Below are 227,334 nucleotides of genomic sequence, written 5' to 3'. Positions count from 1 at the left end.
GTTCAGTAGAATCACCTGTTGTTGTTTCATCACTAAATCGTGTTCGATTCTTTTGCAACCCATGAACTGTAACCCACCAGGCTCTTCTGTCCATGAGATTTCCTAGGTACCTGGGAAGCTTTTAATTTTTTGAACAACTTTATTGAGATATAATTGACATACAGTAAGCTACACTTATTTCAAGTGTGCACTTTGACAGAGGTATACACCCATCACCATCAAGATAATATATACCTGGGAAACTTCTAAATGATAAGATGCCCAAGTAAATTAGATGGACAAGGGATGCACTCAGGTATCAATATCACTAGATTTTTTTGTTATTGTTGCTCAGTCGTTCAGTCTTGTCTGACTCTTTGCGACCCCACGGACTGCAGCACACTAGGCTTCCCTGTCCTTCACTATCTCCCAGAGCTTGCTCAAACTCATGTCCATTGAGTCAGTGATGCCATCCAACCATCTTGTCCTCTGTCATCCCCCTGCTTTTTCTTTAGTTCCTAGGTAATTCTCCCCTGACTAGAAATCACCACTCAGGACTGACTTTTTTCTTTTGTTTGTTTGTTTATTTTTGGTTGTGCTGGGTCTTTGTTGTTGCCTTTCCTTGTTGCTGGGTCTTTGTTGTTGTTGGCTTTCTCTAGTTGCAGTGAGCAGGAGCTACCCTTCCTGGTGCACAGACCTCTCATTGCCGTGGCTTCTACTGTTTTTGGGCACAGGCTCTAGGGTGCACAGGCTTTAGTAGTTGCACCTCACAGGCTCAGTAGATGAGTCTCATGGGCTCTAGATCACGAAGGTTTATAGTTGAGCACAGGCTTAGTTGCTTCATGACGTGTGGAATTTTCCTAGACCAGGGATTGAACCCATGTCCCTTGCATTGTCAGGTGGATTCTTATCTGTACCACCATGGAAGTCTGCAACCAACTTTGGAAGAAACTGAGAGTGGTGGCAAAATCTCTTTTATGACCAGGAAAAAATATATAATTTATGTGATACAGTTTTTGTTTATATAATTTATGTAGTATGCATGTGTGCATGCTAAGTCATTTCAGTCATGTCCGACTTGTGATCCCATGAATTGTGTAGCCCACCAGGCTCCTCTGTCTATGGGATTATCAGGCAAGAATACTGGAGTGGGTTGCCATGCCCTCCAGGGGATCTTCCCAACCCAGGGATTGAACTCGTGTCTTCTGTATTGCAGGCAGATTCTTTACCACTGAGCCACTGGAGAAGCCCTTATGTTGTATGCATTTATAAAACTCTAGTCGTATACTGAGAACAAGTCAGTGGCAGACCCTGAGCTAGAGCTATGGCATCTAAAATATCTTCTGTTGATCCTTCTGTCATCTTTAGTGAATCAAATTTAGGCAGTCATTTAAAAGAGGTCAGCGTCCTTAGTAGGATTCTTTCAGGGACAGTGGATTTAGTATCCTTCCTGAATCAGAGTGATCATGAAATTTGAGTGTTAAACCAAACCTGAAAAGCTGCACCTGTGGTTTGTCACATGTTAGAGTCAAACTTTTTACCTCTGAAAAAAAGGTATATATAATCACTGAAAATTGCTACAGGAAAGAAATGATAAAACCTGGTGCTATGGGCTGCATTGTGTCCCACCTCACCCCCCACATTCATATGTCAAAGTCCAGGTGCCTCAGAATGTGGCCTTATTTGGAAATAGGGTTATTGCAGGTGTAATTAGTTAAGATTATACTGGAATAGGGTGGGCTTCTAAACCATTGTGATTGTTACCTAAAAGGGTATATTTGGACACAGACATGCATAGAGGGAGAATACCACGTGAAGAGAAAGGCAAAGATTAGGTGATTCAGCAGAAGTCACGGGATGTCAAAGATTGCCAGCAAAACTACCAGATGCTAGGAGAGAGGAGGCCTGGAACAGATTCCTCCCTCCCAACTTTTAGAAGGAACCAGCTCCGCCCACACTTGGATCTTGGACTTCTGGCCTCCAGAACAGAGAGAAAATAAATTTCTAAGTTACCCAGTGTGTGGTATTTTGCTATGGCAGACCTAGGAAACTAATATACTTGGTAAATTTTTGCTCCACCAATTTTCTTATTTCTCTTTGGGAGCAACTTTGATGCTGTATTCTCTTGTTCACTGGATCAAGGGAAAAGGCCAGGAACTATTTTCGAGGGTGTTATAGATTCGTTGGAAGGTCTTTTGTCAGGTTTCATTAGTAACTCAGTGTTTGTAAAGTACATAGCATAGTGGTTAAGGGCATGAATTCTGGAGTCAAGACTACCTGGACTCAACCCCAGTTCTACAGTTTACTAGCTCTGTAACTTTGGAGAAGACATTTGATTTCTCTATGCCCCCAGTTCTCTTCCCTGTAAAAAGAGGGTGCTAACTCCTATAAAGCAGTGGTCCCCAACCTTTTTGGCACCAGGGACTGGTTTCGTGGAAGACAATTTTTCCATGGACCAGGAAGTGGGGAATGGTTTCGAGATGATTCAAGCACATTACATTTATTGTATACTTTATTACTATTATTATTAAACCAGCTCCATCTCAAATCACCAGGCATTAGATCCCGGAGGTTGGGGACTCCTGCTTTAAAGGATGTTGTGAGGTTGAAATGAAAGACATATTGAGCTGCTTTAGAACAGCACCAAGAACATATTATAGTAAGCATTGAGTACATTTCTCATTGTCATTATTGTTCTATACTATATAATAGGTAAATAACATTAGGAGTCAATCATAAGAGAAAAGCAATTTTTGTGTGTTCCTGTGTGTGTGTAAAAAAATTTTTTTAACTCATTTTGCCCTAAAATAAGGAATATTATAAAATATTCAAATCAATAGAAACTTCAGGTAGTTTAAGCAAAAGAAGTTAATGAGACAGATACAGGGGTATTTCAAGAGGTCAACTGCAAAAAGGCAGTTGAACTTCATAAGGGACTTGGACAAGGCAAGGGAAAAGAATTAGATGCTTGACAGTATCACCTCTTCCTTGCCTCTGAGACATCTCTTCACGTCTCTTTCTTTTCTGCATTGTTCACTTTGTGGAAAATGGCTGCCCATGTCGCTCCTTCCAAGAATTAGATGGGACTCTTAGTCCCAATATCAAATCCCAAAGATAGGGACTCCACTTCCCACTCCTAGGTGTCCAGTCAGCTGTGATCATGTGGTGGGTGGGAAGGGGGTTCACTAATACCCCGGAAGCTGCAAGGGTCCCAACTCTGTATCCAATGGCTGGGAGGGTGGGCAGGGTCACAGCGAAGAGAGGTTGGATACCACACAAACACTAACAAATGTGCTTTGGCCATATGAAGAGTAGCACTTTTAGGGATTCTGAGAGGGGGAAAACAGAAGAGGCAGAAAGAGGTGAGGAGAATGAGATACAGAGAGAGCAGGGCAGCTCCGTAGGGAGGCTGAGGCTCACAGTGAGATAGCACCCGAGGGAGAGGACAGGCAGCTCCACACCAGACCCAGCCCTGAGAGGCAACAGACTCTGCCCGGGCAGCAGGGGCTGCACCTTAGCAGGAGCTGGTGTGCTAAACCGAGGGCAAGAATAAAAAGCTCAGGTCTTTTGGATCTTGAAAAAAGAAACTATGATTCTTGCCTCATGCTTCTGTTCCCTGCTTTAAAGAGAGACTAAAGGCTGGTGAAGTTTGAAATTCAAAGCGAAAGCAAGCTCTGGGATCTGCTTTTACTTTGGCTGATCTGGCTTCATTAGCACTCAGCTGCATCTCCTGTGAGGAAGCACAAATGTACGGTAAAGGATGAGTGTATTACAAAGTCTTGTCCTCTGTGCATCTCTCATTCAGGGCCCTGTCTGAGGTGGCTGTTGGAAAATTATGATCGTCTTTCTTATCTCTTTTTCCATCAGAATCATGACGAGAAGCAAGAATTAAATACCAAGAGCCTCTAGTGTAGGGAATTAATGTGGGGCTCGCCCCCCTCACTTGGAGGTCCATTCAGCTCTCGCACATCTGTCGAGCGCCTCCTGCATCGCCTGTACGGTGCTGTGCTAGGACTCCGTCCCTGCACGCTTCATCGTCACAGGTGTTGTGCTCAATGCTTCTGAGCACCTGTGGTGTGCCTTCCCTTCATCCTCTCATTTATTTATCACAACATCTCAATGGTGCCCTTTCCCAAGAGAGACCCGAGTCTCTCAGAGGATAAGTGACTCGCTAAGTTTCAGAGTTGGGATTTGGACCCAGATCTCTGACTCAAAAGCTTGATTGCTTTCCACTCAAGGGGGAGAGGCAGGTTCATGTCAAAAGATAAACAACCTATAACCAGGTGAGTATACTTGAAGAGGCAGACACGAATAGTGGTGGTGGCTAGATCGCAGAGACACTCTGACAGCTGCTTTATTCGTCAGGACGGTGGGGGTCCTGGGTGGGGAGGAGATGGAATGGGCACAACTCACATCCGTGCTCTCTAGCCACATGCAGGATCTGTGCTTCCTCTCTCACCTCTATGAACTATCCCCTGGTAGTTATGATCAGCAATAACTACATAACCCTTGACCTGTATCTGGGTTGCCAGATCAAATACAGGGTGCCCAATGAAATGTGAATTTCAGATAAATGAATAATTTGGTATAAGTATGCCCCAATGTTGCACAAGATATACTTATGCTAAAGAATTATTCATTGTTTATCTGAGATTCAAATTTCACTGGATGTCCTGCATTTTTATTTGCTAAATCTGACAACTTTAAACCCATCTACAGACCTCTTGCTTAGTCCTGACTGTCAGCCGCCATACCTTTCTCATCTCTTGGCTTTTCTGTGTAGCATCCTGATGGCAGCCTGGCCCTGAGCCCCTGGGCTCCACCCAAGCATTCCTCATCTGCTGTTGTACATGCCCCAGCATGAGAGTGGGGTCTGCTACTGCTGAAGGGAAAAGCTCTCATCATATTTTCTTGCTTTGTTTCCTCTGATAGCACTTCCCTGGCACCACACTGGCAGGCTGGCAGAGTAGGCAGAGCATGCAGGTAGAAATTGGCAGAACTTCATCTCAAAGGATGTGGCCCAAGAGGAGAAAATGTTGGAACAGTGGAAGTCTGTGGCCTAAACTCAAAGCACAGATTGTTATAAATACCTTTCACTTTGTAGGTTGCAAAAAGCAGGCGCTTTTGGTTACTTGATCCTTTCCTCATTTAGAACTCCTGGTCCCTCTTTATCCTTTCCCCTATTCAGATATTTACTAAGGACCTACTATGATTACCACACTATCAGGCAGGCAGAGATGAGTAAAACTTTGCCCTCAAGGATCTCATGACCGACCAAGGAAGCCAAGATCTGCTTAAATAGCTGTAATGTACAGTAGAAAATGATAACACCTGAGGAAAGTGCAGAGAGAAAGCTGTGGGACTTTAGAAGAAGTGGGTGAGGGAGAGGTTCAACCCAAGCACCTTCATGGAGGAGGTGTCTTTTGAACATACCCTCAAAGGATAAATAGTACTCAAACATCTCTCAATTTACTAAATAACAAATTGTTGAACACTAATTCATTAATAGCAATTTACAGTTTGTCAAACCACCACTTCACTAAAATCTTGTTTTAACTGTTTATAGAATATGTATCAAATTGTGTTTTACCAAGGCTTCCAAATATTGCTCATTATTATTTTAAAACATCTCAGGCAATGTTCATGTCCAAGATGTCAAAAACATCATAAAGTTGATTTCTCTCTTCCACCCAATTTTCTTTTTTTAATGTATAAAAACTGTATAAGCCTCAGGTGTATAGCATTATAATTCGACATCCGTATTCATTACAAAGTGATCACTGTCACAAGTCTAGCTGCCATCTATCACCACACAGTTGACCCCCTTCACTCATTTTGCCTTCCCCTGAGCCCCCTTCTCTGCTAATCACCAATCTGTTCTCTATCTGTGAATCTATTCTTGTTTCATCTTGTTTGTTCACCCATTTTGTTTTTTTTAGGTTCCACATATGAGTGAAATCATATGATATTTGTCTTTCTCCATCTGACTAGTTCACTTTGCATAATACTTTCAAGGCCCATTCATGTTATCACAAATGGCAAGACTTCATTCTTTTTTTATGACTGAATAGCATGCCATTGTATATGTACCATACCTTCTTTATCCATTCATCCATCAACGAATACTTGTTTCCATGTCTTGGCTGTTGTAAATAATGCTACAATGAACTTAGTGGTGCATACATCTTTTCAAATTTTTGTTTTCAGGTTCTTTAGATAAATACTCAAAAGTGAAATAGCTGGGTCATACAGTGTGGGTTTCCCTTGTGACTCAAATGGTAAAGAATCTGCCTGCAACACAGGAGACCCAGGTTTGATCCCTGGGTCAGGAAGATCCCTTGGAGAAGGGAATGGCTACTCACTCCAATATTCTTGTGTGGAGAATTCCATAGACAAAGGAGGCTGGGAGCAGGGGGGAGCTACAGTCCATGGGGTTGCAAAGAGTCGGACATGACTGAGCAACTTTCATGTCTTTTCAAATTAGTGTTTTCATGTTCATCAGATAAATACCCAGAAATGGAATAGCTGCATCATACAGTGGTTCTATTCCTAATTTTTTGGTGAATTTCCATATTATTTTCCATAGTGGCTATACCAATTTGCAGATTAGTAAGTGGAACCCCCATCACCTATGGTTCATGTGATTTTCAATCTGGTAATTTTGCACTGTTTTTGGGGTAGAGTCTGTGCATGAGCCCTTTAAAAATGGGTTTTCCAGATTGGAGGGCTTCCCAGGTGGCTCAGTGGTAAAGAATCTGCCTGCCAATGCAGGAGCCACAGGAGATGCAAGTTTGATCCCTGTCAGGAAGATCCCTGGAGAAGGAAATGGCAATCCACTCCAGTATTCTTGCCTGGAAAATTCCACAGACAGAAGAGCCTGGCGGGCTACAGTCCATGTGGTCACAAATAGTCAGACATGACTGAGCATACACAAATGCACTGTCCATATTGGTGGTTGCCAAGTGGGAGGGGGTTGGGGGAGAGGTGGAGTGGGAGGTTAGGGTTGGCAGATATAAGCTTTCATAAATAGAATGGATAAACAACAAGGTCCTATTATATAGCACAGAGAAATATATTCAATATCCTCTGATATAACAGAAGAGAATACTTTAAAAATAATGTGTATATATTTGTATAACTGAATCACTTTGCTGTATAGCAGTAATTAACACTGTAAATCAACTATACTTCAATTAAATAAAAAACAGGAGAAAAGTGGGTTTTCCATTACCTGCATTTCTATAGTTTTCCTGAACATATTCTCTACTGGTTTTTCAAAGCCAAGTGTTTGGGGTGCTTGACTGACTTTCTCTCCAATGTAGGATCTAAGGGTTGATGTGGAGCTGCAATCCCTTGCTCCTTGGGGAAAAGATTCACACCTTTGTGATCCCTCTGAGTGAGGATCACTGCAGCTGGGGTGTGCATTTTCCCTTGATGAGCCCATCTCTCTGCTTCTATGACCTGTCTTGATGCTGTCATTTTAGCCTTTGTTGTATAAGTTCTATTCATCCAGTTTTCAGATCTCCTACTGAGTGAATTATTCCATATGAAGTTGTAGATCTCTTGCGCCCATGGGATGATGGGAGTTCAGGATCTTGATACAATACTGTTTTGAACCTTCTCCTTTCTCATGAATAGCTTCCAACCAATTTTAAATTCATTTCTTCATATCCTTGGGCTTCTGCGTCTCTGCTGACTTGATTCCCACACAGTTTTCTGCAGGCACATGCTTGAAGCTTTCTCTATCTTATGACTATTCCTGTGTAATTTTGACATTTTTGAAATAAGCAGAATAATAAAAAGAATGACAACAAACACCCACTGTTTAGCTTTAACAAATCTTAACATTTTGCCATATGTGCTTAACATAATTTTTCCCCAGAGACAAAATATTATAGATACAGTTGAAGCCCCTGTATTCCCTTGCCTGTGATTTGATTCCTTTCCTTTCCAGAATCTAAGACTTCTCATTCCCATGTTTATTTTTATACTTATCTACATATACATGATTCCATGAAAGTTTAGGATTGTTTTGCATATTTAAAAACTATATATGTATGTACATACATATAATACTGTTTACATCCTTCTATAATGTTATATCCTTATGATTTATCCATACCTAAACATAGAGATGTTAACTCATTTTACATTACTCTACAGTATTCATCTTGCAAATATACTGCAATATATTCATTCTTCTGTTGATGAATGTTTGGGTTATTTCCAATTTTTTATTATTACAAACAAAGCTTGAATGCGTTCTGTATATATGCTATAGTCTATCTAGAATATATTACTAGAAATGGCATTCTATGGGTTATACTCATCTTCACCTTTGTTAAGTATTGCCTAATTAATTATCAAAACATTTGGCCCAATTTACTCTCACTAGCAATATTTCTGTTTATCAAGCAGTGAAGGTCAAACCCCACAGATAATGGTACAGGCGTGTTTCACCCTGCAGGTATAAGGGAATGCAGGTCATGCATGTGGAACCACAGACGCTGACCATTCCCTGAGGAAGTGTGCTCAGGCCAGGCACAGCTGGGCACACTATGCATTGTATACAGGAGAGGGACTGCACACTCCTGTGACCTCACACATTTGCAGAGGAGCATGGAGGAATCAGAATCATCTGAGCAAGCTGTATTTATAATTAAGATTTTAGCCTTGCTGGCATGAGTAATGCATCAAAAACAGTCCAATAATTCAGAAAATTTGTAGACCAGGCTTTGTGGTCCTCCCTGAGAGCCTGCTCACTGGTAGGCTACCTGAAAGAGGCTTACAGCAGTCATCCAGTGGACGGTCGGTTTCTCTCTCTCTGTTACACCTCTGGCCCCGAAGGCTTGTTAAACATAGGACTCCTGACACAGGGAAGGTATTGGTTGACAACATTGTCACAAACACGCATCAAAGGCTATGAAAGACAGAAAAGATATTTTCAGACTTCTTGTCCATATCTGTAATTCAAAGGAAGAAAGAGTGTTTTAACATTTTTAATATAGGTCTTTATTGAGAATTTTTTGTTTTGGAGAAAGTAGAAACTTTATTATTAAAAAATATGATTAACTTATTGTCCTAGTCCTATTTATTAAATAGCTTATGCTTTCTTCCATTGATTTGCAATAATATCCCCTTCATCACTTACCAAGTTTTCATACATACATAATGAGTTTGAGGGCTCCCTCTTCTATTCCTTTGGTTTATATCTCTACAATAGGCTAATACCATATACTCATACTTATTCTTACTTTATTGTCAATCTTCATTTTTGAAAGAGTAAGTTCCTTAACCTTGTGATTTTTTAAAAATTATTATTATTATTATTTTTTAACCTTGTGATTTTTAAGAATTGTTTTGGTTTTTCTTGGTCCTTTGTTCTTCCATGTAAATGTTATATCTAACCTGTCAAGTTACCTGAAAATTCTATTGTGATGTTAGAAAATATAAGTCAATATACATGTTTAATTAACAGATTAGGGAAGAACTGATATTAAAAAATTCTTTATGATAAAGTGTATTCTCATCCATGATCATGGTATATCTTGTCATCTTTTATGACCTTCAGTATTATCTTTGAGTGTATGATAATTAGATAGGGTTTTCCACTTGGATTTGGAAAAAATTGAGAAATAAAGGAGTAGTACTTAGGAGACAAAAAATATTATGTTTCATTGATGGAGACCAGATTAGAGAAGATAGTTTTAGGTCAGATAGTCAAGTTCTTGGTACTAAATATTAGTAGGCATTCAAAAGATTTATACAAAAGATCTCATAGATATAGCTATGTACAGAACACTGTCAGCAATTTGCTCCCCAAGAAGAAGAAAAATAGAAATGAACCTAGCATGTCCAGATTATTCTTCCTAAATTTACTACTTAATAACACTTAGTACTCCAAGAGGCAAAATAAGTAAAGAGGCAGAGAAATTAGGAGTGTTTGTTAACCAGTAGAGCTCATTTCAGATGGATGGAAATCTTACTAGTAGGAAAGAAATATTCTTTCTTTATATTATATGCCTTATATAAGATGTTTGTCTTTTAAAATTGAGAATGAAATTAGTTCCTCATTACATTTTTCATTGGTTATTATGGGTATATAGGAATTCTTTTGATTTATCTATAATGAACTCATTTTCAGCAAGTTTAGAACCATCTTATGAGATAAGTAATGTTATTATCCCTCTTTTAGATAAAAAAATTGAAGCAACGGAAGTTTAAATAACTTGCTCAGGGTCACAGATCTGGGATATGGTAGATTCTGGCTCTGGTCTAGGCAGTCTAGTTCCAGAGCTATCACTCTGCATCTCCATGCAGATTTCTTTCACATGAATTTGTGGTATCCATTGTATGAAGGACCCATCATTTATTTTTCCAATCTTTACTGATGAACATTTAGTTTACTTCAGTCTTTCCTTATCACAGATACACTGCAATGGGTAACCTTATACATGTGTCATCTTTTTAAAAAAATTTATTTGGCTGCTCTCCATCTTAGTTGCATCACACCAGGTCTTCACTTTTCATTGCGGCGTGTGGGATCTACTTCCGTGGCGAGAGCTCGAACCCGGCCCTCTGCATTGGGAGCATGGAGTCTTAGCCACTGGACCACCAGAGAAATCCCCATATGTCATCTTTTTTATATGAAATAAATTTCTAGCATAACAAAATGTCCTCGGCTCCTCTGGCACTTTTCTAGACCTGAAATCAATTGTTTTATCAAGAAGCCTGGTTCTTTTAGCAGGGAACGACATCTAGAAACCAGTATCTGGGCACTCAACAGGTGTCTTTTACTGAGACTCTTCATCTTTGAATGTCTAGAAAATGTCTTCATTTTGCCCTAATGCTTGAATGAGTTTGACTAGTGAAACAAATTCTAAGTTAGCAATTCCTTTTCCTTAGCACTTTGAAAATAACATTGTTGTCTGGCATGATAAGAAATTTGCTGTGAGTCTAATTGTCTCTTCTCTATAGCTAATCTTTTCTTCCATTATAGCTATTAAACCTTTTTCTTTATACTTATTATTGTACAATTTCACTTCAATGTAACCAGATGTGAATTTATTTTTACTTATCTTGCTTGATACTCACCATGTACATTTCATATGAAGATGCATATTTTTCTTCAATTCTAAAATCTTTCAACTATTTTTATAGCTTTATTGAGATATAATTCACATACCATTAAATTCACCAAAGTATGCAATTCAGTGGTTTTTAGTTTATTCACAAAGCTATATAATCATCACCACTATCTAAGCACAGAATATTTTCAACACAGCAAAAAGAAACCCCATACCCATCAGCAGTCCTTCCCCATTCCTCCCTTCCCCAGTTCCCTAGCAACCAGTAACCTACTTTCTATCTTGATATATTTGCCTGTTCTGGACATTACAAATAAATTAAATAACGTGATATGTGACTTTTTCTGTCTTGCCTCTTTCACTTAGCATAATTTTTTCAAGATTCATCCATGTTGTAGCATGTGTCAAATTTCATTCATTTTTTATGCTGTATAATATTTCATATATCTATACTGCATTTGTTTGTCCATTCATCAGTTGAAGGACATTTTGGTCTTTACTTTTTAGCTATTACTACTAATGCCATTATGAACATTTGTATCCATATTTTAGACAAACCTATGCATGAAAATATGCTTTCAATTTCCTTCAGTGGCATTCCCTAGGAATAGAATTGCTGGATAATACAATAACTCTATGTTTAAATTTTCAAGGAAAGGCCAAACTGTTTTCCACAGTGACCGCACCATTTTAACATTCCTACTAGTAGTGTATGAGGGTTACAGGTTCTCCAAATCCTCACAAATGCTTCTGCTTTTTTTTTCCTTTTTAAAAAAAGATTATAGCTATCCTAGTGGGTATGAAGTGATAATTTGTGGTTTTTGAATAATGTTGAGTATCTTTTTATGTATTTATGTGCATTTATACAAGATCTTTAGAGAAACACCTATTCAAATTATTTGCCCATTTTTCAATAAGAAAATTTGTCTTTTAATTGTTGAAATGTAGAGGTTCTTTATATACCCTGGAATAATGGTGCCCTATTGAAGTACAACATTTTTTAACTTGATGAAGTCAAATTTATCTATTTCTTATTTATCAGTTGAAGTTTTGGTGTCATATTTGAGAAACCATTGCCTAATTCAAGGTCATAAAGATTTATTCCTTTGTTTTTTCTTAGAGTCTTAGTTTTAGGTTTTACATTTAGGTCTATGGTCATTTGGAGATAATTTTTTTTAGGGTATAAGGTAGGGACCCAACTTCATTCTTTCTCATGAAGATATACACATGAATTAATTTTCAAAATTTCTTCTTCAAAATTCTCTCAATTATTTTCTTATGAAATTTTTTAAAGAGATTGGATTAGAGACTCAAACTATTCTCTATGTCACTTGGCTGCTGTTCCTTTTTATTTTTTTTTTACTTAAAAGGTGTTTTTTTGTAGTGTTTACTCTTTCATATTTTAATTACAAACTTTTTGTGCTCCTGTTTGCTAAATTTGTAAAGTCATTGAATAAAGAGTATATTTCCAGTATCTATAATCTATTTTTTCTTATTAAGAAAAAAGCCATTTAATTAATTAGCTTTGAATATGCAGTATAGGCACATTGTGCAAAATTCAAAAGACATAAAACATAATGAAGAAGTTATTGGCTTTTTAAAAACACATCTGTTCTTGTTTTATTTATTTATTTTATTTATTTATTTTTTTTTATTAGTTGGAGGCTAATTACTTCACAATATTTCAGTGGGTTTTGTCATACATTGATATGAATCAGCCATAGATTTACACGTATTCCCCATCCCGGTCCCCCCTCCCACCTCCCTCTCCACCCGATTCCTCTGGGTCTTCCCAGTGCACCAGGCCCGAGCACTTGTCTCATGCATCCCACCTGGGCTGGTGACCTGTTTCACCATAGATAGTATATATGCTGTTCTTTTGAAATATCCCACCCTCACATTCTCCCACAGAGTTCAAAAGTCTGTTCTGTATTTCTGTGTCTCTTTTTCTGTTTTGCATATAGGGTTATCGTTACCATCTTTCTAAATTCCATATATATGTGTTAGTATGCTGTAATGTTCTTTATCTTTCTGGCTTACTTCACTCTGTATAAGGGGCTCCAGTTTCATCCATCTCATTAGGACTGGTTCAAATGAATTCTTTTTGACGGCTGAGTAAAATTCCATGGTGTATATGTACCACAGCTTCCTTATCCATTCATCTGCTGATGGGCATCTAGGTTGCTTCCATGTCCTGGCTACTATAAACAGTGCTGCGATGAACATTGGGGTGCACGTGTCTCTTTCAGATCTGGTTTCCTCAGTGTGTATGCCCAGAAGTGGGATTGCTGGGTCATATGGCAGTTCTATTTCCAGTTTTTTAAGAAATCTCCACACTGTTCTTCATAGCGGCTGTACTAGTTTGCATTCCCACCAACAGTGTAAGAGGGTTCCCTTTTCTCCACACCCTCTCCAGCATTTATTGCTTGTAGACTTTTGGATAGCAGCCATCCTGACTGGCGTGTAATGGTACCTCATTGTGGTTTTGATTTGCATTTCTGTAATAATGAGTGATGTTGAGCATCTTTTCATGTGTTTGTTAGCCATCTGTATGTCTTCCTTGGAGAAATGTCTGTTTAGTTCTTTGGCCCATTTTTTGATTGGGTCATTTATTTTTCTGGAATTGAGCTGCAGGAGTTGCTTGCATATTTTTGAGATTAATCCTTTGTCTGTTTCTTCATTTGCTATTATTTTCTCCCAATCTGAGGGCTGTCTTTTCACCTTATTTATAGTTTCCTTTGTAGTGCAAAAGCTTTTAAGTTTCATTAGGTCCCATTTGTTTATTTTTGCTTTTATTTCCAATATTCTGGGAGGTGGGTCATAGAGGATCTTGCTGTGATTTATGTCGGAGAGTGTTTTGCCTGTGTTCTCCTCTAGGAGTTTTATAGTTTCTGGTCTTACATTTAGATCTTTAATCCATTTTGAGTTTATTTTTGTGTATGGTGTTAGAAAGTGTTCTAGTTTCATTCTTTTACAAGTGGTTGACCAGTTTTCCCAGCACCACTTGTTAAAGAGGTTGTCTTTTTTCCATTGTATATCCTTGCCTCCTTTGTCAAAGATAAGGTGTCCATAGGTTCGTGGATTTATCTCTGGGCTTTCTATTCTGTTCCATTGATCTATATTTCTGTCTTTGTGCCAGTACCATACTGTCTTGATGACTGTGGCTTTGTAGTAGAGTCTGAAGTCCTTGTTTTATTTTTGCCAGTTTTTCTTTCTTAGTTTTGTATCTGTGTAATGCACATTATTCACAGAGCTAGATGAGTAGTGGGTAGGATAGGAGAGAAGCCCTGACAGTGAAATCACAATGGGAAGGAAAGAAGGAGGGTTTGGGAGCAGTGAAGAGTTCAGTTTGAAGGGAGCACAACCTGTGCATTGAAGTCTAGTGGGAGGCGAGGCTGGAAAGGTGGGCTGAGGACAATCTGTGGACCTTGGAATAAAACGTGAGAAGGTAAGTTGAAGACTTTGAACATTACTCTCTTAGCAATGTAGTCTTTGAAGATGTTTTTCGGCAAAAAACACAATGAACACTGTGCTCTCTGTCAGTCAGTTAGTTCAGTCGCTCAGTGGTGTCTGACTCTTTGTTACCCCATGGACGGCAGCACACCAGGCTTCCCTGTCCATCACCAGCTCCCGGAGCTTGCTCAAACTCATGTTCATTGAGTCAGCCATCCAACCATCTCATCCTCTGTTATCCCCTTCTCCTCCTGCCTTCAATCTTTCCCAGCATCAGGGTCTTTTCAAATGAGTCAGTTCTTTGCATCAGGTGGCCAAAGTATTGGAGTTTCAGCTTCAGCATCAGTCCTTCCAATGAATATTCAGGACTGATTTCCTTTAGGATAGACTGGTTGGATCTCCTTGCAGTCCCGGGGACTCTCAAGAGTCTTCTCCAACACCACAGTTCAAAACCATCAATTCTTCAGCCCTCAGCTTTCTTTATACTCCAACGCTCACATCCATACATGACTACTGGAAAAACCACAGCTTTGACTAGACGGACCTTTGTTGGCAGAGTAATGTCTCTGTTTTTTAATATGCTGTCTAGATTGGTCATAGCTTTTCTTCCAAGGAAAGTGAAAGTGAAAGTCGCCCAGTCGTGTCCGACTCTTTGCGACCCCATGGACTGTAGCCTACCAGGAACCTCAGTCCATGGGATTTTCCAGGCAAGAATACTGGAGTGGGTTGCCATTTCCTTCTCCAGGGGGTCTTCCCGAACCAGGGATCGAAGCCAGGTCTCCCTCATTGTAGGCAGACGCTTTACCGTCTGAGCTACCAGGGAAGCAGCAAGCGTCTTTTAATTTCATAGCTGCAATCGCCATCTGCAGTGATTTTGGAGCCCCCCAAAATAAAGTCTGTCACTGTTTCCACTGTTTCCCCATCTATTTACCTTGAAATGATGGGACCAGGCGCCATGATCTTAGTTTTCTGAATGTTGAGTTTTAACCCTACTTTGTGCTCTAGGAATACTACACTATGGTTTAGGAAGGTTAATATATTTCAAATAGCCCAAAGGGAGAAGATTGGTAGTCTAGGCTCATCAAAAGCTTTCTGTCTCAAGTCAATACTCTCCACCTTGTTCTACCTTGATCTCCTTATTTATTTATTTTTTTAAAAGTCATTTATTGATTTTAATTATGAAAGCAATGATCTACATAGTTGTTAGGTTTTTTTTAACCTCTTTTAGCAGGCCTGTGTGCTGATTCTAAGTCAGATGTTTCAGATATTTCCCGCAAAGATTGATTTTTAGTGTCAGTCTGCATTAAAATACTCCCTTTTGTTGCCTGCTCCTTAGAGTTCCCTCTTGAACCCTGGGTGTGGAAAGGGGCCATCCCCCAAAGGCACCTGGCCCCCTGGGTTTGTAGCATTCTCCCACCAGGGGGCAGCAGCGCCACACTTCAGATTCTCAGGGAAGGGTGGGGTGGGATGGGGTGCCCTGTGGGGAGGAGCGCACAGAAGGAAACCCGTGTAGAGTGGAAAAAGTTAACTAGTTCCTCGTCCCGTTTCAGAGTTAAACCCACAGCCTGCGGTGGGTTGAGCCACAAACAGTCTTTTCTGTAAAGCTAACAGAATCTTTTCTTCTGGAGGGAGAAGGATGCTCTCAGTACTTTTGAGGACCTTTTTTTGTTTGTTTTTTAATCCCTTTCTCCTAATTCTGTGTCCTCTGCTTTTGCTAATGAAAGTTCTAATTCCTCCAGCTTTCCTTTTCCATTCTTTCCTCCAGTTTCCCACCACCATGCTTTATGGGTCCATTTAGATACTTACCTCCTTGATACTGGGTCACTCTGGGAAGAAGAGATACAGCGTGAGGGAAGAGCAAGCTGGCTGGTTTCCTGAGCTCCTTGCCTCTCCAGGGGCATCATTTTCAGATTAGATTAGAGACTCCAATTACCTCTGATCAAAGGCCTCTGGCACCCTCTCACACATCGTCCTGTCCCATTCACTCGTGATCCTCTGCCTGGAAAGGACGAGAACAGAGGCGCCACCCCTGCAGTCTGGCCAGTAATGGCGTACACCTGCGTGCCACGGCGGGGAAGGAATACCTGGGGGTAGAACTTGTGGAGTTAGGGATCAAGGCACAGTGATGGGGGACAGTTTTGCAAAGGTCCCAAAAGACCACAATCCTAATACCTTCTCAGTGTTTTCCGCAAATCCATGATTGCAATGCCTTTACACAGCGTGGGCACCCTGGCTTATCACAGTGGAGGTGGTGTGGTGCAGTAGGAAGCACATGGGGCCAGGACACAAGCCATATGTTTGATTGTACTGCTGTGTGGTTTGGAGCAAGTCACTTACCTTCAAGCCTCAGCTTTCTCATCTGCAACTGGATATTGATAGTACTCTCTATAACTACCTTACAGAGTTAAGATAGTCAAGTAAGATAATGATATGAAAAGGTTTTATAAACAATAGAATGCTTCCAAAACATCATATGAGAACACTTTCGCTTCTGTTTCATGGGCACAGAATCTGGTATTGGGACACACTGCATTCTTGAGGGTTCCAGGGCTATTGAGAGACAAGTCAGGACAGAACCCAGTGGGATTATTTTTGGAGACTTGGCTTTTAGCCCTCTGTGAGAGGAAAAGTGAAAGTGAAGTTGCTCAGTTGTGTCCGACTCTTTGCGACCCCATGGACTATAGCCTACCAGGCTCCTCTGTCCATGGGATTTTCCAGGCAAGAGTACTGGAGTGGGTTGCCATTTCCTTCTCCAGGGGATTTTCCCGAACGAGGGATCAAACCCAGGTCTCCCGCATTGTAGGCAGACGCTTTACCGTCTGAGCCACCAGGGAAGTTCCTGTGAGAGGAAGGGTGTCTTTTTTATCTTGGGCCTAGGGAAACTAATAGGAAGATCTGCCTCTAGAATTCTGGGTCTAGACAGGATCACCAAAGGGTCAATGGTCTTAGGCCATTTCCCTATCCCTCACCTGAGGTTGCATCTAAACTACCCCAGATGAATAAAATGAATACTGCATACAATCTGTTGGTATTTCTGGGGAGATGCCATATTTCCATATTCTCTCCTGGCAATTCAGAATCAAGTATATTTTACAGTGAGTTCTTACTTGTATTTACTTATTTTTGCCTTTTTTTCTGCCATTGAAGGTTTTGAATACTTGAAGGGAAGGAAAAGCATACATTCATCTTTGCATCCCATCTAAGCCAGCACAGAGTGACCCTGGGGTCCATTGTGTTGGGCTGAACAGTACTGTTCCGTCCTCACCAGAACTAGGAAATATGCTGGTCACTGTTCTTTGCCAATTTTACATGGAGTATTTGCAAAGCTCAAAACAAATATTGTAGTAATTTGACTTGCAGCTTCTCTCCTAGTTCTCCTTCCTTTGGAGACTGACCAGGATGGGGTAGAAACTGTCAAGACTGAGCCCCCTGTTTCTGCTCAAGAAATGCCTTGTGATGGCTTGGCTCGGGCTCCCCTCCCTTACTTATCAAATGAGATCAGCCACTGAAGGAAATTAGCTTCTCCAGATTGTGAGAGACAGGAAGCAGCTCTAAGAAGCAGTGTCCCAGGAGGGAAGCCAGAGAATTAGCTCAAGGCCAAGCCCAGTTAGTGCCTGCTCCGGGCCCCTTTCCCTGAAGCCCTATTCTGTCCTCACCGCTTCCAGACCCTTCTCTCCTTTCCCTGGGTCCTGGCATGTGAGGCTGAAAGAGACTGTAGAAAACATCCAGGCTAGCACTCCCAAGTCTTCCAGCCTGTGTTTGATGCTTCCAGAGATGGGAATTTTGCTGCTTCCCCAAGAAATCAGCTCTCTTTTTGCCTTTCATCCAGTTGAAATCTGCCTCCTTCAGCATCCCCTCCTGCCCGCCAGAGCCTCTCTCCTTCCTCCATGGGAGAGCCCTTCAGTTGCCTTACCCTCCAGTCTGATGCCCCAGGGGACATCCTGATAAAGACATCAGTTTTTCAGAAACTTACAGTCCCAGAGAGCATCCAAGCTGGAACCTAAGCAGGAAGGAAATGCTGAGAACAATGCCATTGGTGGTGCCTTTCCTTGCCTAGGAGCCCTGATGTTTACTGTGACCTTGACCTACTGTCTGCTCCCCTCTGTGTGCTGTCTTCTGCAAGAATTTTTTCCCATTCAGTTCACTTTATTAATTTTTGCTAAAATATTTAAAAGTATTTTTTATGACATCATTACATTTTGCCCCTAAGTACTTCAGTATATATCTTTTTTTAAAAGCAGTGGAACAATAACTTTATTTTGTTTTTAATAAATTTAAAAAATTGAAGTAAATAGTTGATTTACAATGTTGTGTTAGTTTCAGGTGTACAACAGAGATTCAGTTTCATGTATATATATATATGTATATGTATATATATATATCAGAGAAGGCAATGACAACCCACTCCAGTACTCTTGCCTGGAAAATCCCACGGACGGAGGAGCCTGGTGGGCTGTAGTCCATGGGGTCGCAAAGAGTCAGACATGACTGAGTGACTTCACTTTTCACTTTCATGCATTGGGAAAGAAATGGCAACCCACTCCAGTATTCTTGCCTGGAGAATCCTAGGGACGTTCTAGGGATGGGGGAGCCTGGCGGGCTGCCGTCTATGGGGTCGCACAGAGTCAGACACAACTGAAGCGACTTAGGAGTAGCATATATATATATATGTATATATATATTCCTTTTCAGGTTCTTTTCCCTTATTGATTGTTACACAATATTGAGTCTAGTTCTCTGTGCTATAGAGTTGGTCCTTGTTGGTTATCTATAGTAATATACATAAGTATATATAGTAGTATACATATGTTAGGGCTTCCCAGGTGGCTCAGTAGTAAAGAATCCACCTACAATGCAGGAGACACAGGAGCTGTGGGTTCAATCTGTGCTTTGGGAAGATCCCCTGGAGAAGGAAATGGCAATCCACTCTACTATTCTTGCCTGGGAAATCCTATGGACAGAGGAGCCTGGCAGGTTACAGTCCTTGGGGTCACAAAAGGGTCAGGCACTAAGTAGTGACTAAACTACAATATACATATGTTAATCCCAAAGTCCTAATTTACACTCCCATTTCTTTCACCTTTGCTAACCGCGAGTTTGTTTTCTGTGTCTGTGGGTCTATTTATGTTTTGTATGTTAGTTCATTTTTTAAAAATTCCACATATAAGCTATATCCTATGACATAATATATATCCTTAAAACATAAAAATATTTCCCTGCAGAGCTGCAATTGAAACATAATACCCAACAAAATTAATTATAATTCCTGATATTGTCTGATACTCAATCCAAGCTGCAGTGGAAGGGAGCATTCCATCTTCTGGATTTATCTGACTGCTTCATTGTTACAGTGTTCTCGCTGATTCTTCTACGGCCTTTATTTCCTATAAATGATAAGTTAGATTTTAGGGCTTGATTCAATTCAAGCTAAACATTTGTAGCATGGATATACCCTTGGTGATGTTGGACTTGATGTTGCCTCACATGGGGAGATGTGTCTGGTTGTTCTACTATTAACGATGCTAAGATTACCACATGGATTAGATGTTGACCCCTTCATTGTGTTTTTTCCATTTTGTGACGAGAAAGAAATCTGTATGGTTTCTGCATTTGTAGCATTATACAAATGTCAAATGATGTGCATTTTAAAAATCACAACTGATTAGAGAAAGAAAAGGCAGGGCGAGGATGGATGAAGATTCCTTCCATCTCTGCTACTGTGTGCTGTTCTCGTATAAACATTTAACACTCAAGCCCTCAGTTTTCCTATCTGTAAAATAAAGAGTTTGAACAAAGAGATCTCTAAGGTTTCTTCTAGCTTCGAACTTCTTTTTTTAATTTCGATTGTAATAAAAGACGCATAATGTAAAATCTACCATCTTAATCACTTTTTTGAGTACAGTTCAGCTGTGCTTAGTTACTCAACGGTGTCCGACTCTTTTCGACCCCATGGACTGGAGCCCACCAGGCTTCTGTGTTCATGGGGATTCTCCAGGCAAGAATACTGGACTGGGTTGTCATGCCCTCCTCCAGGGGATCTTCCCAACCCAGGGATCAAACCCAGGTCTCCTGCATTGCAGGCAGATTCTTTACTGTCTGAGCCACCAGAGAAGCCCTGGTGTTACATATATTCAGGGAAGCCCTGTGTTATATGTAACACAATTCAGTAGTGTTACATATATTCTCACTGTTGTGCAACCATCACCACCATCCTTTACCAGAACTTTTTCATCTTGCAAATCTGAAACCCTGTAACCAGTAAACAAATCCACATTTTTCCCTCCCTGCAGCCCCTGGTAACCACCATTCTACTTTCTGTTTCTATGAGTTTGACTACTTTAAATTCCTCATACGAGTGAAGTCATATAGTAGTTGTCTTTCTGTGACTGGCTTATTTCACTTAGCATAATGTCTTCCAGGTTAATCCATATTAGGCATGTCATGTAGAATGTAGCACGTTATTCATCTGTCTATGGACGCTTGGGTTGCTTCTATCTTTGGGCTATTATGAATAATGCTGCTAAGAACATGGGTGTACAGATATCTTTGAGAGACCCGGCTTTCAACTATTTTCCCTATATAAAAGTGGTATTGCTGGATCTATGTAATTCTTTTTTTTAAGAAGAAATTTATTTATTTGGCTGTGCTGGGTCTTCCAGCAATATACATCTTCATTGTAGCACATAATATACATCTTCATTGTAGCACGTGGGATGTTTAGTTGCAGCACGTGGGATCTTAGCTCCTCGAGCAGGGTTTGAACCCAGGCCCCGCACATTGGGAGCATGGAGTCTTAGCCACTGGACCACCTGGGAAGTCCCTGGATCTATTTAATTCTATTTTAAATTTTTTGACAAACTGTTTTCCATAGTGACTGTACCATTTTACATTCCCACCTACAGAGTACAAGGGTTTCAATATCCTCACACCCTTGCCAACACTTGTTTTCTGTTTATTTGATAAAGCCATCTTGATGGATGTGAGATGTTACATGGTTTTGATTTGCATTTCCTTGATGATTAGTGATGAAAAGCACTTTTTTTCGTATGCTTGTTGGCCATTTGTATGTCTCCTTTGGAGGAATGTCTATTCAAGTCCTTTGCCTAATTTTTAATTGGGTTATTTGTTTTTTTTGTTGTTGTAGAGTTTTAGGAGTTCTTTGTGTATTTTGAATGTGTGTGTGTATGTGCTCAGTTGCTCAGTCGTGTCTGACTCTTTGCGACATGGACTGTAGCCCCCCAGGCTCCTCTGTCCAGGGAATTTTTCAGGTAAGAATACTGGAGTGGGTTGCCGTTTCCTTCCCCAGGGGATCTTCCCAATGCAGGGGTTGAACCTGCATCTCATGCCTCTTCTGCATTGCCAGGTAGATTCTTTACCACTGCACCACCTGGGATAGTAACTCCTTATCAGATACACAATTGTACTTATGTTCTACCATTCAGGGGTTTTCCTTTTTGTTCTGTTGGTAGTGTCTTTCAATACACATAAATTTAAGTCTATAAAACTTGAACTACAATTCTTCCTCTCATCTTTGGCCCATAGCTGCAGAAGTTGAGGATCTCAACTTCTCTTCCCTAAATAAGTGGCATTCCTATCTCACTGCTTCTCTGATGATTCAGATCTGAGAATAGAATTCTAAGTTCTTACAGCTAGAATAGACCTTAGAGAACTCAAACTTGCCCAACTTCATTTTACTAATGGAGAGACTGGGGCCCACTGTTAGCAACAGAGCTGGATTTAAAATGTGGCCTGGTGCACTGGGAAGACCCAGAGGAATCGGGTGGAGAGGGAGGTGGGAGGGGGGATCGGGATTGGGAATACATGTAAATCCATGGCTGATTCATATCAATGTATGACAAAACCCACTGGAAAAAATAATAATAATAATTAAAAAAATTAAAAAAAAAAAAATGTGGATCTTCTCTCTCTCTATCCAGGGCTCTTTCTACTTTACCAACACAATTCCACAAGTCTACTGGTTATTTTAGTAAACTCAGGAAACAAAACCAATTACAGGAAAAGACAACCAGACTCTCAAAGAGGGAATCTTATTCTACCAAAGCCCTGCTATGGGGAAGTATACATATGTTTGTTATATGTAATCTATTTACATATTAAAACTTTTTACATTCTAAAAGCAATTACACATACCTGGGATTATGAGTGCTGTTTTTCAGTAAGTTGGTAGCTGGGTTAGGGACCAGGAATAAGGGGTGGAGATCAGTGAGCTTCTCTGGGTATGTTGTTGTTGTTCAGTTGCTCAGTAGTATCCGACTCTTGCAACCCCATGGACTGCAGCACCCCAGGCTTCCCTATCCATCACCATCTCCCAGAGCTTGCTCAAACTCTTGTCCATCGAGTCAGTGATACCATCCAACCATCTCATCTTCTGCCGTCCTCCTCTCCTCCTGCCTTCAATCTTTCCCAGCATCAGGGTCTTTTCCAATGAGTCAGTTCTTCGCATCAGGAGACACAGTCTTGGGACTTCTGCTGGGCTGTTTTGAAAGAGGGCCTCTTTCTTCTGGGATAGCTAAACTAGTAGGATATTAGCTGGAACTGCCAGTAACCATTGTAGATGCCACCAGGGAAGACTCTGCCAAAGGAAGAGTCACACAGAGGAAGCCAGAAGTGAGAGCTGGAGAGACAGATTTTTGTTGTTGTTGTTCATGCTTTTTTTTTTTAGTTGAGGTGTAGTTGGTTTACAGTATTGTGCCAATCTCTGCTGTACACAGAGTGACTCAGTTAGACATTATATACATTCCTTTTTAAAGTATTCTTTTCTAATACAGTTTATCACAGGATATTCAATATAGTTCCCTATGCTATACATTTGGAGAAGGGAATGGCTACCCACTTTCGTATTCTGGCCTGGAGAATCCCATGGACTGTGTAGTCCATGGGGTCTCGAAGAGTCTGACGCGACTGAGTGACTTTCACTTTCATATATTATATTGGGGAAGGAAATGGCAACCTACTCTACTATTCTTGCCTGGAGAATAGTATTCTTGCCATGGACAGAGTAGCCTGGTGGGCTACAGTCCATGGGGTCACAGAGTCAGACATGACTGAACTGACTTAGCAGCAGCAGCAGCAGCAGCATGCTATACACTGGGGCTTTCCTGGTGGCTCAGATAGTAAAGAATCTGCCTGCAATGCAGGTGACCCAGGTTCAATCCCTGGGTCGGGAAGATCCCTTGGAAAAGGGAATGGCTACCCACGCCAGTATTCTTGCCTGGAGAATTCCATGGACAGAGGAGCCTGGGGGGCTATAGTCCATGGATCACAAAGAGTTGGACATGACTGAACTATACATTAAGATCTTGTTGTTTATCTATTCTAAATGTAATAGTTTGCATCTACCAACCCCAAACTCCCAGTGCTTTCATCTCTCTCCCTCCTTCCTCTTGGCAACCACAAGTCTGTTCTCTATGTCTATGAGTCTGTTTCTGTTTTGTAGATAGGTTCACTTGTGACATACTTTAGATTCCACATATAAGTAATATCATATAACATTTGTCTTTCTCTTTTTTACTTACTCCACTTAGTATGATAATCTCTAATTTCATCCATGTTGCTACAAATGGCATTATTCCATTCTTTTTCTGGCTGAGTAGTATTCCACAGTGTACATGTACCACACCTTCTCTATCCATTCATCTGTCAGGGGACGTTTAGGTTGTTTCCATGTTTTGGCTATTGTGAATAAGGGCTGCTATGAACATAGCGGGGCATGTATCTTTTTGAATTAGTTTTGTTTGAGTATATTCCCAGGATTGGGATTGCTGGATCATATGGTAATTCTATTTCTAGTCTTCTGAGGAACCTCCCTACCATTTTTCACAGTGACTGCACCAATTTGCATTCCCACCAACTTCGTAAGAGGATTTCCTTTTCTCCACACCTTCTCCAGTATTTATTATTTGAAGACTTTAATGATGGCCATTCTGGCCAGTGTGAGGTGGTAACTCAGTGTAGTTTTGATTTGCATTTCTCTAATAATTAGTGATGTTGAGCATTTTTTCATGTGTCTACTGGCCATCTGTATGTGGAGAGACAGACTTTTGAAAGCATTGTTTGAGCACCTGGGTCCAGGTTTGCCTCACTCTGTCCATGGGATTCTCTAGGCAAGAATACTGGAGGAAATTGCCATTTCCTTCTACAGGAGATCTTCCTGACCCAGGGGTTGAACTCAGGTCTCCTAAACTGCAGGCAGATTCTTAACCATCTGAGCCACCAGGGAAGCCCCCTTTTTGAGTATATGAATCAATAAATTTCCCTTTTTGCTTAAGCTAGTCTTTATCACTAAAATTAAAAGAATCCTGATTATTCCAGGTTATACTTTAAATGGGGCTTCCCTGGTGGCTCAGATGGTAAAGAATCTGCTGCAATGCAGGAGACCTGGGTTCAGTCCCTGGGTAGGGAAGATCCTCTGGAGAAGGGAATGGAAATCCACTCCAGTATTCTTGCCTGGAGCATCCCAAGGACAGAGGAGTCTGGGGGGCCACAGTCCATAGGGTCACAAAGAGTCAGGCATGACTGAGTGATGAACGCTATACTTTAAAATGCTTGTGTAAATTATCTGGAGGAGGGTATAAAAATAGTGGGCAAATAATGAAACTGATATTAATTTTTTTAGGTAATAAAATGTCAAACTAACGGGAATAATTCTGTAGGGAGAGTGTGTGAAACCATATTAGTGGTAAGAAAATTGATTGTTAGATTTAGGTTTCAGTGTAGCAAATGGCTGGTAACACATTTAGGAAACAATAACTTAAATTCTGTTTATAATATGACAAGTGTACAGGACAGAGAATGAGAGTCATTAAAGGCTCTTTAAGAACATATTTGCCAAGCATTTTCCAGGCAGTACAGAGGTTAAGACTCTGCACTTCCATTGCTGGGGGTACGGGTGATCCCTGGTTGGGGAACCGACATGTTGCTTGGTGCAGGCAATCAAAGAGAACATATCCTGCCAAAACACTATTGTTGCCACAATATATGGTATAATATGGAGTAGGAAATGGCAACCCACTCACTATTCTTGCCTGGAAAATCCCTTGGACAAAGGAGCCTGGCAGGCGACAGTCTACGGGATCACGAAAGAGTCAAATACAACTGAGCAACCAAAACAAACAACAAATAGTGGAAGCTAACACAACATTGTAAGTCAACTATACCTCAGGTAAAAAGTTAAATATACACATACCCATGATTCTGAGAGGCCCACAGGCTTTTCCAGACTATCAGAGACATGTGCAGCATAAGAAAGATTGAGTCCCTTGAGGACCCACCAGCCATCTGACGTTCTCGTGGTGTTTGAGAGAATGGCATTGCCTTGCTTCACAACTCTTGCAAGGATCCCAGTTACCAGACACTTCCCAGCTCTTGGAGAGGCAGGGTACCTCCTCATTTTGCTCTAGGTGCAGAGGACACAGAGGATTGAGTTAGAGCGGAGACTGGTAAGAAACATGCAGAGAAGCGGCCTAGATAGTCAGGATGAAGTTGGGATGATAGGAGTCATCTTCCAGGCAGCAGTGGACACATCCCTTCCTTGGTTGCTGCTAGCAGACTCTGTCCTTGGCTCCATTCTCTGATTTCATCCTGGAGCACTGGACACACTTTTCAGACTGTCAGACAATGCTTAGGTCTCTTCATCCTTGCCCACCTCTTTAGAGGCCACACAGTCCTGAACCAGCTTACTTGGCCAGTCATTGCTTTGTTCTCAGCATATAACCATTCAGGAAGCAGACTGATCACCCTGAGACTTTGGATCCCTCAGTTGGGGCTCCTAGTCACATGGCCCAGGGGCCAAAGTCTCTGCCAAGCTGAGGACCACACCAAATAGTTGTGCTGGCTCCCTGCAAAGAGCACTGAGCAGAGGGGAGGAGTGGAGGCTGAAATCTCATTTCTGTTTTAACCTTTGGACTGTGCATCTCTTCTAATCACACAAAGATATTGTATAGCAGAAGCCCTTAGCCAGAACAACTGGTGGTATTTCCCACCTAGTAATGAATCCTTCCCTAGATGTTTTACTTTGCAGTTTAACCTTCATAGAATTGTTTTAGGCTTCAGGGGTGCTGAAGGTCTGAATAGTTACTTAAGTAGTCTTCTCTCCCCAACCTCAAATATCATATCCAAATCCCTTTTAAATAAAGCATACATTTAGGTTCTTACATTATGCCTGCAGCAATTTCTCTCTCTCTCTCTGTCTCTCTCCTTTCTAACTCATTGCTTGCAGTACCCTCATGGATTAGCTAAGAAGTGCATATAAATTATCTTTAACTTTTTATCTAATTCATTAAGAATATCTCTGGTAGACACAATCAACAGAAAATGAAACAGACAACTGCTTATACTGAAACATTAAAAAATTTGTTTTTATCTAAAAATTAAAAAATAAAAATCTTCTAGATGAAATTAAGGCCTGTAAAATTTGAGTAAGAAAATCTGGACTTGATCAAAACAATGGCCATAAAGGAAAATTCACAGTGGGTGTATCAGTTAAAGCATTTTCAGTTTCAAGGAATAGAAAGTTCAACTGAACTGGCTAAAAAGGGGCAGTGGAAGGGGATTTAATGGCTTGTATAATAGTAAAATCCATAACTAGCTCATTCAGATGTAATTTAATCAGGGCTTCTATTCCGTTTCCATGGAGACCTATAGGTCCTGTCCTCCTCTATGTGGTGGCTTAGTCCTCAGCCAGGATTCCACCTCATGGCAACAAAATGGCTGCGGTGCTTCCCAGCTTCACATCTTCATATCACACTAGTCAATGGAAGAGAAGAGAACTGCTTTCCCCAAACACCCCACCAAAAGTCTTTTTCCAGTCTCACACCTGAATTAAGTCACATCCTACCTCCTGCAATAACAGTTCACTGGAGTTGAGATTTTGCTGATGACCCCTGACTTAAGCCATGGTCCTTTCTTAAGCTAGGGATGGGGTTAGCTTTCCTCACATCCCCTGGATTGGCTGGTGGATATATGGTTCCCAGACAAAAGTTGGGGTACTCACCAAGAATCAGGAAATGGATGGGGGATGGGGGGACAATCACAATGTCACTGAACATGGCAGATATTTTAGTAAAATTTGATATAGACCTGATACAGATAAAGAAACCAAGAAACGAGAGAAAACTAAATTTTAAAATTTAAATGAAAAATAATTGATCCTTAAAAATTATTTATTTATTTATTTGGCTGCACTGGGTCTTTGTTGCTGCGCAGGCTTTTCTCTAGTCATGGTGAGTGGGGGCTACCCTTCATTGCTGTCGCCAGGCTTCTCACTGCGGTAGCTTCTCTTGCAGCAGAGCGCAGGCTCTAGGTGTGCAGGTTTCAGTCGTCGTGGTTCCTGGGCTCTAGAGCAGAGGCTCAGTAGTTGTGACACACGGGCTTAGCTGCTCCACCGCACGTGGGATCCTCCCAGACCAGGGACTGAACCCGTGTCCCCTGCATTGGCAGTCGGATAAAAGAATTGATTCTAGTGAAAAATAAAGATTAAAAATGGATAAAAATGGAAATGTTGCAAATGAGTGTCATAGAAAGATGATCAAGAAATTAAATTGATTTGGTGGTGTTTGTTCCAGAAAACACATTCCTGATAAAAATTAACCAATGTTGGTATTATTTATTTGAATTGCTAGTATTGAAAAACCTCCTTGGGGACAAAATAGCAGGGACAGAAATATTCTTTAGCCTCCTAGTGACGACTGCCTTTTTGAGGTGCCCATGAGCCATCTCATTAATATTCCATTTTGGTTCTGGGACTGGCAATAAATTCAATGGCTGTGATGTGTGGAAGTGAATTTGCTCACTGTTTTGAAAATTTTAATAAGTGTCTGTCTCCAGAGGTTTGTCATTTAGACAATGCCTTAAGGATAATTCAACTGGAAGTCTCCTGGTACTCTGGAAAGTAATTTATCTGGTTAGATTCTTGGAATTCATAGAGAAACACTGGGAGTGTCTTTTACAATTTTCCCTTTCACCTTGGATAAACTTCTCTGGGCCTTTCTGTTCTAAGAACATTCCCTGTGACACAGAAAACAGAAGCAAAGTACAAATTGAGTTCCTCTTTCTCTCTGTCACCCACCAACATGACAACATTGACCACAAATATCGTATCCTTTTTTTGCTTCGAATATGACTTTATGAAGCACTTTACAGGCCTCAATTCACGAGAGGCTTTCACTTTCTCAAAAGCACATTAGGCAGTTGTTCCACCTTCTTGTGCTCATCATTGTTTCTGCTCTGCCCTGTCCATCTTAGGCTTACTTTCTCTTACAATCAAATAAGCAAACATATATAATATAACTGTGTGATCTCTTTAAGTCCCTTCTCCTTTTTCACTGATTTGAGATTTCCCAGGTAAAAGGAGATGTTCTTAAGAAGATACCAAATTCTTGAGCATCTTTCTCAAGTTTCAAGCCATGGAAATGGAAAAATAATTCTTTTAATTGTTAAAATCTGGGGAACACATTTAACAGTGTCCTAGCATTTCTCTATCACAAACTTTAAGAAGGCACAGTTGCTCTTTCCCAAGGTTCCTGTCACTTCCACTCTGCCAACCAATTCCTCCTTTTGGCCAAATTTAGGTTCAGAGTGGCAGTTCCCCTTATTACTTCCTCTGCTCTTTGGAAGATGAAATTGTCAGCAAGCAATAATATCAGCTAAGGTCTCTTGAGCTCTTGACGTGTGCAAGACACCTTTCCTAGGAGGAAACTGAGGCCCAGAGAGACTAAATACCTTGCTCAGGTTCATCCACCTGGCAGGTGCCAGAGCCTGACTCCAGAGCCCACGTTCTGTCCCAGGTTAAAAGTGCATATTGCCCAGTCAAGTATGAGCTGTGTGGACTTCCAGCCAGCCCGAGGAAGAGCTCCTGTCAGCATCTCCCCGCCTCCACTCCACTTTTGTGACGTGGAGAGGCTTTGCTTCATTTCCTGCATCTGTTGTGGGAGCTGTGGTAATTCCCACCGCAACATCCTTTCTGGATCTCTCCCCTCCTTCCACCCTCAGCTTTAGGTCCTTGTGACCTACAACCCAACACCCTCTTGGTTGTTGAGTTTTCCTTAGTAAAGCCCTTACCAGGGTTACCCGACAGGGTTCCTTGGTTTCCGCCCAGGATGTCTGCCTCCTCTCCACTCACCAGTCACTCAGAGAGGCTTTTCTTAAACACCTTTGCTCCCTCTGCCTGTGGACCATTTTGCACTCATTACAGACTTTGCTGGCAGAAGGATAATGGTGGCACGTCCCTGGGGGCCATCTGCAGTTGGTGATGGGTTTCTAAGCAGAAAGGTTATCTCCTGTGGATCCTCCTTTTAACCCCTGGAGAAGGAAATGGCCACCTATTCCAGTACTCTTGCCTGGAAAATTCCCTGGACAGAGGAGCCTGGTGGGCTACAGTCCATGAGGTTGCAGAGTCAGACAAAACTGAGCACACACATGCACACGCTCCTTTAAACATTTCTGCTCTTTTTATTTTATTTTTTTCTAAATTTAGGTCACCTTTGAGAGTGCCTCACCTTTTGGGTTTTATAAGTTATCTTATTTCAATTAAACTGCTGACCAAGCCTGCTTTCCTTTCTATAGCCATTGAAAGTATATCTGACTTTACCCTCAAGTAAAAACCTAATAATCATAATAAAAACTAACACTTATTGAGTTCTTAAAATACATCAGGCTTTGTTCTGAGAGCTTACAGTATTAACTTATTTAGTTTTCTCGGAACAATTCTATGAAGTAGCTACCATTATAAGCAACAAATGAGGAAACAGAGGCGCAGAGAAGCCATACGACTACTGAGCGGCTCATTTTTACTGAAACCTAACACGGAACAAAGCCTATATGAATCTGTTTCTTTTACAAACTTCTGTTAATTATATTCATCCAATCTGTATGATTGAAGGGATCCTAAGATGAAAAAAGTATCATTTTATTGAAATGATGTTAAATTCAGTGTTACCAAATTTAACCTATAATCCACTATAGAGAGTATATTAGAGAGTATTATTTTTCTGTTAACAATTCCAATTATAGTATTTGTTATTAAACTTACATAGAATTGTAGTTTCAGCATAGCTTAAGTAGTAACTATAATCTAAACTATAAACATTTCTATCACATAATCATAAACTAGCTCTCTCAATTCTTTTTTTTAAAATTTGGTTTCACATTACTTCACCTATAAAAAATTATTGGTTATTAATTTTTTCACGAATATATTTTACATGTTTCAAATATTTCAGTTTTTCCTGTATTATTATCAAGTTTGGGGCCTACATTTCACTCCTGTTCTTTTATGTGTTTCCAGGTCTAACTTATCCTAATGTATACCCACCAAAAAACATCATCTCAGAATAAAAGACACTGCTGTCTCTGAAAATAAATCTATCACTCTGTTCCTTGAGTGGGGCTTCCTGGGAAGCTCAGCTGGTAAAGAATCTGCCTGCAGTGCAGGAGACCCTTCAATTTCTGGGTTGGGAAGATCCCCTGGAGGAGGGCATGGCTACCCACTCCAGTATTCTTGGGCTTCCCTGGTGACTCAGACAGTAAAGAATCCACCTGCAATGAGGGAGACCTGGGTTCCATCCCTGGGTTGGGAAGATCCCCTGGAGGAGGGCATGGCAACCCACTCCAGTATTCTTGCCTAGAGAATCCCCATGGACAGAGGAGGCTAGCAGGCTACAGTTCACAGGGTTGCAAAGAGTTAGGCACAACTGAGCAACTCAGCACAGCACTTGAGTGACATCCTTCTAGGATGGTGGGTTATAATTTTTGACTTGTGCCAACTGAATTGCAGTCCTGGTTTCCCTGGGATTTCAGCAGCTTTGCTCACAGCTACAGGTAACGTCTTACTCTAACAAGACTTGTTGCTGTCACTGCTTTATGCTAATTCCAGAAAAAAGCCTATTTTACTTTTCCAAATCCCAATATCTCCTTGTTGGTTGTTAGTCACTAAGTTGTGTCCGACTCTTTGCAACCCCATGAACTGTAGCCCACCAGGGTCCTCTGTTCATGGAATTTTCCAGGAAAGAATACTGTAGTGGGTTGCCATTCCCTTCTCCAGGGGATCTTCCCAACCCAGGGATCGAACCCAGGTCTCCTGCATTGCAGGCGGATTCTTTACCAGTTGAGCCACAAGGGAAGCCCAAGAAACTGGAGTGGGTGGCCTATCCCTTCTCCAGCGAATCTTCCTGACCCAGGAATCAAACCGGGGTCTCCTGCATTGCAGGCATATTCTTTAACAACTGAGCTATCAGTGAAGCCCCAATGTCTCCTCTATGCCCCTGCTTCTCTCCTTTGCCCATCACCATTTTCAACTTTCAGAGTTTTTCTGTATTTTCTTTTCCTATTTGGAAAATGAGTTAGAGTTCCTGACTGCAGGCAATAGAAACTGATTCTGGCTCACTTGAGCAGGAACGAAGTTCTTGGAAGGATCGAAGGTGGATGTGAATGTGAAGGCTGGCCATCCAGAAGAGCAAATGGGCAGCACCAGAGAGAGGTGGACAGCTGTAACCACAGCCACGGTCATGCCACGGGGACAGCCTGGTTGGAAGGCTGCATCACTGCAGCTGCAGAACCCTGTCCCTGGCGCTGTGGCCACTACTGCTCCAGATACCACGAGCTGCGGCTGCCACCCCTGGAACAGTCAGCTTCTTTACATCACTTGCTCCAGACCCATGGTTCTTGGTGCAGATTCAGATGGTTGAGCCTGGACTGTGCAGTTGTGTTCTAATTTCCAAGGGATATGGCTCTGTTTCCTACCAAGACCGTGCAAGAAAAGGTTCCCCTAAACAGAAGGGGAGTTTGGATACTAAGAACTCCTCAAAAATAGTCCAGCAAATATTGACTATTACAGAACCAAGTTCTAGGTGTAGAATCCTCTTTTTCCCAAACAGAAGAAGAGAGTTATTTCTGCTCTCAAAAGGATGAGGGCCCCTTTCTCTTTAACAAAGAATACCAGCTGCCCAAATTGTTCTGAATTATACAATTAATTTACAGATTTAAGTTATATAAACATATATGTATTTGTATACTTATATCTGTCTTTACATTATACTTACAATGTAATAATTAACACACAATAATAATATCATTAATATATATTCATGATCTTCTTGTGGGATCTTAGTTCCCCGACCAGGAATTAAACCTGGGCCTCAGCATTAGAAGCACAGAGTCCTGACCACTGGGCCTCCAGGGAATTCCCAAATAACTGTATTTTAAGTAAGAAATCTATAACTTCAAAATCTTTAAAACATTTAAAAACATTTAAACAGGTGTTAGGGTGACTCAGTGGTAAAGAATCAGCTTTCCAATGAAGGAGACGTAGGTTTGATCCCCGGTCGAGAAGACCCATATGTTGTGAAGCAATAAGCCCATGCACCACAACCACTCAGCCTGTGCTCTAGAGCTTGGGAACCATAACTACTCAGCCTGTGAACCTTAGAGCCTGTGACTGAAACAGGAGAGGCCACTGCAACAAGAAGCCAGAAGAGTAGCTCCTGCTCGTCCCAACTAGAAAAAAGCCCATGCAGCATTGAAGACCCATTACAGCCAAAAATAAATAAAATTTATAAAATAAATAAAATGAAAAAATAAACAGGTGTTAAAGGGAGAGTTCAATAATATTGAAATATTTTTACTTCGAAAAGCTAAATATATATTATATATATACATATATACACACATGAAACTCTCAAAAGCTACAAAGGGAAGCTCTGCTCAAATTCAAGAGAGTATGGTTAAAATTTTATGTCACTCTGTCACTTAGTATAATCTTTTCAAGACTTAAGATGTTGATATTTGCTCTTATATCCCATCTGCTTTAGAGTGCAGTAGTCAGGAAACATGGTGTTTTACATAAATGTATTTTCCAGATAACTGGAACGTATCGATTTAAGCATTAATTTTTTTAATTCTGATTTTTTGTATAAAACATTTAATTTATTCATCTTTTTGATGCATTACCAGTGTATTACAACTGAGGCATTAATCTTGTGGCTTCATCAACATTAACTAGTATGTTTTCATGACACTGCTGAGAAATCAGCTGTTTCTGCAGAGATTCAAGGGAAAGGCCTTCTGAGAAGTTTGAAAGTTCCTTTTGTATGTTTACAAAAGATGTATTCACTCTGTTAACTTTTTCATCATTTACGATGTTTATCTTCTTAAGGTTAGTGGTAACTGGTTTTGCTTTATTTTTAACCTTAAAGGTTTTTTGTCTGGCTATATGGAATACATTCCTGGACTTCTGTCCTCCTGGTTTCTTCTTGGCCATTGTCAGGCCTCTGATACCCTCCTGTATCTTCTCAAGTTCCAGGTGACGCCATCTGTACACACAAGATCCAGGCTAATTTTTTTGTTTTTCTCCCACTGTGCAGCTTGCAGGATCTTAGTTCCCTAACCAGGGATTGAACCTGGGCCACGGCAGTGAAAACACTGAATCCTGACTATGGGACTGCAGGGGAATTTCCTAAAAAATTCTTAAGTCATATGAGATTCTTATACAAAAAATGGAGACTATAGATTCTGTTTTTTTCTAGTTTTATTTATTTTATATAAAAGATCTGTTGAGCTATGACTCATATTTTTGTTGTGTGGTCACTAAGTCATGTCTGACTCTTTTGCGACCCAATTGACTGTAGCCCGCCAGCATCTTCTCTCCATGGGGTTTCCCACTCAAGAATACTGGATTGGGTTGCCATTTCCTTCTCGATGGGATCTTCCTGACCCAGGGATCCAACCTGCATCTGCTGCATTGGTATGCAGACTCTTTACCAATGAGCCACCAGGGAAGCCCAGCATCACTCATATACTAAACGCATATTAAATATATGATTCAATGTCTTTTTAAAAGCATATTAACAGAGTTGTGCAACCATTACCACAAACCATTTTAGGACACCGTCATCATTTCAAAAGGAAACTCTATACCCATTAGCAGTCTCTCCCCAACTTTCCCCAAATCCCCAGACTTAGGTAACTACCAATCTTTCTGTTTCTATAGATTTGCCTATTCTGGTCATTTCACATAAAAAGAATCATAATATGTGGTCTTTCCTGACTGACTTCTTTCACTTTGTATAATGTTTTCAAGGTTCATTCATGTTGTAGCGTGAATCAGTACTTCATTCTTTTTTATGGCTGAGTAGCATTGCACTGGGGGCTTCCCAGGTGTCTCTAGTGGTAAAGAATCTGCCTGCCAATGCAGGAGACACAGGAGACTTGTGCTTGATCCCTGGATTGGGAAAGTCCTGTGGAGCAGGAAATGGCACCCCACTCCAGTATTCTTGTTTGGCAATTCTATGGGCAGAGGAGTCTGACCAGCTAGAGTCCATGGAATCACAAAGAGTCAGATGTGACTGAGTGAACACAGAACACAGCATTTCATTGTGTGGATATATTGTATTTTGTTTATTCATTTATCCCTCAGTGGATATTTGGGTTGTTCCCACTTATTGGCTATCATGAACAATGCTGTGATGAATATTTGTATGAAGGTTTTATTGTGGACATATGTTTGCATTCTGGGGGAGTCCTTAGGAATGAAATAGCTGATTTTCCTGATAGCTCAGTTGGTAAAGAATCTGCCTGCAATGTGGGAGACCTGGGATCGATCCCTGGGTTGGGAGGATCCCCTGGAGAAGGGAAAGGCTACCTACTCCAGTATTCTGGCCTAGAGAATTCCATGGACTGTATAATCCATGGGGTTGCAAAGAGTCGGACACGACTGAGGGACTTTCACTTACTTACTTACGCTAACTCCATGAGGAGCTGTCAAACTGTTTTCCAAAGTTTCTGCATCAGTTTACATTCCCATCAGTGGTGTGTAAGGGTCCTGATTTCTCTCCATCTTTGCCAGTATTTGCTATTTGTCTTTTTTCATTTTAGCCATCTTTGTGGGTGTGAAGTGGTATCTGATTGTGGTTATGAGTTACATTTCCCTGATGACAAATGATGTTGAGTGTCTTCTCGTGCTTATCACACATTTGTTTATCTTCTGGAGAAATGTATGGTCATATCCTTTGCCCATTTTATAATTGAATTTTTGTCTTTTAATTACTGAGCTGGAAGATCCCCTGGAGAAGGAAATGGCAACCCACTCCAGTACTCTTGCCTGGAAAATTCCATGGACAGAGGAGCCTTGTAGGCTACAGTCCATGGGGTTGCAAAGAGTTGGACACGACTGAGCGACTTTGCTTCACTTCAAAAATTCTTTATATGTTACTCTGTTCTTGATGGCTTAGAGCCTTCTTATGGGCATCAACGACTGAGATTCACTGTGATACAGAGGAGCTTTCATGGGTTTATAGACCCATGCAGAGTTGTCTGATCTATAATAAAAGGCAAGGTGAAGGCTTCCCTGGGGGCTCAGTGGTAAAGAATCCACCTGCCAATGCAGGAAACAGGTTCAATCCCTGACTGGGAATATCCCACATGCCACAGAGCAGCTAAGCCTGTGCTATTGATCCTGTGATCTAGAGCCTGAGAGCCACAACTACCTAGTCCACTCACTGCAACTACTGAAGCCCGCAGGCCCTAGAGCCCGTGGTCCACAAGAGAAGCCCTCACACCACAACTAGAGAGTAGCCCCCATTCGCTGCAACTAGAGAAATGAAGCAATGAATACCCAGCAAAGGCAAAAATAAATAAGTAAATATTTTTGAAAAGGCAAGGTGATGCTACCAGAGAGAACTAAAAGGCACTTAGAAGAGCATGTCCTTATACACTCATGTATATCTTTTTTTCTTACTCTCTCTGCTATCACCTCTGTTCTCAGAGCTGTAAATATTTATGATTGATTACTCTAGGCAGAGGCCCAGAGTACTCAGCTTCTCCCATGAATGAGGTGTCTGGGCTTGGAGACAGCTTTCTGCTGTGTTTGGGTAATTCTGTTACCTGGGAATCTGACTTCCAGAGAAATTAGAGGCATTTTACATAAGTAGAGATAGTACACTGGATAGGGGAGGGTTAATTGGGACAGGTTTTGAGGAGGTGATCATTAGTGAAATGGAGAAGGAAATGGCAACCCACTCCAGTATTCTTGCTCCCCAATAAGGTAGTGATGATAACCTGGCAGAGGAGAGTAGAGTCCCGTAGGAGGGAATTTGCAAGATGTGTGTGGGAATTGCCTCACTGGTGCGACTGACGTTGGTAACTATGGCAAGAAGCAATGGAGAGGAAGAGACTCCTTCAGAGTGGTGAAGGCTCTATACCCAACTCCTGAACTCATTGCCAGCCTGATTACAGTTGGTCAGATAGGTCAGGCTTCCTCTGGTTTGATGGGGTGAGGAAAAAAGAAAGATCACTCCACCCTGTTTCCGTCTTACCAGCCTCCCTGCGCTCCCCCACCCGACTCTATCGACCCCGCCCTGCCCCCCGCTTGTGGCTAAACTGCCCAACTGCCAATTAAAACCCACACTTCCCAGCATGCCTTGCACCACCCAGAACCCCAGTCCCCACCATTCATTCTGCTCCCCTGCTGAAAGGAGCTCTAGCAAATAACCTGTCAGATTCAGGGCCTCTTGCTCTCACTCTCGGAGGGCCTCGCCCCGCTACCTGCCTTGACTGTGGCTAAACCTGCTACCACTTGACAGCAAACCACACTTGACACCAGCACAGGAAGGAGAACGGGGCCCACTGCCCTCGGTCTCTATCAAATCAACAAGCTAGTGCTGCTTCTCCCACAGCCTCTGCTTCTGAGCCTTCCACCCTTCTTTCCTCCCTCCCAGAGTCTCAGGAGACCCAGGGGGCTCCTTTGTGGTCTTATCACTGACATGTAGAGCTTCTGGGGGTAGGTGGATGAGAAATGTATCGAGGGGCTTTGGACCTGCACTCCGTGACAGTTTGCACCTTGCCTCAGTGCCAAGGCCTCTCTGATGTCAGTCACCCAGGCCTCCTCCCCCAGGCACTCCTCTACAGGATCCTCAGGATCCTGCTTCTACCTCCAGGCCTACAGCCCTCCCTGATCCAGGAAACCCACCACCACCTTTTCTCTTCTTTTGCCTCCAGAACCTTGACTTATGGCTATGCCTTTCATCCTGCTGCCATTCTAGAATGTCACAGCTGTTGGGAAACATGGCCATGCTCTGAGACCAGCCGGCTTCAATTCTGATACAGATGCACAATTCTGAAACCCAAAAAGCTCTGAAAATTAGAGGCTTTTTGGTGAATTTAACACAAGCTCGTTCAATTGCAAAACCTAGCCTGAACCGAGAAAAGCCTATTTTGTTCACTTTATCTTTTGTCCACTTAATGTGAATACGTACTTAGGTTTGTGGCCAAAATGTTAGTGTTGATTTGAGGATGTAGTTCTAGATCCCATTGGAGAAAATATGTAATATATGGTATATATACCATGTAACCATGAAAAATTGGGATTTTTGAAACACTTCTGATCCCCAAATTTTATGTACTGTAATGCCATACAAAATAGAACTGGATAATTAACTGAATAGAATTGGATAATCCAAGTGACAGTAATATAGAGCCAATCAAAATCATGTCCATGAAAATTTAGGGACATAGGAAAGCAATTCCAATGTATTGTTAAGAGCATGCAGAATGTGATTTCAACTTAAAAAAAATATATATTTATTTATTGTTGGCTGTGCTGGATCTTTGTTGCTGCTCAGGCTTTTCTCTAGTTGCAGTGAATGGGGGCGTCTCATTGCGGTGGCTTCTCTTGTTGCAGAGCACAGTTCTAGGCACACAGGTTTCAGAAGTTGTGGTTCCCGGGCTCTAGAGCACAGGCTCAATAGTTGTGGCCAAGATGCTATGTTGCTCCATGGCATTTGGGATCTTCCTGGAACAGGGATCCAACTCGTGTCTCCTGCATTGGCAGGAGGATTCTTTACCACTGAGGCACCAGGGAAGCCCTCAACATTGTTTTTTAAAAAAACATATATCTACGTGAGAGTTGGGTAAAGAAAAGATACAATCAATTATGCTGATAAACTGATAGTTGCAGAACAAGTGCAATAGTTTATCATAATGTTCAGTAATAAATGTAAATAATATTAAAAAAAATAAAAAAAACATATAGCCCATTCATGAAAAAATGCTTGACCTGCAAATACCATGTTAACGGTGAGCTGTCTCTGTGGTTGATTTTCTTCTTTTTAGCCTTTTCAGCATCTATGTAATACTTTTATAATCAGAAATTTAAGACAAATCAAAACCATAGCTATTACTAAAAACAAGTTGGTACTGACATTTTCTACTGTGCGATCAATCTGAGCCCAATATTCTTTTTAGTAAATTGAGACCATTAGTACCTACTTAATGAAGTTGCTGAGGGACAGCGTATGTACCTGGGTGGAAGGTAGCTATGACTGTGGGCTTTCCGTCAAGGTGCCTTTCTCCTCCACCTGGTGAGGGTTGTCCACTGCCATTATGCAGTAGTGCAGACCAAGTCCCCCACATGTTGCCCACTGTTTCACAAGTGGGTTCTTACGAACAAGGATGATCAACAGTCCTTTTGGGTCTGTCTCTCCCTCTCCCTGTCACATTGCCTTAATATCTGCCACATGCAGAGGGTTCGCCACTTTACCAAGGTTAACCCCCTCTTAGAGACTTGATCCCATCTCTACTCATCTCTCCCTAGCCTGTTCTGCCAAGGAAATAGATATATTTATATGGCACATCACAGTTCATCAAGGGTGTTCACATACTGGTCCTTCCCTTTATGACCTTAATTCTTTTAAAATTTAATTTATTTTTATTGAAGTATAGTTGATTTACAATGTTGTGTTAGTTTCAGGTATCAGTACAATGATTCGGTTTTATACGTATATATACATATATTTTCTTTTTAAAATTGAAGTATAGTTAGTCTACAATGTTGTGTTAGTATCAATTGTACAACAAAGGGACTCCATTTTATATATATGCATATAAATTCTTTTTCAGATTCTTTTCCGTTATTGGTTATTACAAGATACTTGAGTATAGTTCCCTGTGCTATACAGTAGGTCCTTGTTGTTTACCTATTTTATATGTAGTAGTTCGTACATGTTAATCCCAGACTCCTAATTTATTTCCCCCACACCCCTGTTATTCCCTTTGATAACTGTAAATCTGTTCTGTCTGTGAATCTATTTCTGTTTTGTAAATAGGTCCATTTGTATCATTTTTCAATTTCCACATTATACATATCTATTCTTTTTCAGATTCTTTTCCACCATAGATTATTACAACATATTGAACGTAGTTCCCTGTGCTATATAGTAGGTCCTTGTTGTTTATCTATTTTATATACAGTAGTGTATGTATGTTAATTCCAAACTCCTAAATTATCCCTCCTCCATTCTTTCCCCTTTGGTAACAATAAGTTTATTTTCTGTGTGAACTTAACTCTTGAAAGAGCATTTGTCTCTCCCTGGGCTTATTTTCATACCTTGTCACTAATTAACCAACATGTGGCAACCTGGCTCCTGACCCCATGACTCTACCACAACTGTACTTTTTAAGATTGTTCTTTCATTCATTCATGTGGTCAACATAAATCTGTAAGCACCCAGTAGGTATCAGGCTCTGTTCTAGACACTGGGATACAATAGCTAGGAAACAAGTTTCTTTTCCTTAGAAGAACACAGTCTAGTTGGGGAGGCAGACAATTGGCAAGTAAATATATAATAAGATATCAGGCAGTGACACGAATAAAAAATGTTCTGAAAAAAATATTAAGTAAGGGGAAAGTGATGGAGGGTGTGTGCGCCATTTTAGATGGTGTGATCAGGGAAGGCCTCTTTGAGGGAGGTGACATTTGAGCAGAGGTTGCAAGGAAGTTAAGGAGTGAACTATTTGGATATCTAGGGGAGGGGGAGAGCATTCTGGACCTGGAAAAGAGAAAAACGGCAAAGACAGAAGCCTGCTTGGTTTAAATGGGCTGCAAGGATGACTTCGTGCTTTGAGTGGAGTAAATGACAAGGAAAGTGATATGAAATACATGGGAGCAGAGACATGACCAGATAATGCAGGGCCAAGAGCCCATGGTAAGGACGGGGATTTAGATTTGTTAATTATGAAAAAATGATTTCTCAGTGACCAACATGTTTCCTAAGTCCTCAACCTCTCCAATTGCTCTAAGCTTAATTCACTTAAGAAACCTTCACTGAGCACCTACTAGATGCTAGACTAGGTATTGCTGGGGAAACTTAAAAATGTGAATAAACCTAGTCCCAGTCTGCCAGGGCTCACTGCCCTGGGGCAAGGGCAGACTGTGGTGTGTAAATGATGCAGCCCTCGCGCAGCACTTGACAGAACCATGAACAAAGTCCTGTGAGGACACAGGAGAGATCATCGTCACTCCTACAGTCTCTCCTTGACCTGGCCCTGTCTCATCATCTAATCATCATCTTCGTTATCTCTTCTTCGCTCTTTGACTTCATGCCCCGTCCTGTCTCTCAGGGATTCAGTTCAGAGGCCACCTCTTTCAGAAAGCTTTCCTTGAAATCTCTTCCTCCCATGACTCTCCCAGCACCTTGTTCCTGTGTTTCCATGATTCTCCTCCATTCTGCCCTGAACTGGACCATAGTTAGTTGTGTGTGCCCCTCTCTCTCAAAGTCTTACTGCTGGCCCCGCCCTGGCACTGACATTATACTTCTGTAAGCATCTTGTTATCTTTGTACAATATGAAATCTTTATCATATGTTGATATGGTCAGTGTCTTCAGAAAAGGAAGAGTCAGTGTGCCCACAAACATCAGCCACTGGAATTAGTGACTGGGGGAGGCCATGAGCTTGTTATCCTGGGAGAGTTTTGTGAACTGATTAAGTTCCCACCTTCCTGGGCAACAGGAAGCATGAGGAACTGGCCTCAGGACTGGAGACCCACCCCCTTGCCCAGAAGGTTAGAGAATAGCAATAAAACATGCCCAGAAGGACCCTCAGCCAAGTCAGCCTCACTTGCCTTCAGTCTTCGCTTTGACCCCTAACCTCTTCCAGGACTGGCATCATGAGGACTTGAGTGGTACAAGTGTGGGTGGCGGCCTCTCCTCTTTCTGTTTTTGATTTTTAGTTCTTAAAAACTACATTCCAAATGAGGGAAATGAAACTACCGAAGACTCTCCCCCAGCAGCCAGCTGATATGGGGCAAGAGAATAATTCCCAGTTAAGGCCCCAAAGGAAATCCCCTCCCTGTCATGTGCTGAGGCCAGGAGAAGTGGGGGAGGCACTAGTTCACTGCTTGGCCAGGCCCAGTCACCAAGGTGAAGGGCCAGGATGGAGTGGCTGTGCTGTCTGTGGCCGGGGGTGGAGAAGCCAAGGCCGAATGGAAAACACCACACGTGACAGTGAGGTGACTAAGACTTGGGCCTGGGGTGAGCTGCCAGTTTCAGGGAGGACCCAGCCGCTCCACTGCTGGGCACACTGGATTGTTCTCTGCTCCCGTAGACACAACTGCAAGAGAGAAGCTGGCCCCATTTCTCCCACTGAATCCTTTGAACACTTGGTCCCAATTCAGATGTGTCTCCCTTCAAGTCTCTGCTGTAGGTCTCTCCACCCTGCCCCCTGCCCCTCAGTCTTGAATAGTATCTGGGTAGCATCTGAAAAAGCAGTGGGAAGGGAGAGAAGAAGCCAGAGTACCCTAATTTCTTTGAGAGACTGCAAAGTTCTACCAGTGACATTATTATAAAGCTTAGTTTAACAAGGAAGGGGGAAACAAGAAACCCTCAGAAGGCAGTGCCTAGAGAATCACCAACATGGTAGGTTTATTGCTTTCCTTTCTTCTTTCCTTCTCTTCCTTAAGCAAATGTTTACTGAGCCCCTTTCTATGCATTGGGCATATACTTTTTGGAATAACCTATGACCCCTGTCTCAAGGAGTTTGTAGTGAAGTCAGGGAAACAAGACAGAAATCCTAAATTCACAATAAGGATGTATCATGAAGCCAATGGATATTATAGACATATGTAACACTTGGGACTTTGTGTTCAGAGGAAGAGGTGGAGGCTTCACAGAGGAGAGGAGCTCAAATTGTGCTTTTGAGATGGGAAGAGTTGGAGGGGGCATGTCTGGGAGGTCGTTCCAAGCAAGGGAGCCCTCCGATGAAGGGAGTACAGAGTGGGGAGCATTTGCTCTGTGTTTAGGGTTGAAACCTACTGTGGATCATGTGTTGAAGTGTGGGAGGTAACAGTGAAAAGAATCTGGAGACAAGATCGGACTGAAAGAGGCATCTGAACTTTCTCTTCCAGTTGGGAACTGGCCAGCTCCTTGCTTTCACCTCGATCTCCTTGGAGAACCTGTGTACTGCTTGACACTGAACCTGTCTTTGTTATGGTTGGGCGGGCAATGGGTACAAATGCCATGACACAAGGAGCAGGTTCAAAGAAAAAGGTACATGGTTCCCCAGACTCTCATCGTCCCCTGGAGAGATGTGCTTGGCCAGGCCAGTGCTGGATGCAGCATGGGTTGTGTTCTGGAGGAAGCAGCATGGTTGGGAGGGGCCCAGAGCACCCACTCACGCTGGAGAATCCTGAGCTGCACAGTCAGGGTTTCAGCCTTGCTAGTATGAAAAATGTTCATTTCCAGCTGCACATCAGCATTGGTTTTGGTTGGAAGTCTTATAGGACTTCCTGCTGAGCCAGCTTGCAGCTAAATTAGAGGGAGAGCTGTGGTGTTATCTGGCAACAAACTGGCTTGTCTCCACACATCCATCAGGATCGTTGGTTTTCTAAGTTCTTTTGAGGGGTAGCAGCTGCCTTTCTCAAAAGAAATTCTCTAGAGAACCTCAATGTATGAAATATTTAAAAGTGGAATTGCTGCAGATAGGGAGGGGATGGAGTGCCCAAAATCCTCTCAGACAGTCCTTAGGAACCCTGAACATACCGAACCTGGTTTTAAGCTGCTGTTCCAGGTAAGAGGCAATGGCAAGCCATGAAAGGGCTGTAAGCAGGGAGTGAGATGACCCAATATATATTTTAGAGGGATGCCCGTAGCTTCTGGGTGGAATCTACTTTGGAGGCAGGGATCCCAGTTTAAGAAGCTACTGAAATGACGCAGACATGAATTAAAGAGGTCTAGACCCAGGGCACTGTTAGGTTTGGATTCAAGAAACATTTTTGAGTTAGATTCAGTGGGGATGAGTGACCGATTGAATATGAGGGGGTGGAGCCTGCTAGGGCTGGAGGCATGCCATAAACAGGGACAGCCAAACAGGGAGGGAAACCAGCTAGGCCAAAGGATGAGTTCACTTTCGGGCACATTGTGTTTCAGCCACTCTGGGACATGGACCAATAGACAGTTAAAAAACATGTCTGAGAACATATCTGAGAGAACCATGCTGCTTGTCTCCTAGGAGAGAATGTTGGGGCTAGGAATTACGATTTGGGAATAATCAACAGATTGGTAGACACGAAAGATATGGGAGTAGAAAATGGGTATACCATGAGAAGAAAAATGCCTAACAGACAACCTTAGTGACAGTTAGACTATTCAGTTTTTTTCACTGGTGTTATCATTTATGAACATCACAAATGAACATTTTAGGGAGCAGAGCCAATTTATTTACTGGATGTTTGGGGCAGGAAGGACTTGCTTCTGTTCTCTAAGGATGGGCACGATGACAACTGCAATACAGAATCACAAATCCGCAGGCTACAGGAGATGGAAGCCAGCCCTCAAGGACGTTTCTACACTCCAGATCTGATAGGAAAGAGCAGAATTGGAGATCCTGGCTTTAACTCCCCAAGTATGCTTCTTTGCATTACTCATTCCGCATGCAACAGACACTATAAATATTTTGCCTTCTCCACTAGATGGTAAGCTTTTGGAGAACAGGAGATAATGCATAGGAAGCTCTTAGCATAGTGCCTCGCACACCCCTTTGATGGTGACTGTTACGAATTCAATTATTCTTTTGCATTCTTGGCAATTTTGTACACATCGGGCACAAAAAAATTCGTCCAAGAAGTTCAGGGCACCCTGACAGTCTTCCACAAAGCAATTTCCATTTCATTTTCTTTCTTTCTTTTTTTTTTTTTTTTGATATGCTGTAGTCAAGTAAAGATGACCTGGGTGGATGATTCTCTCCCACTTGGGAAACATGTATCCTACCCATTCCCAAAATCTGCCCTAGCTTGACCCTTGTATATAACCTTGAAGAAGAGTTTCTGGGTCAGTAGAGCTTGTAGGCAGGGGCCCCCAGCTCCCACCCCCTCAAAATCTCAAAGGTAAGAAAGCCCTAGGAGCCTCGGTTAGCACAATTGGGAGACCACACAAATACCTTACCTTCTCGACTAATCCAGCAGGTAGTCCGAGGGCCACAGCCTCCCGCCCTCCTGCCCGCCCTCGCGCTTTCCCATCCCCCTCGGCACCCTCCCCCCGCCTCCCCTGCGGCGGCAGTTCCCTCTAAAATGCCTGCTCTCTGCGAGTGCTGAGTTGCTGAGCGGCTCGTTCTCCATGTGACTTCAGTTTCCGTCAGTTCCTTCCGCAAGTGCTAAAATAATCTGATGCCCCAGAGAGAGGAGGCAGCTCAGCCCCGCGTTCGGCTGCTGTCGAGGAGGAGGCCGGAGTCCCGGGAGAGGATGCGCCCCGCGGAGCCGCCTGGGCCTGCGGGAGCCGTGAGTATTTCCTGCGGAGCGGTCTCCCCACCGGGCGGGCGGCCGCCGCCCCTCCGGAGGCGGGAGGCTCGGACCAGGTTGGGAGGTAGGAGGTCAAGCGTCCGTGGCCCGCAGTGGGGGGCTGACAGGGAAGTTGTGGCTTGCTGCATCCAAGCTCCACCAATTCTGTTTGGGGGCTGCGGCTCTGGGTGGAGGTGGAAATACCTTCTTTGGGAGAATACCTTCTTAGGGGTGGCATGGTGTGGTGGAAACAGCAAGGGCTTCGGAGTCAGACCCCATGGCTCTATGGGGAGAATTCCTGAGCCTCAGTGTCTTCATCTGCCAAATGGGGACAATAATGCTCTCTCCTGGGGCTGGGTGACTGGATGTAATGAGCCTAGGCTGTGAACACTGAGCCTGCCTTTCCTGTCCCACAACGTGGACTGAGAACCACGATTTCATAGATGAAGACCGGGAGAACAACAACGTACTTAAGGATATCTTCCACGTGCAGGCTAGTTGGAGTTCAAGGTGTTGGGTGGGGATGGAGCTGTGAAGACAGGCAAAACCCTTTCCCCACCCGAGTGTGTGTGTCCATGGGAGATTCCCACAGCCCAGAGACTCAACTCCAGGCCTCTCTGACCCCGGTGTCCAGTGCTCTTCTGTAGCCCTCTGGTCGTCTCCAGGTGGCCTGGATTCTGGAAGGGTCAGCATATATCCCCCAGCCCTTAGGAACTGACAGAAGCAGGGAGCCACTGAGTGGGCTGCAGGCTGCCCTGAGAATGGCTGCCAGTTCACTGCACCCCTGAGGGGAGGTGACCATGTGCCCAGGGTGGCTGGGATTGCAGAAGGCTGAGGTAGGGTCCCAGGGATGGAACCCCTGGATAGGGCTGGTTTAGGGTGGTGTAATTCCCGAGGGGATTGGAGGGGGGGGGGGGGTGGGGGTGGTGAAGGGACTCCAGTGGAGGTTTCTTCCATGCTGGGTAAAACCTATTAGCAATCTGAATGGCAGAATCATCCAGTTCATAGAGTTGGCCTTGAACTGGGGCCTTCTGTGCCCCCTTCACCTACTGGCTGTACCGACTCTTTCTGTGGTTGTTGATGGTTTACTGGGTTGTATAGCCCTGAGGCTTAATTTTCCTCACATACCACATAGGTTTGTACATGTATGTCTGAGAGTTCCTAGAGGGGATTATAGAATTATGACGTGGGGGACCTCAACTCTTGTGTTTAGGTTTAACAAAACCCAAAACCTCTTTCACAAAGAAGGTGATCTTATCTAATGAGTGCACTCATGGGAAGTTCTTGAAAACCCATGTGAACCCGATCCCATAGCATCCTTAAACCCATCATCCAAAAGAGGAAGGCTCCTGGTAATTGTCTTGGGGCCTGTGTTAGGAATATGTTGACCTGTCTGTCTCTAGTCTTTGTGATTCTTTCAAAAAAGTGATGCCAGTACTGATTGTAATCTGTGTTCTGGCTGTACTGTGCATCCACATCACCAAGTGTGAGCTAGACTTTGGATGGAACACTAGGTGTACCTCACATTGTGCTCAGATCCACACTGTAACCATATACATTAGGGGAGGGTGGGTTTTCACCCAAGATTAAAAAACATTATCTTTCTTGGAACATGCTTATATGCTCAGGGATGCTCACTGATGTATCTGCACATTAGTGACAAATATTTTTCCTTGTTACACTCATTCTCCCTCCCGCATTCTTCTTCTTCTCAACCTCGTCATCAAATAAGTGTAATAAATGTCATATGTTTAATATGTGGGAGATTCTAGACTAGGTTAGGTGATGATCTCTGAAAGCTCGGAGAAGTGAGAAGAGGGTAAAAGGACACTGATTTTATCACGGCTCATGAGTAACCGTCAACTTGACTTTAGGGGTTGTTTAGTTGCAATTGACAAAAACCCAACTGAGCTTGGTTTCAGCCAAAAAAAAGAAGATTTATTGTTTCCAATAATGAAAAAGTCTATGGGGAATAGCTTCAGGCATGGCTGGATCTGGGTGCTCAAACAGTGCCAGGAATCCATCTATCTCCATTCTTCAGCTTTGCTTTCCTCTGTGTAGGCTTCATTATTAGGCAGATTCTAGAGTTGTTGGCAAAGATGGCTGCCTGAAGCTTTAAGCTTAATTCCTATCAGTTTGGCATCTGAAGTAGGAAGATAAAGCCTCTTTTCTAGTAGTACTAGCACAAATCTTTGATACTCTTGGGCTTGGCATCTGTGTTGTACCTTTTATAAACCAATCACTGTGGTTAAGGAATTAGGCAGCTCTGATGGACCCAGCTTTGTTCATAGTCCTCACTTTGGAGCCTTGAGTTGAGGCCAGACGCAAAAGAACACAGATTTTTAAGAAAGGGAGGGGTTGGTTGCACAACAATGTAAATGTACCTAACACTAAAAATTTCTGCACTTAAAAATGGTTCAGGTGGTAAATTTTATTTTAGTGTATTTTACCACAAATAAAACATTTTTAAAAATAAAAGCAAGAAAGAAAACAAGAGGTGATTTCCTCAAAGGGGAATTGAAGAGCTGTTACCAGAAGGAGAAATGAATGTGGGTAGACAAAACCAACTGGTTTCCAGAGTGAATGGAGTCAGGGGCTGAGACCAAACCACACGTGTCTTCTCATTTTAATGCATGAGTGATTTTAGACTGAGCAAAGGGCGTAAAGGAGGAAGTGGAACCTTGGAGTGCGTCTCACCAGCAAGGTGGGCATGAAGACCAGTACTGGTGCCAGTGATGGCTAAACATGGCCACAAAGCCCTCTAAAGACCCAGGGACTCCCCACCTCCAGCCTTAACCCACAAGGTCACCATGGTCAGATGCTGTGCTCTGTACCCCAAGATCTTTCTGTTGTCCCTTCCAAGAAAGAAAAGGATAGGGAGGGGATTTTTCTTCACAAGGTAACCCTTGGGGCTCTGTTTTCCCACCCTGGCTCTCTCAAGCAGGACCTGGGTGTCTGAGACAGCCCAGCACCCACAATGCCCTGCAGGGGATCACCTTGGGTGCATATAACACTCTCCCATAACCTCATGTTGTTATCTTTTAGCCTGGCTGGACACTGGCTCCTCTTGGTTGTCCCTATTTCACTCTTTGTTTGGCCCGGCCATGATCCCTCAGGTCTCTTCTGCCTTTCCTGTGTCTCCCCTCAGTGGTCCCACCAAATGCCAAGGCTGAGCTCCCTCCCTCAGCCTGCAGGGTCAGGGAAAGTGAGTCTCTCCATGCCTGGCCCTGGGCCACCTCCTTCACCTTCCGACATGTTGATGGTCTCCCCGTCACTGCTCAGCCTGACACCCTGAGTCTTCCTCATGGGGCTCTCTCTATGACCTTTCTTTTTCTAGGTTCTTGCGCCCTTCCTTGGGTCCCTGCTGCTGCTGCTAAGTCACTTCAGTTGTGTTCGACTCTGTGATCCCATAGACAGCAGCCCACCAAGTTCCTCTGTCCCTGGGATTCTCCAGGCAAGAATACTGGAGTGGGTTGCCATTTCCTTCTCCATCCTTGGGTCCCTAAACTGACCAAATTTTTGCTAATATTAGTGTCTTCTTATTTCCTTCTAAATCCTCAGTTTCTTCTAGATTTTCTATGGCTCTTTTTTGCAGAACCTCCAGAGGCTCTCATCTTTGTCATAGGTACACACCATGGCATTGACAAGGCACCTCATCCGCAGAGAAGACCTTGACTACACGAACACTCAAGAGTACTATTCAGAATATCAAACACCATAGGTTCAGGCACTAACCAAGTAGAATGGATATTGTCCTTAGAGGCAGGATCCTGGGACTTCCCCAACCCCAGGTCAGATGTTATCTCCTTGGTTGCTGGATCATGGGGGAAAGGGGGCTGGGATTTCCAAGAGGGCAGCCAGGAAGCTAGGGCGGGGGCTCATGGGATATCTATTTACCAATAAATACTTATCTGTACAACCCAGCTGAACATTCCCACAATATATATCCTTCCCAAACAGGTGCACATCCAGCACCTCCTATCTGGGCCAGAACTCAGCTCTGATTTGGTTTTGTTTTTTGGCTGTGCCAAGCAGCTTGTAGGATCTTAGTTGCCCTACCAGGGATGGAACCTGTGTCCCCTACTTTGGGAGCTCAGAGTCTTAACCACTGGGCTGCCAGGGAAGTACTCACCTCTAGTTTTGGCTTCACTGTCTACAAGCTATGAGACTTAAGCAATTCACTTTGGCCTTTTTGAATCTTGAGAGTGAAAGTCATTCAGTTGTGTCTGACTCTTTGCGACCCCCATGGACTATACAGTCTATGGAATTCTCCAGGCCAGAATACTATGCTGGGTAGCTGTTCCCTTTTCCAGGGGATCTTCCCAACCCAGGGATCAAACCCAGGTCTCCTGCATTGTAGGTGGATTCTTCACCAGCTGAGCCACCAGGGAAGCCCTTTTGAACCTTAGATTTCTTATTTGTAAGATGGAAATAATAAACAATGACTCTACTATAGATACTTGTGCATTAATGTTCACAACAGCATTATTCACAATTGCCAAAAGGAAGAAACAACCCAAATGTCCATTGATGGATTAATGGGGGGAACAAAATGCAGTCTATGTATTATTCAGTCACAAAAAGGAATGAATTTCTGATGTAGGCTATAACATGAAGGGACCTTGAAACTATTATCCTAAATGAAATAATTCAGGCAGAAAAGGACAAACATTAATAATATATGATTCTACTTATATAAGGTACCTGGAATAGGCAAATGTATAGAGAAAAAATAGTGGTTACCATGGGCTGAGGAGAGGGAAGAAGGGGGAGCTATTGTTTGATGGGACAGAATTTCACTTTGGGATGATGTCCATGGGATTCTCCAAGCAGAAATACTGGAGTGGGTTGTCATTTCCTCCTCCAGGGCAAAAGCAAGTATAGTAAAATGTTAGTATTAGAATATAGGTGGTGGGTATACCAGTGATCACTGTTAAAGTTTTTTCAAGTTTGCTCCATGTTAAGATTTTTCATAATGAAAATTTGGAGAAATTACTATTAATATTTAATAACTGCCCACATTCCTTTTCATAAATATAAAAACCAAATAATTTAAAACTTCCATAGGAGTTATAACTATAATATAGTATCATATTATTGGATTATATAATATAGTATTAATTATCAGATCATTATGCATCTGAACTGTTAGGATATAATGAGGAGGTGACACCTATATTGGTCCCTGAAGAATGAATAGGAGTTCAGCAGTTGGAGAAGACCTGAAAAAGGGCCTTTCCCACAGAGGAAACAGTGTGTAAGTTAGTCAAGGATATTCCAGGATGGCTGGGGCTTGTGGCATTGACACTGAGTTTTGCTGGACTCACAGACTAAGTTTGAATTGCAGCTCTGACATTCTGTAGCTGTCCCAAACCTATGAGAGCCTCAGTTTACCAAGTCTAAAGTGAGGAAGAGAACATTTACTTGCTAGGATTTTCTGAAGATTATTTTATGTAGAGTACTCATTCTAAGGCGAGCACTCCATAAGCATTAGTTATTACAGCTAATAGCCTGGAAGGCGCTCTGGGAGCTTGAATACTATCCCATTGAGCTGGTCAGTTATCAGGAATCCATATCATTTTATTCCTGAGGTGTGCTCTTTCTCAGGGGAACTAAGGTCAGTGGTTGAGTGGGAGTGATATATTTCCACTTTGAGCAGTAAGCCTCAGTTATCACCTGTAACCCCTTCCGTGCATAATCTCCCACAGACTCTGAGTGATGTCTCCCCTGAATGTCCCAAGGCCCATACCCTGCAGCTCACAGGGAATTTGCAGCCCCTCTATGTTATTTAACACCAGCTCCCTGTTTGTATAGAGGAACTCTGCCTTCCCTTTAACCTGACACTACCTTGTTAGTGAAGTCCACAACATTTCCTTATTGACAAAGCCTTGTCACACACACACACTCTCTCATTCAGTCTTGACAAAACCCTGTGAGGTCAGCAAGGCAGCTATTATTGTCAACCAGAGCCACCACAAGAGTGAGGTGATCAGAGAGAACAAACCTGTGATACTGAACGGAAGTGACAAGTTTGAAATAAATACATTATTGGTTAGATGCCTATCAGAGAGTGAGTGTGGGTCTCTCTACACAAAGGTGATACCACCAGCTCCCCAGGAGGAGCAGATTTGCATTTTTTGAGACCTGTGGCCAGATGCAGCCTGTGGCTATGGGACGGGATGGAGCACGCTGACTTCCGTTGGTTCCAAAGGCTGACCCTGACCACACAGGGAAGCTGGTTGACTCATTTGTAGACCTGAGGAGATGGAAGTCCGCACTCTCCACACCCTGGCTGCCTGGGATTGCCATAGGAAGAGCCCAAAGGAAGAAGAGCCTCTGTGGCCTCCAACCTCCCTCTAGGTGGAGGGAGCCCTTCCCAGACAGAGATTCTTCTCACAGGAGCCTCTGTGGAAGCTGGCTGACCAGGGATGCTAGCCTCCAAGTAGGAAAAAGAGATCTGAATTTTCAACCAGTGCTTGGAAACCACTGCTCTGTGTTCCCTGAGGTACCTTGTCCGTATCATTTCATCTTTCTGGTCTGTGTGTTCTCACCTCCTGCAGACTGGTGGGTAGTCTCTTCAGAAAGCTACAGTTCTCCTCAAAAGTGTGGTCAGTGACTAAACTCAAATGATGCAACTCCTCACTTATTTGTCCAGGCTCAGAGTGGGATCCAGGTCCCAGAAGCAAGTGCAAAGGGCCCCAATAGTACAATCAGCTGCTCACAAAACAGGGAGCTGCCCCCTGGTTGTGTTTAAGCCCAGGCAGGTGGACAGCCTCCTGGGAATGAGGATACTTAAGGATGACAAAAACTATTTTTTCAACTTTGTTATAAAAGTTGTCTTAATACAGTAATAACCTTGCAGCACAGCCATTCCCATTTTACTGGAAGAATATTGAGGCCAAGAAATTGATGTACCCAAGATGAGAGCCAGGCTTTGAACCTGTTCCATCTGTCCCCTAATGGTAACCATAAGTTTCTGTTAACAAATTCATTATTAAGAGAGGAAGCCAGAGAAACAAATCATGAGGTCTGAATTCACACATCTCAATTCTGAAGGCTCTTTTGCTCCAATCCTCAATTTGCATGTTCTTTTTAATGAGTCAATATTCTTTGCAAAATATGGGAATGAGTTAATTTGATCAAAGATACAACTGGGCCTTTACTTTTATAACTATTCTGCATTTTCTTTTACATGTAGTTCCAAGATCAAAATTTAAAAATCTTTGGATGTAAAGGTCCACATTTTGGATATTTCTCCAAAGAAGACATAGAAATGGTCAGTAAACACTTATTCCCCATCCTGATCCCCCCTCCCATCTCCCTCTCCACCCGATTCCTCTGGGTCTTCCCAGTGCACCAGGCCGGAGCACTTGTCTCATGCATCCCACCTGGGCTGGTGATCTGTTTCACCATAGATAGTATACATGCTGTTCTTTTGAAACATCCCACCCTCACCTTCTCCCACAGAGTTCAAAACACATGACAAATGCTCAACATTATTCGTCATCAGGGAAATGCAAATCACGGCAACAAAGAGATATACTTCACATGCTAGGATGTCTATAATAAAAATGACAGAAATGACCAGTGTTAGTGAGAATGAGGAGAAATTGGAACATTAGTAATGTTGCAGACATCATGCTCTTTACTTCTAAATAATTCATTATATATTTTCTAAGAACAAGGATAGACTTACATAACCAGAGGACAGTGATCAAAATTTGGTAAATTGACATTGTTGTGTAGTCGCTTAGTTGTGTCCAGCTCTTGTGCAACCGCAGGTAGACCATGGGATTTCCTAGGCAAAAATACTCAAATGGGTTGCCATTTCCTTTCTCCAGGGGATCTTCCTGACCCAGAGATCGAACCCACGTTTCCTTCATTGGCGGGTGGATTCTTTACCGCTGAGCCACAGGGGAAGCCCAGTAAATTAACATTGATATAATTCTATTATTTCAAATGTTGTCTGTATTCAAATTTTACCAAGTACCCCAGTAAGGCCCATATAGTATTTTGATTATTTGGTTAAGGAGGCATTTGCCAATTTTTCCACTATAAAGCTGTTACTTTTGCATTAACAAGTAATGAAATAAGAAGATACTTTAAGACTATAATTAATATCTTGTTTCCCAACAAAATTTCACTGTTTAGTTTTACCATCCCTTGTGATTCTTGCCTGTAGGATGCATTTTGAAAAATACATTCTTGCATTCAGACTTCAGTCACTTGACTGTGCTTTTTTGAAACATTACATTCAGTTTTGTTTAAGCTTACTAAAGAGCACAAGTCCTGTTTTAGTTAGGTTCTTTTCATTGCCATGATGCAATATGTGGGCCAGCCTATGCAGATGGTGATGATGGTGAAGTACTACCGTGGAACACCAAGGAGCTTGGAAATGAACCCAGCAATTTCCAAGAAACACCAGGAACCAGAGAGGCAGCCTTGAGCCATTCTCTCCACCCTGTCTCTCAGCCTGTGCAGTTCATCCTCTTGTTTTTCTTCCCAGTGTCTTCTCTGATCTCTGCTCTCCGTTCACTGTCTCGTTCTTTTCTGTCCTGGTCTTTCTGTGCCTGGTCATCTAGCTTCTACTGCTTCCTCATGGCAAATCCCTCAAGATTCAATTCCACCTTCTCTCTCTGTGCCTCTTGGCTCCAATTTCACTGCCAATTACCTAACTGTCTCCCTTGTCTCTCTGCACTGACATCACTCATGGGTGCTGGCCACATGTAAGGGTTGACCTCCCTGGGTCAGGGACTTCCTGTCAGCTTGGTGGAGGTACAGATAGTGGTGAGCTCACAAGCTTCTTCTGAGGACTGCCCCTCCAGAGGGACTGTGGTTGCGGTGGACAGAGCTATTTACCTGGACACTGGAAGTTACAGTAGTACGTCAACCATGTCTCTTGAACCACAGTCAGACCACGTGATCTAAAACCGCTCTACCCCTTTCAGGTATGAGAGGTGCTGTCTGGAAGCTCTGATTGAAATGTCAAAGTATTAGAATTTTCAGGATATTTTAAAGGTTTATGTGTAACACATTTTAAGCTTAACAAATGTTTCCTGAGTACCTTTCTGAGAACTTTTGAAAAATGTACATTCCTGGAAATTTGGGGACAAAAGACTACCATGATCGCACTCCCTTTAGGAACTCCCACCTATATTTCATTTTTCTCTTTAAAAAAAAAGCTTGAAACATATGAAATTTACAGGAAAGTTAAAGTACAGTGCTAAATTTGCTGCTGCTGCTGCTGCTGAGTCGCTTCAGTCGTGTCCAACTCTTCGCGACCCCATGGACTGCAGCCTACCAGGCTCCTCCGTCCATGGGATTTTCCAGGCAAGAGTACTGGAGTGGGTTGCCGTTGCCTTCTCCGCTAAATTTGCTAGTTGGTAGTAATTTGCTTTAATTCTCTCTCTCTGTTGAGCCATTTGAAGGAAGATTATATAAATTACAGACATTGTGAAATTTCACCCCCAAGTATTACAGCAAATATTCTTTTCTAAGAATAAGACATTTTTGTACATAACCATGGCATCATTATCGTACCTAAGAAAGTTAGCAATAATCTGGTAATATCATCTGTACATAATACTATCTAAAAAGACATCATTTAGTACACACATAAAGTTCCCCAATTGTCTCAAATTTTTCTTTTAGAGATTTTTTTTAAAATCCGAAATCCACTCAAGTTACATGCATTAGATGTGACTGTATTGTTTCTTAGTCAATTGTAATCAGACCTCTTCCCTCCCCTGTCTTTCTTTGTTTTTTAAAACTGACTTTTTTTTAAAGAGTCAAAGCCAGTTGTCTTGTGAGACATCTTACAGTCTGTATCTTTCTAATTGTTTCATTTTGACTGGGCTTAGGGCAAACAATTTTTGGCAAGGGTACTACTGAGGTGGGACTTTGTTTCCGAAGGCAGGACACCTGGAGACTCAGGATGCAGGTGGTCTCATCAGGGGAGATGAGACTAATATGACCATGAGGCTAAATATGACCATCTGGAGACAGTTGAGTTTTTTTTTGTTTTTTTTTGTTTTTTTTTTTTTGCTGAGACTCAGAGACTAGAGCTGCTTGCCTGAGGCATTCAAATACTTCTTGGTAGTAGGAATTATTTGAAGTGGTCACAGACTGGGGTTTCTGTTCTTCATTATCTATTCTCTGTGGTCTGTGACCAGCTGCCCTTCCCTTTCTCCCAGGATCCCAAGTGGGATTTGCTCTTTTATTTTTAAACAAAGGCGGACTCCCTTGCTGTGGAGTCCTCTCCCTAGCACCTGTGCCTTTTGTGTTCTGGGATGTCACTGTCATACGTTTACACCCCACACTTGTGCCAACTCTGCTTCTAGAGAGTCTGCCCCTCGTCCCCCACCCCCAACCAGTCTATAAATATTTGCTTCTAACACCAAGTACCTCTGAGAGTTCTCCACTTTCACCTACAAACCTCTTTCTTTAAAGCCTTTTTTAGCTTATCTGATTATTTTGCAGAGAAAATTCTCAATTACATGCTAATGTATGGGTAACACTCTTAGCACTTGCTAATAGTGCCCTTAGCAAGGAGGTTGCAGTCCCAGCTCTGGTGGCAGCTGCTAATAGTAGTAGCAGCAGCTGGAGAGGGTGGGAAGGTGAGGGAGTGAGGAGGTGATGTTCAGGGTGCCTCTGAATACTAGAAATCCAGCATCCTTTGTGAAATGAAACAGAAAACACCAACAAAGTAAACCCAAAGCCCGGGTCAGAATTACTCCGTGTGTGTGTGTGTGTGTGTGTGTGTGTGTTACTTACTCAGTCCTGTCTGATTCTTTGTGACCTTATGGACTGTAGCCCACCAGGATACTCTGTCCATGGGATTCTCCAGGCAAGAATATTGGAGTGGGTAGCCATTCCCTTCTCCAGGGGATCTTTGCAGCCCAGGGACTGAACCTGCATCTTCTGCATTGGCAGGCGGATTCTTTGCTGCTTGAGCCACTAGGGAAGCCCAGAGTTATTCCTCAGTATTCCCAAACTTTGAGTATGAGGAGCCCTTTATATGCACAAAAACACCTATAGATCAGCCCTTACCCGGTGGCTGTGTTTTACTATCTGCTGATTAAGACATTACATAGGAACAGAAAGCTAGCTGGAATCAAAAACCCTTAAGAGACCTTGTATTTTATTACTACAGGAAAACCTACATCCGTCTGAAGAAAAAATAGTGTACATTTGTGTTTGTCAGCTGTTTAGTCGCTAAGTTATGTCTGACTCTTTGCAACCCTATGGGCTGTAGTCCACCAGGTTCCTTTGTCCTTGGGATTTTCCAGCATGAATGCTGGAGTGGATTGCCATTTCCTTCTCTAGTGTTTGTCAGAGGACCTGACAAAAACAGGGACACTGCTGCCATCCTGTATTTTGATTCTTTTGATGATAGAGATGGAAATTTCAGGGCTTCAAGAAGCAGAGACCAGTCAAAAGGTTTCACTTATCTTTTCTTCCCTGTCCATTGCAAAAGAAAGTGTTATTACCCAGGTCTCCTGGACAGGAACCACTCCTTGGCCTGTATGTGACAGTCTTCTTCCATCCAAGCAATCCTAAGCCCAGTACTGATGTAGTCATGACGATGGATAAGGAAGCACTGCCCCAGCTTACAGCCCAGCCACTGCTGGCAGGATCAACCCAGCCACTCCTTCCAAAAGGAGTAAATGTTCCCATCCCTTCCCCTCATTCCACCCAGCCCATGGGGTCATCCAGTCAGTCTCCTTTCACCTCACTTGGCTCAATGAAGCAGAAGCTTCTCCCTATTGTTTTGTAGAAACAGAAAAAACAAACAAGCATAATTTCTAAAGCAGGAGTTTTTGCAGCTGATACACATTCTTCCTCCCCATTGTTAGTGTCCTCCTGTTTCAGAATACAGTGTTGGTGCATGTTGTTTTATGAAATAAATTTATTTTCACCACTTGCTTATGATGACCAGATCTGGAAAGAGAAAAACCAGACAAAAAACCAGTTGTCTTTCTGTCTTAAAAAAGGAACATTCTTTATAGACAAGGGATGAATGTGGCGTTGAATCACAGGTATTTATGATATCTGATTAGAAAACATAGTATCAAGATGAATGGTTATATAAGGGATGCCACTAAGCATTTGAGGTCCTAATATTTCAAGGACTTCTTAAAGAGGAACCAGGAAGGACATTTTGTGATGACACAAACAGAATAGATAGAAGATAGAGAAAAAATATAAATGCAACACTAGGAGGGCCTCACACATGAGGCAGGATTTATAATCTTAATATCTCCAAGTCAGACATGTTACAGACGGTATAGAATCTTGTCTCCTGCCCACATCTAGGTCAAGGGCATCTTGTCCCTTCAAAACTTTTCACTAATAAGAAATTTACAGTCTTTGACTTTAGTTATATCCATGATAACTATGACAGGATAAAAGATAATAGATTAGAGAAATCGTTAGCTGAATAAATGAATATAGGACTTATTTGTTGTTGTTCAGTCGCTCAGTCATGTCTGACTCTTTGTGACCCCATAGACTGCAGCTCACCAGGCTTCCCTGTCCTTCATCATCTCCCAGAGCTTGGTCAAACTCATGTCCATTGAGTCAGTGATGCCATCCAACCATTTCATCCTCTGTTGTCCCCTTCCTCTGCCTTCAGTCTTTCCCAGCATCAGAGTTGTTTCCAATGAATCAGCTGTTTCCAATGTATCAGGTGACCAAAGTATTGGAGCTTCAGCATCAGTCCTTCCAATGACTATTCACGGTTGATTTCTTTTAGGATTGATTGGTTTAATCTCCTTGCAGTCCAAGGGACTCTCAAGAGTCTTCTCCAACACCACAGTTCAAAAGCATCAATTCTTTGGCACTCAGCTTTCTTTATGGTCCAACTCTTACATCCATACATGACTACTGGAAAAACCATAGCTTTATTTAGATAGAGCTTTGTTGGCAAAGTAATGTCTCTGCTTTTTAATATGCTGTCTAGGTTGGTCATAGCTTTTCTTCCAAGGAGCAAGAGTCTTTTAATTTCATGGCTGTAGTCACCATCTACAGTGATTTTGGAACCCAAGAAAATAAAGTCTGTCACCGTTTCCATTGTTTTGCTATTTGCCATGAAGTGATGGGACCGGATGCCATGATCTTTGTTTTTTGAATGTTGAGTTTAAGCCAGCTTTTTCACTGTCTTTCACCTTCATCAAGCAGCTCTTTAGTTCCTCTTCGCTTTCTGCCGTAAAGGTGGTGTCATCTGAATATCTGTTATTGTTATTTCTCTCGACAATCTTCCATGTGTGTTTAGTTGCTCAGTCATGTCCAATCTGTGACCCCATGGACTGCAGCCCGCCAGGCTCCTCTGTCCATAAGGATTCTCCAGGCAAGAATACTGGAATGGGTTGCTATGCCCTCCTCCGGGGGGGTCTTCCCAACCCAGGGATCGAACCCACACTGCAGGCAGATTCTTTACTGACTGAGCCAACACTATATTAAAAAAAATGGGATTTAGCATTTTCTGTTTCCACACTTGGAAAAAACTCTTCAACTTCATTATCTGGTTTAAGAAGAACAGGTGCAAGTAGATTCAGTTAATGCCATCTGCTTCTCATGTCAGGATCTCAGGTCTTATATTGGATACTTTCCCAGTGGTCACTCAGACCAGGAGGAAACATGGTACTTATCAGGCTCCACTTGGAACATGGGTTGATTTGCAGTTCTTTTGTATTACTCTATGGTTCCCACTGTAGTTCAAGCCCATGAAATAGGCACCCTTGATCCAAGTCCCTTTAATATAATGAAGGGAGGTTCCAGGTTACCTCGTTTAAATTATTAATGTCATATGTCATGTGTACCCTCCATCATAATTGTTCTTCGTTCACTTCTTTTTTCTCCACCAAAAATGTATCTAAGATGAGTAACATTTGATTTGAAAATGGATGTATTTTTCAGAAGTTATCAGACAGATAGGAATAAAGTGGGACGGTTATTTTTTTAAAAGCATGCTTATGCATAGATGCTCTCATCCAGTTGGAGATGTTGTTGAGTGGTCCTCACTTAAGTGTGGATGGAGGGAGGCAGTCCTGTGCACACAGAGGAAGGTTCATGGGATTTTCCAATGAAGATTTGGCATTCCAATTGTTTATCTTGTATTCTTCACTGTGCCTTGGGCTTTCCAGGTGGCTCAGTGGTAAAGAATCCGGAATGCAGTTTTGATCCGTGAGTAGGGACGATCCCTGGCAGTAGGAAATGGCAACTGCTCCAGTATTCTTGCCTGGGAAATCCCATAGACAGAGGAGTCTGACTGCAGCTCATGGGGTCGCAAGGAGTCGGACACAATTGAGCACACACAATTCACTGTGCCATGGCTCTTTGGAAGGCTTCTGCAGCTACATGCTCCAGGAAGAGTGTTTTTCAACCTAAATGATTATTATTTTGAAAGCCTTTTATTGCTTTTCAGAGTCATTGCATACCTTTTTGTTTAGTTTTGTTCCAAGCCCATCCTCACTTACATCACTGTATTAGTCAGGCTCCAACCAGGAAACAGAAACACACAGATTATTTAAAAACAGAAGAAATTTAATGCTGGAAATTGGGTACACATGATGGAAGAGGCTGAGATGCCAACCAGAGAACAGACAGTAATCCAGAGATTAGCAACCTCAGGAAGCTGCCACCTTCCCTAGGTAGGGGAGGATACAGGAAGGAAATTACCAGAACCTGGAAGTCATCAGAAAAAGCTTAAGAACTTCTCAGTCCCAGGCAGAGAGGGCGGGAGAGAAATACCATGGATTTTCTCTTCGTTCTACCTTCCAACTAACCTCCCAGTAACCAGGCAGGCTGGAGAGCAGCTGACATCCAGAGCCCTCAGAAGTCAGCCCCCAGCGAACCAGAGCTGAGTCGGGGAGGGTAAACCGTGGCTTCGAGGACAGATAGCTCTCATCTGTTACTGGGATTAGCCTTTTTTGTTTCTGTTCAAATAAATTTGTTCTGGAATTTATTAATGCAGAATTTGTAATCCAACCTTCGCACATAACTTTTACACTTTTAGTTGATGTAATGATTTATTCATTCTTCCAACCAAATTATTCATTCTTTCCCCTTTTTCTGTAGCTGTTAAATTACCTTGGAGATTACACATAGGAGTAATAGCTACTCAACCAGCCCATAGGTGTTAAGAACTCATAAATAATAATTGTGTTATTAAGTATCTTCATAGTTGAAGTACTTTCATATATACTATTTGATTCTCATAAAAATTATGAGTAGTTATTATTCTCTCTGTGTTATAGAAGGATTAGCTGAGTTTTGGAGACTTCATATGAATGGCTCAGGGACAAATAACAAATACTGGAACCAGAATTCAAACCCTGGCCTATCTGGTTCCAAATCCTATAATCTTCCTGTGCTGCCTCATGAAAGATAGAGTGCCCAGAGGGTACAGCAAGAGGCTTTCTGGGCTGGTTGGCTGAGTTTAGGAGAAGATATGCTTTAAATTTGCAAAAATTTTCTTGTTGATCCAGAAATTAAAGTTACAGTCTGGGCATAACTGACACCAGGCCTATTTGGCATTCCTATCTGCAGAGTTATACTCCTGTACTCTCGCCCTGAACACATCTGAACTCGATATCAGTATACAGGGTTGACAGTTCTAGAAGGTCACAGCAGCATGTACCATCCCAAGCCTGACAAAGAGGGTGAGGGATGAAGGAAGGAAGTCCATGGTTCCCACCTCCCTCTCCTCAGTAAAATAGAGGATACAGTGAAATTTGAGTGTCAGTGACTTTTTTTTTTTTCAGTATAAGTATGTCCCAAATATTGCATGAGACATATTTACGCTAAGAAGTGGTTTGGGGAATTCCCTGGCAGTCCAGTGGTTAGGATTTAGCACTTCTCACTGTCGAGGCGTGGGTTCAATTCCTGGGTCAAGGAACTAAGATCCCACAAGCCATGCAGCACAGCCAAGAAAAAGAAAGAAAGAAAAGAAAAGAAACATTAAAGCTGGCAAATTTTTTTAAAAGCTTTTTGTTGCGTGTCTGACATTCAAATGGCATCTTGTAATTTGCTAAGTTTGGCAACCTTCTCTCAAGGTAGGCAGTGATCCCACCTTGTGTGCATGTGTGTGTGAGTATTGGAAGTTTACTGAGGAGAGCAGCCATATGGCTTTGTTTCTGCCATCTGTGCCCTGCATATGCCATGAGGTAATAATTCCCGCACAAGTGCAGAAGCGGAAGGTGAGCCTGGGAAGGGGATTCCCAGTGTCTGGCAAATATGGATAAATTCTGAATTGGAGGTTCCCTCTGTGGTAAGGGGAGCTGGCCTGACCCGAAGTGAAGGTTAAAGCTGACTTACCTGGTTTCACTTAGCTTTTCTATACGTCTGTTTTCACTGGTGAGTCTTCAAATCTGACCAGAACGTTAAAATTAGCCATAGAGATGTGTAAACTTATTCGAAGAAAGGGAAAGAGGAAGGGGCCCAAGATGGCTAGATGTGTCAGGCAGAAAGGTCTGTGGGTTCCATGGAATAGGGGAGGAGGTTCATGGTAGCACTGGAACTGCTGGTCCAGGAGACTCAAGAACAGATCCTGTGGTCCTTCCTGGGTAGATGTCAAGGAAAGGATGGGGCAGGCGAAATGCTGGGTCCAGGGAATTACCTCTGATTGTGAGGAATGCAGAGCTGGGAGGGGATGCCACCCGACTGTAAACTCTCCCAAAAAGAGGACAGTCAACTCAACAGCACCTCCTGGGTAAGAAATTACCCTGGTTACTCATCCTGGAACTCAGGGAGGGGTGTCTGCAGGCTACTTCCAGCCTGGCAACTAAGTTGATCTTGAATAACCTTTTACTGTCTTTGGCCTTTTCATCTTTGGCCCTGTAAAAATGCAGTGGTGGAGGGTATATTACATTTCCATTAAGGTTTCTCGTTGTGCCTAAATTCTATTCAGTTCAGTTCAGTTCAGTCGCTCAGTCGTGTCCGACTCTTTGTGACCCCATGAACCAAAGCACGCCAGGCCTCCCTGTCCATCACCAACTCCTGGAGTTTACTCAAACTCATGCCCATTGAGTCGGTGATGCCATCCAACCATCTCATCCTCTGTCGTCCCCTTCTCCTCCTGCCTTCAGTCTTTCCTAACATGAGGGTCTTTTCAAATGAGTTAGCTCTTCACATCAGGTGGCCAAACTATTGGAGTTTCAGCTTCAATATCAGTCCTTCCAATGAACACCCAGGACTGATTTCCTTTAGGATAGACTGGTTAGATCTCCTTGCAGTCCAAGGGACTCTCAAGAGTCTTCTCCAACACCACAGTTCAAAAGCATCAATTCTTCAGCGCTCAGCTTTCCTTATAGTCCAACTCTCACATCCATACATGACCACTGGAAAAACCATAGCCTTGACTAGACGGACCTTTGTTGGCAAAGTAATGTCTCTGCTTTTTAATATGCTGTCTAGGTTGGTCATAACTTTCCTTCCAAGGAATAAGCGTCTTTTAATTACATGGCTACAATCACCATCTGCAGTGATTTTGGAGCCCCCCAAAATAAAATCAGCCACTCTTTCCACTGTTTCCCCACCTATTTGCCATGAACTGATGGGACTGGATGCCATGATTTTAGTTTTCTGAATGTTGAGCTTTAAGCCAACTTTTTCACTCTCCTCTTTCACTTTCATCAAGAGGCTCTTTAGTTCTTCTTCACTTTCTGCCATAAGGGTTGTGTCATCTGCATATCTAAATTCTATTGGTATGTATATAATTTTATGCCTCCTCATGACTTCTGTTGTGTGCTCACTGGCTGGGTAAGAGAGCCAGTAACCACACTTCATCATAGTCCTTGTTATATTTGAAGATTGCTTTTTTCATTTTTCCCTCAGGCTTTTCCCTTATGCAGGGAAAATACCAAAATCCTGTTTTTAAAGGTCTGTATTCAAATGAGTTAATCAATGAGATCTACTCTTTCTAAAAGCCTCATGTCAACACAACAATTAGTAACTCTATGAGACCAGAGGCTACAGTTAATGTTTCAATCCCAGTTCACTATTCTTTCATTCATTTATTCAGCAAATATTTATTGAGTTCAGGCGATGCATCAGGCAGATTTGAGCTTTGAGAGGAAAATTTCAACAGAACTACAAGATATGGCAAACTCTAGGTGACCTGAGGCATGGTTCCTCAAAACATTTGCTTCTCTCTTCTGTTTCTGGACTCTTGGGAGTTTCAGGTTCAGCCACCTGCCCGCCAAATGGTAGAGGCAAAATGAAAATGAATTCTTGTTGAGAGTTGCAGTGAAAGGTTAAATGTGCTGGCTAACTTGAGGTATTTGAATAATCTGTGGGTTTCCACCTCCCCATAGCTGTGGGCCTCCAAGAGCGGACACAGTGGGAACTGGCTTTTTCTACAAGGAGGGCACAGCAGCCCTCTGGGATGTCCTTCTCTTACCAGCTCCTTCCTTGCCCTCTGTCCACAGTGCTGTACTTGAGATGGAGTTACTGCCCCTCTGGCTCTGCCTGGGTTTTCACTTCTTGACAGTGGAATGGAGGCACCGAAGTGGAATGGTCACAGCAGCTTCGCAAGGGGGCTGCGAGTTGGTGAGTTTTCCTGGGTACTCCGAGTTGTCTGTTGCTCCTGTCCTGCCAAGGTTGGGTCCAGTTTGAAAGCTGATGGATTGTCAATCAAGGATGGGAGGGGATGAATGAGTCTGAATCACTCTGTACCTTCTTACCACGATGCCATGTGCAAATTTCTCTTTAATAAAAGGTAAAGATGATCCTGGGAAAGGCCCTGCCCCACCTTTCTGATACCTACTGAGGACAGGTGATCTCAGAGACAGACCAAGGACAGCCACCTGAAACTTTAAAAACACCTTGTTAAGAATCTGGATGATGGAGCTTCACCAATGGTATCAGTCTCTGGGTGGGGCATATTAAATTTGGAGAAGCCTTACCTCAGAGCCTGTGTGTGGGCCAGTAGCAAATTCTTAACCAGCTGTGCTGAAGAGCATGCTGCCCCTGCTGCCTTGCACAGCGACATCCCCCCACGCTCAGGCTTAAGACAGTCTGGGGAGAGATACCTGAGCTTCTGTGGTTTACCCTTTCCTGGGCTTTCAGCCTGTATATGGAAACAGACTTGAATCCTAACAACTGAGCACTCTCTAGAAAGTTCCTCCTTTGCCTATAACTCAGTGGTGTCAAAAGTCTGCTTGAGAAACATACAGTTAATGAATATACCTTGAGCCATGGGCCTGGTAGGCTGCAGTCTATGGGGTTGCAAAGAGTCGGACATGACTATGCAACTAACACACACACACACACACACACACGTTATGTGCTAGGCACTGGGAAGACAAATTGGATCCCGGGATTAATGTGTGCCTGCATGCTAAGTTGCTTTAGTCGTGTCCAACTCTTTGCAACACCATGGACCATGGTTCTCCAGGCTCCTCTGTCCGTGGGATTCTCTAGGCAAGAATACTGGAGTGGGTTACTGTGCCCTCCTTCAGGGGATCTTCCCAACCCAGGGATGGAACCTGCATCTCTTATGTTTCCTGCATTGGCAGGCAAATTCTTTTACTGCTAGCGCCACCTAGGAAAATGTGTTCTTCAAGCTGATGAATCTTAAAAACCCAGCTGGTCATGGTTCTTAACCACTTTTAGTAACCTCTAACCACTACGCTGAAAGAGACTTCAGTAGAGGGTAGGGGTAATGAGCCAGACCAGGTTTAAACCCTGGGCTTCCCAGGTGGCTCCCGGATAAAAGAACAATGCAGGAGATGTAAGAGATGCAGGTTCGATCCCTGAGTTTGGAGGATCCCCTGGAGGAGAGCATGGCAACCCACTCCAGTATTCTTGCCTGAAGAATACCACAGACCCAGAAAGCGGGCAGTCTACGGTCCATAGGGTTGCAAAGAGTCAGACACGACTGAAGCGGCTTAGCACGCACGCACGCAGAGGGTAGGGGTTATGAGTCAGAACAGGTTTAAACCCTAGCCCCACCACTTACTAACTGCTGACATTGAGCCAATCTGTGCTTCAGTTTCCTCATCTGTAAGACATGTAGGTAATAATAGTATCAACCAGTAATACCATAACACTGGACTTCAGTGATGACTAAATGAGCTACTGTATGTAAAGCACTCAGAACTGTGCCTCATGTGTGCTAAGCGCTGTGTGTTTTATCTGCTGCTGTTGTTGTTGTTAGTCTCTGCTATACAGACTTCCATTATTCTCTTAACAGAGGCAATGAAAGTTCAACATCACAATAGCGAATTCAGGAGTTACCAGGCATAGGAGGAGGGAATAAAGCAGGAGACTCCCTCCCTGACCCCCTGCAGCCTGGTAGGGACTTGGTTACCAGTGAGATCAAAGAATGGATTTCCTATGCTCTTTTGAATTTAAGGTTGAGGGTTTGAAAGTGCAGGCACCCTCCAAAGCCCCTCTTTGCATTAACTATGTGACATTATCGCAAAGTTGACATAGGAAGCTTTCTTGGGCTCTGATGGCCACGTGGTCTTTTTGCAACACGTCAGTGGGGCTGCAGGAATTGCAGAGATGGGTCCCCCACAACTGCAGTAACTCTGGTGAAACAGGGTCTCAGAAGTTGAGGAAGGCCCCTAATCACAATATTCTTTAGTCCCCGCAGGGGGAAAAACCAACACTTACTCAAATAAAGAAATACATCTTTTTTTTGCATGGGGAGACTCAATTTTGTAAAGATGTCAGTTTCCTCCCAGATTACTCTGTAATTATAATGCAATCCCAGTCAAAACTCTGGAGACTTTTTGGGTGTGAGATATAGAAGGAACTAGACAAATTCATCCTAATGTTCATTTGGAAATTACAAATAACTCAAATGCTCAACAACCGGAGGTTAATTAATTAGAGCATGCTAATAATCGGCCTAGCTAACATTTATTAAGCATTTATGTGGCAGGTTCTGTGCCTAATATCACTACAGTCCTCTGAAGTAGGTACTGTGATTTAATCGCTAAGTAGTGTCCTATTCTTGTGACCCCATGGACTGTAGGCCACCAGGCTCCTCTGTCCATGGGATTTTCCAGACAAGAATACTGGAGTGGGCTGCCGTCTCCATCTCCAGGGGATCTTCCTGACCCAGGGATCAAACCCTGGTCTCCTGCATTGCAGGCAGATTCTTTACCAACCGAGCTAAATAACTTTATCTCCATTTTCCCAAAGACATACCAGATTTAAGCGAAATTACTTGCTCAAGGTCACATAGGGAACAAAGGGCAAAGGAGGGATTCAAACTCAGGTAGAGACCTGATCCTCGGTCCCTTTCTGTAGTTAAAACCAAACTGTAAGAGCAAATGTCAGCACTCTGCACTTGAGGACAGGAGCTCCAATCTTCTCAAACACTCTGTGTTCTGAGTGAGGCCTGGAGTGTTAAGTGAGCAGTTCGATGAGTGAACTCTATTTCTGTACATACACCCCCACCTCAGAGGCCCCCTGCCCTTCTGACCAGTGTGTTTCTGGACCTAGCTTGATGGAGTGGCTGACTGTCGAGGGCGGAACCTTGCTTCAGTGCCCAGCGATCTCCCACCCTCGTCCCGGATGCTCCTCCTGGATGCCAACCCTCTCAAGACCCTGGGGAACAACTCACTGCAGCGTTACCCTTTCCTGGAGAGCCTCAGTCTGCACGACTGCTACCTGGAGCGCATTGGCCACGTCGCCTTTCAGGAGCAGGCCCACCTGCGCAGCCTGTCGCTGCCTGACAACTCCCTCTCTGAGAACTACAAGGAGACGGCGGCCGCCCTCCACAGCCTGCGCGCTCTGCGCATGCTGGACTTATCAGGGAACTCCCTGACGGAAGACATGGCGGCTCTGATGCTCCAGAACCTGTCTTCACTGGAGTCCGTGTCCCTGGCGAGGAACATCATCATGAGGCTTGATGAGTCCATCTTTGAGGGCCTGGGCCACCTCAGGGAGCTGGACTTGCAGAGGAACTACATCTTTGAGATTGAGGGTGGTGCTTTTGATGGCCTGACAGAGCTGAGACACCTCAACCTGGCCTATAACAACCTCCCATGCCTTGTGGATTTCGGCCTCACCCAGCTGCGGTCCCTCAATGTCAGCTACAACCTCCTGGAGTGGTTCCTAGCTTCTGGGGGAGAGGCCGCCTTTGAGCTGGAGACCCTGGACCTCTCTCACAATCAGCTGCTGTTCTTCCCCCTCCTGCCCCAGTGCAGCAAGCTGCACACGCTGCTTCTGCGGGACAACAGCATGGGCTTCTACAAGGACCTGTACAACACCTCCTCGCCGCAGGAGATGGTGGCCCAGTTCCTTCTGGTGGATGGCAACGTGACCAACATCACCACCGTCAACCTCTGGGAGGAGTTCGCGTCCAGCGACCTCTCCGGTCTCCGCTTCCTGGATATGAGCCAGAACCAGTTCCAGTACCTGCCAGAAGGCTTCCTGAAGAAAATGCCTTCCCTCTCCCACTTAAACCTCAAGCAGAACTGCCTGATGAAGCTCCACATCCGGGAGCATGAGCCGCCAGGGGCACTCGTGGAGTTGGACTTGAGTCAGAACCAGCTGTCCGAGCTGCACTTGGCTCCGGGGCTCCCTGGCTGCCTGAGAAGCCTCCGGTCCTTCAACCTGAGCTCCAACCAGCTCCTGGGTGTCCCCACTGGCCTTTTTGCCAATGCCAGGAGCCTCGCTACAGTTGACATGAGCCATAACCAGATCTCACTTTGTCCCTCGCCCGCGGGCTTGGACCCCAGGGGCACCCCTGGCTGCGTGGATTTCAGAAACGTGGCATCTTTGCAGAGCCTGTCCCTGGAGGGCTGTGGGCTGGGGGCACTACAAGACTGCTCGTTTCAGGGCACCGCTCTCACCCACTTAGACCTGTCTGGAAACTGGGGGGTCCTGAATGGAAGCATTGCCCCTCTCTGGGATGTTGCCCCCACGTTACAGGTCCTGTCTCTCAGGAACGTGGGCCTCACTTCCAGCTTCACAGAGTTGGACTTCTCTGCATTTGAGAATCTGAGGAGCTTGGACTTGTCAGGAAATGCCTTGACCAGTTTCCCTAGGTTCGGGGGCAGCCTGGCCTTGCAGACCCTGGATCTCCGCAGGAACTGGCTCACGGCCCTTCCTCAGAGGGCGGTGTCTGAGCAGCTCGCAGGAAGCCTGCGGACTGTCTACCTCAGTCAGAATCCGTATGACTGCTGTGGGGTGGAGGACTGGGGGGCCCTGCAGCGCCTGCACATTGTCGCCGACTTGGCCATGGTCACTTGCAACCTCTCCTCCAAGGTCATTCGCCTGACGGAGCTGCCTGCGGGCATTCCTCAGGTCTGTAAGTGGGAGCGGGTCGACATGGGCCTGCTGTACCTCGTGCTTATCCTTCCCAGCTGCCTCACCCTGCTGGTGGCCTGCACCATCACCTTCCTCACGTTCAGGAAGCCTCTGCTTCAGGTCATCAAGAGCCGCTGCCACTGGTCCTCCATATACTGACCCCGACTACGTTCTAACAAGCCCGCGTTAGAACTTTGGTCTGTGCATGTAAGGACACCTTCTCTGCTGAGTTTCAAGATCTGATGCAGAAGACAAATCTGATGAACTGAGGTTTAAATTAAAGTCTAAAATGTTTCCATCCGTTAGTTGTCCCAGGTTCTTCCTCCTTCACTGTGGTATATTCTCAACTATCTTGGTGAAATATTTATTAAGTGACGGTCTGTGAAAATAAAAAAATGTGTCTTATAAATATTTTTAAAATGAAATTCAACTTGTGTTTTTTTCTTTCCTTAATTTTTTTTTTTTTTGGTAGTTTCACACAGGTTATGTTTGTGTCCTTCCTTTGGTGACATCCCTGGAGCTGGTGAGAAAGGGAAGGGATTCCGTGCTTCCCTGCAGCAAAAATACCTCCAAGAGCTCAAATCTTGTTCTGTGGATGGAAAGAGTCAGTGTTCTGAGGGTTCCGCAAGGATGAGTCTTTCAGAGCCAAGCTGGGGACTCAGATAGGACCTCTCACCTCCTGTGTTCGTGTCACCACTGCAGTCAGAGTGGGCCTGCAACAGGGTCCTGTCTGGGTGCCCTGTGTTCATGCCCAGAGTCTCCAGCGGGCAAACATGACCCTTCCATGGAAAAGTTAAAATAACAGTAACTGGGGGGCCCTGGGTTTTTTTTCAGATAGTAACTGAATACCTGGCACAGTCTTTGTTCAGAGGGAAAGTAGACAGGAATGCAGAAAGGAGGGAATTCTATCAGCTTGTGAACACTCCTACTTTCCACAAAACCCATGAAAACTTAGTAGATGTTTGGTATCTGGACTCACTACATTCCTAGTTTCCTTTCCCCCTTCCTCCCCACGGTGAACAGTTTCTCTGCTCCTCTCTGGGGAAAAGTTCATAAAGACACAGCCCTTTCAGTAGTTGAGAGAGAGCTGTCCTTGCTTTGTTATCCCTGCTTATTAAATAAAGGGTGGTGGGGGTGTGGAGGTGGGGAGAAGACAGAAATCCCACAAGTTGATTACTATTACCGTGAAGACTAAATGTCAGCAGAAATGTTTAGGCAAATCAAAGCGATAAAAAACAGTGGTCTTACTTTGACAAAGCTGAAACTTCCCTTGGATGCTCAACAAGTATAAACAAGGCCATTTCAGCAAGCTTCACACTCAGTACCGTTCATGTTAGCCTGTGTTAGCTGTTGCCCTCATTGCGTCTTCATCCTTCCTGATCCTCTCCCCATCCTGCACTGCTCCAGCCTAGTCCTATGAATATCTGTCCCTCAGTTTGCCTTGAAGTGTGTGCCCAGTGTTCTTCTGGGCAAGACCCATCAGCTGATGCCCATAAGACCAGACTCTTTTCCCCCACCAATAAAAACTCTTTCCTGCCATCCTGCTGTTTCCCAAGGTGGCAATTAGCTAATGAGACACACGAATCTATCTGTGGCTGGTACCTATAAGGCTTCTCTTGAGTTAATGTGTCACCCCTTGTGTCAGCCAGTGTTCTTCATTTCCTGCAACTAAGGATGGCTCTGTGTGATTTAAGCCGCATGAGGATTTAGCAAAAGGATCCTGGGAAGCTTTAGACTCTGGGAAGGCTGAAGAACAGAATTTAAAATGGGCAGGAACAGGGGATGCTACATAGCAGTGAGGACCACAGCCCAAATCATGCCGTAAACTAGTTGTGAGGACACGAGTGCAGGCTCTCCCTACCTCTGGACACCAGAGTTTGTGCTGCTGCCACTGACAGCTCGGGACAGGGCCACGGACACAAGGCTCACCGCCACCGCTGCCCCCTACTGCCGAAACAAGTGCTATCGCATGCTCTGCTATCCCGGGTCGCTAGTTCCAGACACATAGTCTGGAGCGACTGGATTTGCTTGGTTGACCCTAGCTCCCGTGCACCTGCCCTGGCAATAGAAGATGGGCTCTGCTTCCTATAAACAATCATAAGGGGTGAAATTCTCAGAACAGGAAGGGAAGTTAGATCTTGAGAAGACCAAAGAGAAAGACAGATGTGTTCCACACCCTTTTAAGCAGGGTGTGCATTTTAGCAGAGGACTTCTTGAAGCAAATTCTTTGCATAAAGAGATGACTCTAATGATGAAAACTTCAGGCAGACCCTCATGCCAGCAAGGGAGATAGTTTGGGATCAAGCAGGCCTTTTGAAGTCCCTCCAGTCACACCATGCTGCTCACCACCCTCTCTACCTGTTCTCAGGGGCCAGCCTTGTGGAATAGCAAACTGAGAAGGCATTAGCGCAGAGCCCTACCCCTGCCTGTGGCAGGAACTTCAGAAGGCTGTAAACTTTTCTTAGTCTGTTAGTCCATCACTAGGGTCCAAAGGCTATTTTCCAAATTTCTTTTCTTTCCTTGTGTTAAGAAGAATGGTAAGGGAGGGTAGGGGTGGGAGGGAAACTCAAGAGGAAGGATACATACTTGTAGCTGATTCACTTTGTTGTACATCAGAAACACATTTCAAAGCAATTATACACCAATAATAAAAAAATAAGAGTGGTAAGAGCAGGGGGATTTCTGCCTCCAGTCCTGAGCTGTTTCTCCAGCTAATTCTGTACCTTTGTCCTGCTTTGCCCACCCTTGGCCCCACCTGCAGGAGAAGAGTACACTCTGATATCCTCTCTCTGGATGCCAGAGGTGGGACCCACAGAGCCTGTCCCCAGTGTTACATGGGGAGACCAGCATGATGTCTGCCTAAAGCCTCCCATATAGCCAGACGGAGCACCCAGTGATGTTTCCTCAGTGGGTGGAGATGGGAGTCCACCCCCAGATGCCACAAGCTGGAATATTCAGACAAGAGAGTATTCAGAATCAAATAATGTCAGAATTTGGACTGTTAATATAAGTAACAGTAATTCAGATTTTGAAAATCCAGTCACAAAACAAATTTAAGATTTTTCTAGAAGCCCAAAACAAGTTGTTTGGGGGTCCACTGATTTTGTTCAGGGACCCCAGTTGAAATAAATTGGATAAACTCTAATCCTTGGTTCATACCACTGATCATCTTTGGTCACTCTTGATACATGTATGGCCCACTTTTATCTCTGTAATATGCCCTGTTTCTTCCATTGCTCCCTCCAGAATCATCCTCCACACTTCTCTATCCTGCCTCAGGGAGCAGACCTCAGTGGGCTCCCTTGTCCTCTGCGAGGGCGTATCTGATTGTCTTTGGCTGAGAAGGAGCCTTGGTAGATCAGAGAGAAAGAGGCAAGAGATGTCAGAGTGTTCTTTCTCCTGACTCCTTCCTCAGGATTTGTCTCAAGTTGGCTGTACTCGCGACCAGAGGTTGTAAATTACCACCTCTCAAGGTGGTCCTTTCCACACAGACCTCTGCCTTGGGGTTCTCAGAGCCAATCACATCATGGGTTCCTCCTTTCTGGGCCTAGGACCAGGGGACAGCTCTGGCATTACCAGCCCTGTGTAATTGCATTATCTCTTGTGGTTTGCCTTTCCCTTCCCACCCTTTTGTAAACAGTCCCTTTATAAATCCTTCTAGAGTTATACTTGTTTGAATGCAATTACTGCATTCACCCATCTGGTTCCTTCTGGGACCCTGAGTGCACTGGTATTCAGTAATACTGGGCCCAAGAAATTCTGGTACTTGGGTGTATCAGAGAACCACAGACAGCTAAGAATGCAGTCAGAAGTATAAAGGCAAATCCTCCAGAGATGATTGTACCTCTAATTCATTATGAGTAGACATCGGAAGAGGCTGGACATGAGTCAGATGCCACATCTCATCATATTACAAGTAGTACATTCAAACGTGGGATTCCCAGGTGGTTCAGTGGTAAAGAATCTGCCTGCCAATGCAGGAGATGTAGGAGATGTGAGTTCAGTCCCTGGATTGGGAAGATCCCCTGGAAGAAGAAATGGCAACCTACTCCAGTATTCTTGCTGGGAAATCCCATGGACAGAGGAGCCTGGTGGGCTATAGTCCATAGGGTTGCAAAAAGTAGGACACGACTGAGCATGCATATTCAAATGTAGCCCAAATTGGGAGAAGACTCCTGCCTTGGAGACCTTCTCTAAAACAGTGTGGAGGATATGATGGCATGGGGCCAAAGGAAACAGACAATAGGTGGGGGGAAGTATTATAAGGAAAAGAAAAAAATACTCTTCACTAACCAGCCTTGTCTTCTACTCCATCTCATCAACAATTACCAAGCCTTTATTTTGTTCTAAGTGCTTTATATGGAATATTTCATTTAATTTGGGAAAACCCTAGGCTGTGGGAAGTTCAGAGACACTTTGGACTTCTCTGGTAGCTCAACTGGTAAAGAATCCGCCTTCAGTGCAGGAGACCTGGGTTCGATCCCTGGTTTAGAAAGATCCCCTGGAGGAGGGCATGGTAACCCGCTCCAGTATTCTTGCCTGGAGAATCCCATGGACAGAGAAGCCTGGCAGGCTACAGTCCACAGGATTGCAAAGAGTTGGGCATGACTGAGCGACTAAACACAGCACAGCACAGAGACATTTAATAGCAATCAGTAGGCAGCTAGTGGTTACTGAATAGCACGTTTGCTGATAAAATGGCAAATGTGGAAAGATTCATTCGGTACAGAGGTGAGAAAGTCCGGAGTAGTTGAAGGTCACCTATCCTTCTGAGGCTGTTCTGAAGGCAGCAGCATGGTTTGGTGACAGCTTGGAGGTAATTTACAACAAAGGAATCTCTTTCAATTCCTTTCTCTTTCACTCATGCAGCATCTTCCCTCTCAACAATCAAGACAAAAGGCAGATGCAAAAGGATTCTGGTTTTCGCCATGATTTTCAAGATTCATGGTGGCTGAGGGGACTGACCAGGGAAACTACCTGGTCCAGGGCAGAGACTGTTTCTGGGATAACCAAGTTTTTCAAATGCAGAGTCCAACATCTATAGATGCATTTTCTCTGAGAAGAAAGATTAGGTGAAACATCAGTGGACATGGTACTCACTTAGATACTTAGGAATTCTTAAGACACGGACCCATTCACTCGGGACATCTGAGAGCTCAGGCAATTCTTGGTCTTAGTGTTAGCTACCAGGAGTGGGCCAGCTAAATCCCAGTAAAGACTGCAATGCACAGACTCCACATTCCAGGTGAAGTCTCTGATCAAATTATACTTCTTCAGTTCAGTTCAGTTCAGTCCAGTCGCTCAATTATACTTCTTAGTGCTCCTTAAAAACTGTCTTCAGGGACTGCTCCCAAGATCTGCTTGTGTCTTTCACTCATATCCTAGCCATGGCTATTGTTTCAATTGTTCCATCATCATGTGAGTGCAATGAGCATTCTCAGCATCTTTTCGGGTCTTCTTGGTCCTGTGGTCATTCCTCGGGCACTCAGTCTCACACTCTCCCTAACTTCAGAACCCTTCATATGGAAAATATGGAAACTAGACTCCAAACTTCAGTGATATGTAACACATCACTGGACACACTAAGTTTGTAACTAAAAATCCACCCCCCAGCTTCTTATTTCATGGATGTTGGCTTATAAAGGGCAACACAACAAACGACTTTTCATGTAAGAACCTGCATAGCAATACTGATACCAGTTGAGTCAGTGCGGCAATGATTCATGCTTAATAAGTTTAGACAACAGTATCACACATGTTTCTGAAACCGAGAGAAGAAGTTTCAAAATCTTTGGAGAAGTGGCATTAGCAGAAGCCAGTTTGAAGATTGTCTTTGCCGCAGAGCTCCAAAAAAAACACTACCGGAAAGGTGAGCATAGGGAAGGTACACGGCCAAACCAAATTTTCATGGGGATAAAATTGGCTTGAACACTGGAGTGGCCTCCATAGTGCAGCCCTGATGGAGCCTGTGAGGCTCCGAGGGGAAGTGGAGCCACATGAGGCGGGGAAAGGAGAGTGAGGGGGAGGGTCATGCTTTCTGGAGGGTGGGTGTGTTTCTTTCTTTTCCGGCTACTGTTATCAATGTGGTGAGCACATCCCTTCAGTTGAATGCCCTGGGAGGAAGCCCAGTGCTTCCTGTTGTCTTACCAGTGCGGCAAAATGCAAGTAAGAAATAAAGAAAAAGGGGAAAGGGGGGCAGGGGAGTGGGGAGCTCCTCTGGGTCGGTCAGGAATGCCAGCCTCTGGGAGGGAACACAAGTCACTTTTTCCTTGAGATGTTGCAGTCAGGTCACATCCTCAGCTGCTTCTCAAGTCATTCCGGATCCAGGAAATAATCTCTCCCCAGAAAAAGGACATCTTTGAGAAAAACAGAATAGACGACAAAGGAAATCTTAAAAGGAAGAATAAGGAAATCTGTACAGAGGGATACTGCCAAAGTAACATACTTCAGTTCAGTTCAGTTCAGTCGATCAGTTGTGTCCAACTCTTTGTGACCCCATGAACCGAAGTACGCCAGACCTCTCTGTCCATCACCAACTCCTGCAGCCCACCCAAACTCATGTCCATTGAGTTGGTGATGCCATCCAACCATCTCATCCTCTGTCCTCCCCTTCTCCTCCTGCCCTCACTCTTCCTCAGCATCAGGGTCTTTTCAAATGAGTCAGCTCTCCCCATCAGGTGGCCAAAGTATTGGAGTTTCAGCTTCAACATCAGTCCTTCCAATGAACACCCAGGGCTGATCTCCTTTAGGATGGACTGGTTGGATCTCCTTGCAGTTCAAGGGACTCTCAAGAGTCTTCTCCAACACCATAATTCAAAAGCATCAATTCTTCAGCGCTCAGCTTTCTTTATAGTCCAACTCTCACATCTATACATGACTACTGGAAAAACCATAACCTTGACTAGATGGACCTTTGTTGACAAAGTAATGTCTCTGCTTTTTAATATGCTGTCTAGGTTGGTCATAACTTTCTTTCCAAGGAGTAAACATTTTTTAATTTCATGGCTGCAATCACCATCTGCAGTGATTTTGGAGCCCAAAAATAGAGCATGAGTAATGTACTTACCCTTGCCTAATGCCCTTAAAATCCTTCTATTCGTGAGGCTCTCCTCCAAAGTTTTACAAGGTTGGAAAGAATCATTTAAATATCAATTCTGATTTATTTTGCTACTATGAGGTCTTAACTGTCTATGAAATACTAGATGAGATTTAGCTGAATAACGTCCTGGTCGCTGGGGTGAAACACACAGGTGGTGCCAACAGGCTGCCATATATTTACATATTTATCTATTTATAGGACCATAATCAATGTAAATATTTATTTATATCACCACATAACTTACCACTTAATAAAACAGCCTACCCTTGCCTTACTTTTCAGTGGCCAACTTTTGTCTTCTGTTCTTCAAAAGGCCAATTTTATCCCCTTTTAAATTTGGTTTGGCATGTACCTTCCCCATGCCTTCTTCTTAGATGATATTTTCAGGAGATCTGTGGAAAACACTTGTCAAACTACAATCTGTCACCTCTCCTAAGATTTTGAGAATCTGCAAGAAACTTCTCTCAAACTTTTCAAGCCAACCCTAACTTTCTTGAACTAGATTTCTTTAACAATATTATCTTCCTCTGTTGCTGTGTTTCACATCAGAGTACATCCTTCCTTCAAAAGAGAGATAACAACAACAAAAACTCCACTTTGATCGTAACAGTCGATTAGAAAGGGAAACTCCCTCCAGTTTTCTAACTTTTCCAACAGGCTATGCTTTCTCCCCTTGAAAGAAAAGTAAGTTTAGCATCCCCAACTCCATTTCCTATAGTTCTCTTAACAGGCAAATATGGACTACCTGGTAGGTGGAGACAAAGTCAAGAGGCACAGACATCTTTGTTGCAAGCATCATCCTAGGTTCTTTCTTCCTTTCTTTTTTGCTACATCCAGCTGTGTTTCTAAAGATATTGTTTTCTTACTTCATTTTTCTTTACCAGAAGTTCGAATGGCTTTTAAATTATGTTCTTCACCAATTTTTATGGAAGACTATCAAATATTCTTGGGATATATATCAGAAAAAACTTTACACATGTATTAAATGACAAACTAGTGCAGTAAGTTTGCAGAAGGCGATGTGCCCAGCTCTGTCAGCTGCCTCCACTGGGAGTGGGGAGCATTGTGACAGGTTGAATTAAGCTTTCTTTTCTTTTTCAGTTTTGAAATAAAAACTGTCATTAATTGCAAAAATGGTTACAAATTCTACTAAAGCATTCATCAGAACAAATACAAGTGTTCATTATGAATAGGAAGATGGCACAAATTTCAAAAGGGAATTTGTAGTTTAAGTGATCATGATGTACAAGAGATTGAATATAATGTGGTTTGGATAAAAATGAAGATATAATGCAGCATATGAAGCATGACAAATTATTGAGCAAAATCAATTTATTTATTAAAATTTTTAAAATTTTATATTGGAGTATAGTTGATTTACAATATTGTGTTAGTTTCAGGTGTGCACCAAAGTGATTCAGTTATATGTATACATATATCTATTCTTTTTTAGATTCTTTTCCCATATAGGTTATTACAGAATATTGAGTAGAGTTCCTTGTGCTGTACAGTAGACCCTTGTTGATTATCTACTACATGTAGTAGTATGCATATGTTAATCCCAACCTCCTCGTTTATCCCTCCCCCTCTACTTTTCCCTTCGGTAACCATAAATTTGTTTTCTAAGTCTGTGAGTCTGTTTCTGTTTTGTAAATTAAATTCATTTGTATAATTTTTTAGATCCATATGATATAAGTGATATTATATGATATTTGTCTTTGTATGACTTATTTCACTCAGTTTGATCATCTCCACACATGAGGTTGCAAATGGCATTATTTCACTCTTTTTATGTGAGTAATATTCCATTGCATATATATACCACATCTTCATTCATCTCTCGATGAACATTTAGGTTGTTTCCATGTCTTAGCTATTGTAGACAGTGCCTCACTGAACATTGGGATGAATGTATCTTTTTGAATTATAGGTTTGTCCAGATATTTTCCCAGGAGAGGGATAGCTGGATCATATGGTAATTCTAGTTTTAGTTTTTTAAGGAACCTCCATACTGTTTTCCATAGAGGCTGTACCAATTTACATTCCCACCAGCAGTATAGGTCAGTTCCCTATACTCCACGCTCTCTCCAGCATTAATTATTTGTAAACTTTCTGATGATGGCCATTCTGACCAGTGAGAGGTAACACCTTATTGTAGTTTTGAAAATCATCTGTGTAATGAGTCTAGAGAAACTAATTACCCAAGATAAGGCAAAGAGACATAAGTCTTTACCTGAGTTCCAGTTTCACATGAGCTTTAATGCCATTTGAATAGGTATGTGGGGATAAATGAATAAAGAAACTACACATAGGAAAAAAAGAGAGTCCAAAAATGGAAAAAGAATGAGATATCACAATTTTGTAAATATTAAAGGAATTTGAAAAAAAAAGCTTAGTATGACATCAAAAATTCAAAATGTACAAAAGTATAAGAAAGTTAAGTGGAAATATTGTCAATAGAGCAAATTAATTACAGAAAAAAAGATTAAAAGAGGAAGAATGAAATATTTGAATTTGTAAAAATAATTGCATTCTGTGATGGAAGAACTGTTTGCATAAAGAATGTATTTACAAAGAAGAAACTGGGGGACTTCTCTGGTGGTCCAGCAGTTAGACACTGTGCTAGGCTTCCCTGATGGCTTAGTGGTAAAGAATCCACCTCTCAGTGCAAGAAATATGGGTTGGATCCCTGATGCGAGAAGATCCCACATGCCTCGGAGCAACATAAGCAACAGAAGCCTGTGGGCCACAACTATTGAGCCTGGGAGCCACAAATACTGAGTACACATACCCTAGAGCCCATGCTCTGCAACAAGAGAAGCCACAGTAATGAGAAGCCCTCACTGCAACTAGAGAGTAGCCCCCACTCGTCCCAACTAGAAAGAAGTCTGAGCAGCGACAAGAATCCAGCATAGCCCCAAATAATTAAAAAAAAAAAAAAGAGAGAGACACCGTGCTTCCAATATGAATTCAATCCCTGGTTAAGAAACTGGGGTCCCACATGTCCTGCAGCCAAAAAATAAATAAATAAATAAATAAAAATAAATAAATGAACTGGGTCAACATGTTTCAAAAAATACTATTCAAAAAAAATTGGCCCTTACGAAGTCAGTCCCTGCAATATAATCCTGTGTTGTGAAGAGAATGAAAATCTATTAAAAAATGTGCTTTATTTACTTTTGGCTACAGGTAATTTTCCTGAGGCTTTCAAGTTGGAGAGGGGTTTCCACAACTATTGAATTTTCTCTCGGTATTTTAGCTCTCCCTCTTTCCAGAGGCGGAACATCTTTCCTTGAACTCTTTTAGTTTATTTAGACCATTGGTGAAAACTTTTGGAACAGTTGTAGTTTTTTTTTTTTTTTCTTTTCGATAGCTGTTAACTTGAGTACTCTCCCCCTTTTGGCATTTAAGATCTCGTAAATAGGTACAATTTGCTTCTCAGGCTTCAAAGGAAGACTATGACTGATACTTCTTTAATTATGTGAGAAGCTCAGCCTCTGGTGGCTGGCACTGAATTCTGGTTGTCTGAATTTATCACCTCTTCCCTTCCTGATTTATTTAATCTTTTTCTCTCCAGTTTGCACCTACTCATCCTTCTTCTCCATTTCTTTCATTTTCAGGTGCTTTTCTTGGATGTATTTTTGTGAGTTCATAACCAAATTTTACTTCCTTTGGGGGGCTTAGTTTTCCAACGTGGATTCTTTGCCTCACAAATGGAATTCTCTGTGCCCTTCCAAAATGTTGAACTTACTGTGTTTTTTTGTATTTTGTTCATAGTTCTAATCACTGAATCATTTAAGAAGTTATGATCCTGTTGCATGGTAACCAAGATGGTGCATGGCTTGTTTGTTAAGACTTAACTGCTGTCTGAACTTTCATGTCCGTGAGGTTTGTTCATTTTCAGAGGACAATTTAAGTTTGAGTTGCTAGCAGAAACTAGTAGGTTCTCATATGACTTGGTTTCAATATTAAAGTCGAGATTCTGCTTAATTTCTGGTGCCAGATGGCAGTGCTCAGCACCTTCTTTGAGGTAACTGAGGAGAGCTTCCTTTGGAGGCTTGTATCAAATGAGGGAGTGTCGGTTGACTGGTCCTCATCCTTTGAGTCCTCATTGGCTAACAATTTCTATCTTTCATGGGCCATCTGCTTTTTCCCAATCCCAAGATGCTCTTTTCTGCATAGATTAAAAAAAAAACAAAACTACCATTTGATGATAAATCTTTCCACTGTCAGTTCCTGAGCTTTGTTAGGTAGGAAGGTAGGACAGTCTTAGGTCTGGTTATAAAATGTACTCTGAGGTTGCCCAAGGTAGAACAGCAGCATTGGAGTAACAGAGAGCCTTAAACCAGGAGATTATACTTGATTTCTAATTGGATGCTCACCCTTAAGGCACACATTTCCCTCTTGGATTTCACCTTCCCCACCAACAAACTAAGGAGGCTGAACTAGATAATTTCTTCAGTGACTTGCAAATCTAGCATTTCATGATTCTCAGGAGCTTTCTGTTCATCATTCTGGGTGAAGTAGGCAGGTATTATAAATATTTATAAATGAAATATTAATTGATAAAATTCTAAAGAATAGGGGAGGGGTCAGCCTTGTTAAGAAACAGAGCAACATGGAGGTACCTGGTTTGCTGATAGCCCAAAGATGATAATGAATCACCCTGATCCTGTTGTGTATAACTGTGAGCTTCCAGATTTGTGAGAACACATACATGGATCTTTTTGTCTGTTGTCTGCAAAGGTTTTAGCCAGCTCATATCCATTCTTGAGCCAGTAACCCTCTGAGACTGGTGTATTTCAGATCTACCATTTTCATCAGAGTCCCAGGATGCACCTAAGGGATAGAAGTCAGGAACCTCCCTCTTAATGCCCCTAAAATGGGCTGGAATTCCCCTCTGCCACAAACCGACCGACAGTTACAGAAGGACAGGGCAAGGGGAAGGTTAGAAGTTACTGAGCATGACAGAGAGTGCTTTGCTGGTGAACTGCCCACGGGTTTCTTGGTATCAGTCAACTAGAGCTTAAAAAAAACCAGCTGCATCATCCCAACCCTACATCCTCAAATCTGATGTCCTAATCAGTGAATTACAGCTCAGAGTCTTCCCTATGATTTCAACATTGTAGACCTTTCAGTTTGTTAACTTTTAAGAACATTTACTCAGTTGCTTGGAGCTTATTTCAAGCCCAAATGCACAGAAACACCTTACTTTTTGTTCCATGTCCTCCAATGTTCTATGATGAGAGAACAAGCCCACAGCCCTAAGACATTCATTCATTCAGCAAATATTTACTGAACCCCTTCCATGTACCAGGCACTACTTGTCCCTGTAAAGTGTCAGTTGTGTCTGATTCTTTGCGACCCCATGGACTGTAGCCCGCCAGGCTTCTCTGTCCATGGAATTCTCCGCGCAAGAATACTGGAGAGGGTAGCCATTCCCTTCTCCAAGGAAATCTACCTGACCCAGGGATCAAACCTAGGACTCCAGACAGATGCTTTACCATCTGAGCTACCAGGGAAGTCACCGGGAATACAGATAAAGCTGTTTTTCTTCTCCTTGGTTTCTCTTGCAATTACTCTTCTTCTTTTCCATTTCCCAGACTCTCCACTGTTTCTGACTCGCCTCAGTATACTGGAAAGCTGAGTACTGAACTACTCTGATTAAAATAGGGCTGAGGTACTCCGCGCTCTTCGGGGCATTTATGAGAGAGTGTGGCACATGTGTAATAGAAGCTCTTTTCTGTGTCTTCAGCTTTCTTAATTTAATGTGCTCCCGGGAGAGCAGTTTCTGTTCCTGTGTCAACCATGCATTTGTCACATGGTACAAATCTACACAGTGGCCCTTCCTATTCGTCATCTCAAAGCTGGGTGACACAGAACATCAATCCATCACAGATCCAGTAATCCAAAAGACACTTCAGAGGACTTCCCTGGCGGTCCTGTGCCTCAGACTCCACACTCACAATACAGGAGGCCCAGGTTCGATCCTTGGTCAGGGAACTAGATCCCACATGCCGCAAAAGAGTTCTCATGCCACAACAAAGATCAAAGATCCCACGTGCCACAACTAAGACCCAGTGAAGCCAAATTAATTAATTAACATAAAACCCACTTCAATTCAGGCTTTGAGCCTCAGAATCTCAGAGAAACTAGAGATCAAGTTAAGCAATATTGGCTTGAGCTCTAGGGCCAGTCAGCTGCTGTTTACTTTCAAATCCATTCTTTTTTTGTTTTTCATTTTTAAAAAACCTTTTTTATTGTATTGTGTTATAGTCGATTAACAAACAATCTTGTAATAGTTACAGGTGAACAGCAAAGGGACTCAGTCATACAAATACGTGTATCCATTCTCCCCCAACCTTCCCTCCCATCCAGGCTGCCACATAACACAGAGCAGCGGCGTTCTGTGTGCTGTAAGGTAGGTCCATGTTGGTTACAGCAAGGTGTACACGTCCATCCCAAACTCCCTAACTTTCCCTTTACCCCATGACTCCCCCCAGCAACCGGAAGCTCATTCTCAAAGTCTGTGAGTCTGTTTCTGTTTTTTAAGTAAGTTCATTTGTATCATTTCTTTTTAGATCCCACTTATAAGGGGTGTCACATACTATTCCTCCTTCTCTATCTGACTTAATTCACTTAGTATGACACTCTTTAGGCCCATCCATCTTGCTGCAAATGGCATTATTTCATTCTTTTTATCATTCCCTGTTTTGTTCTGTATCTGTCCACACCAATATAAAGAAATGGTTAAATAAGTAAATAAGGGAAAAGAGACAAATGCAGAAGTCCAAATAATGCCTGTAGACGCTCCCCACTCTGGGAGGTGAGGCTTAGCCTCCTCCCATTACCCTTGCTTTTGGGCACAGGCTGGACTTAGTGACTAGCTTCCAAGGAGTTGAGTATGAGGGGGAAAGAGCAGTTTTACAATGCAGAGACCCTGCAGATATTACTTTAACCAGGCAATCAAAGTTAACATCACCAGAGATGTCATGTGAATATTATGCACTCCTGATATGATGTGATGAGATGGGTACATTGCCTCGTGGTATTCGTTTCAAGAACCCATCATCTCAGTCTAATCATAAGAAAACAAACAAACAAACAAACCAAACTTGAGGGACTTTCTACAAAATACTTGACCAGTACTCCTCAAAACTGTCAAGGTCATGAAAAACAAGGAAAGACTAAGAAACTAATAACTAAACGCAATATAGTATCCTAGGACAGATACTGAAACAAAGGTCATTAATTAATGAAAGAAATCTGGTAAGAAGTGAATCTGAAGTTTGATAGTAACGTATCAATGTTGGTTTCTTAGTTTTAACAAGGGGAAACGACTTGGATGTGAAAGGGTGTGAGTACTTTCTGTCTCCAAGGAAAACGAGTCCACCAGAGGACACGTGCAAGAACATTTCTAGCAGTTTTATTCACAATAGCTGAACACTAGCAACAACTTCAGAGGGCTGGATTACCAAAGTGTGATACGTTCATAAATACCATACAAAAATATGAGTCAATTGCTATTACATGCCACAGTGGACTAATTTCACTGCCCTTTGTTGAGCAAAGAAACTACATGCTAAAGAGTACATACTGTTTGATTCAATTATATTTGAAACAAGATAAAAACACTCTATGGCAGCAGAAGTCAGAGTGGTTGTAACTTCTGGGGATTGGGTATTGTCAAGGAAGGCACATAAGAGAAGGAGCCTTCTGGGGTACCAGAGATGTAGCATACTGCCTTCTTGGTGGTGTTACCTGGATGCATACATATGTAAATGTCCATTGAACTGTATATTTAAAAAAGTTTTTTTTGGCCATGCCATGTAGTTCCCTGACCAGGGATCAAACCTGTGCCCCCTGTGTTGGGAGTACAGTCTTAGCTGCTGGACCACCAGGGAATTCCCCACTGTACATTTTAAATTGATGCACTTTGCTACTTTTCCACAAAATAATAGAACAACAACAGTAGCCAATCCAGACAACAATAACAATGTAGACGACAGTTAACGAAACTGTGGGGCAAAGCAGTGAGTGTGGAGACACATGTTGAGGGGGTGGTGTCCTAATTTCTGAGTTGACTCTTCAGGACTTCCTTAGAATCCACAGACATCACCTTACCAAGAAAGAAAAGTGTAAAAATAGTCACCCTGTAAGGACTAAATACATTTATTTTCTTTTTAATTCTACCTTTTATAATATTTTATATAATACAAAAAACTATTGCTTCAAACATTGATAGAAACATTTTTTCAAAAAGTGAATTGCCAGTGTTACAACCTAGTTTAGGAAAAACTTGCCAAGGGGCTTATTAATTAACACACATGCTACTGCCTGTGAGAAACTTTTAAAACAAACAAATAAACAAACAAAAAATGGAGCTGTAGGAAACAGTCCTATGAATAATAGAAAGGAAGGAAAGATGTTTCCTCCAGTGAGTGGGGAACATGTGGAGAAGCAATGTACTTTTCCCTCATGCAAGAAGGAAAGAGATGCAGATATATTTGCTGAGGGGTTTTCCTCCAAAGCACGGTGTAAGCAAAACATAGTTAACCAACCTAAGGCAATCAGGCTGTTTATAATTATGAGGGTCTGTTTGGTAGAAAACAGATGAGGTCCGTAGTTCTCCTGAGACCATTGCCACGACCATGAAAGCAAGTCTCAGCCCAAACTTGGCCACGCACACATAATGGTTATTATCAGGAAGGCTTAGAAACCCATCTTTAAGCTTTTTCTGTGCACTTCATGATCCCCCAGGTCACTGTCCTTTAAGAACTCCATTTCACTTGAAACAAATGAAATGAGTCTCCTATGAGTGTTCAACTGCCAACTCGTCAAACTCAAAGGGCCAAGACTCTTCTGAGTCAGTGGGTAGATTACAGAACCATTTAAGAGACAAGCCCAGAACTCCATTCTATAGGGTTTGGGCCACCTGCCTATGACCCTGAGAGTGCAACAGCAAGGATGCTCTTCAATGTTTTCAGAGAATCCACACCTCTTGGGTGACTACTTGTGTCACTAGGCAAACATGTGTAACATCCATTATGCTAGTTAACGAAGCCTCTGGTGTGAACTGGACCATGGGAAGTATTTCATAAGAGGCTTTGCCCAGCCCCCCTGGAGAGAACATTCCTGATTTGGACATCTGGCCATCCCAGGCTTGTAAATCCAGTGTACTTAACACATGTTTATATTACTGTGGTTCTGCTGAAGCCTTTAAAGTAAATGACAGACAACAGAACAGAAGCTGTCACGAAAGTGATTTCTTAATTGAGGAACGTAAATGTCAAAGTTGGCAAAAGGGAACAAAGCTCTCTATTTGCCATTAGACCCAGGGATGAAAGGATTGTGAATGACAAAAATTAGGAATAAGTGAGAGAAAAATAGGAAGAAAAGAAGCAGTTACAATAAGTAACATTGTTTAAACTCTTCTTAATTTATTGCCTTTAATAAAAAGGGGTTGTAAACCTGTGGGGGGAAATGTGGATATTGAAGCCACAAACTCAGGTGAGCAGTGACTTCTTAGAGCCTACAGGATGGATTACCAAAATCAATGTTCAAATCCTACTTCTGCCACGCATGTAATGCTAAGTTGCCTACCTTTTACTTCTCTGTGCCTTCATTTAACACTAATTCTTTCCCAAGGAAATTCTGTGCAAGGAAACCTAAGCCAGCAGATTCAAACATCTGACATTAGCACACTCCTGCCCCCTGGTGGCGATCTTTAGAACTCTGTGGGATGTGGTAAGGACAAAAATTAAATGTGGAAACTAAAACAAAAATCATGAGATGTCATCCTGGTAATATATGGAAGCTTTTTAATTGCTAATTTTCTCGCCTCCTCAGTGCCTTTCCCCTCTTTATATTGCGATTAGTACAAACACACACTGCAGGAAGTTTCAGAAGTCATCCAATTACCCTGGAGAGACCGTAGTATATTTATATTTATTTGTACTTTTCCTTCTCCTCCAGATCACAAGGATTTGGGGGCATATCCATAATGTCTTGTGTCTTTAGAATGGCCTTTTTAGGAGATGTGACCACAGAGTCAGAGCTGTGGGAGATATACAAAATCCAGCTGGAGGTCATTTAAATATCAAAACTTCTGGTACTAGCAGGTAGAGAAGATATGAAAATAATTGAAGATTGAATGAAGCACTAAATAGATTAATTGGATTTAATTAAGAAGTGAAGTAATTGATTTATGGAGCTTTACCCATCTTAATTATAAAAGGGAAAGAAGCTCAAATAATTAGTAGGACTTGTAATTGGAACCCAAAGGAATAGGATTATTACTCCTACTCCATTGAAAAAACAAATTTCTTTTTTAAAAAATATCTTGCATTTTCCAACTTTTCACAACTGTTAGCAATATGAATTGGGAATTGGAGTGGGAGAGGGAAGAAAAGAAGGAAGTGAAAAGCATTGGAGGAAGATCCTAGAAATGGGGGTGCAGTGGGAGCAAAGTCCTGGCAGATCGATGCCAGAGTCAACTCATCCTGCTCCTCAGCTGACTTGGGCTAGTCCCTGGGCTTTCCTCCAGCTTGTGACTGGGCACACTCACATTGTCTCTTGGTTGACCAGGGTTCCTGCTCTGTCTTCCCACCTGGACACCCCTCAGTGGATCCTGGCCGGCACCAGTTGCTACCCTTAATATCTAGATCTTTCGTTTGCTACACTTGTTCACTGATGCTGGCTCCAGCCTGTCTCTGAGTAAGGTTGTGATATAGCTGAGGCATCAATATTTGGATGTGATTCAAGAGTCCTGGAAGGAGAATTGTGAGTTTTGGGTTCCAGCTCCAAATTGGTAAGTAACCAAGCCACAGTCTTCTAGAGACTTGATTTCCTTATCTGTAAAATAAGTATGTCTATCTTCCCTAGCTCTACAAAGATTCGAATGTGTAAAATACATGTGCAAGTGCTTATAAAAGGTAAGACCTGTACCACTGTAAAGTGATGTCATTCATAGCTAGTTTATAACCTGCCACCTCTGGCTTTCCCCATAAGAACGCTATGGTGCTCTCAAGCAGTCTCCTTCCTGCATTTTTCCTTTTCCCTGTCACAAGCTACTATTTGTGTATAATTGCTATTTATACCTTGTTGTTGTTGTTGTTCAGTCACCCAGTCATGTCTGACTCTTTGCAGCCCCATGGACTGCAGCACTCCAGGCCTCCCTGTCCTTCACCATCGCCCGGAGTTTGCCCAAGTTCATGTTCATTGCATCGATGATGCCGTCCAGCCATCCCATCCTCTGATGCCCTCTTCTCCTTCTGCCCTCAATCTTTCCCAGCATCAGGAACTTTTCCAATGAGTCTTCTGCATGCATCAGATTACCAAAAATACTGGAGCTTCAGCTTCAGCATCAGTCCTTCTGGTGAATATTCAGTGTTGATCTCCCTTAAAAACAACTGGTTTGATCTCCTTGGTGTCCTAGGGACTTTCAGGAGTCTTCTCCAGCACCCAGTTCGAAGGCATACTGCCTTCTTTATGATCAAGCTCTCACAACAGTATGTGACCACTAGGAAGACCATAGCCTTGACTATACAGACCTTTGTCAGCAGAGTAATGTCGCTGCTTTTCAGTACATTATCTAAGTTTGTCATTGCTTTCCTGCCAAGAAGTAATTGTTTTCTGAACTCATGGCTACGGTCATCATCCACAGTGCTTTTGGAGCCCAAGAAGAGGAAATCTGTCACTACTTCCACCTTTGATCCTTCTATTTGCCTTGCAGTAATGGGCTGGATGCCATGATCTTACTTTTTTAAATATTTAGCCTTAAGCCTCTCCTTTCACTTTCCTCCTTCACCCTCATCAAGAGGCTCTTTAGTTCCTCTTCACTTTCCGCCATTAGAGTGGTACCATCCGTATATCTGGGGTTGTTGTTTTTTGTCCCTCCTGTCTTGATTCTGGCTTGTAACTCATCCAGCCCGGCATTTCTCATGATGTGCTCAGCGTATAAGTTAAACAAACAGGGCGACAGCAGATAGCCCCGTCGTACTCCTTTCCCAATCTTGAACCAATCAGTCATTCCATACAGAGTTCTGTTTCCTCTTGACTGGCATACAGGTTTCTCAGAAGGCAGGTAAGATGGGTATTCCCATTTCTTCAAGAGCTTTCCACAGTTTGTCATAATCCACACTGTCAAAGGCTTTAGTGTAATCGATAAAATGGAGATAGATGTTTTTCTGAAATTCCCTTGTTTTCTCTATAACCCAGTGAATGTTGGCAATTTGATCTCTAGTTCCTCTTCCTTTTCTAAATCCAGCTTGGACATCTGGAGGTTCTTGGTTCACATAATGCTGAAGCCTAGCATGCAAGATTTTAAGCATGACCTTACTAGCTTGGGAGATGAGTGCAATTGTCTGATGGTTTGAACATTCTTTGGTTTGAACAATTCTTGGGAATTGGGATGAAGATTGACCTTTTCCAGTTCTGTTGCCACTGCTGAGTCTTCCAGATTTGCAGACATAATGAATGTAAAACTTTGATGGCATCCTTCTTTAGGGATTTGAATAATTCTGCTGGAATTTCATTGCATTTGCTGGCTTCCTAAGGCCCACTTGACTTTACACTCCAGAATGTCTGGCTCTGCGTGACTAACCACACCATCATAGTAATCTAGTTCCTTAAGATCCTTTTTATACAGTTCTTCCGTGTTTCTTTCTATCTCTTCTCGATCTCTTCAGCATCTAGGAGGTCTCTACCATTTTTATCCTTTATTGTGTCCATCTTTGGACAGTTTCAGTCAGTTCAGTTTAGTCACTCAGTCATGTCTGATTCTTTGCGACCCCATGAACCGCAGCACACCAGGCCTCCCTGTCCATCACCAACTCTCGGAGTCCACCCAAATCCATGTTCATTGTGTCGGTGATGCCATCCAACCATCTCATCCTCTGACATCCCCTTCTCCTCCTGCCCTCAATCTTTCCCAGCATCAGGGTCTTTTCAAATGACTCAGCTCTCCGCATCAGGTGGCCAAAGTACTGGAGTTTCAGCTTCAACATCAGTCCCTCCAATGAACACCCAGGACCGATCTCCTCCAGGATGGACTGGTTGGATCTCCTTGCAGTTCAAGGGACTCTCAAGAGTCTTCTCCAACATCACAGTTCAAAAGCATCAATTCTTCAGCGCTCAGCTTTCTTTATAGTCCAACTCTCACATCCATACATGACTAGTGGAAAAACCATAGCCTTGACTAGATGGACCTTTGATGGCAAAGTAATGTCTCTGCTTTTTAATATGTGATCTAGGTTGGTCAAAACTTTCCTTCCAAGAAGCAAGCGTCTTTTAATTTCATAGCTTAATAATTGGGCGGTTTACACCTTATTTATTATTAACTCAGAGATCTGGACAATTAAATCCAAGATAGTTATACCTTGTCCAGAGATATTTGCATGTTAAACCAAATAGGGTAGTAAAAACATTTTGTCCTTGTTTAAGAAATATTAACCAGCAGTTTGGGGTAGAGGGAGAGGCAAGGCTTTCCTTTCTGAAATCACTTAATTCATACTTGAATTATCCCATCTGAGCTGGAAATTCAGAGTGAATCTTTGGATCAGTGTTCAAAGGATAACTTTAGAGACTTAAATTCCATTTTTTTTTCCTATGTGTATGGTTTGTTTTTTAAACTGGGATCATTTTACAGTTATGGTTATCATCCAATGGCCCAACATGGTCCATTGAGAGGCAGACTAGTGAGGTGGTTTAATGCACAAATTCTGTAGCCAGGTGACCTAAGTTCAAATCCTAGCTCTCCCATGTATTGCCTGGGTGTCCTTGGGTAGGCTATTTAACTGCTCTGTGCCTCACTAACCCTATCTATAGAATAGGCTTATTGGGATGATTAAATAAGTTAATAGGTCTAAAACACTTAGAACATGGGAATTCCCTGGTGGTTCAGTGGTTGGGACTCCATATTCTCACTGCTGAGGGCCACACAGCATGGCCAAAGAATCAAAGTAAAATTTAAAATTACATGTAAAAAGTCAAACCATTCAGATATTTATTTTTAAAAGCTAAAAAAAAATCTCACTTAAGCTCCTCTGGAAATAACTTAGCGACTAAACAACAATTCTCAAACTTCAGTTCCCTCTCCATAGGCAACGGTTAAAGTTAATGTGTGATGATCCTTTAAGAGTTTTTAACAGATTTTTTAAAAAGTCATGGGAATATAATATACTTGGCAACTGGTTTTTCTCCCTTAACTGTGCAGCTTGGAGTTATTTCCAGATCCCTAGTCTACCTCCTTGTTCCTATGGGCTTCCCAATGTGCCACAGCTTGGACACTCCACAGTTCACTTAACCTATGGCTTCCTGATGGATATTTGGTTTGTTTTCAATTCTCCATTATTATGTTCCTTTTTTACTCATTCTTTTCTTTTTGTAATTCAAAACCAACAAGTTGAAGCTTCCTCATTTCACCATCATAGCTCATTTCCTATTGAGCAAATCTTCTTCCTCAGGTCAGCTCTTGCCAAACCCTACAGGGGTGGGTGGCTTTTTCCACAGAAAGAAGAAGTGGAATTAACTCTCCTGGGCCTTAGGAGCAAATATGCTCATTCCCTTGACAGTGATGCCCACTCTGCCTGGGTTATGCAGCTCTGTTGCCCTTCAGGTTCCTGAACAGGTCAATAACCTGAAATAACAAAATCAGTGTCACTTTGCCTCCAGTGTTGTTGATGGCACTTGATAAGTTGTGATAGATGTGGAGACCGACAGGATACCTTCCCATGACATACACCACCTCATGGAAGAGATGTGTGTTTCGGGGTGAGTCTGTTTCCTCAGCGTCATCCCAATACAGGCTCCTGCGTTCAGGGGTCACTGGTGATAGGGCTCCCCTGTCAGAAATGCTCTTTCCTCTCCCTTTGAAGATGAATTGAAATCTAACCGCTTTTGTGAAACTTTCCCAATTGCTGCAGCCTTTACTAGTACTTCCTTTCTCTGAATTTCTTCAGCAAGAATGCCTTCTAAGAGCAGAACATCTTGCAAGGGTGAACCCCTGGGCCACAGAACCAGGAGGTGTGGGTAGATTTGAAATAGAAGGCCATCATATACCTGAATCTCATAGAAATAATGTGGTTATCAGAGGAGAAGCCTATAAGCAGAGGGACACTACGGGATATACCAGAATTCATATGAGTGAAAGGGAAGTGAAGATTAGAAGCAGCAATACCCACAACAAGAACAAAAGAAAGCAAGAGTCTAGTGCAGTATTTCTCAAAATGCAGCCTGGGGAACTGGTTAGAAATGAAATTCTTAGACCCCATTGCAGACCTCCTGAGTCACAAACTCTAAGGGCAGTGGCCCTTCAGTCTGTATTAACAAACCCTCTAGATGAGTCTAATTCTCTCAGAAGTTTGAGAACCAGTGGGGTCACCTCAAAGTGTCAGACACAACTGAGCAGGCATGCACAATAGCAAAGAGGAGACTTTTGCAACTGAAAGTCTCGGGAGAAGTCAACCAGCTAGAAGGGACTACAGGTCTGCTCAGGCTTCGCCCACTGTCAGTTGCTACAACATGGACCTGGTGGTAGGAAGTGGAGGAACAATTGCAAGTGACGCAATGTCCTTTGCTTTAAGATGGGACGCATAAATAAGACAGTAATCATACAAGGTAAGATGGGCTCCCTGCCAAAGTGATGGTTGAGACCAATGGTTCCCAACTGGGGTGCCTGGGGGAACCTGTTTTAAACACAGATTCCTAGATCCCCACCCTGCTGTCGTTCAGTCGCTAAGGTCGTGTCTGACTCTTTGAGACCCCATGAACTGCAGCATGCCAAGCTTCTCTGTCCTTCACTATCTCCCAGAGTTTGCTCAAACTCACGTCCATCAAGTCGGTGATGCCATCCAACTATCTCATCCTCTGTCATCCTGTTCTCCTCTTGCTCTCAGTCTTTCCCAGCATCAGGGTCTTTTCCAATGAGTCACCCTGAGAGATTCTGATTCAGATTTGAGGAGTGACTGAGTCTATACTTTTAAAAGCTGCTCAACCTTTTATGATAACTATTAAGAGAAGACTTGTTTGGGAAGCCTTGATGTAAATAATGGTAACAAGGAGGTTTGAGTAGGGAGGAAAGAACTCAAGCCTGGGGTGGCAGGGAAACCCAGCTAGCAGGAAGGGGCGAGCTCTCCTTTAAGGGCTCATGCTGGTCCAGTGTCTCCTGGAGGGCCCGCTGGGGCAGGAGAGATACCAATGTCTGGGGCTAGATTTCTTTCTGAAACGGGGCCCCAGGAACTCTTTCCTCCTTGACAGAGGAGGAGACTGATGGAGGAGGCAAGATGGGAGGAAGACCTTCGAGAAGAGACAAGCCAAAAATGGGAGGGGGCATGTGATGAAAGCTTAAAGGTTAATGCTAAGTGTCCAGCCCCAGAACTTTCGCATAGCAAACACCCTCTTCCAACAACACACATGGACATCACCAGATGGTCAATACTGAAATCAGATTGATTATATTCTTTGCAGTCGAAGATGGAGAAGCTCTATACAGTCAGCAAAAACAAGACCAGGAGCTGACTGTGGCTCAGATCATGAAATCCTTATTGCCAAATTCAGACTTAAATTGAAGAAAGTAGGGAAAACCACCAGCTCATTCTGTAATGATCTAAATCAAATCCCTTATGATTATACAGTGGAAGTGACAAATAGATTCAGGGATTAGATCTGATAAACAAAGTGCCTGAAGAACTATGAACGGAGGTTTGTGACATTGTACAGGAGGCAGTGATCAAGATCATCCCCAAGAAGAAATGCAAAAAGGCAAAATATTTGTCTGAAGAGGCCTTACAAATAGCTGAGAAAAGAAGAGAAACTAAAGACAAAGGAGAAAAAGAGAGATACATCCAGTTGAATGAAGCATTCCAAAGAATAGCAAGGAGAGATAAGAAAGCCTTCCTCAGTGATCACTGCAAAGAAATAGAGGAAAACAATAGAATGGGGAAGATTAGAGATCTCTTCAAGAAAATTAAGATACCAGGGGAACATGTCATGCAAATATGGGCACAAAGGACAAAAATGGTATGGACCTAATAGAAGCAGAAGATATTAAGAAGCGGTGGCACAAATACACAGAAGAACTATACAAAAAAAGATATTAATGACCCAGATAACCACAATGGTGTGATCACTCACCTAGAGCCAGGCATCCTGGAATGCAAAGTCAAGTGGGCCTTAGGAAGCATCACTACAACAAAGCTAGTGGAGGTGATGGAATTCCAGCTGAACTTCAATTTCAGATCCTAAAAGATGATGCTGTGAAAGTGCTGTACTCAATATGGCAGCAAAACTCAACAGTGGCCACAGGACTGGAAAAGGTCAGTTTTCGTTCCAATCCCAAAGAAAGGCAATGCCAAAGAATGTTCAAACTACCACACAATTGCACTCATCTCACACGCTAGCAAAGTAATTCTCAAAATTCTCCAAGCTCGGCTTCAACAGTACGTAAACCGAGAACTTAACAAATGTTCAAGCTGGATTTAGAAAAGGCAGAGGAACCAGAGATCAAATTGCCAACATCTGTTGGATTATGGAAAAAACAAGAGAATCCAGAAGAACATTTAATTCTGCTTCGTTGATCAGTCTAAATTCTTTGACTGTGTGGATCGCAACAAACTGGGAAATTCTGAAAGAGATGGGAATACCAGCCCAATTTACCTGCCTCCTGAGAAATCTGTATGCAGGTCACAAAGCAACAGTTAGAACTGGACATGGAACAACAGACTGGTTCCAAATTGGGAAAGGAGTATGTCAAGGCTGTGTATTGTCACCCTGTTTATTTAACTTATATGCAGAGTGCATCATGCGAAATGCCATACTGGATGAAGCACAAGCTGGAATCAAGATTGCCAGGAGAACTATCAATAACCTCAGGTATGCAGATGACACCACCCTTATGTCAGAAAGCAAAAAAGAACTAAAGAGCCTCTTGATGAAAGTGAAATAGGAGAGTGAAAAAGCTGGCCTAAAACTCAATATTCAAAAAACAAAGAACATGGCATCCGGTCCCATCACTTTATGGCAAATAAATGGGGAAACAGTGGCTGACTTTATTTTTTGGGGGCTCCAAAATCACTGCAGATGGTGATTGCAGCCATGAAATTAAAAGACACTTGCTCCTTGGAAGAAAAGCTATGACCCACCTAGAAAGCAGACAGCATATTAAAAAGCAGAAATATTACTTTGCTGTCAAAGGTCCATATAGTCAAAGCTATGGTCTTTCCAGTACTCTTGTATGTGAGAGTTGAACTGTAAAGAAAGCTACTCGAGTGCCAAAGAATTGATGCTTTTGAAATGTTGGAGAAGACTCTTGAGAGTCAGCAAGTAGATTAAACCAGTCAATCCCAAAGGAAATCAGTCCTGAATATTCATTGGAAGGACTGATGTTGAAGCTGAAACTCCAACACTTTGGCCACCTGATGCGAAGAGCTGATTCATTGGAAAAGACCCTGATGCTGGGAAAGGCAGGAGGAGAAGGGAACCTCAGAGGATGAGATGGTTGGATGGCATCACTGAGTCAATGGACATGAGTTTGAGCAACTGGGAGATTGGTGATAGGGAAGCCTGGGAGTTGGTGATAGGGAAGCCTGGTGTGCTGCAATCCATGGGGTTGCAAAGAGTCAGACACGACTGAGCGACTGAACTGAACCGAACTGATATATCCAGCCAGTTGTCAAGGCCTTCTCAAAGCTTACTAACCAAAAGATTGAGACTGCCTTTAAAGATAAATAAATAAATAAGTGAGGTGGGAGAGACCATTTAGAAAGCTATAGAACTGACTCAGCTCAGACTAAGCTAGGATTTTTCTAGTCTCTGCTCTAGACTGTTCTCTGATAGCTGTGGTTTTAAGAGAGGGAGTGTTGGGTGACCACCTAGTTCAGTTCAGTTCTGTTGCTTAGTCATGTCTGGCTCTTTGAAACCCCATGGACTGCAGCACGCCAATCTTCCCTGTCCATCGCCAACTTGCTCAAACTCATGTCTATCAAATCAGTGATGCCATCCAACCATCTCACTCTCTGTCGTCCCCTTCTCCTCTTGCCTTCAGTCTTTCCCAGCATCAGAGTTGTTTCCAATGAGTCAGTTCTTCCCATCAAGTGGCCAAAGTATTGGAGCTACAGCTTCAGCATCAGTCCTTCTAATGAATATTCAGGACGGATTTCCTTTGGGATTGACTGGTTGGATCTCCTTGCAGTCCAAGGGACTCTCAAGAGTCTTCTCCAACGCCACAGTTCATTTTTTGTTTGTTTGTTTGTTTTATTTTTTTAATTTTTTTTATTAGTTGGAGGCTAATTACTTCACAACATTTCAGTGGGTTTTGTCATACATTGATATGAATCAGCCATAGAGTTACACGTGTTCCCCATCCCGATCCCCCCTCCCACCTCCCTCTCCACCCGATTCCTCTGGGTCTTCCCAGTGCACCAGGCCGGAGCACTCGTCTCATGCATCCCACCTGGGCTGGTGATCTGTTTCACCATAGATAATATACATGCTGTTCTTTCGAAACATCCCACCCTCACCTTCTCCCACAGAGTTCAAAAGTCTGTTCTGTACTTCTGTGTCTCTTTTTCTGTTTTGCATATAGGGTTATCGTTACCATCTTTCTAAATTCCTTATATATGTGTTAGTATGCTGTAATGTTCTTTATCTTTCTGGCTTACTTCACTCTGTATAATGGGCTCCAGTTTCATCCATCTCATTAGAACTGATTCAAATGAATTCTTTTTAATGGCTGAGTAATATTCCATGGTGTATATGTACCACAGCTTCCTTATCCATTCATCTGCTGATGGGCATCTAGGTTGCTTCCATGTCCTGGCTATTATAAACAGTGCTGCGATGAACATTGGGGTGCACGTGTCTCTTTCAGAAGTGGGATTGCTGGGTCATATGGCAGTTCTATTTCCAGTTTTTTAGGAAATCTCCACACTGTTTTCCATAGCGGCTGTACTAGTTTGCATTCCCACCAACAGTGTAAGAGGGTTCCCTTTTCTCCACACCCTCTCCAGCATTTATTGCTTGTAGACTTTTGGATAGCAGCCATCCTGACTGAACGTCACAGTTCAAAACCATCAATTCTTTGGCACTCAGCTTTCTTTATGGTCCAACTCTCATATCCATAGATGACTACTGGAAAAGCTATAGCTTTGACTGTGCATACATTTGTCAGCAAAGTAATGTCTTTGCTTTTTAATATGTTGTCTAGGTTTGTCATAGCTTTTCTTCCAAGAAGCAAGTGTCTTTTAATTTCATGGCTGCAGTCACCATCTGCAGTGATTTTGGAGCCCAAGAAAATAAAGTCACTGTTTCCATTGTTTCCCCATCTATTTGCCATGAAGAGATGGGACTGGATGTCATGATCTTTGTTTTTTGAATGTTGAGTTTTAAGCCAGCTTTTTCACTCTCCTCTTTCACTTTCATCAAGAGGCTCTTTAGTTCTTTTTTGCTTTCTGACATAAGGGTGGTGTCATCTGCATATCTGAGGTTATTGATAGTTCTCCTGGCAATCTTGATTCCAGCTTGTGCTTCATCCAGTCCAGCATTTCGCAAGATGTACTCTGCATGTAAGTTAAGTAGCAGGGTAACAATACACAGCCTTGACATACTCCTTTCCCAATTTGGAACCAGTCCATTCTTCCATGTACAAAGCCATCATCTCCAGTGGTTTTCAAAATTTGATTTTAGTAGAAGAGTTTTAAGAAATGTCTCAAGAGGAACTCGGACATGGGTTAAATCTAAACACATAAGGACTGAGCTGCTGTGGTTTGGCTGGGAGTCCAGTTTAAGTCCTTGGTCTCCTTCCTTTCTGTCTCCCGGGAACAATTACCCTTCCCTGCCCCACCCTCCCCAACCCCATCTGCCAAGGATGACACTCCATAGAGAACAGTTTGCAAAACACTGGTCTGGTTAACCTCCCATCCAGAGCCTTGTTAAATTGCTTTCAGGGTCAGCCAGATCACTACTTCACAAAGCCATCCTTCCTATTGCTAGATGCTTTGATCCTCAGAAAGTTCTTCCTTTTATTGAGATGAGAACTGCTCCCTAAACTTCCATCCACTGTGCCTTATTTTTCCCTCTGGAAGTCTTGCTACGTTCTTCCACATGAAAGGTCATTAAATAAATGTTCATTGAGAGCATCCTCTCTTTTCCAGGCAAAAACCTCATCACATCTTCCAGTAGATTCTCTTGTGACATGGTCACTCTCTGTGGGACATGCTCCAATTTGTCGATGTCTCCTTTAAGATGAGACTCCTGGAAGAGACCACGGCTCCAGACAGGATCTGGCCTGGGCGGTGTGCATGAGGGCCAGTCCTCCCCATGATCTGGACATTAAGCCTCAATTAGTGCAGTGTGGGATTACATTAGCTCCCTTGGCAGCCACTCTCCAGTCTCTTCATACTGAATCTGCTGTCTATGAAACTCCCTCTGTCTCACATTAATTGCTATTTAGTGAATTCTTTCCCATCCGGTGCTCTTGCCAGCTGACATTTCTTAATGTAAGCCTGGACTTTACTTTTAGCTCCTCAGTATTTCATCCTGTTGGTTTTAGTCCAGTCATGAAAAATATTATAAAATCTTGATTCTGCTTCTCAACGGCTATTACTTTCCAGCCTTAGTTGCCTTGGATTTTAGAGTTAATTTTGTACATTGAGAAGACTGCTAACATTTATCTGGAGCTTAGGTGAGAGGTGGAGGTGAGAGACATTTTTTTTTAAAACTTCCATTTATTGAGTACACTATCTTATTTAATCTTTCATCTTTATACTAGTCTGGTGGACAGAGATATTAACACTGCATGTTACAAAGGAGGAAACTAAGGGGAAGGGAGGAAAATGAAGATCTTCAGTTATCAGTCTCAGTGACTACTGGTTTTGCAGCTGCTTCTGTGCACACAAGTTACGGAAGCTCCACTCTGTGGTCTTAGGGGAAGGTTTGGGCTCAGCTGTGGCTGAAAGGCTGTGGACTAAAGGAAGGTGAGAAGAAAAAATAACTCTGGGGTCCTTCTTCAGAGAGTGACATTGCATTAGCCTTTTGAAGAAAATGAAGTCAAACATAAGAAAGGATGAAAATTGAAAACAGGTGGAAAAAATGAAGAATTATAAAATAAAATTTATTGAGCATATAATGCTATAAAATGTGACTTGGTCATATGGGTGTTTCAGTTACATGATCTTGAATCTGCATTTGTGGCTTTATCAGGCTGATAGAATTTTTCCCCTTGTCTTTTTAGATTCTGTGGGAGGAAGTGATGATTAAGTGAAGGATTATCCCCATGTCACCCTACTTTAATTGATCTGCACAGCATTTATGATCACATAATACTTTTCTTATTTACTTATTTCTCTCCACTGAAATGTAAGCTCCATAAAAGCAGGGTCCTGTCTGCCTTGTTCTTCTCTGTATCCCTATTACCTAGAATAGTGCTGGGCACATACTAAGTGTTTAAAATGAATGAATCTAAATATAACACACAAAACCTGGCATTTTAAAAAGATTACTTAAAAACAGTGTATTAAAAGGCTGAGTAAGGCTCACCCTGCACTTACCCTGGATGTAGATGTAGGCACATTGTTTAAATTTTAAGAAAATACTGCTAATATCCTTCCAGGGCCAAGTCAAAGCTACTTTGGATAAATTAAAAAATATATACTGCCCTCTGGAGAAGGAAATGGCAACCCACTCCAGTATTCTTGCCTGAAAAGTCCATGGACAGAGGAGCCTGGAGGGCTGCAGTCCATGGGGTCACATGACTGAGCATGTGTGCACGAGGGTGGAGGGAGATGGGTTGGTAGCAATAAAGTGGTAGAACTAAAAAAAAAAAATATATATATATATATATACATACTGCCCTCTGATGGTAGTGGGGGTTTTAGTTTTAATTTTAGCAGCACTAGCTGGACCTCCTAGTTCCCTTAGAGTCAAACTATGGTTTTGGGGAGTGGCAGAGCCAAGGTGCCTCTCTCTATATATAGCCACAGGCCTATACAATACACAATATGTTTGTTATTCATCTTTAAGACAAGTCTCCTAGCTAGTACTCCTACCTATCCCTAACTTTCCAACCAGATTGCTGCCCCCAGCCCTCTTATTTTGGAGTCCCACTGGTCAGTTAGGCAGTGTGAGGGTGGGTCTGCTCAGAGATGGGGGCAGAAAGATAGTGACACCACTTGCTTGCTTGAGCCTGCTGGGACCCAAAGAGGGGTGACCCCTCAAACGGCAATTGTTTTTTTAGTTGTCTAACTTCTTAACTTGGCCTCTTTTGTTTTTGCCTCAAACTTTCCACTTTTTCCTGCCTCCTGTTTCGACTCCTCTCATAGGTGGAAATGTCAAATTTGAAAGTTTAAAAAATGTCAGCCCATTATATCAAAAGCATGCCTCAAAGGTTATTCTAAAAATATGTTAATCCTTTTATCATATGGGCTATCAGATGTCAAAGTATAATATTCAAAATTTAAAAAACATAATTCTCATAACCAATATAAAATGAAGATATGCTAACACTTATTAACTCATTGATGAAGGGCACCACTAAGGTGGTAAAGCTGGTTCCAAAAATATTTTGAGGGACTAAGTGTTTATAAGTTTCACAGAAAATGTTAGGATAAGATGGCTAGGTTAGAAGATACAAAAGTGGTTAATGTCCTATAGGCAAATAAACCTATAGGTTATCTTCTCTACTGGACAGAAATTTTCAAGTTAATAGTGTCTGGGTTCTAATCAAATAATAAACCTCAAACACAGATACGTTGTCCTAGAAAATTAAACAATTTTTAGAAAAGCTTTTAAACAACGCTATAATATAATATTGCAAAAACAGTTGGCTCTCATGTTTTGCCTTATTTTAAGTTTTGGATAACTTTTCATAACACAAGTTTTTTATATATATATTAAAGTTTATATGTATTTCTCATGTTAGTCTTTTGCCTGTTTTGGAGTGTGTTATTTTTCAAATATTAAACAGTGGATATGAGAGAGAAAAAATGTAAATCTCACAAGATTTCTTTTGTTACTATTTGACAATTTTAATTTCAGGGTGAAAATGTTTGGTATAGAATGGAGGAGAAAGAGGTAAAATGAGAAGAGAGTTTAAAGGTTTTGGATAAAATGAACTTGAGGGTTACATCAGGATTTTAACTTATCCATTTTATTATGGTCCATTATCAGAAATAATGGATGCCTCGAAGTTTCTTTTCATTGAAGAATCCATCAGACCCCAAATATGAAAATTATGTAGTACCTCTAATAACAGGAAAGAGGAACAGTGGAATCAACAAATATTTAATAACCATGATGACAAATGCTTGGCTCTAGTTAAGATTTCCTTTTCAGCATTGAGGCACATGGTAATTTCACTGTCCCAGCTACGTAATGCTACTATTAACAAGGTCAAGATGACAGCCCTGATGGAATTTGCCAACCTAAGAGTTCCTACCAGAAACTGAAAGATTCCTGGATCCATAATCACACGTATCTAGGTTAGGAACAAGGATCATTCATTCAATTTAAAGAAAATCCTGTCTTGAACACACACTGCCAATTTTTTTGTTTGTTTTCACTTCTTCTGGTGGAACACATATGGGAACTTTTTTCTGACTTAAAAAAATCAAACACTCAAATCTTTTATCACTTTGTCCTCTGTACCTTTTCTCTCCCGCTTTCTAAACATATAATATTAATTCCATCCATTTACATTTTCTTCTTCGAATTATTAATGCAACTGGCCAAAACCATAGTAAGCATTTCATACCTACACAGATGATTTTAGGATCTGGCTGAGTTTCTTCTCCCTGTTGCCCCTTATCAGTCAGTGTTCCCAGGATCTTTCAACATCTGAGCTACTGCTCCTCCAGACTCCTTAGTTTCACAAGGCTTCATAGCTTTTTTGCTTTTGTGGACTTCTGTCTCTATCAGTCTTGGTCTGTAAAGTTCAGATGCAGGATCTCATCATCACTGGGACTTACTAAACTTCTGAGACCTTTTAACTCAGCATTTCCCTTCTCTAACCTAACTGCTCTATTGTTTTCTCCCAAGCACACCTGTCACAACTTGCCAGACCTTCCTTCTGATGCCACCCTTTCTAGTACTTTTCATTGCTCAGCCCCTCCTATTTGACTCAGCTTCCCCCAGGCTCCACAGGACTCCACCCAGCCTTAGATTCCAAGGTCCACGGCTTTGTGCTGCCTTTGCCAGTGGGATACCCTTCCTCAGTCTCTTGCACTTTGCTCTGTCCACTGTATCAGTCTCTTCCAGAGATCTTTGGGTCTATCCTTAAAATACACATTGTCCATACCGGGTCCAGAAATGAAAGAGGCCAATGGAAGAGGTTTGTTCTGTTGTTAACAGGAATTTTGGGCTGGGAAGAAAAAAGAGAAATTCACTTACATCAGCTTAAAAATGGGGAAATTTGTTATTTCATTTAACAAAATGTCCAAAGGTAGGACAGGCTCTATTTGCAGTACACCAAGGCTCTGTCTCCATCTCTCTGTGCTTCTCTTTGTTCTGTCCTCATTACGATCAGCATCATCCTCAGGCCGGCCACAAAGTGACTGCAGTTTCCAGGTGTCATTTTCAGATACAACTGTGTCCAGAGGAACAGACTTCTTTTTTCCAAAAAAGACTGAACGCCTTTCTCTCAGGTCCTTGTAGACACCCCCTTCACCTCTCATTGGCTAGAACTGGGTGAGATGCCCATCTCTAAACCAGTCATTGACAATGAAATGGAATCACTGAAATTTATTGAGACCTAACAGGGTTTGCCTCTAGACCTGAGACTTGTGTGGGAAGGATGATATCTGAACAAACAGTACTGAGCCTCTGCAGGAAATGAAAGAAGTGAAAGGATGTTGAGTAGGTAATCTGCTATGTAACTGTATCTTTTACAGTATGAAATGGTGAACCATTGAGAGGACTTTATAGACATAAAGACTAAAGATTTTGAACTTCAATGTTGATTGGTCGTTCAGCCATTAACACTCTTGTAGACTTGACGAGGAGAAGGCAATGGCAACCCACTCCAGTGCTCTTGCCTGGAAAATCCCAGGGACGGAGGAGCCTGGTGGGCTGCCGTCTCTGGGGTCGCACAGAGTCGGACACGACTGAAGTGACATAGCAGCAGCAGACTTGAGGAGGAGAAGTTCTTTTGTTAGTTTGCTTATAGGAGAGAGGAGGTGAGGATAGGGGAGATCCTTTTCAGTTTGTGACCCTTCGATTGTAGGTTTTCATGAAACTTCCCACAGTCTACTTTTTCCACCTCTGTTGACCACATCCAACCTGACCCTTCCATCTGGACAAAGCTCCTTCTTTCTAATAAAATAAGAATTCACATTTTGAGGCAAGACAAGAAAAAATTAAACAATTTTTGACAGATGGTCAAAAAGCACTTGAAAAGATGATTAACATCACAAATTACTAGAGAAATGCAAATCAAAGCTACAATGAAGTATCACACCAGTCAAAACGGACCAGTCTACAGTAAGATCAGAGCCAGATCAGCACTAATGGGGGCTGGGGTGGGGGTTAGATTTATTTAATAAGCTAAATGAGCTAAAATTTGGTTACATACTGTATTAGATAAAGAGAGACAAGGCGGTATGTCTTCTTTTAACATGTTGGAGGCTTCTGTGTGTTTACAGACTGCAGAGAAAGCCAGCAGAGAATGAAGCTGAAAATGAGAGACAGAGGCAGAGAGAGAGAAAGAATAATTGATGAAGCCAGCTCAGAAGAGAAGATGGAATGCAGAGCCATCTAGGAAAGCTAATTTCTCTGCAGAGTGGGAATTGAGAGAAAGTGAGGGAAAAATATTCCCTTTTACATTCTGGTATTTGTCTAAAAATTTAAGATAGTGAATATGCATTAGCTTTATAATGGAAAAACACTTAAAAGAACTCAGCAGAAGAATTAGCTTCGAACAAGATACATGGAGGAAAAAACCTGTAACTACTCAGCTCATATGATCTCCCCCTTCTGCCCTAGTTACAGTCCTCTGTTGCACATGTGTTAGTTTTGTTGCTCTGGTTGAACTATGTTAACAACTCAAAGGTAAAAGTTGTGGCTCATTTTGTATTTTTCTAATGCTCTTAATTTAGTGAACATAGGAGATGTGCTCCATAAGTATAAAAAAACCCAAAACATGGCTTGGGAAATGTGAGGCAGAAGATAGTAACATAATCAAAAGATAATTATTTTGAAACATATGAAAACTTAGTATATGATGTGTATGCTCGGTCAGTCAGTCGTTGTCTGACTCTTTGTGACCCCATGGACTCTATCCTGCCAGGTTCCTCCAACCAGAGGATTTTCCAGGTAAGAATACTGGAGTGGGTTACCATTTTTTTCTCCAAGGGATCTTCCCAACCCAGGGATCGAGCCCACATCTCTTGCGTCTCCTGTTTTAGTAGGCAGATTCTTTACCACTGCGTCACCTGGGAAGCCCCTAGTATATGATAAAGGATGCATTTCAAGTCAGTGGAGGGAAAGATAGGTAAATCACTAGATAATGGTGTTGGTATTGTTGGATAGGCACCTGGAAAAAAGTAATCTTATATTTTACAGCAAAATTAATTCCTGTTTAGAAAAAATCATGGGATTAAAACAAAAAGTCTTGGAGTGAAAAATTCCTTTTTATATATGACACAAAATGCAGAGGCATACAGAAAAATATTGATCAATCGAACTTGAAAAATTCTTTCTGGAAAAAATATCATAAAGTGAAAAAAAAACATATGACAAGGTGGAAATATCTGCAACTCATATCATAGATCATGGACCACTTTCCTTGATAAATAACTTTTTACAAATCCATAAGAAAAAGACCAGTAATCCAACAAAAAAATGAGTGAAGGATGTAACATTTTTTATTTCATTAAAAAAAGGCTTATCTCATAGTGTATGAAGTCACTCAGTCTCACTCATCATAAAAGCAATGCGAATTAAAACTATGGAGATACCACTTTTAAATTATAAATTGACAAAGATCAAGTTTGATAACTCTTTCGATGACTGTGTAGGGAAAATAGGTACTCCTATGTACTGCTGATAGTTTAAATTGCTACAACCTTACTACAAAAATATACTTACTGTGCATTGATAAAATACACTCCACCTCATCTCCTACCATTTTTCCTTTTGTTCAATCTGTTTTGGCCATACTAGCCTCTTTACTCTTCCTCAAATATACAAGCACACTCCAGCCCTGGGGACCTATGTACGTCCCATTCTCCACTACCCCTGATATGCACATCAATTTTTCCTTACCTCCTTCAAGCCTTTGCTCAAATGTCACCTCTTCAGTGAAGCCTTCTGACAGGACTGCAGTCCCTGTCAAAAACAGCAGCACCCATACCATCCTTCTCTTTTTACCCTGTTTTTAACTGAGCAGTCATCATATGACATTATTCTATGTATATTTATCGTCTCTCCCCTCCAAGTAGACTGTAGTTTATCAAAGGCTGCACCCTCAGACTCTTGAACAGTAGAGGCTCAGCATGTTGTAAGTGCTCATTAAGTACTGAATGAATGAACGGAACTCTTTGGCAGACAATCTAGCAGTATCTATTAAAATTCCGGATGCACAAACCCAGCAATTCCCCTCCAGGTGTCATTTACAGTTCTGCAAGATGCAGAATGTAGAAGGTTATTTACTGTGGTACTGTTTGTAATAGTGAAAGGGGAAAACAACCCAAGGCCAACTTTTGAAGTAGATCATCTATATCTAAAACAGTGAAGTAACTGCAGTTAAGGTAGGATCTCCAGCTCTGAAAGTTCTTTTGCTCCCTTTGGCAAATAAACATTTGAGACATTGCCATTTTAAATCCTTGGTGATAGCACTATAAGAATGATCTTTTAAATGAGACTTTTAATGTTAAAGAGAGTAGGGATGGACAGGTAGAAAGAGTAATTTTTATAACTTTATTTAATGAGTACTAATTTCCTTGCAGAAAAGAGAGGACTTCTACCAATTAAATAACATTCTAATATGAAAAAAGATGTATCTTTACATATATAACCATGTACAACAAAGATCTTCTCTTTGTAGATACAAACTCATGTATAGGCCTAAACTGGCAGTACTTATGTTCATTTATTATGGGTGGCGTTCCCATTTTATGAACAAACTCTTATTTATGAGAAGAGGTTCAGGTTTCAGAATGTCTTGAGTATATATTTCCTGATACTAGGGCAGGGAGAGGGGCCAGAATTCCCCTGCTGTCCATCGAATTATATCCATTTGCAACCACAGAGCATTTTACAGGGGTTCTCATCTACTCCAGAGTTAAATACATATAAAGAAAATATATACAGGATAATCCCCTAGTAATCATCATGTCCTCCAATATTATCACATTATAATTTGCTTACTGTTCCTCAAATAAAAAGTTCTAATTTCTATGTCTTTCCCAATCCCTCGCAACATCCCTCTTTTTTTCCTCCCAATTTCTCTAATCAGGAATCCTACCTAAGCTTCTGTCCAAATACTACCATCTCAAGGGCCAGCAAAATACCATTTTGCCACTGAAGGACAAAGTCCTTCCTGACTATTCTACCCTACAGTATCCTAGGTTCTGATCCTCTCCAGCCTTTATCAAGCATTTGGCACTAATATTTTTGCTGCCTAATACCATTAAATTAGTTTTTCACAAGCTTTTGACTTATCTTCCAATTAGACTATAAGCTCATTAAAGGCAGATCCCTATATTTTGTTTTCCTACATTCTACATGCACCTACATAGTAGATGTTATACATATCCTGGTCTGGAAAAGTATCACTGTCAATCCAAATGTGACCTAATACGTACAGTGTTCTTTACGGATTTTTCTACAACCAAACTATGGTCTTGTATAAATATGCATTTTCTACTACTCAATAATTTTTTTTTTTCCAGTTTTTGGTTATCAGAACTCTTCAGCTGACTCTGTGTCCCAGCCACAGGACTGTAGCTGTTCATCCTGTGGAAACTCCACTTCAATATCATAGACAAAATTTGGATCATCCTTCTTCTTCTGATTTTTCTCAAAAAGTTCATCCATGATGCTCTTCCTTTTGGCAAGCTCCTTGTCATCTAGTTTGTTCAGGTCTTCCTCAGGATCAGTGGTTGTTTCCCGTTGAATCTGTTCCATTGTTTCTGCCAGACTCTGCCCCCACAAGTTACCTCGTAAAAAGCTGAATAACTTCTCTAGCTGCTTCAGGGATACCTGTTCCAGGTAACCCTTGTGTCGTGGATTATTCTTTAATTGTTCAGCAGCTCTGCTGCAATCTAGGATCAAGAAACAAAACTATTGTAACACACACAACACCACAGACTACTGAGGCCCCACAAATTACTGAAAGCATTACCTATCATTATAGTCAAGTAGCTAAGTGGCTTTTGGGAATGAATTAAGTTACAGACCTATTTCTTTACATCCAGCTTTGAGTGTGATGGGGGAAGGATCGATATATTTTTTATTTCTGTAACTTAAAATCACTTTGAGGAGATGTTAAGTACTTCCAACTGAAGAAAATGTCTGAGAAGAAAAAGTAGCATTACAGCTTTAGATATTAGAATTGGTACTAAGGAAATATCAAGACTACAAATTAAAAAACACATTTGGAGGAGGAGAAGGGAATTAATATTATTGAATAATGCTATCTCATTTAACTCACACAGCTGACCTGAAAGGGTGGGATTATCAATTTCCTTTAACAGATTAGGAAATTGATGCTCACCAAGATTAAGTAATTTAGCCAAATTTACACACCCACCCTAACAGCCATGACTTAAACCTTGGTCTGTCTAACTGAAGGCCATATCACTACATTACATGAGACTCAAATCGTTCTTATAAACTGACTCAGGTAATATTTATGATAAGAGGCAAGATAAAACATAAGATACCTGAATACTTGGAAAAGTTTCGGACTGGCATGATGCGCTGGCGACTTTTCCCCTTCATTTCATTCTCGTAGATTAAGATAATAGCCGGAGGCTGGAACCTAATTCCACATTTTTTGGCAGTGCACATCATTCTCACATACACTTCACGGTAAATCAGAGGAAATCTGATGACAATGTGTTAGTCACATAATGACTTCCTGCTAAAGGGGAAAAAAAGTTAAGTGTTGGGTAAATCACATCCCTCCCTGCTTTTCCTCCCCGGTAAATCTGGCTCTAGTCCAGTTCTGGACATACATGGTCAGTTCAAGCTCAGTATTTCAAGAGCTATCTTGAAAGTTCAGTTTGGCCCTGGGTTATCCTTAATCTGTAGAATCCCTGGTTCACTGAGGGATGTAGGCTGGTTCACACATGAGCCTAAAATGTAATTCAGTTTGGATCTCTTAGTGCACTGTACTTTTAACCAAAGACTGTAGGAACACCTAACTCAGCCCAAGAATCAACTTACAGAATCTTTTTTTGTTTACCAGTTAAACAAGTATGTACAAGCACCCTCAATGTCAAGGTACTAAGAGTTTTTAAAATCTTTTTAATACATTATGTCCTGAGAGGTTCCCCAGACCAGACCTCCCCCTCCTGTACTTCCCCAATCATTCTACTCATTGAGGTGTTTTTTGTTTCTTTGGTTTTTCACTGCACTGGGTCCTCATTGCAGTGTCTGGGCCTCTCTCAACTGCAGTGCACAGGTATGTAGGTGCTTAAGTTCCCTGACCAGGGAGCAACCTGCGTCTCCTGCATTAGAAGGCAGATTCTTAACCACTGAACTGGCAGGGAAGTCCTTCATTGAGTTTCTTGCCTTTTTTTCCCTCATTGAGTTTCTGGTAACTATTTATTTAATCACTTATTCTTCCCCTTCTATTCTGTATGCTCCCTGAGGGCAGGAAACATGTCTAAAGTTCACCGCACTATCCCCAACACAATATCTGGATTAGGTATTCCATTGTTTGATTCAGTGTATTAAAAGAAGACACAGTCCCTGTACATTCTCTAAGTGTTGACAGTCTAGAAGTCTGATCAAGAAGGCAGACCTGATGCAGAATCAGCCTTCACATTTTCAAGGCAATAAAGCTTATATGGCTTTTATTTCAACTTATTTGTCTCACTACATGATGTTTTTTCACTTACAAGAAAAAGTCATTTTAAATGTTAATATTTTTCATTCCCTCTTCCCTGCTCTCAATGCAAAAATATACTTAATTATAGGGAATGCTTTAGATGTGACTATGGTATTCTCAGGAAGATCTGCAAATGTCAAAGAACCTAGAGGTAAAGTAGCAAAGGGATGACAGCTTCATAAATTCAGTTCTGCCAGAGAATCACAATAGAAACAGGGTTACTTAATAGATGTTTATTGTAGAGTTGGGGGGGGGGAGGGAAGAAACATACAAAATAATAAGCATCCCTGACTCCTTCAAGTCTTTTTTCTAGGCATAGTTTTAGTATGTTTTTATATTGATACATACTATTTCCTGCCTTTAAATTTTTAAGAAATTTATTTTGCTGAAGTATAGTGAATTTACAATGTTGCATTAATTTCTGCTATATAGCAAAGTGACTCAGTTATAAACACATATACATTCTTTTTTATATTATTTTCCATTATGGTTTATCACAGGATATTGAATATAGTTCCTTGTGCTATACAGTAGGACCTTATTATCCATTCTATATGACAGTTTGCATCTGCTAATCTCAAACTCCCAATCATCCCTCCCCCAAACCCCCTCCCTCTTCACAACCACAAATTTGTTCTCTATGTCAATGAGTCTGTTTCTGTTTTGTAGGTAAGTTCATTTGTGTCATACTTTAGATTTCACATACACTGTATTACATGGTATTTGTCTTTCTCTTTCTTACTTCACTTAGTATGATAATCTCTAGGTCCATCCATGTTGCTTCAAATGGCGTTATTTAATTCTTTTCTATGTCCTGTCTTTTAAATTTAACAACCCATGTAATTTTGTCTTTTTTTTTTTTTAGCTCAGATCAAGTGTAGAAACCTTCATAGTTATAAAGGTTTGTAGTAAAGCCTTTTCATCATTGCTCAGAATGGATCAGCTTTTCCTACACACACACTCCCAGCCAGCTCTCACCCACCCATCAGTTAAGTCCTCAGTTATCCACTGTCACTTTCATAAATACGCACACGCACGCACACACACACACACACACACACACACACACACCCCTTACTTCTCAGAACTATAGAGATCATGCATCAGGTAGACTAAGGGGTCTTTCCTGATGCTCAGATTAGGCTACTTTCATCATTGATCCACTTCAGGAGTAATTTTGTCTTTAAATGCAAACTTAATGTCTTTCTAAAATGCAAACTTATATTATGACTGCAAATGTTCTGTTCTATGGATATACCATATCTATATTATTCAGCTCTTACTGTTGGACTGAGAATTTTTACTCTTAGGAAATGGATCATATATAAAGAACAGCTTTGTCAAATTACTGTGTTTTGTCTCTGATTTGATGCAGTGATCCCACCCCACCCCTTCTTTCTTCTTTTCCTTCTCCTCCTCCTTCTCCATCTCTTTCCTTCCCTTCCTTTTCTTTTTTTTAAACAAATACTTCTCCCAGTTCGCCTCAGTAAAATTTGTTAGTAAACTTTCTAGAAGATCCTAGTGAGCACAGTATACATTCCACACACTCATGTGACTGTATTAATAAATAATGCATGCAAGTGATGCTCAATAATGAAGTTTTATGACTACACTCTTTTCTTTTTTTAAAAAACTAAAGTTTTATTTTTACTAAAGTATTGTTTGTATTCTGTTTAAAGTGTAACATAATTTTATGAGGCTCATAATAAAGAAATGCTGTCCTCTCCCCGTCCCCTTTCCATACGTAATCAGTTTAAATTCTTTTTTTTTTTCGCCTTGCAAAAAATATGGAACGCTTCACCGATTTGCGTGTCATCCTTGCGCAGGGGCCATGCTAATCTTCTCTGTATCGTTCCAATTTTAGTATATGTGCTGCCGAAGCGAGCACAGTTTAAATTCTTTTAAATATTTCTTCCAAAATCTATCTCTATATTTCTTAACAGCATGCTTATATTGCTATATTGAATTTTAGGTAGTATCCAGGTAGCACTAGTGGTAAAGAATCTGCCTGCCAATGCTAAAGACACAGGAGACACGGGTTCGATCCCTGGGTCGGGAAGATCCCCTGGAGAAGGAAATGGCAACCCACTCCAGGATTCTTGCCTGGAGAATCCCATGGACAGAGGAACCTGACGGGCTACAGTCCATTGGATCGCAGAGTCAGACACGACTGAAGCCATTGAGTTCTGACATCTCTCGTCTTTAAGACATCCATCCTAGGGCCCTCCGTTCTGCTCCAATCTGCACCTGATACTCTCCAGGTCTGCTTACCTATTCAATTCATGAAGACAGACGACACATTTACCAAGTTTTTCTTCTACACATTAATACTTTCCTCCCCAGGGATCAATGACTGGCATATCTTGCCAAGCATCGCCCACAGCATCTAAGAATGTACGGATTTTGCCATCAGGTAGACGATCCTCTCCCTATCCATGCCCCCCACTAGTGTAAGGCTGACTTTCTTACCCATAGAGAAGTACAGAAAATGCATCTTCTGCAGGTCAACGTCTAAAACTTGTCCACCAACCGTAGTGCACCTAGGAGCACTTAATTTCACCTTAAGGCCAGGCCAAGCCTGGAGCTGCAGAAAAAGACGACAGCCACCGCTTCGCAGACGTAACTGTAGGGTGAATTCTCCGGCAGGAAGATCGCATCGGCAAATGCCTGGAAGTGGAGGAGAATGCCGGGAGCTCGGCTAGGCGGTTCCCAGGACAGCGTGCGGGGTTCGGTGTCAGACTCGGGGTCCACGGAGCTGTTCCCAGAGCAACTGCTCTAGTGCACGTCACTGCGCTTGCGCCACTCCTCGCTCCGCCCCAGACCGTGAGGGAGAGGGGCGGGGCGACGAAGGTGCTGGACGCCGGCCTACGGCTACCCCGGAACGTTTAGGGGCGGGGAGCCGGGAAACTACTGGACCGCAGGCGTGCGCGCAGCGAATCTTCCTTCCGGGTCCCAAACTCCGTGACAGTGCGCTTCAGGAGCGGTGTAAACCTTGTGCACGTTCCTCCGATCGCATTTTATCCCCGCGTGCTCTTCTGGGGCGCGCGTTCTCCGGCGTCCTGGCTACCCCAGCGGTGGCCGTCAGGGCAGTGGCCTGGCTGCTTCTCTGGGAGGCGGCTGGATTCACCTGCTCGCCGGCCACAACATTCAACAACACCCACTTCGTCGCCGGTAAGGGGCGGAGCTGGGCCTTGGGAGTGGGGCGGGGTTAAGGTCTGAGACGGTGGGGAGCACTCGAGGTTCCCGAGACCTCTCAGTTCCTCGCTTTGCAAACGTGTTTCTCGCGACCCTAGAACTGTAGGGTGATAGAAGGAGTTTAAAAACAAAGGCTGCAAGTTCCTGCACCTCCCACCGCCCCCGCCTTCATTCTTTGTGACCAGTCCTGGTTCTCTGGAGAGGCAGGCTTTGTCTTTCTGAGGAGGGACTGGCAGCCCTGTTACTAAACCGTTGTGAAGTGCAGCCGTGAAACATTTTGGGGTGCTCTTGGGATGCGAAGCGTCTGACCACTGCGGGACCAACAGAGCCTAAGTGCTCTGTGAGGTGTGAGAACCCCAATCTAGAATACCTACACTCGGGGAGCGTGGAAAGGGGAGGACGACTAATTTTGTTTCACAAACATGTTTGATAATAAACTGGATTGGGTTAGGGTTTCTTTATGACTCCGGGCTGGGTGAGTGAGTCGCTTCACTTCTTTGTGCTCAAGTTCGTGGGCAGGAGTGCTCTGCTAGATGCTGTGAATCCGGCCGTCGTGGAGCTTGCAGTGTAGTGGGGGAGATGGGTACGTGCAGTAGTAGTTACAATCAACTGATAACGTGTGGTAGGGAAAGAAAAGTCAGTCCACACGCACCAGGAAAACCAGTATGGAAACTGCCTTTAAAGCCAGGATATTAGATTAGTATCTGTCAAGCAGTGCAGTTCTGCTTTTGTGTGTTTATACATTAGGTTCTCAAATTTATTTGAAGAAGGAATTATTAGGTCAAAAATAATTTTCAAACAACTGGGCTTATTGATAACTAAAGACTTCACAGCAATTTGTAAAGGGGGTCAATTTCCAGAGCCGATTCAGGGCACAAAAACCAAGTAAAGTAAATTTAAGAGTAAAAATCTTAAGTGAATTCAGATGCAACAAATTCATTTTGAAAATGATACCTTTGCCTTAAAAATCATAATCTAGTATCTAGTATTTGCTATACTGTTTGTAAATTAGCTTTTTTATCATCCCAAGATAAATGAAATTTACCATTGTCTATACTCCATAGAATTTAAGCCTGTTAATCTGACCTTTTTTCTAATTTAATTTATAGGCAGATATAAACCCTTCCCCCACCTCTGTTAAAATTAAATATTGAAGAAATGTCTGAATTTTTACAAGAGATATTCTGTAAGTTATTTGTTTGGGAAAGGATGATATATGCTTCTCCAAAGTAATTAAGGATTTTGTTAAATAGCAAGAAGAGCTGAAATACCTTAGGCTTTAAAAGTCGGGCAAATCTCACTTCAGTGACTTACCCAGTTGTATGACCTAGACAGTTAGTATTTATATCAGAGTTTACTCCTGTGTTGGAGAAGGAAATGGCAACCCACTCCAGTATTCTTGCCTGGAAAATCCCATGGACACAGGAGCCTGGTAGGCTACAGTCCATTGGGTCACAGAGAGTTGGACACGACTGAGTGGCTTCACTTTGCTCCTGTGTACAAATGGCAGTAATTTTGCTGGCCTGTTTCTCTAGATCATGAAAGTTAAAACACATGTGAAAACCCCAAGTAGAGAATCTGTCATATAAGTATTATTTAATAAATGTTATCTTTCATAGTTTCCCCCTTCCTTCCCTCTCTGGTATATTTCAAATGTTTCCTTTCCGCTTCATTTTTTGGGGGTCTTCTCAGGAATATATCTAATGGAATTCACAACATACAATAGTGTATGATTTTTCTGCGTGTTTGTTTTAATGTTCTCACGCATTTCCAGCTTTTCAAAATGGAGTAAAATTCCATAGCAAGGTGCCTGGGCTGATTTGGTAATCATTAGTAGCTGAATTTTTAAATTTTATGAAATTGACACTGAGTAACAGTTTTAATGTCTAAATTCCGCATGGAGTCAGATTAGTGAAATTTCGGGTTATTCTAAGTTTATAAAAGAACCCTTTGAACCTTTGAAAAGCCTCCAGTTTTTGTTTTTTCTTTAAACCCTCTCAGCGTCTACACACTGCATAAATGTACCTTCTTTTTTTCTACTTGTGGATGATAGAATATAGAAGTTGCCAATTTGTATCTGATACTCAGTTTCAGTGAGCTAGGATTAAAATTGAGGTTTCCTGGCTCTTTTGCCATTCTGTTCTTTTTGATGTCCAGTGATCACCTGAATAAAGTAATATAAATAACAAACACTTAGACCAAGTGGGTGCTCTGTGGTTGACCCTGTTCCCAGTGCTTCTACATATATTAAATTCTCATGACAACTAGCAAAGAGAAAAACCATCTTCTTCAATGTCACACAGCTATTAAGTGACAGACTGTTGTTTGAAATTAGCCAATCTAACACCAAAGTCAAGGCTTTTAACCCCTATGCTACACTAGAAATAGATTTATATGTGGCACAAATTGCTTAAGTTTTAAGGGTGTTTGTTTTGTTTTAGATTGGTTAGATTTTCCAATCAATTAAAGTCTATTCAAATAATTATTTTCTAATTATTTAAATATTCTTTCATTGAGTGCTTATTTTATTTAAAAAAATATTAAAAAAAAATTTTTTTCTTTTCATTCTTATAGGTATAAGGGCCACTTGTTCTGAAATTACTTTGAGACAAGAAGTTTTGAAAGATGGTTTCCACAGGTAAGTTGCCCATTGACTTATATGAAAATACAATTTTATGTAATTTAAAAGCAAAAATTGATAGCTGAAAAATAGATAAACTGAAAAAAATCACTTGCATTCTTAAAGTTATAACTGACAGATAAGCAGTTCATGGTTTGAAACAATGATTAAAATAACAGTGGAAAAGAGAAGGAGAAAACAAACATTTATTATTTACTGTACATATCTATTATTTATTTATATAGACAGAAGCTATATATACATATTCCATTTAATCTTCACAGTGGTTGTAAGGTAGATGATACCTTTCTTGTATTTCAGATGAGGGAACTAGGGCTCAGGGACTTTAAGTAGAGTTTAAAATGGTAGAGCTCTGATAGAAATTTAGGACTATCATACTAGAAAGCCATAGTCTCATGTACTAAGATACCACCCTAAATCACTATTTCTGATTTACAAAACTTGGTTCCAAAGACCAAACTATTTCCAAAATAAAAACTATTCTCAAAAATGAATATTGCCAATATTGAAGATATTTAAAAGACGTAAAAAGTTGTGGAAGCTGTTCCATAAGAGAGTGGTTACTTTGAAGTTATTCTCAGATATTTGATTTATAAATTCTGATACATTTATTTTTTAAATCCCTTCGTTCACCTTAAACTAAAACACCTCACTCTCCTCACTCTTCAACTTTAGGCTACATGTGAATGGCTAGGAGGTGTAGTAGAAAGAACTTGGTTTTTCTGTTTGTTTGCTTGTTTTTAATTCAAATAAATTTGGTCTAACACTGTAGCTCTATTATTTAGTATATGTGTACCCTTAGTCAAATTACTTAAATCTTTGTTACCTTACTGATGAAATTAGATAATGAAATTATTTCCTTATTAGGGTTGTGAGGTTTAGATCAGAGAATATGTGGCAAGTTCCTTAATGTAGTGCTTGTCACATAGCATATACTCAGGAAATGTTAGCTTTTATTATTAGTAATTGAGATAGGTGATCAATTTGGGCAATATAGTTTCAAAGAAGAGATGTAACTATAAAGTATAAAACTGCTTTTGGGAGAGAATTCACTTCTGAAAGGAAGTTTTTGATAGAGTTCCAGATACATTGTAAGCAATATCAGGGTGATTATGCCAAGTATATATAAATTCTTTCTTTAACATAATTGGGATGTATCTTCAAGAGGAATGAGAGATAACTGATTCCAAAAAGGAAGAAAGAAGTGCCTGAAGAGACTTTCAGGACAACAAAAGTAGCTGTCCATTTCTAAGTACTGAGGTACTTAGTACTAAGTACTTTAAAAAGCAGTAATTAAAAAGTAATTTAAATTTTCTAAGTACTTTAAAAAGCAGTATTAAAAGCAACAATGAAGAGTGACAGAACCCACGAGAATAGCTTCAGAAACTAGAAATCTCAGTTATTTGAGACCTTCAGAAAATGCCAACAATCATGTTTTTTTTTTTAAAAGGCTTTTTTTGGTTTTGTTTTTAGTTTTTAGCAGGCATTGTCTTGCTGAAAGGGTGGATGAGGAAATATTAACATATTATAGAAGGCAGAATTTGTGGTCCCTCTTATTTCTGTCTTCTTGGTCAAGAAGACTTATTCCCACTTTGGAAAGTTCAAGCAGTTATTAGTAGTAAGAAATTGTATAAAAAGGCCTTTATGACTGTAAATGAATTTAGAGTCTCCCCTCTCTGATGAATTATATCTTTTTGAAGTAGGAGAACTTGCTTAAACCATTGCTGAACTTGTTTATAATCTTTGGTTAATCTGGAAGTTAGTTGTTGTAGATTCTGGGCAGAATTCTAGGCCAAATTACTAAAATGGTGGTTTGTGAGCACAGGATAGAAATTGTTGGTTTCTGGGAACTGTATTCTGGCCTGGAGAATTCCATGTACTTATAGTCCACTTATAGTGGACTATATAAGTATATATAAGTCCATGGACTTATAGTCTACTTATAGTCACAAAGAGTCGGACATGACTGAGCGACTTTCATTTTCTATTTCTATTATAGAGTTACTGGATAAGTGGGTCAGAGGATACTATAGTTGTAGTATATTTGATTTTCTGCAAGTCTTTTGGTAAAATTTATGTGTTCTATTTGTGAGCAAAATGAAGAATGTGAACTGGAAGGTAATACAGGTGAATAACTTTATAAAGATTAACTAATACATCCAACATGTTTTGGTTGGTTGATTGGTTGAATGTCATCTTGGAAGGAGGTCCTGAAGATCTCTTGTCTTTTAAAATATATGTTTTTTCTGATGATAAGATGTTGCATGTTCACTGTTGTTCAGTTGGTAAGTCGTGTCCAGCTCTTTACTACCCCATGGACTGCAGCATGCCAGGCTTCCCTGTCCTTAACTATCTCCTGAGTTTGCTCAAACTCATGTCCATTGAGTTGGTGATGCCATCCAACTTTCTCATTCTCAGCCGCCCCCCTCTCCTCCTGCATGCAATCTTTCCAAGTAAAATATTAAAACGGCCCTTTCATTTCAAAGGGGGAGAAAAGGAAAAAATTTAACTGTTTTAGTAACTATACATTTGCATACTTTTAAGCAGCTCTTTAAGTATTACAGAAGAGTAATAAACATGGTTGGATGACATCACTAATTCAATGGACATGAGTTTGAGCAAACTCCGGAAGATAGTGAACAACAGGGAAACCTGGAGTGCTATAGTTCATGGGGTTGCAAAGAGTCGGACACGACTTAGCAACTGAACAACATGGAAACTACAATGTATTACCCTACTTACAGCACAGCTGAAGATGGACTTTAAAATAAGTTTGAATGTTTGTAATTGTTGGTGTATTGACTGTTATGTCCAGTGGGGGCAAAAGCTCCTTCTCTGCCACTAACCAACAAAACATATGTAATGGCTAGCAGTGATTAAACAGAATCACAGACACCTGATTTATTTCAGTTTTGTTGATAAGCTCATATGTCTGAGGGGACACGATTCATTAAATGCTCTTATCATTTTTCATATTCCTAAAATAAGATGGGTTTACATTTAATTTTTCATTTAAAAAAATAATAGGTCTGGCTATAGTTTAGATGCTATTGATGTTCATTTTTTCTCCTTGAAGATACAGGACTATTTTCTTTTGAATAATTTGTTAAAATGTGGAACATACACTTTAAATATAGATACTAGGAAAAATTACCGTTAGCCTGAATATTGGGGCTAAGTATAAGTATCTTTAGAGAGTGTTCCAGATCTTTTTCATAGAACTGTGGATTCTGGTTCCCTGTGGGTCCAGTCACTTGTCTATATCTCTGGTGATGAGAAATGATTCCCCCTAATGTGCCAGTGAAACAGATGAACACACAGCTTTCAGAAATTCTCTCTGCCTGTTTCTGAAATATTAGTCAGGGACACATGCATGTTATTAAAAATGAAGTTCAAAACACTTAAAATAATTCTGTATTAGAAACGACTCTATTATAAGTCATACTAAACTTGTTTAATGCTCCAATTCCCCTGCTAACATATAGAAAGCAGAAGAATATTCTACCTACCACTGACCCCTGGTTGACTGTAATGGGTTCAGTAAGGTCTGCTGCTCTTGCTCTGGCAGAATTTGGTCCTGGATTCTGTAGTTCATTCCTTGGCAACTTTTTAGCTATTACTGTGAATATTTTATTTACATTCATTGTTGTTGGAGGTGATGTCTTCATGAATACCTTGTCATTTGCACAAGGACTGCGCTTCCTGGAAATCTCAGCCATTTTTTCTAGATCGACCTACTTTCCTGGTAAAGTTATGACAGTGTTAGGACTCACTTCCCTCTGAAGTAATTTAACCTAGTTTTTTGTTCTTGCAAAGGACTCCTCATTTGCAATATCACATGCAACTAATGGCTGCTGGTCCTCCTCTGTAGTAGTTGTTGCTAGGCTGTGATAATCATTCTTGACCAGTTGTATCCCATGTCCCATGTTTCATGCAGCTTAGAAAAACAGCCTTAGTGGTACTCTCTTGAAATTCATGAAGTTGGTCCTTCACAAAATGAAGCACCAGGCTTGATTTGCCAACAGCAGGCTCTCCCAGAAATACTAGTTTGAACTGGCATATTTTATTTCCAGTATTGACCCCTTGGGTTTTGTTGCTCCTTGATTAACCACGTTCAAATTTAAAAGAAGTCCCTAATTTCAGTCTTTTACATCAATTTCCAGGTTGCAGGGTGTCAGTTTTTCTTTCTGGAGGTAAAGAAACCTGAGACCATACATGCAGGTCTGTGGGACCAAGGCTACCTGGCCGCAGATCCCAGGCATAAGCTGAAGGACAAGAGAGGCTGAGGCTGTGGCTTGGAGGAGGCCGTATCTCCTCCTCCTGTTGATTCCCAATTTAATGCCAAGTTTTTAAGAGACCATATTCTGCTTGATTTCAGTTCTTTTAAACTTTTAGAGACTTCTTTTAATGCTCATCATATAGTTTTTCTTATGCACTTAGAATGTTCTATTACTATAATTGTCAGTTAGATCAACTAAATTAAAGGTGGTTCATGTTTTCTGTATCTTTACTGATTTTCTCTCTACTTGTTCTATCCATTACTGAGAGAAGGGTATCAAAATATTTTGCTGTAATTGTGGATTTGTCTGTTTATCCTTATAGTGCTACCAGTTTTTACTTTGATGTAAAATACAGGAATCTTTGAAGCTCTGTTATTGGGTGCTCACAGTTATATTTTATTATTGTTATATTTTATATATAAATTATTGTTATATTTTATTTTCTTGTTATATTTTCTTGACGATTGACCCATTTATTTTTCTGTGGTATTCTTCTTTATCCATGGCAATATTCCTTGTCCTAAAGTCTTCTTTTTCAGTATTAATATAGCCACTCTATAGTATTGTTATTAATATTTGCATACATTTTTCCATCCTTCTACTTTTATCTGTGTTTATATTTGCTGTTTCTTGTAGACAGCATATAGTTAAGTGTTGCTATTTCATCCAATCTGTCAATCTCTATATTTTAACTGGAGTGATTAGACTATATACTTTTAATGTTAATATAGATTTGGTTGGTTTGGTTTAAATTTACCCATCTTGCTACTTCTTTTCTATATTTTTTTCTATTTGTGTCATCTAATCTTTTTTCTTTTTTCTTGCTTTATTTTGGATAAATGGAATATTTTTTGATCATTCCATTTTATCTCCATTTTTGACTTATTAACTATACTCTCTTTTTAAAAAATTAGTTGTTTTAGGGTTTACAATTTTAACTTATCACAAATTACCTTCAGATAATACTGTTTCATACCATGAATAATGCATGAATCTTATAGCAGAATAGTTCATTTCTTTCTCCTCTCCTTTATGCTATTCTTGCCATACGTTAATTAACTTTATGCTTTTTTGCTTATGTTATAAACCTGCCATATATTGTTGTTACTTTTGCTCTGATCAGTCATATATTTTTACACTATTATTTATTTTAATTGTGGTAAAATACCTGTAACATAAAATATGCTGTCCTAACTGTTTTAAATTGTACACTTTAGTGGCATTAAGGACATTCCCATTGTTGTGTTACCATTATTACTAACTATCCATAGACCGCTCTTCATCTTACAAAACTGAAATCTGTACCTCTTAACAGTAACTCCTCATCCCCATCCCCCAACCACCTGCCCCTGGCAACCGCCGTTCTACTTTCTATCTCAGTGGGATCTCTGCTGAACTCTTTGGTCTCTATCCTTTGGTTGGTGGAATGCAGTGTCTTTGTGAAATTTCAGAATTTCTTATCTTTCAGTTCCTTGGTAATTCCTTGTCCATTCTTGTGGAGTTACATATTACTCATGTTTATTTTAGTATTCAATAAAAATTCAAGGGGACTCCAATTCAGACTTCTAGAACTCTTTGTCCAGAGATCTTTCCTCTCTGGAATGTAGTGCTGTGACTTCTAGCTGCTTAAGCCTCCCCTATCTTCTATCCCTGTTTTCTCACTTAAGCAAAACCATCATGCTTTGGACCTCCTTCTCTGCACTTGGTCCAAAATAAGCCTCCAGAGAGAAAGCTGAGACAGTACTACATTTAAGTTTATAACTTATTTTAGATTAATACTTGTAGTATGGTATGAGGTAGAGGTCACAGTTTAGTTTTTCTATATAGGTACACACTTGTTTCAGCACTGTTTGTTGAAAAGATAATCTTTTCCCCATCAAATTATATTGACACCTTTATTTTTAAAAACTGTGTATCTGTTTCTGGACTCCATCCTTTCCCATTAATGTTTGTCTGTTTTCACACTAATACTATACTGTGACTATGACATGAATTTATGAAAGATATAATGAGTGATTCTTATGTGATATAAATATTTCATTTGACTTTATGATCTTCTTTTGAAAAACTAATTTGAAATATAATATTTGTACTAATTTAAATTTAAGCTTGTTATATTAGCTTGTTTAAAAATTGAATGAATTCTTAAGAAAAAAAATTGAATGAAGATATTTACTTAAAACATACTTGTCTTACAGAGACCTGTTAACAAAAGTGAAATTTGGAGAAAGCATTGAGGACTTACAGACCTGCCGACTCTTAGTTAAACAGTACATCCCAACAGGACTTTTTGTGGATCCATATGAGTTGGCTTCATTACGAGAGAGAAACATAACAGAGGTACAACTGTTAGAGGGTTTTTTTGAGAGGGAAATTATTGTAGGAATGTTGTAATTGAATTAAGGCAAAATAGATAAGATGACATTGTAGTATTTTTTAATTCATTTTGTTGAGTGTATATAAAAGATAGGATGTGAGTATTCTTTAAAAAGTGAGTGAAACTTGTCATACTTGTCTGTAATAAGTTAACTAAAATGACGTTTATATTAAAGCTTGTCTTTGAAAAGATTAGTGGTTAATAAATACTGCTTCAACAACAACTTTGTTAAAATTTGACATATATTCCAATATCTGTATAATTTGGCTATAGGAGGAAAGGAAACAAATATTTATTGGGTATCTATATAATAGGTTTTTTTTTTTTTTAAGGAAGCAAGATAAAATTAAGCATTATAAGAAAGATTATGTCCCACACCCTTTACATAGATTAATCTTTATAGCATCCTTGGAAAGATTCCATTTTCTAGATAAGGAAACAGGCACAAAGGGTCCAAATAACTTATCCCGAATCACATAGGTAAATGGAAAAGCCAAGAAATGAATCCAGGATTGTCTAATTGCAAAGTTGCTGTTCTTTTGGGAAATTAATCTTAGTTAAGAGTTTGCCTAACTTTGATAAGAATCACCAGGGGGTATTTTTGGTGGAGATTATTGTCTTTCTGAGAAAGCTTAATTCATCAAATCATATTGGATCCCCAAATCTCTTAATGACTGAAGTAATGCCTATTAAGAAATTTTGGGAAACTGTTTTAGTTCATTCTATATATGAATTTGAAAAAGGCAAAATAACACTTCTCTTGGAGTCATTTAGGATGGTGGTTTATTTCTAGTTGTGATTTAGTCCAATTTCTTCACCTGTTTTATTTACATTTGTTTTTGAGTAGGTAATTATATCCTCATGGCTTATAATTCAGGGAGTATAAAAAGTATACAATGCTAAGCTTTCACCTATTTTAACCCCTAGTTACCATTTCTTCCTATTTGTGTCTGTATATGAGTTTAGGTACACATGTTCACACATATGGAAGTTTAGATACATATGTGGGAAGATTCCTTTCTTTTTTGGTTTGTTTCTTTTATTTCACTGAGCATGAATTTTGAATGAGGCTTTTTCACTTTTACACAATATGTTTTGGGAATTCCCTGGCAGTACAGTGGTTAGGACTCCACACTTTGACTGCAAGGGCCCAGTTTCAGTCCCCGGTCTGGGAATTAAGATCCTGCAAGCTGAAAGGTACAGCCAAAAAAAAAAGTACATTTCAAATTTAAATACAGTTCTTGGCTTGTACTGACATGGATTGGAATCATATTTAAATTTACTTAATAAAATGATCTACCATGTTTTAAGAAAGTGGAATGTTTTTATGCACAGGTACCCAAAAAGAGGTCACATGCCCACATACCCATACCTATGGTTGGGATGAGATAGGGTTGTGTGCAGGTTGACTATAATGAGAAAATAAGGTGGGTAAAGGGTCCCACTATAGATTGCTTGACAGGTTTCTCTTTATCTTGATTTTCTGCTTCCTAATTCTCTAATATCTAATTACAAATCTTTTAAGTGAATTTACTTTTTCATTTTGGAAGCTTCTAGAAAAATAGATGTCTTGTTTGTACAATTAGAAGTTGATTTCCTGATATATTAGATGCTGTTTCCTTCTGCCTAGCTGAGTTGAGCCTGTGGCCCCAATTCTTTGTGCAGAGAAACTTTGTCATGAGATATGGTGTTATTTGGTGAGTTTAACTAGATAGAAGAGAATTTATACATAAGGAATGATTGATGCTTATATATCTTGACTCTGTTAGATAAGACAAAATTTTTGACTGTATGGGTGATAGGGCAACAAAATGTTTTTAAAGGAGTTTATGATAGCTTCTGAGCAATTGGAAAATAAAAGCAAGTCTTAACTAGTTTCATTGTAGATTTTTAATCAAAATCTCTCACATTCTTTGGAAATGGCATAATATTAGATTGAAACATAAGAAATTGATATTTTGTAGGTCAAAATGCAAATGTTTTTGAAATTGCAAGTTTCACTCAGTCAAAATGTGTTAGGACTTCTGCCTTGGCCAAGTTGAAGAACAGGGATCACATTTGCTTTCTACTTGAAACAACCAAGAAATAGACAAAATATAAGAAAGAATGGAAAAAATAATTGAATATCAAGCAGTGAAATCTTAGAGATGAGAAATAAATAAGGTTAACCCTTCAGTTGTCCTAGTTTATTACTTGAGAGTTCAGACTAGTACAGGGAGGGTGAACCTAAATAGAGCCTAGTGGACTTCTTGAGTTAAGGAGATGAAGGTAAGATTTGGGGAAGACCAAAGTCACTACAAATGCTTTCCAGGTGACACTAGTGGTAAAGAACCCACCTGCCAATGCAGGAAACATAAGAGATGCAGGTTTGATCCCTGGGTTGGGAAGATTCCCTGGAGGAGGGCATGGCATGGCAACCTACTCCAGTATTCTTGTCTGGAGAATCCCATGAACAGTCCATAGGGTCGCGCAGAGTCAGACACGACTGAAGTGACTTAGCATGCACGCACACAGAGTCACTAGAATTCACAGTGTATCAGAGAAGAGAGAACTGCATAGAGACAAATTCCAGAGAGCCACAGAGGTTCCCCTGAATGCATAGTCGAGTATTAATTAATGCATGCATGTGAGGAAACTGCTTGATGCTGGGAAAAGAACTATATGAAAAAATCAGAGGTAATAGTGTCTCACACAGGTCTAGTTGTGGTACCTGTTCCCACCAACCAGACTGGAAAAATCCTTGTAATTCACTAGGCTTTGGATAGAGTAAACAGAAGAACTCAGTAGTGGGGAATACTAAGCCCTAGAGTGAATATTAGTCCAGTCCTACCTAATGAATTTCAAAACCAAGGCCTTGCAAAAATCAGACAGTTGCAAGTAACCTTACAGCATTACAAACAAAGCTCAAGAATATTAATTGGAATGCAGAAATATCTAGTACCCAACAGGATCAAAATGTCTTGACTCTAATCAAAGTTTTGCAAGGATGCAAGGATGTGGGAACATATGACCTGTAATGAGGAGGTAAATGATTCAGTCAATGCTGATCATAGCTGTATTCCTTATGTTCAGAAACGTAAATAGAGAAATGGAAGATACTTGAAAGGACAGTTGACCTTTTAAAAATTAAGACTACAAAGTATGAGATGGAAAATATTCTGGTTGGAATTAATGGCAGATCAATGCAGAAGAAAAGATTAATAAACTTGAAATCATAGCAATAGAAACTATCAAAAATATAAAACAGATAAAGAAAAGAAATGTAAAAAGTGAGTAGAACATTAGTGAGTTGTGGAACAACTTCATGTGACCTACCATAAGTCTAATTGGGTTATTTCTTTTTTTTTTTCTAATTGGGTTATTTCTAAGAGATACCTGCATCCTCACGTTCATTACAGCATTATTTACAATAGCCACGATATGGAAGCAACCTAAGCATACATCAATAGGTGAATGGACAAAGAAAATGTGGGATATATATTTTTGAAACTGAGATATGTATAAATGTGTATATATTTGTGTGTATTTGTTTATATATGTGTATATACACATGTATATGTATACCCATACACAGAGACACACACAATGGAATGTTACGCAAATATTAAAAGGAAGAAGAAATTCTTCCATTTGCAACAAAACACATGAGCTTTGAAAGTGTTATGCTGGGTAAAGTAAGTCAAAGAAAGACAAATACTGTATGATCTCACTTATATGGGGAATATAAGAAAAACTGAACTCAGAAACATAGAGCAGATTGGTCATTGCCAGGGGTGAGAATGTAGGAGAAATGGGTGAAGGCAGCCAGAAAGTACAAACTTCTAGGTATAAGATGAGTTAAATTCTGAAAATTTAATGTATAGCATGGTGACTGTAGTTAACAAACTGTAGTGCTAAGAGAGTTTACCTTAAATGTTCTCACCATACACACACACACAGAAAGGTAACTGTATGAGGTGATGGACATTTTAACTAACGTTATTATGGTAATTATTTTTCAAAATATACATATATCAGATCTTCATGTTATATACCTTAAACCTATACAGTGTTATATGTCATATCTCAATAAAGCTGAGCAGGGGAGATGTAATGGAAATCCCCAAGGAGAGATGAAAGAGATGGAGATGAAAAAAAGTATTTGAAGAAATAATGGCTGAGAAAATTTCAGATTTTATGGAAACTACAAACTCACATATCTACGATGCTCAAGTGCAAAAATTTTAAAGAAACTATACCAAGGTACAAGATAACATTGTTTAAAACAATGATAATGAGAAAATCTTAAAAGCATCAAGATGAAAAAAAAAACACATAAAATACAGAGGACCAAAGGTAATAATAGCAGCAGATTTCTTGTCAAACATAATGCAAACAAGAAAATGGAGCAGCAGCATCTTTAAAATATAGAAAGAAAAAAAAACTATGAATTTAGAATTCTTTATACAGTGAAAATACCTTTCAAGGGGAAGGTGAAATAAAGACTTTTTCAGACATAAAGGTTGAAAGAATTCATCACCATCCAACCTCCAATACCAGAAATGTTAGAAGAGATCCTTCAGGCAGAAGGAAAATGATACCAGATGAAATCTGTATCTACACCAAGGAAAGAAGAACACTTGAAATGATAACTACATGAGTAAAAAATAAGATTTTTTTCCCCATATTATGTGAATTTTTCCAAGATAATTGACAAAAAATAACAACAATGTAGTGTAGCATCCATACCATGTCTTAAGAATAAAACGTATGATAGCACTATCACAAGGGTGGGAGGTGAAAAATGAAATACACTTGAGTAAGGTTGTTACACTAAACGTTAATGTCGCTTGAAAGTAGACTGATACAGTAAAGATGTTTACTATAAACTCTGAGGTAACTGCAAAAATAACAGAGAGTCGTAGTTAATATGCCAGCACAGCAGATTAAATGGAGCTATAAAAAAATTCAGTCTATTAGAAGGCAGAGAAAGAAGATAAAGGGAACAAAAAATAAAGATACAGAGAACAAGATGAATTAAACTTAACCATATTAATAATCATATTAAATGTAAATGTCTGAATATCTCCATTAAAAGGCTGAGATTTTCAGATTGGATAAGAAATCAAGACCTAACTATATTGCATATAAGAAATGAACTTTAACTTTTAAAACAAAAGATAAGACATGCTCACACTGATCAAAGGAAAGCTGATGTGGTTATATTAATATTAGGCAAAGGGATTCAAGAGCAAAGATTGTCACAAGTGCTAAAGACTATCACCATTTTGATAAAGGGATCAACTAATCAGCAGGAAATAATAATTCTAAACATTTATGTCACTAATAACATATTCAAAATGCAAATAAAAATTGATAGAACTGTAAGGTGGAATAGATGAATCCACATTTACAGTTGGAGATTTCAGTACCCTTCTCTTAATAATTGATGTAATAAGTAGACAGAAAGTTGGTAAGGATATCAAAGATTTGAACAAAACTATGAAGCAGCTCCCTGATGTAATTGGCATTTATGGACCATTCCACCCAACAGCAGTGGAATACATGTTCTTTAAAAGTATACATGCAGTATTTATCAAGGTAGATCATTCTAGGCTATAAAACAAGCCTCAATAAATTTAGAATTCAAGTCTTACAAAGAATATTCTTGACTGCTAAGGAACTAAATTAGAAATAAAGAATAGAAAGATCTTTAGAAAATCTTCAAATATTTGGAAACTAATTAACACACTTCTAAGTAATCCATGGGTCAAAAGAAGAAATCAGAAGGGAAATAAAGTATTTTGAACTGAATGAAAATGAAAACATAACGTACCAGAACTAGTGGGATACTGCTAAAGCTGTGTTTAGAGGGAAATTTGTAGCACTAAAATGCCTATTTAAAAGACGATCTCAATTAACGTTTTCAGCTAAGCCTCCTTAATCTATGATGAGCACGTGAAACCACCATAGAAGGATGGAAATAATGAAGGTCACAGCAGAAGTTAATGAACTAGAAAACAGACACACACAGTAGGGAAAGCTGGTGAAACCAAAAACTTGTAGTTTATGATGGATAAAACTGATAAACTCTTTAGCCAGACTGATTAGAAAAAAATATGTACTGTTAGAATTAGCATCCTAGGGCTTCCCTGATGGTATTGTGGTTAAGAATCTACCTGCCAATGCAGAGGACACAGATTCAGTCCCTAGTCCAGGAAGATCCCACATGCCTAAGAGCATCACAGCTACTGAAGCTCGAGCTCTAGAGCCCCCAGGCCGCAACAAGAAGCCGCCACAACAATAAGCCCACTTACTGCAGCGACGAGTAGCAGCACCACTCTCCGCAACAAGAGAAAAATAGCACACAGCGATGAAGACAGGGTGACCAAAAATAAAAATACATAAATAAGTAATTAAAAAGAATTAACATCCCAGTGTCAGAAAAGTATTTATTGTTATACATTTCATTTTTATAGCTTTACAATTTTAGATTGTATAAGTTATTCAAAGATACCAATTACTGTGTCTTAATTGGGAAATGTTTTAGATTTTTTTGTTGTTTTGAATTTTTTTGATAGAGCTCTAGTCTAGGGGAGAAAGATCTGTTGAGTGTTACAGTTAGGGTACAAAAATTTTATTGCTTAATTCATTTAACTTTGCTAAGGTGGTTTTGGATATGTGTAGTTTAGTGTTGCCATGAAAAAGTATAGGTCCATGTCTGTTAACCAGTGGGTCTTAGTTGCAGCATGAGAACTCTTAGTTGCGGCATGTGGGATCCAATTCCTTGATCAGGGATCGAACCCTGGCCCCCTGCATTCGGAGCACAGAGTCTTAGCCACTGGGCCACCAGGGAAGTCCCTAAGGCTGATTTTTGAGATTCAGATACCCAGAATAAAAGTTTTTGAACCATCACCAAATAACCCTTTGACTAATAGAGCCCTCTGTGAAGGCCAAAATGCCATTTAGAGCAGTTTGCCTCCTTTTCATTATATTCTAGTTTAAATTCATGTTAAAAATATTCTCAATTTTTGGGAAGTTTCCATATTTTTATTTCTATGGAAAATAAACAGTAAACAAAAACTCATTAATTAGAGAAGCTGAAGATCATAATGCCATCATAAATTCTAAATAGCACAATCAGGAATATATTTTGTGTTAGTTCTTCTTATTATACTTAATTTTCAACTAGATAAATATTGGCTATCTTATTTAACCTAATTGAATAGGGGAATCTCTTTGACCTGGCTTTGAATCTTGTCTCTTCTTCTTACTAGCTACTATATTGTTTATCCACCCTGATACTTTGTTTAGACATTTATATAATAACAGGCCTAAGAGTTCCTCTCTGATAGGGATCTTGTGAAAATTAAAGAAGCGAATGTATATAAACCACTGAGCTTAATTGGTACTCAAAGTTACCTTTATTATTACCAGGTCATTCTATACATCTTTGTTGACAAGATAGAAAATATGTGTTATTTTGATTTATATCTAGTTGTATGCAAAGAGAGTGCATTAATAAACTTCTAGCAGAAGGTTCTCTAGTACAATTTCTTAGGGATTTGCTGTTGTAATCTTCTTGGTCAACATTTTTATACTTAGATAAAAATATAGAAGATATAGTTATCAAGTTCATAAATGTTACATACATGGTTGACAGTTTGGGATTTCAGTTAAATCTCAACAGCCTGGAAAAAAATGGACAATAGCCAGAAAGATAAAATTTAATAGAGAGAAATATAAGTCCCTGGTTTTAATTAGTGAAAAGTTAATTACTTGAAAAAATTGGATGGGAGTTACTTAAAAGTTTTCTGCAAAAAGTTTAAATGAATAATATAAGGATGAATAGGCAGAGCACTGGGTCATTGAAACTATTCAGTATGATACGTGTCATTTTATATTTGCCAAAATCCACAGGCTATACAACATAAAGAGTGAACCCTAACTTAAACTATAGACTGTAGTTAATAATAATGTATCAATATTGGCTTAATGGATTGTAACAAATGTACCAAACTGATTTTAATAATAGAGAAAACTGTGAGTGTGTTTGGGAGGGATGGGGAGTATGTGGGAATGCTTTATTTTCTGCTCAATTTTTCTGTACCTAAAATTGCTCTAAAAAATGAAGTCTGTTAGTTTTAAAAAAATTATATATATATATATATATATATATTTCACACTGAAATGAGGCTGCTAAAAAGTTAATGCAATTTTTAAACCTAGAAACTGGAAAAAAATGTAATTTTTGCTAAAGAAGATAGTATTGCTACTATTTTCTTTGAGTATTTTAAAAGGAAACTGATACGATGAATGGTTTGGAAAACCATGTCTTGAGAAACCCAGAAAACTGTACATATTTCTTTGGGGAGGAGAAAACATATGGAGGAAAGTGGTTGTCTTCTAAGTTATGAGGGACCCTTAGTGAAACAAATAACATATTTTTTGCAAATATTGTAAGCATGGACATTTGGTGAATTATTATGGGTCAGAGAATCAACTTTCTACTAATAAAAAGGGAATAAATTTAACAGTACATTAAATGAGATGACTTAAAATAATGAACTTCCTTCCAATCATTGAAAGCATTAAAACAGTGGCTGGATATTTGAAAAATACTTTAATTGGAACAATGGTTTAAATTAATCACTTCTCAAGTTCCTCATGAGTCATAAGATTATAATTCTTTGACCTTTGCTAGTAAGTTCTGTTACTCCTGTGATGAACTGGGAAGAAACAGCATGTGAAAATATAGCACTTGGTGTCACTGTCAAATAGAAGAATTAGGATGCTAGCTCTGGTGGGTAGAAATTAATGCTGTTTTTTTTTTCTCCTTGTGTAAGTGAATCTGAAGAAAACTTGCATGTGTGTATGCATACACACACACATATTATGTATATAATGTTCATATACGTGTGTGTGTGTGTAAGTGTGGTTTTATAAATAAATATGTATATATAGATACATTTATAATGTAAGACTAATTTCTGTCACAACTGCATTTTTACTTTTGGCATAAAACACTTATTTAAAAATTTTTTTTACCATGTTATTTTTTAAAAGAATCGTTACCATTTTTTCCATTAACTTTGTATCCAAAAAAGAGTGCTGACCTTTGCTTTGACTTCCTGCCCGCAGTGCTCTATCTTACTCACTACCATCTTACTTGCTTCTTTGAAGAACAGGAAATTACCAGAGTGATACCTATCATTTTAACCCAATACTGGGTTAACTGTTTTTTATCATAGTTTTCATGCTTATTGAATCAATGCTGTATTTATTCCTGAAGTTTCTTTTCTTGGTACCTGTTTTGTTACCAAAGCAAAGGTTGATAAGGAAATTACATAGAAATTTTTATTATGGGGAAATTTCACACCTCAGAGTATAATTTCCTCAGTTTACTTTTAGTAAGCTTCTATTAAACACAGATCACATCTTGTGTTTTCTACTTAAAACTGAGAATGGAAGAGGAATGAAAATTGTTTATAAGGGGTGGTGTGTTTGACTTTTTTTGTTCATCTATATAGTAGTCTTCTGGTTTTGTTTTTTACATCTTCCTCATTCATTTCTTCTGGACTAATATTTGTATTCTTTTTGACAGGCGGTGATGGTTTCAGAAAATTTTAATATAGAAGCTCCCAACTATTTGTCCAAGGAATCTGAAGTTCTCCTTTATGCTAGACAAGATTCACAGTGCATTGATTGTTTCCAGGCTTTTTTGCCTGTGCACTATCGCTATCATCGGCCACATATTAAAGATGGAGAAACGTTTATTGTGGTCCATAACCCTGACTTATTGATGTATTGTGACCAAGGTAAGGGTTACAAATCTTTTTGGAGAGTTGAAAATAAAAGTAAAGGTATGGTGGTAAGTCAGGGACAGTGATAACAAAGTCATGTTTCTTTTTTCTTTCTGTTAAACTTTTTGATTGTAAAATAAAGCACTGATATAGAAAAACTTCACAAATACATAGTTTAGTGAATTATTAAAGGGGAAATAGCCATGTAACTACCACCCAGGTCAAGAAACAGAACTTTGGAAAAAAAACAAAAAAGAAACAGAACTTTGCCAGTCAACGTAGCAGCAGCCCCACAGCTCCTGTCCGAATCTCCTTTCCTGTAAGAGTAACCCACTCTCCTCACTTTTAATCACTTCCTTATGTTTCTTTTATACTTCTATCACTCAAGTGGGCATTCTTAGACACAATAGCTTAGTCTTGCCCATTAAGAAAATGTTATTTCTGTTAAGTCTATTAATTACAGATTTCCCCTCTATTTCATTCTTTAAAGAAAATTTTATCTGTTGAAGAACCAGGGTTATTTGAGACCCTGTCATTGCTGAGGTTTGGATGACTATACTCATTAGTTCATCTGTCTTCTTCGTTATTGGGAAATTGGTAGCTAGTTTGTGAGGTGTGATCCCATTCAGGTTTGATGCTTTTGGTAAGACTATAGGTGGTGCTGTGCTCGTTTATGAGTGGGCATATCATGCGTGGTGTGTTTCTTTTATCAGCCAGTGATACCTCTGCTGCCTTCTGTTTCTTCATACTGATACTGCAGAATTGCATACTGATATTGTAGCTGTTCGTGCTTCGTGTCCACTTGCATGTATTTTAGGGATACTTTATCACCTAGTTTTGTTGTAAAAGTTGTCTACGAGTTATTGGTTTTGTGTAGAATTGTTCTCCTTTTATGTGTGGATTTCAGCAAATTAAAAAACTGCTCTCATCATTTTCACTCTTCCTAGAATCAAAACTTTAGGAAGTCCCTTTCAGATTTTGGTTCTTTGTATCTCCAAATTGGGACTGATCAAAATGTTTACTGAATTCAGTAGCACTGTTACTAAAGACTGACAGGAAGTTTTTAATCACACATTTGCTGTCATCATCTGTTTCATGATGAGAAAAGTAAAAAAATATTCAACTGTGTTAACTTTGCTTATCCAACCTAGTTTACTGTTTCTTTTAATGGTTACCTTTTACTTACCCTAAATAAAGTTTGGAAAAGTGCTGCCTCCCAAGAGAGCATTTGGGGTTCTGGAATTGTTCATTTTTTTGGTCTGAGAGTTCTTTCCATGGCTGTGTTTTGTCTATGGAAATTTATCTAGTTGTAGATTTATGATCTGTTCATTTTTCTGAGATATGTTATATTTCAGGAAAAGTTTAAGTTAAAAAAAATGGCCCCTGGTGTAGTGGGATTTGTTAAGAAGTCATGCTCAACTTCTTCACAGTCTTTGTAATTTTATAATTTTCTAGGCATCCGCTTAGAACAGGCTGTTAAAATAAAACAGCATATGATAGCTGAGTCCAAATCATGTACATTGTGTATTAAAATGTTTAAATACTCATATCCCAACATGAAAGACTGGCTTGGCTATTAGTCCAGATACAGGTTTTCTGATATGATTTTCTACCACTTTTTCTCAGAGTTTCCAGTCTTGAAATGCTGGGCTCAGTCAAAGGTGACAGCTCCTTGTGCTTTGAACAGTAAGGATATCTGTCAATGGAACAATATGAAATATAAATCAGTAAGTTAATATTTTGGAGAAGGAAATGGCAACCCACTCCAGTATTCTTGCCTGGAGAATCCCATGGACAGAGGAGCCTGGTTGGGTACAGTCTATGGGGTCACAAAGTGTTGGACACAACTGAGCGACTAAACAACAACAACAAATTAAAAAATTAATATTTTATGTTGTTTTAGGTCATGTGTCCTCATATAAAACTCCTTCTGTAATGTTTCTGCCACATTTAAGGGATGATAATCTTATATTCTACCGTAGGAAGCTGTTTTGTATTTGTTTTTAAAGTTGTTTCTTTGTTACTGTTGGCAATAGTCATAGAATCATTTAATTTGCAGGCATGGAGATTGAAAGTTAGTCCCATGCCTCACTGATCCAGGGCTAAGTGTAGTTGATGTGCTTTTTAAAAGTGTGAAATGGCAAAAAAAAAACCAAAACAAAACACTACAGTGGTGTGTCCATCTGATTTTATTTAATCAGTAAAACTTCACTATATTTAGAACTTTTTATTAATTTTTAAGCAACAAAATGAATTAGTTAACTTCATTATATTACATAGAACAAGTGAACAGAGGAAAGTAAAACTATAAAGTTGTATCGTTTCAACTGCGATTAAGTTTCTAGACAATAATATTGTTATTATAAATCTAAATCTAGGCTGATGCAGGTGATTTTTAGAGTTTTAACCTCCAAACTTGTTTTCAGTTATTAAACTGAGTAAGTATTAGTAGCTCATTAACACTGACTTGGTCAGAAGTAGAGACACAGATGTAGAGGAGAATGGGTGTATGGATACGAGGGGTGGGTATTAGAGAGGGTGGGATAAATTGGGAGATTGGGATTGACATATATATACTACTATGTACAGATAACTAATGAGGGCCTCTTACATAGCACAGGGAACTTAATGAGTCTGATTCTGTTACATTAACTGAAATGTTGAATCTAAAAGAATCATTCAGATAGTGTAACATGTAGTATAGCAATGGCGAAAGGTATTTAAAAGAAAAAAGATGACCCAGAGGGATGGGATGGGGAGGGAGGTGGGAGTGGGGTTCAGGATGGGGAACACATGTAAATCCATGGCTGATTCATGTCAATGTATGGCAAAAACCACTGCAATAATGTAAAGTAATTAGCCTCCAACTAATAAAAATAAGTGAAAAAAAAAAAGATTACAAAAAAGAAAAAAGAGAAAGTTAAGTTCAAAATCAAAGAAGTAGTGGTTTCATGTTAGGAGGTTGATCGTAAATGTATCTAACTTCTCTGTCTCTCTCCCAAGGTATACAAGAATTTGACTCTACAAGTTCCAGTGGGACTGACCATACATACCTCTTTAGTATGTTCTGTGACTCTGCTCATTACCATCCTGTGTTCTACTTTGATCCTTGTGGCTGTTTTCAAATATGGCCATTTTTCCCTATGAATTTTATGTAGTTAAATACTTTCCATAAACCTAAATAAGACCTATTCATTTGTGACTAGAAGTGTTCTTCTAGAATTATGTCATTACTTTTGCCTTTTGTCTTCATTTATGGCTAATATTATGTTTACTAGAGGAAATTCTGGATCATTCTCAACTAATTTCAAAATTCAGTGCTCTATTGTGTAGACCTCTAATAATCCTCAAGCATCAGGGGCCAGTACGGGAAACTTGATTCTGTTAAATTAATATTATTTATGAGAAGTGACTTAATCTTCATTTCGGTTATAAATAAATACTTTATTAGAGACAAATTATTGCTAAAAATTGAGAAAATTATTATGATTGAGACTAATTTGGATGAATCAGAGCTTATTTAAATGTTAGTTTTATAAGAATATTAACTTACGCAGTTTCAAAGAAAATTATTAAAGTAGGACTTCTAAGAAATTAATATCAAAATTGATTATTCCTTGAAGCTTTTCCATTCTCTTTTTATAATGCTGCTTTTGAATATATGAATTGGCAAAGGATTGATGGAGTTAAGTACTAATACTAAAAAGTATATTTTACTAAGTTGTATAGTTACAAAAGTTTTTGAATCTTCAGGTGATTTTTTTTTAAGAACAAAAGGTCTTGGTTTATTGTTTTTCTTTGGAAGAAATTAGAAAATAAAGCAAATGCATAAGCTAATTAAGAAATAAAAGGGCAAGCATCTTCCAAAACAGAAGCCAATAACTAGGGTATGTTTTGTATAGCATAATGGGATATGATATACTTTATATATGCTATCACTGGTTAATTTCCTAAAACATTCTGATATTTTTTAATGGGAATAAATATTTTCTAATTTGCCATGTTAACATGTTTTCCAGGTATTTTTTTCTCAGTGGGATTAATATAGTGGCATTTAAATAGAAATTTACATATTAGTTAAAATTCAGTACCATTAACACCATTTTGGAATACGGTTAGTCAGGTGGGGGACACGGTACTGTTTAAACTCTTAAGTGTGTTTCTATGTATGTGTATGTATATAATAGTCATTTTCTTTTGCACATCAAAGCCAAGTTCCTCAGTATTTAAGTGTTTTCATTTCAGTTAATATTTGAAATGGTGGCTAAGGATATGATTCAGCCATTTTTTCATTTATATGGGTATTCAGAAGTGTAACAAACTGTGAATGTGAGTGAAGACACTTTACTATGAGTTTTTTTGCCTGATAAATGCTGGCAGATGATATCACTTTGATGCAACAGCATTTTGAAATTTTTATATTGTCTTCTTTGGATTACTTAAAAAATGACTATCACTTTACTTTTTAAATCAGTTTCTCAAAGAAAACAGGTACTATTCGCCTGGTCATTGTGTTCCAGTATTGTTCCACTTGTATGGTTTATTTTCTTAAAAGTGAAGTGAAGTCGCTCGGTCGTGTCCAATGCGACCCCATGGACTGTAGCCTAGCAGGATCCTCAGTCCATGGGATTTTCCAGGCAAGAATACTGGAGTGGGTTGCCATTTCCTTCTCCAGGGGCTCTTCCTGACCCAGGGACTGAACCCAGGTCTCCCGCATTGTAGGCAGATGCTTTACCATCTAAGCTACCAAGGAATAAAGTATCATGTAATGTTCTCTGGGTGAAAATAACAAAGATTACCTCAACTAAGTGTGGTGGTGTGGTAGAGATTGTTTTGTGTGTGTGTGCCTTTCAGCCACTCTAGTGGGAACTTAGATTATTTAGTCAGATCTAATGGAGGATAGTACATTCGTGACTTGGGAACTGAGAAGATTTATTTCTGCTGTAATGATTTCAGAATGTAATGAATTTAAGGATTACTCTAGGCCTATTAGTCTATTCATCTCATGTTACTCATCTGTATTGTGATGATTGATGCTAATTGATAATGATGTGAAGATAAAGGATGTAAGGTGAAGTGACTAACACCTATCTGTGCATGCATGCTCGGTCATGTCCCACTTATTGCAACCCCATGGAGCCTGCCAGACTCCACTGTCCATGGGATATCCCAGGCAAGAATACTGGAGTGGGTTGCCATTTCCTTCTCCAGGGGATCTTCCTGACCCTGGAATTGAACCCGAATTTCCTGCATCTCCTGCCTTGGCAGGCAGACTCTTTACCACTGTGCCACCTGGGAAGCCCCACACCTATCTGTATTATCCATCAAATTTATATACTACCGGCAGGTAGTTGAACATAAGATGTGGTAGGCTGTGAGAGAGTGAAAAAATATAGAGGATTGTCCTAGTCCTGTGATGTATTAGTAGGTTAACTATCTATCTGATTTCTTGCACCTTACTTCTGGGATTACCTTCCTCCTGAAGTGTATCTTTTTAAGATGTTCCTTTAGTAGGTCTCTCTGGTTTGTAACATCTCTGTGGTTTGTGATACTCTGTTTTTGCTTGATGATATATTTATTTCATCCTCACTTTTGTTACTAATAATTTAACAATGTATGTACTTCTAAGTTCAGTTACTTTCTTTTGGTAGTTTGAAAATATTTTTCCATTGTCAGATGGCACACATTGTTGCAGTTGAGAAATCTATGCTAAATTTAATAGTTGTTTCTTTGCAGGGGGATGTCTTTTCTTTCTGGGTTCTTTATCTTTGGTATTCTGCAGTTTCACTTTGATGTGTTTGAGATTTCCTTTACTTATCTTGTTTGGGATTTACTTTGCTTCCTGAATCTGAAGGGTCTTGTCTTTAATCACTTCTGGAAAATTCTAAGCCATTATCTCATCATATACTGCTTCTTTTGTTTTTTCTTTTTTTCTCATTATGCATACGGTATACCTGCACAATCTATCCCCATGTCTCTCAACTTTCCTTTCATATTTCCTTTCTCTTTGGGTTGCCATCAGTAATTTCTTTAGAACTGTCTTCCACTTTATTAATTCTCTCTTTAACTGTGTGTAATCTACTATTTAATCCAAACATTGGCTTTGGATTTAGTTATATTTTTTGTTTCTAGAAGTTTTACTTGACTCCTTTTCAAAGTTGCTTGGTGATTTTTTAAAAATAGTATCTTGTTTCTTGCTCCTGTCTTACTTTGCTTAATCATTTTAATAAACTTACGTTATATTCTGTAATAAATAATTCCAAAATCTAAACTTCATGAGCTTCATTATTCTCTTTGTGGTTTCTGTTGGTTCATTCCTGACTTATTTTCTCAGATGTATTGTAGTTTTATTTTGGGTGCTCATGTGTACCTTTTGATAGCCTGTTTATCTGTGGAAACCCTTTCAGTCCTGTGTTGAGAGTGACCCTGTCCAATAAGGATATGTATTTGTTTCTTCTAGACCTCCAAGTGTTACCAGCCTAGGAGACTTACTTGACTTGAGGTTTCCTGGACAGTGTAGGTACTATAAATTTGAACTTTCAGACCTATGTGAGGGAAAATTTGTGGCTATGAATTCTAAAGGGAAAGTTTTTTTCCCGTTGATGCCAAAATCCAGGCTGAAATATTTCCACATATTGGCCTGGGTTGGTACAGGGGATTTTTTTCTCCTACTCTATTCTCAGAAAGTATAGTCCTCTGAATTTTCCAGCCTTGTGCAGGATTATAGTCCCAGCTCTTTCTACAGGCTCATAGCTTTGTCTTTGGTCTCTTGTGTCCTGGGTGTCCAGGAAAACCATAGAGATTTGAGGTAAGTAGGATCTTTCAACACAACGGAACACAACACAACACAACAGGATTCATTGACTTGGTTACTACTTTGGTTTCTTGCTTCTCCTCTGGGTTGAATGTGAAGTTTGGAAGCCCATCAGAGGTATTTCTCTCTCTGTTTTAATTGGAGGATAATTGCTTTATAATATTGTTTTGACTTCTGCCATATATAAACATGAATCAGCCACAGGTATATATATGTTTCCTCCCTCCTAAACCCTGCTCCCATCTCCCACCCCATACTACCCCTCTAGTTGTCACAGAGCACAGAGATCAAATTGCCAACATCCTCTGGATCATCGAAAAAGCAAGAGAGTTCCAGAAAAACATCTATTTCTGCTTTATTGACTGTGCCAAAGCCTTTGTGTGGATCACAACAAACTATGGAAAATTCTGAAAGAGATGGGAATACCAGACCACCTGACCTGCCTCTTGAGAAACCTGTATGCAGATCAGGAAGCAATAGTTAGAACTAGACGTGGAACAACAGACTGGTTCCAAATAGGAAAAGGAGTACATCAAGGCTGTATATTGTCACCTTGCTTATTTAACTTATATGCAGAGTACATCATGAGAAATGCTGGGCTGGAAGAAGCACAAGCTGGAATCAAGATTGCCAGGAGAACTATCAATAACCTCAGATATGCAGATGACACCACCCTTATGGCAGAAAGTGAAGAAGAACTAAAGGGCCTCTTGAAAGAAGAGAGTGAAAAAGTAGGCTTAAAGCTTAACATTCAGAAAACTAAGATCATGGCATCCGGTCCCATCACTTCATGGCAAATAGATGGGGAAACAGTGGCTGACTTTATTTTTCTGGGCTCCAAAATCACTGCAGATGGTGATTGTAGCCATGAAATTAAAAGATGCTTACTCCTTGGAAGGAAAGTTATGACCAACCTAGACAGCATATTAAAAAGCAGAGACATCACTTTGTCAACAGAGGTCCGTCTAGTTAAGGCTCTGTTTTTTCCAGTGGTCATGTAAGGATGTGAGAGTTGGACTATAAAGAGGGCCGAGGGCTGAATTGATGCTTCTGAACTGTGCTGTTGGAGCAGACTCTTGAGAGTTCCTTGGACTGCAAGGAGATCCAACCAGTCCATCCTAAAGGAGATCAGTTCTGGGTGTTCATTGGAAGGACTGATGCTGAAGCTGAAACTCCAGTACTTTGGCCACCTGATGCAAAGAGCTGACTCATTTGAAAAGACCCTGATGCTGGGAAAGATTGAGGGCAGGAGGAGAAGGGGATAACAGAGGATGAGGTGGTTGGATGGCATCACCGACTCAGTGGACATGGGTTTGGGTGGACTCCGGGAGTTGGTGATAGACAGGGAGGCCTGGCATGCTTCGGTTCATGGGGTCACAAAGAGTCGGACACAACTGAGCGACTGAACTGAACTGAACTGGTTTGAGCTTATGCTTTTGAGAGGATGTTCTATTTTACTCAGCATTTTGTATATTTAATAGTGGGAATGTTTTTCAAGTTATCGAATAGTGTGCCTTATTGCTCCTTGAAACCCTTTTCTCATATTCTCCATATCAATTTTTTTGCTCTATGTCTACCATGATACTCTAGCATCAGTCATGATTAATGCCTCCCTAATTCATTCCTTTCTCTTCTTGCACCTCAAAACTCCATTCTTCATGTAGCAATCTAGTATAAACCAAGTAACATCACTTCCCTGCTTACAACTATTTAATAACTTAATGGAATAAAGTCCAGCCTCCTTACCATGTCATTTAAGATCCTTCTTGACCTGAATCTTGTCTTCTCTAGTGTTTTGCCGTACTATGCTCCTCTTGCACTAAACTGCAGTTACACAGGCCTTTTTAACTGACCTTAGCAAGTTCTTTTCTTCCTTCCTCTGCTTGTAATGCTTGAGTGCTTCTCATGACTCTCTTTCGGTTCTTAGCTTAAACGTCACCTCGTTAAAGATGCTTTTACTGGCCACTTTATCCAAAGTAATTATCCTAGTTTTTTCCTCATACCAGATACTATTTTAGTTATTGTGTTTTTATATTTGGAAGTTCCACAAAGACAAAGTGACTCATGTTCACTCTTGTATCCCTGATACCCAAGAGTGACTGGTATATATTAGACACTGAGTGAATACATTGAGGAATCTAGTCAAAGCTATGCTTTTTCCAGTAGTAATGTATGGATGTGAGAGTTGGACCATAAAGAAAGTTGAGCACCAAAGAGTTGATGCTATTGAACTGTGGTGTTGGAGAGGACTCTTGAGAGTCCCTTGGACTGCAAGGAGATCAAACCAGTCAATCCCAAAGGAAATGAGTCCCGAATACTCATTGGAAAGAGTGATGCTGAAGCTGAAACTCCCAATACTTTGGCCACCTGATGCAAAGAACTAACTCATTTGAAAAGACCCTGATGCTGGGAAAGGTTGAAGGCAGGAGGAGAACGGGACAACAGAGAATGATATGATTGGACGGCATCACCAACTCTATGGACATGAGTTTGAGCAAGCTCCAGGTGTTGGTGATGGACAGGGAAGCCTGGCATGCTGTAGTCCATGGGGTTGCAAAGTGTCAGACATCACTGAGCAACTGAACTGAATAGAATGAATACATTGAGAAACTCCTCTGTAGATAAAACATAGAGGCCTTAATTTGCAAGGAGGTGGGCCTTAATTAGCACCAAAATACATTGAGTTGTAGGCATAAAGCAAAATGGATAGTGGATGAATTCTCAGAAACACATGTCCTGGAGCAGGTTCATGTAACAAAAATCGTCTTTCAGCATCTTTGGTTGGCACAGACCTGACTGGAGACAATGCTGAACTACATTGGGGTACTGGCGGTCTCTCTCAATATAGAGAATATCCCCCAAAAAAAGCAAGTGGGAGAGAGACGTGGAACACATCTCTAAACTACAACTCCCGGCAGGCCCCGCATGCACTCGCCCGCTGGGAGGTGGTACTGTCTCCGCCCAGTGGAGCTCGGGCTTCGGTCCCGCCCCTCTCCGGTCCCCGCCGTCGCCCGCCCCCAGGGTTGTGGCCACGCGCAGCAGCGGTGGTTGTTCCGCTTCCCCTCTGGCCTGGGCCGTCGCCATTGCCGAAGGCTCCCTGCCCTCCCCTCCCGGCGCCCGCGGGGCTCGGCTGCCGCCTGGCCTAGCAGTAGCAGCGGCTGCGCTCCAGCGCGGCCCCTCTTCCCGCCCCGCTTCCCCTTCCCTCCCCTCCCCGCCCCGCGTCGCGCGCTTGCTCGGGGCGGCTCCGGAGCCCGCCGGGAGCTCGGCCGGAGGCTCCTCGCTGGGGCGGGGACCTTTCCTCGCCTAGGGTAAGTGTGCAGACAGGCCGGGACGCGGGCCGTCGTTCTCATTCCTCCTCGCTTCTACGCGGCCTGGCCGGCGCGAGCGGCCCGGGGCAGCTGACCTGCCCAGCGCGGGCCCGGGAAGCCGCCACCTGCGTGCCTGGAGCCGCAACTCTTGGGGCGGTGGCTCATTGTCTGCGCCCTCGGGCTGTTTTCTTCTCCGGCTCTAGCCTGAAATGGGAAGCTTGCTGGGCTGGTGAGATCTAACTCTTCCTGGACCCGGCCCTGCCCTGAACCCTGTCGCGCCACCGTCTCTGCCCTCTGTTGATCTTCCTTACCTTGCGTTTCAGCCGCCTTTTCTTCATTTACTTTAGTGTTCGACGAAACGTTTCGGGTTTTATTCCTTGATTTTTCGTCTCTTACAGAGTCCCAGCTCCTCCTTATCTCTCTGGTCATCACAGTTTCTTTGCCGAGGCACGTTGTCTAGAGCCTCTTCATTCTTTTCTAAACTGCAATCTGTGATCTCTTCCATATTCCGCATCAGTAGAAAACGAATAGTTTTCCGAGGGTTTGAGGGCCACCGTTTAAAAACAGAACTTTCGGGTCTTCTCGTGATTCCTGTTTGATCATCCGCCAGGAGGTGAATATTTGCTTCTTTAGGTAACTTGGTTGAAGGTTGACTTTCACCATGTTTGGCTTTCTTTAAAACAACACATAGACACAGAACGTTGTCGAATATTCCTCAGTGGGCTCAACCTTTTGACTCATTCTTTAAAGATAGAGTCATCCAAGAGCTGAAGAGTGGAAAGCAATTGCCGTTGTCGTCAGTTGTTGTAGGGTTGTACTACCGGCCCTTGTATCTTATCTTTAATGGGAATACTCTGGGCAGTGCGAACGTGATTTCTTTACTCCTTGATAAATAATGCCAACCCCTATTGGTTTAGTTATCTCAGATTTATTTTACAAGTGATCTGTGTTTTTTTGTTTTCTTTTTCAACCTCTGTAAAAAGACAATCAAAATGGTTAGGCCTAAAATTAGACTCCCACGAGCTGTGTTTTGGATCAAGGTTGTTCACGTCACGTTTTTTCCCCTGCTCTGTTTGACTCTTCCGCTCTTGCAAGTAGGCAGGATATTGAAATGTAGAAGAATTTGCTCTGGGGGTTTGTTGTTGTACGGTTATTCAAAAGAATAACATTGAATAAGGTTAGATTGGGATGCAGACAGTGAATGGTAATTTTTAAAGCAGGTTGGAACTTGTCAACTTTCCCAGGAGCTCTGTGGCTTTTGTAAATCACACTCATAATCCCTTTTGTATAGTTTGTATGTATCTATGAAAAAATACGTATCTAAGTGAAACGTTTGTTCATGTTCTCCTCTTAAGGGTATTGATTTAAGGCAACTCTTAAATCCTTAGTTTTTCTTTCTAGTTTTAACTAGCCAGAAACATAGACTTACATTATGAAAAATGAACCTTAGAATGTTTCTGACCTGTAACATATGTAGGTCGTAAACCCACTTTCAGGTTTTGGTGAAAGAGTTTGACCTCAATTCAGTGTTTTTTCAGGACTGTCATTTTGGTAGCGTCAGTTGTCCTTAATTCATTGAGAGGTCTTCTTGGCCTAAGGGGTTAAGGTCTAGAAATGTTGGAGTGTGCAAGTAGATGTGTTGATGTCAGCTTCTCTGCCAGAGCTTTCTATAAGCAGATACTTTCACTGAGGAAGAGTTCTGTTTCTCTTAGGGCCCTGATTCCAGTTTACAATTATTCAGAATTATTCTTCTGGACTTTTGACATTAAATGCTAACCTTGCAAACCCAAATTCATGAAGTTGTAATTGTAGAATGTCTACTAAACAAATGAATAGGGGTTCCTATGAGTCTCTAGTCTTTATGGTGGGCAGATTTCCAAGCAGACATGGTTAGGTTAGCAGTGGTGTATGTATCTTTTCAATTATAGTTTTTTTTTTTCTAAGAGAAAACTTGGAACTTGTTCGTGTAGCTGGGATAAACTTTCAGTTATTCTTTTTTTTTAAGTTTTTTTTTTTTTGGCTGTGTTGGGCCTTCATTGCTGCATTTGGGCTTTCTCTAGTTCAGTGAGTGGGGGCTACTCTCTAGTTGAGGTACGCAGGCTTCTCATTGTTGAGGAGCATGGGGGCTTCAGTAGTTGTGGCTCGCCGACTTAGTTATCCTGAGGCATATGGAATCTTCCTGGACCAGGGATGGTCCCCTGCCTTGGCAGCTGGATTCTTTACCCTTGGACCACCAGGGAAGTTCTCTGTTCTTTTTTAAAAGAGAGAGACCTTGTTCAAATAGCTTGGGATAAGATAGGTAGATATTGTTAAATTCTTCCTATGTTTAATCTGTCTATATTGATTATTCTAGTGTTTGATTATAACATTTCTTTTGGCTTTGTGAATTTTCTACTTTTGATTAAAATGTGAAACTGTACCTTGTTTTCAAGTCTTTAAGGTTTGGGATTCTGATCAATTTGTTTTTAAAAGCTCTTGCAAAAAAAAAAAAAGCTCTTGCAGTTAGTTACAGGGCTAATTCCAGACTAATCAAGGAGGGTGTTAAGTTACTCCTGAATCTGAGTTGTCCTTTGTATCCTTCTTGTACCTTGGTAGAAGCAGAAAGAGATGCAAAAAAAAGGGAAAAAATATCCCTTGTTGCCTTGAAAAATACTATTTTCTTCTGTGATAAGAATTGAGTGTCACCACTTCTTCATTTTAGGATCGCTAACCTGAATAAGAATAATCAGGCTGAATATTCAGGCCACATTTCAGAGGTTTAGTGTATTATCTCTAAGGTACATTAGTACTTGTCATTCCAGCTATCAAAAGTGGTTAGGAGCTGGAGACCTGGGTTTGAATCCTAGCTCTTGCACTTCACTCTGGACAAGATATACATTCTTTTCAGACTTGATTTTTTCAATCTATAAGATGAGGATTAATAATAATAACAACAGTATAATACAAATTTCATAAGGCTATTTGGAGCAAATGAGATAATACAGGGAAAATTACTTAACAAATGCTGTGCTTACATGATTAATAAATGTTAGTTAATATTCCATTCTAAAATGTGTTTTATATTTAATTGCTTCAGCAACAGATGTTATACCTAGAAACTTAGATTTAAGACCGCTTTCTAAAAAAAAAAAGACTGCTTTCAGAAAGTGGTTGGAATCTCAGTACCACGTTTTTGAGACCATAACTGTTAAAAATCACTTTTCAGGAAAAAAAAAGTTTCAGCAATGAAATCAAATATAGGTTTTTTAATACATATTTCTCAGATTTTAAAAGAGTTGTATTTCTCATAGAAAATTTAGAAAGTAAACTGTTAAGAAACAGGACAAAAATTACTGTACAAAAATCATTTAGCCCTCAGAGATAACCATAATTATAACAGATTAGAATAGTGAGTTTTTCCCCCTGATTTTAAAATTAAATTTCAAAGGTAGTCAGTTCATGCTATCACAAAAGATTCAAGTACGTTATTTAGAGTAAAAAGTGAAAATTACTTTCCTTACTTTCTAGTCGCATTCCTTACAGGTACGCACTTTTAGCAATTTTGTTTTCTTCTATGCAATTAGAAATAAGCACAGTGTGTGTATAATCTTACCTTGATTTTTTTTAATCAAAAATCTAATTGTTATAAATTCTCTTCCATCTCAGTACTTGTTATACCTCATGTTTTTAATGGTCATGCAATATTCTATTCTTTTCTTGTACTTAATTATTTATGGTTATTTGTTACTTCCACTTTTGGGCAACTAAAAGTGGGGCTTTAGTGAACTTACTTATATCTTTGTGCACATGCATATGTATAGAAGTATTTCCATAAAAAGGATTCTTAAGTGTGCATTTTAATAGATGACAAATTGCCTTCCTAAAAGGTTATACTAATCTATACTTCTTTATTGAATTGCAGAAGCTCTTTACACATAGTAGATATTAATCCTTTGTTTAAGAGTATCTTTTCCATTTTACCTTTATCAAAAAACAATTTCTATATTTTCTTCTGGTACTTTAATAATTGTATTTGAATCTTAATACTTCAGGATTTTTATTTTTTTGGTGCAAAGTGGAGTAAGAGTTTGGCTACTGAAATAAAATATAGGTATGAAAATATTTCAGGACTTTGAGGTTGGTGTAAAAATTTGTCACATGATAGGGATTCAGAGAGGAATATTTTAATAGTTTTATTGTAAACATCACATCTGAAAAGGAGGGGGAAATGCCCTCTTTTGGCTCCTAGTTCTTGGCATCTACCTAATTCATCCTCAGGCTTCAAATTTCAGCTTTTGAGTATAGCTTTCTTTGGGAGTCTTCCCTGATTTCCAGTATGATTTAGATATTCTTATTGCTTTTGTATGTTTTCTTAACACATTGATCCATAATCTTTCTTTGGAGTGTGCTGAAAGGATGAGTTATTCATCTGGAAATGAGAGTTAATATCTCAATTTTTGTCAATTGAAACTAATAGAAAAGGTGCAGAGAACTCTAGTTTTGGTTAGAATTGAAACACATATATACATACGGGCTTCCCATGTGGCGCTAATGGTAAAGAACCCGCCTCAAGTGCAGGTTAGAGGTAACAAACTCTGGTGGGTCGGGAAGATCCCCTGGAGGAGGGCATGGCAACTCACTCCAGTATTCTTGCCTGGAGAATCCCATGGACAGAGGAGCCTGGCGGGCTGCAGTCCATGTGGGGTCGCACAGAAACCCACTCCAGTATTCTTGCCTGGAGAATCCCATGGACAGGAGCCTAGCGGCTACAGTCCATATAGGGTCGTGCAGAGTTGGACCCGACTGAAGCGACTTAGCACATATATACATATGCGTTCGGGGCTCTTTTAACCTACATTACTGAGTTCTTCCTAACATGTTTCTGATCACACTATTATCTTGAAGATAATATTTTTTCATCTACATATTTAATAAGTTCTGGGAAAATAGAGGTTTTATTTTAACCCTTATTTCATAGGTGCACTTTAAGGTATAATCTCAGCTTTTAAAAAATTAATTCCTATTCTTGGATTCCCTGGCAATCCCGTGGTCAGGACTCTGTGTTTCCTCTGTGTTTCCCCTGGTTGGGGGACTAAGATCTCAAAAGCCACATGGTGTGCCCAAAAATTGAAAAAAAAATTAATTCCTGTGCTTTTTAATTTTGAGATTTGGTTTATAAAGCAAAAATGTTACATAATAACCACATGAACAACAAGAGTTGGAGTAAAACTTTTAGACACAGCTTCATTTTCTCTAAAGATCAGATTATTAAAGAATAAAAGGTTACATTGGCAGATATAATAGTAAAAATATAGCCAGGTGTTTGATAAGAGTTATCTATTGTAAATTCTTTCTGAACTTTTTCAACTTCCTTATTAAATATTTGAAAAGAATAAAGTTTTTTTTTTTTTTTAAAAACATTGCTTATGAATGACTGCTGTTAATACAGTATTTTGATATTTCTTTATATTTGGTATGTGTACATAATTTACTTTTCTGAAATTTTGGAATCATATTTGGTGGAATTTGCTATCTTGATTTTTTTTTAAACTTAACATTAAATCTTGACAGTTTCCATCTGTTCTCCTTAAAATCATTTTTAAAAATGATTTCTAATGTTTGCCTAACGTTCTATTGTACAGCTGTGCCTTAGTTTCACTATTTTCTTACTGGCCAGTGTGTAATTTATTCCAGTATTTTATACAAATAATTCTATAGTGAATATCTTTTTATTTTTCCCTGATTATTTAGACTATTTTCTTAGAAATGAAATTACTGAATAAAAACGTATAAACATTTAAAAGTATTAAGTTACTCTTCAGAAATGTTTGATGTGTATTATCACTAGCTTTGTGAGTCTCATTTTCTTGCTGTTGTCCTTGAAACAACCATCATTCTTAATGAAATTATTAAATTTGCTTAAATTTGTTTATTGCTAGGCAAATAAAAAATTAGTTTAATTTGCATTTCTTGTTTACATTATAGTTTTGTTTTTGTGGATTTGGTTTAGTTTATTATTTCTGATAAATATACAGAAATAACTAGATTTTTTTTAGTACTCTTAAAAATTTTTTTACGCTATTTTAAAAGTTAGTTTCCATTCACAGTTATTATAAAACATTAGCTACATTCTGTGTGTTGTATGAAACATCCTTGAGCCTATCTTACACCCACTAGTTTATACCTGTAGAAATAACTAGATTTTTGTGTTCATGATTATTTTTATTATCTTTCTGGATTTCAGTAAAATTTTATTTACTTTTGTTTTCCAGGTTCCTTGTCTTACCTAAAAATAATAGTAACTTTTGCTTTACTTCCAATAGTTATAGTATTTATTTTTATTTTAGCTCTTTATTACATTGATTAGAATCTCCAAGACACAGTTAAATTAGAGAGGTGATAATTGTCTTGGAATGTCTCTGGTATTTTTACAGTTAAGGATGAATACAGCTGTTGTTTATTTTCTTCTTTATGAAAAATAATTGTCTTCTGAATTTTATCAAATGTTTTTATAACACTTATTTAGGTGTTGGTAAGGTTTTTCTTTTACTGCTTACAAAAGTAGGTAAATAAATTTGCTAATAACATTCCCAAGATACTCAAAGACCTATATTATGAGGAACCAAACTTGTTAGTCTAGTGTACAGAATTTATTTAAAGAGTAGAAGAGAATCTTGTAGGAATTTTTAATAAGAATCCACAGTCCATATAGTAACTTCTGTAGTCTATGGAGAAATCCTTACTTACTGTCATGCATCAGCTTTGATAAGTTCATATCTAATATTTTTTAAGATATTCAAATTTATTATATGGGTATATGTAAATTTTTATAATTAAAATCTGTGGTGTTCATTTCCATCATTTATTAGTGATTTTCTTATTTTTCTTAATTTGATTTGCCAAATGTTTTCTTAGTAATTTTTTAATAAGAAACTTTGAGATTCATTCTGTTAATTTTCTGTGTTCTGATTTTCTAACTTCTGCTTTTTATTTTGTTCCTGCTTTTTTTTTGTTGTTATACTTTTTCTAACTTAGTAAATTCTTAGTTCTCTCTCTCTTTTTTATTTAATGAGAACATTTAATGCTCTTAATTTGCCTGTGAGTACAACTTTGCACTCTAAAATGCCTCTGAATGATTTTCTTGTGTTCATTGCTTTCCAAATAGTTGGTAGTTCTAATTTGATCCTCTTTGACTCAGGAGGTATTTGGTACAGTTCTGTTCACTCTTAGTTCTTTCACTGTCAGTGACTATGGTTTTTTAAAATATTTTTGAGTTTATTGTGGGTTTCTTTGTGACTTAAAGCATAATCCAATTTTCTAAGTGTTCTTTGAAAACTTAAAAAGAATATTTTCTATTTGCACATAGTTTATATACACACATATATCTGTCAATCTTTATTCAAATTGTCTTACTCCTTATTAATAGTTTTTATTAACTATAAGACTTAGCCTTTATTAAGTTTTTAATCTTAATCTGTCAAAGACTGAGAGGTAGTGTTGTTTCTGAAAAGCTTATGCTTACTTATATTGAGGCCTTTATGTTTGTTTCTTCTGCCTGAATACTGTCTTCCTTTCATATGTCACTGCTTTAAAAAAGCCTTACCTGATCAGCCATCTAATATAATATAGCCTCCCCTGCCCCTGCTCAGTATCTAACTTTCTGTCCCTTTGTGTTTTTCTTTATAGCACTTCCACCTGAATTTATTTTTTCATTTACTTGTTTATTTCTTTCCTATTATTCTGTTCAGAACTTAGAACAAGTATGTATGCAGTAAGAATGTGTTTGTTGAGTAAAGGGTGCCCGGTTTTTTAATGATTTTTATTTTTAAAAAAATTAATAGACTTTATTTTATACCATTTTAGGTTCACAAAAAAAATTGAGCAAAAAAGTACAGAGAACTCTCATATACCCTGATCTACCCCCTCCCTTAGCTTCAGCAACCATCATTAGGCATTATGTGGTATGTTTGTTACGATTGATGAACCACAATACATCACTATCAATCAGAGTTCATAATTTACATTAGGATTCACTTTTGATATTATACATTAATGTAATGAGTATTGGGTATTGACAAATGGTGGATAAATGCCACGTATCCACCATTACATTATCACATAGAATAGTTTCTCAGCTCCTAAAATTCCCTATGCTCCTCTTATTTGTCCCTCCTTTTTCGATAATCCTTGTCAACTACTGATGCTTTAGCTGTCTCCATGGTCTTGCCTTTTCCAGAATGTCATATAGTTGGATTATACAATATGTAACCTTTTCAGCTTCTTTCACTTAGCAATATGCATTTGAGTTTCATTCATTATTTTTTCATGGCTTAATAGCTCATCGCTTTTTTGTGCTGAATACTCCGTTGTTGGAATAGACCACAGTTTCTCTATCCACTTACCTATTGAAGGACATCTTGGTTGCTTCCACCTTTGGCAGTTATGAGTAAAGCTGCTATATAAACATCCATGTTTGGGTTTTGCATGGGTATAAGTTTTCAGCTGATTAGAGTAAATAGCAAGGAAAATGATGCTGTATTGAATGGTAAGAATGTATTTAGCTTTGTAAGAATCTGCTAAAACTGTCTTTCAGTGACTGAGCCATTTTGCTTTCCCAGCAGCAATGAATGAGTGTTCCTGCTGCTCAAATCCTCATCAGCATTTAATGTTATTCTTGTTTTGGATTTTAACTATTTTAATAGATGTGTAGTGCTATCTTGTTTCAGTTTGCAATTCCCTAATGAAGGCTGAGCGTCTTTATTTCAGATGCTTCTTTTGCAAATATTTTCCCCTACTCTGTGGCTTGTCTTGTCTCAACCCTGATGATTTTTATCATGTTTTTGGTATAATATTATTGATGCATGTTTTAAGTTCTGTACTGCTAAAGGTCTGCATTCCACCTAATCAATAAAAAATTGTCATATTTAATCTGAGTCTTTTATTTTACTTAAATTCATATCAGTCCTGTTCTTTGTTTAGTAAATTATTAGCTAACTTATTCTTTCCATGCCACTTTTAGCTGTAGCTCTTTTAAATTATAACCACTGAACTACTAAAATAGTTTTGTTTTAATCTAAAATGAATACTGAAAACATTTATGTGTATTGTCGTAATTTTGTTGAGTGTGTTTCTGTTATTTTTTAATGCTTTCTGTTTTTTAATGGCTCATTGCTACTGCTTCTACATTTTTGTGAAATATACATAATGTAAAGTTATCATCTTAACCAATTTTAGGTGAAGTTAACTATTAAACAACATGAGTTTGAATTGCCCGGGTCTACTTGTGCCTGTTTTTTTTTTTTTTCCCTCAATAGTAAATACTATAGTATAGCACTCTTCAAGGTTGGTTGAATCCTAGGATGCAGAAGTGCAGTTACAGGGGAACTTTGGATTTGGAGAAACCATGTTATGGAGAGCTGGACTGTGGGTTATACTCAGATTTTTGACTGTGTGGAGGGTTGTGCCCCCAACCCCAAGCTGTTGAGTCAACCGTATTCAGTTCTTTGGCATTAAGTACACTTACACTGTACAACCATCATTACCATCCATCTCCAGAATTTTTCATCTTTGCTAACTGAATCTTTGCACTCATTAAATGCTGACCCTCTATTCCTCTCTATCCACAACCCCTCGTGACTGTGCCTGATCTACTTTCTTTTATGATTTTGCCATTTCCAGATGATTCATATAAGTAGAATCATACAGTATTTGTCCTTTTGTGTCTGCTTATTTCATGTAGCATATTTTCAAGGTTCATCCTTCTTATAGCATTTATGGGGCTTCCCTGGTAGCTCAGCTGGTAAAGAATCTGCCTGCAATTCAGGAGACCCTGGTTCAATTCCTGGGTTGGGAAGATCCCCTGGAGAAGGGATAGGCTACCCACTCCAGTATTCTTGGGCTTCCCTGGTGGCTCAGATGGTAAAGAATCCACCTGCAATGCAGGAGACCTGGGTTCGATCCCTGGGTTGGGAAGATTCCCTGGAGGAGGGCATGGCAACCCACTCCAGTATTCTTGCCTGGAGAATCCCCATGGACAGAATAGCCTGGTGGGCTACAGTCCATGGCCTCACAGAGTTGGACAGGGCTGAATGACTAAGCACAGAACGTACCTAAAGCTTCATACTTTATTTTTTCATTTCCAGAAATATTTTTGGTTACTTTTAGTTCTGTTTTCTTCTTGGAAACACTTGTAGTCATTAGGTTAGCTTATCATTTCTGTCTTTTGTGTGATCTTCTCAAATGTTTGTCTTTATCACTCATTTGATTTTCCTTTATCACCTCCGGTGTCAGCTTTACTTCTGCTATTAAAATTTAGTTTCTTTGCATCTTTTAAACATTTACTCCATTCTTTTTTTTGCTTAAATTACCTTCATTTCATCTTGGTCTTTTCTCTTTATATATGCCTGTTTCATGGAGTTTGCCAAACAGTGTTTAGAACTTAATTCTGTGTCCTGAATTGATTCACTTTCTAAGTTAGATTCTACTTTTTTGAAAAGTAATTTTCTGTATTTCTTGTGCTGTATTATTGTTGGGATCAGTGTTGAATTTTTTTTCCTGCTTATTCATCCTTTTTCCTTTTTAAATATTTATTTTTATTTACTTATTTATTAGGTTTCCCAGGTGGCTCAGTGGTAAAGAATCCACCTGCCAATGTAGGAAATGCAGGTTTGATCCCTCGGTCAGGAAGATCCTATGGAGAAGGAAATGGCAACCCATTCTAGTATTCTTGCCTGGGAAATTGCATGGACAGAGCAGTCTGGCTGGCTCCAGTCCATGGGGTCACAAGAAGAGTCAACTGAGACAACTGAGCAACTGAAAAATAAACAGCTGATTTATTTGGCTGCGCCGGGTCTTAGTTTCCTCATCTGGGATCTAGTTCCCAGACCAGGGGATCAAACCCCTGTGCCTGGAAGCAGTGTGGAGCCTTAGCCACTGGACCACCAGGGAAGTGCCCTGCTTATTCATCCTTGAATGGTAACTGCTGTCTATTACCTGATACGCATTTATTGGAAACCTTTGTGGGATTGATTGTCCGTGCCTCTACAGTTGGCTAGGGTTCTGGTTGAAACCTCTTCTGAGGTGTGTCGCTGAAGGATAAATACACACAGCTCCTAGCCTGAGTCCCAGTGATTAATTGGCATTCATCTAATAGGGTAGCTCTGGGCTAGGATGGTAGGGTCTTACCCTACCTTGATTTCTAGCCTGTGCTTCTTTTAGGGCTCTTACTGATTCTAATCTTGTACCCACAACACAACACTTCGCTTGTGTAAATACACCTCTCAGGAAACCATGTGGGAATCCAGGTTTTTTTTTTTTTTTTTTTTTGCCATTTTACAGCTCGACCTGAACTTTATATCCATAGAGACACATAGAAAGTTACTCGTTTTCAGGAACTTGCATGGCAGTCTCCTCAATGTATATAGAAAGATTAGAAGAGATGATAAGGAGCTCTAGCTGCCACAGAACTCATCTCTATTTATCAAGAAATGAGTTAACAAGGGTGACTAACTAGCTTGTTTCTATGAGGCAAACTTTGGGTCTCCAAATTAAAGGGTGGCTAGAGAGAGGAGCAAGCTATCTTTATATCTTAACTTTCTCTTATGAAACAAGTATCATGGATGGGTCATGGATCCTAGTTAAGATTGTGTGACCTTAAAGCTAATGGAAAGCCTTATAAGACTTTAAATAAAATTGTTTTTGTGGAAATTTGGGATAGATTACTTACTATTTGATTCGATACTATTCTTTACCATATGAAGCTGGTTTCAGTTTTTGTTTAACTTAAGACAACCACGTAAGGAATCAAATAATCAGCCTGCAGTTGACCCTTATTTTTTAGTATAAGGTCTTTGATTGATAAGTTTTCTGTCTGATTATAGGAAAATAGCATCTTGTTCCAATTTGCATCTTTTTGATATCTAGTTGAACACTTCTCCTACACATCCAGTTGCCCTCCTTATGATTTTTTTGACTTTACTATGGTGTAAAAGTGGTGTGCATTCAGTAGAAACCACACTTTGAATTTTAATCTTTGTCTGGGCTAGCAGTATAGGGTTCAGCACTCTGGTGGTGCTGGGCAGAGGCAGTGAGGGAGCTGTAGCTCCCGGTCAGCCACGCAGTCACAAGGATATAACCATACACTTAACTATTCTGTACCCTTAAAACCATTCTCTTTCACTTTTAAGAAAAATATTCAGTGAACTACAGAAAATATTCAACATTGTTATAAAATAGGCTTTATATTAGATGAATTTGCCCAGTTGTCAACTGATGTGTTTTGAGCATGTTTAAGGTAGGCTTAGGCTATCATGTTCTTTGATAGATTTAGGTGTATTAAATGCATTTTCGACTTAATGATATTTTCAACATACATATCTTAAGTCAAGGATGACCTGTGTTTATTGTCCTCCCCCCCCCCCTTTTCACTTTGAATTGTTTGTGACCAAACTTGAGGAAAGCTAGACTCCACACTGTTGAACACGCTGCTTCTTACTGCTCTAAAAAATGTATATTTGTTGTTCCATGCTTCCCCATTCACTACCTCATGGGCAGTTTTGAAACATTTTTTGTCTCACTCTTTTACTTCTTTCATGCTTAGTCATAGTTTCACTTTTCTAGTTTTGTGATTGGGTGACAGCCCAGGGGAAGAAGAAAGAAAAGAGGATCACATTTAGATTACAAAGTTTCCTTAACACACTGCTTCCTCTGTTTACGGAGCTCTTCCTCTCTTTTTTTGGTTGGCAAGTTCTTCTCATCCTTCAAAAGCCAGTTTTGATTTCTTTGCCTAATTACTAATTACTTTACATAATCATATAAACAGGAGCTCTGAGTCCTCTTTTCCATCACATTCCACTTACCCATCAGCTCTTATCTTACTGCAGAGTAGTCCTTTGTTATTCTTGCCCACTGATGGTGAGTTCGAAACTGAGACTAGATCTTAGTTATCTTTATTTCTAACATCTGACACATTGTAGTTTACAATATAAATATTTCAGTGACTTAGACTTCAAACCATGTCATTTTCCTGTTTCTAGTGCGAAGTGTAAAAAAAGAAATAGGTCTTTCTGGGAAGTGTAATTATGGATATTCTGTTTTTCTTTAAATTTTATTCTGGTTTGGGTTCTTTGTAATGACCTTGTACTACTTTTGTTATGAGAATAAAAAACACTTAAAACCAAGCCTTTTGAATTTCCAAGTGCTCCTCATTGCCCAGCATCTGCGACTTTCTGGCCCCACTCAGCAGGTTTATTTCCCCCTCCTGGCTGCTGTGTGCCCTTTTGTCTCATGAACTAGGTTATTCTTATTGTTCCTGTTTCCTAGAATTCCATCTTCTGGGTAAGAATATGATTAGTAGTAAACTGAGAAATAACTTGTAACAGAGATTGAGTAATGAGAATTTAGACTAGTGTCCTCCTGTCTTATTTTGAATATATAGTGGTTAAGGTGAGGTGCTTGGATGAATTTTATCGGTTGTGAATATCAAGATAAATGGAGCATTTAATTATCTTAGCTTTCTAGATTGGGCTTCCCCGATGGCTCAGATGGTAAAGAATCTGCCTGCAGTGCAGGAGACCTGGGTTTGATCCCTGGGTTGGGAAGATCCCCTGGAGAAGGGAATGGCAACCCACTTGAGTATTCTTGCCTCAAGAATTCCTTGGACTGAGGGGCCTGGTGCGCTACAGTCCATGGGGTTGCAAAGATTACTTTGCTCTGATGCCATCTCAAAAAAACCATTCTTCTTTTTTTCTTTCTTTTTTTTTGGGTTGTGCTGGGTCTTCATTACTGTGTGGGCTTTTCTCAAGTGGAACTACTCTAATTGAGGTGCATGGGCTTCTCATTGACGTGGCTTTTCTTACTGTGGTTCATGGTCTCTAGGGTGCCTGGGCTTCAGTAGTTGCAGTGTGTGGGCTCAGTAGTTGTATGTAGTTCCTGGGTTCTAGAGCACAGGCTTAATAGTTGTGGCACATGGGGTTAGTTGCTCCTTGGCATGTGGGATCTTCCCGGACCAGGGATCAAACCCATGTCTCCTGCATTGGCACGCAGGTTCTTCACCACTGAGTCACCAGGAAAGCCTCAGATACACCTTTCATTGATTGATTTTTTTCATTCAGCAAGTTCTCATCTCTGAGACACATGAACTGCACACAGTGCTAGGTATTAGTGATGTCATGGTCAATAAAATACTCACTGGATCCATGCTTGTGGAGTTTATAACCTAGTTAAGGTAGGCACAGTTTTATAGCAAATCCATTATGATGATTGTTAAGGCAGTGAACTAATGTGCCTGGCGTGGGAGTGAGGAGGTATCAGAGAAGGTTTCCTGGGAAAGTGACCTTTAGGCCAATACTTAAAGCAGGTGTTGGACAGGTGGAGGTGATGAATAGAAAGAAGGGTGACAGACTCAATCTCAGTTTGCCCAGGACTTTTCCTGGGTTTAGTACTGAAACTCTTCTATACCAGGATAACTCCATCAGTTCTAGGGAAACTGGATGACTGAACATAAAATTTCCCAGAAAGGCCATGTGTGGAGGCCTGAGATGGCTGTCAGAGAAACTGAAAGAACAGACAAAACTTAAAGCCTGTAGAGGGAAAGTCTACAGAGCATTGAGTCTGGAAAATCAGAGGCTTGATCATGCATGTACTAGTGGGCTTCCTTTTAGTATCCTACTGAAAGGCTTTAAAGTAGAGGACTGAAGTTATAAAGTTTATATATTTTGAAGTGGCTCCCTGTGCTGCGAAGAACAGACTGGGAGAGCCTGAGTGGATTTGGAGACAGTAAATAATGGTTCGGTTATAGGCTGCAGTGACTTGGTGTTGAAGCTGTTTTGGGAAGCACAGATAGTTTTGAGAATTAGGTTGTTTCAGTAGTGTTATGAAATCCTAGAGCAAATGATTTTCAAAGATGATTTTCCTCCAAGAGTGCTGATTTCTTATAAATGATAAACCAGACGTTTTTACTCCCATATTCTTCTGTCTCACTGGATAAAAATTTTACTAGCAGAATAAATCAAAGCAATTAATTTTTTAAAACTGCCAACCATCTTTTTTTTCCAGATATAAAGAGCAGCAGCATAGAATGTAGGACACACGGCTGTGAAGTTTTAGAAGTGATTGTTTTCCTGATTACAGCAAAAAAGTATAACTTCAGAGTAGTCCTGTTGAAGGTGAAAGTCGCTTAGTCGTGTTTGACTCTTTGTGACCCTATGGACTATACCCATGGAATTCTCCAGGCCAGAATACTGGAGTGGGTAGCCTTTCCCTTCTCCAGGGTATCTTCTTGACCCAGGACTCAAACCGGGGTCTCTCCTGCATTGCAGGTGGATTCTTTACCAACTGAGCTGTCAGGGAAGCCCCATTGAAAAGCTCTGTAATTTATTCCAGTGATGTGTCAGCCCTTCAGATCATATTTTAGAACTCTTATCCTCAAAATACTCTAGGAGATGGCCACATAGTCTTTAAAGGATATTCTTCGCCAGAGGCAAACCTTCCATCTTTGCCTGTGCCTGTTCTTCAGTCCTTCTTGCTTTCTCCATCTGCATTTGCCCCTCTGTGGTTTCTTTCTTTTCCCTTAAATTTTAAAAAATGAGATGTAGTTTGTATATGATAAAATCCACTCTTTAAAAGGTGTACGACTCCATGGGTTTTTATTGCCTTTTTTTTTTAGTGATATTCACAAAGTTATACAACCGTTGCCACTGTCTAATTTGCATTACTGCATGGAGAAATTTACACCCAATAACAGTCACTGATTTTACCCCAATCTGCACTCCCTTACCCAAGGCAACCACAAATCTATTTTCTGTCTATAAGTTTGTCTATTCTGGATATATAGAAGAATCACATAATATGTGGTCTTTTGTGACTAGTTTCATTTAGCACTGAGTTTTCAAGGTTTATCACCATTATAGCATGTATGCATACTTCATTCCTTTTTACGGCTGAATATTACTCCCAATTCATTTCTTTTGAGTATACATAGGAGTGGAATTGCTGAGTCATATAGTAACTCCGTGTTTTTAACCTTTTGAGGAGCTACCAGATTGTTTTACAAAGCAACTGCACCATTTTGCAATCCTGCCAGCAGTGTTTGAGGATTCCATTTTCTCTCCATCCTCCCTAACTTGCTTTTTTCCTGTCTTTTGATTATAGCCATCCTAATGTGAGAGACAGTATCTCATTGTGGTTTTAATTTGCATTTCTCTGATCACTAATGATGTTGAGTATTTTTTCATGTGCTTATTGGCCATTAGTTTATCTTCAGATCCTTTGAGAAAGCATTCTGTGTTTAGAATTGAGTATTTTAGGTCTGTGCTTCTTAGAAACTTTCTGTAATGGACTAATAACTTTTGTAATATACCATAAAATGAAAGAAGAAACAGACAAAATGCGAGCCCCATTTGTTGTTGTTGTTAGAGTCAACAGCAGATTACTCTGCCAAATTGCTCTAAAAGTTTCTAAACACTTGCTCTCAATTTTTGTATTTCATTGAGTAGTGGTAATAAACAGCCAGTCCACCTAATACTCTTCCAGAGGTACTGCTTTAAACTACTAAAAGACATTTGAAAAGTTGTTCTGATTCTTTCCATGTTTGAATTAAAGGCAATTGCTTGATTCTTGTATTTTCTCACTTCCAGATATTGTTATCAATTCTAATTTGCTGTTGAATTAATCCCACAGAGGGCAGGTTTTGAGGCTTGATGAAGATAAACACTATACGGATTTTATATGAGCTAGTTTTATTGGGATAACCCAGAGAGTACAGTTCTAGCGAAAGATAACAAGGTAAATTGTGTTTGGGGCCAAGGTAGCCTTCTGTTCACCTCTCAGTCTTTCTCACAGGAGGTCCCATCAGTGCTGATGACATTGTTCATGTTGAAGGGGTTTCTGCTAGGTGTTCAGAAGCGTAGAGGAGAAGCTTATCATAAAGCCTCATACATGTTCAGCTGTGTGACTCTGAAATCCCAACATACTTATTTTATTTGCTTGTAAATAAATAGTCACCTGGCTGTACATCCTTATTCTGAGCATAATTTTTTACCTCCTTGCTCACATTTATACAAAAATAAACATTATTCATGCTCAGCCCCTTTATGATCCTGGAGACATGAACAGTCTGAGCATGAGCAGTTCTTTATCTCCTGTCTTAAACAAGGTCTAGAAAGGTCTAAGTCTACATGCTGGTCCTGACTTTGAAACCTTATAGTCTAGGAACACTGATTATACTATACAGATTATTTTTGCTTTTGGTGGTGAAAATTCTGAAAAAAGTGAGTTATTAGAAAATGTTTATACTGGCTTTGAACTAATGAAGGTGTGTAGAGCATTTATGAATCATTTAAAGTGTAGTTTTAAACATTACTTGGTGCCTCGGTATTAAAGAACATTATGTTGCACAATGTCATATTGATACAGAGAAATATGAAAAGTGTTCCTTGGCAGCCAGGAGTTCATCATCTTGTAGAAAGAAGAGGAGTTAGAAGTCACTTGACTGACAGTCAAGGAAGTACGTAACGTAAGTATCAAATTAATGAATAGGACTGTATCTCTCACTCTGGGTCCAGTCAGGGGAGAGACGAGAGGCAGTAATTTGAACATGGAAAGAATTATTAACAATGGCAGGAGAATGGAGTAGTGAGGGGTTAGCTAGTAAGAAGTAAATAGAACTCCAAAGAACATAGGAGTAACAGAAGTAAGGAGCAGTTGCCACCCCAAGGGCTGATACCTCAGAACCTAGGGAAGAGCCCTTCTTCCCCCAGAAGGGGGAGGTACAGGCCTTGTTGGGGAGAGCATGGCTGTGGATCCTTTGGAGAGGAGAGGCTGTGGGTCCTTTGGAGAGGAGAGGCTGTGGGTCCTTTGGACAGCAGAGGAGGTGATGACATGCTGTACTGGTGGATGTGCTGGACATTGGCTCCCGAGGACGCTAGGGAAAGTTGTTTGTTGGAGGTGCTAACTCCACTCCAAAACCTCCCAAGAAGAAAGTGTGAGGAAGCTTCTGGCTGCTATGCTGCTGGCCACCTTGCCGTGTGGAAGCCTGGTGCTGGAGGAGCTTGTGAAGCAAGGGCGCCAGAACTGGTGAGCAAAACAGAACTTTCTCCTGCAGTGTCTCTTCTGCGCCCTCTGCTGTTTAAGCTTAGCATCATGCCAGCTGGTCAAGGAAGAAGACTCAAAGATTGCGGATCTGTATTCAGAGTAGGTGAAAGGATGGATTTGGAGCCGAAAGACACTACAGCAGTAATCAGCGCGGGAATGTTAATACTGCAGTCGGAGCTCAGAGGAGGAGTAGAGGTGTATCAGGTTTTGACAGTTAAGGAAGAGTAACTATTTGAAACAGCTCTTTTAACATGAGTAAGGTTTGGGGTTATTTTTTTTTTTTTTTGTAATTGAAAATGACTTAACAGTACATGTTAATTTTATGAAAATTAGAATATGGGCAAGTTGTTTTGCCTATAGTCTATAAATAAAGGAGGGAAAAGCACAGTGTATTCTTTCTTTGACAGAATATGGCTAGGTGGTGGATATAGGAGGAAGGAAAAACTTTCTGTGATGGTACTTATAGCTGCTTTTGTATCTTTGTTTACAGAAAAATTGGCTTTGAGATTATAATATTGCTAAATTGTATAAACTAGCATTTTGAGGAACTTTCTATCTTTGGTGTTTATATAAGATTTATTTATGTAACTTCTTTAAGAAGTTTGTCAAATAGACAATTACTGGACATCACATTTGTGCTCTTTGAGTGACCATGAGGAAGAGATTTTCTGTTGTAATCACGCTGATAAATGTATCTTAGAAGTTCATTGTGCTTTTCTCCTCTTTGAGCAAAGGTTTTCATATGAATGTTGCTCTTAGGAATAGAGTTCTAACAGACTTAAGCTGAGAAAACAAATTGAAAACCAAATCTTGCCTTTGTTGAGCTTTGAGGGTTAATTGCCCCAGATACTAAAGACTGCAGAATTCTCACGAAAGAGAAGGACTTTCTTTCTTTTTAATTTAATTTTTGTTTTATATTGGGGTGTAGTTGGTTTACAGTGCTGTGTTAGTTTCGGGTGTCCAGCAGAATGACTCAGTTACATGTACACATGCTGAAAGGGAAAGATTTTATAATATCATATCACTGTTTACTGGCATTTGTACGTTAAAAGTTAGTAATTCTAGAGAGTGAAAACAAGTTCTTCTGTGCTAACCAACAACTGGCTCATGAATGATTAGGATATATAATGTTAGGCATCTTTTCAGAGGACTATCCTATACTGCTAAATTCAGACTAGTTCCTATTTGACTTGTTAATCTTTTAACCAACTTGATACAAAAATGAATTGTTTTGTGTTCCTGTTTTTGATAAAATTAAGAAAATATTAGTGTAAGTTTAGTTTTTATACCTTTTACATAAAACATTTGACTTAGAAATTTCTGACTTAAGAAATTTCTGACCACTCATCCTCTGACTGTATGAACAGTTTAGAACTGTCTGATTTGAACTTGTTGCAGTGATGAAAATGTTCTTACATCTGTGCTGTCTAGTATGGCTAGTGTGACTAAGAGACAATTTTATTTTTATTTAAATTCATTTATATTTAAATAGCCATATATGGCTAGTATGGCCCACCCATATTGGATAGCAAAGCTTACAGCCCAGTGTGTTCATAAGGAAAAAAGTTCTAGAGATAAATAATCTGAAGATGACTTTAAAAGCAAATTCCTATTCAGGTGAAAGCAAGGAGAAGCAGGCTTAGCAGACCTTAGCAAAGCATAGTTTTGGGCAGGATGCTGACCTCAGTCTGAGGATTATCCTTTAATTTATTGAACCAGAGTGGGGAAATAAGGCATGTCACTCATAGACTTTGAGACTGTTATGAGCCCATATGCACCCTCAATCTGTCTTATTTTGATGGTTGCTTGCTAAGATAGTGGAACTTAAAGATGGTAGCAGCCTAGATCTATAAGTCATCTTAAGGAGAAAAATGAACTTCCTCAAGCTTAGTGTCCACTAGAAGTAAATTTTTGTTGTGTTATACCATTGAGATTTGGGATATGTTTGTTACCAGTGCATAGGCTAGCCCAGCCTAATAAAGGGTTGTTTTCAGTCTTTTGCAGTTACGACAATGCTGTCTATAAGTTTATCATAGCTTTTCTTCCAAGGGGCAGGCATCTTTTATTTCATGGCTACAGTCAATGTCCACAGTGATTTTGGAGCCCAAGAAAATAGTCTGTCACTGATTCCATTGTTTCCCCATCTATTTGCCATGAAGTGATGGGACTGGATGCCATGATCTTCATTTTTGGAATGTTGAGTTTTAAGCCAGCTTTTTCACTGTCCTCTTTGACCTTCATCAAAAAGCTCTTTAGTTCCTCTTTGCTTTCTGCCATTAGGATGGTATCTTCTGCATATCTGAGGTTATTGATATTTCTCCCAGCAATGTTGATTCCAGCTTGTGATTCTTCCAGCCTGGCATTTCGCATGATGTACTCTGCATAGAAGTTAAATAAGTGGGAGTGACAGTGTACAGCCTTGATGTACTGCTATCCCAATTCGGAACCAGTCCATTGTTCCATGTCCAGTTTTACCTGTTGCTTCTTGGCCTGCATACAGGTTTCTCAGGAGGCAGGTAAGGTGGTCTGGTATTCCCATCCCTTTAAATGTTGTGATCCACAACAAAGGCTTTAGCATAGTCAGTGAAGCAGTAGTAGATGTTTTTCTGAAATTCCCTTGCTTTTTCTGTGATCCAGCAGATGTTAGCAATTTGATCTCTGGTTACACTGCCTTTTCTAAATCCAGCTTGTACATCTGGAAGTTTTCAGTTCACGTACTGTTGAAGCCTAGCTAGAAGGATTTTGAGCATTACTTTGCTAGCGTGTGAAATGAGTGCAGTTTTCCAATAGTTTGAACATTTTTTGACATTGCCCTTCTTTGGGATTAGAATGAAAACTGACCTTTTCCAGTCCCGTGACCACTGCTGAGTTTTCCAAATTTGCTGGCATATTGAGTGCAGCACTTTAACAGCATCATCTTCTAAGATTCAAAATAGATCAGCTGTAATTCCATCACCTGCACTAGCTTTGCTTGTAGTAATGCTTCCGAAGTCCCTCTTGACTTCACACTCCAGGATGTCAGACTAGGTAAGTGACCACACCATCATGGTTATCCAGGTCATTAAGACCTTTTTTTGTATAATTCTGTGTATTCTTGCCATCTCTTCTTAATCTCTTCTGCTTTTGTTAGGTCTTTTCCATTTCTATCCTTTTTTTTGCCCATCTTTGCGTGAAATGTTCCCTTGGTATTTTTCAATTTTCTTCAAGAGATCTCTAGTCTTTTTCGCGTTGTATTGTTTTCCTCTACTTGTTTACATTCTCTCCTTTACATTCGGAAATGTGGGAAAAGGGTAGTGAAGCACAGAGGGAGTGGCAGTCAGAATGACTGTGTAATGAGTTACTCAGTTCCATTGCATTGTCCCTGAGGAAGTTATATGAAGTCATTCACAGGATCATCCAACAGGATGAGAAACAGGATCTAAGGCAATGGGATCTCTCTGTTGCCATCACCGTTGGTTATGGGTTCACTCCACAGCTAACTCCCTTGCACTACCAGATTGCACATGTGAGGGTGCTGTGCTATCCCATGGCATTGTGCAGCTCAGAATGAAGAGGGGTGTTGTTAAGTTGTACCTGCATGAAAAAGTTGGCCACACCCAGTATAGAGCTGGTTGTTGGGATAGCAGCTTGATAAGACACCTTGTAAGGCTAAAGAAAAAGATTTTAAAAGATGCATAAGTGGTATGGTATCTGGTAGAAGATCCCCCCCCCCTTTTTTTTTTAAATAGAGACTTTTCATTTCGTGGAGAGTCTTTCCACATTATTATTCTTCAGGAATGTCTTTGCTATGGTATTGCTCTTCAATGTAGATTTTAGAATTAACTGCCCAGTTTTTCACAAAACCCTTTTGGGACTTTGATTAGGATTGCTTTGAATCTGTAGATTAGTTTGAGGAAATGTGGCATTTGTACATTATTGACTCCTTAAATTTATGTCCGTTAGTATCTCACAATGTATTTAGGTCTTCATGTCTTTAATACATTTTTCCTCTATGTAAAGATTCTAGGCCCACAGTTCCCAACCTGTACAAGGCATCCTGGGGTACCACACTGAGCTTAAAGGCACCGTGGGGTATTTTAAATTTTAGAGGGAAACCGTGATGGATGTCTGTTGGACACAATGTGAACATCCAGCTCTAGGAAGTCCCACAGTTTTCCCACATTTTACCAAATGTGATACATTTGGTGAAGTCCGTCCTTATGAAATGGTTGCTGAGATCAGAAATAATGTAAATCAGTATGGAACAGGAAATGAATGTGAGTGGCGTCTGAGGTTTCAAGATATTGTGCATGTTTCCCTGTGTACCTGATTGAGAAAGAAAGAAAAGGTGGTCTTTTTTTTTTTTTTCTTTTCAATTCATGTGTATTCAGGTTACTCAGTTACTAGGATGAGTGAATGATGAATACCAATGAAGTTGTTGGTACTTAACTACTAAATCAGTGAAACTGTTAGGAATGTCTTTTGGCCTAGAGGTGCTGGGAAATGAGTACTGAGAATAGCAGGGGCACCATGTTTGGAAATTTCTGTCCCAGGAACTTCAGACTTTGTAATGATATTATAAATGGTATCTTTTCCCCCTCTCATTTCATTTTCTGCTTTTAGTGTGCACAAATGCAGTTGAATTTTGTGTATTCCTCTTTATCCTGCAAATTTGCTAAATTTGTGTTTATCGTAATAATTCATCATAATTTTATTTGCAGTTTGTAGAGTCTTGTCATTTGTTTTTTCTAGCATAGCAGAGCATTGGCGAAAAAAGAATAAGCAGTAATAAAAATTGTTAATGTACAAATATTCAAAATGATATATTCAGAGAAGTCTAACTTCTAACTCAGTCCCTTCCATTTTATTCTTGCCTTCCCACAAAATAACCATTAAAAAAGTTGTGGTTATTCTTCCACTAAAAATAATAACAGTAGCCATGTGTGTGTGCTTGTGTATTGACACACTCTTTTTTCCCCCCATTAGGTAAGTGGTAGCATACCATACATATATTTTTCCCCTATCTTGCATTTTCATCAGTTGTATATCCTGAGATTATTCCATGGCAATGTATGCAGTGATTTCCTCCTTCAGTTTTACAGCTTCATAATACTTGAGTGTGTGATATACTGCAGTAGATTCAGCCAGTCCCCTGTTTCTGGCTGTTTGAGATGCTTCCAGTCTTTTGCTGTTATAGATAATACAACAGTAACAGTCTAGCATATATGTTTATTTTTGCTAGTTTGTATGTGTTAGAACTGTGTAAAAAGTATCTTAAAATACTTTCAATATTAAAGTTTAATATTTAATATTAAATAGTTAATATTTAATATTAATAGTTTAAAATAGAACTATGCTCTGAGTTCAGATTATATATCTGTGTGTGTGTGTGTGTGTGTGTGTGTGTGTATCTTTTAAATTATAAATCAGAACACAGTGGAATATTGGTCCTGGCGATCTCTTCTCACTAAGTGCTGATAGAACCCCTTTTCATTCCTATTGGTGTTCATTTGTGCTTTCTTTGTTCCTTGGTTAATTTTGCCAGAGGTATATTACTAGTTTTGTCTAAGACAACTTTTTAGCTTTATTGATCTTCTCTAATGTATAATAATCTATTCAGCAATTTCTGCTTTTATCTTAATTATTATTTTCTTCCTATTTAGGGTTTCTTTTGCTATTTTTTTTTTTCTTTTGCTATTTTTGTTTGTGATTTTGTTTGGCTTCTTAGGTTGGATGCTTAACTCATTAAATTTTGGTTCTTTTTTAAAGTAAAAATTCCAAACTGTGTCATTAAATGCTTTAATCACATCCTGCAAGGTATATATGTGTGTGGGGGGAGGGGGAGTAAAATATATCTAACATAAAATTTCCAGTCTTTTAGGTATATACTTCATTGGCATTAAGTACATCTGCAGCCTTGAGCGACCGTTACCACTGTCCATTTCCAACTCTTTTGTTATCCCAAATGCAAACTATCTTACTAAACAATAACTCCCTGTTTCACAATCCATCACCCCAGACCTTGGTGAACTCTATTCTACTTTCTGTCTCTGTTGAGTTTGACCAAATAGATGTCTCATATAAGTGGAATTTTACAGTAGTTGTCCTTTTATCTGGCTTATTTTACTTAATATGTTCATAGTCATCCTTCTTAGAGCATGTATCAGATTTCACCTCATTTTAAAGCTAAATAATACTCTACCTGCATCACATTTTGTTTATCCTAGTTCTGCAAATTTTTCATTCTTGTTCCATTCTTAGTATTTTCTGATTGCCATTGTATCTATTTTTAACCCTAAGTCTTTAAGAGGTGTTTTAAATTTTCAAACTCATGATGTTTTCTTCTAGTTATCTTTTTGTTATTCATTTCTAACTTAATTGATTTTGGTTAAGAGTATATAGTGATTCCAATCTTTTGAAGATTTTCTGTCTCTCATAATGTATTTGTTTTAACCTTATTCTTGAAAGATAGTTTTGTTTTGTTGGCATCTTTTCCTCTCAATATATTGAGGATATTCCAATGTCCTCTTGCTTTCATTGTTAGTAGCAAAAAGTAAGCTGAAAGTCCAACTGCCATTTCTGTGAGGTTTATCCTTTTTTCTCCTCTGACCAACATTAAGAACTTTTTGATCTTAATTTCACTATGATGTCTTAACTTTGATGTGTATAGATTACATTTTATCCTGCTTTTGACTCATTAGGTTTCTTAAACTTACAGATTTGTGTCTTTCATCTGCTCTAGAAAGTTCTCAGCTCTAATTTACCTGGTGAGTGAGTTCCTCATTCATTCTGTCATCTCCTTTTGGAACTTCAAGTAGATGTATTTAGGTTTCTAGCCTACTCCTTTTACCCACTCCAGTGTTCTTGCCTGGAGAATCCCAGGGACGGGGGAGCCTGGTGGGCTGCCATCTATGGGGTTGCCCAGAGTCGGACACGACTGAGGTGACTTAGCAGCAGCAGCAGCAGCCTACTCCTTTTACTTGTGCATTTCCTCTCTGTTTGTCTCTCTGTACTGCAGTCTAGGTACTTCACGTGTATCTTCCACTTCACTCTCTTCTGCTGAGTCCACGCTGCTCTTTACTTCAAATGTCAAGTTTTAATTTTTACTGAAAGTTCTGTGTGGTTGTTTTTCATATTTACTTCCCCCCCCCACCCCCGCTTTTGTATTTGAGCTTCTTACACATATTCTGTGTCAGATTATTTCACGTTTGTTTCACCAGTGTGTTTTGGTTAGTTCTCGGTCATGGTGTGTTGTTTGTGTTCTGAATTTTCCTATGAGCTGCTCCTTTTCCTTAGAATTTGATTTTTGGGTGTTTTTTGAGACCTGTGTTGAAGTTGTTTCCTCCCAAAGAGGCTTTGTATTTATATGTGATTCTGTCATTCACTAGGGAGTGCTGCCAACATGGCCACATTCAATTAAACCTGTTTGGAATTTGGGGGGACCTCATAGGTCGCATCTGCCTGCAATGCAGGAGACCTGGGTTCCATTTCTGGGTCGGGAAGATCCCCTGGAGAAGGAAATGGCAATCCACTCCAGTATTCTTGCCTGGAAAATCCCATGGACAGAGGAGCCTGGTGTGCTTCAGTCCATGGGGTCACAAGAGTTAGACTCGACTTAGCGACTAAACCACCACCACCATAGGTCTCATGGATTTCAGACCGCAAATGTGCATTTTGTTGTTAGGATTTCTTTAGGGATTCCCCATTGCCCTGCACTCCTGTTGTTACCACTGTGCTCTGAATACCTAAGATTTCCTTGTTCCCTTCTGTGCGGAGGGATTTACTACATATTGATTTAATTTCATATAGATTACAGCTTTTAGGTCCTAGCCTTATGTGGAAGGGACTCCAGTTTTGGCAAGCTCTGGCTTTTATCACCTGTTCCCTGTGACAACCATCAAAGTAGAACTCAGAATTCCACTGAGAATAACAGGTTTGATAAATGGCTTACTCTCTTGTTCCTAGTTTCACTGTGCTTTGCACTACATGGGAATATCCCTTTCATCTTAACTAGCTAGTCAATGCATATTTAAAGATTTGTTATGTTATCCAACCCTGTATTTGAGTTTGAGGCAAAGTTTCTTTTTATTTTTCCTTTATTCTTTGTTAGTGCCCCAGTTATTTTCTACAGCTCTTCCCCTCTTTTCTCTTTTTCCTTTTTGACTTTGCTACACATAGGCCTGATGTTATGACCATTGCCACCAAATGAAAACACTTCTTTCTGATTTATGAACTCTTCTTTCACAACCTGTGTTGTTGTCCTCTTAAGGTGATTTGGGATATTTTCATTAATGCTTTTGCTCTCAAAGATATTTGAGGCTTTTTTTGGAGGGGAACAGGGTAGAAAGGCCAGTGATGTTGGGACTATCAGAGCTTATTGAGAGGTTGCTAGAAATCTTATCAAATAGTGTTGCATTACTACATTCACAAGGCACTAAAAAATTAAGGTTTGTTTGATATTTGTAGAAAATGTAAGTAAAAATATAAAGCACAATTATGCTTTTAAAATCATGTTTTCCAGTAGTATATATTTTGCAGTTGGAGTACCATAGATGATCTGAGTAAATTATAATAAATTTAGTAATTTCTACTAGTTGGACTGACTGGTTCCAGACACCACTCCTTTTTTCATTTCTGTTGTGTATTTAGCTTCCCCTCATCTCCTTCAGTAGACAATTGAGGAATTGTTTATCTTTGAGTTGTGTCACAATTAAACAATGATCCTGTTAGAAGAGTACAGTGTGTTTTGGGCATGTTTTTTGTTTCGCCTACTTGTTTTTCACTGAAAAGTAGCAGAAAGTGAAAGGATATGGAGAGAGGCATTATTTATCTTTTTGCCCTTTTTAAAAATATATATATATTTCTGAGTTATGGTGGAGTAAAACATAGGTAAATCATTATTTTATAGTGAAATGTTTTTATTTTGTTGAGTCTTCTAAAATATAATACATAAAGAACCTTATCACATCATCATTTGATGCTTTTTAGGCATTTGACTCTGTTAGTAGAAGAAATAAACAAAAAATGCACTGCTTTATGGAAAAGGACTAAAGACTAAGGCCATGAATTGACTGTTAGGGGAAAAGTATACATCTTTCCAAAGATATTTATGTTAATATAGGATAGTTGATATGTCATCTAGTGAAGTGCTGTTTCATACAAGAACTAATAAGTTCGGGAAAAACAATATTTCATCTGGAGACAGAGTGTAGTAATACAAGTCAGTAAGCATTATTACCTGATACATGGGAGGATCTGTATTAAAGGAAACAGAATAGTGGTAATAGCAGTAGCAGCAGCAATTGTAGTAGTATAATCCCTTCCTTTTTAAATTGAATTTTTATTTTATATTAGAATATAGTTGATTTACAATGTATTAATTTCAGGTGTGTAACAAAGTGTTTCAGTTAAACATGTATATATATCCACTCTTTGTCAGGTTCTTTTCCCATATAGGTTATTACAGAATACTGAGTAGAGTTTTCTGTTGATTATGTGTTTTTATATAGTAGTGTGTATATATGTTAATCCCAGGCTCCTAATTTATCCTTCTTGCCCACTTTTCCCCATTGGTAACCACAAGTTTGTTTTCTGTGTCTGTAAGTCTATTACTATTTCGTAAATAAGTACATTTGTATCATCTTTTTAGATTCCATATATAAGTGATAATGATATTTGTCTTTGTCTTACTTTACTTAGTATAATAATCTCTAGGTCCGTCTCTGTTGCTGCAAGTGGCATTGTTTTATCTTTTTATGATTGAGTAATACTCCTTTGTATATATGTATCAAATCTTTTTTTTCCATTTATCTGTCGATGGACAGTTAGGTTGCTTCCATGTCTTGACTATTGTAAACAGCACTGCAGTGAACACTGGGGGGTGCATGTATCCTTTCAAACCTAGGTTTTCTCTAGATATATGCCCAGGGGTGGGATTACTGGACCATATGGTAGTTTTATTTTTAGTTTTTTAAGGAACCTTCACACTGTTTTCAATAGTGGCTGTACCAATTTATATTCCCACCAACAGTATAGGAGGGTTCCCCTTTCTCCACATTCTTTCCAGCATTTATTGATGATGACCATTCTGAGTGGTGTGAAGAGATATCTCATTGTAGTTTTGATTTGCATTTCTCTAATAATTAGCAATGTTGAGCATCTTTTCCTGTGCCTCTTGACAATCTGTATATCTTCTTTGGAGAAATATGTATTTATTGACTAGATCTTTTGCTCTCCCGTTTTTTTTTTTTGGCCACACAGCTTGCAGGATCTTAGTTCCCCAACGGATGATTGAATCTGAGCCCCCTGCGGTGGAAGCACAGGGTCCTAACCATTGTACCATCAGGAAATTCTCCTATTCATTTTTTTAAAATATGTTTTATTTATTTATTTTTGGCCATGCTGGGTCTTCATTGCTGCATGGGCTTTTCTGTAGTTGTGGTGAGTGGGGGCTACTCTCTAGTTGCGGTGCACAGGCTTCTCATTGAGGTGGCTTATCCTCTGGCAGAGCAAGGGCTCTAGGGCATGAGGGCTTCAGTAGTTGTGGCACATGGGCTCAGTAGTTGCAGCTCCCAGGGTCTAGAGCATAGGCTCAATAGTTGTGGCATAAGACTTAGTTGCTTCTTTGGCATGTGGGATCTTCCTGAATTAGAAATCAAACCTGTGTCTCCTGCATTGGCAGGTAGGTTCTTTACCACTGAACCACTGGGGAAGCCCCCCTGTCTGTTTTTTGATTGTGTTGTTTGTTTTTTGATATTGAGCTCATGGGCTCTTTGTAAATTTTGGAGATGAATCCCTTGTCGGTTGCATCATTTTTGCAAATGTTTTTTCCCATCTGTAGGTTGTCTTTTCATTTTGCTTATGGTTTCTTTTGCTACGCAAAAACTTTAAAATTTAATTAGAACCTTATTTGTTTATTTTTGCTTTTATTCTCGTTACTCTGGAAGGTGGGATCCAAAAAGATATTGTCTCAGTTTATGTCAAAGAGTGTTCTGCCTATTTTTTCCCCTAAGAGTCTTATAGTATCTGGTCTTACATTTAGCTCTTTAGTCCATTTTTATGTTTATTTTTATGTTGGGTGTTAGAGAATGTTCTAATTTCATTGTTTCACATGTAGCTGTTCAGTTTCCCCAGCACCACTGATGGAGGAGACTGTATAATCTTTTGCTTTTGAATTGCTTGAAGTCTTGGGTGGGAACACATGTAAAATAATAATTAATGATGCACAGTTGTAATTCATTGCCAAAGAATGTTCTGATATACTAATGTAATTAAGAAAAAAACGAGATAAAGAATTGTTAGTAAGCTTGAATTTTGGTCTTAGTTTGTTAATAATTAAATTTGTGTGACTTTAGGTACACTGTTTACATTTTGGTGAGTCAGATTCTTCACAAATAAAATAAGGAAATGGACCAAATGAATTCCAGTCCAACCTTAATACTCTCTGGATTTATTTTCCTGTGTAACTTGTTTTAAGAGGATGTGAGGGATCTTTTTGAACAGGGACAAACAAGCGTGACCTTACATGGGAAATAATTTTTACTGAGAATTTCGATGGGTAAGAGAAAAGGATAAAGAAGATTTAAGAATGGAGAAATGTATACTCAAAGATGATTTAGGGCAAGAAAGTCTTGATATATTTGGGAAACATGAAGCATAGGATTTATGTGCATTCATATGAAATCAGATTGATTGGGTAGTAAATGGCCTTACATGGCAGAGTTTAGTAACTGCTGAAGAAGATAAAGTCAGGAAGAGTGTTATCATGTGTTATTTTTAGTCAACCAATTCTAACTTCTTTCTCTAAACAAAAACTGAATGTAAAGAAACTCTGGGAAGCTAGTTAGGGCTTCTTCTAACTGCTTCCTCTCAACAGCAGCTGAAGACAAGAGATTCTTTAGAGAAATCCTGAGATGACGTGATCAAGTCCTCAGCCAGGCTAGTGGCAGAGTGAGTCATCAGTGTTTTATCAAGGGTCATGCTTTTGTTTACTACTATCTAATCACTTATGAGGCATACTACTTAGAATTATCAACATTGGATTTGTCATCTTGAATAATTTTATTAGGGACATATGTGACTCAAAATTTAGATTTTGTTTAAGCATGTGTTGCCTAACAGGGTGCATCATGTTAATTGGGATTTCCTTGCAACATAGCTCTTTTAACTTTCTAATGTAAATAAAGAAGAAAGGTCTGAAACAGACAACACGTTAACGCTTCTTTAGTTTTATTGAACTGAATTTGTGCAGAAAAAGCTAAAAATTACTCATAAAATATTAAAAATAGAGCAGTAAAGAAAGTTGTTTTTTTTTTTTAATAACCAAAGTATAAGGGCTGTGTTCTGAAATGTGCCTTGTTAACGTTGTTTGCTTTAGGGCTTCTCTGGTAGCTCAGCTGGTAAAGAATCTGCCTGCAATGTGGGAGACCTGGGTTTGATCCCTGGGTTGGGAAGATCCCCTGGAGAAGGGAACTGCTACCCACTCCAGTATTCTGACCTGGAGAATTCCACGGATGGGGTCACAGAGTCCAACACGACTGAGCGACTTTAAGTGTTGTTTGCTTTAGAGTTTGGTGGTGGTGTTTTTCGTGTAAATGACAATTAGGCTTTCTGGGTTTTGTCAATCAATGTCTTTCTGAGTTTTGTTACAAAAATATAGTATAGTAATTACCTCTGCATATGTACAGGTTTTTAACTGTATTCAATATTTGATTAGGCTTTTGTGCCCCAGCTTGAAACTCTAGCCATTGATTACCTTATCGTATGTAAAAAATGTATTCTGTAGAATACAGGAGGAAATAAATATGGGTCTTCTGCTGCCTCAGTAGCACATTAGGAAAAAATGGGGAATCTGAGGGTGAAGTATGGAACAGGGATACACACTGAAGCAGCAGTTCTCAAAGAGTGGTCCGTGGTACCCTTGGCCTCTGTGAGTCAAGACTTTTTTTCATAATAATACTAAAGTATTCTTTGCCTTTTTACACAGTGTTGACTTTTGTGTAGATGATGCAAAAGCAGTGGTGGGTAAAACACAGTTCATTCATTTAAAGTATCTTGTTTAGCAAAATGGGAAGTAGGCATAAGGTTCTTATGAAGTATGAAATGGTTGTCTTACCACTATGTTACTGAGCCCTTTTTCCTGGACCACCATTTTTATTTGGAAGAATGACAGACCCACTGAACAACTCTGGTTGTTCAGACTTAGATATTTGGCAGAAATTTTCTTGAAAATGAATAATGTGACAGAATATAAAGCAAGAGAGTTCCAGAAAAACATCTACTTCTGCTTTATTGACTATACCAAAGCCTTTGACTGTGGCAATCACAGCAAACTGTGGAAAATTCTTAAATAAGAGATGGGAATACCAGACCACCTTATCTGCCTCCTGAGAAATCTGTAGGCAAGTCAAGAAGCAACAGTTTGAACTGGACATGGAACAACGGTCTGGTTCCAAATCGGAAAGGAGTATATCAAGGCTGTATATTGTCACACTGTTTGTTTAACTTATATGCAGAGTACATCATGTGAAATGCTGGGCTGGATGAAGCACAAGCTGGAATCAGGATTGCCGGGAGAAATATTAATAACCTCAGATATGCAGATGACATTACTCTTATAAAGTGAAGAGGAACTAAAGAGCCTCTTGAAGGACATGAAAGAGGAGAGTGAAAAAGCTGGCTTAAAGCTCAGCATTCAAAAAACGAAGATATGGCATCCAGTCCCATCACTTCATGGCAAATAGATGAGAAAACAATGGAAACAGTGAGAGACTTTCTTTTCTTGTGCTCCAAAATCACTGCAGATGGTGACTGCAGCCATGAAATTAAAAGATGCTTTCTCCTTGGAAGAAAAGCCATGACAAACCTAGACAGTATATTAAAAAGCAGAGACATTATTTTGCTGACAAAGGTCCATCTAGTCAAAGCTTTGGTTTTTCCATTGTCATGTATGGATGTGAGAGCTGGACTATAAAGAAAGCTGAGCGCCGAAGAATTGATGCTTTTGAACTGTAGTGTTGGAGAAGACTCTTGCGAGTCCCTTGGACTGCAAGGAGATCCAACCAGTCCATCCTAAAGGAAATGAGTACTGAATATTCATTGGAAGGACTGATGCTGAAGCTGAAGCTCCAATACTTTGGCCACCTGATGCAAAGAACTGACTCATTGGGAAAGACCCTGATGCTGGGAAAGACTGAAGGCAGGAGGAGAAGGGTACGACAGAGGATGAGATGGTTGGATGGCATCACCAACTCGATGGACATGAGTTTGAACAAGCTCCGGGAGTTGGTGATAGACAAGGAAGCCTGGCATGCTGTAGTCCATGGGGTCACAATGAATTGGACATGACTGAGCAACTGAACTGAACTGATAAAACTTAAAATTTTCAAATGAAAATTAGAATTTTAGAAAGCTTGTATTTGCTTTCTTGAATTTGAGAAGTTCCGAACACCTAGACTTTTCTGATGAGATCAGTGGTGATATTAATGAATGTGATTTTGTTTTTATTATATAATCAAATGTGTTAACACTGGAATATCTTAATAATTGAGCCAGTATTTTCCAGATAATCGATTCATGACATTACAAAATGGATAAAAGATCCATTCAGGGACTTCTCTGGTGGTCCCGTGGCTAAGACTCCATGCTCCCGATGCAGGGGGTCTGGGTTTGATCCTTGGTCAGGGAACAAGATCATACGTGCAGCAGCTAAAGATCCTGTACACCGCAACTAAGACCCGCTGCAGCCAAATAAATAAATATTAGAAAAGAAAAAAAAGATTCATTCAAAGAAAAATCAATGGATTTAATGTAACAGGGTACAAAAAATTTATTCCTGTGATTTCAGAGTCCAGAACCAACCTTAAGAAGGTCGAGTTTGGTGTAGTATCAAGAATGTTTATAGTTATCTGAAAACTACTAAAATGCTCCCTTTCCAGTTGCATATCTGTGTAAGACCAGATTTTCTTTATATATTCCAACTGAAACATAACACAACAAATTGAATGCAGAAGCAGATATGAGAATCCAGTCTTCTACTAAGCCAGACATTTAAAAGATTTGCAGAAATGGTAGCTAATGCCACTTTTCTCTATATATTTTCTTTTGGAAAATGTTATTTTTCATGAAAAAAGTATTTAAATAACTTATTTTAATTTCTCATTTGAATATAGACAGCTCTAACTCACATATGGAGAAGGCAATGGCACCCCACTCCAGTACTCTTGCCTGGAAAATCCCATGGATGGAGGAGCCTGGTAGGCTGTGGTCCATGGGGTCCCGAAGAGTTGGACATGACTGAGCAACTTCACTTTCACTTTTCACTTTCATGCATTGGAGAAGGAAATGGCAACCCACTCCAGTGTTCTTACCTGGAGAATCCCAGGGACAGGGGAGCCTGGTGGGCTGCTGTCTGTGGGGTCACACAGAGTCAGACACAACTGAAGTGACTTAGCAGCAGCAGCAGCTCACATAAACAAAAATTGAGATTTGCAGTAATTTTTAAGTGTGTGAAGGGATCTTGAGACCGAAATGTTTGAGAACTGCTATGTTGAAGAAACAGAGTGGCTTTTAATATTCATGTGTTGAAAAAAGATGTTGGTAAAAGGCGTAACCTAACTTAAATATGTATGTGCTGCTCTTTCCCAGTAGATTATGAACTCTTGGAGAAGAATTTAAGCCCTCTTTTCTCCAACTTCTTGGAGAAGTTTTTCTCCAACTTCTATAAATAATATCACAATAGGAATAGTATTAATATTTATGTTGGTCAGTCTTTTCAGTCGTGTCTGACTCTTTGCGACCCCATAGACTGCAGCATGCCAGGCTTCCCTGTCCTTCACTATCTCCTGGTATTTGCTCAAACTCATGTTCATTGAGTCGATGATGCCATCCAACCATCTTATCCCCTGTTGCTCCTGCTCCTCATGTTCTCAGTCTGGCCCAGCATCAGGCTCTTTTCCAAGGAGCTGGCTCTTTGCATCAGGTAGCCTGTATTGGAACTTCAGCGTCAGTCCTTCCAGTGACTGCTCAGGACTGATTTCCTTTAGGATTGAGTGGTTGGATCTCCTTGCTGTCCAAGGGACTCTGGAGAGTCTTCTTCAGCACCACAGTTTGAAAGCATCAATTCCTCGGTGCTCAGCCTTCTCAGGTGGTAAAAGCATCTGCCTGCAATGTGGGAGACCCAGGTTTATTCCCTGGGTTGGGAAGATCCCCTGGAGAAGGAAATGGCAACCCACTCCAGTACTCTTGCCTGGAAAATTCCATGGACAGAGGAGCCTGGTAGGCTGCAGTCCATGGGATCGCAAAGAGTCAGACACTACTGAGCGACTTCACTTTGTACCTTCTGAACAGACTTCTTTATAGTCCAACTCACATCGGTACATGACTACTGGAAAAACCATAACATTGACTATATGGACCTTTGTAGGCAGAGTGATGTCTCTGCTTTTTAATATGCTGTCTAGGTTGGTCATAACTTTACTTCCAAGGAGCAACCATAGTCACCATCTGCAGTGATTTTGGAGCCTGAGAAAATAAAGTCTGCTATTATTTCCATTTTTTCCCCATCTATTTGCCATGAAGTGATGGGATTGGAACCATGATCTTAGTTTTTTGAATGCTGAGTTTTAAGCCAGCTTACTCACTCTCCTTTTTGACTTTCATCAAGAGATCTTTAGTTCCTCTTCGCTTTCTGCCATAACGGTGGTGTCATCTGCATATCTGAGGTTATTGTTATTTCTCCTGGCATCTTGATTCCAGCTTATGCTTCATCTAGCCCAACATTTCACATGATGTACTCTGCATATTTGTTAAATAAGCAGTGTGACAGTATACCACCTTGGCATACTCCTTTCCCAATTTTGAACCAGTCCATTGTTCCATGTCTGGTTCTGACTGTTGCTTCTTAGCCTGCATACAGGTTTCTCATGAGGGAGGTAAGGTGATCTGGTATTCCCATCTTTTTAAGAATTTTCCACAGTTTGTTGTGATCCACACAGTCAAAGGCTTTAGTGTAGTCAATGAAGCAGAAGTAGTTGTTTTTCTGAAATTCTCTTGCTTTTTCTATGATCTAGTGAATGTCGGCAATTTGATCTCTGGTTCCTCAGCCTTTTCTAAATCCAGGTTGTACATCTGGAAGTTCTTGGTTCACATACTGTTGAAGCCTAGCTAGAAGGATTTTGAGCATTACTTTGCTAGCATGTAAAGTGAACACAGTTGTACAGTAGTTTGAATATTCTTTGGCATTACCCTTCTTTGGAATTGGAATGAAAACTGACCTTTTCCAGTCCTGTGGCCACTGCTGAATTTGCCAAATTTGCTGGCATATTGCGTGCAGCACTTTCACAGCATTATCTTCTAAGATTTGAAATAGCTCAGCTGGAATTCCACCACTTCCACTAGCTCTGTTCATAGTGATGCTTCCTGAGGCCCACTTGACTTCACATTCTATGATGTCTGGCTCTAGGTTAGTGATCACACCGTTGTGGTTATCTGGGTCATTGAGTTCTTTTTTGTACAGTTCTTCTGTGTATTCTTGGCACTTCTTAATTTCTTCTAATTCTGTTAGGTCCTTGCCATTTCTGTCCTTTATTGTGCCAGTCTTTGTATGAACTGTTCCCTTGTTATCTCTGATTTCCTTGAAGAGATCTCATCTTTCCCGTTCTATTGTTTTTCCATGTTTCTTTGCATTGATCACTTAACAAGGCTTTCTTATCTCTCCTTGCTATTCTTTGGAACTCTGCATAATCTTTATCAGGTAGATAACTCCTTTCTAAAATTGAGATATAATTCACATATCTGAAATGTACCACTTTAAAGTGTGCAATTCAGTGGTTTTAACATATTCATAAAGTTGTGTGACCATTACTAATGTCTGATCCCAGAATATTTTCATTCCCCACAGTCACATCCCATTCCCCTCACACCTTAGCATCCACTAATATACTCTCTATCTCTGTGGATTTCCCTGTTCTAGACATTTCATATAAATGGAATCATATAATTTATGATCTTTCTGTGTCTGGCTTTTTTCATTTATGTTTTCAAGGTTTATTTCATGTTGTAGCATATATCGGTTTCCCTGGTAGCTCAGCTGGTAAAGAATCCACCTGCAGTGCAGGAGACCCTGGTTTGATTCCTGGGTCAGGAAGATCCCTTGGAGAAGGCATAGGCCACCCACTCCAGTATTCTTGGGCTTCCCTGTGGCTCAGATAGTAAAGAATCAACCTGCAATGTGGGAGACCTAGTTTTGATCCCTGGGTTGGGAAGATCCCTTGGAGGAGGGCATGGCAACCCACTCCAGTGTTCTTGCCTGGAGAATCCCCATGGACAGAGGAGCCTGGTGGGCTACAGTCCATGGGGTTCCAAAGAGTTGGATATGACTGAGTGACTAAGCACACAGCACACACAACATGTGTCAGCACTTGATTCCTTTTTGTGGCCAAACAGTATTCCTTTGTTTGTAATATAGGTAAGACACATTTTGTCTTTCTGTTCATCTGTTAATATTTTGTTTTTCTTTCCTCTTTTGGCTTTTACAATTAATACTGCTGTGAACATTCACATGCACATTTTTGTGCAGACATATGTTTTCAGTTCTTTCAGGTGTATGTACTGAAAGTGGAATTGCTAGGTCATATGGTAAGTTAGTCTATATTTGACTTTTTGAGGAACTTATTTACTCCTTTTTTAATAGAGTTCTTATTCTGGAATAATTTTAGATTTACAGAGAGATTACAAAGATAGTAAATTTCCTATATAACTATCACTTATCTTCCATATTAATGTTGCATAGACGTAAAATGTGTTTCAAAGCAAAGATGCCAACACTGATACATTATTAAGTAAATTTGTGATTTTACTTGAACTTCACCAGTTTTTTCACTAATGTCTTTTTTTTTTTTTTTCAATTGCAGGATACCACAGTGTTGTGTCTCCTTAGATTCCTCTGTTCTAGGACAGTTTCTCTGTCTGGTTTTTCATGTCCTAGACAGTTTTGAGAAGTTTTGCTTAGGAATTTTGTAGTGTCTCTCTTAATTTGTGTTTATCTGATTTCTTCCCCCCATGATTAGACTGAAGTTACGGGTTTGGGGAGAATACCAGAGGTGAATTGTGCTCCCCATCACATTAGCTCAGGAGATGAGTGATATCCTTGTGACTTATCACTGGTGATCTTAACCTTGATCCCATGGTTAATGCCAGATTTTTCCACTGTGTTATTTTCTCCTTTCCACACTCTATTCTTTGGAAATGAGTCACTAAGTCTAGCCTGCACTCAGGTGGAGCAGGAGGTTAAGTTCTAACTCCTAGAAGGGAATGTATCTATATGTTACTTGGAATTCTTTTGTAAGGGAGATTTGCCCCTCCCCCATTTTATTTATGTATTCAGGTTTTTGTGTCTATATGAATGATGTATATTGATTTTATACTTTGGATTATAATCTCATATTAGTTTATAGATTTTATTGCACCAAGCATTCCAGTATTCTAGTATTCGGGAAACTCTTTCTTATGCCCCTTTGACATGCCCTCATCCTTTATAAGTACTTCCTTGTCTTTTGACAGTATAAGATACAGTAGACTCATCTTGTATATTTTCCCTCTCTAGGCCTAGAACCAGCCATTTCTCCAAGAAACTCTAAAGCACAGCTTAGACCTAAGGTCACACACTTAAGTAAACGGTAGAACTAGGATTCCAGCCAAAGCAATCTGATTCCACACTTACGCTCATAACCATAATACCAGACAGCATGCAGCTGAAGGTGCACTGTCAGTTTTTAGTTATGTTCCATTTATGAGCCAGTCTTAAGGATAGAAGTTGTAGTCAGTTTACAGTTAGTAATTATTGTGCTCAGTTTTATACTGATCCTTTTTTAACCACAGCTATGATGATTATAACACTTCCCTGGTGGCTCAGACGGTAAAGCGTCTGCCTACAGTGTGAGAGACCGGGGTTCGATTTCTGGGTAGGGAAGATCCTCTGGAGAAGGAAATGGCAACCCACTCCAGTATTCTTGCCTGGAAAGTCCCATGGGAGGAACCTGGTAGGCTACAGTCCATGGGGTCGCAAAGAGTCAGACACGACTGAGCGACTTCACTTTATGATGATTATAATCAAGTTTGAAAACTACTTCTTAATCACAGATGGCCACTGTTAATGTTTTGGTGCATTTTCTTCTATAAATGCATGCAACTGGATTTTGGAGTTTTGTTATATTATCCTGAGTTTTAAATTTAACTTGTGTAAGCAGGAGCAATTCACAGTGTAATCACAATCTCAGTGTGCAGTTTCCATATTGTAACTAGTGATTAAGATAAAAGCGAGCTTGTTGTTGTTCAGTTGCCAAGTTATGTCCGATTCTTCACAACCCCATGGACCACAGCATGCCAGGCTTCCCTGTCCCTCACCATCTCCCGGAGTTTGCCCAAGTTCATGTGCATTGAGTTGGTGATGCCATCCAACCATCTCATCCTCTGTAGTCCCCTTCTCCTACCCTCAATCTTTCCCAACATCAGGGTCTTTTCCAGTGAGTCACCTGTTTGCATCAGGTGGCCAAAGTATTGGAGCATCAGCTTCAGCATCAGTCCTTCCAATGAATATTTGGGGTTGATTTCCTTTAAGATTGGCTGGTTTGACCAATACAGTATACTAACGCATATATATGGAATTTAGAAAGATGATAATGATGACCCTATATGCAAGACAGCAAAAGAGACACAAATGTAAAGAACAGTCTTTTGGAATCTGTGGGAGAAGGTGAGGGTGGGATGATTTGAGAGGGTAGCATTGAAACGTGTATATTATCATATGTGAAGTGGATTGCCGGTCCAGGTTCGATGCATGAGACAGGGTGCTCAGGGCTGGTGCACTGGGATGACCCTAGGACGTGGGATGGGGAGGGAGGGAGGAGGGGGGGTTCTGGATGGGGAACACATGTGCGCCCGTGGCTGATTCATGTCAATGTATGGCAAAAGCCACTACAATATTGTAAAGTAACTAGCCTCCAATTAAATAAATAAATTAAAAAGAAAAAAAAAAGATTGGCTAGTTTGATCTTGCTTTCCAAGGGATTCGTAAGAGTCTTTTCCAGCACCACAGTTCGAAAACATCAATTCTTCAACAATCTGCCTTTTTTTGTATAAAAAGACAAAAAAATGAGCTGCTCTAGGATTAACCTGTTTTGTCTTAATGTTTGGTCACATCAAAGCTGAACATCTGTCTTGGTTTATCAATTCATCAAGTAATCCACAGGATGTGACTAGTTTGGTTCGGAAGAATCATCTGACTGTATGTTATCTGCACTGCCTTCTGAGATAGCAAGCACCCTCATTTCTCTGATCACCAGTAGCTGAATTTCACTTCAGCCAGCCTTTCTCTTTTCTCCAGCTGGTTACCTCCAGAAATGTTTATTTTCCCCTTTTACCTTCTTTCTCTTTTGTAGGCTGAAAAATAACTGTTATACGACAAATAAATTATACGATAGTGCTTTGACCTACTCCTGTCAAGGAAAACAAAAGCTGTAAAATTTGAAGTGGAATTAGGTATAATTCTTCATCCCTCAATTCTTCTCAAATTTTATATCTACTTTTCTTCACCTACTAGCATTTTAGACTAAATAAAAATTTTTAAAAATTATTTTTAATTTTATCTAAAACCAGTTGCATTCTTTTCATTGTATATATACAAAGTTTTGTTGGCTTACAAGTATCAAGTAGTGTTATTTTCAAATTAGGATCTAATTGCCAATTAAAATCTTGTTTAGGGGGATATTGTATTATTTCCTAGCTCTACAGTTTGGTATCAGAACTCATAAGTTAGGCATCCCCTCTCTTTTACTGCTGACCTTAAATGTGTGTAATCTTCTTATTTAAAAAAACATAAAATAGATGTGTATAAGTATATGTAAACAAAGTTGACATTTCCACTTTATTAGCCATGTGGATAAGGAGAATAACTGGACAGACTGGACAGGGCATCATAGGATGACAGAACCTTGGGGTTTGGCCAGACTCTGGATTTACTTTTGTCAGTATTTCCTGACTTGCAGAGGCCTAACGTATGTAGTTAGATGTTCAAATTTTCAGAGAAACGACATACTGTACCAGTGGCATGTTCTGGTGCTTTACCAAAGTCTGTATGGGGGTTAAATTGTAATCACAAGGCTAGTGAACATGAATCAGATTTGGAGGCTATTGGTTGGTATTTATTAATTAATAGCAAGCATTCTGTCTGCTCTGGAAGTGAACCTGTCAGAGACATATATCCTATTATTGCCTGGTCGGGTCATAGTCTTCTTGGAATCTTTTTTTTTAAGACTCCATGTTATCTGTCTGTTCATTGGAACACTTAACTCTTACTATTCAGTTGGTATTCTCTGATATGTCAGTGTCATCATGCTTTCCAAAAATTGTCTTAGTCCTCTTTTTAACAGGATATGACTTTTCAAAGATTCTCTTAGCTCCCTGTTTACCAACTTTGTTAGGGGAGATTGCCTGATTGCAGCCAATTTCATCTCTTGTTTTACACCTTTAAATGGATAACTTTTTTTAATTTTAAATTGAGGAGGGGATTATCACTGTCTTGTGCTTGTCCATTCTGTTTTTTACCTTGTTGTTAACTGTATTTTTTGCCTGTCTGTTTCAGGCCCTATCATAATTCTGAATCATGTCTGATAACGGAGAACTGGAAGACAAGCCTCCGGCGCCCCCAGTGCGAATGAGCAGTACTATTTTTAGCACTGGAGGCAAAGACCCTTTATCAGCCAATCACAGTTTGAAACCTTTGCCTTCCGTTCCAGAGGAAAAAAAGCCCAGGAATAAAATCATCTCTATATTTTCAAGCACAGAGAAAGGTAAATAGCTACTGTGGTTTCAAGAGTCTCATTACTGTGTTTTGGTTTTGATGTTTTTTTAATTAAGTATGATAAGCTGATGTCTTTATGGTGCAAACGATAAACATACAATTGATGGAAGTAAATGGGCACCATTAGGAAGGCTAGTTTGGGACTTCCCTGGATGTCCAGTGGTCAGGACTGGGCACTTTCACTGCTGAGGGCCAAGTTCACATGGTTGGGGAACTGAGATTCTGCAAGCTGCGCTGTGCACTCAAAAAAAGAAAGAAAGACTAGTTTGTTTTAAACTGTAATAGAAAAGAATAAAACAAAAGTTGTTGCTCATCCTGCTTGTTAGGTCCAATGAATTTCTGTTCTCCTCTCCTTCATTTTCTAAGACTTGTACCATAGTTCATGGCTTCCCAGCTTTAATGCAAATCATGATATTTGAGAAAGACTTAATAGAAGAATGGAAGTATAGAGTCTACAGTCTCCTGTCTGCAATCTCAGGCGTTAGCTTTGGTTTGGAATTAAGAGTTTTTCTGACTTTTGAGTAGTACCAATAATGTCTTTTTATTCTATATGTATTCTATAACACCCTCAGATTCTTCTGAGCAACACTCAGTAATCAACATACTAATGTATCTTCCATAAACAAGAATTTAGTCCAGTGTTTCTGTTCCTCAGTAAGGTTGACATTTGGGAGCAAAATAGTGCTTTGTTGCAGGGGTCTGCCTCGTACACTGTAGAATGTTAAGCACCATTCCTAACTTTCATGTGTTAGATGTTAAAAGCAGCACCTCCTACCCAGTAGTAAAAACTGAAAATTTCTCCAGACATTGCCAGATTCCCTTATGGGGCAAAGTTGTCTCCAGTTGAGAATCACTGGTCTAGTCATGCAAAATAGGATAAAGACCATAAATTGTCTACATAAGTTGAATTCACTAAATTTGTTTTGGTGTCAAACTAAGGAAATAACTTTTGGATTTCAGAGCTTTATGGATTTTAGAATTTGGAGAGGGGGCTTCCCAGGTGACGCTAGGTGGTAAAGGGTGGTAAAGGGTGGCTTCCCAGGTGGTAAAGAACCCACTGGCCAATGCAGGAGACGTAAGAGACATGGGTTTGATCCTTGGGTCATGAAGATCCCCTGGATAAGGGCATGGCAACCTACTCTAGTATTCTTGCCTGGAGAATCCCATGGACGGAGGAGCTTGGCAGGCTGCAGTCCATGGGGTCACAGAGAGTTGGACATGACTGAAGCGACTTAGCATGCATGCAGGGGATTATGAACTGGTAATGGATTTTAGAATAAAGGTTAGAGATCATTATACTAAGCATGGCCTGTATGACACTGACAGCTAGTAAAGTGGACGTAAAGATATTTTTCCACTTGTATGTGTAAGTTTACATGGAGAGGTAAAACAGTGCTTTATATATAATAATAAATATATTTAATTTGAGTTGAAAATACATAATCAGTGAAAATTTGAATGAGATGATATAGTGAATATGAAATTTTTAAGTCTTGAGAGAATTTAGATATGCAGGCAGGATATAATCATTGAACAGTTGAAAAACTTCATTTTAATGTGTATCTCTAAATTTCCTCTTATTTTTAAGATTTCATGGGTGTTTGTAACTGAAAAGCCTCATGAAAGCGTGTTTTTAAAATTAATTTAGCAAAAGTGGTAGCATGTATATTTGGCATGTTTGAGAATGAAATATGTACGTGCTTAGACTGAGTGAAGTGAAAGTTAAAACAGGGAAATTGGAAAATGAACCAAAAAGGAAGCATGAGAAGAGGCAGTGTAAACACAGTATTTATAATTAAAGAGGTTAGAAAAAAAATGTATGGAGGTTAGTACCAGAAGAAAATTGCTCAGAGGGTGGAAATTACTTGCCTGTGGAAAGCAGAATGCAAAATTGGGGTAGGAGAATGCTCGCAATAGGTTAAAAGGTACTTGGGGACAGCCTTGGAAAGGGGAAGAGTACAGAATGAAAGAAAAAGTGTGGACAGTCCAGTATTTTGGGTAAATGGTAGCGTGGTAGGGCTTGTGAGCAAATTGAACATGCATTTAACATAAATGCAACAGAACATTTCATCAAAAACCATTGACACAGTCTTCATGAGCTTACCTGGACATCAGTTTTGGTTTTGCTTTTAACTTTTTTAATACCTCAGATATTTCTAATGTGCATCCAGTGTTAAAAAGCACTGCAATAGTGGGTTATGAAATATATATAGTGAATGACACTAAGTGAAATGGAGTATAAATGGAGTTATTGCAAAAGTTGCATGAAACTTTTCAGTTGTGTGTTCATTGAGTCAGCATGTAAAATGTATTGGTGTGGGTCCTGGCCAAAGATTTAAAGGTGGCTCTGAGGTATATCCGACTCGATGGACATGAGTTTGAGTAAACTCCCGGAGTTGGTGATGGACAGGGAGGCCTGGTGTGCTGCAGCCCATGGGGTCGCAAAGAGTCGGACACGACTGAGCGACTAAACTGAACTGAACTGAACTGAGATATACTCAATACTTAGCAGTAAAATTGCTGGGTTAAAGGATATGTGTTCCTGTGTTTGACTTAATTATGTTTAACAGATTATTTTCTAAAGTTTTGGTTTTTTTTTTTTAATGTTCTTTCTCACTCACAGAACACATATGTTCCATTGTTGAACATCGTTGCAGATTCTTGTATTATGGGATTTAATTTTTGCCAATTTGGGAGGTGTGCAGTGGTATCTCATTGTGGTTTTTGTTTGTTTTTTTTTTTTCATTGTGGTTTTAATCTGGATTTCCCTGATGATTTGGGAAATTGTCTTTCATATGTTAATTTACTACTCACTTGTGTTTTCTGTGACATACCTTTTGGTCCAGATTTCTATTGTTTCTGTTAAACATTCATTATAGTCTATATACTAACCTTTCATCAACTATGTGTTACTAAATATAGTTTTCCAGGTTGCAAACTGTCTTTTCACCCTTTCAGTGGTATCTTATGATGAATATAGATTATTAATTTTGGTGTAGTTAAATTGATCAATTCATTTTTAAACTTTGTGTTTTAAGAAATTTTTGCCATACTAGAAGTGATATTTTCTTAGGTTTTTCTAAAAGTTTTACAGTTTAAACCTTTGAACTACCTAGATTTGATTTTTGTGTACCTGTAAAGGGAGATCTATTTTCACTTTATTTTTTTTAACCCAGTGTCCCAGATCATTTATTGAAATTTTTATCATTTCCACACTGACTTGCAATATTAGCCATTATCTGTCAGCTTTCCATGACAGGATCTGTTTCTGTGTTTTCTTCTGTTTATTGAATTGACTCATTTGTCTGTACCTACACTAATACCATATTGCCTTAATCATTACAGTTTATAATTCTTAATACCTTATAGAGCAAATCTGGTGCCAGGTTGTTCTTCAAGATCTTTTGACTCTTCTGTATAAATTTGACACTTTGCTTATCATGTACTTAAAAAAAAAACCTGTTGATGCTTGGATTAGAATTGCCTTGAATTTGTAAAACAAGTTGGTGAGAATTGCTTTCAACTTTGTAGTTGAGAGTAGACCAACATCTAGAGTCCCTGGTGTAGCCCATTTACAGGGAGATATTTAGGAGTGCGTAATTTTCAGTTAGACTGAGAGAAAAAAAGAGGAAATGTTCGGAGGGTAGGGTGCTCTTTGATTCCTCCTACTCTTGGGGCTCTTCTCCCTTTCCAACTCAGCCTCCCAGGAAGCTAACACCTCTGGCAGGGCCTTGAGGGATTGGAATGAGAATTAGGAATGTAGATGTGTATGCACTTTCATGCTTGTGTGAATACAGAAATCTATCTGCAGTTGCATTCTCCTGCCTACAACCTAAACTGCTGTTTCTCTCTCTAGTTTTATGCTAATTGCTTTTCATCTTTGGGCATTCCTTGCAGATTTTGTTCCATGATGAACATGGTGTAGGAGGGGAGAGCTACAATATATGCTTGGTCTATCATATTGAAACAGAAGGATAAAAGGGAAAAAACTGTTTTTATTTTTAAAAATTACAGTGACCTTAAGATCTTTGCCAGCTCTAATATAAAGTCTGATCTAGAGATACTAATTTTATTGTACTCAAATTTCCATCCCTTATTGTTGTTCTTACTGAATAGACAGGTAATATTTTTATTTAAAAAGACTCTAGAATATCTTCAGTTATTCATTATTGGTTTTAATCAGTGTCACTGCAAAAATTAAGAAAATTAGAAATTATACCTTTTATATAGCAACTTGACTGAATAAATCTTTTTTTCACATCCCTGCTAATTTTGTATCTTATGCACTCTGTGAGTTAGCAGAGACTCCTTGATAAGCAAGGCAGATGGTGTCCTTGCCATGATGGCACTCATAAAAAACTACAACATACAATTACAAACTGTGGAAAGTGATAATCGGGATAGAATAAAATGTCATTTCTGGGAAGGCTTCCTAAAGAAGTGATGTTACAATTGATGACTAAAGGATAAGTAAGTGAAAATAGGAGAATTTGGGTAATTAAAAACTGTGTCTTATGCTTAGAAAAGCATTTCAGTGGCCCAGGTACAGGGGAGATCACAGCACATTTGTGGAGCTGAATACAGTCAAATGTGATTTGAAAGAAGAGAAGATAATAGCATGATGTATGTTGGAAACTCAGATAGCAGAAGAGGCTAAAGAGGTAAGCAGGGAGCAGGTCATAAAGGGCCTTGTATTCCATGCTACAGAGCTCACATTTTACCCTGTTTCCTGGGGAACCATTACAGAATTTTAAACAGGAGAAAGACCTGGTCACATTTCTGTCTTTCATAGGCAAGACTAGTAGTGTCTAGAAAATAGATTTTGTTGGAGGTCTAAGACTGAAGTTGGAGACTAGTTAGGAGGATTTTGCAGTAGTCCAGGTGAGAAATGGGCTTAACAAGTCAAGTAGTTTTGATAATGAAAATGGCAATGAGCATCGTCTTTGCTTATCTTTAAAAACTCTATTCAGTTAGCTAGTGTTGAGTGGTATGTGTGTTTATAAACTAAAGCAGTTTTCATGTCTAATTATTCAACCTATATGCACTTTCACCTCTAGTTGATTTTGTGTGTGGTTTTTTTTTTTTTTTTTTCACCTCTAGTTGATTTTGAAGATGAGAGGCTTAGAACTGTAAATATTCTTTCTGGTCTAAAAATGTAATTCTGAGGTTAGTAATAGTAGTCCATATGCCTCTGCCTGTTTCCTAGAGAATTCTCTTCTACTTGATGGAACAAGTTAGGTCACCAGTTTGAAGCTGTTCTGGATCAAAAGAACAAAGGGGTAATCACTGATTCTGTTAAATAGAAAAGTCTTCCTTTTAAAGAAATGGAGGATTTTTTAGTTTTAGACTCTACCTCAAATGTAGCCTATAAGGCGTTGCCTCTTAGGATGTGGTAGTGCATACTTAGGGTCCTTATGTGCAGCACATCACTCGGGTTCCTACCTCTTAGCTGAAGTTGCTGCTTGCCTGCTTGTTTTACTGTCTCATGAATTTGAAAAATAGCTCTGAGAATCTGTTTTTCTCCAGTACACTAGTAAGTTGTGCAGTTTCATTAAAAGAAGTTTCTTTCCCTGGTCCATTACTTCCCATCAAGTGACCCAGTTGGGTGGGTATCCTGTATATAGATGATTGTGGGTTTTCTTGTTGTTGGTCCTTTAGATCTTGGATTCCAGAGTTATAAAACAGTGATTCTGTTTACATAGAAATAAACTTCCAGCATATTGTTTGATTTGAAACATGCTTCCAGTATCTTTTTGTTTTAGATAATTTTTTTTTTTTAGATAATTTTTTTTTAAATAGGACTTGTTTTTATTTTTTATTAAAACTTTATTTTTTTTTCCATTTATTTTTATTAGTTGGAGGCTAATTACTTTACAATATTGTATTGTTTTTTGCCATACATTGACATGAATCAGTCATGGATTTACATGTGTTCCCCATCCCGATTCCCCCTCCCGCCTCCCTCCCCATCCCATTCCTCTGGGTCTTCCCAGTGCACCAGCCCCGAGCACTTGTCTCATGCATCCAACCTGGGCTGGTGATCTGTTTCACCCTTGATAGTATACTTGTTTCAATGCTGTTCTCTCAGAACATCCCACCCTCGCCTTCTCCCACAGAGTCTCAAAGTCTGTTCTGTACATCTGTGTCTCTTTTTCTGTTTTGCATATAGGATTATCATTACCATCTTTTAAAATTCCATATATATGCGTTAGTATACTGTATTGGTGTTTATCTTTCTGGCTTACTTCACTCTGTATAATGGGCTCCAGTTTCATCCATCTCATTAGAACTGATACAAATGAATTCTTTTTAATGGCTGAGTAAGTCAACTCTTAGTTTATAGTTGATTAATAAATAATTTCCTCCTATATGCAGGATACCAGGTTAGAAGTCAAAGGACATAACTGAAAAAGTAGGGAGCATGACCTGAGATTATTCACTGCCTAGTGGAAAGTGAGGAGTTGATTATGAGCGATGTAACTATGCGTTTCAGTAAAGGTAGTATAATTTATATTAGACTTAGTTGCATTTCCCTCTGGTCCTTTTCACAACCAATATGTCTTGTCCTCCTGCCATAGCCTATTAGAAGAATCTTCTGGTAAAACATGGCAGATTGACCACATGTGTCTGTTTACTGTCCTTCCCCAGACACGACTAAAATGATAGTAAAAAAAAAAAAAAAGAATTATTTTTTCTATCACAAGGGCAAAGAGAATGAGAGAGGAGACAATAGTATACAAGAGATTTAATACACAGTTGGAAGAGTGAAGTGGGGAGGCGCTCACTGACTAAGCAGAACGGAGGAAGACATCAATCCTAAGCGTTTGCGGAAGGGGATGTTTATAAGTGAACCAGCTTCCTTTGTAAAAATCTCAGAGGCTCAGGATTTAGAGGTACACAGAAGTGTGACGGGGAGTGGGGGTCTGTGTAATACATAGGCTGAAAAGGGGAGAATTAGTTGAGTATCTATTGGGTTGGCTGATATCTATTGGGTTAGTTTGTTTTTTTCTTACAATGGCTTTACCAGTGCTTAGTGATCTCTAACTTGATTTGAGACAGTTTTGTTGGATTGTATTGGGACAGCTGTCGTATCAGCATGCATTTAAAAAATCTTTTCAAGGGCTTGTCTGGCAGTCCGGTGGTTAAGAGTTTCCCTGCCAGTGCAGGGGACACAGGTTCCATCCCTGGTCCAGGAAGATCTCACATGCCTCAGGGCGACTAAGCCTGTGTGCCACAACTACTGAGCCAGCGCTCTAGAGCCTGCGAGCCACAGCTGAAGTCTGCACACCCAGAGCCTGAGCTCCCCCACAAGAGAAGCCAGCACAGTGAGAAGCCTACACACAGCAACAAAGACCCAGTTCAGCCAAAAATAAACAAGTAAATAAATAAATTATTTTTAAAAATTTAAAAACCTTATCAAAATTGGTGAATTTTTATGTAGTTCCATTTTAATATTGAAAATGGAAGAAAGAAGCAACATTTTTGGCATATTATGCTTTATTATTTAAAGAAAGGTAAAAATGCAACTGAAATGCAAAAATGAGATTTGTGTAGTAGATGGAGAAGGTGCTGTGACTCATCAAACATGTCAAAAGTGGTTTGTGAAGCTTCATCCTGGAGATTTCTTCCTGGACGATCATCCATGGTCCTATAGACCAGGTGATGTTTTTAGTGATCAAATTGAGACATTAATTGAGAATAGTCAACATTGCATCTTGTGGGAGATAGCCAACATATTAAAAATATCCAAATCAGGTGTTGAAAATCATTTGCACCAGCTTGGCTATGTTACCTGCTTTGATGTTTGGGGTCCACATAAGTTAAGCGAAAAGAACCTTCTTGACCATATTTTTGCATGTAATTATCTACTTAAAACATAATGAAAGCACTTCATTTTTAAAACAAATTGTGAAAGTGGATATTGTACAAGAGTGTGAAATGGAAGATTGTGGGGCAAGCAAAATGAGCCACCACCAGCCACACCAGATGTTGGTCTTCATTCAAAGAAGGTGATGTTGTGTATATGGTGGGATTAGAAGGGAGTCTTCTATTATGAACTCCTTCTGGAAAACCAAATTACAAAATCCAACAAATACTGCTCCCAGTTAGACCAATTGAAAGCAGCACTTGATGAAAAATGTCCAGACTTAGTCAACAGAAAATGCATAATCTTCCATCTGGGAAACACAAAATTTCGTGTTTCTTTGATGAACAGACAAAAACTGTTGAAGCTTGGCCTGGAAGTTCTGTTTCATCCTTTGTATTCACCACTCATTGCACCTTCAGATGTCCCATTTATTTCAGTCTTTGCAAAATTCTCTTAACTGAAAAGAGTTTCAGTTCCCTGGAAGATTGAAAAAGGTACCTGGATCAGTTCTTTGCTCAAAAAGATAAAAAGTTTTGGGAAGATGAAATGAAGTTGCCTGAAAAATAGCAGAAAGTAGTAGAACAAAGTGGTGAATTTTTTGAATACACTGTTCAATAAAGTTCTTGGTGAAAGTGAAAAACGTGTCTTACTTTAAAAAAACCAAAGGAACTTTTTGACCAACCAACATATAGGATGTTTTGAAGGTCCTCAGGGCCCCTCCTTTGTTCCACAGTCATGAACTCCATTCTCTGGGAGAACAGAAAACAAAATAATGTATACATTTATTTGAGGAGAATTAAATCTGAGAGGCTCCTTATTCTTGTCAGAGGAGTCAGAAAGAGGTGTAGAATGAAAAAAGCAAATTCGAGAAAGGTAACATACTGGAACTCTTCTGCCCTGCTTTTAGAGCATTTGTACTTTGAGTCAAAACCCTCAGACAGAGACTGAAAGATTTTTCTCTGGATAAACAGAATGTCCTGGGGAAAATATTTTGGATACTCCACACCCACCTTTAATAAAAACGCTTACTTATCTCCCAGTTAACTTTTTAAATACTTTTTGTGCAAGTAACAGCAAAGGATCAGTAGCTATCTTAACCCAGTTCTCTGACATCTAATGAGTCATGATGGGCCCATATCTTTATCTCCTTTCCTTAGGCCTCAGGAGGTTCCTTCTGCCACTGTGTTTTGCTTAGGAGAGGACAGTTTTTAAAGCTATAAAAAAGCCTTAACGTAAGAGTCCAAAACATCAGGGGATAAAATAGGAATGTAGAAGAAACAGCCAGGGAAAAAACCCAGCCTATACACACACAAACTATATAACCTTCAAAGAGAGAAAGTGCATCCCTGAAATGGGAAGAGTATTCTCAGGTAAAAAAATGGTCAGAGAACAATGAGAAGTAATTCTTAGAATATCAGCAGTTAGGATTACCAACATAAACAGAAAAGAGCAATAGGCAAAGGATTAGAAGATAGTCAAGAAAAATTTTCCAGTTTGTTAAAAGTTCAAAGCTGGAAAATAGGAGAGAAAAGGTAACAGTTACAAGATCAGACCAAAATGCACTGATCTAACTAATAATGACAGATAGAAGAAAATGACCAAATAATAGAAAAAATTTCCTAGATCTGAAGAAGACTGTTTCTAGGTAGAATCAGCTCACTGATTAAAATAATACCTAAAAGGATCAATTGTTCCTAAACTCTCTCCTGTATGTGTAGATAGCTAAGAATCACTTATCTATGTCCCAGAACAAAGTGCACAGATATTTATTTATAGGAATACAAAAATACCTACACCTATCAAGGAAAAATGGTCAGTGTCTGTTATCTAGTTGACATTTTTGAGGTATGCAAAGACCCATAATTAGTACAATCCATCAATTGAAATCAATCCTAAAATGACATAGGTGATAGAATTAGTAGACATGGACATTAAAATATTAAATAATTGTATCCCATATGTTGAAGAACCTAAATGAAAGATTCAGCATATTAAGAAGCAGAGGGAGAGAGAAAAAAGAACAAATCAAAATTTTAGAGTTGGAAAATACACTGGACAAAACTAACAACAGACTAGACATCACAGAATAAGATTAGTGTATTTGAAAACCATAGCAACAGAAACCATCCAAAATAAAATTTAGAGAAAAAAGACTGAAACAAAAGTGAATATCCATGGGACAGTTTCAGGCAGACTAATAACTGAAGTCTCCAAAGGAGGGAAAGGGGAGACGTTAAAAAAAACAACAAACCAAGAACTTAAAGATCTATTGTATAGCACAGGGAACTCTACTCAGTACCCTGTAATGACCTATATGGGAAAAGAATCTAAAAAGGGAGTGGAGATTCATTTTGGTGTACACCTGAAACGGACGCAGCACTGTGAATTGGCTCTCCTCCAGTAAAAATTCTTTTTTAAAAAACTTAAAAAAAATGGCTGATTCCCCCTCCCCCAAAGTTAATGGAAACTATAAATCCACAGATTCAAAAAGCTCAGTGAATTCTGAATGAACGATGAAAACTACACAGAGGCACATGATCATTGTTTAAACTCAGTGGTAGAAAATCTTAGAAATGTCCAGACCTTAGGTTCAGTTGTCTGTGAACCTGAAACTGCTCTAGAAAAGTCTAGTTTTTAAAAAATGCTGATTGTTATAAACCAAAAAACAAAACAAAACAAAACAAAAACTTGTCAGAAAGAAAAGACACATAGAGGAAAAAATTACAACAGACTTTATGTAAGCAACCATGCAGCTAGAAGGAAAGGAGCAACATCTATAAAGTACTGAAAGAAAAAAAAATTGTCAGCTTAGATTGTGTATCCTGTGGAAATACCTTATAAAACAGAAGGGGAAAGAAAACTTTTAAATGTATAAAAGCTGAAGTTATCACTAACACACCTACACTGTAAGAAATGTTAAGCCTAATCCTTCAGGCAGAAGGAAAATGATGCCAGATGGAAATGTGCATCTGCATAAAGAAATGAAAGTCATTGGAAATGGTGAATGTTTTTTCTTATCTAAATTTTTTAAAATGATAATTGAATTTTTAAGAAATGAAGCACTGATACATGCCTTCACATGAATGAACCTCAAAAGGTAAAGTGAAAAGAGTCATTTGCAAAAGACCACATGTTGTATGAGAAACAGCCAGAATAGGCAAATCTTTGGAGGTAAGGAATAGATTAGTGGCTGTTTAGAACTGGGACAGAGGCAAAAGGAGCAACTGGAAGTGATTACTAATGTGTGCAGGTTTTTCTTGGGGATGATGAAGGTGTTCCAAAGCTATGTTGTGGTGATGGTTGCACAATTCTGTAAATCTACTAAAACCCAGTAAATTGTACAGTTTAGGTAGGAGAACTTTTTGGTATATAGAAAATTATAGCTTAAAAAAACAAAGCAGACAAATGCTAATTATAAAAAATATATAGTTAATTCACAAGAAGAAGAAGGAAATGAAAACACAGAATAGAGACCATTAGAAAACAAAAGGATGATGGGTTTAAACCCAGCTGTAGCAGTCATATTAAATGTAACTGATCTAGACACCTCATTTAAAAGGCAAAGAATAACAGATTGCTATAGCAGACCTAAGTATATATGCAACCTATAAGAATTCCACTTTAAAAATGTAAAGTCACAAAATAGGTTAAAATAAATAATTGTTTAAAGTATGCTAACAGTGAAAAGAAAACTGGACTGGCTATGTTAATGTCAGACGAAGTAGACTTGAGACCAAGAAATATTTCTCTAAATAGTTAAAGACTGAGGAATAAGTTATTTTATAATAATAATAGGATATATTCATCAAAATGGTTTAACAGAACTAAACATTTATGCACTTAATAGCAGAGCTTCAAAATACATGAAGCTAATACAGAATTTTAAGAAGAAATAGACAAATGCAGTTGCAGATCCAGTACACTTCACATGATAATTGATAGAACAAGTAGACAGAAAATTGCTAAAACTATCAACCGACTTGACCAGTTTATAGAATATTCCATTCTTTTTGAGTGAGTGTGGAATATTTACTAGGATATCACATTCTGTGGCCATTTTTAAGGTTTCAATAAATTTAGGAAAATTCAAATCACAAAGTATATTCTATGACCACCATGCAATTAAGTTAGAAATTAGTTCTCACTCAACAGAAAAGATCTCTGGAAATATTTGGAAAGTAAATAAAAACACTTCCAAATAAATGAAGAAATTAAAGACTGTTTAGAAAATATATTAAGCTGAATGAAAATGAAAGTTTAAGACACCACTATCTGTGTGATACTGCTAAAGCAGTTCTTAGAGGACATTTATAGTATTAAACATCCAAAAATAAAAAAATAAAAAACATAAAAAAAAAATAAAAAATAAAAAAAATAAACATCCATTTTAGAAAAGAAAAATTCCAAATCAGTGGTTTCAGTTAAGTCATTTTAATAAACTAGAAAGGAAGAGCAGGTGAGATCCTAAGTAAGTAGATGAAAAGAAATAATAAAAGTCAATGTGTAAAATTAGTGAAATAAAAAATACAGAAAAATCAATGAAATGAAAAGTTTAATTTATTGAGAATACCAATAAAATTGATAAAACATTTGACAAAATTGAATACTTATTTCTGATCAAAGCATTCAGCCAATTTGAAATAGAAGGAAATGCCTTTAACATTTTTGACAAACCTAGCCTGGCATCAAATTAGATGGTAAAATTAATAGCTTTTCCTAAGATCAGGAAAGATACAGAGATTTCCCTTTTACCACTTTTATTCAGCAGTGTACTAAAGGTTCTAGCCAGTGCAACAAGGCAAGAAAAACAAATGAAAGGAGTCCAGAGTGGGAAGGAAGAAGTAAACCTGTCTTTATTCATTACCAGCATAATTGAATTTTTTTAGGTAATCCTGTGATGAGCTACAAAAATGCTACTAGAACAAAAGTAAGGTTTCTTAGTAAGGTTTCAGGATACGAGATCAGTTTTTAAGAATCAGTTGCGTTTTCCTATGCCATCAATGAACAATTGAAAATCAAAATTTAAAGAACTGTACCATTTGCAATAGGATCAGACTTTTTGAAATACTGTGCCAGAAATCAGACAAAAGTAGTAACAGATCTGTACATTGGTAACTAATCAGTTCTTCCTAAAATGATCTATAGATTCATGTAGTCTCAATCAGAATCCCAGCAGACTTTTTAAAGAAATTATAAAACTTACTCTGAAATTCACACGGAAATGCAAAAGACCTAGAATGGAGCCAAATAATTAAAAAAGAAAAAAAGGTTTATACTATATATTAGTAGTTTCAATGCTTATTATAAAACTACAATAATCCAGTCTGCTTGATATAAGGTAAAGATTATTGCAACAGAGTTGAACATCCAGGGATATACCTGTGTATATATATAGTCAGTTGATTTTCAACAATAGTTCAGAATGAGAAAGTGGCACTGGCCTTCTAAATAGCAACACTGAAAATTAAAAGAAATTCAGAGGAGGGTCGTATTTTCAATCTAAATACATATACAATTAGTCGAGAGCTATCAGTTAAAACAAGGGGGTAGACCAAGAAGAAGAGAACATAGAATACAAAAAGTCGATTCTAGCGCAGCATAAAAGTGATGGAATGACCTGGGACTTAAAGCTCTGCCAGAAGTCTTGACATAAATTGCTGCAGATTAAGTAAGAGAATCTGAGAGCAAGGTGGTTAGGTGGGGGAAAAATACGGAACTGATGTGTTTGAATTTACAGAGATAGGTGTGTGGCAGAAATGTTGAAGAAATAATTGATAGAACCATAGAAAAACTGGGAAATCTTAAAATGTAACAGTTATCAACATCAATAAAAAGGAAGAGAGATGCGCAAAAAAAATGACATGGTCCTTGTAAACTACCTGTTCACACGGTGTATGTTATCCATAATCATAGTAACGTACATTGTTCTTTCTAGATAAATACAGAAATAGGGCTTGATAGACTTTGTTTTCCAAATTGTTCAGTATGTGAAGTGTCCTTCTTTATTAATGAGAGAACCAGTATTCTAAGGGACTGTCTCTTCTGTCCTGAGCACTTTTATTCAGGCCTGTTGTTGGGTCAGTCTATGTCCTCTAATCAGGACACTGGTTGACAATACCCTTCACCTCCTCCGACTCCCTCCCCCCTCCACCCACTCTACCCCACCCCCATGAGATTTCTATACTTGATTTATCAGTTTCCTAGCAGCCAGTGTTTTTAGGGAAAATGTCTTTTTTAGAATAATTTCCTTCTTAGACTGTTCTGGGAAAACTATAAACATGATTACCTTTTAAAAGGCTCTTTTTTAATGCTTTCTAGGAAGTAAGAAGAAAGAGAAGGAAAGGCCAGAAATTTCTCCTCCGTCTGATTTTGAGCACACCATCCATGTTGGCTTTGATGCTGTTACTGGAGAATTCACTGTAAGTTTACCTAGGTGGAATGCATTTATAAAGCAGAGCTCAAACTTTTCCTTCAAGTATTCTTTTCTGTCCACATGTAAACTGAATTCTTAGTGCTTTTCTCTTTGTACAGAAGTGTTTGTGGTTGGATATGTCCTTTTCCTAGGGAGCTGAGGCTCTTGATTATAATTTGCAACATAGATTTAGAAAACTAGACCTTTTAGAATTTAGTCAAACTTGCAATTGTGTAGGTTGATTCATTTTATATCTTTTGTCACTTTCTTCTGGAAATTGGTCTTAAAGCAATTCAAAACAACTAATTTCTGAATATCTTTTTGTTAGGGCATGCCAGAGCAGTGGGCTCGATTACTGCAGACCTCCAATATCACCAAACTAGAGCAAAAGAAGAATCCTCAGGCAGTGCTGGATGTCTTGAAGTTCTATGACTCTAATACAGTGAAGCAGAAATATCTGAGCTTTACTCCTCCTGGTAAGACATCAGACCATGGTAACAGGCTCACTTAACTGGGATTGCAGAGTTTTGGAGCACTTCTAGATAAAAAGATTGCTTCTGAAAAAATAAGAGCTAAGCTATGGTGGTTGTCTCTACTTTTTCCCCAGCATAGATCTGCCTTTTAAAACCAGTGGGGTCAGCTCTTATGTATAATTTGGAGTCTGGAGATTACATTAATCTCTTAGTTTTGCCAAAAGTGGATATTTTGACCTTTTGTTTATTTGTTTTTTCTCTTCACTGCTTTTGAATGAGTTCCAGCAACAGATGGGAAAGAGGCTGATTTATAGACATGTTCAAACTAGAAATATATTTAATGCTAGTGGGACAGGTTATTTTACTGTATATAAATGCACAGACTTTGAAGTAAAAAATATTTTCCACTCAAAAATTGAAACCCATCATATGTATAAATATAAGCTTTGGAACTCAAAGAATTTATTCTTCAGAATTGAAATATCATCAGGTAGGAATTGGAGAATAGTGAATTTTTTTTTAAGTTCATTTGTTCAAATAAGGACTAGAAAAAAAATCCATACATTAGTCGTTTATTGTGACTTTGGAATCTCTTTGTTATGTAGGCTTCCTGCCCTCCTGTTAGCACTCAAGCTGTCTTTTCCTTGCAGTTTATTTGTTAAAGAATCATTTGTCCTGTTTTCCCTCAGTGTGGATTTTGCTAATTACGTCATGGGTTATTATTTAATAATGTTTCTTTGCCCTCTTAAGTCATACATGTAGTTTTAAGAAATAATATGATTGAGCTAATATTATACATTTAGTTTTAATTGATTGTACTTATTTGATTATATCCTTTCAGAACCAATAAGGTCCACTTGGCAAATTTAGACCTTTTTTACGTAGTCTAGTAGTACATCCTTAGCAAAAGGTCAGATTTATTCCCAACTGCAATTAGTAAATGCAGTTAAATGAATAATGTATAAATGAAAATTATTTAAAATCAATGTCTGAACAGAAAGTGGTATGTTTGTGTGTTTGTGTGTCTGGGCATTTTAAAGGATAATACAAAATTTGCTTCTAACTCCAGAATGAATATTGTGGTATTTAGTCTTCATGAACTGTGGTTTTGCCTTCAGGGATTTGCTTTCATACTGATCAAAATTTATGTCAATAATTTTCCTTTATACAGTTACTGTTGGTTTCTCTAAGTTCCTTGATAGGCAGTTTGCTGGAGAAAAATATCATTATGAATAAACTTCTGTTTTATTTTTAATAAATTTAGGTATAGTTTCCAATAAAATTTTTTGTTAAGGTATAATTTTATGCTCTAAAATTCACCCACTTGATGTTTGCAATTCAGTGACTTTTAGCAAATTTACAGAGTTCTATTAAATTTGAGGTTTATGGTCTTGTGTAAATTCTTATTTAAAAACTGATATTATTTTTCTTAAGTTTTAATTCAACTCAAAATGATATCAATGTAAGAACGTTTCACTTGCTTTGCTTTTGTCTTTTCTTCCTTTATTATGTAAAAGTTGTTTTATTTTTTGAATTGTTCACTTAGCTTTATTTTCTCTTTTGTATTCAGAGAAAGATGGCTTCCCTTCTGGAACACCAGCGGTAAGTTAATATGTTATTTCTTATAGCTCTTGTTTTAAGTTACCCAAAACAAATCTTAGTTTTTATTTTACTTTCCAAAATAAATTACAGCCTTCAGAAATAACTACTTAATATATGCTTTTAGATAGGTACTTGATTAGTTGAGGAAGCCGTGTTAAGCAAATAGAATTTCCTCTGATGATGCTTAAAGTAACTAAAACTTATGATCATTAGAGCAATTTAGTTACATTTGATAATGTTTTCATGTATAACCATGAATACAAAGAACTTGCCAGTGTTTTCCTCTGGCACCATCTTACCGAATCTAGACTATGGAAATATACTAAGCAATCAGAAGCCTGTCAGAATCTTCAGAGTTGTCAGAAACTTCATCTAAGTTACCATGTAAACACAAACACCTCCTGCAAATAGTAGCTGTTTTATTTTCAGTTCCTCAGTTAGGAGGAAACCGTCTCCTGGAGTTATTTGAAAACTATATGTAATAACATGTAAAATCCATACCTAGCACCCACCTGGCAAATAATACATTCTGTATAAAGGATAATGCCTTGCTCTTTTGCTTTGTTAGCCAACACTTTCTGGTGAATCTGGCTGTTTTAAATAACTGAAAAACTCTGACTTATACAAGGCCCAGGGGATTTTTGGTTTTGGTCTTAACAAATGAAGTGATTGTTAATTTTGGGGCTTGCTTAAAGGGTATAAAATTCTCTATATAGTATTCTCTCTTAAGAATACTTGGTATTTACTATATACATTTGTTTCATAAACTTTAATATATAGAATTACCTTTTAAAATGATTAGATTAGAACCAGTAAGGTTTTATTGCTTTGAAATGAGCTAGTAAATATATTTCCAAGTATGTTAAAAAAAGAGAGTGTATTTTCATCTGTTGTTACGTTTGACTTGTCTCCCTTACTTTACTTATGTGATAAATGCAGCTGAATACCAAGGGATCGGAAACATCAGCAGTAGTAACAGAGGAAGATGACGATGATGAAGAGACTCCTCCTCCTGTTATTGCCCCACGACCAGATCATACAAAATCAGTGAGTTTCTGATTAATGAACTGGGTTGTATGTCTGTGCATGTGAGTTTTAAAAAACAGCAGTCTCTATTTGATTTCCAGTGACTTTTAAAAGGGTTTCCCAGTTGGCCTCAGTGGTAAAGAATCCACCTGCCAGTGCAGGAGATGCAGGTCCGATCTGTGGGTCAGGAAGATTCCGTGGAGAAGTAAATGGCAACCCACTCCAGTATTCTTGCCTGAGAAATATCACAGACAGAGGAGCCTGATGGGCTACAGTCCACGGGGTCACAAATAGTTGGACATGGCTGAGCATACATGCATGCATGATTTTTAAAAAGTCCTCCTGCTAAAAATATTTTAATATGGGGGATTTGACTAGGAGATCTTTTACCCCTAAATACCATTCATCAAAAAACTAGTTTTTTTGAAAATGAAAATTGAATGGGTCTTTAAAAGTTAAAATGCATATTGTGTTTTCTTTCTGCATTACACCATCTCTTCCAGAGAACTCATCTGCTTCTCTGCCTTTCTCTGTTTATCTCAGTGCAGAAAAGTACTAAGTCTGGAACTTGGATCTTAGCTCTTATCCAAAGCATGTATTTTATCTCCCATTTAACATTTCTATTAAAACATTAATATCATTCAGGAGGCTGCCAGGAGTGAAATTTCTAAGAGATATGGGAGAATTTTAGCAATAACAACGTTGGACAGAGACAGCAAGAGTCCTGTCCTACTCCCTATACTAACAGAGATAAAGTCAGCGGAGCATGGTGAGGTGTTGGCACAGTGAGCAGGTTTAAAACTCTGACTGCCATTGGATCCTCATCGATAGAGGGCTCTATTATCTTTACCATTTAGAACTGACTGTTTGAAATGAAATGATAGAAATTATATTTGTGTAAAAATTTTTGTGGAAATTAATAATAGTTAGGCTTCCCTAGTGGCTCAGACAGAAGAGAATGCCTACAACGCAGGACACGGTTCAATCCTTGGATCGGGAATATCCCCTGGAGAAGGAAATGGCAACCCACTCCAGTATCCTTGCCTGGAGAATGCCATGGACAGAGGAGCCTGGGGGGCTATAGTATTTGGGGTTGCAAAGAGTCAGACATGACTGAGTGACTGACACTTTCACATTGCAACATCAGGATTCCCATTCTTTTGCTCTTTATTTCTCTCTTGTAGAAAAATACGATTTTTAAAGTTGTATTTATTTCTGCTTCATTTCTGGCACATTATTTTTTATCTGATTGCACCTAAATTTCATTTACAGATCTTCTGTTTTGCTGTATGAACTTTTAACATATGTATATGATGTTCCTAAGAAAAATGTTTCACATTGGCTCTTAGTTACCAGTCTTCGGTAAAACAAGTCTGAAAGTATTACTCTCATTGTTTAGAACACTGAAAACAACTTAGTTTTTGTCAAAAATCAAAGAATTGAATAGTGTGCCGGTTAAGAATACCTAAAAATATTTTTCTTCAAGTCTTAGTAATTAACTGTTTCTCTGCAGATTTATACACGATCTGTAATTGATCCTATTCCTGCACCAGTTGGTGATTCTAATGTTGATGGTGGTGCCAAGACTTCAGACAAACAGAAAAAGAAGGCCAAAATGACAGATGAAGAGATTATGGAGAAATTAAGTATGTTGCCTACATTTTACATTATTCTTTTTTTTTTCCATTTATTTTTATTAGTTGGAGACTAATTACTTTACATTATTATAGTGGTTTTTGCCATACATTGACATGAATCAGCCATGGATTTACATGTGTTCCCCTTCCTGATCCCCCTTCCCGCCTCCCTCCCCATCCCATCCCTCTGGATCTTCCCAGTGCACCAGCCCTGAGCACTTGTCTCATGCATCCAACCTGGGCTGGTGATCTGTTTCACCCTTGATAGTATACTTGTTTCAATGCTGTTCTCTCAGAACATCCCACCCTTGCCTTCTTCCACAGAGTCTAAAAGTCTATACTGTACATCTGTGTCTCTCTTTCTGTTTTGCATATAGGGTTATTGTTACCATCTTTTAAAATTCCATATATATGTGTTAGTATACTATATTGGTGTTTTATCTTTCTGGCTTACTTCACTCTGTATAATGGGCTCCAGTTTCATCCATCTCATTAGAACTAATTCAAATGAATTCTTTTTAATGGCTGAGTAATATACATTATTCTTAAATTGTTAACAGCCCCTGAAACATTTGGCCTGGATGGGTCTTAATTTATACCTTATATTTTGGCTTAAATTGTTCTTTCCTAGGAACAACAGCTTCAGTTAATGTCGTAAAGCCAAAATAATGCTCTTCTTTGCCTGCTTATTATTATGTGCCGACTCGTGAGCAGCGTCTTTGCAATAGTCAGTATTTTGGGGAGCAATACTTCTCAGAGGGCCAAATCTAAGGGTCCTAATTGGAAACTTTATCAAAGGAAGTTTGTATATATTTAAGCGCACCTGTAGAATACAAAATGTCCCTAAATGAATAAACCAAATGTCTTATCTAGATAATATGTGTAAGTATAAAATGTGTTTTTCCTCCATTTTCATCCATCAACTATCATTGGCCTGGATCAAGCCCCAGAATAATACATACAGGCCAGAGAGAGGGTAGCAGTAGTATCTCATTACAAGTCTATAGCCACTACAGTTATAAAGGACACTGACCTAGAGGAATCAAGGAAAAATATTACAGATTGGCTATAGGCTTGAGGCTGAGTACCTATATAAAATTGGTTTATTTCTGTAAATTTCTTTGATATGTCCCTCTCTCCTTTTACCTTGTGAAAGTTTAAGTGAAAATTTAGTGTGATTTTTCTCATGCTTGGACTTACTTGTAACAAGACTATGTTAGGATTTTATGTACAAAATCATACCTTTTTTTTTTTAAACTGAATCCTGTTTTAATTTAAATTTAATTTAATTTTAAAACCTGTTTCTTAGTTGTGGCTTTGTGAACTTTTCTTAAACAGATGTATGATTAGTTTATATTAGAGTAATCTTTATAGCAGTAAGTGATTTACTAAATATATTGAAAGATAGATATAGGAGAAGAGTTAGAAAAGCTATTAGGGTTTTTCATTTGGATATTTTATATGTATATTTTTCTCATAGTAAGTAGTTTTATAACTTACCTTTAGTTTAATGTTGATACATTTCAGTGGAGTATGAAAAGTAGGATGACCAACTTGCCCTCTCCCCAGGAATTGACCGGTTAAGTTTTTTTTTTTTTCCGGTTAAGTTTTAAAATTTAACATGTCACATCCTAAGAACCCCCTGAGTCTTAGGAAAACTAGTATAGTTGGTCATTCTGTAATGCCGTCATTTTTTAGAAAGTGGTAGGATAATCAAGACATTAGGAAGTCTAACCTAGTAGAAATAATGTATCTTCTTGCTTCTGGTACTTTTTTATTTTTATTGCTTATTTCTTGTGTTTGAAGCATACATTATTTTTGAAACTTAGTGTTATGTATGTTCTAAAATCAGTGGAGTTTATTAAAAGAAATAATGTTATCAGAGTTAGTTTACAATTTTAAAATGCTTGACTGAGTTTCCAAATTTTTGTTGTTTTTGTTTAAAATAGGAACTATTGTAAGCATAGGTGACCCTAAGAAAAAATACACAAGATATGAAAAAATTGGGCAAGGGTAAGTATTTGTGACTGTATTACCAGAATATTCATGTTTTCTTGATGTCCAGCTTGATAACTCTTTTGCCTACTGACATTAAACACTTAAGGTATTCTCTGAGTAGTATTGGATTTGTGTAAAAGTATTGAACTTATTTCTAGATGCTATTAAAATACTGTACTACTTAGTGATTGTACATTGCTGCTTCTTAAGTGTGATTTCACATTGGTGGTAAGAGATTAGATGGGTGGGAAAATTGTCCACCAAATATTTAAAGGACAGTAAGAAAATTTACTTCAAGTTTATAGTGTTTTCTTTCTTTAAATGCATTTTAGTCACATCATTAGTATGGATCTTTAATTCTACTGTCCTTCTGATTTTGTTCAATAGTTTGCATTTTTAAAAATTACTATTTATTTATTTATTTTATGGCCATGCCACATGACTTATGGGATGTTAGTTCTCTGACCAGGGATCAAATCCAGGTCTCCCACAGTGGAGCTCAGAGTCCTAACCACTGGTCCCTCAGGAAATTCCCAATAATTTGTATTTTAAACTATGCTAACTGAAATCTTTCTTTTCTATTGCTTGAGAGCAGATGAACATCTTGAATTCTTAATGTTAATACTCTGGAAATTATTCTGTGAGTTTTGAGAGTGCGCTTAAGTCTTTTTGAAAACTTTTATGAATTTCCTTTTAAAAATAAAATTTAATTGCACCTCTGGTTTTAATAACAAAAAATTGATAATCATGTTAGTATCCTTGAGCCTAATAATGGATAAATAAATAGTGGTATGAAAAAGTGAAAGTGTTAGTTGCTCAGTCATGTCTGACTCTGCAACCCCATAGACTATAGCCCTCAATTCAGTGTTGAATCAGAAAAGCAAATTATAGGAAAATACATAAAATGAAATCATTTATATGAAGTTTTAAAAATATGTTAAATATCTTCTGTAGTGGTACACACCTGTGTCCTTAGTAAAGTATAGAGAAACATGTAGAAATTATGCACATCAAATACAGAGTGAATGTACAGCACAGATTACTTTGGGGAAGAGGGAGGATGCCTTTGGAAAGGCTACATAAGAACCTTTAAATTTGTTTGTAGTTCTTTTGTTTCTTAAGCAGGGAAATAAATCCATGAGTATATGTTACTGTTTTCTTTTTGTCTGATCTTTTTTCTGTATTTTTGTAGGTCTGAAATTTATGACAAATTTCTAGCATAAGTTTTGGCCACAAGGATTACCTCTTTTTCTTACTCTTACCCCCTTTGTTTTTGCTTTTACTTTTTTAAAATATGTTCCATCTTCGGTGTTCTTTAACCCCCTTTCAGTTGTTTTGAGTATAAAGTCTTTGGATGTTATAAATGAGAATGATTTAGAAATCTTAAATCTGCTTGTGTCTTTTTTTTCTCTAGGGCTTCTGGGACAGTTTTCACTGCTACTGATGTGGCACTGGGACAAGAGGTAAGCAACTTTTTCATATTTATGGGTGTACCATTAGCTTTTACTCTAGGAAGAACCTAGACCTGCCTGTGAATAATCAATGAGGAATTTCTTTTTCAGTTGAATATGTTGAAAGATTACTCTAGATAATTTTATAGTATCTTCCTATTGAGGGGAAAGAAGAAGTAATTATGTGTTTAGTTTCATAAATAAACATTTTAAAAACTATTTTCCCGGTTTGGATGAAAAGAGGATTAATTCCTGGCACTAGACTGACCTTGGGTTTAGATTTCAAGAGAAATCTGAAAATATTGGGGCTTCTGTATTACAAAGAATTGTGCATAGGCAGTGTGGAAATGAAAGTACTGCCTATGAGTAAATTATAATCTCACTGTATAGGATGTATGTAGTAAATTAGATGATTAACTTATTAGTGTTTATGATTTTCTAAGAGAATTAGGAAACTTTTCTGATTTTTTTTCCCCTGTTTCCATCATAGGTTGCTATTAAGCAGATTAACTTACAGAAACAGCCAAAGAAGGAATTGATCATTAATGAGATTCTGGTGATGAAAGAATTAAAGAATCCCAACATAGTTAATTTCTTGGACAGGTAAATAGAAATTTTTCTTAAACATTGGGAGAAAAATGGTTTTGGAGGTTAGCCAGGCTAGGGTTGAGTGTCAACACTGAAAAGTAAACTCAAAGTAGGGAGAGAGGTGAAAATAGCATGTTACAGTTTGTGCTGTTAGTCAATGAGTTCGTGTCCGACCCTTTGCAATCCCATGGACTGTAGCCCTCTAGGCTCCTCTGTCCTTGGGGATTCTCCAGTCAAGAATACTGGAGTTGGTTGCCATGCCCTCCTCCAGGGGATCTTCCCAACCCAGGGACTGAACCCAGATCTCCCTTATTGCTGGTGGATTCTTTACCGACTGAGCCACCAGGGAAGCCCATGTTACAGTTTAGACGGTCCCTTTTCCACTTAGGTATCAGTTGGCAATCAAGAGAAGGCAGTTAAATGAAGGACATTGCTACTAGTGCTCATAATAAGTACAAATGATCAGGAGCAGAAACACTAAGGAAAGATTGGCTGTGATTCATGTCTTGATACAGAGGTGATTGGCCACTCAATTTTTAAACTTTCAGGTCAATTTTATTTTATATTTTGTCTTGGGAAAATAACATGTTTATCAAAACCTCATATAATTTAGGAATTGATGTTAAATAACAGAATAAAAAGTAGAAGAGAAAATTATGTATTTTATAACCTTTTTTGTTTTTGGGCACACTATGCAGCATATGGGATTTCAGTTCCCTGCCCACGGATTGGCAGTCAGAGTACGAAGTCCTGATCACTGGGCCAACAGGAAATTCCCTTACAACGGATTTGTTTTTAAAGCAGGATGTCTATGTGAATGAAAGAAAAATAGTAGAAAAATAAGTGAGAATTACAGTGGTGATTGTATTGGAGATAGGGAATTATAGGTGACTTTTTAAATTTCCATATTTAAATTTGTTTTGAATGGATTAAGAGAAAACATACTTGTAGACTTTAGGCCTACCTCTGGAGACCATGTTTATAGAAATCAACTTTCCAGGTACATTTCTCTGCTTTTTAAAATAGTATTTCAAGTCAGTAAAGCATGGGTGGTTAAGATAAGCCATAAGCTTTGGGACCAGTTGTGCTTAGTTTCAGACTCTGGTTCTATCACCTACTGGCTATGTGACTTTGTATGAGTTACCTAATCTTTCCAGGTCTCCATCTCCTGGAGGCCTCCCATCATCTGGAAATTCATACCATACAGGGTGATTTTAATTGGAATAATCTATGTACACACTCAAGTTAGAATTGTGGACAGATTTTAAAGTGATTTAGGAAAATCATAATGACCTTCTCTTGCTTTTCTGTGCTGTTACATAGCAGCTTTTCAGTGTTCTTCCTAGCTATCAAAGCTACCAGCTTTCTGGGTTTTTTTTTATCAGGGTGTCTAATAATTGAAATCTTCAATATAGAGTGCCATGTATTCAGAAAAAGTGAAAGTGTGGATGTACTTTGTATGTTCTCTTTTAGTTACCTGGTGGGAGATGAATTGTTTGTGGTCATGGAGTACCTAGCTGGAGGATCACTTACTGATGTTGTAACAGAGACATGCATGGATGAAGCGCAGATAGCTGCTGTGTGCAGAGAGGTGAGTTTGCTCCTTTTTTGATAAGTTACAGTAACATGTGGTTAACAGAGTTGAAAAGGGGGAAATATTTATTTATTCAAGTAGGATACTTTTGAGGGTAAGAGGGGGTGCCATTAAAAACACTCGACAGCGGAAACAAGGACAAAGTGGTACACATCTTCTCCCTGGGTGTTAATTAATGCGTCTGCTTGTGGTTTTATTGATTTCCTTAAAGGTGACCAATGAAATGATATTCATTAATGAATTTTGAGACACACTGTTTGTTTAGGCCAGTAGAATTCTGTCACATTGCCTGCATCTAAGCCAAAAGTGAGTCTTTCTTTCTTCCGTGTAATCTTTTTCCTATGGATGAAACTTGGGTTAATGATTTGCCTATTGTCGTTAAAACTGAGACACTACTTAGAATCCTAGGAATCATTGTCACAAAGGGTGAAATTGTGACAGTTCTTACAACTGTTATGTTTCCTGTGATTTGGCTTCCCTCATTTTTACAGTGAATTATAAGTAAATTATAACCTTTGTTCATGTAAGAACAATGTATGTGATATTTTTCTTTTTTCATCTTTTATTTGGCATTTTTTTTTAAAAAGTATTCTTCAAAGATTTTAATTCTGGTGTAATTATGCTTCATTCAATGGATAATCTTCGTGATTGTTTCCAGAAGGATGGAAATAAGAACTTTTTAATAGTTTTAAATATGATAGTTTAATAATATATCCCTTAACAATGAATGTTTGAAAAAACGAAGAATGTTTGGTCACTTAAAAGTTGATAAAAACAAGAATTTATTTATACTTAATTTGTTTTTCTAATAATTTTTTTCATAATTGGTATAAAGTTATTTTAAGAGTTCCTCTATTTATTCCTAATTGGTATAAAGTTATTTTAAGAGTTCTTCTACTTATTCATACTACAAGTATTTTTCTGGGGATTTATTCTTTTCAGAAATCTGCTTAAATGCTTGGTAGATGTGATGCAGTAATATACAGTTACTCTAGTTTTTTTGAGTAGTGTAGTGTTTTGAATGAGATTTTTAGTTGTAAAGATGTACAGACTTTATTTGTTGTTCTACTTTAATGCGGGTAAGAAATAAAAACAACTTTTTCCAAGTTACAATTTATATGTGGTTTACATTAAAAAAAACACAGCAAGCAAATTTTAAAAATTTAATCTCATTCTGTTTTTAAGGAAGTGAGAGTACTTTTTCTGCTCTTTTGACTCAGTGCTTTCTGATATATGGCATAGTATCTAGGATATGGATATAACTTTATGTAAAACCTACCATAGAGGAAAGGAAGAAAACATTTTACATAGACTACCCAGTGTCTTATATTGATTAGACTTCTGAGTATCTCAGATTCAGATAGGAATGATTATGAGTTTATCCTTTACTGTTGAAAAGGGAAAGTGTTAGTCACTCAGTCATGTCCGATTCTTTGCAACCCCATGGACTGTGGCCTGTCAGGCTCCTCTGTCCTTAAAATTCTCTAGGCCAGAATACGGGAATGGGTTGCCATTTCCTCCTCTAGAAGATCTTCCCGACCCAGGGGTCGAACCAGCGTCTCGTGTGGCTCCTGCTTTGGCAGGTGGATTCTTTACCAGTGAACCACCTGGGAAGTCCCCATTACTGTTGAAATGATATCTCAAAAGCCTTGTGCATGTTTACCAAGTGCTGTGTACCTGTAGACATTTAAATTTAAACCTAAACAGGCCTAGAAATTATATTGACCCACCCATTCATTTCATAAATGAGAACATTGAAGACTAAGTGATATTCTTATGGTATTAAATAACCTGTGGCAGAAATAAGACTAGATAAGACATTATTTAATAGTTGTTTCTGGATAAGACCAGAGTAGGAAGAGCAGGATCTTATTATTTAAGGTGTCTTATTTTTGTAACTTTGCATATGACAGAATTTTTTTCTCTGTAAATGTATTATTAGAGTGTCTTCTGCTAGATACTAGAGGTGGTACTCAGATAAGTAGTGTATATGAACTTCCCTTAGACTTTTCAGGGACTATTTCATTGATAGGTGTTTTTTTTCTGTTCAGTGTTTACAGGCATTGGAGTTTTTACATGCTAATCAAGTGATCCACAGAGACATCAAAAGTGACAATGTGCTTTTGGGCATGGAAGGATCTGTTAAACTTAGTGAGTAACAAGTGAACAGATAACATTTGTATGTTAATTATAATTTTCTGCCTTTTGTTTAAGTAAAAACTCTTTCCTGCTATTAACATTTTTATGACAATACATGGAGTGGGGGAGAATAGTAGTAAAAAGATATGAACCATCAGCTGGACAACTTGAGTTTAAATAGTGGATCTGCTGCTACTTGCTGAATAATTTTAGGTGAAATTATGTAATCTGTTTATGTTTGTTTCCTCATTTGTATGATAAGGAAAATAATAGCACCTATCTCAGAGAATTTTTCTGAGTACTAAAAATGTAAAACACTGAGGAGCAGTGCCTGGTACTATTGTGATGTTGGTTCTGTCTTCCAAACATAAACTTGGATTTGTCTCTGCTACCTGTTGGGGTAGATTTTTCTCATTATGCTGTTCGTCTTTGTTTCAGTTTGGTAGATGGTGGTCTAATTAGGAGAGGCCTATGTGACCCAGACATCAGAGATGACATTTTTAGGGAGAAATCGTTTGTAAACCCCTTTCCCTAATTGTCTTCTGTATCAGACATGATAGAGTCATGGGGGAAAAAGAAACTCTCTTCTTCTGCTGGCTGTAATCTCAGTTCCAATCATGCCCTCTGGAGGATTCAAGAACTTCTACTGAGGTTTCTCCAACTATGCAAAATGCAAGATATTTCTTGGATCAGGAGACCAGAAACTATTTCTTCTGTTTGCCTAGAGAATTTGGCTCTTTTTCCAACATCTCTTTTTAAAAATAGATTCTTCAGGGCCTTCCCTGATGGTCCAGTGGTTAAGACTCTGCACTTTCAATGTAAGGGGTGTGAGTTCAGTCCCTGGTTGGGGAACTAAGATCCCATAAGCTCTGTAGTCCAGCCAAAAAGTGGGGGGAAAAAAAATCCTTCAGAGGTTATTCAACTGCAAGAATGAGGATTTAGTTTCTATCGGATGGTCAAAATATATAGTTAATAATTGTAATTTTAGTGGGAAAGCTAGAAGTTGATATTCTCATACATTTTTGGTGGCTACACAGGTAAACTAAATTTGACCTTTTGGGATACTATTTTACCCTGGCTCTGCCACTCACTAGATAAATGATCTTGGTGTGCCTCAGTTTTCCCATTTGTAAAATGGAAGTCATAATAATAAATGTACCTATCATAAAGTTATAATGTGGTATGTTTTTTCTTATGAGGTACTTGAAGCAGTTTTATAAGCACTCATTTTAGCTATAAATGTTATGATTTGACCTAACAATTGCTTTTTTAAGACTGTCTGCTATAGAATTGCTGAACATATGCACAGCAATAAGTACAAAAATGTTCTCTGCAACCTTGTAAAGAAAAGCCAACAATATCTAAAATAATCTAGTAGTACAGAAATGGTTAAATACATTATGGTGTTTTTATATTCTGTAAAGTTGTGTAGTTAGAATAATAAGGTAGGTTAATATAGTAATACAGAAAGATCTCTAAAAATAGTTTTAAAAAGCAGTTTACAGAGTATCCTAAGTAAAATATTTAAGTAAAATAAGCCAAGCAGTTTGTAGATAGTTTTTGTATATTTGGAAATGCATAACAAAAGTCCAGAACTTACAGACCTAAATGTTAACAGTATTTACACATGGAATAGAATGAGTTTAACAGTAGAAGGAAGGAAATGGTTCTAGATTCTTATGTTGACTTTCCTACTGAATTAACGCTGGGTTCTAAATTAGGTATCCTGCTCCTCAGTTATAAAATGAGGTGGTTGGAATAGAGTAATGCTGGTGAAGACCTTGTGGGTACAGTTGCAGTTAAATGTGTTCTTTTTCTGGGCTCTCATATGCTTCTTATTAATTCTAGCTTCTGTTTTTTTTCTTCAAAAGTAGTGTCCACTTCCTGACCTTTACCTGATTGACAGTGGACACAGTTTTGGTGTCCAGCTTTGGTAACTTTTTCTTTTAGATTTTTTTCAACTTTATTAAAAAGTTTTAGGATAAAATTAATTGTTTAGAATAAAAACCTTCCTAATAATTTACCTTCTTGTTTTGGGAAGTAAAAGTTAAAAAGTAAGAGTGTATAACATCAAAATATCTGGAAGCCCATTCTTGTTTACTTTATTAGTACATTCTTAAAAACTAAGAGATTGAATACTGAAATATAATTCGTTAAGTCATATAAAGTAAACTCCTAAAACAACCCATGGACACCATTAACTCAAGATGTTTTGTATTTTTTTTTGTTTTGTAGCTGACTTTGGTTTCTGCGCCCAGATCACCCCTGAGCAGAGTAAGCGGAGCACCATGGTTGGAACGCCATACTGGATGGCACCAGAGGTGGTTACACGGAAAGCTTATGGCCCCAAAGTAGACATCTGGTCTCTGGGTATCATGGCTATTGAGATGGTAGAAGGAGAGCCTCCATACCTCAATGAAAATCCTTTGAGGGTAAGACCAGTTAAACACTAACCTTACTTTCAGAAAAATAATTTTTTTTAAAATCATTAATTTAGAACTTGCATGTGCTAGGCACTGGCCAAGGATTTAGGATACAAGATTGATTAAAAACAAAAAAACCCAGTCTCTTCTGTCACTCTGTATCTAAAAAACATTTGCTTCTGAGTTACTGAGTTGAATGTGTTAGGTTAAAGAGTTTGTAATTTTTTGATAAGCTGTATTGTTTCTAAATTTGCACATAAATAAGGATTTGCTCAGTTTTCTGTAGAATTAAGAGACTCTAGATATGACCTTCAGGTTTGACTTTGAACTTTGGCCTCTGTACCCCCAGGTACAAAGAGGGAAGCAGGATGCCATCTGTGAGAAGGCTGAGTAGATGGCAGTGTTAAAAAAGTCCACATTCAGACAAAAGAGTGAGGGTCCCCAGAAACAGATGAAGTCAGTAGACTTTAAACGGTTTCATGTTCCAGCAGCTGAGGTAGAGTTCCAACTTCCCTTCTTTCTCTCTTTTTTCTTTCCATTCCTTCCTGCCTTCCTTCTTTTCTCCCTTCCTTCTCTTCCTCCTACCTTCCCTCCCCTCTTTCCTTCCTTCTTTTACATTACCGTATATAACTCCATATCAGTAGTTATTAAGGAAATGCAAATCAGAACCTCAGTAAGATCACTTCATGCCTACTAGAATGACTGTAATAAAAAAGGCAGAAAATTATAAGTATTGGTGAGAATCGGGAGAAACTGGAACCCTCATGCATTGCTAGTGGGAATGTAAAATGGTATAGCACTTTGGAAAACAGTTTGACAGTTTCTTTAAAAATTGACATTGAGTTACCATGTAACTTGGCAATTCCTCTGCTAGGTAAATAACCAAGAGAATTAAAAGTATATATTCACCCAAGAACTTGTCCACAAATGTTCATAGCAGCATTATTCATAATAGCCAAAAGGTGGAAACAACCCAGATGTCTGTCACCTGCTGAGTGAATAAACAGAAGTAGTATGTCCACACAGTTGGATGTTATTTAGCTTTAATAAAGGGAAAGATGTACAGATGCATGCTGCATTGAGCCTTGAAGGTATTATGATAAGTGAAAGAAGTCAGACATAAAAGATTACATATTGTCAGATTCCCTTTACAGTTGATTGATTCCTCATTTGTGGTAGTTAGGTTCTATAAAACAGCAAACACTGAATTAACAAATACTGAACCGTTGCTTTTAGAGGAAGTATAAGGCTAGGTTCCTGCTTGCCTTGATCACATTTTTGTCAGTTGATCAGTACCTCAGTTTGCTTTATATCTATTTCTGTTTAAATACACTTTATTTAATATATAGTTGATTCAGTCATGTTGGACTTATAGCCACTGTAACTCATGCTTGAACTTAGCTTATCAAACTAGTACGTTTCCTCCATAAGGCACATCATAGCCTTCTTGCCCTTAGGAATGCTGAACAGTACGCTGCTTTTCACCTCTCTGCAGATGTTTATAGATGACCACAGAAGCACTGAGAGTATTGATTTGGGGGTTACAGATTAATTTTAGTGAACAGGTAAATTCACCTATATGGAATCCTCAAATAATGAGGATCAACTGACTATGAAGTCTCTGGAACAGGCACATCCATAGAGACAGGAGATTAGTGGTTTACAGGAACTGAAGAGAGGAGGAAATGTAATACATGTGAGTGTTCTTTTTGGAAGGATAAAAATGTACTGCAATTAGACATTAGTGATAGCTTTGTAGTCTTGCAAATATACTAAAGACCTTAAATTGTACATTTTAAAAGGGTGGCGTGAATTACATCTCAATGAAGTAATTATTTTAAAGTTTTGAAATACCATACATGACTACAGACTTATTGCCAGAAATTAAAAAAAAAATTTTTTTTTTTTCAAAATAAGTTGGACATGCTGTAAAATGAGCTACAGAGGCCAGTGAAATGGGTATATGTAGAAGGTGCTCTGTCGAGACTGTGTTGGATTTTGATGCTCATTTTCCTAGTGCTTTTCATCCTCTTGCAGAGATTCCAGTTCAACTGAGCAATTAAAGTATTTATATAGAAGTGATTAATTTTAAAACACTGCAGAACAGTTTTTAAAACTGCCAGACTTCATTCATATGTTTGGCAAACACTGATTTGAAAACTTGCTCAAGACACTCAGATCAATAAGATGCTATGTAAGGTACAGTCTGAAAGAACCAACAAAAATTTCTGCCACTATAGAAGGGGGAGGAAGACAATTTTTAGAATAGAAATAATGTAATATGTTAAATGATGGACCCTTAAGTACTTGGACTGGTAGGCAGAGAGTCAAGTGTCCGATTTCAAAAGAGTGGTTGGGGAGGCTTCACTGAGGTAACATTTGAACATAGGAAATAAGAGTGAAACTCAGTTACTTAAGGGAAGAACATTTCCATCATGTGTAAAGGCCCTAAGCAGGAGCATTTCTTAAGTATTCAGAGATCCTTAAGGATTCCAGCATAGCTAGCCTACAATTGAGTACACAGCAGGAGAAAAAAGGTGGATCAGTTAAGACATGAAGCCAACTGTGGTACCTTAGGCCTTTGTAAGAATTTTGGCTTCTGCACAAGTAAGACAAGGAGACTCTTGGAGAGTATTGAATAGAGAGGTGAAAGTGATCTTCCTTATGTTTTAACAGGATCACTCTTAGATTTTGATGGGATTACTTTGTTGAGAAGAGATTCTCAAGAGAGGCAAAGGCAGAAGCAGGAAGACCAACTTTAGGAGGCTGATGCAGTGATCCAGGCAAGAAATGCTGATAGCTGAGACCTGAATGGTGTTGGGGGAGGCTGGAAAAAGTAGTTGGATTCTGAATGTATTTTGAAAGGAGAGCCTACCTGACAGAGAGGGAGAGATGCCCCTAGGAGCTTGGCCTAAGCAATTGGAGTGATGAAACTGAGGCTCTCCTTGGCTGAAATGGGGAAGACTGCAAGTAGAGAAGTGGAGGTGGCAGGTGCCAAATCAGGAAGTAGCATCTTTACATGTTAGGTTTGAGGTGCCTGTTAAGATATCCAAGTGTCCATGTGGATATATTGAATAGGCTGTTGAATGTGGAAGTCTGGGATCCAGGATAGAAATATAAAGTTGTTAGCTGTAGAATTTTTTAAAGCTCTGAGATCAGGTCACCAGGTCTAATGGGCATAGACAAACAATAGAAGAGATATGGCTTGCATCCTGAGGCGCTGCATAGTTAAGCATTGATCCTAGTTTTTAGGATATATTCAACTTACCAACTTTTTTTGGAAGTGCTACATCTATATTTATAAGTTAATTGGTTGTTATTTAGTCACTCAGTCATGTCCAGCTGTTTGCAGCCCCATGGACTGCAGCATATCAGACTTCCTTGTGCTTCACTATCTCCTGGAGCTTGCTCAAATTCATGTCCATTGAGTCAGTGATGCCATCCAACCATCTCGTCCTCTGTCATTCCCTTCTCCTCCTGCCCTCAATCTTTCCCAGCATCAGGGTCTTTTTAAATAAGTTGGCTCTTCACATCAGGTAGCCAAAGTATTGGAGTTTCAGCTTCAGCATCAGGCCTTCCAGTGAATATTCAGGATTGATTTCCTTTAGGATTGACTGGTTTGATCTCCTTGCAGTCCAAGGGACTCTCAAGAGTCTTCTCCAGCAGCACAGTTCCAAAGCAGTAAGCACCGAAATAATCAAGTCAGAGTATACCAGGCAGTTTAAAAAAGCAGAAAAATACAATCCATAATGAGCGGGAAAATCCATCTATTGAAACCATCCCAGAACTGACACAGATAAAAGAATTCATGTACAAGGTCATTAAAATAATTTTAATAGTTGCGTTCCAGATGTTAAAAGAGTTAAATAGAGACATTTGAAAGTTTTTTTTTTTTTAATTCAAATCTAACTTTTAGGTAGTAACTATAGAATTTGAGATTGTATTAATGGCAGGTAATATAGATTAGTGATTTAATAATCATAGATATAATAAATATGAAAAATAAGGACCGAAATAAATTTCTTAAAAAATGAAATAGTATCAGTGAGCTGTGAGACAACTTTAGGTGTTCTCGTATGTGTTCGATATATGTTAAAAGTTTTAAACAAAAAAAAACAGTCAACTAAGAAATCTACAGCCAACAATCTTGTAAAAACTAAGGTAAAATAAAGGTTTTCTCAGACATACAGAAGTTGAATTTATCACCAGTGGATCTATACTACAAGAAATATTAAAGGAAGTCTTTTAAGCAGAAAGAAAAAGATAATGTGGTTCCACAAAAAGAAATGAAGAGCACTAGAAATAGTAGCTATGTTGGTATATACATACAATATTTTTCTTATCTAAGTATCTTAAAAAAATAAAATTGTTTAAATATAACAGTGACAGGAGGGAAGAGCCTGTGTGTATGTAAAATGACAAAAGTGATTAACTAAATATGGCAGAAGAGACAAACCTCCCATTCAGAAGAATTCTGAATAAAGTATGTAGATATTCCACCTCAAAGGAGATGGATCCTAACTCCCCTTTCCTTAATTGTAGACTGCAGAGAATTTCCTTCCAAGGAGCACAGTTTGAAAAGGGGGAGAAAGGAATAACGTTACAGTGGAGAAACCTGACAAACGTTACCTAAACCAGGCTTAGATCAGCTCGGTACCATCAGTGGTGAATCATGCTGATAGTATATACCATTGATATGATGTCATGAAAGTGGCACTCTTTTTAAAAATTAGGTTATTTATTTATTTATTTATGTCTGTGCTGGGTCTTCGCTGCTGCCCAGGCTTTTCTCTCGTTTCAGTGACCGGGAACTGCTCTCTAGTTGTGGTGAGTGGGCTTCTCACTGCGGTGGCTTCTCTCGCTGCGGAGCACAGGCTCTAGGGTGCGCAGGCTTCAGTAGTTGCTGCTCCCAGGCTCTAAAGTACAGGCTCAGTAGTTGCGGCACGTGGGCTTAGTTGCTCAGCGGCATGTCGGATATTCCCAGACTATCCAGGGGTATTCCCGGACTGTCCCAGACACAGGGGTCGAACCTGTGTCTCCTGCATTAGCAGGCAGATTCTTTACCACTGAGCCACCAGGGAAGCCCTGGCACTCCTTAACTTTGATCTTCTTCCCCAGAAGCCATAATCTCAGTCTAATCATGAGAGAAAAAGATAAAGAAAAATTCCAGTAAAGAGGCATCATACAATATAAAACCTGACCAGTACTCCTCCAAACTATCAAAGTTGTCAAAAAGAAAGTCTGAGGAATTGCTCTAGCCAAGAGGAGCCGTGGAACCCATGACAACTGAATGTAATGTATGGTGTCTTGGAACAGAGACAGGAGAGAGGGAGAGTGAGTGAAACAGGGATACCTAGTGTGAATGCTGGAAGCCCTAAGGGCCCCTGTGAGGTTAGTGATGCCGGTACCAGGGGTCTATCTTTTTCCTCCTCCATACTTAGCTGCATGGGTATAGGCAAGAAGTAGGCAGAATTTTAGCCATGTTTAGCCAAGTGAATACTATGAAGTGTGAGAAGGTCAAAGAAGTGATCATGTGAAAGGGATGACAGACACTGGAAGATCAGTGGGAATTTAAGTCCATTGGAGTCAAAGAATGCTAGCATTCGGGTACTAGGAGTGAAAAAGGTAGGAGGTGGAGTACAATTGAGATTTAATAGTTGCAGTTACTGGTACTGATGGCATAGCATGTGACCATGGGATGTGTGTGGCTGAGGCAGGTGGGCAGACAAGAACATCAAAGAGGACGTCCAGGAACTGTAACAAGCATGTTTGTATACTGAAATTGCCATGAATATGAGTCATGTTAGAGATAGTAACAGTGTTTGGGAGATGTTTAAAACAAGGAAAAGTAGATATGAGTTTGAAAGCCCAGAAATCACAGAATAGGAGGGAGAGAGCTCACAGAGGCAATGAGCAGCCAAAGGAACACTGGTCTCCAGGCTCAGATGTGTAAGTACAGAGGTGTGGAGAGCACTGTGGGTGAGGCCCAGTCCTCCTGGAAGAGCCAGGCCTCAAAAAGAAAAATACTTGGGGGGGGGGCGGGTAGGGAGAACTGTATGAAAAAATTTGACTCAGAAAGGGGAATATGCTGAACCAAATGGGTATTAGAATGGAGAAACTGAGGGATGACTGGGAGACCTGGGCTGCTTATAATCACTAATATGAATGAAGATAAGGAGTATAATAAGATTTATCCTAAAATGGAGAAAAGGTTACTAAGTATTTGGAGAGGAGAAGTATCTAATGCAAGTGCTTTTTTTTTTCAATTTATTTATTTTTTTAATTGAATTTTCAGAATTTCCTTGTTTTCTGTCAAACAGCAACATGAATCAACCATAGGTATGGGATTCCCTCTTAATCCTTTTTGATGAAAGTGTAGAAGCTCATAACAATGTTATGATCTGAACTTGAAAATAACTGCTAGCTCGGAGATTATTTCTTAGAATGGAATTTTTAAATGAAAATTTGGAAGGAAATGTCATGTAAAGAGAAATGAACTTAGGTGACAAGAAAATGGACGCACTCATATACTGATGATTTGTGTCAGCTGATATCCTTTTTTTGATGGCATTTTGGTAATACAGCAGAATCTTTAAATAATTCAGTTGAATATCTAGGTGACCTTGGGTTGATACTTTATCCAAAGTATGATCCATGAAATAATAAATTGGATTTCATTAAAATTGGAATAATCTTCTCTTGAGAAAGACATTATTAAGAGAATGAAATGACCAGTCACAAATATTGAAAATATTTCCAAATATTTCTAAAATGCATATCTGATAAAAAAGAGTGTTATCCAAAATGTAAAAACAACTGTTAGAATTCAGCAAGGAAAACATCCTAATGTAAAAATAGTGAAAGATTTGAACAGACAACTCATCAAAGAAGATCCATGGGTAGCAAACAAGGCATGTAAAAAGATCTTCAACATCATATCATTAGTGAGTTGCTAATGAATTAAAACAAAAATGAGATAGCACTACAGACCTGACAGAATGGCCTAAAATTCACACATCATTATCTTACGGATTCTATAATTTATATTAGGGTTCACTCTTGATGTCATATATATCCTATGGATTTGAACTAATGTATACTGAATAATATGTCCTTTATTAGTATCTTAAAGAGTATTTTCACTGCCTTAAAAATCCTATGTGTTCCATCGGTTTATCTATAGTTATATAGATGTAGCTAGTTTAAAATTTTTTAGAAAGGTTTCAACAGATCTCATTGTTTTACAATGTTGTATAGCTTGGAAAAGAAATCTTAAGAAAGATAAATGAGATACTATTTGTTGATTGTGAAATTGTGGTCATTTTTCTTTATACCCTTATGAATTACAGTAGTTTTTTTTTTTTTTGCCAATGTGTATTTGTAATCCAAAAAAAGAAAAGGGTGAAGATAATTTTGAAAAATAAGTCAGGGAACTATAGCATCTAAATATAAAGTTAAAAATATTTAACCAACATGGGTAGAAATAAGAACTTACTTTAGTGTGTATGGCAATTGTCTTTAAGTAACTTTTAAAGTACTCTCTCACTTTGTTGAACTGTCTCAAGTATGTCAAAGTTATTCTTGTGTTTTTAGGCCTTGTACCTGATAGCAACTAATGGGACCCCAGAACTTCAGAATCCAGAGAAGCTTTCCCCAATATTTCGGGATTTCTTAAATCGATGTTTGGAGATGGATGTGGAGAAAAGGGGTTCAGCCAGAGAATTGTTACAGGTGAGTTCGGAAATAATACAATTTGGGGGAAAAGTTGACTTTTTTGAATAGCCAGCAGAAAGTTTTCATAGGGTTAATAAGTATATTTCACTGTTCATTCATCACCAGCAGCATGGCAGCTGCTGCATTTTAGGATTTTATCTGCTGGGAATAAAATACCCATAACACTGGAATAAGAATACGAGTTTTTACATATTACCAGTTCTCACACCAGTTCATTGCAGTCATGGGTATCTGAATCGTTTAACTGAGTTTTTATAGTACTGGAAGAACTAAAAAGAATACACTGATTTCAACCATAAAAGTGATGTATTGATTATGTTGACTTTTATATAGGTGTTGAAATATTTGTTAAATAAATTATCATCTATAAAGTAGTCTTCAGGGCTTACTTGAAAAAAAATATTTAGCTTCTAAACTTGTGACATTTACACATTTATTTTTTCCTGCTTTTTCTGGCAGCATCCCTTCCTGAAACTGGCCAAGCCATTATCCAGCTTGACACCACTGATTATGGCAGCTAAAGAAGCAATGAAGAGTAACCGTTAACATCATTGCTGTGGCCTCGTATTCTTTTTTCCATTTTCTAAAAGAAGTCTTTTAATATATGAAAATTATTATTCTTTTGGGGTTTAAAGAAATGGTCTGCATAACCTGGAGAAAAAAAAATAAACTACTACTTCCTGAAGACAACCAAGAAAAAATTGCAAAACAGAATGACAACTTTAGGGTCCAAAAGGAATTGTGGACTGAATCACTAGCCTTACGTCTTTGTGCAGAAAGCCCATCAGGGCCATTTACCATGCTTGAGATTTGCATTTTATTTTTCTGATATCATTATAATAGATCCCATTCATTGTCCCTTTTGGGGTGTTTTCAATACTTGAATGGCAGATTTGAGTTTTTCAGAGTATTTGTTTTATCTGCTAGTCTTCTTTTCTCTTTTCTTCATAGCTTTCTTTTTCCTTGACTTTCTCCTTTTGAATTGCTTTGAGAAGTGTTTCTTATGCCTAAATTGGAGGCAAGTGTGATGGAAATTATGTAGCTCCTTATATTGGCAATGGAACTCAGTATGGTTTGACTTTGTATAGAAGTTAGAACCAGCTGTTGTTACATGTAATATTTCAGTTTAGAATTTGAGCTGAAGGGAAGAAAAGTATGTGATTTTTACCTTTTTTAAGCAAATGTGAAAGAGTCAATTTTAGAAATTTCATGGTAGTGAGTTGTTTGGCATTTGTTACATGTATAGAGAGAAGACTAATAATCTATATTTATAACTGAATCATTGAAACAAAAAAAGAATCCCATTGACTATACATTCTTAGAGTTTTTTTTTTACCTTCCTGTGTCCTCCTCAGACTTTGCTTTAGGACTTTGTGCCACTACTTTCCTCTTCCCTCTTTTCTCCCCCCTTCATTTTGGAGATAAGTTTCTGTATATGTTGTAAGTTTAGCTAGTTTGTTTGTTTTTTAATTAACCCTCTCTCACCCTACTCCTCCCTCTCCCTTCCCATGGCAAATAATATAATAACCATTGAATTTTAAAATCTAAAACTTAACTATTTTTTTCCATTTAAAGGTGAAAAATGTTTGGAGTTAACAAAGTGAGAGACTTGAACCTTGGTGAGCTCTAAAATAATTAGATAAGATTATATTAATGGAAGAGAAATGTCAGTTACTTAGAGATGCAGCTTCTGACCAGTAAACTGTAGAGATTTGTGATAAACATTGTTCCCAACCCATTATCAGCATTCTACTGTCTGTGAGAACTTAAGTGACAAAGTACTTCTTAGTAAATTCATGGGTCATTTGAGATGTTGAGTTACTTTTGATTTTTTTCAAATAAGTAAATAATATTCATGTAAAAAACTGGAGAAAGAAGGAATAATGAAATGTGCTTGTTAATAGCAATACTGTTTTTATTTTAAAGATTTAAAAAAGGTCTGTGACCTGTAGCATTAATTATTCGAGTGCCCTCTCTTCTCCCTTCCTCTCCTGTCCTCTTCTTCGCTGGTCATTTCAATTGTTTGACTCTTGAAGGCAGTATTTCCCTTCTGACATGGCAAGAGCCACGTAAAAGAGAAAAATCTGTGGTTTGGTTCTGGCTTTTTATTCCCACCATTCACTCATAATTGACTTCACACCTACTTGCCATCCTGCAATAGTACGAATTGTGAATAAAAATAATTTTGATGTTTTGAAGTGCATTAGGAGAACTGATAGAGTTTTATTTCCTATCATTCCCACCATATTTGTGTTAAGATATAGGTATAAGGATAGAAATGGCTGGTGGTTGGTTTTTTTTTTTTTTTTTTTAATTGGTAATGCAATGTTGGAGAGTTACACAAAAACAAGTAAAATAATTCATGGAATTTGTATCTAGAGCACTTAATGGTCTCTGTTTTCAGTTTGATTGTTGATTTTATTTTTCTCTGGATTATATTGACCTTCTACAACTATTACTAAATTACAGAAAAAGCTGGTTTATCTGGTGGAAAGCTACAGTGTCTCTTGAGTTCCAGATTTGGACATTCTTTGTAAATAGTTGTCTGGATGGATTATAATAAAGAAGATGCTCCCAGTGAAATAGAAAACCAACTAGATGACACGAGACTGTGATCCTCATGACCACTCTAGAAGGCACTTCTATACATAAATCATAGAGACCATATTAATTGGATGTAGTGCCAGTGCCCCGTTTTTTTGCCTGTGACTCAACAAAGATCTTTTCAGTTTATAGAAGCAGTTTGGGTTTGTATTTACAGCTTCTCTAATGATTACCTGCATGTCCATTGCTGGCAACGGACTTTGTCATTAAAACCTGACTCCTAGGTTAAGGGAGCTACACTGTGGTTTATTCTTTACTTACTTGGATAAACTAACTTGTAATAGAAATATACTTTGGTTAATTCTGAACTGTGTCATTTTTGAATAATCTTAATCTTAAAAGCAATACAGAATTGTGATTTATTAATTTTAAATTAAAATGTTCACATCTTGTTACAAGAAAAATTATATCTGAATCAAGATTCATGGTTTTTTCTTAATAACTGCCTTTTGTATTTACCCTTTTTGTCATTACTGTAGAATGAAAATTCTCATTTAAATCTAAAAATTACCTTAGTAGTCTTCTTTTGTTGTTAAGACAATATTACTATAGTATTTATTATATTTCAGACTCTCTGGCAGTCTGAAAGTTTCCTTTTCCTCCTGTTCCTTTTGCTGCTTTTAGGGACAGTTAAAACTGGGAAACCATGAAAATATTGAATATTTTATCCTACCTAGAATAGTAAAAAAAAACAAGTTGAGTGATTGTGCTAGCATAAGAAACTAAGGCTAACACAACTCTGTCTTTATGTATTGAGTGCCTGGCACGTAATATAAATTCTCTTTCCCTCAATATATAAATATTAAGCTGCTTAAGATGTATCTAGTTACCACAGTCCTAAATGACCCTGTGCCTTTAATGAGCAATTTAAAACTACCTATGAGTATTTCTTTGTAGGGCTCACATAAATGCATATTTGTTTATATATACTGTATTCTAGTTTGGAGTAATTTTAGATCTGATCAGGCAAGTAACTCTAATTAGAACAAAATGGGTGCTTAAAAATTTTGCATTAGTTTTTTAGTCTAAAAGTTTAAAAGTATACTGAGATTCATATTGAGTGAAATGTCTAAAATCATTGTAGACAATAGCTGAAGTCCAGGTTAAACTTCTTTGGGGTTTTTTATAGTGAAATTCATAGTAATATAAAAAGCAGATTGTCTTCCTTGTCTCAACTGCTCCCACAATAGAGAAACCGTTAAAATCAGTTTTTCCCACAGGTATATGAGTATGTGTAAGAAAGGGAAAAAGAAAATACACATACACACACACGGATTTTATTTCTCACTAACACATTTATTGACCACATTGACAAAGACACCGTGGTGAATACTGTGAGGATTACAAAGGAGAACTGAGCACCGGCCTGGCCTTGAGAGAACTGAAGTCTTTCTCACTCACAATTCTAGAATGTTGCCAAATGGAGAGAAAAAATGTATGATAATTCTGTCAAACATACTTTCATTCTGTGTTAAGCAGAGAATTAACTTTGAAATTGAACATCTTTGGTAGGAATGTCTTGTGGGGTTTTTTTTTTTTGTTTTTTTTTTTTTTTTTGGTAGCTAGAAATGGAATTAAATGAAAGTGACTTGTTTTCTGTTTTGTCTTCAAATTTTTTATTGACTTATTTTTAATTTAATCCCATTCAATTATTTAATTGTTACATTGACATTAACTGCTGTATTTGATGACCTTGTTCAATAATTTTGTTCTTTCAGGGCTAGAAATAAACTTTTTAATGTTCATTTTCCCTTTTCATAAACTTTAATTCTTTCTTTAGATCAGAGTAGCTTAAAAGAATATAGGTAATAGGTTTTCAAAGTACATTCTAGTATTTTTAAGGATGACTATTTTTTAAACGTGTCATGGCACTATGAATGTATTACAGAGCTCCAAATTAGAAAGACTTTCAGAAATCATTGATTAATAAGCATGAGCCTTCCCTCTTCTAAAGCAGGTTCAAAATGAAACGTGCAGTGTTCTAAGGCGTCATTTCATTATACACATTTAATTTGAATGTTGGATATCCTGACATGGAGAACAGATGCATTATAGAGTTCAGGATGAAAAAACAAAATTGTACATAAAAAAGTATGAGGATGTAGGCAATGACTGCTTAAAATATTTGTTACACTATAAAACTGCTTAGTGCTATTCTGTATTTCTTTAACTATAGCAAATGCTCAAAACGTTTATCTAGGAAAAGTTTAAAAATGCCTGGGCGATTGATTTGATTGAAAAGCACTATTTGTAGGAGCTTGATACATGCTTTACTACTATTTTGAAATTTGTGACTTTTTAAAATTAGAGAATTATTTTTTATGCAAATAATTTTTTAACAAGCTTTATCTTTTGAAGAGGAGGAAGAAGAGTAGAACAGTGAAGGGAAAGGTCTTTTTTAAACCTCTTTTTTTTTTTTAGGTTTTTAGCAAAATAATATGCATAGATAATCTTTAAGGAGTCATAATAAACAGTACCAGTCCTCAGCTGTTAGCTTCCTCACTGCAGAGTCCTGCTCCACAGAGGCATCTGCTTTTAACTTTGAACTGGTTTTAGCATGCATTAATTTTCAGATTTCTAAATTATATACTTATGCTGGTATTTTTTGATATTTCTGTATTTTACTTTCTCTAGAAGCTTCCTGCTATTACAGTTGAGAATTTGATTACTATGCCATTTTCCCATTTTTACTCCTTCTATTCTCCCAATTAAGAAGGGTGGCAAAATTTGATTAGTGGTCAGTTTTTAACCCAATACTATGTGGGAGTGTTGATCATTTGAGTAATTTATTATCACCATATGTCATTTCTTGTTCAACTTTTTTGCTTTTCTTATTGTCAATCTTGTCTTTCGTTTCCTTTGAAAGTTTCTATGTTCCCATCACTAAGTTTTTCCAGACTCATCTCAAAAGCCCTCTGAAGGCTGTTTTCTATACAATTAAATGTCTCCTATAAGGACTGTTCCTTTTTCTGGACTCAGTTTGGGCTCTTGCTTTCCAGGCCTTCTGCCCTCTGGCATCTGAAACAGTTTCACTTTTCAACTGAATTTAGATTTTTTGTTTTCTCTTGCTTGGTTTGTTCTTCATTTTGGACAAGTACATCTTTCATTAGTGTCCTGAGGAAGGGTGCATATGGGTTAAGATTTTTAAGACCTTGCATGTCTGAAAATGTCTCAGATTTAGTCGATAATACAGGATTTTAGGTTGGAAATCATCTTCCTTGAGAATTTTGAAGTCCCTACTTTATCTGTAAAACCTGCCATTTCTGATAACATCTTTTTATGTAACTCATTTTTCTGCCTCTCTGGAGTTTTTGTTCTGAAAATTTACCTTGAAACCTTGGAGAGGGTCTATATGTTTAGCTTTTGGCAGGCCTTGATGATAAAGACTAATTTCCTTCCATTCTGGTGAATTCTTATATTATTTCTTTAATAATTGCCACATTTTCTCCGTGTTATTTCTTTCTGGCATTCCAGCATTGATCTCCTGTTTTTCTTATCTTTCTCTCCTGCTTTCTATTCCTTTGCCTTCTGTTTTTAACTTTCTGGGAGAATTTCCTTGGTTTTATCTCTGACCTTTTTTGGCACATATATCACCTATCGCTTCTTGTTTAAATTTTTTTTCACCCCCACACTGTGCTGCTTGTGAGATTTTTTTTAGTTCTCCAACGAGGGGTTGATCCTGGGGCCATGGCATTGAAAGCACCAAGTTCTAACCACTAGGGGGCCAGGGAGCTCCCTCGTGTTTTTAATTTCCAAAAGGTCATTCTTCCTTTCTGATCTTTTTTTTTTTTTCCATTTATTTTTATTAGTTGGAAGCTAATTACTTTACAATATTGTAGTGGTTTTTGTCATACATTGACATGAATCAGCCATGGATTTACATGTATTCCCCATCCCGATCCCCCCTCCCCTTTTCTGATCTTTTTATAGGTTTCTGGTCTTGTTTCATAAATCCAGTATCCTCCCCTGGTGTATTAAAGAGTTTTTCCTTACCTCAGGTTGCCATAACAAAATATCATATACTGAGTGGCTTCAACAGCAGAAATTTATTTCTCACAGTCCCAGAGACTTGAAAGTTGAAGATCAAGATGCTGGCAAAGTAGGTTTCATTGTGAGGCTTTTTGCCCTGTAGGTGGCCATCATTATGCTGTGTGCTCCTTGAACCCCATTCTGTGTATGTACACTTGGAAAGAGCAGTCTCTCTCTTGTTATAAGAACACTAATCTCATCATAAGATCTCACCCTCATGACCTCATCTAACTTCAGTGACCTCCCAAAGACCTCCATCTCCAAATTTCAATACAGTAAGGGCTAGGGCTTCAGTATATGAATTCAGGGGCAGACACAAATATTCAAGCCAAAATAGGTCATTTTTTTTAGAGTTTTTTTTTTAAAGTTATCTCTGGAATTGTTTACTCTTAAGTATAACACTGTCTGGAACTGCACTAAACATTTCACATTGATTTTTCTTAATTCTCAGTGGGACTCTTGGTGCTGCCCACTGCTCATTCATTTCACTCCTAGGTCTCTTTTTTCCCCCCTTTCTCTTTTTTTCTCCAAACTGTCTATCACCTGACTCCCAACCCTTTTATCTCACCATCTCAACACTTAACTTCTCCCTTACAGCCAAAATTCTGTGGATTTTTGTCTTTGTCTTCCTTTTGGTCTCAGTGAAAGATGTTTTTTCCTCTTGGCGACTAGCCTCACCAGGGACTCATTCTCAGTATTCTGCCCCCTCCTAGGTCTCCAAACCACTTTGATCCTCACCCTGCTGTGGCTTTTACCTGTCCTTCTGTTCTCTCTAACCCTCAGCAAAAAAAGGCATGCTGGAAAGAGGAGACCAGACAGGCTGTTTCTCTTCATTATCATGTTGCATCTACCATCAGCATGTCTTTGAAACTGCCCTTACCAGTATTTCAGAATCACTGAATTTCCAAGATTCTCAAAACATCAAAAAGATGACTTTTCTCGACAGGTAACTAATGTGCTTACTGGTGTATTTGAGAATTTCCATGATTCCGCTCATTATCAGTCTTCTTTTATACAAAATAGAGGACTTTCATTCATCGATTTTTAAAAATGTTGTGACCAGATACTTGTTTGAGGCTAAGGTTCAGAATGTGATGTAGGTGTAGCTTTGGTAAGCTTTTAATCAGTAGGATTATGTTTTCAACACTGAGTATAAAATATGCAAACAGCTCTTGGTAAACTTAGCAATTGTGAAGGAAGAGTGATGAGGATAAAAAGAGCAAATTCTTAAAAATTTCTTCAGAACTTAATTTGCAGTGTACATTTGAGTAATGGACTTGCCTTGCTGATAATTTTTAGCTCTAAAATGTGTTTATTTTCTTGAGAATATTCACATGGGCACCTAGAGGAGAAAGACTTATCGAGGAATGTGCTGAGTGATACAGGAAAGCCAGCTCAGCCTTTAAAATGGCATAAATTCTTAGTCAGAAATTGAGTTGATGAGTACCTCTTTTTTTTTTTTTTTTTTTTAAAGAGATTTATATAGCCTGTCACCGTGATTATAACATTTTAACCTATGCATCTTAGTTTTTGGTTAGAGGGAAAGACTAAAAAGATTGTCTTTCTAGAAAACAGAATATGTTCAATATATATTGATAGCCTTTGTATAAATTTGTAACCCAAGAAGTTGATTATTTTGAAAGGAACAACACTCATGTGGATGTATAGTTTCTGGTATACTTGTTTAAAAGATATCTCATTACTTTTTATCCACAGATCCCAGTGTATGTTCTGTAACAGGTGAAAAAATTCACCCTTGTGCTGCCCCCCGCCTTTTTTTAACAATCAAAATGGAGTAACAGTACCACATACATTCTTGTCTTTTATTTTTAGATCTGTAGATACATACAGTGTTGCTATGAATGCATTGCCCAAAAACAATGTTTTTTCTATTTTTTAACTACTTTACCCTGACTTCTCCTGTATTTAAAACAGAAGTGCACCATTTTCAAAAACTATTTGATCTGGGCCATAAGATTAAAGAATGTCTAAAAGTACAATCTGATTCTGATTAATATATTGTCTTTAAAATCTTTAAGGAGTTTTGTGGTTGAAGCTAGAAGACATCTTAATCACATTCAGTATTCCTTATTCTTTAGGATACTATAAGTTTTGCTGCTAGTAACTTTGTTGAAGAGCTTTGTTTTTCAATAAACTCTAAAAAAAACCCTTTAACCATTTGACTTTTTACTATAGACATTGCTACAATTTTCATTACACTCTTCTTGATGATAAGTATGTAAATGTTTCACCTTTTCTTTTCATCTGTAGATCTTTTGGAGTATGTTCGAAAACCAAGACATCATTGAGAAATAAATTTAGGCCGTGGGCTGTTGGGTGCTACATGGATCAGCCAATTTCATATAACTTATGTTGTCAGCCAGTCAAATATTAATACTTTTCCACTTCCTTTCATATATGCTTATTTTACTACTGATATTCCCTACTGTGTGCCACTGTGTGTCCTGTTTCAGTATTTATTTTAATGACAAAGCACAGGTGACCCTGGTCTTGACACAAGAAATCTAAGTAATTGAGTATTTCTTGCTGTACATTTCTTCGTCCATCACTAAGCACTGTAAAACAGAGCTTTATTAAAGCTTTTTTTAAACTTGGTTTCATCATACAGTTATTTGGGAGTTTCTAAATAAAAATAAAATTGGAGTGTATAATGTTAAATTTTACTGCTAGTGGGAGAACCAGTTATGCTTTTAGTTAGTAACCATATTAGTAGACTGTGTACTAAAAATGCTACTGTGAAGTGATAGTTTTCTTTTTATTTGTTTTGGGTGATAAAAGTGCTTATTACATCATACGGATTTTTATTTTTAGGGTCAAATGAGTTAATTTCACATAAAATGCTTGGAATGTGCTTAGCGCTTATTAAGCATTCAGTAAGTGTGATCTATCACTTTTTAAAACTACTCATTGGACAGTCCTTTATGATAATGCAGTAGCAGGTAGGGGGC

The 227,334-nt window shown here is 39.1% G+C and overlaps 5 protein-coding genes, 1 long non-coding RNA gene, 3 other non-coding genes and 1 pseudogene across 11 annotated transcripts; 3 read left to right on the top strand and 7 right to left on the bottom strand.

The window, feature by feature from the left end:
* Window positions 1-33,489: 33,489 nt before the first annotated feature.
* On the bottom strand, window positions 33,490-33,792 carry LOC122675270 (ribosomal biogenesis factor-like). Its single transcript, XM_043873738.1, has 2 exons — window positions 33,670-33,792; window positions 33,490-33,552 (listed from the first exon to the last, which is right to left on the bottom strand). The coding sequence occupies exons 1-2, from the start codon at window positions 33,790-33,792 to the stop codon at window positions 33,490-33,492; spliced, it is 186 nt and encodes a 61-aa protein (XP_043729673.1).
* An 11,134-nt stretch (window positions 33,793-44,926) lies between these two features.
* On the top strand, window positions 44,927-68,763 carry NRROS (negative regulator of reactive oxygen species). 2 transcript variants are annotated; one of them, XM_043874871.1, is made up of 3 exons: window positions 44,927-45,074; window positions 63,503-63,623; window positions 66,531-68,763. In XM_043874871.1, exons 2-3 carry the CDS (start codon window positions 63,516-63,518, stop codon window positions 68,499-68,501), a joined length of 2,079 nt encoding a protein of 692 aa, XP_043730806.1. In that variant the 5' UTR covers window positions 44,927-45,074; window positions 63,503-63,515; the 3' UTR covers window positions 68,502-68,763. The 2 variants fall into 2 exon arrangements, with proteins under 2 accessions (XP_043730806.1, XP_043730807.1); XM_043874872.1 differs by having other exon boundaries at window positions 45,009-45,159.
* LOC122675783 lies at window positions 57,873-87,063 on the bottom strand. Its single transcript, XR_006335342.1, has 3 exons — window positions 86,922-87,063; window positions 83,537-83,539; window positions 57,873-57,915 (listed from the first exon to the last, which is right to left on the bottom strand). It is a non-coding gene; the product is annotated as an uncharacterized LOC122675783 (long non-coding RNA).
* A 16,207-nt stretch (window positions 87,064-103,270) lies between these two features.
* On the bottom strand, window positions 103,271-110,330 carry CEP19 (centrosomal protein 19). 2 transcript variants are annotated; one of them, XM_043873929.1, is made up of 3 exons: window positions 109,955-110,330; window positions 106,314-106,513; window positions 103,271-105,692 (listed from the first exon to the last, which is right to left on the bottom strand). In XM_043873929.1, the coding sequence occupies exons 2-3, from the start codon at window positions 106,441-106,443 to the stop codon at window positions 105,331-105,333; spliced, it is 492 nt and encodes a 163-aa protein (XP_043729864.1). In that variant the 5' UTR covers window positions 106,444-106,513; window positions 109,955-110,330; the 3' UTR covers window positions 103,271-105,330. The 2 variants fall into 2 exon arrangements, with proteins under 2 accessions (XP_043729864.1, XP_043729865.1); XM_043873930.1 differs by having other exon boundaries at window positions 106,314-106,510.
* On the bottom strand, window positions 108,347-108,416 carry LOC122676268. The gene has a single exon (XR_006335537.1). It is a non-coding gene; the product is annotated as a small nucleolar RNA U2-30 (small nucleolar RNA).
* On the bottom strand, window positions 108,565-108,646 carry LOC122676269. Its single transcript, XR_006335538.1, has one exon. It is a non-coding gene; the product is annotated as a small nucleolar RNA U2-19 (small nucleolar RNA).
* On the top strand, window positions 108,584-133,767 carry PIGX (phosphatidylinositol glycan anchor biosynthesis class X). The gene is made up of 8 exons (XM_043873648.1): window positions 108,584-108,592; window positions 110,132-110,204; window positions 110,306-110,656; window positions 113,255-113,318; window positions 119,800-119,941; window positions 129,562-129,775; window positions 131,387-131,487; window positions 132,764-133,767. Exons 1-8 carry the CDS (start codon window positions 108,584-108,586, stop codon window positions 132,905-132,907), a joined length of 1,098 nt encoding a protein of 365 aa, XP_043729583.1. The 3' UTR covers window positions 132,908-133,767.
* LOC122676177 lies at window positions 109,267-109,373 on the bottom strand. The gene has a single exon (XR_006335462.1). It is a non-coding gene; the product is annotated as a U6 spliceosomal RNA (small nuclear RNA).
* LOC122675827 lies at window positions 114,798-118,575 on the bottom strand (annotated as a pseudogene).
* Window positions 133,768-139,750: 5,983 nt separating the features above from the next.
* PAK2 (p21 (RAC1) activated kinase 2) lies at window positions 139,751-226,981 on the top strand. Its single transcript, XM_043873928.1, has 15 exons — window positions 139,751-139,882; window positions 180,570-180,777; window positions 194,974-195,074; window positions 195,396-195,543; window positions 197,111-197,142; window positions 198,082-198,189; window positions 199,682-199,814; window positions 201,755-201,818; window positions 203,218-203,266; window positions 203,745-203,857; window positions 205,316-205,433; window positions 207,488-207,587; window positions 209,811-210,007; window positions 217,592-217,729; window positions 218,192-226,981. Exons 2-15 carry the CDS (start codon window positions 180,591-180,593, stop codon window positions 218,276-218,278), a joined length of 1,575 nt encoding a protein of 524 aa, XP_043729863.1. The 5' UTR covers window positions 139,751-139,882; window positions 180,570-180,590; the 3' UTR covers window positions 218,279-226,981.
* The last annotated feature ends 353 nt before the right edge of the window (window positions 226,982-227,334 follow it).

The sequence above is a fragment of the Cervus elaphus genome, chromosome 19, assembly GCF_910594005.1.
Source record: "Cervus elaphus chromosome 19, mCerEla1.1, whole genome shotgun sequence".
Classification (NCBI taxonomy): Eukaryota; Metazoa; Chordata; class Mammalia; order Artiodactyla; family Cervidae; genus Cervus; species Cervus elaphus.
This window is presented reverse-complemented; position numbering and strand designations above follow the sequence as displayed.

What these genes read in the sequence shown, in the direction of transcription:
- LOC122675270 (XM_043873738.1), bottom strand. Translation starts at nt 33,792, where the DNA reads ATGGCCAAGAAGAAACCAGGAGGACAGAAGTCCAGGAATGTATTCCAT. An exon ending in ACCTTAAGAAGATAAACATC is followed by an intron (nt 33,553 to 33,669) that starts GTAAATGATGAA and finishes CTGATTTCTCAG; the next exon opens with CAGTGTCATGAAAACATACT.
- NRROS (XM_043874871.1), top strand. Translation starts at nt 63,516, where the DNA reads ATGGAGTTACTGCCCCTCTGGCTCTGCCTGGGTTTTCACTTCTTGACA. An exon ending in CGCAAGGGGGCTGCGAGTTG is followed by an intron (nt 63,624 to 66,530) that starts GTGAGTTTTCCT and finishes TTCTGGACCTAG; the next exon opens with CTTGATGGAGTGGCTGACTG.
- CEP19 (XM_043873929.1), bottom strand. Translation starts at nt 106,443, where the DNA reads ATGATGTGCACTGCCAAAAAATGTGGAATTAGGTTCCAGCCTCCGGCT. An exon ending in AAACTTTTCCAAGTATTCAG is followed by an intron (nt 105,693 to 106,313) that starts GTATCTTATGTT and finishes TCTTGATCCTAG; the next exon opens with ATTGCAGCAGAGCTGCTGAA.
- PIGX (XM_043873648.1), top strand. An exon ending in ATTGATGTATTGTGACCAAG is followed by an intron (nt 129,776 to 131,386) that starts GTAAGGGTTACA and finishes ACTTTTTCTCAG; the next exon opens with AGTTTCCAGTCTTGAAATGC. An exon ending in ACAATATGAAATATAAATCA is followed by an intron (nt 131,488 to 132,763) that starts GTAAGTTAATAT and finishes CTCTCTCCCAAG; the next exon opens with GTATACAAGAATTTGACTCT.
- PAK2 (XM_043873928.1), top strand. Translation starts at nt 180,591, where the DNA reads ATGTCTGATAACGGAGAACTGGAAGACAAGCCTCCGGCGCCCCCAGTG. An exon ending in GACCAGATCATACAAAATCA is followed by an intron (nt 198,190 to 199,681) that starts GTGAGTTTCTGA and finishes GTTTCTCTGCAG; the next exon opens with ATTTATACACGATCTGTAAT. An exon ending in ATGTGGCACTGGGACAAGAG is followed by an intron (nt 203,267 to 203,744) that starts GTAAGCAACTTT and finishes TTTCCATCATAG; the next exon opens with GTTGCTATTAAGCAGATTAA.